The sequence below is a fragment of the Pomacea canaliculata genome, linkage group LG14 (genome assembly GCF_003073045.1).
Source record: "Pomacea canaliculata isolate SZHN2017 linkage group LG14, ASM307304v1, whole genome shotgun sequence".
In the NCBI taxonomy this organism is placed as follows: domain Eukaryota; kingdom Metazoa; phylum Mollusca; class Gastropoda; order Architaenioglossa; family Ampullariidae; genus Pomacea; species Pomacea canaliculata.
This window is the reverse complement of record NC_037603.1, coordinates 13,422,590-13,647,133: the sequence shown is the minus strand read 5'-3', so window position 1 is coordinate 13,647,133 and position 224,544 is coordinate 13,422,590. Positions and strand designations below refer to the sequence as shown.

At 40.4% G+C, this 224,544-nt stretch overlaps 9 protein-coding genes, 1 long non-coding RNA gene and 1 other non-coding gene across 14 annotated transcripts; 9 read left to right on the top strand and 2 right to left on the bottom strand.

The window, feature by feature from the left end:
- Window positions 1–30,702: 30,702 nt before the first annotated feature.
- On the top strand, window positions 30,703–46,705 carry LOC112555374 (chordin-like protein 1). 3 transcript variants are annotated; one of them, XM_025223746.1, is made up of 13 exons: window positions 30,703–31,290; window positions 31,486–32,412; window positions 35,216–35,312; window positions 37,587–37,696; window positions 37,941–38,034; window positions 39,579–39,751; window positions 40,087–40,180; window positions 41,009–41,038; window positions 41,427–41,524; window positions 41,764–41,986; window positions 42,200–42,425; window positions 42,715–42,807; window positions 43,194–46,705. In XM_025223746.1, exons 3-12 carry the CDS (start codon window positions 35,225–35,227, stop codon window positions 42,755–42,757), a joined length of 1,179 nt encoding a protein of 392 aa, XP_025079531.1. In that variant the 5' UTR covers window positions 30,703–31,290; window positions 31,486–32,412; window positions 35,216–35,224; the 3' UTR covers window positions 42,758–42,807; window positions 43,194–46,705. The 3 variants fall into 3 exon arrangements, with proteins under 3 accessions (XP_025079531.1, XP_025079528.1, XP_025079529.1); XM_025223743.1 differs by having other exon boundaries at window positions 30,709–31,290; window positions 40,961–41,038; XM_025223744.1 differs by having other exon boundaries at window positions 30,712–31,290; window positions 39,603–39,751; window positions 40,961–41,038.
- Window positions 46,706–48,753: 2,048 nt separating this feature from the next.
- LOC112555375 (60S ribosomal protein L35a-like) lies at window positions 48,754–52,852 on the bottom strand. The gene is given in 6 exon segments (XM_025223747.1): window positions 48,754–48,818; window positions 49,735–49,769; window positions 49,772–49,881; window positions 52,074–52,226; window positions 52,451–52,506; window positions 52,788–52,852. Coding segments are annotated over 6 exon segments (441 nt in total). The 5' UTR covers window positions 52,851–52,852; the 3' UTR covers window positions 48,754–48,794.
- A 105-nt stretch (window positions 52,853–52,957) lies between these two features.
- LOC112555135 (dynein regulatory complex protein 9-like) lies at window positions 52,958–60,766 on the top strand. Its single transcript, XM_025223357.1, has 9 exons — window positions 52,958–53,134; window positions 53,827–53,958; window positions 54,230–54,474; window positions 56,053–56,181; window positions 56,655–56,898; window positions 57,197–57,271; window positions 57,587–57,718; window positions 58,063–58,164; window positions 60,413–60,766. Exons 1-9 carry the CDS (start codon window positions 52,973–52,975, stop codon window positions 60,509–60,511), a joined length of 1,320 nt encoding a protein of 439 aa, XP_025079142.1. The 5' UTR covers window positions 52,958–52,972; the 3' UTR covers window positions 60,512–60,766.
- A 2,323-nt stretch (window positions 60,767–63,089) lies between these two features.
- LOC112555136 (dynein regulatory complex protein 9-like) lies at window positions 63,090–70,909 on the top strand. Its single transcript, XM_025223358.1, is given in 10 exon segments — window positions 63,090–63,309; window positions 64,029–64,160; window positions 64,424–64,529; window positions 64,532–64,667; window positions 66,203–66,331; window positions 67,016–67,259; window positions 67,532–67,606; window positions 67,916–68,047; window positions 68,391–68,492; window positions 70,557–70,909. Coding segments are annotated over 10 exon segments (1,278 nt in total). The 5' UTR covers window positions 63,090–63,195; the 3' UTR covers window positions 70,665–70,909.
- A 6,072-nt stretch (window positions 70,910–76,981) lies between these two features.
- Window positions 76,982–81,453, top strand: LOC112555641 (dimethylaniline monooxygenase [N-oxide-forming] 5-like). Its single transcript, XM_025224076.1, is given in 10 exon segments — window positions 76,982–77,032; window positions 77,034–77,093; window positions 77,095–77,226; window positions 77,490–77,646; window positions 77,756–78,066; window positions 78,251–78,459; window positions 78,658–78,841; window positions 79,651–79,809; window positions 80,197–80,338; window positions 80,899–81,453. Coding segments are annotated over 10 exon segments (1,674 nt in total). The 5' UTR covers window positions 76,982–76,996; the 3' UTR covers window positions 81,183–81,453.
- Window positions 81,454–82,699: 1,246 nt separating this feature from the next.
- On the top strand, window positions 82,700–89,662 carry LOC112555131 (dimethylaniline monooxygenase [N-oxide-forming] 5-like). 2 transcript variants are annotated; one of them, XM_025223354.1, is made up of 11 exons: window positions 82,700–82,734; window positions 84,530–84,831; window positions 85,186–85,342; window positions 85,816–86,054; window positions 86,180–86,388; window positions 86,628–86,811; window positions 87,002–87,160; window positions 87,299–87,464; window positions 87,642–88,681; window positions 89,152–89,195; window positions 89,442–89,662. In XM_025223354.1, the coding sequence occupies exons 2-9, from the start codon at window positions 84,604–84,606 to the stop codon at window positions 87,923–87,925; spliced, it is 1,626 nt and encodes a 541-aa protein (XP_025079139.1). In that variant the 5' UTR covers window positions 82,700–82,734; window positions 84,530–84,603; the 3' UTR covers window positions 87,926–88,681; window positions 89,152–89,195; window positions 89,442–89,662. The 2 variants fall into 2 exon arrangements, with proteins under 2 accessions (XP_025079139.1, XP_025079138.1); XM_025223353.1 differs by lacking the exon at window positions 82,700–82,734 and adding an exon at window positions 83,631–83,723.
- A 1,027-nt stretch (window positions 89,663–90,689) lies between these two features.
- On the top strand, window positions 90,690–98,082 carry LOC112555132 (dimethylaniline monooxygenase [N-oxide-forming] 5-like). Its single transcript, XM_025223355.1, has 8 exons — window positions 90,690–91,710; window positions 92,050–92,206; window positions 92,522–92,760; window positions 93,399–93,607; window positions 93,947–94,130; window positions 96,828–96,986; window positions 97,122–97,287; window positions 97,487–98,082. Exons 1-8 carry the CDS (start codon window positions 91,483–91,485, stop codon window positions 97,768–97,770), a joined length of 1,626 nt encoding a protein of 541 aa, XP_025079140.1. The 5' UTR covers window positions 90,690–91,482; the 3' UTR covers window positions 97,771–98,082.
- Window positions 98,083–103,934: 5,852 nt separating this feature from the next.
- On the top strand, window positions 103,935–109,508 carry LOC112555134 (dimethylaniline monooxygenase [N-oxide-forming] 5-like). Its single transcript, XM_025223356.1, has 9 exons — window positions 103,935–104,128; window positions 104,867–105,141; window positions 105,503–105,659; window positions 105,871–106,109; window positions 106,331–106,539; window positions 106,984–107,167; window positions 107,844–108,002; window positions 108,185–108,350; window positions 108,904–109,508. Exons 2-9 carry the CDS (start codon window positions 104,914–104,916, stop codon window positions 109,185–109,187), a joined length of 1,626 nt encoding a protein of 541 aa, XP_025079141.1. The 5' UTR covers window positions 103,935–104,128; window positions 104,867–104,913; the 3' UTR covers window positions 109,188–109,508.
- A 1,608-nt stretch (window positions 109,509–111,116) lies between these two features.
- On the top strand, window positions 111,117–111,198 carry Trnas-aga. Its single transcript has one exon. It is a non-coding gene; the product is annotated as a tRNA-Ser (tRNA).
- Window positions 111,199–112,844: 1,646 nt separating this feature from the next.
- Window positions 112,845–187,909, bottom strand: LOC112555351 (olfactory guanylyl cyclase GC-D-like). Its single transcript, XM_025223711.1, has 19 exons — window positions 186,087–187,909; window positions 156,656–157,768; window positions 156,419–156,503; window positions 154,908–155,013; window positions 153,914–154,042; window positions 153,222–153,299; window positions 147,641–147,745; window positions 144,819–144,890; window positions 141,778–141,934; window positions 139,251–139,400; window positions 136,745–136,916; window positions 133,792–133,932; window positions 133,236–133,428; window positions 132,820–132,994; window positions 124,682–124,780; window positions 123,123–123,214; window positions 121,578–121,660; window positions 118,459–118,473; window positions 112,845–118,084 (listed from the first exon to the last, which is right to left on the bottom strand). Exons 1-19 carry the CDS (start codon window positions 186,979–186,981, stop codon window positions 117,871–117,873), a joined length of 4,074 nt encoding a protein of 1,357 aa, XP_025079496.1. The 5' UTR covers window positions 186,982–187,909; the 3' UTR covers window positions 112,845–117,870.
- A 22,589-nt stretch (window positions 187,910–210,498) lies between these two features.
- On the top strand, window positions 210,499–215,738 carry LOC112555402. The gene is made up of 2 exons (XR_003097467.1): window positions 210,499–210,857; window positions 211,744–215,738. It is a non-coding gene; the product is annotated as an uncharacterized LOC112555402 (long non-coding RNA).
- The last annotated feature ends 8,806 nt before the right edge of the window (window positions 215,739–224,544 follow it).

Sequence of the window (224,544 nt, the reverse complement as noted above, 5' to 3'; positions counted from 1 at the left end):
TACGTCTTCTACTTTTTTCTAGTTTGAAGAAGAAGAAAAAAAAAAAAGAAAAAAAAAAGGGGGGGAAAAGAAAGATTGTGGCATGTCGCTAAGGTTTGTCACGAACCAATTGCCTTATCTGCCCAGATTGACTGGCGGCTTATCGGAGTTGACTCAAGGCCCGCTTGTCAGTCGGAGACGGCGCGGACAAGCGGCGAGGAATAACGGAAATTCGCCTCGTTCTGAGAGCCAGCTTTGATTGGCAGGGAAAGCACGCGACTCAGCTCTCTAGGGGTGCAGGCGAGGGAGGAGGGAGCGAAATGTATGCATTTATTAAAAAAAAAAAAAAAGGACAAAAAGGATTTGGGGGTTATACGGCGAAATCCAAACCCCAAAACACACAAATGTTGAGACTTGCAACATGAAAGTAAACAGACTGTTAAAGGTGTGCTGCTTGGATTGTATTACTTAGCTAAGTCGTTATGCTTTGTACACAAACACACGCACACGGGAACATAAAAATAACTGTCACTAATTCCCTTACATTCATACACATCATTCCTCATTCACATCTCACTTACATTTTCCTTCACTCTCTCTCTCTCAGATGCTTTCAGATCGTAAGGAGATAATGAAATATTATTCTTCTATACTCACTCTTCTTCTTCTTGGAGCGCATGATGGCGCAGTGGGTAAAGACCCTGCCACAGACACAGTGAGATTCGGGTGTTGTGTGCTCAGAATACTTTAATACTCATTTCTCTTGTTGGCTGTCGATGATTCTCTCAGAGTACCACAGTGTTCTCCACTGTGCGTGCATGCGTGAAAGAGAGTGGAGAGAGAGAAAGTATCGGTGTGAATGATTGTAATGATTTTCTGACTGTATGCTTACCTTTGTGTAAGTGTTTCGAGTCCGGTGTGAAAAGACATATAAATAAACAGGTTTATTTAATTATTATTTATTAATCCACTACATTAATGTTCTGTCACCTGTTGTTCCTACCCCATTCAGTGCCATATTAAGCAATCGGATGCTGTCTTGAGGTAAACTAAAACACATTGTACTAAAAATGTAACTTTTCATAATAAGAGTGCGGAGGATTCCATTAAACAAAAGGAGAACATTGCGACACTTGTTAAAATAGTTAATACAGAGAAGCAAAGACTTGATTTACGAAGCATCATTTCTAAACAAAAATATCAAAACCCGAGAACAGTGAAATTCATCTAACCCTTTACCCAGGCAGCCTCCCTCCCAAGTACGACCAAGGAGATGCATGCTACCTTCATACCCTGTCTACCCCACAATCATGTGAAGGCCGTCTAATACCTTCTCTTCTCATTGCTCTAGTCGTCGCCGTGTCCATCAACCCTCGCGGCCGGTCATTTGTCCCGTGCGCCACCCCCGCGTGCTCGGAGTTTGTAGAGCCGACAGGGAGACGACTCTGTGGTGTGTGGGCGCCCCTGCCTCTCCCTGGCTGACTCCGCTTGTCGTCTGTTTGCTCAGAGCCGACTCTTAGAGTCAATCGCTTGTTGACTCAGTGTTTAACTTCCGACCCTAGGATATTAGCGGCCCAGACTAGTGGCTTATTGAACGAGAGCTCTTCGCTGTTTGAGTAGCTATTGTCGGGACAAGGAAAGATAACTGTGGCGCGTGGCGGCCCACGCCGCACGATCAGCTCTTGAAGGAGGGTTGGGATGGGAGGAAGGTGTCTGATGACGTTGGTGAGAACGAATTAAAAAAAAAAAGTTTGTGGGGTCTGAGAAAGTTCACTAAGTGCTGTCTCAAGGAACGAACATAAACTACTAAGTTATAAAAAATTCAAACCAAAACGACACACGAAAATAAACAAAAACAATAACAACCATACCAGAAAATAACCAAAAACTAGAAACGTGATTTAATTTCAGGAGAAATTGGAATCGTCATTGTGAAGCTAATAACAACAGAGGTGTATAAAATAACAAACTTCATATTCAAATAAAGCTCAACGTGAACAAACTTTCCTTAAACAAGTTAAACGGGTTGGTTGGCTGATTGGTTGAGGGAAAGAAACGAGTGGGGAAGGGAGTACCTAGAGAAAACATCAACAGTGAACAGGTGTCACATCGAGAGAGTGTCCCAAGACGAGATTTGAACCCAGGCTTTTCAATGCAGCAGTGACGAGCAAATGTTTTAACTACTACACTACCATACCCCTGACCTCTCATCACTCGGTTGGTTGGTTGATTTAATAGGAGAGTGCTTCCATCTTGAGGTGATTCTGGTCACATGACTGGCTGCTTTGGCGTGATACAATCTACGTTTCCCGCCCCTCAGTCTAATTAATAATAATAATGATAATGATAATAATAATAAATTGCAAAATTTTTAAAGCTCATACTCACACTCCTAGGGAGCATGCTCTTAGCGCTTAAGAACAAGAAGGAAACATGGACAGCATACGAGAGACAAGGAAACAAATAACATATGAACTATAAAAGAATAAACAACAGTACTAACAAAAAATAAAATAAAATACAAAAAACACAAAGAGGAACTAAATAACAAGAACTGAGAGTAACATGACATTATAATCTTATAAATTATATATTTGTTAATAGTATTGAATTATAAATTTTCTGAACCAACTTACAGTTTCTTTATACTTTTAAATATATGTTGACAATTCTATCAGTGTATGCATTGTGATATCTTTCGGGTTGTATATTTATCATCTGAAATAATGCAAGGTACTCCAAATTCCACGTTAACGGGTCTTTTCGTCTTTGTCAGCGATGTGTAGCTAGTCATGTGGTGATGGGAGTGTGTGTGTGGGGGGGGAGGCACTGATTGCTCGTCATCCCTTGTGCCGTCCTCCCATCCGCCCCCGCTCTCCGCACGTTGCCCACCTGTCTGGGCTCCAGCAATGGAGCTGGGACAGTGGCGAGACTAGAGTTATCTCCCTGCTGCTATTTGTGATGAAAGTTAATTTTCTAGCCTAATGATGATCCCTCCAACTTCTTTTGCTCACTGTGCTCCCATCTTCTTGGCTCGTTGCAGCTCATTATTTCTTTTCAAACGACTACAGTCGATCTCCTCTTTCCCCGGGGCGGAGGGGATGGGAATATTACTTCAGTCTACCTTCTCACCACCACTTCTTTGTAATTTTTGTTCAGAAATTTGGAGGGTTCTGATGGGTTGAAAAACAACTTGGCTAGCCAGAGGAAAGACGGCCATGAAAAGGCTTTTGAAAAGGTGGTCACTGTCATTTTAACGTCCACAGACCGCCATAGAATGTACGGGCGCTTTGCATCCCCCTGTCTGACTCTCGGGCTCCCAGACGGCGCTGCGGCTGCCCCGCGGTGTCGGGCGCAAGTGCGCACATCCTCCGACCCCTCCACCCCCACTCACAGCCCCCTCCCTACACTTTGTGTGCATGACAGGCGCGCAGAGGGTCCTTCGTGTCCCCCGCCATCCTCCTCCTTCCATCCGTCTCAGGGAGTCTGCCAGGTGGGACTTCCCCCTCCCCTCACCCTCATGATAAGCGATCTCAGGTAAGAGAACAAGAAAGACGACAGAAGTGGAGTCAGGGTGGGATGGGGGTAGAGGGGGGAACACAACAGACCGCTGGAGTCGACGTCAGTCGTCAGCCATGTTTGTCTTTACGATCGCGTGGAAACATCGCAAACAGTTTCGTGGAGGCGTGGGTGGATGGATGGATGGGAGATGAAGGGGGATGGGGCGTGCGTGACACCGAGACTGCCTGTCCGGCGCTACCTGTGACCCCTCCCGTCTCCACCACCCACTCCCGCCGCTCATCGTCATTGGTCGCCGCGCGCTGTGGAGAACTACGTCACGACCATGCTGAACCAATCACAGCTCTCCTACGTCTGGTCACAGGCATTTTCGGAGACTCATTTTTTAAAAACTTTTTATTTCTTGTCTTTTTTTTCTTTTTTTTACCTCGGCTGTCAGCGGCCGCTAGACCGCACTCCGTCTCCCCCTGTCATCGATGTCGGCGTCAGATTTGAAGACATCGTGAATGAGTGCGTCGACCGTAAACAGGGCGCAGAGAGGACGACGACAACCTTGGCGCCTTGTTTTGAGACATCCGTTTATTCCTTTATGCTAATTCTACTAGAACATGCAACAATAATTCATCTGCGCGGGTCGAGAGACTGATGACATCTCACTACATGCGAATTTACTTCATCATAGATACTGCGGCCCAAAGTGGAGTTCAGGAGGGAGATAATTTTAAGGGATTTAAAATAAATAAATAATGGTTTTAATCAACAGACAAGACAGTGAGTGATGGACAGACCCGTTTTCCTGTTTATGAACTTTTGAAGAAATGTATAATTGTTTATGATTATTTTATTATTACTCCACAACACAGCTCTTGTCTTAAATTTTTGAGAAAGGCATCAGCGATGAATTTTTCAGTGCGTTCTGATTGGTTAAATTTTTACGGATATAAAACTAAAGAAGTGCAGCCTATTTGGAATGTATGCGAACAGAAAGCTTTTTAGAAACTGTTTACAGGGTTGTTATCCACCAAATAAATGAAGATAGAAAGTTCTTCATCTTCTTTATCGTCGTCTTATTTTCTTCCCTCATCCTGAGCTTCTGCTCTCCCTTCATCGCTCGTCGTCCTCGACATTGACCATGCGTGGTGATGCTTGTAAGGGGAGATGATTGTGAACTACGAATGTGGAATGTTCTGATCCCTGTCATTGTCATCTAGTGACCAACATCCTTCTGAATACTGGTCATGTTCTTCAAGAGTTCTCTTGTAGACATTTTGTGGTCTGGTCATCCTGTGTGCAGAGTCAAACATTTGCTCTTCTTGTTGAGGAGTCCAGCATCCAATCATTTTAGTGGAGGTGTCCAACATCCAGTCCTCCTGTGCTGTCCAACACCCTGTCATCTCGCGGCAGGTCTGAGGAGAGAGAGAGAGGGTAGGTCTGTACACCTGCGGCTGCGATATTTTTTCTTCATCTTTCTTAAGGAAAAGTTGACGGAACATTCCTCACTCTTGGGATTTCTTTTCTAAGGTATGCTACAAGTCTGATCCTTTACCGTCATTTTTCCTCATTTACTGACCACTCACGTATATGTTCACTGTATATTTTCAAGTAGTGATGTAAGTCCTAGTCTATTTGTCCTAATGTTTGCAGTCTATATGTAACATTTGGCTACTGAATGAAATGAAGATATTGACAAATTGCAAACATATTATACACTGGGGAAATAATTTACGATTACAACTACTTCGCTTCTCTTTCCATTGTCATCACTATGCCACCCTTTCACTTCTCTTGCCATCGGGTCATCATTGCCTTACATCATACAACGAGGCAAAGAGCTGCAAACCAATATGTCCTGCTCGGCAGCCATTCAAGCACGTGCCTCAATGCTGCACAAGAACGTCTGGAATTTTCTACAAGATACTTCAGAACAAACACACTTCGACACCACGTAGCAGTCACGTAAAAAAAAAACCTGCTTCACCTTCCCATTAAAAAGGATTTAAATGCAGACGTATTTATAAAAATGAAATTTACTGACTTCAGCGACATCTTGTCGCGTGTCACCTAAGGCTTATTATACCTAACCCAGCCCAGTTTTATGTACAGCCTCTCCCCCTCCCAACTCCACTGCTCTTTCCATCTGCCCCCACCCTACCCTACCCATCAAAAAAAAAAAAAAAATCATTCCTTATGTACATTTAAATCCCCCGAACGTGTGGATTTAAATTATTCTTATCTTGGTTACGTGAGACGTGGAGCCTCCTAGACTGGAGACAGTCCCTGTCTGCAGCCTGACATGGGCGTCTTATTAATCTTAAAACATTTTTGACATCTTTGTGTCTTCGGGCAGCAACTGTGACCTATGACCTCGTCTACAGTAAGCTGTGGCTGAAGCTGCGTGAATATTGACTGGGGACGGACAGAAAACTGCGAGACTAAAATAATGATATTCCGAAATTTTTGCTATTTCGTACAAAGTCGGGTTTTATTCGCCAGATAAACCCATTGCCAGTTATCATCATTCGTAGATTTTATGGAGTTTGTGATGTTGCTATCATTTGAAGTCGACGAAAGATTAGAGCGTATCTACAACATTTAGTAAAGGTAGATAGATGTAGAAGATCGCAATGACTTATTTTAAGAGCCACACGAGGAGATAATTTTTTTTTTTTGAAAATGATTGGGTTTTTTACTCAGGGTACAAGATGCGAATTCCTAAACGAATTCCCAAGTGATTAATTCATTTTTTAGTTAGTTTTACAGTCTTGTACGCAGCGATCTTTTCACAATTCGTACAATGGTAAGAAGGGGTACCTAATGTTCGTTTCCATTCTCTGTCACCCCAATATGTTACCATACCAGATGAAGAATAGTGATTTATTAAACATAGAGATATTTGAAAGAAGAGGTTATTAAAAAAAACTGATTAGTATCTTGTAATCCCCTAAATTCAATCATCAGCAAACATTTTTACTCCTGTCTTCTCTCTCTTTGTGTGTGTATATGTTTGTGTGTTTTAATGAAGGTGAACTTGATGCCTCGCCTGATAGGTGTATCCCTGTCTGTCTGTCTGTCTGTCTGTCTGTCTGTCTGTCTGTCTGTCTGTCTGTCTGTCTGTCTGTCTGTCTGTCTGTCTGTCTGTCTGTCTGTCCTTTAGGGCTTTTGACCCCGCTCGTCTGGGAGCAATACTACAAAAGCTGCTGAGCACTTATTAATAGTTTTATACACCAGTCTGTTGTATTACTGAATAAGTGTTGGAAGGATTTGTGAGTGTGAGGGTGTGGGTGTGTGGTTTTGGGAATATAGTTTTAGTGTTGTTTCTTATTTAGTCGGGTATTTATATGGACTGTAGGTGTTTGTGTGAGATGATAGTTTGAGTGGAATTAAGTTGTTATCAAGTTTTTATTATAAGTTTTATTATCAGCCAGTTGTTTTACCACGTCTTTTAATTTCTCCTAGTGAGATAATAAAGTTAAATTGAATTGAATTGAATTGAATTGAATTGAATTAATAATGTTTAAGGTGCCAGGCTACCTTAAAATACGGTGACTAAAACAAAATGTAAAAATGATTTTGGGAATAAGCCTTAGTGGTACACCTGTACATCTCTGTTTTCAATCAGTTATCACCAATCTCATCATCCTCGTCACATTGCGCTTCCGTTCTTTCTTGCTACAAAATTAACTTTTTATGCAATGTCAACACTACTGTACATTTTTATTCATAAAACCCTACCATATACAATTGTTTTGTGGCGATAAACCAAAAGAAATTTTAAGTGCTTCTGGATAACTCTTTTTGAGTGACGTCACAGATGTACACAGGCCCTTGTCCGACCCACTTGAATTAAAAATACAAAAATCAATGTACAGATGATTGGATGAGTGACCAATTAAATAATAGTATCAGTACAATAATATCATCAGTGAATAATTTCTTGAAGGAGGAATAAAATATTTCAGTTGTTCGTATTTCCTTGTTTGATGAGCAGACGAGTAAACTTTTTCTTCGTTTTGGTGTTCATGCATGATTGTGATATTTATGAGCGTTTTATTACTGACGAGCTCTGGTGGGGTGCATGGTTCACAGGGACCAATGAGATATTGTCATTGTCATACCTGAATGTAAGGTCAACTGACCCACCTAGAGGCTGAAGGTGAACAGACATCCCCCCCTGCCCCCAGCCAATCAACATCTTTGTCACTGAACGCTTGTCATCCCTTTTTTCTTGCCGACATGCGGTCAGCTTCAGTCAATGCACCGCCTGCGCTTCTATCTGTCATCCTCCCGGGTCTCTACCCTCCCACTCTACCTTTATCAAAGTTCACCCCCCACATCCCCCGAATGCCCCTTTTTTGCAACTCGCTCGCCAGAGATGGGTGGCGGCACTTAATTTGCGCAGGTCTGACAAGCCTATAAGAATCTTGAGCCCTGTCATAATGTGTCTCTCCCTCAGCGCCATCTAGCGGCCCGGCGCAGCGGAGACAGGTTGAAGAGGCGCAGGAGGGAGCGAGAGGGGAGGCGAGTCACGTGGTGGGGAAGAAAGGGCGGGTATGGAGGGTTAAAATCCTCACATGCTGCCCTGGACGTAGCCTCCTAGACTGAGGAGGGATCGCTTCATACACATGGCGACAAAATTATGGATAAAATAATTAAAAAAAAAAATACCATCTACTGACAGGTAGGTATTTGTAGACCACACAGCAGAGATGCTACAAAGGGAAGAGAGATGTTTCAGTGTCTGAATATTCATCCTTTTTTGGTGCTCTGCCAATCAACTGCCAAAAACACAGTTTCGCACTTTAGTCGGGTGTTTAATGTGAACAGGGGTAAGTGGTGGTCGGGTAGATGACTGGGTTTGTGCGTTACTTGCTACTACACCTAGTAAAGACTATTCCCTCAACCTCCTCCCGCTCCAAGCCCTGCAAACTTTCTTCGAACTGATCGTAAGGGCTATCGCCGACCACCACTTACCCCTGTCGCCACCACGACCCAACAGGTAAATGTCATCTCCACCTAGGCTACGCCTCTGTGCTTTACTCTCTCTCTCACCTGTCGCCCACCTGGGGGCCCCCACCGAGCTTCAAAACACAGCTGGCAGCACTGACATGGCGGGTCTCGTGGCCCGTTCTTTTGCCGGGGCCTTGGCGACGAGCAGCCCGTCTCCCTGCCACAATGGCGGCCGCCGGATCGAGGCGGCATCAGATTGTGCCAGTGCTCTGCCCTTGTCTGGCCTCCAAGCGTATCGCTTATCTTTCCTTGCCCACGAGTCGCGCCATGCTGTGGCGGCGTCGTCGTCGTCGTCTCAGGTAAGAGATGGGTGGGTGAAGGGGTGTTGGGGGGGAGTGACTGTGCAAGTGACGGTGGGGTTTGGACTGTCATAAATCACCATTATCCTTTCCAACCCACCCTCCCGGCCAAGCGACAAAGCGGTCGCCGTCGTTGGCAGACGACAGTCCTCGGTCTGTCGCTTCGAGTCCCGCTGCTGAGCCGTGGCCACGGAGTCGCCGTCGTCGGCAGACATCTTGGCTCGGTTCTCGAGACCCAAGCTCGAGATCGACATGGCTCAGTCCCCTCATCCCTCTCTCCCCCGTCTTCCAGAACGTCTTCCTTGTCGTAGTCATCATTTCCTTAGAAACAAATCCCTCTTCTTCATCCTCGACATGTTTTTGTGGAACTGCTGTCATCCACTGTACCATGCAAACAGGTGCAAGGCCCAGGTGACAAAATGTCGGAGACAAAGGTGATGACACTGAGCTGCAATTAATTCTAAACCTGTTCAGAAAATTTTATTTTGGTATAAAACATTTGGGACAACCGGTCACATAGTCGACAAAATGGTGACAGCCTAAAAAAAGGTCTGTTGGAGGTTTTTCTTTCATATTGAAAGTAGAAGTCTACCTTAGTATAAAATATTACCTACACCCCGGCATCAGATATGCACCTTGTCAAAGGTGAAAGAAAATGGAGAACTGGGACCATATGGTAATTACTCCGAGTTATATATGATGTTAAAGGTTAGTCACTTCAGTCTTTACAAGGATGTTTGTAGGTATCTTGAGAACAGAGATGTGTTTTAATTTTTTTAATGAATGATGATAATGATGATGAGGATGATTAATGACAGGATATTTTTCCAATATTTCAAAAAGAATAAACAATAAGAAACATTAAGAACAGTGAAGCCAAGAGTCAAAGGAAGTGTTGGATGGGAATCATCCCTGTTCGCCAAGCCATTGATCACTGTCACTTCCGGTGCCCACCTGACCTGTTGATGACACCTTGCACGTTACCCCGGGGGCGGCGCGGGGACAGGCGCGCGACAAGCAAAACCCACACCGACGACAGGCCGCCGACAAAACTGTAGACGAGAGGAAACAGATGGAAGCAAAGGGGGTTCCGACGACAGCAGACGGGGTAGTAGTGGCGGTAGCTGCGGCGATGTGGAATTAGAAGTCAGCAGGGAGCTGACACAAGAGCCTAGAGTTATCACCCCGCACGAGCGGGATTGTGGTAGCGAGCAAATGGGGGAAGTTGGGAGGGAAAGAGGAAGAACGGTTGGTTTGGAGACTTTACCTGTAACGGTGGAGAGAGAGAAGAGACCAAACCCGCGACATGGCCGAGCACCCTGCTGGAACTAAAACCCAAAGCTGCAATTGAAGTGGAAGGGATGGTGGTAGGTGGGTGGGGACCAAGGCACGAGTACCCTGGGTGAGGTGGATAGGGGTGGGTGGAAAGAGGCAAGACTGGCAAACGAGGCGGATCGGATTGCGCGTGTTAGACTGCAATCTTGACCTTGCCAGCTTTTGTTTCACCTGGCGAGGATGACGCCGAACCCTCCAGCGGTGCGGAAGATGGACGGCCGGCGGGGGATCGGGTGGCTGGACCACTGACAGGCGGCGGCGGCGGCTGCTGCCGGCGTCTGACCGCGTAATTCATGGTTGTTCTACCCGGCCCACCCGGCCAACCCACCTATCGCTTACCCGCCCTCCTTCCATCCCTCCTCCAGGTTCTGAGATGGCATGGCTCAACCCACGAACGCCTCCGAACACCATCTCACCGCCTTTTCAGATTTTTCTCAAGATGTGAACACCTTTTTTTGTCGAGAGGCAAGCTGCAGATATGAGGCTGACGCAGGTGTAGTAACGGTCAACTGGGGAATGACGTATGTGCAAGACGATGCAGCCGTTAATTAGTGTCTGCATGTCTATATCTCGCGACCTTTCTGTACACCAGGAAATGGATGATGATGATGATGATGATGATGATGATGATGATGAGGAGGAGGAGGAGGAGGAGGAGGAGGAGGATCGTTGCTATTGGGAGCAGCTGATGACAGCTCTAGAACAGGAGACGAATGAGTTTTGTGGCTTGTCACCAGTCTAAGCTCGATTCTCTTTTATTCCCGACACGGATGGGTGGACTAATGGCAGGATGACACCGAGTAATAATAGACTTGTTTATTCTTCCAGTTCAAAGGGCAGGGTGGTCCGAGCAATTAAAAACTTACAATACCCCTATCATAATATACTTTCAAAAGTCAAAATCAGTTCGAGTATGGAAATACAACAGTTAAACTGCATTCACTTACCACTTACTGCTGTTTCTTTGAAGATCTTAAAAAGGGAAAGGGAGGAAGACTTTTTCTCTCTTTCCGTGTAAAAGAGAGAGGGAGATCATTCTCAGGGCTGAAATGAAGCCAAGCTAATCAGTTCTCGCGAGCTCATCTGATTGCGCTAATCAGGCGGGAGATGACACGCGCCGCCGACAGACCCCCGTGCCGTGCCCTCCTCCATCCCAGCATCCCTCTCGCTATTTCTGCGTCGTTCGATCCCGCGCGAGGACCCTAACAAGCTCCCCCTCCTACTCCCTCTACCTTACAACTCCTCCCTCCCTCCTATCACCAGGTATTTTCACCCTCCGTGAGGCCGAGACGCCTATTTTTTTTTTCTTTTTCTTTCTTTCTCTCTGTCTCTCCCACTCGCCTGGAATAGTCAGTTGGCGCCAACAGGTCGCTCGTCTGACCAATTTGTCTGCAGAGTTCCGCATTCTTCTAATCCCTCAATCTTCATCTTGCACAGCCTCTGCCAAACTGGGGAGCCAGGTCAGTCACCGTGTAATCAGTTTTACGTGCCCTTACATCTTCCTTTACCCGAGTGTGTGATGAGGCAGCCTATATCTTCCTTCACCCGTCTACCAGCTTCCCACAGCTGCGGTCCTAAGACTCAGCCTTGAGACTCAATCGTTTTGTGGTGTTGGTATCAAAGTTTTGTCTCTGCAGTACAAACCACAGGTTGTGTGGTCCTGTGTAAATTAATTGCAGAAGACGTGGCAAAGGGAGGACGATCAAGAAAAAAGGGAAGTAATTGGGGGTAATCAGTTCCTTCCCTTTGTTCTCCAATGTGTAGAGAAAACATCTGCTAAATGAACAAACGATTAAAACAGTCATTGTGTTTAATCTTTGTTTTGTTCTACCCGGTTGAGAAAACAGAAGAATGACACGGTCCATTGTCATTTTCAGGGGACTGCATGCAATGGGCAAAATAAAAACAAAACAAAACAAAACAAACAAACAAACAAACAAACAAACAAAAAACAACAAAAAAACAAACAAACAAACAAACGAGGACGTGAGTTTTGAAGTCGGAGAGAATCAGAAAGAAAAACGAGGCCATGACGTCACACCTGAAGTACATGGGCCTCTGACGTCATGATCTCGTTTCGCTCAGGATTTCTTGCGCTCCAAAAGGCTCGCTTCAGGTCACGTGCTAGGACGCTTTGCTCATCAGATCGTCTTATTACGCAAACGCAGGGGCCTGGTATGAGTCCACGACCTTAATGGGAGGCGCAAACCAACGGCCGGGATGACAAGATAAGGAACTCTTGTGTTACTTTCTCGCATGGAGCTGGAGTGAGGATCACTAGCTACAGCCAGCCAGCCATCCATCATCAGGTGGGTGGTAGGTGATAGAGGGTGGGGTGGAAGCCGAATCCGCCATTATGTCTCGCCATCTTGCCTGACACCTGTGGGAGACCGCAATTTCCATATCGTGTTGGGGTTTTGTTTTCTGACAATTCTCTCGTGCCTGCTGATGCGGGTCTCTGATTCGTGAACTCGTCAGATCCACAGAGTATGATCAACCAAGTCGCTCTTGACAGGAAGAATGTTTGACCAAGTTTGTCAGTATTATTTTTAACGTTATGAATAAACTAGAGGTATCCTGCAGAACGCACATATTAAAGAAAGAATTAATGATGGAGGGGCCGGAAGAAATATTTAGGACAATAGCAAAAACATTCACTGGCATTCTGTGTCGAGTGAGGCTAGAAACTAACTAGCATTTTACTCAGTGATTAGACTGGCATCACGAGGCTAGCAAACCCTGCAAGCTGTCCTTACACGTGTCCACAGGAAATAAATGGAGACACACATGAGATATAAACTTCCAACAGTCGACCAGAATTCTGGGTACCTGACTCCATAGCAAGGGAGGGCAACATCATCTGGTTAGCCCTCAAGACAGAACTCGAAATTTAATAAATCTATGAGATTTTTGATAACAACTTGTATTATGTGAATAATAACAATAAATTTAATTTTGAGTGACAAGCAAGAACGTCCATCACAGACAGGACACACACGAGTGCATGACGGGACAGATGTTTCTGGACAGCTGCCATCGGTGACTCACAGGACAGTCAGTGACAGGGAAGCTGGGAGAGTATATGTTAACTTACTGTGGCGAAACTACGGCTTGACTAATTATAACAGCTAATTTTTAAGATGATAATTTTGTATGGTGCGTTAATGAATGTAAGATAAATGTAAAAAAAAAAAAAAAAAAAAAAGGGGGACTTGGGGGAAAAAATAGAAGGTTGGGCAGCGAGGGAGAGGAAATGGGCATCTGTGACGGATGTACATTATCCGGAACTGGCATGTACGTGGGCTACAGCTTCGATATGAATTCCAGCCTTGAAAGAACACCCGTACATGCGAAGATTTCTTTTCTACCCCCAGGGTTCGTAGCTACGACTGACGAAGGAGAGCTGACGGGATAGGTCGCTTTGTGTCTAGGAAATTAGTGGGGTGGGATGGTGGGGTGAGTAGCTAATGATTGGGGGCTGGGTGGAAGGAGGAGTGCCAGCGACCAAAGCAGTATTGTGGCTACCTGTGCGATCAAGGTGCCATACCTGTGCAAGAACGCACCCTCCCCCTCCACTGCTGGCGTCACAGTCTGCTGGGCGCGTCATTCCTCACGGCGCTGCACAGCGCTGCGCAGCGCCGACGTCCTTGGTGCGTCTGGCCAGGAGGCAGATCGCCAGCCCTCGCACCTCCCGACGATTGCCGGTGCGGGTGGCGAAGGTGGTGGAGGACGGAGGTGGTGGTGGTGGTGGTGGTGGGGGAGACAACTCTCCCACACGTGCCAGCCGCCGATCAATTTGTCACGCATTTTCTGCCTTGTTAACCTCACACCTCGCCTGGCGTCGAACGAGGAGAGAGGTGAGGGTGAGGGGAGTGGTGGTGGTGGTGGTGTGTGTGTGGGGGGGAGACTGCCCTGGGCAGTTGATCGCATCATCGCGGCCTGACTCTCCTTCACGCTGCTGAGGCTAACTCACTCACCAGTCCTCAGTCTCGCCTCCACTTCTCGGTTGGTTTTCACTCCTTGAATAGTTTTCATTTCAAGATTTTTACGAACACAAGATAGATTAGTGGCATTTACAGATGCAACACAACCTCATGAATGTCCGTTATCAGTTTGGCAGCCAATTACAATATCACAGGATCATTATTAAATAGCATATGCTCAACAGGGAAGCACGGAAGTCCAACAACCTGACATGTGAACATTACTTTATTTACACACAGACTTCAGTGGCACAAGCAGGTGTGAACGTGTGAACAACCACTACACAACTTAGCTGCCCTAAGAAGAACCACAGTGATGCAGTATTCTTCAAGTACTTTTCCTATGCTCCATTAAGAAACCAGAAACGAACACAAAGAGTTACGAGATTTAAAAAAAACAAAACAAACAAAAAAAAACAAAAAACAACCCCCCCCAAAAAAAAACAAAAAAAACAAAAAGAAAAAGAAAAAAAGAAAACTACAAACTTAAAATAAAAATTCAACAATAAATTCCATTACGAGGTCTATAAGGAAAGCCGCTACATGTTTATGATTGTGGCAAGGTATAGCACCAACTTTTAACGAGTCCTTCTAATCCAGGTCCACCGGGCTACACCCACCCCTTCCTAACTCCGAACTCTCTCAAAACCACCCAAGAAACACTAGTAAGTTCACAATCTTTGTGGTAGCTTCTTGTCCATCTTTGACCTTAGTCCGCTCTTGATGAAGAACGGTTAAAGAGCTTGTCACCAGTACGATGATGATCAGATGTCCTGGATTCAGATCTTGGCTCGGGCACAATGTTCATTCATATTACTCCAGCTTACAACTTTAATTTCTGGTTTGGTGTAAAATACCAAAAACAACCCCCAAAAATGTTTCAACGACGATTATTTAGGAATTAACTCTGTGAACGATTTAGCGAGTCACGAACCGGACCGTTCTGTGTCCATCTGGCTGTTCTTCATGTACTGAGCCGTTTTTCAGGTAATGAACCACTCTATATCATCACCAACTGTACCGTTTTCAATGAACTGGATCTTTATATATCTAAGCCTGTTCTTCACGTAGAGTCAGTCTTGATGTTCTGGATGGCTCTGTACCTAATGAGTTGGTTTACGCATATTGGGAGGTCCTTGGTGTGCTGTCATGTTCTGGGTTGTTCTTCTTGAACTTAGTTTAAAAAAATATGTTATGAACAAACTGGATCCATTTTTCAGTTCACCTCTCGACGAATGCATTTTTTTGCATTGAGTGTTTCCTGCGACAACAAGGCGCTGAAGCGACGGGGGGATAGGGGAGGAGAACATTCCTTGGTACCCGAAGCCTTCTTCTAATCCTAGACTCATCCCACTCTACGAAAATGACTTTACAGCGACGAGAACAAACTTAAAAGATAATGGTTTGGCGCCTTGGGGTAGTAAAACGCAGTTAACGACTGGTCTTTTGACGCCGATACGCCTGCCGCAGAGCACGCCGGGAGTTCCTGAACCATGCGCGCGCACCCAATATTAATCTGTTTCCCACGAACAGACTAGCGGCCATTCAGAGAGAGAGAGAGAAAGAGAAGACAGACTAAGAGAAGGAAGAAGGAAAGATTTGATTATCTGTCCTGCTTGCAAAAATAATTATAGACACTTTAAATGTCTGCTCGAGGCGCTGGCTGGAGGAAAAGCGGATAGCGGAGTGATACTCTGGTCTGTGAGCTGCCCCTGAACTTGTTTTCCTCTACTTTAACCTTTGGTTTGTATGACCAGATTATCCCCGCTTTGACCTCCTTTCATAAAATGTATGAATATTTCATGCAACTTCCTTCCCTGTCCATATCTTCAAAGAAGTGAAGAAAGAGAGATCGGGAGTTAGTCCTGCCAGATACAGATGCTGAAAATACATCTGGTCAATAATTGAGCCAATCCCTGATGGACACGCGTACCCTGAAGGTGAAGAGGGAGAAGGATGGAGTAAGATTCCTCTCTCTGACTGTCCTTGTCGAAATGATTACATTTCTTTTCTTATCTTGCAATTCCTTAGGATTCGAAGTTTACTTACGGTTGATGTCAAATATGAAACTCAATACAACATCTCTGGACAATGTCGTCCTCTGACTTTCAATGTGTTGAGATGTCTACCATCGATATATTAAACAAGACAACAATAACAACGGACACACAAAAAACATTTCTTCAGTTATATTCTGTATGGGGGCATGGGACAAACAGGTCATGATGGAGCAGTGAAGGAACTGTCCTCCGACCCCCAGTGTCCGTTGATGTTCCCATCACCAGCAGCCAATGAATCTTTGCTAAATGATCGTGTAAGAATATTAACACAAATAATGTTTTATTAAATATTAGCTTGATCAATACATTTTTCCACGATGTCAGAGACTTCATGACATCCAATATCCGAACAAGTTTTCGTGAGTCTACTCCACGAACACACACACAAACACACACACAACACACACACACAAACACACTCACAAACACACACACACACGATTGTGGATCGTTATGTTAGAATAGGTTGCGTGGCATTGCTACCTGAAAGTACTTGACTTACAATCACGGATAAGCAAAACAGCGCCGTCTGCTTCGTAACTTTAACAGGTGAGAGGAACTAGCAGGTAAACTGGGAGAAGCCCCGGCGAAGGAGTCTGTGCCAATGGGAAAAGAGGAATAGCTTGAGACGCGGAAGAAAGTGGCGCCCTCTGTCGCGCCTCGGCGTCCGACACAGCCACACCAACGCCCGTTGTGACGACGATGGCTTGGCCGGTCGCCAACGCAGCCGCGCTGTCCGGTACAATCGTCTTACGTAAGCTCCTAGCTTACCTCCCCTTCCTCCGCTTGACTGAGGGGGTGAGGGGAGGTAACACAGAGCGGAGAGAGAGAAAAAATGGGATGAATAAAGATTTAATGATTTCAATTTCGATCTCTTCAACGTCTTTGATTTTTAGACTTTTCTTCTCTTCGTGGCTATGACAGTGGACGGCAATGGACAAACCAGGGTTTAAAGACCTACCCGAGTACAAACTTTTCAAAGTCTGAACAGTGAGTTTTATTTCAAATTAAATGTTAACTTCATCTATCAGTTTCTACGCTACCCTCCTTGGGGAAGTGGGGAAAGTCTTTTTATGGAAGTGGGGAATAACGTACGACGCCAAACACGATTTAGAAAGACATAATGTTTGGTATGTACAGACGGAACTAAAGATGTGTCGGCATATTTATGATTACAAAAGATTAAAACACAAAAAAAAAAAGTTTCGCATGCCGAATCGGCTGCCTGTGCTTTCAACAAGAAAGAGGTTTAGTCTGCGTTGCCAACACCGCCACAGGAAATACATTAGGTTGTGTCTGGCATTCTCTCGCAGAGATTTATTCGGCAAAAAGCTTTAAACTCTTTGACTGCGGAGGGATTCATCGAGTACTTGTCGACAGACTATTCACACATTTTAAGGGTCTCACCTCCCTTTTTTTTTTTGGGTGGGAGGAGGTAGTGGGTGTGTGGCAGGTAGTTGCTGTGTGAGAGGAGAGAGAGAGAGGTTGGTGGCCATAAGCTCACGATGTGTCCAAATGAACAGCTTTTTAGCGTCACTTCCGGCAAGGGAGATAATCACCCACTACTCGCTTGCTTTCAAGCCTGCGCTTTTAATGAGCATGTGCGTGAAAATGGCGAAGTTTTACAGCTGCCGTCGGTGTTTGTAATGGTGGAAGAAGACAGAAATACTGGCACTATCACTTCAGCCCTCGCCAATTACCAGTCCGCTGATCGGTCTTAATTATGGCGCCATTGAGTTCGTTCGCTCTAGACAGTCTGTGGAGGGCGTGAAGAAGAAGAAAAAAATCCTGGCAGGGGAAAGTCGAAAGCCTCCTTAAGCACATGGCATAAATCTGTACTGACTTGCATTCTACTGTTCGGGACACATACGGGTCTGCAGAAAACAAGGATGAGGGAAAGGTGGAGGGTGGAAGAAAGATGGCGTGTGGTTGTTGTGTGTGTGGGGGGGAGAAGGGTTGATGGTGGGTGGGCGGGACGGCATACTGTGCCCCGACGACTCTGTCCCTGTAAATCAACAAAAGCTCTTAGACGAACCCCATCCCCCGACACCTCCCAGTCAATCAGCAAGTTTTCATTTTTCGCTTTGCCACCTTCTTGTTTAAACTGATAATGAAACCTAGATTATAGATGTGCGAAGTGGGATCAAAAGATATGTTGAAAGTGTCAGACACAGGAAGTCGCTTTGATTAAATAAATTTAAAAAAAATCACTGAAAGCAAACAGGTAGGGATGGTGTAAGTATACCCGGACAAGATACAGCGCGTGTGGGAAACGGGGTGGCGCACGTTGCAAAGATCAAAGAGTCTGCCGCCGTTCGCTCTTCGGAATCAAACAGTTTGGGTCTTCTGACGCCGTTATTGTGATGGCAGCCAGTGTAAATTAAAGAGGCAATCCCGAGATCCGCGAGCCACGAAAGGCGCAGAAGCAACGGACTGAGCCCAAAGTGACGTCACAGAGTAAACGGGGAGTTAAGCAGGAATGTTTCTGTCAGTTTATCATTAAAAAAATAACTGTCATCATTAGCTTAAAAATTTTATTTGCATACTAGGACAGAACTCCTTCTTCATAGTTAGCTTTTTTTTTTAAAAAAAAAAGAAAAAAAGATGATGCTAGATGAATTATTTGACACTCATCGTATAAATATAGATGACTAACTCAGATTCAAATCGACAAAAAATAAATAAATAAATAAAATAATAAAAAAATAAATAAATAAAAGCATATGTTGCTGTGTTAGAATAGATGATCATATTCAGGTGAATGACATACACTATTGCACAAGACTTATTTAACGAAGCAGCGTGTGTGTACATCCGGTTCTTGCGAGCAAAAGGTGTGAAAGCTTTTGTACAGGAAATGAAGGTCTTGCCTCCCCTTGTCTTTTCGCGGAAACAGATTTTCTCCTGACGTGCCTCCTTACAAAATGTTACATCGACAAACATGACAGGAATGAGAGAGCGGCGTCGGCAGGGACCACAGCGCCACCTATGCAATTACATATAGCGCTGGTCCTCACGAGAGGTAATCAGCAGGCTGAAAGTTTTTCATCAAGCGCGATGTTGTCACGGGTATCCCCCCCACTGTTGGCGGCTTGTTGTGTCTGTGTCTCTCCCCCTACCCTCTACACATGCAGGCACCGCCCTCACCTCTGAACCTCCCTCCTACCCTTCTACAGACCTCCCGTGCACCAGGCAGGTCGCAGCATCTCAAGTTGAGACCACGCGCGCGCACACACTTACACACTCGTAACTATTCTTGGCTTCATGAAAATACCAGTAGCATCTTGCATAACCGGGCAGGTCCCCCGCACCCTGTTATACTTTATAGTGTCCCACCGTTGGCAGGACATTGTATAAATGTTTCGTCCGTGTTTGAGACCATGCGAGGGTTGGAGAGTAGGACGGAAGAAAACCTTTAATTGTTTGTTCTGACCTCGGAGACTCTCCTTGTAATTAAAAGTGTAGCGGGGTGGAAATTTTGTTTCTACTGATTGCTGAGTTCTCCTTCGGATTCTTATTAATAGTAACAAAAGATCGTGACATCGAATGAACTTAAAGTCGTGTGCGTAGTGACGCAATATTTACTCGGGTGCGTTAAGTCACGTGACTCCCCTAAAACTGTCTGCATGGATAAAAATAACTCTTCCACCACGAAAATAGCATTTAAAAAATATACTAAGCATTTGAATCGTGAAATATTAAAGACAACTCCCTTTCAGTTCTAGAGATACCCACCTACAAACATCACGCACAGAAGGAGGGAAGGGTACACAGAGTCAGGATTGTACAGGGTGGGCCACATGAAACCCGTTGGTCTCCTTCACCCTCGATGTAAGCACCCGATCACGACTGCATCAAAAAAGTCCCGAATTTCGCTGAAGATTGTAGCCAGGCACTCGATAGGGACATAGTCTCCTGCAGAGACGTCGTGTCCATTTAATTCCACTTCCGGTCTCTCGGAGACGGTGTCTAACTGGTCCACCCTTTACGTAGATACGCCTACGAATGGGAGAGCTGGGACAGGGGTAAGCTGTGTACAAACGCCACGTCACGATTTTGACTTTTTGCTCTGCTAGTTCATGTTATGGATGAGGAGAACGCGTGAGAAACAATTAAACATATATTTTGGAAGATTTTTACACCGAGCTTTATCGTGTCAGTGGGAGAGTCTGGCCCACCGTACTTTGTCCATCCCTGCATTGAGGTCGCATCAAACCTTTTTGTCTTTCAAGCGATCTCTGTTTATTTTTAATTAAAAAAATCAAACTTAAAATTTGTGCGTACCTGGGTATCAACAGGAATGTCCAGGTCATATTTTGCTACTGAGTTCCAACTCACTGACCCACTCACTCGCACGCATCCACGCAGCCATTCTTCACACACACATTTCAAGTTTTTTTTTTTCAAAGCACCCACAATAATAGTTTTAAAAATAGTAAATAGTAATTGCCGGGGAAAGTGTTGACCTCACAGAAACTGCTAGAAAACTCTTCTGGAGCAGAGAATCGCTTCAAGAATGCGGAGGAAAGGCAGGAAGCATGAACTGGAGTTCCCCCTCTCTAACTACATTAACGTCTACCACCCAAAGTGTCACGAAGGACTTTCTTTCATAAAGTTTCGTGCCGGGTGAAATGCTCAGACTAGACTACTTCACTACTTCACCACTTCACTGTTGCCAGGAGGAGTTCTTGGTAGCCTTTACTAATTCGATGATCTTACATTCCATACAGGATATTCCGAGCTGTTTTTTTTAAAAAGTGTTTTGGTCCTATATTATTATCTTAGTCTTATAGAAGTTGTCCTGATGACATACGAACAGTCTGGCATAAACGGAAATAATGTTTTAATAAAAGAAAAACAGTCTACCCAATAAAACCATTTTTATGACTGTCTAGGGTTGCCATATCTACCTAGTGAAACGTCATTCACATGACACGCTAGAGTGACGATAGAGGATTGTGACGTCAAAAAGCGAGGAAGTAAATTCTATTAATAATTTTCACCCTTGACCTCCTTCCTCGCTCATCTTACGATAACTCCTGACGCTTCCATCCGTCCTCGATAATCTCTCCTTTTTTCTCAAGGAGCGAGGTGAGAATTTACAGACAGGCGCAGGAAAGGAGAGGACAGGTGCAACGGTTCTTGAGCAAAGTTATGTCACGTGGTCGAAGTAAATTCAGACGCACTTAGATTGGCAGTAGCTTAATAACCAGAGGGGAAAGGGGCAAAAAAAAAAAAAAAAAAAAAAAAATACTGAGGAGGTAAGAATGTGAACATCGTTCACTGTCAGCGTGAAGTTTGCCTTCCCCCTCTTCCCCACACCCCGAAAACCGAACAACTTCCTACGACACTGATTGGTCTATACACCCCCTCCCCAACCAATCACTGGCTTAGAGATTTTAAAAAAGAAAGTAACCTTTCTCCATTTTTCCAGATACCTGCCTAAAAATTTCGCAACGGTAAAAACCAAACAGCAACCAAAAAAAAAAAAAAAAAAAAAACAAAAAACAAAACAAAAAAAAAAAAAAAACCAACAAAAAAAAAAACAAAACAAAACAAAACAAACCACAACCACCACCAAAAACCACCACCAACCACCAAACCAACAACAACAACAACAACAAAACAAAACAACAACAACAACAACAACAACAAGGTCGAAGCCTGTGATTTCCCAGCTGTTTACTTGTTACTTCTTGTAAAGCTTGTCACACCTGTCTCCTTGCCCAGGGAGACAACAGGGAGACAACAACAGTCGTGTTTTCAGGCAGCAGCGTCATCCGCTTACCAACGCACCGAGTTGTCTGCCGTTGCTGTGTACTCTTTTCCTGTAGTGAAGTCCAGGATGAACCACACCCTCTCCCATTCCTGTTACTCAGGGTTAGAGTTGTTTCAAACGCATGGAATTATGATAATATAAACATACAATTATTGGAATATTACCATGGTATGACAATACTTGTCTGGAACTCATGAGAGGTAGTGATGATATGCACTGGGGGCAGATAACTGACGTCACGAGAGCCCTAGTCGCTGGGGCAGATAACTGACTTCACGAGAACCCTATTCACTGTGGCAGATAACTGACGTCACGAGAGCCCTAGTCACTGGGGCAGATAACTGACGATGCTTAGTCGGGTGCATCGAATGTCATTACCTGAGGTGTTTAGCTTTCGTGACTTCGCCGTGACTGCGTACATTAACTGTATCAGAATAGATTAGCATGCCCTATAATCTGCACGCTGTACAAATGTGCGTACGAGGTTCTTTTAGTCACTCGCCCCCTCCTGGTCCCTCCTGACCACCGCAGTCGCATATGTAACAACCAAGAGTTACACGTGTGTTCGCTCGTTCAAGTCTCAAACTTCGGACTGTGCTCAAATGAAAATAAAAGAAGGCCATCACTGTGTCCTGCTGTTTGTCACTATTTGTATTGCTTACTATGATTCATTTGCTACATGCGTTTGTGTGTGTGTGTGTGTGCATGTGTCATCATGGCTCTTGTTTTAAACGACACAGTGAATGAATTATCTTCTCTGTTCATCCTAATTACTAATTTCAATATCTTTCTTCTTGATGATCCCATTTCAAACTGGCCATTAATAATTTTTTCTCTCACTTTCTATTCTCTTGATTTTGTTTTATTTTATTTCATTAACATTGTTTATCAGTTGCCACTGGCTCGTTGTACTGACAAATATCTTTTTTAAATGGAGCAGTCTTATAAATCGCTCACTTTTTATAACCTTTTAACCTTTTATTAAAAAAAATTCTCAACAATAAATTAGCATGTTTTATACCAAAACCAGAGTATTTATACCTGTGGCATTTATAACTGATATGTGCTTCGTGTGTCGGGTAGTAAAGCTCTCATATAAATAATACCAGTGTAAATAAGTATAAATAACATTTAATAAAGAATAAATATTTAGTCGATTCCATGCAGCCAGATTTACTCGTCTTTCTTATGACATTATGTTAGTCAACTGTATTAAGTCCCCCAAATCCACGAAGTCTTCGAAAAAAAGATTGTCATTTGAGAGACAGAGAGGCAGACAGACAAACTCTCTCGCGCGCGCACAGACACAAAGATTCATATTGTTTTCCACAATCACCATTTTCTATTTTTAACATGCATGCACGCAGCCTTTCACAACAACATTCAAAAGTAAACAAAATTGCACAATGCGCAGCTTGGCAAACAAACCGGAGACAAGTATAGTCTCCCTTTCACGACAATGTTAGGATGAGAGAGAAAGAGGAAGAGAAAGAGAGAGAAACATGAACACTTTGCTTCAGCTCCGGCCAACAGACACCCCCCTGGCAGTTCGTTTTCCTCCTCCTACATTTTAAATATTTACCGCTCCAAGATGCGACCCGGGGTCAGTTTTTAGCGAGGGGGACAAGTGCGGCGAAACACCGGACTGTCGCCTGCTCATGGCGCGGTATGTGCGACGGCTTCCGGTGAGTCTACACGGAACGTCTCCACTGTCAAAATAAATCTCGCCGCTTCTCGCCGAACTACCGCGCCGCCAAAAACCTCTCAGGTGCGCTTGCAAGGTGGACCGCCGCCGCCGCAGTACACAGGTGGGCGCAGGTAAAGGAGGGTGGGGGACTCCATCCACCTACCCCCGTGTCTGCGCACTCCCCGTCGTTGTGTAAATTACGTATGTGATTTAGTCTCGTCCAACATTCATAATCGCCTGCCTGTCTGCACGGGGGCTTCTTTTGTGGTGCCAGGAACTTGTGGGGAGAGGGGGTCGCGGCTAGCCTGCCTGCCCGCCTCGCCGAGACTTCTCCCCAGGACCTGCACATAAGCCTTGACCTCTAACCCGGGAGGGAGGGTATGGTTGGTTGTTTATCACTAATGTATCTCTGCATCGTATAATAAACGAGTTTTGTCGTAAATCAGTAGTTTATGTTTTGTGAAAAGCATATAATAAAGTAGAAAATCGTTTGAGGGACACTTCACATTGTGCAGTACAATCTTTAAAACAAACAAACAAACAAACAAACAAACAAACAAACAAACAAAGCAAACAAAGAAAAAAAAAGATTTTGCAAACTTTTGTTTAAGCGTCAACTTATTTATCAGAAAGGTCCTCGCTGCATTTCAGTGGTGTGTTTCAATGTGACTTTAAAACACAGTAGAAAATATCAAGTAAAATGCTAAAGAAAATCACGGAAGCCAATGAATGAGGGAGGGGGAGAGAACATTCGGAAAATACAATTGTTGAGAAAATTTGAAGAATAGAAATTAAAATTAGTTTAAAGTAAATTTCTAAAATATATACAAAAATATCTGAGACAACAGGGATGAGGAAGATATAGAGGAGGAGACAAAAAACAAGAACAAAATAAGAAGTGGATTCTTCACATGGCAATGATCTAGGAAACCTGATTGCAGACCGACCGTCAAGAACAGTTCAGTTTGGAAATAGACTGCCTTTAAAGACAAGCATAAAGGGAACACGAAGACAACTATTTCCACGGCGAGAGATTGTACGTAACAAGGATGACTAAGCTAGGAGTGGTACGTAACATGAATAACGAGCTGAGGCGGAGTAACATGAGTAATAAACTAAATGATGGTGACGTACAGTGTGAATAACCAAGTAGTTCTGTCGACCAAAAATATACCCCACTCTCTATTTCAGAAATAGGTGCATGCCTCGGGAACAACAAGGCAAAATACTCACCTCTAAATCATGACTTCTGTTTGCTAACCTCCGTACTCTCTCTCACTGCCTCCATTTCTCTCACATACCCGGCATTGATGAAGTGTCACGGACAAAACAATGCAAATAAAATGTTACCTGAGCTATGTTACGATTATGAAACCTATTTTCTAAACAGTGTTTTTTTTTGAGGCAGGACTTTGAGAACGTAGACAGTTTCCCCCCACAAAAAGAAAAAGAAAAAAAGAAAAGAAAAAAAGAGTAGGGGGTGGCAAAGAATTTCAAACGGAAGGAAAAAGCAGGAAAGTGCAGAGAATCAGAAAAAGACTTCTATAATCTGCGAGCAAAAGCTCTTGCCGAATTTCTCACCTCTCATATGTCAGAGAGGGCAGCACAAGCAGACCAAAGAGACCGACTCAGGTGGTAAGGCGACAGTAGCTCAGACAGGTATGCTGGAGGGGTCGAAATGGCAACAGTAGCACAGTGTGGCCATCTTGTAGATAGTGCGAGCTGGGACTAGCAGCCAGGATGTGTTAAACAAAACAATAATTTTTCATATTTATCCGCCAAAGACTTTCACATACATAATGTGCCATATTTAATATATAGTTTTGATATATATTGATATATTTTAAATATTTACTCACTGTTTGTTACATGATTCCTATTTGCGTCTTCTATGTATTGTGCTGTTTATCTTCTTTTATGCTATGTCTTGTTCTTTTCTCAAGCTTTGAGAGCCTGCTCCTTCATGAGTGTGATCATGTGCTAGATAAATCAATGCGTGTATTATTATTATTTACTACGTAATAAAAACAATAATAATACAAACAAAACTGCTTATGGGTCGAGTGGAATGCACTTTTTTTTCAATACAAGATAATGTTTCCCCAAATCTTGGTAAGTACTCTTCATCAGTGGAATTACATTCAAACATCCCCAGGCATAAGTGAAGGTCAACAACACAGACGGTAGGATCATACACCGATACATTTACGTTGTGAAGGCGTGTCTGTGTACACACGTGACGTCACTCGTTTGCACTTACCGCACGAGGATGTTTTGTTGGCGTGTGTCTCGAACTCGGAAGAGGGTTAGTCATCCAGACTCGGGGAAACATTATCTTTCATTGAGCTCAACTCATTCATTAAAAATATTATAATATTTTACCCTACTAGACCCTTAACCACCGTGGAGTTTCATTGAAAATATAGCACAGAAATAAAATGGCGTGAGTAGGTTTTAAAGTGTTGCCGATGAAGGGAGATTTTTTTTTTTTTGTCTGGAGGAAAGGGCTTTGAAAAGGGACATGATTTTTTTCACAGGTAGTCCAAACATTGTAACTGTTCTCATTGTCAGCCATGAAGACCATAAATATGATCAGCTGCAATTTCAGTTTTGCAGGTCGTAACAAAGACAAGTTTTCTCGCGAGACATAAGAATTTTTGACATAACGACACAGAAAAAAAAGAAAAAAAAAAAAGAAAAAAGGTAAGGCAATGTGTCCAGGTGTTTCTCCGCTGGTTATCACAGAAGCTCTTCACCACTCAATGATAGCGACAAGACTCCGCTGGTGGTCACAGGACCTTGCTTTGGTCGTGCACAGTCACCTGCAACCAAGCTATCCGAAACAAGAAAACATATTTTGATGATGTGAGTAGAAGATGGTCAGGGTTGGGGGTGGGGTGGGGAAGGACGGAAGGGTAAATAAAACTCGGGTGTGGGGGAGTCGGATGGCGGGGGATGGGGTCAGGGGACGGGTGGATAGGTGCAACGATTAAGCAGCTGGAAAGAATCGGGTACATTTGCAGCCGTGCATTCCACTCGCGTCTCGGCCGTCAATCGGTGCCCAGAAACAGTCGGCAAATCAAACCCTCAATCGTTTTTATTCTCGTCCGTCGTCTGCGCACGCGGCTGTGATTTACAACGCCCAGTCAGTCCGGAGCGAACGACGACCGCCTCGGCGGCGGAGCGTGGATTAGCCGGCAGTGAAGGGGGGTGGGAGAGGTGGATAGTGGTCGGGGAGGGGGAAGAGGGGGAGAATTGGGTGTGGGGGGGGTGGGGAAGTTGGGTGGGGGGAAGCACAAGCAGTCGGCCCCTCGCATGTTTTACGAAGCAGGCTCGCCGTGCAGGCGGCCCCTCGTCGATCGAAGGCAGGTTCCCCCCGACATAGGGACGCCGACACGAGCCGACAGCGGGCCCGCCCGCAACCTGGCGATGCACACCTGGCCACTCCGCAAGGAGTTGGGTCGCACTCGTTCGACATATTTTTGACAAATGTCGCGTGGAGGATGCTTCTTAAAACGTCAAAATCCCCCCAAAACATCGCACTTTTAACAAAAAAAAAAAAAACAACCCCAAACTAAATGTCATCTAAAGAAAAACAAACAGATAAATGAAAGCATAAACAAGATATTATAAACAACATAAAAGTATAAACAAAGAATCCAATAGAAAAAAAAACCCAACGAAACAAAAACAAAAACAGGACACCGACAAAGGCAATGAGTAAAGTAAATAAATATGCAAACAAAGAAACTTAAAGGCAATCAAACAAACAAATTAAATAGTAAACAATCAAACAGGCAACAAAAAAAAAAAAACAAGCAAATAAAAGACAAGTACACAAAAGCAAGCAAATAAAAATATACAAAAAAACAATTTAAAAAATTTAACAAATATTCAAACAAATAAAGGCAAACTAACAAATTTAAAATAACTCAAAACAAATTTGAATTTAAAAATCAAACAAACAAACAAATACAAATAACAAACAAAAATACGTCAAAGAAACCCAAAGACAAACCAACAAAAACAAACAAACAAAATCAAAATAAACATAAGAAAGTAAGCAACCAAACAAATAAAAAGGACAACAAAAGCAAACACACAATATCAGGTGAATCAAAAAAGTCCTGAAAGGCAAGGAGCAACCGCAGGGAGGGAAGCTGCAGGCCATGCGAATGATAGATGAGGGTCACAAACAGATGGTTTGTTTGATTGGCAGCATGTAAACAAAGTAAGTGTTTAATGCTCGCACTTACTCTTTGTTTGAAGAATGCGCTCTTGGTGGTAAACAGGGCAGGAGGAAGGGTGATCACCCCGATTCATCACACAACAGGAAGTGCAACGCACTCGAACCGAGGGCGAAAGGGTAAAAATTGATCTCCAAAAAGAAAACTGCTTTAGTCAACAACGGACCTGGACTGTGTTCTCTCTCTGTCCAACTATTTCATGTCACCCCTTGCATCATAGCAAAACCCGAAAGTTAATTTTCCTTTTTTCATCTTCAGGCGATGAGAGTGCTTCTCCCCCACCCCGATCTGCAATACCTGTCTTCAGACCAACTGATCTGGACTAACTTCAGAAACAATCAGTTTCGGTCTAGTGATCAAGTCCGACACATCGGACTGCACTCGAAAAATAACAGGAATGGTTGGGTCACCCACAGGGTAGTTCTGTGATGATCAGAGCGCTTGACTTTAAAGAAAGGATCCTGAGTTCTAAGTTCGTTGGGTCCATGGACTGGAGCATGTCTTCGGTCCACCCAGAAGACAAACGGGTACCGGATTTATCCGAGATGGTAAAGGGCAGAGGATGGAGAGGGTGTGCCGTTTCCGTTGATTGCGTAAACAAGAAGAAATACTCCAGCTGAGCTGTGTGTCGGCCATGTTGTGACGTAACATAGTGTGAAAACTGTTGACGTGGTTTGGTTGAGAGACACCTGCTCAGGTAGTCTTGCATGATGTAAATGATCTTGTAAACACTTCCACAATAGGAAATGTCTGAATACTTCAGCAACCTCCATTTACCCCCTCCCAGATTAACGAAAATGAATTATTTCTACCGACATGGAGGTGTCTGCCATGAAATTCCAGGTGAACATAACCTAAGGGAGGGTGACTGCGATTACATACCATACATTACCGGTTCTACCTGTCGTTACCTCACTTTTCAGGCTACTGTCTTCTCAATTCTTGTAAAGTTTCATTGGCTCCCAGTTCCATCCCCATCCACCCACCAAAAGATAATTGTTTCCATGTCGTCATCAAGCCTGATCTTTATCTCCCGTATCGTCTCTCTTTCCGTTATCTCTTTTCATTTTTGTAGACCTTCAAGCTCTTTTCTTGCTGACTGTCCACAGTGCCTCACTGATGAACTTCACAAAGTCCAGAACTCAGCTGCTCGTCTCGTTTTCCAGACTCGCAAATGTGAACCTGTCACACTCATTCTTCACTCTCTTCATTGACTGCTAGTTAAAACTAGAATAGACTACAAGCTATCTATTCTATTCTATGGATTGTTTGAAGGCTCCCCCCCCCACCCCACTCCACACTACTTTACTTCATCTTTTCATCCCGCCCAAAACCTTTGCTCCTCATCAGACTCACACATATCCTCCTTCCCTCAAAGACAGTCACATAAGGACAACGGACGTCCTCCCTCTGCGATTTATCTTGGTCATGATGCTGCGGGTTAGAAGTTCACATTCTTCTTCTTCTTCTTCTTCTTCTTCTTCTTCTTCTTCTTCTTCTTCTTCTTATTATTATTATTATTATTATTATTATTAACCCTCCCCACACCGAAAAGCCCATTTACTTTACGGTCGCCACACTCGCAGAACGCCAGGAACCGTTACTCGCAACAGTCCAGCGGCGTTAACTTCGGCCACGTGACCCGGCACGACACTCCAAGACCATCCTTCAGGAGGAGAGGAGGACGACGCCGATCGTGCAGATGAAGATCTGGCTTGCACACGTGAAGGAGTGGACGGGTCGTCCGGTGCAGAGCATCCTCAAACATCACTCAAGAAAGGAGGAGGGAGGGTCTTGTCAGCTGACTCGTCATGGGCTCCCCCCAACGAACAGTACACGTAATCAAACATAAGTTGATCTAGTCAAGGGGTGAATAGATCAACGAATGAATGAGTATAGACAGAAGGATTTTTTGGCTAACGTAATGAACTTTTTAAAGTAGGAAGTTTGTTCGCCGTCGTCATCGTCGTCATCGTCGTCGTCGTCCTCCTCCTCCTCATCATCATCATCAATTCCTTAATTCTTTAATCAGAGCAGTAAGTGCGTCTCCCACCGTTTTTCTCAATCCTCTGGAAGTGTCTGTTCACAGAGAAGCGTGCGGTGACGACGACGACGACGACGACAGCCAGGGTTACGTAGTCGGCAACGTCACGACGGAGATATGTCGGCGCGGCAGCGCGGTGGGTCTGTCTGCGGTGTCCTCCCCTGCTGCTGTACCTGCTGCGTGCACAAATCCACACAGTCGCACCGACAATGTCGTCTGCAAGGACAGGACAGAATGAGAAGACAAGGAAATCAACGAACGAGTCAATGAAAGAACTGAAGAACTAGTGAATGCGTGTCCCTCCCCCGAGTAATATCATTTATTTGTTATTTTTTTCAGATTTTGAGAGTGTTAAAACTGTAAAACACATCTTCGTGTCTTCTTTGGCTGATTTACATTCAAGATTTTCTTTTTCCATTGACTGATTTATTGCCCGAATTGTCACTCCGTCTGACGGATTTATTTTTCGATTCACCCCCTCTTCTCCATTTTACACCCGAGGCAGTCGTGGTTATGAATTATTTAACTTCTGACAACCTTCCATCACAAACATGTCCTCGTCGCACATCACGAAACGTATTTGAAGCTAAGTGCACTGCACGCGAGTGGCCCAGTGCGTGCATGTGTGTGTGTGCGTGCGCGCGCGCTCCGACACAGGTGCTCCCGTCAGGTTCTGGAGTCTTTGGCCCTCTTCCCCACTTGTTCCCCCTCCTGCAGCCCTACTGCCTCACTAACAACCCTTCACCTGAATGGCGGCACGAATCCTCAGAGAAGACGAGCGGGCGGGAGAGATTTGTGGGTGGGGATTGGGGAGGGAGGGAAGAGAGAGAGAGAGAGACTGCTACCTGAGTTCAACTAAAGGGGGAAAAGGTATCGCCCCTTGTGGCGTCCAAAGAGAGAGAGAAAGAGCAAGCGAGCAAGAAATAGAGAAAGGTGGGGGAAAGAGAGAGAGAGGGAGGTACAAAGCCCTTGGGCACTGCCGCTATAAGTACGCTACCAGTCTACAGGTTGGAGACAAGGTAAGAGAAGCCCCTGACGAGCCACTAAAACCCTGGCTGTTCACTTTGCTTCGCCGCCGAGGGTCCGGACAACGCATCTCGGCAACGCGCCTACCTCGTTGGCCACGCTCCGACGGCGCCCGACACGTCCAGGGGGGGCGGATACAGTTACCCCACTCGAAGACCGCGCAGGGGGGATCGCTACGACACTTAATCCGCCGCTGATCGCCGTGCTGCACTGCTGCGCCGAGCTTCTTGCTGCTGCTGCGCGACTGAACGCTACCGTTCACAGGAAGCTCATCCCAGTGTCAGAAAAAGCTGGACCGGCATTGTAGCGAGGTTCGCTACTGAAGGTAGATTTACAAACTTTTTATTTCTCTTAACAAAATTTGTCTCTTAGTTGTTATCTACTATAAATTTTTTACAGCCTGAGGTTTGAAAAAAAAAAAGTCGAGATTCTTTATAAAAATCGGATTAATGAACTAAATTTTTGTCGCTTAATATTTCCAGATTTTTAAAAACCGAAATTTGACAACTTTTTATTTCAGAGAGTTCCTCCCATCGGATACTGGGTAAAGCCAAAACACCAAACTTTTTTTTTAAAAGATTCGATGTCTTCTGAACAGAAATGGATGTTTCAGAAGAAAGAGTTCGTCATTTCTTTTAAAAGAGTTTCAGTCTGTGAAATTTCATCTCAGAAAGTCAACGATCTACAGAGAAGTTTTTATTTGTCAACAAGAGGCAGGCTGTCGACAGTCGAAGGACACAACCGAAAGCTGTCGTGGTGCCAATAATTTGGAGGGTAGATCGAGTGCGGTAAAGACAACACAACTCGAGCGTGACTGGTTTCAGTAATTGTCCTGAGAACAAGTTCAGCGGGTAGAATGCTGTCAAAGACGCTGTCTGTGGCTTCAGCCAGGGAGAAAGGACCGTCTGCTATGGCGACGTACTCTTAAGCACGGCTAAATATTTAAAAGCAATAAAGATCTGATTGCCGACAAAGATACAAGTTGTACCCGGCGCGCGACGACGGAAATATAAAACCCGAACCACCAGGGTACCCTTCTTCCCCAACAGGCTCCGCACAAAGCAGCACGGCCTTCTACAGCGCCACCCGAGTGCATGTTTGTCTCCATTGTTAGTCAACAATCATAAAGCGGGACGCCGGGACTTAAAAGTGAGGAGGGTCTATTGAGGACGAGATCAGAGTCGAGGTCCTTCCGCGTGTCCGACGATCGTTATCGCCCGAGGAGGTTGTCGTCGTCGTCATCGTCATCGTCGTCATCGTTGTCGCTGCAGACGCCGTTGTCGCTGGTTTTGATGGCGGTGAGTGTGATCGCAGGTCTCACAACAGTAACACACCTGAGGCTGCGGAGGAACAGTACCACGTGACCAGCGGCGCTGGATCGAGTGCGCTCTCCGGATCAACAGGTGTAATCGCTGACTGCCAGCACTCGGAGCACCTCGTGAACAAGGTGAGTTATAAAAATGCAGTTTCTGTTTGCTGTTTGCGTGCTTCTCCCTGTATGTGCGCACGCGCGTGTTCACGCGAAAAGTTACCTATTTCTTTAAAATAAGGAAACGATTGTAAAATCATTTTTCACTTTCTCAAAGAACTATCAAGCCTATATGCATCCCCCTCCACCCTCAATTTTGAAACAATTTTTCACTAAATTTTCACCTCAATCAGGTAATGTCTATCTCAATAAAACTTGTTTTAAAATAAACTCAGAGAAAAAGGTTTCGGAAAGAGCGCGCTTGCAGTTTCGAATTTTATTGTTTTTATTTTTTTTTGGAATTTATTTGTTCGCTTTTCTTTTTTTCGGTCCGTGATGAGTTGTAGAAGTGACACGTGATGTACAGGTACAAGTGGAGGTTGTTCCACACATGTAAAAAACTCGTTAGACTCGGTGTTAATAGTCTAGACACTCCTGGGACGACCCGTCTACCCCGTTAGTCTCCTTACAGCCTGCAGCGATACCCCCGTGTCACTCTTTTGCACTCGCGGCTCTTCGTAACTGCGGGTGCAAGGACCGCACCAGGAGCAAGGGAGACTAGCGACATTTCCTTGTCGGACATTTCTCTCATTATTCTCTCCCTTAACTGCCAGGCCTTTTGGCTGCAGACGGATTTATGTTTTATTACGCGTGTTTCATACGTACCAAATGGAGGAAAATAAACTGCAGGCGTGATCGACATTAAGCCAGGAACACTAAACTCGAAAAACGGAGGAGAATAAGCTTTAGATAGTGTGAGGGAGAGAGAGAGAGAAAGAAACAGAAGGATGGGCGGAAGGAGTGAGACTCAAAAAAAAAAAAAAAAAAAAAAAAAAAAATTCAGTCTGGAATGCTCCCATCATAAGAAGAAAGAGCTATCGGCTAGTCTGTTGGCCCCCTAGTGATGCCAGAAGCGCGGCGCCTGTAAGGCTAGGCCTGGTAGTGAAACGGAGGAAATTGGCCTGGGAAGCGGGCGTATTAACCGGGACACCGTCTGAGTTCTCCACGGCCGCTCTTACCTCCGCTTGCCAGAATCTACAGGTAGTTGCAGCAGCTGGCGCCACAGAAGGAGGGAGGAATGGCGTGTCGGGGGTAGGGGTTGGGGAAGAAAGGAAAGCCGACGAGTGGGGGGAGGGGGAGAAGAGTTGTAGGAGGAAGAAGAGGGACGCGTTAATGTAGCGGTGGTGGTGGTGTCGATGACGATGGAAGACGAGGGTAAAGTGGTTGTTGTCGTAGGCCCCAGGATGTGGCTACTGGACGTGTTTTCGACTCTAATCTGATTGTATGTGTATTTTTTGTAACGGGGGATTAGAGGACTGTGGACTCTGTGGGATAAGATGGAAGGAAAGATGCAGAAAGGCGAGAAAAATGTGGACAATATCCCAAACAGTTCAACACGAAGCGAGATAAGGACAAACTTTGCCTGTAGGGAAAGGTAGCAACCACAGACAACTGATATCAAAAGTGTAAGAAAGATCGGGTGGCCTGTCAGGGTATACTGGGTAGGACGTCCTCTCCCAGGTAAATCGTTCGTAGAAGAAGAGAGCGGAGGCGGCTTTCTTCAGCCGCAGATAAAAGGTTGATATCAGATTTGTTAGTCCTCTTGTCACTGACGACGAGGATTGCCTTATCGAGAAAAAGTCCAAACAGAAATTTTCACAAATTTCTTTTAATAAAAGATAAGAGTCTGGAGCATATTAAAGAAATCATCCAAACAAGTAGCATCGCCAAAAATAATCTCAATGTCTGTTAAAAGATGATCTTTCGTGTTACTTCTACTCGATGTTACCATGCACATCGTTGCTGGTATATATCTCATTAAAAGTTTAAATATATACAAATCTCTAGCCGAGGGTGCACACGCACTGGCAGGTTCGTAAACGTCCGAACTTGACGCTTTCTTGGACATCTTTCTCACCGGCTGTAAGCGGCGGAAGAATCTAATCAGGTAAGGGCACTTCCCGCGCGACAGAAAGAAATTTAATGCCAGTAGTTAAAATAAAATTCGAAAAAAAAAAAATAGCAGCCAGCGTTGATCCCACAAAACAGGAAGCAAACCACTCAGCGGTTCTGACAGAGCTATCTCGTGCCTACCGAGATTTCTGGCGGTAGGATGAGAGAAACGGCTTCAGGCGAGATAATCTGTAGCTGGCGCGAGCAAGGGATTCCGTTAACATCGGGATGTCGGCAAAACTCGCAGGTTATCGTAAGCGAGTGGAGATTTCACGCGATTTTGTGGGTAAAGTAGATAACGTGGTGACTGGCGACGACTTCAGAGGTGTGTGTGTGTCGGGTGGTGGTGGCGGTGGTAGTGGTGGTAGCGGTGATGGTGGTGGTGGTAGCAGTGGTGGTGGTGGGTAACGGTGGTGTAGTTGTGGTGGTGGTGGTGTGTATTTTGCCTTGAGAGTTGACAGTGAATGCTGATAAATTGCAGACTGTAGATAGTTGGGTGGAAGGGGAAGGCAGTTACTAGCCTTATTAGAGAGGAAAAGTAGAGACCAAGGATGCAAGAATGATGATGATGATGATGATGATGATGACGACGACGACAACAACGAAACAGACGATGATGACATATATTACAACGACGATGATGAATATTATAATGACATGGAGACGATGATGACGGTAACGATAACGATGAGTATGACGACAGTGTGTAGGGATAATTATGTTGTTAATGAAGATGACGAGTGAGAACTGGCTGTGGGGTTGCTGTGGATGATATAACGTGTTTTGTCGGAGGCGCTTGATGACTTCATCTTGTGTAACGCATGCGCAGGATTGTGACATGCTGCCGTTGCTGCGCCCCCTCCCGCTGCTGCTGCTGCTGCTGCTGACGTTGACTCACGTGATCTGCGGCGTGCAGCGGAATTCAGGTAAAACAGATGAACTTTAAGCTTCTTTAGCTGTCGCACACCACTCGCTTCTCTTCATATACATGTGCGCGCACACACACACACACAAGCATACATACAAACGACAGACAGACAGACAGACGGACGGACAGACAGACAGACACAAGCGGGTAGTGAAAACTAACCCTAACCACTTGGCCACCCAGCTTCCGATGCCGGTTTGATACCCGTGTAGGGTGACTTACTAGCCCCGCCGCTCTCCGCCTGGCCCTTTATAAAAATACAGACATGGTGTCTACAAGAAAAAAATTCCTTTTCCCGAAGAATCTTTTGATGTATTGTCATTTAAGCCGTATCTACTGGTTCTCTGAGCGTTTTATCTACTTTCCGTACATTAAAAAGCTCATACACTCGCCATGTAATCAGGTATGAGGACATTTATGTTTGAGGATAGCACAAAGACGAGAACACTTCTTCAACCCAGCTCAAGGCTCCAACTATAAGGACTGTAAAAGAAGTATATTTTCTTGAAATTTCTTTCTAAACGTCCACAAAGGAAGGAAAAAAATGATGTTGAAGATTTCGGTGAGAACAAGAAAGCTTTAGCACCTCGGGTAGATACTGCACCTTGTCTCAGCTTTCCCCGTAAATCAGCGAGACTGTCTCTGGCCAATCAGGCGGCAGGTTCTATCAAGCTGTTTTGTACTCTCATCCCCTTTTTTCTTCCCTTTCCCTGATTTCCTCCACCCCGAACTTTCGAGGCTGCACGGCGAGACGCAGTCCCCTCGCCAGCCAGGAGCGGCGGCACTCCAAGCGGGTGCTCTTTGGGGTAGATAACAGTACAAAGCACTGAGTTTGGTGATGAGCATTATTATTAACAGTATTGCACTCGAAAAGTGAGGGGTGTGTGACGGGGGGTGGGCGGTCATAATGAATGGAAGCCGCACCGCATCGTCCCTGACTCTGCACTAATTTTCGTGCGAATTTGAACATTAATTAATGGACTCGCGGCACTGGCAAAGCTCAACTTAATTATGTCTGCAAAGACAGGTCATGATGCCAGCGAGTGACTGTGGTGGAAAGTGTCTGTGAGACAAGTATGGCGGGTCCTGTCAGGGCCTTAACAACCCCATGACCTAATATCTGAAACTTTACTTCAGACTCGTACATCATTTTATTTTTGACAATATGTTTAGTAATTTATTTGACAATTTAACTATATGTTTCTAATTAAGCCTGTTCTTTATCGGAGATATATCGAAGAACATTTTGCCAGTTCTGGCAATTATTATTATTATTTTTGCGTGATGGTTACACATAAATTGTTGTCAAAGTTGGTCAAATGTTTGACCATATTTGTCTGGTGTAGAAGTTCCTTAAGGAATCTTTCCCAACTGCAGGTCTCTATGGAGACATCAGTAGTAAGAGAGTAGTTAACTGACATCACTTAGCTTCTTGAGAGAGAGAGAGAAAGAAATGAGACAGGAAACAGTGACTGAAGGTTTAATTTGTTGCTATGTGCTCGTGCTTCATAAAATCTCAACCTTCATTATGAGGGTAGTCACTCCATCTTCATAAACTCTGGGAGCACGAACTGTTCTCTTCCCCCTCCCTCGTACCGGTCTTACTCCGCGCCGCCTGGCGAGACCAGAATGTAAGGTTGTGACCTCGGGAGGTCATGGACGCTGTCTTTGATGTCTTGGCGGACCGCTGGACGTATTAACCCTCCAATGCAATTAGCGCGCGTGCTTCTCCTCAACACGCCTCTCCTCTCACAAGAGAAAATCTCATTAGCTTTCATTCTCTCCCTCCGTTGCTAACCTGGCTGTAACTAATGATGCAGGAAACTATACTGCTCAAAATAATAGTCTTATACCCGTCGTGATTTTGTTTGTTTGTTTGGTGTGAGGAGGGCATGTACTACAAACTGTTCCCTATGATTGGACAGGGGGGTGGTCTATATGTGAAAAAGATACAAATTTAGCAGAAACAGTACTTAAAGTTTAAAAAATATTCCAGTACAGTATTAAATGACACAAGATATTCAACCCTTTATTATAGGTTTTGTGTCAGATGATTTTATGCAGCTGTGGGTTAATGAAGAGTTCTGAGAATGTTTGAGATAGGCTAGGCTAAGCTAGATAGGTTAGGTTATCAAATGCATTTTCAAACTCACGATCTTTTCAGTTCACGATGGGTCGCATTCCTATCCTGAGTCGAGAGCCGCCTGTAGCTGTGAAGTCAGGTTTGATGGACTCTATACGGTCTTGATGTTTTCATTTTCTTTGTCCTCAGATTCTGACTTCTGCATGCTAGGCGACAAACGCTACGAGGTTGGGAAAACCTGGCACCCGGTCCTCAAACCCTTCGGCGAGAACACGTGCGTCAACTGCACGTGCTTCACGGTAAGGACGTCAAGGTCACGTGACTGACTACGTCTTAACATCAGCCATGCTGTTATCTACACGTGACACACAATCTATATAGATAAAAGTAGATGGGGGTGTTAATGATGCTTAACTAGGATAAAAAAAAATTATTGGCAGCGGTTTGCTTTACCAACGTTTTGTCCTCTAGATGGTAAATTGTCTGTATGTACCTGTGATGACATCACGAGAGTCTCTGAGGTTGTTTTTTTTTTGTCTTCAGGGTGGAAACGTGAAGTGTACTGGGGTTGACTGTCCTCGCCCTGACTGTGAGGAGCCGAAGATGGTGCCAGGCGAGTGTTGTCCAACATGTGACGGTGCGTGACCTGTCCTCTCTCTCTATTTTGTGTGTGTGTGTGTGTGTGTGTGTGTGCTTTGTCAGATTATTTTTTGTTTATTTCTAGTTCACTTTGTTTTTTAATATCTGTTTCCTCTTGTCTCTCTTTTTTCCTCTCTGCTTCTCTCCGTCTTTCTTCGTCTCGGTTTTATCTTTGTTTCTTCTGTCCATCTGGTTGTGTCTCTGATGTGTTTGTTTGTCTTGTTTTTCTGTTCTGTTTCTCTTTTTTGCTCCCATGATTTGTTTCTTTAGTTTCTCTGTTGTTTTCTTTGGTTTACTTCCTTGATTTGTGTCTTCTATGCTTATCTTGTTTGTCTTTCACGATTCTTTGGTTTGTCTTTGTTGTGTTTCATTAGTTTTTGTTTTTTTTAGAATTTTTCTGGTTTGTGTCTTTTGTTTATCACTTTTTTCCTCTATGTTTTTCATGCCCTGTTGTATTTCATTGGTTTTTGTCGCTGGCGTTTTTATAGTTTGTGTATCGGACTTTTATCTGGTTTGTGTCTAATGTTTCTCTTGTATATGTATCAGATTTTTTTCTGTTTTTTTTCTCTGATGTTTCCCTGGTTTGTTTATCAGACTTTTGTCTCTATTCCGGTTTTAGTCTCTTTCATAATAATAAAATCTATCATTATTTATTATTTCTTTTGTCTACAGACAGTAAATTAAGCAGTATTAAAATATTTTATTTTCCCGGGTGCCAGTGATTCTCTGTGTCAGTGTGTGTGTGTGTGTGTTCGTGTGTACATGCTTATTGCCACACCTCGTGCTATTTGTGCTTCTTGCGTTTTATTATTTGGTTTTAAACCTCTTTCTTTGAAACAGACAATAGGGCTAACTTGTATATCTACTTAGTTACATGCTAACATCATCCTCTTGTGAAGAGAAATGTAGCAGACCACTTTTCATTCTGTTTTGTAAGAGTGTAGAACAGGACATATAGCAAATAAGGTAAAATATTTTCTGGAGAAAATAGTGTCAATTCATGTTCCCCTATTTGCAGACAACGACAGCTTTCCTCGACTGTATAAAGACATTTTGTGTCGGCTAGTTTTACAATGCCAGCTTTGTCCTTTGCTTCTGCTTTTGGTTTAGTTCGCTTCGCACCATTTGGAAGTCAAAATGAATATGAAGCATTCATTAATAAGTGTGGTGGCACAAATATAATGTGTCTAATATTGAGACATCATTGACCAAAGCATGGAGAAAAACAAAAGAAATCTAAATTAACGAAGAAAAGAAATAGAAACAACATGACTAAGAGAAATGAATGGTTAAAAAACAAAGAAAAAGATGGAGAGAGATAATAAAGGATAAAAAAAAATTCAGAACAAACTTAATTTTAAAAAAATAATCAAAGAAAAAAACTTAAAATAACATTCGCGATATACCTCTGTCCTCCTAGAAATCTGCTTTAAAAACACTTGTGTTGCTCTTACCTTCACCTTGTGAGTGTTGCTTCTTTTTACCTTGACCTTGTGAGTGTTGCCACTGCACGTGACACCCGGCGCCCTCCGTCTCATTTAGATTTTGACAACCTTCCTCCTACAGCCGGAACGGAGGGTTCCAAGGAGGTTGAGGGCAAGAGACCGGGCTGCCAGTTCCACGGAGCCTCCTTCAAGGATGGGGACACCTTCCCCTCCAACAGGACCGGACTCCGACCCACGCGCCAGGACCAGTGCGTCATGTGCGTCTGCACGGTACGGTGCCCCAGCTTCTAATATGCTAATGTGTGGTGTGAACTACATTGTGAAGCAGTCTGGCATGATTGTGTGGTACTTCATGCGTGATGTGATTGTGTGATACGCCGTTATGTGTGCATTTGCGAAGCGTCGAGGTTAGTGGTGTGGCGGGTAAACAGTCTTTTCGAGCTTTTACCGCTAGAGTAGGATTCGATTTACAAATAAGTCCTGTGAACTTTTTCCAATTTATTATTTTTTATTATTATTATTATTATTATTATTATTATTATTATTATTATTATTATTATTATTATTATTATTATTATTATATTATTATTATGTGGTTTCAACAGGAAGGACGAGTATTGTGCCATCTAAAAACCTGTCTACCTACCAAATGTACGAAGTTTATTCAAACGCCCGATGACTGCTGCCCTCAATGTGCAGGTAGATATCGTAACCTACGTTACTTCCGCTTTATTAGTGCGCAAGCTGCCGTGCTTACAGCTCATTGCTTTATCTCGAAGAATTAAGCCTTTGAAATTACAAATGAGCAGATTTCATATTTTTAGAATAATTTTCTAGAAATGGAATGAATTCAACTCTATCGGTCTTAAAAAAGCTGCAACCATAAATAAATAAAGAAACCATTATTTGTAATGATACGTAAGAACTGAACGATGTGTATTACCAGATTTTCATATACATCTGTTTACCAATAATTTATTTTCTGATCACCGAACGCACTTCAAATAATTAACAGAATATCATGCCTCCATGAAGTTTACACATTACAATTTACTGTTGATATCTTAATATGAGCATGATTTCCTTATTTCCTCAAAACATTTTATATACATTCCAGAAAATATAGAAAGTATTTTTGAACATATTTAAACACCATACTACAGATTTGTCGATATGGACACAAACACAGAAATAGTGATAAGGGAGAGAAATGCTGCAGATCTTAAATCATTTTAAAGTAGGTTGTCTCCCTTTATTTATTTAATATTTTAAAAAAAAATTCGCGATTTTGGATGAGCGCAAGACAGTTTGAAACGGATCGTGTAGCCAATCGTCAATTTATAAAAACTATTCACACATGAACTTGATTGATGCAAGTTAAAGATGTACACGACTAAGCTTCATGGAGTTTGGAAAAGCTTTTGGCCGCTTTTGCGATGCTTATAGTCGCTTTGCTTATTTTGTTTGTTTTCGTTGTAGAAATCTCGTACAACACGAAAGATTATCCCTCTTATGTTCGACCTTCAGATTCCAGGTCCGGCAACGTGTCAGAAGGAGGTAAGTTTTCATTTCGTTCACCTGTAGTTTCTATATTGTGTGCCTACCTGCCGAGACTTAGGCCAGCCGCTAGGATACTTGCTGAAACCTACACAAGGCGGTTACATATAAGCTACAACAAACAACAAACAAACAAACAAACAAACAAACGAACGAACGAACGAACAAACAAACAAACAAAAAACAAACAAACAAACAAACAAACAAACAAACAAACAAACAACCTCCCCCCGACAGAGCATTATTTATAATTTTGGTTGGTCAAAATATTAAGGCACTGCATGTGTTGAATTTTCCTCTCAAGGATTTATATTTGCATTGATATTTATATCAGCTAATTTTTATATCGCACCCGTATACTTACTTGGTTGTGTTCCCCGTGTTGCAGACTGCTCCTCGCCTGATGGATCTCAGAAGAACGGCAGCAGCTGGAATCCTGTGGTCGGCACCTTCGGGGAGATGCACTGTATTGTTTGCACTTGCTTGGTGAGATGGCATTCGACATTAGCAAATGATGAGTCATGACTGTGGCGAAATGATACTGGTTAAAGCATAATAATTGAGAAATTTAGAGAGATATAATTCAAAGCGTATCTATCATTTAAATCCTAAAAAAGAGTGTTACTTGATGTTTTAATATAAGAGATGGATCAACAAAAGCAGAGATGTGAACCATGACAAAATTAAAACAGTTTGCTAAAAGAAATGTGTTTTCTTTGTCTCAGAATGGCCACGTTATCTGCAACCGAATTGGGTGTCCCTCAGAATCGTCCCTTTCGTGCAAGCGGCCACGACAACTTCCTGGAGCTTGTTGCAAGCAATGTCCGCCAGGGGGCAGTGGCAGTGGCAATGGCAATGGCAATGGCAATGGCAATGGCAATGGCAATGGCAGCGGAAGTGGAAGTGGCAGTGGCAGCGGCAAGAAACCAAAGAAAAAAAGCAAAAATGGTACCGAGCTTGAATTTCCCTTCTGTAGTGTGTGTGTGTATAAGATGAGGGAGACAATAAGAGGAAGATGCTTCCTTAGAGACGAGACACATAGGGAAATGAGGGAAATATAACGGATATAGTACAGACAATAGCCATTTTTTTTCAAGAAGACCATCTGGAAGTAAAACATAAATATTCTCTATTCCTGTCACTTTTTTCCCTCCGGCATAGATCAGCGCCGCCAGTCCTCCAAGTGTGAAGGTTCCATCACCAATAAGCCACATCCGGACAGAAAGCCAAGCCTGACGTCAGTGGCCGACATTTTAAACGGTCTGTGTCTGCCTCGCCATACCGACCGCCTAGTGTACCAGCGAGCCGGAGACAACTTTCGAAATCCTGGCCTTCGATGCAGTCAAAGACAAATCCGTGGAAATGCTGCGCTGGGAGGTGGAGGAGGGTAAGTGGAGGCACACTTTGACTACTTTTGAAATTCCCAGTAAACCAGACTGAAACCTACCTCCTCAGTTTTGAGATCAAAGAGCTGGAAAGTTCAAGAAAACTAACATCATGCACCGTTAATAGTTTGTAAACAACACGAAAATACAGTTGCAGAGGTTCAGTCAGAATTGAGCTTGGGGACCTAGTCATCAACGTCTGACTTGTCTTTTCCTGTTCTTGTTTTTGAATATATATAGCGTGGTGGTAAAGGGAAACAACTCATAAAAGTTGCATCACTTCTTTTGCAGGCAAGCTGAGCGAAACGAAACGAGAATTGACCAGAGCAGATGAATTCAGGAAAACAGTTACCTGTCAGCACATTGTAGGCGCCACGAACAAAAGTAAACAAACAGTTTTTTTAAGCTTAACATGAAATGTGTCCTAATTACTTCCCCCTGGAGTCGTATTTTTATTGTCATTAAAATAAATGCTAAGAGTCAGAGCACGCTCCTTACAAGCGTGAGTATGCTCTGTTGTTGTTGCTATTTTTATTATTTTATTATTTAAACGTCTGGAGTAACAAGAGGAATGCTGAATTAGTTTATATTTTGCGCATGAAGAGGGGAGGTGAGACTTAAGCAAGACAGGAGATTCTTGACATGACCAACTAACCAAAATCTTAATTAACCTGCTTGTTGTTCCCACCATCTTTTGAAATTTCTATCACCTGTAATTTTGTAGTTCCTGTGGTAAAACATTTTCAATCCATCTTTTCCCTACCTTGCAGACGGATTTAAAAAACTGATGAAAAAAGTGGAGTCCAAGCTGCAGCGATGTCAGAAAAGCAAAAAAGGTTGCAAGAGGAAGGATCTGGAGAAAATCGTGAAGCGTGACCGGCGCGTGAAACCTGTGGCCTTACGTCATCTGTGCGGCGAGTGACGGTTTGAATGACGTCATATGGACCGGGGCGTATGGTGGACTCGCTGTACAAATCTGCTTTACAAAAATTCGACTGCCAGGAGTTCTTGGAAAATTTTCCGGTTTTAATTGTTAAATATTTTGCGTCGAAGTAGGATTACTTCGCAAGCCAAATATCTTCCCTAAACATGCATCGATGTTCCAATCGCATCGGTTGTGCTCCGTTAACGGCGCATGCGTGGATTTTCTGTGAAGGGGGAATATTTTCTTAGGACCATCTCTTAACATTATTTTATTAATGGTTACTCCTTTGCTATATGTGTGATGTGACCCTAACTGTTGCGATGGTCAATGTTTCTTGCTGTAAAGGAAAGAAAAAAAAAGGTTGTCACCCGCAAATGCATCTCTGCCTCCAGGTCTGTAAAAACACTTTGGGTCGGGATTCGAACGCACATGCGTATCTTCGAACCTTCTTAACAGAGCTGGTCAAAACTGTATTTTTTTTTCATGACATCGAATTTAATGTCACTGACATGTTTTAAAAAATGTCAATGGTGCTATGACAGCGATTTTTTTTCTTTGCGGACACAGATTGATGTATATAATCGTTACAATATGCGGTATCTTATACAAGGTTGTGAAAGACTTTTGCGACGTGTTTTTAAACATATTTTCCCCACCTTTTTGTTTTGTTGGGGGTCTGCTTTTAGCAGAAACATGACTGGTTGTGTCTATTCAAATGTTTAGAAAATACAACTGTACTTTTTCAGCGACAACAAACGATTCAAGAGCGGAATCACACACCAATATATATATATATAATTACAAGTAGAAGATGGTGATAATGGCTAATTGAAGGGCAAAAGACAGGACTGATCTTCAAACGAAATTGTGTCATGTGATCGTCATGAATCGCATATTGTGTCATTCAGATGACAAGAAAGCAGATATTTTTTCCCATATTCTTTGACTCTGTTAAAGGAACCACAAGATACACTGTCACAAATATTTTACCTTGAGTTCAGAATGTTGAATTCTAGACATAGCACGATGGAAGGTTTATGGTTTGCAGCGTGTAAATAATATTGTGATGCACTTTTTCTTGATTGTAAACCAGAATGTTCTGATTCCCTTCAAGAGCAATAGAAAAGGACGCATGACACTGGAAGGAAGACATGTCTGAACAAAGATACTTCAAACATCTGTGTGTTTCGGTGCTTGAGACTGCAAATAACAGATTTGTTCATGTGCGTCGGTTGTGGCACTACTTCTGGCGATGGACCAAAATATACTCACGCTGATGACAGTGCAATTCATCAAACCCTGGGTTCGAGTTTCACAGAAAAACGGGTTTGAATCCCACCTAAAAAGACTCCCTGCACCGGAAGCTGCACATCCAGAGAGTGGCGCCATTGAAAGAGTAGCCTCGTAAAGAGCAAATGCCAGGACAATATGAGATGTCTACCAGTTGGCTTGATGTCAAGTAGGGTATGAACAATTGGGATGTCTTGACAGCAAATGTTTTGCCTGCTAACACGTGACACAGGTCTGTAAATAATCGAAAAGGACAACTTCCGTTCTGTTGACTTCATCCGGGATATACAGCTTCGTGAAACAGGTGCTCCCTATGACTCTTTATTTTAAAGACTGGACTGTAACGGCTAAGGAATGTGTTTACCATGTAAGCACAAAAAAGATTTGTTGGATCACAATGTTTATTGATATGTAGTTTTGCTTGTTATAGTCGAGCTTTTCTTGTGCGCCAAATCAGCAACCCCGGGAACGTCTTTTGCAAACCTACTTTCAGAAAAAAAAAAAAAAATGAAGGGAAGGGAAGACGAAGAAAAAGAAGACGAATGATCTTGAAAGTGAAATGGTTACTTCGAACTTGTAAATGTTTTTATAAAGAGTTGTAATGTGGAATCGAGTAACAGCTAAGACATTACGTTAAAGACCAGAATTTCGAAGACATAGAAAAGCCTGGAAGAGGTTTGTAAGATGTGTGTGTGTGTTTGAAGGGGATGTAGTCATCAGCGTTCGGCTAGAAGAGGAAGACGAAGAGGGAGCGTGTGAAGGACTGAGTGATGAAAGGTGCGGCGAGAAAGTATGTAGCGGAAGCGTGACTGGTCACGTGGTTGTGGCGATGGCTCGTGCGCGTTGAGATGGATGCATGGTATGAACGCTGATTGTTCTGAGAGTTAAAGACTTTGGATTCGTTGAAGAACTTAAGCAGTTTTTGTTAACTGAAAGTGTTGCTCTGGCATTTCAAATGCTATAAGTAAATGCCTAGCGCTGTTATCGCAGTTGTTGTAGCGCTGCTAGCTGTAGAAACATGAGGCGTGTGGCGGTTGACATGCTGGACGTATTAAAACAGCTACAAAACTCGCATTCGACGTGTTTCCCACTTCTGACAGGTACCGTGTGTGTGTGTGTGTTTTTTTAAAGCCTCCCTATCCTACATACATGGTGAGCTTATAGAGGGACGTACATTTATTTGTGTAAGGGAACTCGTGTTCTTTAAGACCCATCTCATAATACTTTATTTTTGTAATAGTTTCTTACCATTTAAACCCTGTCTCACACACTTTTTGTAATAACTCTTTATCTTTTAAGCTCTTACCCTTTACAAACCCTCTTTACACAGAACTCTGGCTGTTAACTGCCTAATTTTTGCCAATAACACCTAAAGAAGAAAAACAACCAGAGGCTCCATGTCGATTAGTATGGACTTCCGGAGCTAACTCGGTAACTACATAAGTCATGACACTAAACACAGATTATAACAAAATTTCTTCTGTAACGAAAATTGGATTTTATTATAACTAGAATATAAACTGTCGACACATATCACGTCGCTTTAACGTTAAAGACTGCGGGATCACGTGATAAAAACTGTCTCGGATTTACAATGCAGAAGGAAAATCTGATGATGGCGGTTTAAAAAAAAAAAAAAAGGGGGGAAAAAAAGAGAAAATGAACTAAACTGTTCGTTAATTTAATTTCTGAACCCCCGAAGTCAATACGTAAAGCTGGAAAAAGCCTGTCTTCAGTAATGTAAAGCTTCTAGTCCTGTTACTAATTAATTAGCCTAGTACATTTTGTTTGAATCACAGGAACTGGGAAGTGTGTTCCCTGTGGATGCGGGACACTGCGTTGCTAAAGCCACGTCACTCTAAAATTCAATGGTCTGTGCTGCCAATTCTTCTCTAAAAATAGCATCAAGCAACTTTCGTGAAAGAGAATACAAAGAGCTCATCCCATTTTAAAGACATCGGCATTGTAAGCCACTGATTTGTAGAGACCAGACCCAGCTGCTCCAGTTCACTCTGAAGAGGACTTGAATAATGCTTCCTCCCTCATTAAAAAAAATAAAAAAGAAAACAACTATTCTCTTTCTTTAGAACGCGAAGCTACCGAGCAGCGCAGACTTACTAGTTATCAAGACATACAGCAAATATCTTCAAAACCTACTTTTCAAAGTTGAGACAAAACTCGCATTCCATCTAACGACTTGCAAGAAACCGCTGGCATTTTGGTGAGTACATTTAAGCTCGAGTATACAGGCAGTACAAGCGACGCAGATAAGTTGTTTGTTCTCACTTTACTAACCCTAGCCTTAAGATATTAAATCATAAACATGTGTGACTGTTTCTTAGCCCACTCCCCCGAAAAAAAAACCAAACAAAAACGAGTGCTTAGTTTAGACTGTTGTAATAAGATTACCGTTTTTTAGCATTGTTCAGAGGATTTATCTCACAAAAAAATGCTAATATATCTAAAATGCGCTGAAGGATCATGTCTTCGAAATAGACTAGCACCATTTTAAAATTTCACGAGTTTCCTTTCTATTAGTTGCATTTACTATATCGTCGCCCTACTTGGCTCTCAGGAAGGCTGGAACCACTAAGACTTGTCAGGCCACACACAAAATGGATGTGACCCTGCCCCAACAACAGCAAATCAAGGAGGCAACGCTCGTCCGACCTTCTTCGACGATCACAATAACATCGCTCTCTACATCGTCGTGCCCTCGATTATTCTGGTCTACGGAGGATGTTGTCTCATCTACTGTATAGCGAAACTTCGCAGGTAAGACGCAAAACCGAGTGTATTGGAAACGTTGCTGAATAAATGTCTCAGGAGATCCAGAAGCACAATAGGTTCTAAGCACTTTAGGAAACTGATGGCTTTAACTAATAGCTCATTCGTTCTGTTTCACACAGATTGATGTGCAGCTACTAGGGTAGTGTCATACAATACACGGCGCTGGGCTTAAAATACAAAAGGGAGAATACTCCTGATACATTAATAATTTGTTCTACCATGGATTACTTCCCTTTAACTGTTTAACAGATCAACTTAAAAAAAAAAAAAATAAATATCAACCGATCAGGTACTTTGTTACGGCCGCTATATAATCGTCCAAACCAGTTTTAAATAACTCCGTTATTAACGTTTTCCGACGTTATAAAGTAGTATTTGACCGTGTGAGGTGGCTGCTCCCAAGCTTGTCAAACAATAGTAGATAATTCAATGCACTTTCAATACCACAAATATTCAACTGCCAAACCATGTTGATGTAAAAATAACAATAACGGAGCTATTCTTTTTAAATAGAATCATATCCTTCTTTCAGCAAAAGAAAGAAAGAAAAAAACCAAACAAAAAAACTGGTTATGCATGTTGGAACATGAAACATTAAGTAGATGAAGGTGAAAGTGCTGTTGTATTCAACTGATGCGAGTTAGTTTTAATAATTGCCACTTGCCCATATCTTGTTCACACTGCACCTCGTAACAAACTTTTTCTTACGTCTGGGACTTCAGTACATTCCCATAGGAGATAAAGTCATTGTCATAATTAATTGGGATGGTCCACTGGCTGTAAAAATCCTGTAGCACAACTAATCTCACATTAAGAACCAAGTTAAGTACTAGCAATAATAAAAATACTACACAAAGGCCATCCCTGAAATTATGATTTCTTTGGTCTGTATGTGTATAGCTCAAAAGTATTTAATTGATAAAAAATCTGTCGCTTGAATTCAAGAGTTTAAAGAATAGATTTCACACTTCAAAAGTTGCAAATGGATATGGGCAAGACATTTTAGACATTTGCACCAAGCTCAATTCATAAATGCCTTTCATTGCAGATACCTTCATTACAATGCAAAGCTGCAAAATGAAAAAAATACAAGAGAGAGGGAAAATCGCTGCAGTGAAATGGATCATGCAGAGGATTCAATTGGCACCATTGCCATCATCGACCTAACAGAACTATAAACCTACACTTAGAAAGGCGAAGATGTCAACAAACTATGCTAAGCCAAGAACTGTTTTATACACCAATTACACCTATAATGCATGTTGTCCCCAAGGAAACGTATGTAAACTCAACTTTTTTCCAGCACACAAACTAAAAAACTGAAATCACCAGTCTTATTGTTTTATTCAAAACAAGCAATGGTCTCCTAAATCCTTGATGGATACAGCATCTGAAACAGAAAAAGAGGTCATGAGCAATAATAACCTGCCGAACAGAAATGACCTAGACAGCAGCAAATAAATGCAACACAAGAACACACAGCAAGAACAATAAGGGGAATTGTTCTCAAAACTTTCCAAGTAGCTGGAGCTAGGAACAGGTTTGTAAAAGAAAAAAAAAAAAATCAAGGGGCACAATAGATGCTTTCTTATGGGTTGCCTACCTTTCTCAAAGGATCGATTATTTACACAAAGAGAACACAAATAAACACACCAACAAAATTTGATAAAGGTGTGGACAAGTGACAAGCTAACCATTTTGACAAACTGCTAGGTGCACATGCCTAAAAAAAGCATCTTTAATATGGCATTCCTATATTTTAAAATACCAATCATTCCGGGACACATGTTTTTATAAAAAGCCCATCCCTGACACAAACAATGCCAAGGGTATACAACGTTTTAATTGTACTAACTTGTCCCTTACAATTTGCACCTGCAGATGTAAATGTGTTTAAGCTACATCTCGACTGCACCTTAGTTGAGCTAAGATGAAGCAGGGTCACCATGTGCTAGTGCACCAAATGCAAACAAGGGTTATGACACTTTTAGCAGACAACTGATCAATTCTCTTAAAATTTAGCGATGCACTCCGTGACAATCTGACTGTTTAACCAACCATGAAGCACAAGCTCAGAAAGAATAAAATCTTTGTATTGTGCTGCTTGTTTGGCTGCGAACTTTATTGCTTTAAGTCAGTCGAACATGTATCTTTGAATGCCAAAAAACTTTACACATACTGCACAAAAGCCCCTTTGCTAGCATGGGTTCTCTTTTTCACCAAACGGCTTTTCTCGACAAGGATACAAAACTTTTTAAAGAAGCCTTTGCGGCGATGCAGAGTCAAACAACTGCAAAATTACTTACCACACGCACACGACGACCGATTGCCAAAGATGGCAATTCTTCCTGAATTTAGCCCGCACAGCTCCACTGTTGCCATGAGCCCGGGTGATCTTACCCCAGATAACTCTCAGATGGCTTGGCTTATCATGACCAGGGCAGGCAGTTTTCCTGCAACAAAACAAGAAAATGATCAGGCTACATCTTAAAACGAGTTTGCAAGCTGCAAAAACTTCCATTTTATTATTATTTTTTTTTTAAATAGAATAAACAGAATAAAGAAATATTCTTCATACTCATGGAGGCACTCAATGCCACATCCATGACATCGACTTTGACTGACAAATACACAAGAGTATCCATTAATAGCAAAAACTAACTCATCCTTATAAGAGCATTTAGTAATACCACATATCTAACTATATAATCTCTCTTAAGTTTCACCTTTGCAACAACCATTTAAACTCAGGATCACAAAATTACACAAACCTTCGAAAAAGAATTTCAAAAGGCAGTACCCCAGTAATGTCACTTACAATAAATGAGTAAATCCCAACTTTAACATTTGTACAACTTATCAGGGGAATCATCCTGATGTTTACATTAATTGAATGAGTCATAAGACAGAATTAGTCTCTGTTAAGAACAGCTGAGCATTGTTCAAGGAATGGCAATTATCTTCCAAAGATGCAAAGTTGTATTAGGATGTTTTGCTCAAACAACACAAAGTTGACAGTACTGATCTTAGTATATGAGCACACATACACATGTGTTATTAGCTATGTAAGAGATACTGCACATTGAATATGTGGGACCATTGCCTACTAAAGAATAGCAAATGGAATGTAGGTGAATGTTACCTGTAAAATAGCAGTTTGTGAACAAGCAATTCAAGAAACTAAACCAGGGCAGTTTAAGTTAATATAAAAATTAGAGTGACAATTTTTGTCCTACTTCATTCCTGAGCCTGCATCAGAGACCAGTGCAGGATAGCAAAAGACTATACAAACAGCTTGACCTCATTACCTAGGTATTTGTTGATGCAAAGTAACGATCTGAATTACCATCGACATAATACATGGAAAACAGTCCAAATTTGCACGTATAATAAACATATTTCAAAAATTCTTTGTCACTGACACAGCTTATAGAACACTAGCACAAATGTTATAAATAAACATCTAAACCTCATTAGATAAAAAAGCTTTTCATCATGATCATACACAGAACATTTGTTGTGGAATCTGAAAACCTATAGAAAAATTCGGCATTGCCAGGTCTGAAAGTGTGTGTTGAGACATTTTATAAGAAACTGAATAGGGAAGGTGGTTTCCTAATCAACACTTCTGATTATCAAACATCAGCAACAAACTTTTAATATATACAAAATACAGGACATCAGGGATGATGTAGCAGTATCAACTGCTGGATATTAATGCGTAATTTTTTGCTGATGAAGCCTATACTATTATTATGAAAGAAGGGGACCAAAGCCAAATATCCACTGACGTTCTGAGCCACAGGCCATGAATGCCATACTGACTCAAGAACAGTTCTACCACTGGTTGTAGTGGTTAAAAACCAACTACTCAGAAATTTGTTTTCATACCCTGGTCTTCACACAGTCTGGATCTATATAGAATTAATTCCAAACGATTTTGTGATAAATGACTCAGTGACTGATTTTCAAGTGGATGTCATTGCTGGTGACAATAGTGAAAAATCCATTGTGATTCTGCTAACGATCTTTAAGATACTTGAGTCAGTCTGTTTGTGACGAAGGCAGGTAGCCTACGTAGATGTGTTATTCTTTTTTAAAAAAAGATATACTGAATTTTCTTGGATTACTGCAGTCACCACAGTGAAAGTAGACATCTTTTGTCACTTTCACAGAAAAAATTCAAGATTCCTCCTTCCCAATAATGTGTAGGCTTCCCGGCCTAATGTACACACAAGAGCAGCAATAATGAAAATATAACCCACTGAAATCTTCCCCATGTTCAGTTATGCTCCATTGCCCTGATACATAAGCCTTGATTTTTATGAGTGGAGAAGCTCAGACACTGCCTTTTCAGTCACTCATTAACAAGACTTCTGAAACTGTGATGCAAATCCACACAAAATGTAAAATTAATCCAATTATCCCACAATACTTTTTCTGCGCATTTCTTCAGTTTAGTTCAATGGGACAAATTTTACTTATGGTGTGTCGTACTACCCAATTTCTTCAAACTTAGGACCTAGAAACTGTATGCTGACATAGTAAGAAAGCTAGTCGAAACATCTTCCTAGAGCCAGACCAAATACAGTCACTGTAAACAGTAAAACAAAATATGGACTACTTCACTCAAAATTGTACTTACCTCTTTGCCTTATATACGTAAGCACAACGTTTTCCAAGGTAAAAGTCTGTTTCTTTGCGAGTGATAACACCATCGATCTTCAATAAAGCAGTGTTTTCATGTTGGTTACGGAGGCCTCGTTTGTAACCAGTGAAGACCGCTTTGCAGTAGAGTCTGTTGGGAGTTGAAAGTTGGAGAGATATATTGACGACAAAATAATGAACAGATTGCGAAAACTATCAAATTTTAAAGTAACTGTATTGACATTATCACTACCGAAACTGAATCTAAAATGAAAACTCGAAACATCTTGTTTATTACACCGCTTGTGACTGCATTATTCATTTTTCCTTCCCCTTCTTACACATGATAACTGAAAACATAAGAGATCAACATACCGGCCCGACTTTTTGGAAGGGTTTGCCCGAGACTGCTCCTCAGCCATTATGCTCACCTGCAAAAAGTAAAAAAATTGAAGTCTCCGCAACAATCATATTAACAACTATTAAAATATACGACAATTACAACACAACATAATATGGAATGAAACCAGTGCAGGACCCATAACATCACATGGATCCATGATAAAATCGAGCTAAATCTATCTAATAAATTGTCATCCACTTAACGAAAATATACTCATCAATGAAGTCATGTATTTGAAAATCACATTTGGAATTAAATGCGACATAAATATATATTAAAAGCACTATTATGTTATTTTTAATGCCTTACCTGAAAAGCCCTACAAACTCCTAACAGTGAACCGGAAAAAGGAAGTAAGCAAGCCATGCACATGCGCATGACAATGTGTGTGTGTGTTGAAGTCTTTGATAAAAATCTAATAAATGTGCAAAACAGTTTCTGCTAAAAAATTTATCAGACATTTATACTTAACGTGTCTAGTAAATACCTAGTTCATGTTATTAATTTTAAAAAATATTATTATCATCGGAACAATTTTTGAGCGAAGAACGGTAACCCTGCGCAGACAGGATCGTAACGGTGTAAACAAAGGAAAAGGAAACAGCGTTCTAAAACTCACAGGCTTGAAAATATCTTGTTACTATCAGGATACCATGGTAAGATGACAAAGATACATAGCTTATATCAGAAGTGATACTAAAGAAAATTTAGATTAGAGTAAGACATTTAATTTGTTTATGTAGTTAACAAAGCAGCCGCAGTATTTGCAAGGTTGTTCGTGGTACAGCATTATCAACGATACATATAATTATTTAACACAGTGTCACCATATGTAATTAAGCTGTTACACTTTACAAAAGTTAGACGAGTAATTATTTTAATGCCTTTTAAACTATTTTACGTTATTTATTAATATCGAGTTTTTCCGAGGTTAAAATGTAAGATCGACACATCGATCGTAGCAAGTGTTCTTAATCGTTTTCGCATTTTGTGTTATTTTTGCACACAAAATAATTAATAAGCACGCAAGCACACGCACACACACACACAAACAGAAAATTCCACGAGATTTCATATTAACAAAAGGTGTTTCAATTGAAATGTAGTAACATAACTTTTTGCTTTGCTGAAAATGTAAGTATAAATGTAGTTTTATTTTACAGTCAGTATATTCATACAGAGAAAATTGCCTCTCTTAGACATAGCAAAATTATATGTATATGTATATCTGTGTGCGCATGTTTGTGTGCGCATGTGTGTGTGTTAGAGAGAAAGACAACAGCAGCTTTCCCTTTTCGTTGATAGGTTTATCTGTTTACCTTGATGTTACACTTGCTTGTTGTAACAGATGGATGATTCAGTTCTTGAACCTGTAGATGCCATACATTTGGCAACCGTCTTGGAAGACTGTGTAGATCAACTAGCAATATTGGGACGGATAATGCCCCATACCTATGAGCTGCGTAAAGGTGCTGCAAATGTGAGTCATTAATATATATTAGTTTTTTTTTCAAAATAGATTTTTTGAGTCATTAAAAAAAAAACATTTGATAAATGAGAGAAATGACAGAGTTATTTGCAATGATTTCTTCTTTTTTTGGGGGGAGGGGTTTAGTGGAGAGTCTTTGTAACCTTGTGGTAAACGTGCTTCGGTATGGAACATTGTGCAGAGCATCGATAATATGAGTCTTGCAGGAGCCGTGGGAAAATAAGAGCTTCGTAGAAATTTGGTGTATTCCTTGTGTTTACAGATTGTACGTGATGATATTGCTCAGCTTGTTGAGGGCCAGAAGCAGCTAGAAGAGAAGTTTCTAAAGACAGTAAACAGGAAGTCAGAACTGCAGTCTGCCACAAATGATTTTTCAAAGGTGCGTGCTGCCCATCATGATGTCAACCGTGTTGGAGGAGACCTCAAGAACTCTACTTATGCTTTTGCCCGGTCTCTACGCCAAAATCCTTTGACAGGCGATAATATTTCTAAAATTCAAGAGGACAGGTATTAAATTGAGCTTAAATATCATATGTCTCTTTGCATTCGTTTGGTTTTGGTTTCATAAAGAGACATGTAAGTTTTAACTGAACCATCATAGTTTAACCTTGTTAGTGTTAGCATTTTGTGTTATTTGTGCTTAGAGTTTTATGTAGACATGGTTAACAGAGACCAGTGCAAGGGCTTAATGTGGTCAGATCAGTTACCTCCAAATATTGCCTTTTTTGTATACAATTCTGTACCTATGTAACTCTCTGGGTTAACTGTTTTTATAAAAAATTCCAAGAACAAATAATGTGTAGTTATTGCCAAGGAGATTAAAGTCTTTGGAGACAGTATTTTGGGGCTGTGATTCAGGTCACGACGGATCTTTAAATACCTTTCTCTCGAAGAACTCTAATGGTCACAAGACTACCTTTTTTCTTTTACCTTATCTGACTGTGTGGTTTTTACAGCTTTTTGTATCATGATGTGATAACAAGGCTGTGCCTAACTGGCATGACATCACTCGTTCCCCTGAATTATTTCTTCCTGTACTTGGTCGTAAGTTCAGTTGAAATGCAGTTTAGTTTCTGCTGTGTTTTTATGATTGACCATAGGAATCGTGCAGACCTTTATTCTTCACCAATTCTTGAGAGTGTTTCCAATGTCAGACATTACTTTTTTAGATTCAGTACGTTCTATACTTATGGAAACAGCATTAATCTCTCATTGGGGTATTTTGCTATAGTGTAGTAATTTTAATTATGACTGACTTTGTTGTACACAACAATTTTTCTTGTTTAAATGTATTTTATCCAACTCAGGCATTCTTGTTCTCGGATCTACTGTTTGATTTACAACTACAGGCTTAAATTTGCATTTGCTACAGGATCATGTATTCGTAGCTTATGTACAATGATTTGTTCCATGGATAAAAACTATTTTCAGTTACATATTGCTCTGCTATTATCCTAGATTAATCCTGACTTTGTGGATCTGAACTATGAGCTTTATATCTGTACCTCTTGCACATCCTAATCTGTGAAAAGATCATCTGTAAAAGTTGACAAAAGTTGTATGCCTTGGCACTATTATATCAGGGGATTTTTACTGATTCTTTTTTGATGGCTTATGAATTCATTTCAGTTGTTTAAATAGGCATTTCGCAGGCAACCCAATGAGAAGCCAAAAAAAAAACCCAAAGAAACAAAAAACCCCCGATCATTCTATGGCTTGACTTACGGTGTGGACAGTTTTTGAAATGATTTGTGCATGCTGAAGCAGCTTCATGGTAAATATCATTCATATTATCTAGCATTCCCTAGACAACAGTGTTGCATGATATGTTGTTGTCAGTGTCTGTCTTTGTATTTTTTTTTTTAATGACCGGGATATGGTGCTATATAGATTCACTGTATTCACTATTATATGTGGACATGGATAGTGCAATAAAACAACATGAGTAATGAGTTTGCTGCTGACAGATTTAGTCATTCATTGTGTGACAAGGAGGTTATAGATTTACAGGCTGTTCTTTAATGATTAAAAATGATTAATGGATAAAGTTTTCATGAATTAACCCTTGCAAACATTTATGTGCAGAGCTTTTCTGGAATTGGTAATATCAACTACAATGGCAGAATTAGCCCAGAATCGTACTTTCAGCATCCTGCAAAGAACAGTTGAAGATGTGAGACAGCATAAAGCCTCCCTCCGAAAAACTATACAACAGTTAGTGCTCTAATTTATTTCTTGTTGTTATTGATAAAATGTAAAATTAGTTATTGTCACACATATCTAAGATAAATAAACTAAAGCAAATTAGATGGCAGCAAAGTTTGGTTGTTTGCCAGAAAAATAAAATATCTTTCCACACTATAGAAAGAAACCAACGACTGCAATAAAATATAAATTTAGCTTGTGGACCTTTTTGTGATTTTAGCAAATGTGTGTGAATGCACTGCACTATTTTTGTTTAAAAGTGATGATTTTCTGTGGACAGCACAATATTGTTTTCTTAGCTCTCTCACTGCTTCTTACTTATGCTAGTGTACTATGGCTGTTTGCTTCTGTTATCATTGCCATGGTAAGGTAATTTTTATAGCAATCTTCTTATGCTTTTACCGCCTAGCAGATCTCCCTTTACCATCATGAGATGAGCTGATCACAAATAGCTTTTGATGTTCCTTTTTTGTTACCTAAAGAGAGGAAGATGGTCGTAAACGAATCAAGCAGCTCGTCAAGCATCTTGCTGAAATCAAAGCTGTGAAAGAGTCTGAGCTTCAGAAACGTAGTGAAATGATTTCCCATCTAAAAGATCAGCTGCAGGAGATGAAGGCAAAGAGCAGTATGGAAGGGAAGTACATTAAGAAGTGTGCGGACGTCGCTGTGGCCCAGACACAGAAACGCTGCATGCTTTCTGAGAAAGAACTCAAGGATGAAATTGAGGTAAATCACCATCTTTCGGGTTGTGCTATAATAGAAAAAGATTGCAGGCAATTGATGATGTCTGTGGTATATTACTGGCATAATTGCTTTTTCTGTACCTGTGGTGGTATTTGTTTTTAATATATCAATGTGCATTGATTAATGCTAAAGCAATTAGTTTACCATAGGTACATCAGAACTCAGAAGTCAAGTTATTTATTGATTGTGATTATGAAAATGACTATTATAAGTATGATGTTAAGTGAATTAGACTACTATGTGTTGTTCACATTTTGCTGATTTCCATTCCGTTCTGCAGAGACTTCAAAGCAAGATTGATGATGAGAACAGAACAAATTCTGAAATAGAGAGTTACCTACGCAGTCATAGAGAAGTTTGTAAAATTCTTTTTTGGATGAATCCTTATTTACGTAATACTGCAAGTTCTATTCTGAAGTCATTATACAATGACATTAATAGCACTGTATTTCTTGTAGTAAAAGATGCCTGGATTATAAACTGCAGTTGTCTAGCTGCTAGCATTTCTAGAATATGTTCACTATCATTAAAGGTGATACCACTAGTAACTGAGAAAATATCTCGTAATGTAGATAATTATAAACTCTTGATTTAAACGGCGAGATACTGCACAAGGCTTGAAGTCATTGCAATGTTTATTAACATTACCGTCTTTATGTATTTTGTGCAGGATCTGTCTAGAAAGTTGGAATACTGGATTGATAAATTCGAGAAAGACAAAGATGCCAAACAGTATGAACTAGATGTCTTGAAGGCTACAAAGGCCAAAGATCTTGAGCGCTTGCAGAACCTGTCCAAGAAGGTTAGTATACTGCCTAGAGGCTCTTGAGCCACGTTATGAAAGAAGGCATCAATGAAGAAAATTGATAATGATCTTGCTTTTTGTCAGCACCTGAGTGAAATTGTAAGCATTCCAAGGATAATATTTAGTGGCACATGCTGAAATATGTACTAGTGGGCATGTAAGGGAGGGAATCTGGATGCTGCATATACCTACATCCATTCTCATTACACCTGCACGTACATACACAATCTCATTCCTTTACACATGTAAATACACATTCACTCTCAAGGAATTACACCTGCATGCATCTCACCCATCAGCTAAAGATCCTATTCCCATAAATACTTCTGTACTTTTTTCAGTACAACGAGTATGAACAAGTTGTATTGGAAGACCGCATTGAAAAAGAAATGCTACGGCGCAAGCAAAAGCAGGATTCTGTGCAACTTCGTGCCTGCATAAAGGTAATTAAATTTCTAGAAGAGAATGTTAATCTAAGAAAAGATTCTAGATTATACAGTATCTTAAAGATTGCGGATTATATAGTATCTTAAAAAATGAAGAGTTGCAGAGATGCATAAATGCTCACACACCTCCATGTGAAAATCCATGATAGTTACAGGTTTTAATAAAGGAAATTGTGCTCACTTTTTATGTGCATATTAGTTGTAAATAGCAGAAAAATCATTTCTCTTGAATTTGATGAACTGAATAAACCAATTAGAAAGGATTAGGAAGTGCCTATCACAGAAATTTATCTTATTCTTTCAGCATACTAAATTATTATCCTTCTATCCTTCTTTCCTCTGAAAACTACAGATGGTTAAAACAGTTGAATTTGATGAACTGGGCAATTCATGGAAATATTGTTAAAATTGGATTTTGAATTATAAACCAATTAGAAAGGATTAGGATGTGCCTATCTCAGAAATTTGTCTTGTTCTTTCTGCCTACTAAATTATTATCCTTCTTTCCCCTGAAAACTACAGATGGTTAAAACAGTTGCTGACAAGCTAATTCTTTAAAATCAAAATATTACTTTAAATCCAGTTAGAAAGTAAGAAATTTTTTTCTACTTTTCAAATTAACTATATTTTTGTTTATTTTACAATACATGCAAAACATAAAATACTACCACATAAAACAACATAGACACAGGGAAAAACACGTCCCTGGCAATGTACACAAAATCTTTCATCAGCCTCTCATCATATACCCTATGCAGAAAGAAGCAGCTAACCATTGAAACATAGACGATGTTAGTCCCTAACCCTATAATTGTAACTCACACAGAGATAACCTTTTTGTTTAAAAAACATGCAATCACACCTAGATATATACAAAAGCCATATACCATACATAACGTACTAAAAAATATGGCAATCCATCTAATATGATGGAAGGGGTTGCAGATAGTGCCATTATTTAAGAAGTCACATGGCTAAAGGATCCACTATTTCCAAAAGGATATCTGTGAGCTATTAGTAAATGCCACATACTGCTCCACAATATATCATGACTTTGAAAACGGCCTAAACTTATCCATTGTTGGTATTGCCTTCAGGAATCTGTATTTATAAATAAAAAATTTGGCTAAAAGAATGAAGTTCCAAAGTGTGTGTCAACCTTCTCAGTTCTAGCAATAGCAAATAACACAATTTCTTTACAGGTCTGAATAGTTCTGGTTCTTTAATATATTCCACAGTTGGTCACAACAATTTTTACTCAGTGGACAGTGCCAGAATATGTGTTCAATGGTTTTATTGTCCTGTTTACAAAAGCAACAAAAAGGAGACATAGTGAGCTTATATTTAAAAAGAAATGAGTTTGTGGGTAGAATCCGAAGTAAAATTCTTATCTGAAACAATCTTAATTGGGTATCTATAGTAGTATAAAAGGGCTTTAGAAATAAATCAGCCCAGTTACATTTTTAAAATTCCACCTCCCACTTTCTGAGTGCAGATGGGTGCACTATTGTCTTGAAGAATTTTTGAAACTTCTTTATTCCCTTTTCTAATAATAGCCCATCCCCTATTAACAGGTTCATTCTGAGAGACTGAAAGGCAATTACACTTCATTTGATGTTTTATGTTAAGGCAGGATACCTAACATAGAGTTCTTCAAGAGTTAGAAATGTACCATCACCGTTAGCGAGGTTTCCTATTTTTTACACTTTTGCATGCAACCATTTCTTAATATATACAACTTTTCTACCTCTAATAATATTAGCATTAAAGTGGATGGGCTCCCGATAAATTATTCAGTATATGTTGGAATGTACTGTTAATAAACATTTTATAACGCCTAATTACATCTTTCCAGAATGGATTTTAAAAGATTTTCTTACTATATTAGCATATTCACCATAAGTATCGAGCTTCAGTAACTCTGGAGAAATAACTGACATCAAGCTAATTAGAATTGCACTGTTAAATTTCAGATGTCTTAATCAAATAATTTAAGTGTGGCTATGAAAGAGTTAAGATCCAATATTTTTAGTCTGCCCTCCTGATATTGCTTACAACTTACAGCTTTTTTAATTTTTGCAGGCTTAATGTAAGACCTAATTCAATTTATAGAGAAAAGACCTTATTAAAAACTTTTAAAAAACAAATATCAAAACCAGTTAAATAGCTATAGTTTCTTACATTTGATTTTATCAGGAGAAAAGATGGTATTAAAAGTTAGTTTCATTCAATTTTTTTTTTTCAGATTCAAGCCTTTTGGCGTGGTTGCATGGTTCGCAAAGGACTTGGTCCATATTCTAAAAAGAAAAAGAAAGGGAAGGGCGGGAAAAAAGGAAAAAAATGAAGTAATAACTTTTGGCAGCATCGCTGGGTGTCTCACATGTCATCATCTAGCGGTTTATTTGAAGTTGTTATTGAGCACATTTTTGTAGTGAATATTTTTAAAAATAAATTATGTAGGTCGTTATATTGAGCAAGAGGTCTTTTTTTACCTCAAGTAATTTTTGTTAGTGGTTTTCATCTGACATTCCTATATTTCATGTTTTCTAAGACTTTGGAAGGCTGGAGTGAGTAAAGGTTTCTAAAACACTGTGTTAAGCATAGTGTGTTTCTGCATACGATATGTGTGGACGTGAGTTTGTGTGAGAGAGAGAGAGCTGTATGTGTGTGCTTTAAATGTGTACATTTTGTGTGCGTGTGTATTTGAGATGTGTACATGTGTAGAAATATGCATGAGCGTGCATGCATACACACCTTCTTAGTGCCATATGTTCAAGCGCTAAGCTATAGCAAAGGCCTGAGTAAATACAAGCAGGATTCCATATCACTATACACCATATATTTATGCTATACACTATATTGTAGCCAGACCGATCTGCTTTCTCAAACTAACACTGTGTCCCTCACGCCATGTCAGTCTGGTCCTCTTTGGTGTTCCAGGGAAGAGGATGGAAGTTCCCAAGGAAAATTTAAATTTTTGCTAAAATATTCTGTCTCTCGTTCGTTCGTCACATGCGTTGTCTAATCTCTACCTTGCGCTGTGTTCTCTTTTCCCGTCTACTTCACACTCGCACTTAGCGACCTTAGAATCCACAAAAGACTGCTTTTTCCCCAACAAAAGTCTGTTTTCTCCTGTGATGTGTGCTTTGTTCAACTCTATGGATCTTCATGTGTACTCAGCTGTTACATTTACAGACGAACAATTAAAACAATGTCAGCAGTACACGCTGTCCTAAATATGCAAGCACTCCCGCTACAATATATATTCTCATGAATAAATGTTTCTTCATTTTAAAATGTTTGTACACACCTGTGTGTGTGTGTTTTGTATATGAAAGAGCATGTGTTGGTGGGGTGTTGTGTTTTGTATACGCGATAAAAAGAAAGATGAATAAAAAATAGAAAAAAAGGAGAAAAATGAAAAAGAATGTATGGCAACTCCTATATAAACAGTTTAGCAGTACGTATTAAATATTCGCCAAAGCGTGTTTTACGCATGCTCACTATGTTACGGCTGCCCAACCAGTGAATCCTTGAATCACTATATAATCGTCGTGGTCCCTCCCTGTGCGTAAACAGATTCAACGCACACAAGGACCAAGTGCCTGTGTTTAGCAGATCTTTAAAAAATGTCCCAAGCTGGTCTGAAAGGAAATTCACTACTAAACCTGAATAAGTATAAAATTTATACTTAATTGTAAAATATGTTTCTTAAGTTACTTTATATCAGGAGTGAAGAGAGTGACAAAATGGGTTAAATTACTCGTGGTGTTTCATAATTTATGTAAGTGTGACATGATAATTGGGACACATTGTACGAGGGGTCAAGACAACAACAATAGCTGAGTCCGCACCCCAAAAGTCTGCAGGTATGTTTTGTCTCTTAAGGGATGAATAAGCAAAGAACGCGGAAATTATAAAGAAAACAGTCTAGTGCATTTTTATACACGTCGTCCCCTGTGGATTGTAGCAATGCGAACCGAACGAACAAAGGAAATGAATTGTTGTAGGCCATGTGGCCACAACAACGCATGCAGGTAGTGAGTACAACTTATAATTTTTAAAGATGAAATGTTACAGTTCAAATCATACATATTAATAAAATTTTGCGTAAACAATTACAAATGTAGAAAATAGCAATCAAATATTTGTTTTCATGTAGTTGGTGGCATAAGTGGTTTAACGTTGTTTGAAATAATGATAAAGATAGCTGGCTATAAAGGAAGTGGTGTATTGTTGATCAAGGTTCAGAAGGTAAAGACAAATGGGTGAGTTGAATATTTCAATAGCAGGAATCTACATTTCAAATCTTTATGCTGAGCACATTGGAAAAGAAGGTGTATTTCTTGTGAAGAAGAGCAGAGAGAGCATTCCAAATTTGTTGTGTCTGTATTTGTGGATTTTTACATAAGAAATCTGATTAGAGTATCTCTGAAAGCCTTGTTATTGACACAGTATAAATAAGTTTCCACCTGCAATTCCGACTTAAAATTCGCAGTCTTGCTTATGGCAATCAACAACGATGATGCTTAAATAAAGAAACATTTGCCAATATTTTGCACACCTTGAATCTCCCAGACATGGCCAAAACCATACCCGCATAGAGCTGCGTGCACTTCAGAGACCAAACACGCACTCCCTCTATTATGAAGCTCAACAGTATACCACACCCTAACCCTAACCTTTCCGAGAGTGTACTCATCAATGAAGTCGTGTATTTGAAAATTACAGTTGGAATTAAATGCGACATAGATATATATCAAAAGCACTATTATGTTTATTTTTTGATAGCTACCAAGCCATACAAACTTCTTCAGTGAACCGGAAAAAGGAAGTACGCGAGCAATGCACATGCGCATGACAGTGTGTGTGTGTGTAAGTTCTTTGATAAAAATCTAATAAATGTAGAAAACAATTTCTGCTAAAAATTTATCAGACATTTACACTTAACGTGTCTAGTAAAGACCTTGTTAATGTTACTAATTTAAAAAAAAAATTATTATTATTTGAACAATTTTTGTGCTAAGAATGGTAACCCTGCGACTGCGCAGACAGGATGGTAACGGTGTAAACAAAGGAAAAGGAAACACCGTTTTAAAACTCACAGGCTTGAAAATATCTTGTGACTGTCAGGATACCATGGTAAGATGACAAAGATACATAGCTTATATCAGAAGTAATACTAACGAAAATTTATATTAGAGTAAGACATTTAATTTGTTTATGTAGTTAACAAAGCAGCCGCAGTATTTGCATGGTATATAGTTCGTGGTACATTATCAACGATACAAATAATTATTTAACACAGTGTCACCATATTTAATTAAGCTGTTGCACTTTACAAAAGTTAGACGAGTAATTATTTTAATGCCGTTTAAACAGTTTTAAATTATTATTAATATCAAGTTTTTCTGAGGATAAAATATATAAGATCGACACATCGATCGTAGCAATTATAATATATATAGTGTTCTTAATCGTTTTCGCATCTTGTGTTATTTTTGCACACAAAATAATTATTAAGCTCTCACGCACGCGCGCGCGCACACACACACACACACACACACAAACAGAAAATTCCATGGGATTTCATATGAGCAAAAGGTGTTTAAAGTATTTAAATTGAAATGTAAAATAACATTTTGCTTTGCTGAAAATGTAAGTATAAATGTAGTTTTATTTTGCAGTCAGTATATTCATGTAGAAAAAATTGTCTTCTCTTAGACATAGCAAAGTTACATGTATATGTATATCTGTGTGTGCGGGTGTCTGTGTGTTAGAGAGTGGGAGAACAGCAGCTTTACCTTTTCATTGATAAGTTTATCTGTTTACCTTGATGTTACTCTTGCTTGTTGTAACAGATGGATGATTCAGTTCTTGAACCTGTGGATGCCATACATTTGGCAACCGTCTTGGAAGACTGTGTAGATCAACTAGCAGTATTGGGACGGATAATGCCCCATACCTACGAGCTGCGCAAAGATGCTGCAGATGTGAGTCATTAATATATATTAGTTTTTTTTCAAAATAGATTTTGTGTCATTAAAAAAAAAGCATTTTATAAATGAGAGAAATGACAGAGTTGTTTGCAAAGATTTTTTCTTTTTTTGGGCGGGAGGGGTTTAGTGGAGAGTCTTTGTAACCTTGTGGTAAACATGCTTCGGTATGGAACAGAGCATCGATAATATGAGCCTTGCATAAGCCTGTAGGAAAATAAGAGCTTCATAGAAACTTGGTTTGATCCTTGTGTTTACAGATTGTACGTGATGATATTGCTCAGCTTGTTGAGGGCCAGAAGCAGCTAGAAGAGAAGTTTCTAAAGACAGTAAACAGGAAGTCAGAACTGCAGTCTGCCACAAATGATTTTCAAAGGTGCGTGCTGCCCATCATGATGTCAACAGTGTTGGAGGAGACCTCAAGAACTCTACTCATGTTTTTGCCCGGTCTCTACGCCAAAATCCTTTGACAGGCGATAATATTTCTAAAATTCAAGAGGACAGGTATTAAATTGAGCTTAAATATCATATGTCTCTTTGCATTCTTTTGGTTTTGGTTTCATAAAGAGACATGTACTTTTTAACTGGACCATCATAGTTTAACCTTGTTAGTGTTAGCCTTTTGTGTTATTTGTGCTTAGAGTTTCATGTAGACATGGTTAACAGAGACCAGTACAAGGGCTTAATGTGGTCAGATCAGTTACCTCCAAATATTGCCTTTTTTGTATACAATTCTGTACCTATGTAACTCTCTGGGTTAACTGTTTTTATAAAAAATTTCCAAGAACAAATAATGTGTAGAGTTATTGCCAAGGAGATTAAAGTCTTTGGAGACCGTATTTTGGGGCTGTGATTCAGGTCACGATGGATCTTTAAATACCTTTCTCTCCAAGAACTCTTATGGTCACAAGACTACCTTTTTTCTTTTACCTTATCTGACTGTGTGGTTTTTACAGCTTTTTGTATCATGATGTGATAAAAAGGCTGTGCCTAACTGGCATGACATCACTCGTTCCCCTGAATTATTTCTTCCTGTATTTGGTCGTAAGTTCAGTTGAAATGCAGTTTAGTTTCTGCTGTATTTTTGTGATTGACCATAGGAATCGTGCAGACCTTTATTCTTCACCAATTCTTGAGAGTGTTTCCAATGTCAGACATTACTTTTTTAGATTCAGTACGTTCTGTACTTATGGAAACAGCATTAATCTCTGATTGGGGTATTTTGCTATAGTGTAGTAATTTTAATTATGACTGACTTTGTTGTACACAACAATTTTTCTGGTTTCAGTGTATTTTTCTCCAGCTCAGGCATTCTTGTTCTCAGATCTTCTGTTTGATTTATAACTAAAGGCTTAAATTTGCATTTGCTACGGGATCATGTAGCTTATGTACAATTTGTTCCATGGACAAAAACTATTTTCAGTTACATATTGCTCTGCTATTATCCTAGATTAATCCTGACTTTGTGGATCTGAACTATGAGCTTTATATCTGACAAAAAGTTGAATGCCTTGGCACTATTACATAAGGGGATTTTTACTGATTCTTTTTTGATGGCTTATGAATTCATTTCAATTCTTTGAATAGGTATTTCGCAAGTAACCCAATGATCAGCCAAAAAAACAAAGAAACCAAAAACCCGATCATTCTATGGCTTGACATGTGGACAGTTTTTGAAATGATTTGTGCACACTGATGCAGCTTCATGCTAGATATCATTCATATTATCTATGAGCTTTATCTAGCTATTATCTAGCATTTCCTAGACAACAATGTTGCATGATATGTTGTTGTCAGTGTCTTTGTAGTTGTTTTTTTTTATGACCGGGATATGCTGCTAAACTAATTCACTTTATTATATATTATTTGTGGACATGGATAGTGCAATAAAACAACATGAGTAATGAGTTTGCTGCTGACAGATTTAGTCATTCATTGTGTGACAAGGAGGTTATAGATTTACAGGCTGTTCTTAATGATTAAAAATGATTAATGGATAAAGTTTTCATGAATTAACCCTTACAAACATTTATGTGCAGAGCTTTTCTGGAATTGGTAATATCAACTACAATGGCAGAATTAGCCCAGAATCGTACTTTCAGCATCCTGCAAAGAACAGTTGAAGATGCGAGACAGCATAAAGCCTCCCTACAAAAAACTATACAACAGTTAGTGCTCTAATTTATTTCTTGTTGTTATTGATAAAATGTAAAATTAGTTATTGTCACACATATCTAAGATAAATAAACTAAAGCAAATTAGATGGCAGCAAAGTTTGGTTGTTTGCCAGAAAAATAAAATATCTTCCCACAACACTATAGAAAGAAACCAACGACTGCAATGAAATATAAATTTAGCTTGTGGACCTTTTTGTGATTTTAGCAAATGTGTGTGAATGCACTGCACTATTTTTGTTTAAAAGTGATGATTTTCTGTGGACAGCACAATATTGTTTTCTTAGCTCTCTCACTGCTTCTTACTTATGCTAGTGTACTATGGCTGTTTGCTTCTGTTATCATTGCCATGGTAAGGTAATTTTTATAGCAATCTTCTTATGCTTTCATCGCTTAGCACAGGGGTGGGCAATTAATTTTCCCAAGGGGCCACATGATAAATTGGGATGGTCTTAGAGGGCCGGACTAATATAGTTAACTCAGTTTTACACAATACTGTATGTATAGTATATATACTGGCGGGCGGGCCAGCGGGCGGGCCGGTCACAGCCAGGAGGCGGGCCGGATCCGGCCCGCGGGCCGGCCTGTGCCCAGGTCTGGCTTAGCAGATCTCACTTTACCATCACGAGATGAGCTGATTACAAATAGCTTTTGATGTTCCTTTTTTGTTACCTAAAGAGAGGAAGATGGTCGTAAACGAATCAAGCAGCTCGTCAAGCAAATTGCTGATATCAAAGTTGAGAAAGAGACTGAGCTTCAGAAACGTAATGAAATGATTTCCCATCTAAAAGATCAGCTGCAGGAGATGAAGGCAAAGAGCAATATGGAAGGGAAGTACATTAAGAAGTGTGCGGACGTTGCAGTGGCCCAGACACAGAAACGCTGCATGCTTTCTGAGAAAGAACTCAAGGATGAAATTGAGGTAAATCACCATCTCTCTGGTTGTGCTATAATAGAAAAAGATTGCATAATTGCTTTTTGTGTACCTGTGGTGGTATTTGTTTTTAATATGATCAGTGTGCATTAATTAATGCTAAAGCAATTAGTTTACCCTAGATACATCAGAACTTACAAGGGCAAGTTATGAACTTAATATTTATTTATTGTGATTATGAAAATGACTATTATTATTATTAAGTGAATTAAACTAATATGTGTTGTTCACATTTTGCTGATTTCCATTCCGTTCTGCAGAGACTTCAAAGCAAGATTGATGAGGAGAACAGAGCAAGTTCTGAAATAGAGAGTTTCCTACGCAGTCATTCAGAAGTTTGTAAAATTCTTTTTTGGATGAATCCTTATTTATGGAATACTGAAAGTTCTATTCTATTCTATAAAAGGACATTAATAGCACTGTATTTCTTGTAGTAAAAGATGCCTGGATTATAAACTGCAGTTGTCTAGCTGCTAGCATTTCTAGAATATGTTCACTATCATTAAAGGTGATACCACTAGTAACTGAGAAAATATCTCGTAATGTAGATAATTATAAACTCTTGATTTAAACGGCGAGATACTGCACAAGGCTTGAAGTCATTGCAATGTTTATTAACATTAGTCATTATTTATTTTGTGCAGGATCTGTCTAGAAAGTTGGAATACTGGATTGATAAATTCGAGAAAGACAAAGATGCCAAACAGCATGAACTAGATGTCTTGAAGGCTACAAAGGCCAAAGATCTTGAGCGCTTGCAGGACCTGTCCAAGCAGGTTAGTATACTGCCTAGAGGCTCTTGAGCCACGTTATGAAAGAAGGCATCAATGAGGAAAATTGATAATGATCTTGCTTTTTGTCAGCACCTGAGTGAAATTGTAAGCATTCCAAGGATAATATTTAGTGTCACATGCTGAAATATGTACTAGTGGGCATGTAAGGGAGGGAATCTGGATGCTGCATATACCTACATCCATTCTCATTACACCTGCACGTACATACACAATCTCATTCCTTTACACATGTAAATACACATTCACTCTCAAGGAATTACACCTGCATGCATCTCACCCATCAGCTAAAGATCCATTCCCATAAATACTTCTGTACTATTTTCAGTACAAAGAGTATGAACAAGTTGTATTGGAAGACCGTATTGAAAAAGAAAGGCTACGGCGCAAGCAAGAGCAGGAGGCTGTGGAACTTCGTGCCTGCATAAAGGTAAATAAATTTCTAGAAGAGAATGTTAATCTAAGAAAAGATTCTAGATTATACAGTATCTTAAAGATTGCGGACATTTCCGTGTGAAAATCTATGTTTGTTACAGGTTTTAATAAAGGATAATTTGCTCAATTTTTATGTGCATATTATATGTGCAAAATAAGTTCTCTTGAATGTGATGAACTGGGCAATACATGGAAATATTGTTAAAATTTAATTTTGAATTATAAACCAATTAGAAAAGGATTAGGATGTGCCTATCTCAGAAATTTGTCTTGTTCTTTTTGCCTTCTAAATTATTATCCTTCTTTCCCCTGAAAACTACAGATGGTTAAAAAAGTTGCTGACAAGCTAATTCTTTAAAATCAAAATATTACTTTAAATCCAGTTAGAATGTAAGAAATTTTTTCTACTTTTCAAATTAGCTATTTTTTTGTGTATTTTACAATACATACAAAACATAAAATACTACCAAATAAAACAACATAGACACAGGGAAAAACAAATCCCTGGCAATGTACACAAAATCTTTCATCAGCCTCTCATCATATACCCTTTATGCAGAAAGAAGCAGCTAGCCATTGAATGATAGGCTTAGTCCCTAACCCTATAGTTGTAACTCACACAGAGATAACCTTTTTTTTAAAAACCTGCAATCACACCTAGATATACACAAAAGCCATATACCATACATAACGCACTAAAAAATATGGCAATCCGTCTAGCATGATAGAGGCGGTTACAGATAGTGCCATTATTTAAGAAGTCACATATGGCTAAAGGATCCACTGTTTCCAAAAGGATATCTGTGAGCTATTAGTAAATGCCACATATTGCTCCACAATATATCATGACTTTAAATCGGCCTAAACGTATCCGTTGTTGGTATTGCCTTCAGGAATCTGTATTTATAAATAAAAAATTTGGCTAAAAGAATGAAGTTCCAAAGTGTGTCAGCCTTCTCAGTTCTAGCAATAGCAAATAACACAATTTCTTTACAGGTCCATATTTTCTCTGAATAGTTCTGGTTCTTTAATATATTCCACAGTTGGTCACAACAATTTTTACTCAGTGGACAGTGCCAGAATATGTATTCAATGGTTTCATTGTCCTGTTTACAAAAGCAACAAAAAGGAGACATAGTGAGCTTATATTTAAAAAGAAATTAGTTTGTGGGTAGAATCCGAAGTAAAATTCTTATCTGAAACAATCTTAATTGGGTATCTATAGTAGTATAAAAGGGCTTTAGAAATATATCAGCCCAGTTACATTTTTAAAATTCCAACTCCCATTTTCTATTTTTGAAACTTCTTTATTCCCTTTTCTAATAATAGCCCATCCCCTATTAACAGGTTTATTCTGAGAGACTAAAAGGCAATTACACTTCATTTGATGTTTTATGGACTGTATCAGGCCCATGTAGGTTAAGGTACCCATGCTAGTTAAGGCAGGATACCTAACACAGAGTTCTTCAAGAGTTAGAAATGTACCATCATCATTAGTGAGGTCTCCTATTTTTTACACTTTTACATAAAACCATTTCTTAATATATACAACTTTTCTGCCTCTAATAATATTAGCATTAAAGTTGATGGTCTCCGAATAAATTCTTCAGTATGTGTTGGAATGCACTGTTAATAAACATTTTATAACACCTCATCACATCTTACCAGAATGGATTTTAAAAGTTTTTTCTGACTATATTAGCATATTCACCACAAGTATTGAGCTTCAGTAACTCTGGAGAAATAACTGACATAAAGCTAGTAAGACTCGCACTGTTCTGTTTCAGAAGTCTTAATCAGCTAATTTTGAGTGTGGCTATGAAAGAGTTAAGATCCAATAATTTTAGTCTGCCCTCCTGATATTGCTTACAACTTACAGCTTTTTTAATTTTTTGCAGGCTTAAAGTAAGAACTTACTCAATTTAAAGAGAAAAGACCTTATTAAAAACTTTAAAAAAACAAATATCAAAACCAGTTAAATAGCTATAGTTTCTTACATTTGATTTTATCAGGAAAAAAGATGGTATTAAAAGTTAGTTTCATTGAATTTTTTTTTCAGATTCAAGCCTGGTGGCGTGGTGGCATGGTTCGCAAAGGACTTGGTCCATATTCTCAAAAGAAAAAGAAAGGGAAGGGCGGGAAAAAAGGAAAAAATGGGAAAAAATGAAGTAAACAACTTTTGGCAGCATCGCTGGTTGTCTCACATATCATCATCCAGCGGTTTTTTGGAAGTGGTTTTACAGCACATTTTTGTAGTGAAGATTTTTTAAAATAAATTATACAGATCGTTATACTGAGCAAGAGGTCTTTTTTTTACCTCAAGCAATTTTTGTGAGTGGTTTCATGTGACATTCCTATATTGTTTTCCAAGACTTTGGAAGGCTGGAGTCAGTAAAGGTTTCTAAAACACTGTGTTAAGCATAGTGTGTTCTTGCATACGATATGTGCGCACGTGTGTATGTGTGTGTGTGAGAGAGAGAGCTGTATGTGTGTGCATTAAATGTGGACATTTTGTGTGCGTGTGTATTTGAGATGTGTACATTGTGTGTATGTGTTTGAGAGAGAATGTGTATAAATGTGCATGCATGAGAGATATACACGGCTTCTTAGTGCTATATGTTCAAGCGCTTAGCTATAGCAAAGGCCTGAGTAAATACAATCAGGTTATTCCATATCACTATACACCATGTATTTATGCTATATAACTATACACTATATTGTAGCCAGACCGATCCGCTTTCTCAATCAAACTAACACTGCTTTTTCCCCAACAAAAGCGTATTTTCTCTACAGATGAACAATTAAAACACTGTCAGCGGTACACGCTGTCCTATATATATATGCAAGCACTCCCGCTACAATATATATTCTCATGAATAAATGTTTCTGCATTTAAAAATGCTTGTACAGACTTGTGTGTGTGTGTGTTTTGTATATGAAAGAGCATGTGTTATTTTGGTGTTGTGTTTTGTATTCGTGATAAAAAGAAATATGAATAAAAAAATAGAAAAAATGAGAAAAAGAATAACGTATGGCAACGCCTAAACAGTTTAGCAGTGCGTATTAAATATTCGCCAAAGCGTGTTTTACGCATGCTCACTATGTTACAATCGGCTGGCCCACCCAGTGAATCCTCGAATACACTATACATGTATATATAATCGTCGTGGTCCCTCCCTGTGTGTAAACAGATTCAACGCACACAAGGACCAAGTGCCTGTGTTTAGCAGATCTTTAAAAATTTCCCAAGCTGGTCTGAAGGGAAATTCACTACTAAACCTGAATCAGATTGTAAGTATATATAACATTTATACTTAATTGTAAAATATGTTTGTTAAGTTACTATATAACAGGAGTGAAGAGAGAGGGTTAAATTATTCTTGGTGCTTCATAATTTATGTAAGTGTGACATGATAATTGGGACACATTGTACGAGGGGTCAAGACACCGACAATAGCTGAGTCCGCACCCCAAGCACTTGCTCGCTTTTCTGAAGTCTGCAGGTATGTTTGTTTTGTCTCTTAAGGGATGAATAAGCAAAAGAACGCGGAAATTATAAAGAAAACAGTCTAATGCATTTTTATACACGTCGTTCCCTTGCGGATTGTAGCGATGCGAACCGAGCGAGCGAGCGAACGAAATGAATTGTTGTAGGCCACGTGGCCTCAACAACGCAGGTATTGAGCACAACTTATAATTTTTAAAGATGAAATGTTACAGTTCAAATCATACATTTAAATAAAAGTTTGCATAAACAATTGCAGAAGTAGAAAATAGCAATAAGATATTTGCCTTCATGTAGTTGGTGACATAAGTGGTTTAACGTCGTTTGAAATAATGATAAAGATAGCTGGCTATAAAGGAAGTGGTGTATTGTTGATCAAGGTTCAGAAGGTAAAGACAAATGGGTGAGTTGAATATTTCAATAACAGGAATCTACATTTCAAGTCTTTAAGCTGAGTACATTGGAAAAGGTGTATTTCTTGTGAAGCATGGCAGAGAGGGCATTCCAAATTTGTTGTGTGTCTGTATTTGTGGATTTTTACATAAGAAATCTGATTAGATCATCTGTGAAAGCCTTGTTATTGACACAGTATAAATAAGTTTCCACCTGCAATTCCGACTTCAAATTCGCACTTGCTCGAATGATCATGGCAATAAAAAAAGACGATGCTTAAATACAGAAACTTTTTCCAATATTTTGCACACCTTGACTCTCTCAGACATGGCCAAAACCATACCTATATAGAGCTGCATGCACTTCAGAGACCTAACACACTTTCCCTCTATTAAGAAGTTCAACAGTATACCCTTAGGCGGAAGTCGGGGTCAAACCTCGTCAGACATATGAGGAATGTACAAAATGTGACCCACTTTCTCAAAAAACTCTGTTGCTATATATGTCCCAAACTTTCCCTATTTTCTTTCACCGAGAGCAATTATAAAATCAATAACTGTCTTTAGTGACAAAATATACATATTTGTAGATGATTTTTTTAAATGAATAACCACTTGAAGAATGGATAGAAGACATGTTGAGACTTCACAATATTCTATAATTTCAAAATGGCTAAAAATATTAATTTTCGTCAAATTTGAAGGACGTGTCTGTTTAACTGCACAATAATTTCCTCAGGTGTAATTTCGCTGTCAAGATAATCTTCTGATCCCTTCTTCCCTGTCATAGTTTACATGAACCTAGCCCCTACTCTCCACGAACCGCTAGGGAAGGCATGTTCATGCTTCGCTTACTCAACCATCGAGTCATTGCAATGTCACGTGAAGCCTCGAACTCTTTCTAAAAGCTTTCCAAAGCTCAGGCAAGAAGGTCAAATGCTCAAAGGCTTGTGTGTCCCGTGAGCGGCACAATTTTTCACCTCCAATTCCGTATATTGGAATGTTATTTTATTAGTATCTGTCATGAATTAAACCCCTTCATTAAAAATAATCCAGGAATCTCTTTTATTATTTTTCGTGGGTCCAAAGTTTCTTTCCTGTACAAACATGTCTACGACATGTCAGAGAACTTCAAAGTCTGTAAATAAAATGGATTCGGAGGATGGTCTCTTTCTCTCTCTCTCTCTCACACACAGAGCACTGCGATCAGATCGAGTGGCTCGGAATATGATGCGGAGTTATAGGCCATTCAAAGAAACGCGCATTGAAGGGTTTGAAGGGGGCAATTTTTTCGGTTCTGTTGGGAGACACACCTCCAAAAACATCACATTTGACAAGAAAAGTGTTGTGTAACTATAATAGTAATTTCCGACTGGCTTGTGCAAAGTTTATGTGAACCATGCAGTCGGCAAGAAACATGGAAAGCTTGAAAGTTGTTGAAAGGCAGATCTGATGAGAAATGTAACCAGACTTGTCTTGGCCACGTCCCACTTTTGCAAAAGAAGGTCGCGGATCACTGATTTTGTGTGTGATTATGTGTTTTCTATGGAGAGCCTATGCAAACACTCCAGTAGCAGTGGGGATGTGTGTGTGGGTGTCTCTCTCTCACTGAAAAAAATAAGCAAGTGGAGTCAAGTAAGCCGAGACCTCCCGACACCTTACAAGACTAGACAGGCCCAAGAAAACAACTCTACCTCTCCAACAAGAAGTGGCAACCGCCCACTTGAATATCAAAGTCTCCCGGTTTGCTTCAACACATTTTTTTTTCTTTTTAAGACAACTCAGACTACACACATGAAATCACTGAAGTTCTTGGCCAACTACCCATTCAGGAAAATTACAGGAATGAGAAAAAAATGGTAATGTTTGTGTTGGACAGATGACGGACCTTATCAAAAATGAACGTTAATTAAGGTTTAAGGTTCATACCCCTCAAATATCTTGTTATTCAAAAACATTGAAAGGGTGGACTTTTTTTTCTTTAACTTTAATTTAGGTCAGTTTTAGAGAAAGAACGCGAGCTCAGGAGAGAGATATTTTTTTTGACCTTATTGATATTGTATGCCATATAAATTATTTTGAGCAGTATTTTAAATAGATGTTAGCTTCCCTTCCTGTATAAAAGCCAGACTAGTTTGTATGCTCCTCATATTGCAGCCAGTGTCGCTTACAACACGTACAAGGTGCGTTTATGTTACATTATGTAGGGTGTTATTTTTATTACAATGGAATAAGACAAATGTTAATATTTAGGCTTGCTTTTGTTTAGTTGTAGTTCTTATTCTTGTTCACTAGCAGCCTGTCTTTGAGACAGACATTACCGTAACTTCTTGGTCTTTTATGTTGTCAAAGAGCTGTTTTAAGGTATGTTTGGTTTGTATGTGTTTATGTTTGTTTGCTTATTGGTGCGTTTGAATTTTGTTGTGTGTGCCTGCACCCTGTCTGCGTTTAAATGCAATTCTGACCATTTTCATACTTTGATTAATATTTGGAAAGTATTTTCATTTTGCCCGAGAATTTCATTTTGAGAAAAATAATACAATCTGCTATTAATTTTTTTCCAGAGTGCACATAGTTATCGAAATTTTCTATAAACACGCAAATATCGACATGGGATCATGTTTATTCAGAGCCGCATTGACTACATTAACACTAAAATAACTATAATTATATATAATAATTATATAATTAAAATAGATTAAAATAGCAACATCTGAATATTTCACACCGTAGCCTGCATGACTTTTATTTGTTTGACATTGACTTCCTCTAGGTTCTCGACCTGTATTTTGTTGTCAAAAATTTTATTTTTATTATTTACAACACCCGACAGATTAACCTAAATGGTTTTCGTTATTTTTTGAAGGTGTCAGTAGATACAGGCGATACAAACCTAACCTGTAAATTTCAGGTTCCAAAACCCATCCGTTAATTAATTATCCGTTAGCAAAGTACGCATTTCGCACCTGCGATCAACGATCGCCACTAACAGTGTATTACGTCACGTTAGTACACTTTTCACAACATTGCCAGCCGTCAACACCAGTCACAGCAACGGTTCGGGTTATTCGGACATTGAAAGTCTGCATTTCTTGCTAAAGTAACAGTTTTTTTCAGAACCACGAGAAACGCAGACTGTCAGCGCCCTCCCCTTAACCTTGCTTGAAACCGTAGACACACGTACGTGATGTCACAATCATCAGGTCGGACCGTTTCGACCTTCTGCAAGCCGCCTTACATTCGACTGTCTGTAGCTGAGTGCGACTTTACTGTGATCATCTGACACTCCTTTGTGGAATACTGACTGAGCTTTGTTCACTCATTAAAAAAAAAAAAAAAATATACACTCCGAAAGATCCTTCATTTTGTCAAAGTACTAGCTCCTTAACAGTGACGTCACAGGCAGTTGGCTGTTGACGAATGTTACAGGTCTCAGACTTCGTGTTCACACAAACAAATTTAACAGAAAAACATCCGTTAATGTTGTTTTGATCGTCTGTAAAAACACGCGTCGTCTACCGCGCATTCCTGCATAATCGCCACAAACAGGACACTGATGTCAATGCTGAGAAGGACAACTAAAAATCACGTGATTTCCTTCGGGAAAACTGCGGAGTTAAAGCACGCTATTTTTCTGTATTTATTATTATTTTTTTAGGTTTGTATTATGAAGCTCTTTGCTTCACTTTTCTTAATGTATAAAAAGTTTGGATTATAAAGACAGGTTTTTCCGATCCACCTTAAAGGTCGTGGCAGAGTCATGGTAAGACGATCTTTATGGTCTCCAGATTAGCAAGGAGTAACATTAGTAGGTGTCTTTCGTGGGTAAAAAGTTCAGTTGCTGGCCTTTACTTTGTAGTGTGCTGGTACTTTTGGGCTCCCGCCGATGCACCCTTACTAAGCCTCCATCACTAGCACCCTCTGGTCCCGCACCGGACACCATCCGGCAAGAGACAGAGCGGCGCGGTTCGGGTCCGACAGCTACCCCCTGAACATTGGGCTGTAACATAAGAGGTTGCGACATGCAACACACTTCTTCACTTTCCACGAGTTCATAATCTATGTCAGAGGGAACTAAAGTGTTGAGCTGCAGCGTTGTCCTCGGCATAACCTTACCTGAAATCCTTGTACTATACTACCGTGACCTCAGGGTAGGTGAGGTGGTAAGCTCTAAAGAATGAAGTCCTAAAGAGGGAGGTGGTAAGCCCTCACGTATCTCGGAACCAGGTACTTTTTATGAGGGTGGTGCCCATCTCTGCCTCACCTTCCTCAAACCTCCAAGGAATGAGATACTCATTCTACAGATGGATTTATAAAAATATTCTGGGTGATAAGTCGGCTCTGATCTCTAGCTACAGTTATAAGGTTTGCTTGAAGTGATAGGTATGGACCAAACCTAACTTTTTAGCTTATCTGTTTACTTCCGATCTTCACTCATCTTTGTAATTAAGGAACCTGAAATTTCTTCCATGTCCTTAGAAGTAGATTTATTTCTGTTTCATAGCCATTAAACCTTTTATTTTCTTAATTTTATATTGGCTGAAGAAACAGCATTGACGACATCAGCACTAGCTTGTCACCTGGACCAAGCTACTGATCATCATGGTTAAACGAGTGGCGATCATCGGTGGCGGTGTTCAGTGGACTTGTAGCCACGAAGAGCTGTATAGAAGAGGGTCTGGATCCAACATGCTTTGAAGCAGCGGGACTCCGTAGGCGGTCTGTGGGCCTTTGAGGACAAAGTTCAAGACAATCTCTCCTGCTGCATGTGGTCGACCACGATGAACACCAGCAAAGAAATGTCATGCTTCAGCGATTTCTTGATGCCGAAGGTAATAAAAAATATCCAGATCTTAGATAAAAATATCTGGATCCGTGGTGAAAAAACGGAATAAACATTTTTCTTGTTTTTAAAGCGTAAAACATTGGTGCTTGTGATGATGAATGGTTAAAATCTTTAAAGACTTTGTTTGGATGGTATTTAAGTTAAATGTCTGAAGCACTGACAAGTTATCAGAATTAAAACAAGTAAGGAAAAGACATTTTGTACATTTTCATGTTCATATCATGTTCAGTTCATTCTACTTTTTCTTAGGAATCTCCAAACTTTTTACACAACGTGGAGGCACTAGAGTATCTCAGGAACTACGCCCGGCATTTTAATCTCGACAAACACTTTTCTTTGAACACAGAAGTCGTGATGGTCAAGAGGTCTCCAGACTTCTCCAACACAGGACAGTGGATCGTTCGAAGTACAGTTGGTTTAATTAAATTATCATATTCTTTCAACTAATAGTAATCGCTGCTAATTTTTGGGGTTCTACATTTCAGTAAAATATATTTCGAGTATCCACATTTAAGGACCGCATGACAGTGGAAATAAGAAACATTTAAATGACCAAGTTTTTAGTTCAAATCGTATCTCTTTCAACAGGTCAGAATACAAAATCCGGAGAAGCAAAGACGGAGTATTTGACGCCGTGATTGTGTGCTCAGGCCATCACGGAGAAAAGCACATTCCCAGATTTCCTGGCCTTGGGGAGTTCAAAGGTCAGATTCTGCACTCACACGACTACCGCAAGCCGCTGGACTTCACCGGCAAACGGGTGTTAGTCGTCGGCCTCGGCAACTCGGGTGGAGACATCGCCTCGGAGATCGGCCAGGTCGGCCAGGTATGAGCCATTTTTTTTTTTTTTTTTGTGCAGCAGTAAGGAGATCTACTACTACTACTTACTACTACTACTACTACTACTACTACTACTACTACTACTACTACTACTACTACTACTACTACTACTACTACTACTACTACTACTACTACTACTACTACTACTACTACAGTATATAATGTGACAGGTAGTACTAAGCACGCGCCGAGGTGTGTGGGTTGTGCCTCGTGGTCTGGGACGAGGTTTGCCGTTGGATGTGGCCCTACACACCCGACTGGGATTTCTTCTCCAGAAGGTTCTTCCATTTTCGTGGGGCCAGATGCTCGCCGCTGCCGATCTCAGCGAAAGGCTGGACCACGACCTCTACGGTCTTACCTCGTCCTCGCTGCCCAATGGGTTAGTTTTGAAAAAAAAATTGTTTTTGGACGTGTTGAAAAAAGAGAATGACAGGTCACTTAAGAGGATATTGTGTTGAGGGTATTAAGAGATATATAAAGAGTAATTTTAGAGCTGTCCCTGCATTGCCTGTGTTAGATATCGCAATCAGACTTAAGAAAGGATGTGAGCAATGATTGGCAGGTTTCTATTTTCCAGATTCGCCTTATTCATCAGCGATGACCTCGCTTCCCGCATCATCTGTGGAAAGGTTAAGGTCAAAGAGGATGTCAAGAGTTTTTCTACATCCAGTGTGGAGTTTGTGGACGGCACTGTGGAGGACATCGACGCCGTGATTTTCGCTACTGGCTACCACATCCGCTTCCCTTTTATGGAGAAGGAGGTAGAGAAGCTAGTCCATGTCCATTGTTACTCCAGCCCCTCAGGATCAATTACATTCATACATGTTTGTCAGAAGCAGATTAGAGTAAGACAACCTAATACATCACCAAAGAAAGAATAAAAACTGAAATCTCAGTTTAGTTGGTTTGAGCGCAGTGGAGTTATTATTGTAATTTACCTTATACAGCGATATTTAAAAGATAATCATAAAGAACCATAACACGAAAAATATAACATCATGCTACCTGAGAACTAGATGATTTTAAGAAAAACACACTTTGAATTTGAATTAGACTAAAAAGGATAAATATGTGGAGGCACTCTTGGAAATCGGAACACTTCGACATATTTTAAGTCATGTGTTTAAAAAAGTCCTGATACCTAAGGAAACAAATTATTTTTACCCTTTTGCACTGCATTTAAAATAAAAATGCAATTTTTCTTGTTTTATTTCAAAACTTTACAGTATTTTTGAATTATCAATGTTTTTTTTACTTGAGACTATATTCCTTTCTTATAGGCCGATTAAAAGGGGAGATAATCTATAGTTTACTACTTAGACGCCAGCTGCCTATCTCCCTTAATTTGGCCTATAGGTTCACACAAAATTAAATTAAAAAAAAAATTTTACTACTTGTGGACTGTTGGAAATAATTTAGTATTGCATCGTCACAGGAAAATGAAGTAACTGGTGAAAACTTCAGACCTCTAGGACGAAGGGAAGTGTTTGAAAATTCGATTACAAAATTTCACACACACAAAAAAAGCACACAAATCTATGATCGTCTTATTTTTTTCTCCCCTGTACAGGTGGTGGAGGTGAAGGACAACATCATGCCCCTCTACAAGCGCGTGTTTCTCCCTGACTTGGAGCAGCAGACACTTGCGTTCGTCGGGTTCTTCAATGCCAATGGTTGCTTGTGGCCCATCTGTGAATTACAGAGCAGACTGGCTGTCCGTGTGCTCTCTGTAAGGTCAACAAAATATTAAGAAAACATGATTTTTATAAATATAAATAATGACAAGTAAACAGTATTCCATTTATCTGTATCCAACGCTGAACTTGCCTTCCTATCTCTACAATAAAAAAAATCTTGAGAAAGCAGAGCATGATTTTTGCAAGCGACTCCTTTTTACGTGTCCTAGAAAATACATTTTATTAATTTCAAAACAATTTTCTTGACTAAAACAAGAACAATTTTTTTACATCACTTAGAGAACATCTTTATTTGTAAATTTCCTTTCTTCGCAGTATATGATGTGTAAAATACATAGGAAAATCTGGAATCTATGAAAGTATTTCCCTTTAGCAAGAAGCAGTGGATGCTAGCATTGTCACATTGGTCGATGTTAAAGGGCGCGATGAAACTACCAACTCGCAAAGCGATGAAAGATGATATTGAACTGATGGAAGAAGCAAGGCCAAAATGTTCCCAAACACACTTCGTCACACTGTCGAGATGGACTTCATCTCTTACTTGGACGAACTTGCTGAGATGATTGGATGCAAACCCGACGTTTGTGAGTCTCTTTTTTTCCACCTGGAATAGTCCCCCCCCCTCCCCTTTGTTTGAATGGTTTGGATTTTCTTTTGCCAGCTACTCATGTCATAATTTTTTTTTAATATTTACTGGTTTATATCATGCATTTCATGTTTTCTTTTCGGTAGCTAGCAAACCAAACATGATTCTGCCTAAAAGGCACGTTAGCTTTTTCGTGGCTGATTTAGAAACCAAAATACGACAAAAAAAAAAAAAAAAAAAAAAAAAGACTAAATGGAAGCAATGCATAACTACTCAAAAACTAAAGACGATTTTATTGCAATTTGAATTTATGTGGACTGTCATGACAGTTAATAAAAATATGAATATATCTTTAAATATATTAATTATGTTTCAGCTTTTCTCGCTGGGCCTTGAATATGTCAGAAAGTGCACAGTTTACATAATAAATGATTGGTCCCTCTATGCGTCGTTTAAAGACTCCCTTTTATTGATTGATTTATCAATAAATTGTGCTTGTTTGCTTATTTATTATTTAATTGTTTATTTGATACAGGGCGGCTTCTACTGACTGATCCCAAGCTTGGCCTCCGTGTTCTCTGTGGACCCTGCGTGCCATCGCAGTTCCGCCTGCAGGGACCTGGACACTGGCCAGGGGCACGTGAAGCAATCCTTACTGTAATGGACAGGGTTCGATACCCGCTTCAGACCCGGCGTCTTCCACCCGGACTCCCTAAAACTATCGAGAGGCTTCGCGAGTTCTTCTACCCCTCCAAGACGTGGATCGTGTCTCTGTACCTCACAATCATTGGTCTGCTCTTCTGGATTATTGTTAACTGATTATAACAACTTTTCTGTTTACCTGGTCTCGTGTCCATTCATCACTGAACAAACGTTTCTCGACCCGAATGAATGACACGATTCAATGAACATTTTCCCTCGTTAATATTGAATAAGACATACACTACACTGGACTAAATATAACACAAGAGTTAATTATTTTTAGCAGGTAACAACTTAACCAGAATAACTGAGTTAAGATTAAGATTGTTTGGGGTCACTTCGGCTGATAGTTTTAGCACTTGTTTGTCGTTTTCTGTAAGTTTCTTTGCAGTTTTTTATTGATTAATTTCATCAGTAAATACTGTTGTTAATTCTGGCTTAATTATAGCAATAGAGCAGATAGAAATGTTTTTAGCCTCAGGTTGGTAGAGCTGTTCTTCCTTCAGGTATATGACTCTAATAATCTTCATAATAAAGCAATATATCTTCGAGTTCAGCAACTTGAGATGCTGTGAAGTGCGTGAGATTCGTTGTGTGTGTGTGTGTGCGCGCGTGCGCGTGAGTATGCGTGTTACGTCTGTTTGCCTGAATGAGAGTGTGTGTATGTGTGGGAAAATTTGTACACGATTGGGGTTCATCCATGTACTACGGTTAGTACACTAATCTTTGAACTAACTTCAGAAACACCATCAGCACTGTGGAGTCAGTGTAAAGCGACTGTTGAGCGTGCTTGCGAGTTCTTTTCTTTCTCTAGTGCAACGTGTGGCCCGACATCACCGCCACGGGTGTTTGAAGCGTGGAGTCGACAATGGTCTGTCTTGAACATCATGGCGACTGGAAAAACGGTATTTATGGTCTCGGCTACTCCAGGCTCTTCACCGCTTTTCTCTTTTGACATGATTGTTGGACCGGTTTATATCTGAGTTGGAACAGTAATTACGGAGCCACTTGACTAATTTTTCTCGTGGAGTAGTTTTATTGTGAACAGGGAGCTTTAAATAAAGTTTGAACTACTTCCAACTGTTAGTCGTAGAGGTCTGCGATATTTATAAACAGCTACTGGGAACACCGGCCATTGTGAAAAGCGATGCTCGATTCGTTTGTAACTGTTATTTTTATTAAAAGTCTGTCCGACGCACACACGAACGCATACACCAACACACACACACACGAATTATGTCAATGCGATCAATAGTTGAAATAATAATAAATATCAATACCTGATAGTAATAATTAATAGCAATAGCAATAGTTAATTACTATAATTAATAGCAACAGTTAATAGAAAAGTTCATAGCAATAGGAAGTAGTATCACATTGAGTCGACCCCATCATCAACTGCGAGTTGTTATTAATGAATATTTGTGTTGTAGTCTGTAATGTCCTGAGAGACTCGACAACGAAATAAACATTATACATCAACCTCAGTCAACCGTTTTGTTGTGTTTTGAATGAACGCGCATTAGTCCGGTGTGAGTGCTGTTAGGCCACCCGTGACGGGACAACTCTAAAGAAACCGTGGATATTACCTCCCCTCGTCGTGTATAAAAGCAGGACGAGTTTGTGTGCGTCTGATATTGCATCCTGGTTGGCTAGCATTACATACGAGGTACGTTTGTGTTGCACCAAGATAGGGTCTTACTTTTATTGAGAACTGAGTATGCCAAAGACATTAATATTTATGTATGCTTTTGAATAGCCTTATTTTTTCTTTTTTTTTTCTCAAATAACAGCCTGTCTTTGAGACAAATACTAGAGTAACTTCTAGATCTTTTATGCTGTGGACGAACTCTGTGGGTTTTTTTCTAATTGTTTTCATATTCTGATTAATATTAAAAAAACATTTTTGTAGAATTTTTTTTCAATGAAATACTTCATATGACATGATTTTGCTCAAGAGCACAAACTACCGAAAACGTCTGTAAACATATCATTTGCGAATCTCACCATCTGATCATGAGTGACTGAGCAGTTCAGTTAAAGTCAGATTAACATTAAAATAAAACAAACAAAAATTGAATTGTTACTGTCGGATTTTTTTTTGGGGTCTGATACTAGTTAATTTTTTTAGCCTCTAGACATCTTGTCTTTAAATTATTACATTTTTAATGAGACCACTATACTGCGACAAAGTATGTGTAGTTCGTGGTGACTAGGGTTTCCCCACACAAGGGTTTAAGGTGTCCTATCTCTAAGGTCACCTCATCTGAAACTCACGGTGAGTCAGGTCAGGTCAGACCGTTTCGACCTTCTGCAAGCAGTTTAATGAACTTGTTGGAAGTTAGACTTAACGGGGGTCGGTGTGACTTTATTGCATTTATTTTGCATTCCTTGCTGACAAATTTGTGATCTCTCTTAACAACGTGGCGACTGTCTAAATAGTATTTATGGTCCTGGCTACTGAAGGCTCTTAACCGTTTCCTGGTCCTCTAGTTTGTTATCTACACTGATGGTTTAAGTCTGTGTTGAACAGAAGCTGCTGAGCTAGCGGATTTTTTTTTTTCGTGAACAGGGAGCTTGAAGTAGCGAAGTTTAAAGTACTTGCAATAGTTAGTTGTAGCGATCGGCGATATTTGTGAAGAACTACTGGAAACACAGGTCATTGTGAACTGCGATGTTGGTTCATTTGTAACTGTGATTCTTATACGTACATCACACACACACACAAACACACACAGAGGCAAACATACACAGAGACAAACACACACAAACACACACAGACAAACGCACACACACAAAAACAAACACTACCAAACACAAATATACACACAAACACAAACACACACACTTGATAAAATTGTGAAAATAAATTGATAGCAATATTAATGGCAGCAGTTGACAGCAATAGGGAATAGCAATAGGTAATAGCTAATAAATATAGTAATAGCAAGAGCTATAGGAACTATGTCTTATTTAGTAGACTCCATTATTCCTGACACAGCAGCCTGCGCGTTGGCGCACGTGTGTGAATGTGTTTGGGAAACATAACATGCATGTATAATTATTATTGAAAAAATGAAAATAACATTTTTGTCCACGCGGCAAGTTAAAGTTTTCTTCTCTAGCAACGATTCCAGCAGAATATCAGTGTCCTACAACGTGTCTGACGTAATTAACGGGTTCAAAAGGAGGGCGCAGTCACTCTCGATATTAAACATGATATTGAGCATTGTCGTAATAAGTACACTTAACTCATTTCTCAGTACAAATTAATGCTATCTGATTCAGATTATAAACACAGTGGTACGCCCTGGACTACCCTGTAATTCATATTTTTTGTTTGATTTAAGCAAGACTCCAAGACCAGAATGTGCAAATCTGCAGTATACTTGGATACCAGATACCAGCCTTATTATCCACGTTACTTCATGTAAGATTTCTGTTCTTCCTTCTCAACTCTCCAGATATCACAGCACAGGTGTAAGGACCGTTTTGGATCTTCTGAAGAGACTGCACCAAGGCTGACCTACCCGGCATCATGGTCAAGCGGGTGGCTGTCATCGGGGGAGGTGCGGCGGGCCTGGTGGCCACGAAGACGTGTCTGGAGGAGGGTCTGGAACCCACGTGCTTTGATCGGCGGGACTCGCTGGGCGGGCTGTGGGTGTTCGACGAGAAGGTGCAGGAGAACTTGTCCAACTGTATGTGGACAACCACCATGAACGCAAGCAAAGAGATTATGGCTTTCAGCGATTTCCCAATGCCTAAGGTAGCCAAGTTCTATTTTGTTTTTGGTAACCGTACTTCCACTGTTACAACTTTATAACTTTGGAAGTCTACCCCTAGATCAGACAAATATTACATTCCCCTTCTTCTCATGAGTTCATCTGAAAAGACTGCAGCTTACAATAAGTTAAATTTTAAAAAAGTAATTGACGCTTTGATCGTGCAAATAATTTAGCATGGGAACGGTGCATTGGTGTCACGTGTTTACTGATTACTGATTATCGTCTGCGCAGAAAAACAACGGTGTTGTTCATTTAAAAGAAGTTTATGACTCTGGAAATAAATTAGCACAGCTGTTTAGTTATTTTATTTTACTTTTTTTTCTTCTTTGCTGCAGAAATTTCCCAATTTCATTCGCAGCAGCCATGCCGAGGAATACCTCCAGAGCTACGCGCTGAACTTTAACCTCGACAAGTTCACACGCTTGAGTACAGAGGTCGTGATGATCAAGAGAGCGGAGGATTTTTTTACCTCCGGAAGGTGGACAGTGACAAGTACTGAGAGTTTTGGTGCTACCAAAAATAGTCTTTGAATTACATGCTCCTTGCCATTTATTTCTGTGTTCGTTTGGCGTTGATGTTATTTCTTGATTTCTTCCATCTGTCCTATAATCATCCTTCTTTATTCTTCTCTCACCTCTTTCACTCTTTCTTCCTCACACACATACACATTTACTTTTTTCACTTCATTCTCTCCAATCCGAACTCTCACCCCCACATCTCTTTACTACGATCGTAGTCACCTGGTAGAGAAAGAATTTTTGAGCTTAATATCACCGATTCAATGCTCGCTCAGGTCTGTGACAGGAAACCTCTCCTTGTCTATCCAGCAGATAAAAGATAATTTTTTAAACAGGGACTATAGCGGGATTGGGAGTTAAACATTTTGTTTGTTATAAAAAGCTATAGATGAGATACTGTACACGAAAAACGTTTTTAAGAAATTCCTGAAATTTCCGTTTTATCAGGTAAGAATTTGAAAAACGGAGAAACAATGACCGAGGTGTTTGACGGTGTGATGGTGTGCTCCGGCCATCATCTTGAAAAGCACATCCCGAAACTACCAGGACTCGATGAGTTCAAAGGTCAGATTATGCACTCCCACGACTATCGCAAGCCGCTGACTTTAACAGGTAAACGGGTGCTCGTCGTGGGCCTCGGCAATTCCGGCGGTGATATCGCTTCAGAAGTTGGACTTTCAACGGAGGTATTACTAAATAACACTAAATAACAATCTCTCAAAGTCTGGCTGGCTATTTAAAAAAAAATTACATCACATTTTATGAAACCAGGAGGACATTTTTGTAAAGATATTTTTGTTTTGTTTTGAAGGTGATGCTGAGCACGCGCCGCGGTGCCTGGGTCATGGAGCGGAGGGGAAGCCGCGGTCTGCCTTGGGACATTGAGATGCTGACTCGCTTTGGTAGTCTGGTGGACAAGCTTCTTCCCTTGTCCTTATCTCAGAAGCTTTTAGCCGCCAGTTTTATGGCCAAACTTGACCACGACCTGTATAGTCTCACAACTACAACAATGCCAAAGGGGTCAGCGGCGCTGAGTGATATTACTCTGAAAAATAAGAGCCCGTTTTTTTTTTTAAATTAAGTAGTTTAATAATGGATTGTTAGCTATTAAGTTCTGCATATGACAGATGTATACAAAAAAAAAAAAAAAAAAGAAAGAAAAAGAGAAAGCGAACGAATTGTTTAAATTTAGTAACCGAATGCACAATTTTTTTATTTGGTGAGAAGAGGCGTTGTTTAGTTTTCGTGTTTGCTTTCAGGATCTCTGGCTTCCTCAGTGATGACCTGGTCAACCGTATCCTGTGTGGAAGAGTACACATCAGAGATGACATCAAGCGCTTCGCGGAGTCCAGCGTGGAGTTCGTTGACGGGACTGTAGAGGATGTTGACGTTGTCATCCTCGCGACTGGCTACCACATCCGTTTCCCCTTCATAGAGAAAGAGGCAAGCTACACATTCATTTTCCTTTTAAAAACACTTCATCATCTTCAGGTTTTTTTCCCTTCATTTTGCTAAAAGACAAAACAAACCACAGATTGAATCATGTCTAGTCCAGAATTGTAGCTTTCCTGCATGACAGGTGTTGTTAAAGATAGAGTAGTCTAATCGGCGACATTTCGTTTGTCCTGGCAAGGTGGTGGACATCGAGGACAACCTCATGCCTCTCTACAAAAGAGTTTTTCTTCCGGACCTGGAACACCAAACTCTATCCTTCATCGGGTTTTTCAATGTCAGCGGACCTCTTTGGCAAATCTTTGAGCTGCAGAGCAGGATGGCTGTCTACACGCTGACTGTAAGAATAGTTTTATTTCACCAACAATATTTTGAGAGCTCGGAGTGTGGAATACAACAATTCATATGTTTCTTCCTCCACATATTCTCCAATTTTTGAGATTGCAATACTGTGAGCATATTTTTATAAACGGTGCAGGGTGCTATTAAATTACCAAGTCGCAGAAGGATGAAAGAAGATATCCGAGAAATGGAGAACAAACGAACCCAGATTTGTCCAGACACTCTGAGACATTCGGTGGAAGTGGCTTGGTTTCCTTTCATGGAGGAACTTGCTGAGGTGATTGGCTGCAAGCCAAATGTTTGTAAGTACCTTTGACACCAATAATATTTGGCACTAAATAAATTCGGGGCTAATTGGAGAAAAAGTGTTGCGATTAGAAGAATTAAAAGCAAAATAGAGTTTTGAAAATCCTGGTAACACAGAGAAGCACTCATATTATTTAATTTTTTTAAGGAAAGTATTCAATGGTCTATTTCAGGGAGACTTCTGCTGACAGACCCCAAACTGGGACTCAAAGTCCTTTTCGGACCAGCCGTCGGCGCCCATTATCGCCTGCACGGACCTGGACAGTGGCCAGGAGCCCGCCAGTCTATTCTAACCGTCATGGACAGAGTGTACTACCCGTTTAACACCCGGAAAGTGCCGTCGGGGCTGCCCCAAAGCATCGAACTTTTGCGTCGGTTGTTGTACCCATCGACATTACAGATCCTGGCTATGTACCTTTTCATCCTGGTGCTCATTGTGTTAGTTTTTGTAGTGTAAGACCCACTTCATAAGATGACAGACTGGAAGCTGACAGACAGACATTCATTTTCTTTGCGATTTGTTTATATCCAAAAGTATTGCTTGATCCATAGCCAGGAAATTTGGTTTTCTTACAATTTCAATTTACTGTTGATGACTCCTTGTAACAAAAAGCAGTCTTTTCATTTATCTGGATTCCATAACAAATTATTTGAATTTATTATTCTTTTTCTTTAGTTCCACATTACTGGCGACATGGATTTTTGGATATCCACATATAGATGATTTTTGAATATAGCGCATTTAGAGAGTGTGGAGAATGCTCTTTGTGGTTACTTGCTTAAGAAAAGTAACAATTCTCTTCAAATTTTGATGATTGCCAAGTATTATCGTTATTGACCATTACTAAAAAACGTTGTCTTTAATCATCGTTAATCTTTTGACTGAATTTGTTGCTAATTAATGAGGAGTAGTTTGAAAGGATGGACGCCTGTAACAATTGGCTATATGATGTGATGAAGAATGTCAAACAGTTTTAGAATTAGAATATTTGCGTTAGTTTATAATTTTTTGCATGACTATGCGAATAGACAACAAAAGCTGTATATTTCAATATAAATCTGATATAAGGAACGGAACGTTAGATCAACCCAAGGGAGATCACTCCTACTTCATCACGCTTCATTCATTCAACGATTACCTCCCTGCTTCTTCGCTTGGATTATAATCTAGAAACTTCACAGCGGAGGTCTCGATGCAGGATACTTTCAAAAGGTGAAGTTAATTACTACAATCACACCAGCCGCTCTGTCAGTCACGTGTAGATCACACGTCACGTCCAGCACGTGCTGTGGTCATGAAGCCAGGTGTTACGCTGCCTGTGAACACTCGATACAGTCATTGGGCAGATTTCACTTACAAAACATTGCAACCAGCATTATCGAATTCTGTTCTCGTTTAAATGCAGAACTGCCCGTTCCATTCAGGTTCGTCGAATGTCTGTTGTGTTGTCAAGTGAGGATTTAGGATTACATGAAAGTAAGAAAATTTACATAAAGCGAAGTAATCTGATAAAACTGTGTCATTTAATTTTTTTAAAATTTTCTTTTGGCAGACACACGATTTTGTCCTGATCATGCTTTCACGCCACGAAAGATAATTTGAGCAGTTAAAAAACTCAAATAGGTGTTACTTCCCCTTTCTGTATAAAAGTCAGACTAGATAATATGCTACTCATATTGCAGCCAAGTTCCCTAACCACGTACAAGACTCGTTTGCATGCTTTAAGGTAGGTTATTATCTTTTCTACAAAGCAGAATGCTGAAAATGTTAGTATTCGATTCTTTACAGGTTTATTTCTTCTTTTCGTTCATTATTAGCTTGTCTTACAGATATTTCTGTTGAAGTTATTCAGTGATATAGAGCAGGGCATGTGAAAAAAGGCACGAAAATTTATATTCAACGTACTCTCATAAAATCCTGTCTTTAAGATTTTTTTCTTTGCATGGATGAAAACATGATGTTCCTTTTTTAGGACTCTAAAGAAACCTGGATATTATCTCCCCTCTGTGTATAAAAGCAGGACGAGTTTGTTTGCGTCTCATATCGCATCTTGGTTGGCTAGCTTTACATACGAGGTACGTTTGTGTTGCGCCAAGATGGGGTCGTACTTTTATTAGAATTAAGTATGCCAAAGATATTAATATTTATTAATGCATTTGAATAGCTTTATTTTATATATTTTTTTCAATAACAGCTTGTCTTTCAGACAAATACTAGAGTAACTTCTAGATTTTTTGTGCTGTGGACGAACTCTGTGGGTTTTTTTCTAATTGTTTTCATATTCTGATTAATATTTGTAAAAAACATTTTTGTAGAGTTTCTTCTTAAGGAAATACTATCCTATGACATTATTTTACTCCAGAGCACAAACTACCGAAATCGTCCGTAAACATATTATTTGCGAGTACCTGAGCAGTTCAGTTAAAGTCAGATTAAACTTAAAATGAAACAAACAATATTTGAATTGTAACTGTCGGACCTTTTTTTGGTCTGATGCTAGTTAATTAATTTTTGTAGCCTCTAGACATGTTGTCTTTAAATTATTACATTTTTAATGAGACCCCTATACTGCGACATAGTCTATGTACTTCATGGTGACTATAAGGTTTCCCGACACAAGGGTTTAAGGTGTCCTATCTCTCAGGTCACCTCATCTGAGACTCACGGTGAGTCAGGTCAGGTCGGACCGTTTCGACCTTCTGCAAGATGTTTCATGGACTTGTTGGAAGTTTGACTTAACGGGGGTTTGCTAACAAGTTTTGTGATCTCTCTTTAACAACGTGGCGACTGTCAAAATAGTATTAATGGTCTTGGCTACTGAATGCTCTTAACCGTTTCCTGGTCCTCTACTTTGTTATCTACACTGATGGTTTAAGTCTGTGTTGAACAGAAGTTGCTAAATTAGCGGATTTTTTTTTTCGTGAACAGGGAGCTTGAAGTAGCGAAGTTTGAAGTACTTGCAATAGTTAGTTGTTGCGATCGGCGATATTTGTGGAAAACTACTGGAAACACAGGTCATTGTGAACTGCGATATTGGTTCATTTGTAACTATTATTCTTATACGTACATCCCACACACACACTAACACACACAAACACACACCACACAAACACACACAGAGACAAACACACACACACACAAATACAAACGAACACAAACAAACACACACCACACACACTATATAATTGCGAAAAATAATTGATATCAATATTAATTACAGCAGTTAATAGGAATAGGGAATAGCTAATAACTATAGTAATAGCAAGAGCTACAGGAACTATGTCTTATTTAGTAGACTCCATCATCCCTGGCACAGCTGCCTGTTCGTTCGCGCGTGTGTGAATGTGTTGGGGAAACACAATATGCATGTATACTTATATTATTGTTTTATCCGTTTCAGTCATACATGAGGTGACAAGTTACATGTTAATCTTCCCTAGCAACGATTACAGCAGAATATCAGTGTCCTACAACGTGTCTGACGTAATTAACGGGTTCAAAAGGAGGGCTTCGTCGCTCTGGATAATGAACATAACATTAAGCATTGTCGTAATAAGCACAATAACACATTTCTCAGAACAAATGAATGCAATCTCACTGAGGGTTTAACGCACCGATACGTCCCTGGACCACCTTGTAATTCATATTTTTCGTTTAATTTCTGCTTTTCGTCAGACAGATGCCATCATACCATCCTCACCTCTTTCTGACAACTTGTTTCCAATCGCGATGACTGAGATTAATAAAGCTAAACTGGATATTGAATAAACAATGCTGCGTATTTCACAATGCTTCCAAACTGAGGCCAAGGTACTGAAATAGCAAATAGACTCCAAGACCAGAATGTAAATATCTGTGGTATACTTGGATGCCAGATACCAGCCTTGTCAGCCACGTCACTTCGTGTAAGATTTTTGTTCTTCCTTCTCAACTCTCCAGATATCACAGCGCAGGTTTAGGGACCGTTTTGGATCTTCTGAAGGCACTGCACTAAGGCTGACCTACCCAGCATCATGGTCAAGCGGGTGGCTGTCATCGGGGGAGGTGCGGCGGGCCTGGTGGCCACGAAGACGTGTCTGGAGGAGGGTCTGGAACCCACGTGCTTTGATCGGCGGGACTCGCTGGGTGGACTGTGGGTGTTTGACGAGAAGGTGCAGGACAACCTGTCCAACTGTATGTGGACGACCACGATGAACACCAGCAAGGAGATTATAGCTTTCAGCGATTTCCCAATGCCTAAGGTAGCCAAGTTCTATTCTGTTTTTGATAGCCGTACTTTCACTGTTACAACTTTATAACTTTGGAAGTCTACCACTAGATCAGACAAATGTTACATTTGGCATGACAATACTGAAAAGACAAAACTTACAATAAGTTTAAATTTTAAATAAGTAATTGACGCTTTGATCGTGCAAATAATTTAGCATGGGAACGGTGCATTGGTGACCCATGTTTACTGATTATCGTCTGCACAGAAAAACAACGGTGTTGTTCATTTAATAAAAGTTTATGACTCTGGAAATAAATTAGCACAGCTGTTTAGTTATTTTATTTTACTTTTTTTTTCTTCTTTGCTGCAGAAATTTCCCAATTTCATTCGCAGCAGCCATGCCGAGGAATACCTCCAGAGCTACGCGCTGAACTTTAACCTCGACAAGTTCACACGCTTGAGTACAGAGGTCGTGATGATCAAGAGAGCGGAGGATTTTTTTACCTCCGGAAGGTGGACAGTGACAAGTACTGAGAGTTTTGGTGCTACCAGAAATAGTCTTTTAATTACCTGCTCTTTGCCATTTATTTTTGTGTTCGTTTGATGTTGATGCTATTTCTTGATTTCTTCCATCTGTCCTATAATCGTCCTTTTTTTATTCTTCTCTCACCTCTTTCACTTGTCCTTCTTCACACATATACACATTTACTTTTTCCTTTCACTCCCTCCAAATAAAAGGAAATTTCCTGACTCCTACCTTAAAACTGTTATAAAAAGCTATAGATGAGATATTGTAAACGAAAAACGTTTTTAAGAAATTCCTGAAATTTCCGTTTTCTCAGGTAAGAATTTGAAAAACGGAGAAACAATGACCGAGGTGTTTGACGGTGTGATGGTGTGCTCCGGCCATCATCTTGAAAAGCACATCCCGAAACTACCAGGACTCGATGAGTTCAAAGGTCAGATTATGCACTCCCACGACTATCGCAAGCCGCTGACTTTAACAGGTAAACGGGTGCTCGTCGTGGGCCTCGGCAATTCCGGAGGTGATATCGCTTCAGAAGTTGGACTTTCAACGGAGGTATTACTAAATATCACTTGTATGCTAGTCCATTAGATTTCTGTCTACTCGCCACTTTTAATGTTAGAAAAAAACTCAGGCATTGCGGAATACCTTTTCTCTCAAATGAATCATTTGCTCGTCTGCTGTCCCCAATCCATGTGACACATATTTTGTGATAATTCCATATCTTTCTGTTTCTCCCCTAAAAATACAGCTGTTGCCATTATGACGACTGCAATCATACAATAACAAATATGTAATAAGTTTCTTAAAAAAAATGTTCTATGTTCATTTTTTTCAAAGATGTTAGACTAATTACGACTAAATAAATCACAATTTTTAAGGAACGGTCTCTCAAAGTCTGGCTGGCTATTTTTAAAACTTACATCACATTTTATGAAACCAGGAGGATATTTTTGTAAAGATATTTTTGTAAAGATATTTTTGTAAAGATATTTTTGTAAAGATATTTTTGTAAAGATATTTTTGTAAAGATATTTTTGTAAAGATATTTTTGTAAAGATATTTTTGTAAAGATATTTTTGTAAAGATATTTTTGTAAAGATATTTTTGTAAAGATATTTTTGTAAAGATATTTCTGTAAAGATATTTTTGTAAAGATATTTTTGTAAAGATATTTTTGTTTTGTTTTGCAGGTGATGCTGAGCACGCGCCGCGGTGCCTGGGTCATGGAGCGGAGAGGAAGCCGCGGTCTGCCTTGGGACATTGAGATGCTGACTCGCTTTGGTAGTCTTGTGGACAAGCTTCTTCCCTTGTCCTTATCTCAGAAGCTTTTAGCCGCCAGTTTTATGGCCAAACTTGACCACGACCTGTATAGTCTCACAACTACATCAATGCCAAAAGGGTTAGCGGCGCTGAGTGATATTACTCTGAAAAATAAGAGCCCGGTTCTTTTTAATTAAGTAGTTTAATAACGGATTGTTAGCTATTAAGTTCCGTAGATGACAGATACATACAAAAAGAAAGGAATTAAAAACGTCTCATGATTATTTAAAAGGAACATAGATCACAGAAAACGATTTAAACGGCTCATGTGATTGCAGTCGTTAATACTATGAAGACAAACAAAAAAAAAAAAAAAAAAAAAAACTAAAAAAATTGCGAACTCGATTTTAATAACCGAATACACAATTATTTTATTTGGTGAGAAGGGGCACTGTTTAGTTTTCGTGTTTGCTTTCAGAGTATCTGGCTTCCTCAGTGATGACCTGGCCAACCGTATCCTGTGTGGAAGAGTACACATCAGAGATGACATCAAGCGCTTCGCGGAGTCCAGCGTGGAGTTCGTTGACGGGACTGTAGAGGATGTTGACGTTGTCATCCTGGCGACTGGCTACCACATCCGCTTCCCCTTCATAGAGAAAGAGGCAAGCTACACATTCATTTTCCTTTTAAAAACACTTCATCATCTTCAGTTTTTGTTCCTTCATTTTGCTAACAGACGTAAAAAATAACACAGATTGAATCATGTCTAGTCCAGAATTGTAGCTTTCCTGTAAATAATATAATCAGATAAAATTAAACTATATTTGCTATAAAATTTTCAAACGACTTTAGCGCTAAGGAAAAATCCCAGAAAATTTTAAAAAATCCCAGAAAATTATTTGATGAATAGCGACAGTTAAGTTACCTTGCATTCTAACCCAATAGATGTTCATCATTTTTGTTCAACAATTTTATTCACGGTTTATATTAGATCCTTTATATCTGAGTTAAAAGTGAATGTCAATATTTGAAACGTATTAAACTGACAAACACTGGTCCCCTCAGTCAAACAGTTGCCCGATGAACATCTCCAGAATATGCAAGAATCGACATACCAGTGGCGTAGGAACCAGGGGGGCAGCGGGGGCAGCCGCCCCCCCAAGGAAAATACAGGGGGGGGCAGGAATATCCTTTTGCCCCCCCAATATTTGAGTCGTAATTCCTCACAAAGAGCAAAGAACTGAAGAAAGGTAGGGGAACGTAGAGAGGAGACGGTCATCACCGTCACAAAAGCGGGCCCTGAGGCAAGTGGAGGCTCTAACACCTCTGACGATCAGATCGGGACAGTCCGTTGGTCTTGTTTGCCATGCTAATTGCAGGCTGTGTTGAAGCCTGAGCGAAGAAAGCAGCCGGACAGTACATCGGTACATCGAGTGTGTCTCCCTCCCCCTCCCCATAATGCGACGCCTTTTCTTTGGCGGTTTTCGTTTGACCAACATAAAACATCCCCACCCATTCGCTGTCACCCTAAAATTATCTGCTATCGCTTACAACCAAAGGGGCCGCACTGGCCATCGGGAACACAGAAAGCCAGTAACGAATTAGTTGCATACCAATACCGCAGTCTTGCCAATCAGACAGGAACCCTTACACTTTGTGAAAAGCTAGCGAAACACAAGGACTTCCATCTTACTACACACCAACGGTTTAGTGCGAATTGACGGCTTTGACTTCACCTAAGTAAGGCAAAGACTCTGAGTCCCTATATTGGTAGTTTTCTTTAGAGACAGAGAGACTGGTATTATTGCTATCTACGACTCAGGGGGAAGTGCATAAGTAACATTTCTAAAACTACACAAGGGCACTCTTTTATCATCAACGACTGTGGCTGGTACTCAACATAAGTTATCTGTGTTATACTGTTTGGTTTGTATATATGTGTCCGTGTTTTGGTAGATGGCCATAGAACGTGTCGCATCGCTGCTCAGCACCGTCGGGTAGCGGAGCGAGGAAGGGGATGGCCCTGCGGCCATTCCACCCTAGTTTCGTCCCCTGGCCACGGTGGTCTGGCCAGTTTATGGCCCTTAATTATACGGTAGCCTTGCGTCCCTTCCTCTCTGGTCTCTTTGGTTCTCTTTGGGGTGGATGGGGCTATTTTCCCACGGTGTGCGGACACCGAGTTCAGGTATGGGGCTGTGTCTCTTTGTAACGTGGATTATCTCGCGGACGCTGGGCCCTGTGGGTAGGGAAAGAGCCTATAGAAGAGTTTTTGCGGTGGTGGAGAGACCTGTGCCCGTCTCTGGGAGTAGTCGGGGGTTTGCCACGTGCTGTGTGTACTGTCGCTGGAACTGGCGTGGTGTCTAGAAGAGGGATTCCAGCAACCAGCGTATTTTCCCCGCGTTTGTTGTGAGATAGAACAAAGCGTGTCACGAGCCGTTGGGTGAGTAGGCTTAATTAATCTTTACCTTTGTTTTTCCACCCGATGGCTACCCTGGCCAGTATGCAGAACGCAGTTTTTTCTGCCTTAAAACGAACAAAAACATACCTGAGAAGCTCCATGACACAAACGCGCTTGAATAACTGTCTCATTATGCATGTATTTAAAGAGAGGGTTGATCTGCAATGGAGTTCATTAATAGAAATCACCGAAGACGCAGTTTTTTTGGAACACTGACTTGCCAACCTTGATTAATATGATTTATATGATTATAACGTTTATCACATTTCTTGTGAATGCTTTAGCCGGGGAGTCCTTCTTTAATTTGTTTTTTCTTATTTAATGCTGCTTTGCCTTTTAACAATAAAGCAGCGTGTTGTGATGCTACCACTGTGTACGTGCGTGCGTGCAGTACCCCACCCCCCATCCTTTTTTACGTAATGTGCGAGCGCGAACGCCGTTCACTGTCAGCAGGGAGTTTGCCCCCCCCCCCCCCCAACGCCGAACATCTTCCTACGCCACTGCATACAGGTCTAGTAAAATGCACCTTGTTTCCCAGTGAAAGACACCAATATCTAAAAATCTAGGTGAATAGCCTCATTAATTTTTTTGAGAAACACGCAGCAAAAAATATCACGAGAAAGAGGTGAGACGTCTCGTGAGTCCACTGATCCACCCTCGAACAGGTGGTCGAAGCTCACCAACTGGGTGACTTAGTAAACATATTTATGTACAATCCTGATGTTTGTGTTGTTCACCTCTCTCTTTGCATTGTCAAAACAGTTATGCCAATATAGACATTTCACAGACACTTACCATCCGGTTAGCCTCACACAGAAGCCATGGAGTAATATTTTAAACCAGATTGGTGTTGTTAAAGATAGAGCAGTCTAACCGGCGAAATTTCGTTTGTCTGGTCAAGGGGGTGGACATCAAGGACAACCTTATGCCTCTCTACAAAAGAGTTTTTCTTCCGGACCTGGAACACCAAACTCTATCCTTCATCGGGTTTTTCAATGTCAGTGGATCACTTTGGCAAATCTTTGAGCTGCAGAGCAGGATGGCTGTCTACACGCTGACTGTAAGAATTTTATTTCACCAACAATATTTTGAGAGCTCGGAGTGTGGAATAGAACAATTCATATGTTTCTTCCTCCACATATTCCCCAATTTTTGAGATTGCAATACTTTGAGCCTACTTTTATAAACGGTGCAGGGTGCAATTAAATTACCAAGTCGGAGAAAGATGAAAGAAGATATCCGAGAAATGGAGAAAAAACGAACCCAGATTTGTCCAGACTCTCTGAGACATTCGGTGGCAGTGGCTTGGTTTCCTTTCATGGAGGAACTTGCTGAGGTGATTGGCTGCAAGCCAAATGTTTGTAAGTATTTTTACACTAATATTTGTCAATAAATAAATTCGGAGCTAAAATATGTTGTGATTAAAAGAATTAAAAGCAATAGGTATAGAGTTTTGAAAATCCTGGTAACACAGAGAAGCACTCATATTATTTATTTATTTATTTTTTTAATTTTTTTTTGTTTTTATTTTTTTGGAAAGTATTCTATGGTCTGTTTCAGGGCGACTTCTGCTGACCGACCCCAAACTGGGACTCAAAGTCCTTTTTGGACCAGTCGTCGGCGCCCATTATCGCCTGCACGGACCTGGACAGTGGTCAGGAGCCCGCCATTCTATTCTAACCGTCATGGACAGAGTGTACTACCCGTTTAACACCCGGAAAGTGCCGTCGGGACTGCCCCAAAGCATCGAACTTTTGCGTCGTTTGTTGTACCCATCGACATTACAGATCCTGGCTATGTACCTTTTCATCCTGATGCTTCTTGTGTTAGTTTTTGTAGTGTAAGACTCACTTCATAATATGACAGACTGGAAGTTGACAGACAGACATTCATTTTCTTGCGATTTGTTTATATCCAAAAGTATTGCTTGATCCATAACCAGGAAATTTGGTTTTCTTATAATTTCAATTTATTGTTGATGACTGTATAGTCCTTGTAACAAGCAGTCTTTTCATTTATCTGGCTTCCATAACAAATTATTTATTACAATTTAAGGTCTCTCTCTAACACACACAAACTTTAGAGAGATTGATTTTTTTTACATCACATCAATTATTGCTGATGAATGAATATTATGAATTATTATTTCATAAATAAAGAACGATACATCTTTTTATTGCATATTTTTTTACGTGTACAAGCTAATGTGAGATAATTTAGTCACACAATGAATAGGAATTGGTGTTTTTATATAGGGATACTATTTAACAACAACAATAATACTAGCAGAGTGTGGAGGTAACCACAATTTTCTGTGATCGAAATACTACATTTAACATAATAATGCTGAAATGCAGGCATCGACGGACAGATCAGATCAGCACAAGGGAGATCACTCCTACTTCATCACGCTTGATTCATTCAACGATTACCTCCCTTCTTCAAGAGTGTCGGCGTTTTCTCCGATTCTTCGCTTGGATTATATAATCTAGAAACTTCACAGCGGAAGTCTCGATGTAGGATACTTTCAAAAGGTGAAGTTAATTACCACAATCACACCAGCCACTCTGTCAGTCACGTGTAGATCACATGTCACGTTCAGCACGTGCTGTGGTCATGAAGCCAAGCCTGGGCCCTGGCAGGTGTTACCCTGCCTGTGACAACACTCGGATACAGTCAGTCAGTCATTGGGCAGGTTTTACTTACAAAACATTGCACCCAGCATTACTGAGCTTTAACTGTTTTCGTTTGAATGCAGAACTGCCCGTTCCATTCAGGTTCGTCGAATGTCTGTTGTGTTGTCAAGCCTGGATGAAAGTAAGAAAATTTACATAAAGCGAAGTCATCTGATAAAACTGTCATTTAATTTTTTTTTTAAATTTTCCTTTGGCAGACACATGATTTTGTCCTGATCATGCTTTCAAGCCACGAAAGATAATTTGAGTTACTTCCCCTTTCTGTATAAAAGTCAGACTAGATAATATGCTCCTCATATTGCAGCCAAGTTCCCTAACCACGTACAAGACTCGTTAAGGTAGGTTATTATCTTTTCTACAACGGAGAATGCTGAAAATGTTAGTATTTAATTCTTTCTTTTCGTTTATTATTAGCTTCTCTTCGAGACAAATACGGGCTTTATTATTATTATTATCTTTATCGTTATTATTTTTCGTGTTGTTATCTTCTTTCACCAACAGCCTGTGTTGGAGAGAAATACTGACATAATCTCTAGGTCTGTTATTCCGTACAAGACATGTTTGTCTTCCGTATAGGGCAGTTTTAATCATTTTCATATTCTTCTGAATTGGATTTTTGAAAAGACAAAAATAATAATAAAAATGATTTATTTATAAAACGCAGAATCGCCCTCAGATTGGAACATTTTTTATACCAAAACTTGATTATCGTGTAGGTACATTTGATTTTAGTATTTCCTTTTAAGAAAAGTATCATTGTCAGACATTACTTTGTTCTAGCGCACATAGTCACTAAAATCTTTTACAAAATTATATGCGAGTTTCGTCCTGAGACCATAAGATATATAGATTGTCCAATAAACAACGCCTTAAAATTATTCTAGATTGCATATTTCACAACTTGAATATTGCATAAAGTTTATAGACTGGTATATTATGTGACATGCATGACTTTTACTCTCGTTGGCTTTGTGAAATACGTATGGCGTGCTTATCCGTGTGTACAAACATACCATCACTCAAAATCTTTCAAGTTGACTTCTTTCAGCTATGAAACCCAAGCATGTTCTACCAAACAAGTGCGAATCAAAGCATATAGGGATCTGGAATTATAGCAGTTACTTCACATCTCTTATTGTAAAGTGCAATGGGCAATTAATTGGATAAATTACAATTAAAGGAGTATAACTGTTTACGTTTTAAATGAACATGTTTAGAAGACCCCATTCTGGTAAATTGTTAATTGTGTCAAGTCTGCCTGGGTCCTAAATCCGGCAATATATGGTCTGGAAAAGAGCGGGAGTTGATGTGTACTGTCAGTCTGGACTGTAATATATTTCCCTGCTTCCGACTGTCATCTGCCGAGATCATCTGGTAACAAACTGGAAAACTGTTGCTGGGACTTTGGTTGTGCGAAAGTGTGGATCACTTGGGAACAGAGGTTAACTGTTACATCTTTGCTTTCCTTGGGATTTATGTACTTTCTCTGAGTGGTCTGGTACTGGCTCAAGGTGTTTGTTGTGGCCTGAACCAGACCATCCAAGTAGGTTTGAATTTTGAGGACTTTCTGGTACTGTGACCTCTGTCAAAGTTCTTTTGTTTTACTTTCAGCTTCTTTTTTCTTTTCTTTGAATTTCTCGTGATTTGGTTTGACATGACCAGTTTTGGTATTATGATCTAAACGAGACCCCTTAGTCTTCTCCCCATTTAGAATTTCTGGACTTTCCCCCGCGTCAACCGGTAAACTTAACGTGGCCATAAAGGTGTCGGCAGCTTTCTTGAGCAAATACTTGCCGGTTTGTACAGCTTCCCACTAGCTTGCTGGTCACATGGAGACATGCTGTAAATTGTAGCTTCTGGCAAACTGATTCAATGTTTACTTTGAAACTGGTTTGGGGGCATCGTCAGGTACCACTATCTCAGAAATTCCGTGTCGAGAGACGATGCTCTTGATATGGTGAATGGCTTTCTGAGATGTGGTTGAGATCAGCAAGGCTTCCTCAGTGCAATTAGAATGATAGTCTACGACCAGTAGATTCTTGTAGAAGTCAAACCTTCTGCCATGGGTCCGATTTACAAGGTATAGAAGTTGGAACGGGAAGTTTGGTTCGTGTGGTCTCTCTTTGACGTAAACAGAGCAACTTTCTGCATGCTTTTCGATCCGGGAACAACCCAGGCCACTTCATCGAGTCATGAACTTCATTGTCTTCACAATCGCCTAGACGCCCTACAGTCCAAATAAAGTCTCACCGTGCGCAAAACACAGGACTGCATCGTCAAAAAAAAAAAAAAAAAAAAAAAACAAAAAACAAAAACAACAAAAAAAAAAAAACAAACAACAAAACAAAACAAAATAAATCCCAAATAAACCCAAAAGCAAACAAAGCATCCTTCTCATTCACATCATCACATCATCACATCCTCATATCCTCACATCATCATATCATCACATTATCACAGCGAACCATTCTAAGTGACCCGACACTAGCTGAAATACGTTTAGTGTCGTCTGTGTGTACAAGTATTCATGTTCTAAAAAAGATCGCAAAAGTATACATTAGTAAACAAATATTTATTAAATCAAGTAGGAACATGGAACTAAAACAATTACTCCACAGTCTGATGCTGATTGTTCTAGATTCTCGAGATATTTCTCGTTGTCTTAAATTTTATGTTGAAGTTTTTTAAGGAGACCACTAGACTGTAACCTGCGTTATCTGAATATTGTTCTGAGAGTGTTTGACCACACAAACATATTAAATATTCTACTTTTCCATCATTGTAATTGAAACTGTCTGGGTTGCTGGGGATGACCTCATGTTCAGACAAAATTGACTGTCTGCAGGTCACTGTGACTTGGCTGTAATCAGATGTCATTATTTTGTTAACAGTGTCCTTGCTATGTTATCGTGTTGTCCTCTTGGTTCTTTGTCTTCTCACTCACACACGTGCACGCACGGAGCCATAAACTCTTACACAGTGTAATGTAAAACGACATCGATGTCAGAAATGCAAAATTTAAAAAGTTTCCTCTCCTTGAGTACTGGAGAACTAACCCTGAATCTTCGGTATCACATCAGGTGTTGTCTCAGTTGTCATTTCAAGCACACGTAGTGCATGTACACTTCTCGTGGAGCCTTCTAGAAGTTATTATGGTCACTAACGCAGAGAATACTCTGGTAATTTCACACAAACACACTCACACACCTTCCCCTCCACACACACACACAGACACCAACGCCCATGCTCACACCAAGAGGCTGAAAATTTCTACATCTGTTAGCTCTCAATCCATTTGTGGACCACTACACTGTTTCTACCAGAAATTGCAGTTCTGTCGGCCATTGTACATTTCTCTTTCTTGTTCTCTCATTTACACATCAACCCACATACAGCATCTGGAAATTGTGTCAGCGAAGTAAATATTTTAAAAAATTTCGGGCCATTACTGACATCGCCTATGAGACGAACTCTCCTTTATAAAAGTCTCTGGAGCGAAATATAGAAACCATAGTCTGCAAACTTCCAAGAATGTGATTGCAGGAGAAGTCCTGCAAAATTTGGTCAGACAAACTGCATTTGCATCGCATTTAGATGTCTCGTGGTCTGAAAGGTTGTCAGGGTTACGAAACCAGATCAAAGGGCACCTGGGAAAAGGAATTCCTCGATTGGTTCCTGTACAGGGGAAGATAAATTGCGGTGCTATAGGTCCGCTCTCATTCGTTCTCTACTTCTTTCCTAGCTTGTTTCTCTCTGTCTTTCTCCCCATAATCTCTGTTAGTTTTTATGTATAGCGTATTGTACAAGTATTACCTGTCTTTAATTAGTTTAGACAAGTAAGGACGACACAACCATGAATATATCCAAGTTTACTTAGTGTCATCATCATTTTATCCTGATGATGTTGAAAAACCTAATAAAGTGTGTGTGTGTGTTTTATGTTTGTGTGAACAAGCTTCCACTTATCTGCTTACTCTGTAATATTATTCAGACATCACATCTGCCCCCCAAAACCTCGACTGAAATTTCTATCAAACATGTCTTCGTGTGGTGCAGCAGTGCAGCTGCATGCAAGTGTAGACATTAGTGTCAGTGAGAGTGTAAATACCTTTGCATGTACGTGTGGCATGCATTTTAATAATATGTATATATACAAAGGTGTGAGACATTTTGGACATCAGTGCATGGTGATAGTTTAGCATCACTCTTTGCTTATTAATGCATGAGTGCGTATCCCAAAAACTGGAACATGAATGTATGAGAGAACAGAATTGTTAATAGCTGTCACCCTATTCTCTCCTCTCGGGACAAGCTGCGACAGTAACCGCTTTCAACCTATTTATTTATTTAAACTCACTCTGTTCTTTTGATAAAATACTAGCAAAGATTTTTGTTTCTCATTCACTGGACTTCACACTCATAGAGGTAAATGAGGCTAAGCTGAGAGCGCGGCTGGATTGGGACGGTATCCGGGGCACAAACGAGTATCTTGTCATGTTTATAATCTGTAATTTTTTAATTTTTTTTATTTTTTTTATTTTTTTTTATAATCTGTAATTTACTACTGAGGCAAATCCATCCGAGATAAACACCCACCAACCCCACCCCACACACAGACGTACTCACAAAGGTACTTCTCCTTTCTGTGTAAACAGTAATGTGAGAAAACGTTTGTAGATAGGAACTAGGGTTAATGACCAAGGACCAGAAAATAGGACAAGCCCTATCTTGAGGTGCGAACAACAGCTCCAGACAAGAACTAGTATTATGTTCTGTGTACGTGACATTACCTCCTTCATTATTTTGTGTCTGAGGGGAGGTGATAGTGGTGTAAGTCAGGGATGCACAACCTACGGCCCGCGGGCCATATCCGGCCCACGACGCGGTGCCATCCGGCCCGCGAAACTTCTGCCCACAGTGCAGGAAATAGGCATGTTAGTAATAAAAGAAGACTTTAAAGAAACGAAAAAAAAGGAAGAAGTATTTATCTCCACATAGGGGCGTCTCTCAATCTTTTTTTCGATGGACGAACATTTCGATTCAGTGCTCCGACTTGGTGTCTCTACGATGAGGCCGGACATTCAGAAGTTGGTTTCGGGAAAACAACTTCAAATATCCCACTAATTACTACATAATTAATGGCAAGTACAACTTGTTTCTAATAAAAAATGGTATCTGCTCTATTTTTTTTTCTTTTTGTATTTTTGCGGTGAAGTGACCCGCGACACGGCTGTCTGAAATGGATATGGCCCACAGGCCGAAAAAGTTTGGGCATCACTGGTGTAAGTGATAAAATAATAAATAAAGACTAAGCAAGCTGTTGTTACTTTTTGCGGGAAAGATCTGTTGACATGGCCCTAGCTGCTGAAACTATCTAAATAACAGGGTGAAAGCAGCCTTATCATCACCGCATGTGACACCGGATCTCATGGACGACCAACGCCCTTGAAGGGGACAGAACCCCGGAATGATAAAAATGCCTTTTTGGTAGAAGAGTTCCTTAAAGGTTGATCATTTTATTCTATTTACTACTAGTAGTAGCATCAGCACTAATCTGATGACCCAGAGTAAATTTTGTCACCTAACAAAATCACAGATTGTCTGAGCTGCAGAAAAAATTCTCTGTTTCATCTTCGAATCTTTTGCTACTTTATATACAAACATAACTCGCAGTCATGCATACCATACAAGACACTCACACTTACATTCTATCACACTTACACATGAGCCTTCTGCGAAAGATGCCAGGTAATATAATATAAGCCTACAAGTCCTTGTGTTTTTATTTACGATCGTGATTATTACATGCATTTATATTTTTGTTTGCACGGGTACTTGGCCACTCCACCCGAACCCACTAATAATAATAATAATAATAATAATAATAATAATAATAATAATAATGATGATGATGATGATGATGATGATGATAATAATAATAATAATAATAATAATAATAATAATAATAATAATAATAATAATAATAATAATAATAATAATAATAATAATAATAATACATTGTATTTCAAAACAACATTAGGACATTAAAACTAAACCAAAACAACAATTTTGAAAGAACTACCTCTGTTGTGTGTTTGAATAAGGTAATTTCCATGCAGCTTTACCTACCAATTAAAAACTCAATTTTCCGCTGTTGCTGTCCCCAACTTTTATGGGAAACCACAATTTCGCTGCTCTGTCTGTCCCATCATCTTAATACTTTTCTCTGCATTCTTATCTCAAGGAGGGTTACAGTAATTCAAGTTTCTAGAAGTCTTGTAGTCGGTCGTCATGGCCAAGCGGGTGGCTGTCATCGGGGGAGGTGCGGCGGGCCTGGTGGCCACGAAGACGTGTCTGGAGGAGGGTCTGGAACCCACGTGCTTTGATCGGCGGGACTCGCTGGGCGGACTGTGGGTCTTCGACGAGAAGGTGGAGGAGAACCTGTCCTGCTGCATGTCCTCGACCATGCTGAACACCAGCAAGGAGATTTTGGCCTTCAGTGACTTCCCCATGCCTAAGGTATGCAAGACAAGGGGAGATTACTGTCTGATTTTGGTGTTTCACGACAATTTTACGTCCGTTTCTAACTTAAAAATAAATAAATAGAAATAAATAAATAATACTTGTCTAACAGGCAATTGTTGAAAGTTATTAAACTCTTCTCTATCTTTATAAGTTCCGGAACTTCGTCCATTTTCTCCAGACGTAGCTATCAGCAGCAATTATAATAGAAAAGACAATGTTGATCGCAATGTCGTCTTTGCTTCCATTATTTTTTCAAAGCATTAAGTTAAGTAATGTATTGTTCATAACTTACATGAGTAAGATAATTGAGGCACGAATAGAGCAAAATTGGGAAAAGTGCTAAACTTTGTCGCAGGAATTCCCAAATTTTATGCACAACCGGCAAGGTCTCGAGTACCTCCAGAGATATGCTCTGAACTTTAAACTCGACAAGTTCACTCGTCTGAGCACTGAAGTGGTGAAAGTCACAAGGGCGGCGGACTTTGTCACCTCCGGGAAGTGGACAGTGATAAGTACTATCAGAAAAATGTCTAAATGCTGGACGTTTCCTTCTGTCTTTCTGTCAGCTTGTTTGTTCATTCGACTTTCTTCTAACCGGTCTGCTTTTTTTTTTCTCTTTTTCTAATCCTCTCTGTATTTGAAAGTAAACTGCATGCGGGATTTTTTTTCTTGCAAGCTGTTTCTTTTATTAGAAAATACACCGAAAGGTCTCATTCTTTGCAGGTAAGAATCTGAAAAGCAGAGATACGATGACCGAGGTGTTTGACGCCGTGTTGGTGTGCTCCGGACACCATGGTGCAAAGCACATTCCGAAACTGCCGGGTCTTAATGAGTTCAAAGGTCAGATTCTGCACTCGCACGATTACCGCAGACCGGGCGACGTCACAGGCAAGCGAGTTCTGGTTGTCGGCCTCGGCAACTCCGGCGGTGATATCGCTTCAGAATTGTCCCTCTCAAAGGAGGTATAGCCACGTGACTTGTAACCACCATTTATACCTTATGCTTGTCTGTTTGTCAGAGAGTGAGAGGGCTTAGGGGAGCACCCCTTCTTCACAATGTGTCGTTGATTGTAAAACTTTACTTACTTCCACGATTCCAATTAAAATTAATTTAGGTGTGAAGTCTTTTGAGGGATTAGAAAATGTCTTGGCTATTTTTAGACTATTACGTAATCGTTTTCCAGGTGATCATGAGCACACGGCGCGGGGCGTGGGTTTTGACCCGACAGGGGACACGGGGCATTCCTTGGGACATTGAAATGTACACTCGCATTGGCGGGCTCGTGGACAAGATGCTTCCCGAATCCTTGTCTCAGGCCATTTTGGCCGCTTATTTCTGGGCCAGACTGGACCATGACATGTATGGACTTACAAGCACGGCGCTACCGAAGGGGTCAGTTGTTCTGGGTAACAGTTAATCTTTAAAATAATCCTCGATTTTGGGCAAAACTTAGCAAAGATTCTCTCGATATTTGTAATCCTAAAGTCTGTTACATTGTGTCTCCCTTCATATATATCACTGGCACAACTCCAAGCTCCCTTTCCGGTGTGCTCTCTCTTTCTATATATATATAGTCCAGACCGCATACCAGCTTCACTAAATCTGCTTGGTTGTCGGAATCGTTAACTTTTATCTACCTTATTAACCTGCATGTAGAAGGCAGAGAAGATATGTTTAAACAAAAAAAAAAAAAAAAAAAAAAATTAGTGGCTTGGTTATATCAAACGGCAAATTAATTTTTATGGCCAATTGTTTTTTATAACTTACTATGTTTAGATAAAAAAAAGGTCAGTGTAGTCAAAAGAGGCGCTGTCTTATCTGCATGTTTACTTTCAGCATCTCCGGTTTCCTCAGCGACGATCTGGCCAACAGAATCCTGTGTGGAAGGGTGAGGATCCGAGATGACATCAAGCGCTTCGCGGAGTCCAGCGTGGAGTTCGTTGACGGGACTGTAGAGGATGTTGATGTTGTAATCTTCGCGACTGGCTACCACATCCGCTTCCCCTTCATAGAGAAAGAGGCAAGCTACTCTTTTATTTACACTTAAATTTAAATTTAAACCTCCTTTTTCAATCTCTGTTTCGTTCTTGTGTATTCTTTCCGATACCTAAACCAAAAAAACCGAATAAGGTCAAGTAAGAATCTATTGATAAATTATAAGACCTTTAAATAGGAATATAAAGAGATAAGAACAAGTAAATTATAATAAGGATGTATAAAATAAATAAAAGCTTAGCAGATGAAATAATAATTATAAGACAAAGCTATATGTGTGCTATTTAAACACAAATAATGTTTGAAAAATAATAATAGCAAAAAATAACAAGAACAGTTTACTTTGGTGGTCCCGGTGAAGCATCCAAGTCCATCTATCAGTTTATTTCTTGCGTGTTTTTAATCTGGAGTAAAATAAGAGCCATGTTTGATTAATAAACTCATTAAAATTATAATACAAAATGACAATTTAGTACAACCTGACATACAACTGAGCTGTTACCTGTTAACTTGGTCAATAAGTTCATCTGCTTGTTTAAGATTGTTTCTGAAAGCGGAAACCAATTTTCACATACTCAGATTGTTTTTTTTTTTCTTTCGACATACATGTCTATTCATCTTCATAAAGTGATCCAAGATAAACTTCTCCAGCCAGGTAGGAAGAGCAAAATAATAATTAACTTTTTGTTTATCTTGATGAGGTGTTGGACGTCCAGGAGAACGTTATGCGTCTTTACAAGAGAGTGTTTCTTCCGGACCTGGAGCACCAGACGCTGGCCTTCATCGGCTTCTTCAACGTCAATGGCGCCCTCTGGCCTTTCTTTGAGCTGCAGAGCAGGATGGCTGTCTACGCAATGACGGTAGAGGACTGTCGATGACCATGTTTCTCTCACTTAACTTGTAAAGAGTAGAATGGCGGTTTATGTTGTTTTTAAAGAAATCGCCTACCTGTGTTTTAGAACCATGGCAACAGGCTAGATAATAAAAATGCCGCTCTGTGTACAAGTTTATTATACAAGAGAGACCGTTGATAACTGTGCAGGGTGTTATCAAGTTACCAACCTCTAGAAAGATAAAAGAGGATATCCGAGAGATGGAAAACAAACGAGCTCAGATTTCCCCAGACACGCTGCGACATACTATCGAGGGGATATGGTTTCCCTACATGGAGGAACTTGCTGAGGTGATTGGCTGCAAGCCCAACATTTGTAAGTACATCTTTACAGAGTGTAAAGGCAGATAAATACAATAACTCAGTTAAAAATATAAAACAGAGGAGGAAACAAGCAGATGGTGGGATTAACAGTTTCTGAAGGTATTCAAGAGTAAATTTTAAGTCAAGCCGTGAAGTCTTCGAAGGTGGTCTCTGTATAAAGAAACAGGTGCAAGGCATTCCAGGCACTTCGGCCAACATCTAACTGGATGTGGGGTCAGACTACTTGGCATATTCTCTGCAAGGTTTTCTAATTTTACACAGACACAAATGCTTATCATTTTGGTTGCCAACTGAGAACAATGGCATCAACCTTGTTGAAATCATCAATCGAAGAAATGACTGCAAATTTTATGTAAAACAAATACATTTAGAAGAAAAATCTCTACTGTGTAGCAACAGATTTGATGTAGTAAACAGGTGTCAGCTGTGAGTTTGTCTAAGATTAACATGAAATTGTTTGGAGTCTGTAATAACATAAACGAGAGCTGTACGAAATGCTTAAATAATTTTAACTTAATTATGGAGTCTTGCTTATTGTGTTTCAGGGCGACTTCTCTTAACAGACCCCAAGCTCGGACTCAAAGTCCTCTTTGGACCAGTCTTAGGCGCCCATTATCGCCTGCAGGGACCTGGACAATGGTCAGGGGCCCGCCAGTCTATTCTCACCGCCATGGACAGGGTTCGCTTCCCGTTTCAGACCCGGAAGATACCATCTGGTTTGCCAAGAAGCTTCAACTTGGTCCGGCGTTTGTTGTATCCATCCATCTTACAAATGCTCGTGTTGTACTTTGCATTAGTGGTTCTACTAGTGTTGGTTTTCTTTGTTTAAGGCCCAAGCAACTTGACTCTTATGCGATACCAGACAGCAAAGAAGTTAAACAGACAAGCAGATATATTAGTAGATGTGTAGATAAGTAGTATTAAGCCATTGACAACGTGGTTCCTGTACAAGGCTGTCTGTACTTACACACGTTATGTTGGTTAGACTAAGTACACATGTGTTGCATATGGTGTGAATAACAATGAAGATATTAAAACAAATTTCATTTGATGTCAAATTTTATTAGCTCCCTTTTTTTCATGCAGTCGCCGAGTGGTTAAGGCGATGGACTTGAAATCCATTGAGATTTTCCTGCACAGGTTCGAATCCTGTTGGCGACGAGCTTTTTTTTAAAAAAATCTTTTCAATTCTTTTGAAGAGAATGTATAACTGTGGCACACGTGCTAGCATTAATTATTATACCAAACTTCAAAACATGATTAATGACGAACTTTTTAATACTTTTTTTTGGTAAACCGTCTAGATGACCTTTGACTTATGAGTTGCCGCGTCAGTGAAGATGATGAGGAATAAAAACAATTTGAAACTAACGTGATAATATGGTTGGATTTAGAAAGCAATATTAATTATTATTAGCAATTATTAAAAATAATTTAATAATTAAAAAGAAAGATGTGCTCATACCGTTTTGATAAGTTTTGATCATGTTTCCTATGTGTGCGAGTCGCGATATCTTCAAGCAGCCCCGTAATAGCCCCCGCGGGGCCCGAGGCATAGAGTATGTGGGGGCGGCGGGGCCCTCCACGCCACGGTTTTAATCAAAAGTGCGGGGCCCTAGGCAGATGCCTCGTGTGCCTGCCTCTCTCTTCAAGCACAATCTATAATTTTATCCTGTCTTTGCTACACGACATGGGCGACACAAGTTAGCATGCCGTGAGGCTTCCGGTGGGCAAATATTTGTATCGGTGATGCGTCTAGACAACATTCAGATAGCATGCGACCACGGACGTCTATAGGTGGACTGCTGTCTGTCTGCCGAGACCAACGCTTAAGTTCTCCGCTGTTAGTCTCGGCGAGCCTTAACAATGAATGGGACTAAGCAGGAAGCCTCGTTTTAGCAAACAATCGCCGGCCAGCGGGGAAAACAATCGCCGGCCAGCAGCCCAGTAATACAAGTTCGTGATGAGATGTTTACTTCCAACCTCCTGAGCAGAAATGAGAAGAAGAATAAGAAGAGAGAGGGGAGGGAGAGAAGAAAAAGTGCAAACATCATCTGTCAGCTTGTTGGATGGTAACATGGCACAGTTTTCATCCACACATGTGGTGAACTGCAGTGACCTTTTTAAATAATTCTTTTTTTTAACCTGTGTTTCTGCTCGGAAGTTTACCCATTTCCATAGCGGCCATGAAAATGAGTGGACAGCATCCTCATGTCATACCTCCTCAATTCAATGCTTACATGCGTTGGTTTGCAAAAAAATTTCAGAGTAACCATTTCAGCAGATCCGAGGCTTGCTTGTCAAATCACGTGCCGTGGACGTGATCGAGGGTCCAGAATGTTCGTCACAATAATGAAATAACTAACAAATGTGCTCCACAGCTATATATATACAGGCTTGTCAATTAGGTCTGGGCAAACTAACTCATTAATTAAAGCCAGCATTTTCCAACACGAAAATAAAAGCCATGCAAATTTACAGATACAATCAAGAGGCCGCAGTTATATATTTCTGGAAATGATATATATATTTTTTGGATAGATTTATATATCTAAATATCTTTTATTTATTTTCTAAGATTTTTTAAAGTGTAGACGTTTATCAAAAGATATAAATTCGATTTCTCATTAATCCCTCCATTTAATTAAATTGATTTGAAAGACAATATCATAATAGTCTTTAGTCTAACCGTATAAATTATCGATATCTACGATAATAAGAAAGTAGATGTCGGTCTCCAAGCCGGGTACTCGCAGCTGTCGTCGTGGCCGAGTGGTTAAGGCGATGGACTAGAAATCCATTGGGGTCTCCCCGCACAGGTTCGAATCCTGTCGGCGACGTCTATTAATTTTGTTTTTTTTAAAATCTCATCTTTTAATCCCAAATACAGATTAATGCAATAATCTTTTATACCATCAGGATGTTCCTGAAAGATGGTTATAATATTGATCTATAAAAATAATTTAAGAAATTTAAAATAAACTGTAAAGACCGCGAGGTCGTCAATATCTAGTCATGAGCTTGACTGAAGATAATGGATTTAGCTAAAGTTTTGAGACTTGCGTGTACAGTCTGTGAATTTTTCTTGTCGCTATTCTATGGATGTGAGTAGTTTCCTCCAAACACGCATCGATCGTTATTCGATTGTCCCTGTACAGCGGAGAATCACCCTAAAGGGGAAAGAATTAACGATCAAATAAACCAGTCATCGATTTTAAACAATGTTAGGAAAATTAGAAGTTAAAAACAATTATTTCAAGAGTTTAACGACGTTGTTAAGGAAAGAAGAGTGCTAACAGTCTAACGGAAACAAAAACGATCCCGTTGGGAAAAGGGGCAAATTACTTCCCTTGGACTGTTGCAGGAGTTAGCTTGCAATAATTTTCTGCGTACGGCTTTTTGCATATTATGTATATTATGGTAATTGTTTTTGTAATCAAAGAGGACAACCAAGCGAGTAAGTTTCCTCGTCGAAGTCATATTCTCTTCATCGCTCTGTCATTTCCGCAAAGCAGTCGTATTTACACACGACAATCCTGTCTATGCACGACAATATATTTACTCATTACAATCCTAGTACAGAGATTAAATCCTTTTCACCATAAATTAAACAAATTTACAAAGGGCGAGAAATATTTTATATAATTACAATGATATTATTTCATGTTTCAGTCAGGTACCCACTCCCGACAGCTGTGTCAACTGAGAGATATTTGCTGCGCCGTTCGGGTATCGAACCGGCTAGCATCTGGATTTTAACCCCTGAGCTATCCGCTTCTGAGACAGATATAATAAAACGTTATAAGCATATAGATAAGGGGAAAACAAAAGGAGTTTAGGCAAAATGTCTCTGCAAACCTGTATCTGGGAACAGAGAACACCAATGTCTCAGGATTTTGGGAATCGAACGAGAAAAGTAAACTACCTCCCTCACATTCTTCTTTATTTTACCATTTATTTCTTCTGTGGGGAGTGGTTCAGGCACCTGCTGGGGCCAGCCTTGAACTTACGACCTTCTCCACAATCGAGAGCAGCGAGTATAAAACAACAGATCCTCTCTAAGTGTTAATTTGAAATTAACACGGCCATCGTTAGAATTACTCTAATTGCAGAAAGCAATTCGGAAAAAAAATTTTATATTCAGTTTGAGACAATAGCGTCCAACAACTATCACAATATCTCGGCAAGTTTGAAAGGTAATTTCCTGTTACAAGTCTTGGCTATCCAGTTTCACAGAAAATGGAGTTTTATTTCCAGTTTTAATTTGTTCTCGTTTGTTTTTTTTTATCTGTGGTTATTTCAGATGAAGTTGATTGCCTGCTACAGATGGAAAGGTAAAAAAATGAATGAGAAAAGCACAACTAAAATTAGTGAATGAACTGTTTATAAATAGATACCTCATTAAAGAAGAGAAAAGCAAGAATAATATTTGAAATTAAATACACATGCATACCTCCAGCGCGCGTACACACTTGCAAGCAGTTGTCATACTAGGGAAAAGGAAAAAGTCACGAGCCATTGAAAACACTTTTATTTGATCAGGAAAAAAGTATTCGAAAAGGTAAAAATGAATATTGCTACTACACACATTCCGTTAATTATCTGTTGTGGAATCTGATAACAGCCCTAGACCTACTGTGGACAATCGGAAAAATTTACAAAGTCATGCCAAGTGATCGCTTGAAGACGTGAAGAGAGAAAGAAAACGAAAGAAAGAAAACAAATACTTGAAGCGTTAACTCCCGCATTAGTCAAGACATGTTCGCTTCACAGTGTAAACCAACTGTGTCAAAGAGTGCATACATTTGTGTAAACCAGAAAAGTACGAATAAACTAGAAAAGTACGAAGGAAAAATAAATAAACAAATTTTTTTCCCCCGCGTGATTGTAAGGTGTCTAATTAAAGCAAACGTGGTGAATAAATTGTAAATTCAGTTTCTTTCCTTCTAACTTGTTGTCTTCCTTGTTTCCCTCCCTCACCCTGTGTGTCAGGCAAACACAATGCACGTGCATGTCCAGCCAAACGTGCTACAAAGTGTTTGCAAGTGTTTGTTGATAAAGTAACCAAGTGCGTTACTTCATCACTTCGAGTGCATAAGGGTATATACAAAATTTGCTCTCATTTTCTTCTTCCTTTAAGTCTTTTTTTTCTCTCTCTCACGCACACCCACACACAACATTAGAGGCTGACGATAACTATAACATTTTTTTTTTGTTATTTAAATTTGTTGATTACTGAAAAACATCTTCATCACGATTTCTTGGTCCCAGGGATGCTGATCTATTTTTACCTGCAGTTTTCAGATGTCACGTGGAAAAAAATGTCCTCGTCTACACCGTCTGTGACTACATCGCCATAAAAGGAGATGCACTCAAGCTCGTGCTATCTGAACCCACTCTCTTGTGTGAATCACATTACTTATTATCACAAACCTGCATTGCTCTTTCTGCCGATCCTCACGAAGTTCTCTCATTGCAGATTCAACCCTCCCACAACCATTTCTCACCGACATTCTAGACTGATTTCTAATGTACTTTGAAGACGAGGTATATCCGAGTAATCTACCTCATTGAGAACTCAGGTGAGAACACACCTGTCGCAGTCACACCTGGAGGGCGAGTTAGACAGTGCAGTTATACTGTTTCCAACTACTCTCGTGCAGAGTTTGAATATGTTAGACAAATATTTTCACCTTAAAGTGTATTGACTACCTATGTCACGGGAGAAAACTTTATACAAGATATCTAATTTGTTGAAGTACAGGGAATATTACTATTCTCAAAATAAGTTTTTTTTTCTTAAACATGTTGCAGGTCTCAGCAACATCCTTGTTTAATAAAACACCTTTAAAATATTTCAGTCTACAGCTTAACAATCGCTAAAATCATTTATTCACAAGACACACTGTCAAACAATCTGTCACAAGTTCAAGCCGACAACATGATGTTAAAAGTGAAAGACTGGTTCCATAGGACATACATACATATCACAGGTAAGAGGTAGACTACAACCAACCGTAAGACATTAACAAACATCATTTCAATCGCTTTCTGGGTTGTTTGTACTTTGCAAATATTTGCCTTCGTCCGACAAAAGGGAAAAAAAAGTGTTCTCCGTGTGATATACACTTGCCGGAGTTTAACATGGGTTTGCTAAGTGCCTTACCTTGTGAAGATAAATCTTGATAGAGTTTCAGGCCCCGAGGGTATTTTTCTAATATTTTTCCGGTTTCAACAGCTTTAACGGACTATCAAAAGCTTCTTTTAGAGTATGGATTGAAAACTGAAATATGTGTAATTTGTTTTTTAGTTTGTAACTGCAGTGATCGATAGAGAAATGAAAGAGTAATGAGAAAAAAAAAAGAGCACGAAGACTGAATGAAAAGAAGAGAAAAATAAAGACCTTTTATACAAACAGAGATATTTTGCGCTGCAAACAAAATAAAAGAGAGAGGGAGAGAAACTTCAAGGTGCGTGGAGCTGTTGGCAGACAAACAACCAACTGTTTGAGGACTTGAAACACGAGTCGTTATTACAGGCGAATAGAAAAATAAAAATGTAACATTTCTGGAATTTCAATAGCAGAATTCCTTGCTGAAGATTTACAAGGATTAAAAAAAAAAGGATACGAAAAAAAAAAAAGACCTGTATCCGGTTTTGCTGTTATTGAGAAGAATTCAGCGCCGTAATCGACATTTAATGGTCTTTGAGATTTCCGGTTCCAAAGAGCCTGCAGAAATGAAAAAAAAAAAATTCGAAAGAAGAAATAGATGGAACTGGAACAAGTCTGAGGAGTTTCCAACTCTGAAATGTAAGTGATTTTCCTTTTTTTCTGATGTCATCAGTACCCCATGCCACAGCATTGTTTATTTTTTGCAAGAATATTATTCCAAGAATACCCAGTAGAGTTATCTTGATCCCTCCATCACATTTTTTTTTTTCGTTTTGTGAAACAACTCCTATCATGTTTTTTCCCATGCTCAGATGCCATCGGTCATTCACTTCAAATACGAAACCGGAAGTCAAGATTCAGGTAACGGTTTTCGTATAATTATTCTTGTTTTCGATGTGTCGGCTTATTACAGTATCATCGATAATTAAAACAGTCTTCTGCCATGTTCCTCTCGTTCCTTTTAAGCCAACTTCTACGACCAAAATAATAACTAAGCATATTCCACTAATGTTAATAAATATTTGGCAGTAAAATTTAAAATTACGGGGGATACTAGATCGGGCCGAGATCGAACAAACAAAGACAAGAACAAACGAAGAAACGATTACTCGACCGGATGGACGGACCAACGAATGGATCGACCAGCCAGCAGATCCAATCGACCGAACTGATCCGACTTGCCGACAGGTCGATAAACCTGCTACACAAAGAAACAGACTTGTTTGTTTACCCATGGCAAACATATAAATCAAATGGCTTTTTTTTATTTATTTATCTGGAAAACGTAGAAGGTCGCGAAACAATAACAAAAACGTGAAGCAGAGATATGTTTCAATTTTGCGAGTGAAAACTTTAAAACATTTTCGTAGCTAACACTTTATAGTATGGGTACATCTGTGTTCAACACATTCAATGAAAGGCTTTGGACAGCTCACTACTACAGGTGTGCTTTGAAGGTATGAAAGACGGATTTGTGTATAAAAAACGAACATAATCCAAGAAACAAGTGTTAATGAACTCATACCCAAACACGTGCACCCGCACTCTTGTAAGGTCACGTGCACAGCTGCAGCACAGTCGTCAATAGGTTCAGTCAAAACACACATTTTTACATCAGGGGACTGTTAGAAAATGTGGTTATAGACATGAACACATTGCACGCTGCTAAGTGAGAAAATCTGTTCTACTCTTATGGTGAAATAATTTTGCTTTTGTACAGGTTCAGTAGTCATGAAGCGAGGGTAAGTCGCTGCCCCGGGGGAACACGGGAAACCCAAAGACAAGAATCTTGTTTCTGAAGTTGTAAGGTGGTGTCCAAATACCACAGATACGATTTTACCCTTAATGATTAATTACAATGGTGGCAAAGGTGCCCTGGAACAAAGAACATGATGTAGTGTCCAAGGGGTTTGAAGACCGCTTTGTAAGTTCGGAAACAAGACGATTTTTACCCGAGGGAAACGGCTTGCTCTTGCTTCCTAACTATGGCCCCTGTGGAAAGTAGGTGTTATTGAAACAAAATTATCGGTTATGTAATATCTGAGAGGCTAATTGGCAGCGTGCGATGTGACTGACAAGTGGAGACCTGATAAGATGGTCGTGAGACTTTGTGACCTGGACCACTTAGCAGCATGTAACATAGGGTTTGAGTTACTTTGGCCCAGAGGAGGTTTTGACTGCTTGTGGATTACACCTAGTGACTCTGGCCAGAAATATTACAGAGAAATTGCTCATGTTACCACACTTACATGCACAAACAAACCACACACACAATCTGTCACACGCATACAAACATAAACCCACACATACACATGCGCACGTGCGCGCGAATGCACCTTGATGACTAGAAGTTCTTCGTTTTGAATTACTGGCCATGAGGGACTTGTCTGGACACCACAAGGCAGTAACAACAACTGTTGCAGCAAAACACTGGCCACCATGCAGCACCTCACACGCACCACCGCAGCAGACCCACCCAGCTGCAGCAAAGCTCTGACCAACAGCTGAATCATCTTCCCCTCTCCCCACCACCACACACAGACGAACACAATTTTATCATTGTGTGTGAGGTACTCGGAAGTCCACTCCAGCCTCTTCCTCCTCCGCTCCAACCATTTCTCCTAATTCAGCAAAAAGTCAGCAGAACGAAGACGAACCTCAGACCTCGGTCACAGGAGTGAGATCCTCCGAGTCTCCCATCTGGAGCAGCTTGCTGGCCGTGTCCGACATGTCACCCTGTAACCGTACATCGGAAGCAGACACAACAGAGTTGGTGGAGTTGTCGATGCTGGCTTTGGCGCGTCTAGGCTTCATGCCGCCATCTTTGTTGCCGGCTTTTCTCTTGACGTGGTGGTCGCCGCTTAACGGTTTTCTGCCCGACCGCTTCTCGTCCAACATCTCAAACGTCGTGACGCCCTCAACGGCAACGGGATCTGACGCCAGCAACGGGTGCATCTCCACTCCCTCTGTACTGTCACACATGTCTGTTTCAAAGGAACCCGGATTTACACTGGACATGGCGAGTTTGGCTTTCTCAGGCGTGGATGCTTTCGCTTCGGGATATATTTCGGCTTCGGTCACCATGCAGTTGCTTCCCTTGGTCCTGTCCTGAAGCCTGTTACGTTTACCGTTTCCGTTCTCCCCACTGGAAGATCGAGGCGATGACCTACCCTTAGAATTACCTCCCCTGTTTGGGGATCTTTCATTGTGTCCATGCACCCCGTAATTTGAGTCTGTCTTTATGGTTTCTTTTCTAGCTGAACTTGGTCTGGATATTTTTCCGGTGTCTACGTGGTTTAATGTTGGATCCGGCTGAACACAGCTCACGCTTGTCTTAGGGCTAAGGGGCGAGTCTCCATCGGAGGACTCCCCTCGACCACTGTCCTCTCCTTCTGTACCTCGGGTGGGCTCCACCCACGGCGAAATCAAACGGTTCTGGTTTAGCGTGTTCGTTGGCGCTGGTCGTGCTGGTGTCCTTGCTTGTTGCAGCTGTGGCGTTGCTGTTCGTGAAGAGAACACTAGGATCGGACAACTCAGGAAACAAGGAAGCCAGTCTGAAAATTTAAACGAAAAGACACACTAATTAGTGGATTACAGAATCCTCACAACCAACGAACCCGCCACCCAGCTAGTCTGCTTATGATGTCGCATATCTGCGATTCAGATTATTGAGATTATTGATTATTGATTATTCAGTCATATTATTGTATGTTTCCAACGTCGATAAAGTTTTTGCTTATAAAATGTGTGAGTGGTACAACTGTTTGTAAAGTATTAACATCATTTCCACAGCCAAACAAACATACATTTATTGACTTATTTACTATATTTACATTATACCTGATAGCTCTCGTTGAATAATATTATATCAAGATAATTTTGTATTTTTATGTTTATTGTGAAAAAAATAGATTAAAAATAAACTTACCCATGATTGTCCTCCCTGTTGCAAGTAAAATAGTAAAAAAAAGAAAAACCCAGATAAATGCTTAGGTCAATTATTTGGTATATTATGTATAATTAATACAAACAAGTAAGGGTCATTCAATTATCATGGAGGTGATAGAAGGTGGTTTTGGTAAGTTCTCAGTCTTTGTTGCTTGTAGTCAATCTTTAAAATGAGATTAATTGATGTTTGATATAATACGAGATATCTATTATGACAACTCATATTGAGAATACTAAAAATCTGTTGGGTTCCGTGTTGCGGCCCTCTGTTCCTCGAGAAATACCAAGGACTAAACTCCTATTGGGTTCCGGATGAAATAAATATTGCACTGTTACAACAGAAAAAAAGCAAAGTCTCTAATTTGTAAGAAAAATCCAGTTCTCTGCTGTTGTTCGAAGCAAAGAAGAAACCTTAAAAAATATATCTCGATCTTGTTTTCTAAACTTCTCTCAAAAAATGTTAGAAATATAGTCAGTTTTCAATATTGCTAACAAAAAAATTACGAAAAAATAATTTAGAGCCGCCTTTCGCAAAACTAATTCAAACAAATGATTCCACAGCAGCTTCTTGCGAAACATGAAGCAGTTCTATAAATCGAGTTTCACTAAAAAGAAAACAAAAAAAAAACTAATCTCTGTAAATTATTTCTTTTGAAAAAAAAGGAAATGTTTTAAACAATCATCCGGTAGCTTACGCTGTAATCTTAGTTTTACAATAAAAATTGTTTGTTCAAGTGACAGCTAAAAAAGAATGAAAAAGCCAACGGAAGGTAATAATTCATGAAAAAAAGTTAAAAGAAATTTGAGAGTTTTTACAATTATTTCAGGGTTTGGCAAAAACGTTTTTAAATCACGTAGATTTTAAATAATAGTACAAATATAAAACAGCAACAAATTCAGTTCGGACCTGATTAATTATCGGTTAAATGATAATTACAGAAAGATGAAAGTGTGGTTTAAAGGCATGACAAATGTTGGGGTAGTAATACGAAAAGTCAGGTTTCTGTGAAGTGGATTTAGTGAAAAAAGGCACAGGGGCGAAGGGAGGAACAAAAGAAAAAACAGCAGCAGCAGCAGCAGCAGCAGCAACAGCAACAACAACAACAACAACAACAACAACAACAACAACAACAACAAGAAAACAGCGTAATTCTAAAATTAAAGAAAAAAAACCCCAAAATAACTTCCTTCATTGTTCCCTGATAGTAGAAAAGACAACACCGTAAAAACAAATGTGAAATGTTCAACCCCCCCTTTTCTGTCTTCCTCCTGTGAGAATTCCAAGGCGGAAGGATAATGAGTGAGGACACGAAAACACAAAATTAGATTAAACAAATTTGTTGGGCCTCTGGATAAAGGAAAAACAACAATAACAGAAGCTCTGTCTATAACTGATGTAAAACAAGAGATTTATGAGGAAATAGATAAGCTTGTGGACAACAGGACGGTGGTCATGGAAGTCGGAATCCGCGAGTGTGGACGGGTGTGGGTGAGTGTGGAGGAGGTGATAATAGGGTGGATGAAGAAGCACTCTGCATTACGAGACTGTAAATACATCCAGAAAAAAAGGTAAATATAATTGGAAGCAACTCCGAATATTGCAAAAGTTTCGATTATCCATATTTCACATGGAAGCCCACATACACATTCTCGCAGATGCAAGGCATCTCAAGAAAAAATTCAATAAACATTCTCTGAATATTAGCAATGTCTGCTTCGGTTAATTGGAGTTAGTACTATCATAACTCCTTTGTAGAACATTATGGTGGTGGTGAAAGTCTAGTTTAATCCCTTTTCAACATTACACTCTAAAATCAAGACAGAAGTGTCAGGCCGTTCACCTATGAACCCCTAATATGATTTCATCCAAGCAGGGAGTCCCCTACATGTGTTTCTCAGATGCAATCATGTTCACATGACACTGAAGTCACATTAGTGACACTGAAGATGAAAGTGCACAGGAACAAACCTTGCCAGGCTTCATTCCAGTTTATGTTTGGCGGACGATTTTAACGATCGAGGTCCATGGCCAAAATCGTTTCAGGACCAGGACCAGGACCACTTCAAGAGTCAAAGCCTGCCTTGGCCAGGGCAAACCTCTTCTGGTCAGTCAATAACTGTCTTGCTCGGGAATTGTTCTACTTTCTGTTAGCACTCGTGAGTGGTTCTGAAATTCTAAAAGGAATTCCACAAGACGAGTCTTTCTATCAAATCCCTCAACGCCAATCTAAGAAGTTGAGAGAAAAAGTAAAAAAAAAAAAAAAAAAAGGCAAACAAACAAAATTTTGAAGGAGGAGGACTTGGGAAAATCGGTGAAAGCTTATTGTTTGCTTGCTTGAGTGAGAAATTTCTCACTTTTCTTGAGCTCTCAGGATTAAACTTGCCTGTAACTAAATAGTTCATGTGAAAGAAATAAGTATGTGAGCGAAGACAATAGGAACTCTTTGAAGAATTAACAAGCCTCCCTGTTGCAAAAAGGGTTCGATCCCATTCCCAGAGAAAGTATTTCTCCAACAAATCATAACTCTTCCTTTTAGGTGAGAACTAGTACAGGGAGAACACCAACATCCCAGACATTATTTAAGTGATTTAATTCCTCACCTCGGGGAGACAAATAAACAATAAATAATGCTCGCGTTCAACATATGTCTTTTGAATTTCTGCTGTCACTAAGTCTTTTAAGACTACAAATTAGTTTGGTTATTTTGATTTAGAAAACTTGTTTCAACCTGATTCAATAAATTTTAATACAATGAATAAAATGAAGTCAATTTACTTAGTAAGCCATTATTACATCGCCAAGCGCATTCGTGCCAAATGGTCAAAATTGGGTAACGTGAGTGGTTCGTCGTGCAAAATAGGAAAAAGCTGACATCATTACAAAAAAAAACCAAAAAAAACAAAACAAAAAAAAAAACCAACCAAACCAACAACAACAACACATTAATATGCACGAACAGAAATATAGACAAGTAAGTTTACACTATAATGCAGTCGCACACGCACACTGAAAGAAAGAAAGAAGGGAGGAAAAAAATAGAAAAACAGAAAATAAAAAGGAGGGGATAGAAAGAAAGAAGGAGAAAGGGACATACTTACCCAGTCAGGGGAGGGGGCTTGGGAAGCTCTCTAGTCCAGCCTTCCTTTCCGACTAGCCAGTAAGTGACCACCTTCCCTTTGCCCTGCACACACACGCACACACACACACACAAACAGACACACACAGACACACAAACAAACACACACACACACACAAACACACATCATTAAGCTCTCTGGCTGCAAAGCAAAACACAAAGGCGCGCACACACCCTGCGGTGAGTATCGATGCATGCGCGGTTCTGCCCCTTATAATAGAGTAATAACACGTAGCAATTCACAAAATAACTAAAAAAATAAAAAAGAAAAATTAATGGAGCAAGGGCAAATACAAAAAAACTGTTTCTAAGGTAAAACATAAATTAAAATCGAAGAAATAAAAGAAATCCTTGTTTTAGGAACGAAGAAAGACATTTTTTTCCCAAAAAAAGGCGGCGACTGTTTCTTTCATTATGTGGAAAGCAATCATTTTAGGTTCCGGAGTTTGAACTGAAATGAGCGAAAGTTCGATAACTCTCCCCAAGACGAAGAAAATTACAGGAGGCAGCGTGTTGTCGCCTTCCCTCTTCCGCTCCACTTTTTCCTTTTGGTTTACTGTCTCATTTATTTTCCGATCCGTCCATCCGTCCAGATGAGTACGAGTTTGTCTTCCGTTCTGTTTCTTTTGTATCTTCCTTTCTTTCTTCGCTAGTTCATTCCCAGGGACAGAGGAATGGTAAACGAAATGGCTGGGTGGCATGGATGTGGAATGGTCAAACTGTCAGTCGTCACAGAAGGTTCTGGACTGGATCTCAGCCAAGGACACACTCGATTTTTCTTCTGGATGCAGCTCGTTTTTGAAGAGCTGTCATTTGTGGAATTTTTCCCGGATACTCCAATCTTTCTCTTTCAGCACAATTTTCAGCCAACAACCTGAGAAATGCTACTGTCGAAGGATTTTTAAAAATAAAAAATAAACTATATTCAAATGCATAATCTTGATATAAATCACAGTCTGAGGTGATACATGCTTTAAGAACATGAAAGAAACAGGAAGTATAGAGGGCGTGAAGGGAAAACTGTAGCTAGAAAGGTTTCAGAAACTGTAAAATATTCAATAAAAGACTTCAAACTTCACCTTTACCAAAGAAAACGATCGTTACGATACCATATCCGGTTGAAATAAAACAAAAAGCATTGTTAAGGTTTAAAGAACTGCATTAGAGAAGGAATTTTAGCAGCATTTGTTGAAAATTTGCGAAAATCCTTAGTAGCAAGGACGCCGGGTATTTGGAAAAGCTGGTTCTTCAGTTACTGTTATATTCTGTCAGCAATTTATAATCCACCATTATTTTATAGGCAATGTTATCTTCCTAGATTAGCATAAAAGACATTTATTGGTTCTACCTTCAAACCTTTTACTTTCCCATTATAATTTTAATGTGATTTTTTTATATAATTATGATGAAAGTACGGATTTAGCCTGTTTGTCGCCATGGTAGTGGGTCGTCCTTCCGGAATCTGAAATCTCTTCTTGGTATGGAGGCTCAGAAATCGTAAACTTACCTTCAGCTCTGTTTCTCCTCGGAGGTCGAGATGGTATCCTCCCAGCTCGTCCAGTGCGTTCTTACAATCCTGACTTACGTGAACTCTGAAAGCTGTTAAATTAAAAAAAATGAATCAGAGATATCAAAGTCTTCAAAATACCAATCATATCATCAAATTGTTCTGCATCATCGACATTTTACTGAAAATAGTGTCTACTCGCATGGATCGCTTGCCCAGTTTCAGTTTTACGTGTAGGTTAATACTGTTTTCATCGTCATAGAAATCCTCTTTATCGTTGCTACCATCATCCAAAACATAATCTAAACAACGAACATACCGACCAACTTGCCAAGTGACCTTTCACCTTTATTTTCTTTTGCTAATATTACAAAGTTTGGAAACAAATGATGTCTCATCCTAACTTTTTTTTTAGCAATTTATATAAGGAATAGATTGCAAGGTATGTTGTTATTTAGAGAATGTCTGGCGCATTTGAATGCGTCAGCTCCATACAGTCGATAGTTCGCTAGTAGGAAATCTCGAAATGACTATCAGCTGTTGGTCAGCAAGAAACGCCTGCTAACCCTCTTCCGAATCTGTCATTTTAGCTTGTCCTCAGTGAGTTAAATCCCGCTTTTCTGAACCAACCCATGGTCACGTGCGCAGGACACGCTTCTCGTGCAAGCTTTTTACTTCCCTTTGTCCATTTTTCTCTCTAACGACACTTACGATAGAGCAAAGCTGGAATTAATACTTTTTTCACTCCATGGGGGCAAGGATTTCTTGAACATTCAAGTCTTCTACCTCAGAAGGGTCTTTGCGGTTAGCAATTGGCCTTTTGTATTGAGGGGATGGAAAGTTTCTGTAGAAGTTTTCGATCGAGAAACAGGAGGGAGGCTGTCAATAAGCCCGTTTCCTTTATGATCCCTCTCTCCCTCCCTTTAGCGGTGAAAGCAGATTTAGTGCAGTTACATATTGCGACACCTAGCGGCTCTGACATGTACGTTATGTAAGAAGTCGGAATATCAGAGAAGTAAAACATTGAGAGGTATGAAGGGTGGTAGTTTGAAAGGGGTACTGCTTTTTTCATGGCAACAATAGTATTCTCTCACCGTGATATTTACTACTTTGTTGATCTGGCTACTTATGCATTATCTACCTTTGGAATGGTGCAGGGTTATATATATAATTTATCTATCATGACACTGAAAAATGAACTCTTTCTTAGTGTTTTGAAATTTTTTAACATTCTGATTATCGGTTAAGACATAGTAAAACAACTGCAGCAAACAGTCCAGTGTCGTCATGTTTCAAGAAACATGCAGGTCATGCAGCTTGCAAACGTAGACGCGAAACATGTAGAGGAAGCATGTAGATAAGACACGTAGACGAAACACGTAAACAAAACAAACAAGGAGATGAAGCACGAAGACGAGACACGCAGACGAAACACGTGGACAGACCAAGTAAACGAAACACCTAGACAAAACACGTGGACAAAACAGGAAGTCGAAGCAGGAGAAGATAATAAAAATCTCCTACAAAGCGAACCAGAAGTGAAAAAAAGGACAATTTACCTGCGCCTGTGGATTCCATACGGGAGGCCGTATTGACAGTGTCTCCAAACAAACAGTAGCGAGGCATTGTCAGACCCACAACCCCTGCGACACAAGGACCTGTAAGGACACGAAGACATTAAAAAAAGGAGATGAGGCAAACATACGGGCAAGTCATTAAAGCAATCTTGGCAGCTGAGTTACACGCCTAATGGGCGCTTCAGAGGCAGCTGAAAGCAGCTCACTTTAATGAATGTGAAGAAAGCCACAAAAGAATTGTTATATTGAATGTGTTGCTGCTGTTTACTATGATAATGGTGGATATTCTTTCATGTAACAGAAAGACAGTTTAGGCCCACCCAGAGCGGATCTTTCACCATGTCACCACAATGACTTTTTTAAAGGAAATAAAATATAAGTAGTTCTGTATGGATACATTTATGCAACATGTGTGTGAAGGAAATCTGTCATCATTTATGTATGTTTGTTATGCATGTATGAAGTATTTTATAGGATGGATGGGATGGGATGGATGCCATATCGGGGATGAACTAGTCACAGGTATTAGAATGTGTGCGTGCTTGGGAATCCTGTTCACCAGTAGAAGAAGAAGACAACAACAACAACAACAACAACAACAACAAACAACAACAACAACAACAACAACAACAAAAAAACAACTAGCATGCAAAAAAAAAAAAAAAAAGAAAAAAAAAGAAAAAAAAAAAAGAAAAAAGAAATTAGCTGGGAGTGAAACGGAACTGAGAGACGGAAGCAAGTCTGCAGCAGGACCACTTTTAGCTCTGGAAATGTCCAAGACCTCTTCAAACCTTCAACAGCTCCTATTGATTTCTCCGTCCAACCAACTTTCTCCTTCCATACTTTTCTCCTTCAAGTTTCGACACAGCTGCTTCCCGGACCAGAAATGTCGACAAGGAAATCCCAGTCTACAAAGACTGCGCAAGTTTGGCTCAAGTTTTTATTTGACAGGTTGAAAGACAGGAAGATAGATAAATAGACCCGGACGATCGATGGACAAGATGGAGAGATCGAGTCAGAATCTTTTCTAATACAGAATCACTCGAACACGTGACAGCAACAGCTGGCCTCTATTTTTAGATTCCACGAATTTTGAAGGAAGATAACTTTATTTTTTCGGATCGTTACAAGGTACAAGCAGCGGTGAAGTATTCACCTGCCTCGTGGACGTTGGCTAACATTTTCAAAATTGCCCCCAGAATGCAACATTCTTGTAAAAAGTTAGATGATGGGAAGAAAACATCGCTCGCAGCCTTTAAAAAAAGCCCCAGCTGTTCGGCAGGTTGGATTGTGTGAGATGATGTCTGACTTGAAACCAGTCTGGATATCCGGGTCAGAGGTCAGCTGACGGAAATTTGTCAAGGAATCGGATGCCACGAGGAACAGCTGCGGACGCTGCACTTTTCGACCAAATGTGCAGAGTGGCTGCTTCTAGATAAGTAATTACTTTGTTGATCACCGCTGAAAGGTTAATTGCAGTCCCTCATTATTTTCTCGGTCACACCACCCGCTCCAACCTACCCTCCTACCGACGCGCATGCGCGCACGCACAGTTCCTGCCTCACGTTGAAAGAACCGTGACTTGACTGATGCATTTGTAGTCTCCACAGCAACAGTACAGCTGAGCCACAAGAGAAAATTATCATAAGCCATCAGAGAAAAATAGAAGTAGGCGACAGAAAAAGAGTTGAAAAGGCTTTTCCGAATTAGGTCAGCACATCCTGTCGGAAATAATTCGGCGCCTAACATTTTCCACTCTAAAAGTTTCCGGTGTTTGGATGGACTGAACCTGATAAGAGGCTCTGTGTATCTTGTATCTTCTGAGAGGCATGACAACCCACAAGTATAAATTTTGAGGTAAAAAGATCAAAGTTAAAGAAGAAAATCAGACGAAAAAGAAAAAAAAATTAGGAATAAAAAAACAGTGAGATATGAGAGGATAAAGAAGAGAGTGGAAAAAAATTCAAGAGAGGGAAGTAAAGCTAGAAAGAAACTTAAAAAGAAAGGTAAACTAGAAAGAAGAGAGGAAAAAAAACGAAAATAGAAAGAAGGAACAAGAGAGAAAAGAATAGGATGAGGGATAGACTGAAAAAATTATAGGAGAGGATATAAGAAAAAGGAGTTAAAAGAGAGAGAGAGAATGGAAAAACAAAACAAGAAATTGAAAGGAAAAAAACTGACAATGAAACATAAAAGAAGAAAAGATTAAGCAAAAAAATAAATAAATAAATAAAAAAAAACAAAAAAACAAAAAAAAAAAAAAACAAAAAAAAACCGAAACAAAAACAAACTAAAATAAAATAAATAAATAAAAAATGGAGAAAGAAAGTCAAGAGATAAAATATGAAATTCAATAAAAAGAGAACAGAAGGAGAAAGATCGAGGACTGGGAAAAGGGAAAGAGATGTAAACCTTTACCGTTGGGATTTCCCCGTCCTCACGGTAATGAGTTTGGCTTCCTCTGTGATCAGCTGTCCTTGCTCCTTTCACCAGCTAAGACTGTTAGCTTAGCTCTGCCTCCAGGGCAGTCTTTGTGATTGGGTCTCACCCCTAACCCTACCCACCCACCCAGTCCCACCAAGCTTTTGGTCGCAGGGTAGCCAGTGCCTCCATCCTCCTCTCAGCAACTCGAAATAGCATTCATTGTTGAAACTGTGTTCGTAATTAGAGAGCTGATGGCTTCTGATCATTCTCAGCTGAGCTCAGAGCCCGATGAAGGATTGTACACTTTCTTTACGAAATACTTCTCCAGAGTCTGGATAATGAGAGGGGATGTCACCTCTCCATCCTTTAAGGGTAGTGGGGAATGCTGGACATTTCTTCCTTCTTTCAAATAAACACCAGCAAACAAACACAAGATGGGGAAAAATATCCGAAAGGTTTCTCTAAAAGTACATGGGTTAAAAAGGTTTCATTTTTTTTTTTAAAGTGATGGAGACTACTTTTACTTTTAAATATTTAATCTCGCATATCTTTTCATTACACATGTATACACATCAGGACATAATCCTTTGTGCGTCACATGAAAACTTAGCCAATCAAAACGCAGTAAACAATTCTTTGCAAACACTCTTTTACACACACACACACACACACAAACTGACGGAAGAAATATGTTTGTAAAATTGAACGAAGAAAAAAAAAACAACCAAAAAACAACAAAAAAAAACAACAAAAAACCAAAACAAACAAACAAACAAAACAAACAAACAAACAAACAAACAAACAAAAACCAGAAAACCGCGGTGAGAAATTTTAAGTCATGGGATCCACGACAAACAATTCTCTTTCAGTCTTCTGTCTGCCTGCGTACTTCCGTTCTTTCGTCTGCCATTATGTCTTCGTGTTCCATTTTTTTATTTTAAAAATGAAAGTAGGTGTCCAATAGTTTGCTAATCAATTCAATGTTTTGTCTTCTGTTCTGAAATCTCTGGTCCTCACAGTGAAGTACATGTTGTGCAGATTCTTGAGGTATCCACATCATGACAGAAAGAAGAGGGTTAGCTCTTATCTTTCCATTAAAACCGCGACTGGTCGCCATGGTGATGAAGATAAGGGTACAGCTTGGGTGTCTTCGGAGCGTGGCCAAGGATCTCTTGTAGACGTCCAGCGTGTGAAGAGTAACTCCACCCGCGTTTCTCGTTTATTTATTCAGGGTGCTTTCTCCTTTAAAATCGCATTTAGTGGCTAACCTTTCTTGTTCTACCTGCGTCAGCCATCGATCAAAAATCAACTCTGATCAGTCTCATTCTCTGTCTGGCTCAGGAAGGGGAGTGAATACTTTATCAGTCTGGACTGTTGGTCTGTCCTTTTCCCAGTTTAGCTATCAGCTCTGGTGATTCTTTGCTGATGACAGGCAACTGCACTCAAGAACAACCTTCTACCTTAGAGTATAACGGGTATAACAACGGGTATGATGACGGGTATGATGACGGTGTAATGACGTCAGATGAAATGGTAATGGCCTGTAAAGAGTTATCTCCATTCTTGTCTGAAACACGTACATAGAAAGGAAACTTGGGGGGAAAAGGGAGGGGAAGGAGGTTTGAGGGGGAAAAGTTCTAATGGCGAGCAGTCTCTGTCTCGTACCAGTTCCTCTGTGAACTACATTCAGTCTCTCAGATGCACGTGATGGACAACCCATGAGAAACAATCTTTCCGCCGACTGCCGTCTCGGAGGTTTGTCAGCCACGCTATAAATCTTGTTTGTCAGATAAAAAATGGCTCCCACCGCTGGCTTTCTCTCTGAATGATTGCCCTTAAGTTGTGAAATCCCCGCGGTCTTTTTTTTTTTTTTTTTTTTTTTTTCGCGAGTGGGTGGGATACCGGAGCTTGTCGTACCACAGCTTCCGCCCCCTGCCTCCTCCCGGAGACCGGCGTGTGTTTCCATGGTTACAAGAAACGACGTCGTAGTGGCACCAGCGAGCACCGTGTTGTCTTCTCTCGAACGTGCAGAGTTTGAGGTCCAAACTTTGGACACGAGTGGTTAACGGTTAACGAGGTTTAGTGGCTAATGGCTCACCCGATGACTGGATAATGGTTAACGAGTCCAGCCTGGTGCTCACGTGCAAGATCGTCTTTTTGCCCCCATCCACCCCAATGGATCATTCTTACACCAGGATGAGACGTGGCAGCACGCCAGTTCATGACAAAGATGGAGGACATTCGTCTAGTGAGCCCACAGCAGCAACAGCATCGCTGGACCAGCAGCAATGTAAGTGCACTCTCGACACCAGCATCACACCATCGATCCCTGGAAGACAGCTTGTGGCGTCGGCTTTTCTTTTTTTTTTTTTTTTTTGAGGGGAGATGTGTGAAACACACTAGCCATGGACTAAGGTTACTTGTCTGCCCCACGGGTTTCTTTTATCTACACTTAGATATGTAGGTGGCGACATCTATCAAGACTGAGATCAAGTCGAGGACTTTAAGGCTTAGATACCCACAAGCCTTTGTAGTCACAGCAAGCAAGGAGGATCCTGGCAATAATTGGTCCACCATCGCTCGATTCTTTGGCCACAGATGAACTATTGAGAAGCTGAAGCTTCACCAGGGATGCTCGAGCTTTCTACGAGACCAAGGAATCAGCAAGGTGCTAATACGAGGTGACTAAGGGAAGTCACGCTAAGCGACTACAGCTCACGCAGGAAAGAAGTATGGAGTGAGGGTGGATGAATAAGGAAGGGATGGTAGAAATAATTAAAAAAATTGCACAGCGGGGGAGTCTTCCCTCGTGAAAACTTGCGGCTAAATGTCGTTGGACTCTCAAGTCTTTTGACTGATGAATGCGATTTAAATATCACGCAGAGCTCAGATGCGGGGCATTGACACAGAAAGGAAATGGTTTCTCTGCACGCATAAACATGTTCTTGGAATGTCCGTACACACACGTACACTGCTTGTTTATCATTCAGAAACAGACTTTAGTCACTTTTAAAACAGAATGTTATGAGTACATTCAATTTATCATTGAAACACGTTTTTCGAAACACGTTTTTCATACATGTTTGTCACACATAAACATATTTTTATAGGCTGAGAATAAAATACAAAATATATAGCTCAGAGAATACCAACACCATACGATAGAATGTACGAAATTTCGTTAGTTCAGCATTTAAAAATATAATAGTGGGTTTCACAATTTCAAAATATTTTTGATGAAAACAAAGTCACGTGCGTTGTGGAGAGCGGTCCAGGAGATGATGAGTGTTTTTATCTGCAAGTGAAGGACATCCGGAATAAGAGCTGCTTTCCCACTGTGTAAAGTAGTCTAAAATGTTTTAACAAACAGCATAAAGAGATAAACCCCGCGATAAGCTGTTTGCTTGATGGTGTCGATAAAAGAAGAGCAAAAGTGCAAACAGCAGTCAAGAAGGATCAAGATGAAAATGGAGACACTCTCCAGGTACCCAGTATGCGAAAACACCGCAGGCAAAAAAAAGTTTTTTCCTTTTTTTTTTTTTAAGGTCTTGTTCAGGTTTTTATCAAAATCCAGACACTTTTTTTAAAGTTCTCGTGGGAAACATTTTTTTCTACTTATTGAGTATGTCAGTGCAGGATATTATTTTATCAAATCTGGTAAAACTCTCTCGTTCTCTACAAACATCACAATCCTCAGGAAGAGGTCACCAACACAAACATGAGGATAGTACGTGCAAAGGTTGAATTTTTTACCCAATAAGAGAGGTAGGGTCATGTATTATTAGTATTAGCTGTGTACAAAGGTGACGTCACGAGCAGGTATTTCAAGGCGAATTAGTGATGTATGTATGTACCTTGAAACAAAATTAAGCTTTTTTGCCCTAAATTTAGGAGATATAGTTGATTCAAGCGAGCTTTATTTAGTCATTAAAAAGAAATGTTCATACCACACTCGCCCTTTAACGACTAGAAGCTATAGATCAACGAAGAATGTATTAACCAGTTATTAGTCGTTCGTAAGCTGTAATTTAAAAAAACTGATTTAAAGACTAGAACTAGTATTGAATTTTCGTTGATACTTATATTCAGCAACTGATATAAATCTCTTGCAAAGTACTTTCTGGTTGCGAATACATACATAGGTGGAGTAAGCATGTGTTTTTGTGTTTGTGTGTTTGTGTGTGTGTGCCTTGGAAAGTAAGTTGAACAATTTTGAGTGCAAACCGTAGAAGGTTCGAGAAAGACACAGCTGGGGAAAATGACTACTGATGATCAAGAGCCGTGAACTGTGAAAGCTCTATCTCTCCAGCGGAAAGGGCGGATGGAGAGGACGCACAAAGTATTGCTTTGCTGGACTTGCCGGCTCCCTCCCAGGGTCTCCCAATGTCCTAGCGTGCGAACTTCAACAAATGAGACATCGCCAAAGGTCAAAAGCTGAGAGAGGGAATCAGGTTCTGTAATCTTATCAGTCGATAGGGAGAACTCTGGCTGGAGGTAGTCCGAAGAAGGATTTTTCATGCTCGACGGAATCTCATTTTCCAAAGGGTGGATAAGAGGAGGTACCATCTGCAGACACCCGCTTTGCTTTATGTTTTTGTTTTTCTTGAAAATTATCATGATTATTGTCTCAACGACAAAAAGTTGATTTAAAGAAAAGCAGACATTGGTAAAAATGAACATTTCTACTTTCTGCCTACTGACACTTTAAAAAAAAAACAAACAAAAACAAAACAACTAAGTAAGGCACGCACGCACGCACACACTTCCACACACAAAACAAACTTAGAAAAGACAAGCACACAGGCATGAAATCTAGGACAAGGGAAGACGATGAATGGGTGGTTGAATGGACGGACGCAAATTAGCAGAAACCTGAGGAGTTTCACAATGCAGACAGCAAAGTCCTCAGCGGAGATAAATGCTCGTAATAATTCTTTTTCCTTCGATGCATTCAGCAGATACTGAGCTCAAATGTAAAAACACTCTCATCAGCAAATTTCGATTTTTGTCAACGATCCACGGAGAAGCCTGCGTGGACATCATTTTCTCCAGAGGGACAGGCTTCCATATTTTGTAGAGCCTATGACTGTCGTTGCCGTTCACCTTGTTCTATTCCCCAGGACATTCAATCTGTGCATCTTATTTGTCTAACTGCAATCTATGTTCTTTTGAAGGACTTAACAGCCTTCGTCCAACATTACAGAGAAACTCCAGAAATTTGACCTGCAATCTGATGGCAAGGGCCAACGTTGGTTGCATAAGAATCATCGTGACAACAGCAACTAGGCATGGATGGCATAGCCTCTACAGGATCAAGAGGATGCTAACTGGACTAAATCCACTCCATCCTATGCCAGGGAGTCGTGGCATACCAAACAGTTTCGTCTTATGTAATCCACGATTAGGAATTCCTGGCCAGACTGCGTGCATCATGTTACCCCAGGGCCAGGAGATCAGCAAATGTAGTTCCGGTAACAGATGCACGGATCGTACCGACATTTGAGCTGGTGCCTGCCTGGTCCACCCAGGACCCGGTATTAAACGGTCTTTAGTTATTGCGTGGACGAACGATAACTGAAGAAAGGAGACAAACTAATACTGTCCAAAGGGAGACAATAATCTACATTGTAGTAAGACACCTGAGTGATACCTATGTGCTGATGGTATGATAATTGGTAAATAATGGTAAATATTACCTGTATGGAGGCCGATGCGGAGCCTGAGAGGTACAGCCGGCATGTGTCTGATCGTGAAGTGACCGCACTGCGACAAGAGGTCAAGGGCCATCGTGCTTATTTCCCCTGCGTGGCGATTGCCGTTCCTGATCGGAAGTCCACTGACCACCATGTATGCATCGCCTATTGTCTCAACCTTGAGCAAGGAGAATCAGAAATTTAGCAATAATTTAATTATATCATGAATAATTATAATTTATATCATTAATAAATTTCTGGTTGAAAATTGTGTTTTTAAGTCGATTTCCAATTTATCCCATGAACAATTGTCATTTCTCACCTTAATGACTGCATAGAAATTTATTTCATGAATAACTTCCATTTTATCTTATTACTAACTGCCATTAAAAAAAATTATGGTACCGTTTGACACCTACCTTGTACACGTCGTACAGCTCTATGGTGGCGTCAAACATGGTGTACAGGTCATTGAGCAGGTCAACGACCTCCATGGGTGTGCTCCTGGCAGAGATGGTCGTGAAGCCCACGATGTCACTGAAGTAAATGGTGACCTCTGAAAACTGCTCAGCCTGCACGTTGCGCCCCATCTTGAGGCTTTCCGCAACGGTTCTGCAAAAAAAAAAAAATAATAATAAATAAAAATAAAAAAAATAAAATAAATAAATAAAATAATAAAAAAAAGATTTCGCTACCTTTTTGTTTCTTACCGCCATTGTTCTGAAATGCAAACATACTCGTAAGAGCTTGACATGCCACGGAACTCGCTAATGGAAGGGAAGCTGCAAAGTCTGGATGAAATTATGGGCCTAATGAACCTCAGCCTCTCATTACTTGTGTGAGAGGCATTTCCGTGCAGGGTTATACACACCTGCATTTTGGTCTGTATGCACGTGATCATTAATGAGATTGCACGACCGAAAAGTACAGATATAGCAACAAAGAAGCGGCCGTCAGCCGATGAAGGCTACTCACGAGGGCAGCATCCTGAATAGAAGCTGATCCGTTTTCTTTTTTTCCTCCTCAAGCTGCATTGTTCTTTCAGCCACAATGTCTTCCAAGTCGTTGGAGTATTTCTCCAGCATCTTGAACATGGTGTCCACAATGTTTGCCTTCCTGATCAATGCAGACACACGGATAGAAGCAGAAACAGATTGGGAAACAGACAGACAGACAGACAGACAGACAGACGGAGGGACGGACGGACGGACGGACGGACGGACGGACGGACGGACGGACGGACAGACAGACAGACATCAAAATTCGTTAGTTCAGTCATAAACACAAATATAATTAGCTGAAGCAGCAAGCCAGTTTCCTGTTTATTACCTCTTCACCACCCTCCCACTGAAACTCTTTGCTCATACGCTATTTCTGCTAAGCATCAAATAGTTGTAAAGAAGAATTATTATGGACACATGCACGAACCCACTTAAATGAGTTCGAGCTAATGTAATTAAAGCTAGCATAAAATGTTGTCTTAGGAGCCAATCCATAGTTGCGGCAGGCAAAACCTTTCTTTTATACTTTATGTGAGAAAGAAAGAAAGAAAGAAAGAAAGAAAGAAAGAAAGAAAAAGAAAGAAAGAAAGAAAGAAACGACAGACAGACAGACAGACACTGAGAGAAAATCTTTATAGGGAAAACCAATGAGTCTGACAGTCTTCGTGGAGAAGGAAAGAAAGAAACAGGATGAGCATTTCCTCATTACTTCTTTATTTCGCGAACAACAAGCACAGAACGAGAGAACTCCTGGTACAGCCAGACCAACCCTTCCTTTGTGGTGTCCCTCAAGATATCATCATCCCATCATCATCTCATCATATAACAACCCGAGGGCCCGCACCGTGCGATGTCCTTTCACATATTACATGTCACAGAGTTAGACGACCGCCATCTTCTGCACTGTTTCTGCAGATTTATGGTCATGTCATCTCTCATGGGCTGCCTCAGGAGTTTTACACTCTCGAATATTCGATTGCATCAGTTCCTACAATGCCAGCTAGACTTTGCTGCTCTAGCTCCTGAAACATTTTTTGACACACTCTGCTTGAACCATTTCGATTGGTTTATCTCGAGAATCATTTGACAGACACGGGTTGCTGTGAGTAATGATAATTTACTCTGTTATCAACAAGACCACATCTCATTACTGTCAGTGCTGGATCTGTCCACTCGACCATGACATCCTTCTCCTTCTTCCTTTCTGTTTCTCTTACAAGCTGATTCTGGTTCTACCTCACTGATCATTCTCCAGTCTGGCAACCGAACAAGTAATTACGACAAACAATTATTTTCACTCGTGAAAAAATAATTAAAACAATTATTTCGAAGAGTTTGCCATCATCGTGGTCTCTTTTCAAGTCTTGATGACAACCACAACGAAAAGTGTCATCGTAGTTCGTAATTAGTCATCGGTAGTATAATACGATTTACTGGCAATCCTATTATTTTTTGTCTTCTTTGCCTGGAGATTGCTTTCCAGTTCAGTGAATGTAAAGGTTCATCCTGCTAATGCTCACGACATTCCCGGGGAAAGAGCGATAAAATCAGCCAGGAAAATACTCATGCCTGTACAATAATGAAGACTGGAATTTTCAAGACTCAGTTGAAAATAATAAATAGGAAAGTAGCTCAATAGAAAGATGTAAAATAATACTCCCTACTTGGTCTTTAAGTTGGATTTTATCCCAATTCAGTTGAGGGAGTGAAGGAAAGAAAGAGAGGAGGGGTAGGAAAGGAGGAAAAAAGATGGCAATGGACCTCAAGAAGTTCTGCTTCCTTTCCGAGAAGTAAGATCAGAGTAGGTTCTGCTATGGAGCCTTCCCAGCGTCCCTTTGTGGTCTCCATATGCCTGGGATCGTCTCTCCGGGGTTAATTAACCTGCGGGACGAGCGCTTCCTAAATGCATCCTGGCTGCAAGCTGATTGGTGGGAAATTAAAACGGCCTTCACTTCCGTTACACTAACCGATGGAAAGAGGGAAGGAGGGAAGGCAAATGGGGCAGTAGGGGGTGTTAGATGCTCCAGGGGGAGGGGGAGGATTGCACGGGTTAAAGGAAGATGTATGAGGGTCGTCTGGAAGGGTCAGCGGTGGCTACTACCACGTGCACTGACGATCCATACACTTTGCTGTGTTTATGTAAAGAACTGTCTAGGATTTTTGGTGGTAAATCTGTACCCATCTCACCTTTCCTGTTATCCAACTTCACCATCTTACCGCAGAAAAAGTATTTGACAAAAAATAAAAAAGAGAAATTTGAGAAACCACTTGAAATCGTCAATCGTAGACTTTGAAGAAAAAGGTGCAGAGAACTACAAAGTAAAATATATATTTAAAGGAAATGATATCTCTCAACAGTCTTATGCAAATCAAATAGCGAAACAACAGTTGTGGTTCTCTTATTTTTTTATGCCTTTCTGTCTCCTTGTCTGATGTCTCTCCTCCTCTTCTCTATCTCTCCTTTCTGTTTCATTTGTTCTTTGTGTCGACAGCTTTCAAAAACATTTGGTTTAAACCAAAATTAATTACTCAATTAATGGATGAATCCAAGGCATTCATCTAGCTAGCAAATGTCTGTCTATTTTATCAACTTGTTATCTTTTCATTCAATTTGTCTCGTTTTTCTTTTTATCTAACACCCATCAATTGCCAAATCCATTAACAGAAAAGCGACGAAAATAAAGGCTTGGTAGGAAGTGAACAGCATCACTAGACCATCACTAACAGCTGGAATCACATCATCATCGTCAGCATCGCTGCAACTTTGTGGTTCTGACAACTGTAAAAACAGACTGCAGAAGAGAGAACCTGGAATTAATTCGATGGATGGCATCAAGATGATGTCAAGTGGACTAAAGTCCTCGCCATGCTATGGCAGAGAGTCAGGACATACCAAGAAATTTCGAATTAATAATGTCCAGACTTACTTTCCACCGGTAAGTTTCTTGAACTGTTCGTAGACTTCTTCCACACTTGGCCGCATGTCCGGCATCTCGGACCAGCACATCTTCATCGTCTGTATGAACTGAGGAGGGGCGGCCTGGGGTGAAACGGAGGGACGGCACAAAGGAGGTGGCTTCTTCACTTTCTTGATAATCTCTGCAAAAAACCCAAAAAAATAAAATATATATTAACTAAGATGACTGTGGTTCTTTATACGAATACCACAACACTTTGAAGAAAAAAAAATGAACATGATGAATGTTTTGTAGCCATCAGAACGAATGTAGACCACATTTTACATCCTGTTCCACAAATTATCCATTTTAAGCTCAAGGGCCAGTTGCACAACACATTTCTAATTTTAAACACTTTTAGGCTTCAATCTATTTAGATAATCAATTTTACAAACATAGTGCACAACAACAAAAGTTTAGAACTTTGAAAACAAAATTGTTTCCCAGAAGATAACAAAACTGTTTAAGCCAGACTTTCGTTCCTGTCAGCACAGTTTTTTCGTATTTAGTTGTGCAACTCGTCTAAATGTGATAGCAACGAAAAAAAAAAGTTTTTAAATTTGTTTCTTTAAAACGGTTTTACGTTTTCCAAACATGTTGTGTAGCTAGCCCCTGGTCTCGACAAAACAAATCGAGAGCACATTGGTAAAGCACAGGCATACAATAGAATTGTTTTTTCCGACCGAGAAATGCTTTGACATGTTTAGTCAGAAAAATGTAATGTTGGCTTGAAGTCGAAAGTTGACAAAATAAATCTGATTTAGCAAGACATAAATCAGGTTTAGTGACATATTAGGATGAGGAACGTGTATAATGGACTGAAGGTTTTAAGGGGAAGAAGATTTTGTCCCAAGAAATTTTACACGAAAATAAAATTCTGCTGAATGTTATTTTTGGCAGGTCCTCGTTCTTCGCGGTAATTTTCTAATGAGAAAGCTTTCATGCGTTGTTGGCAGAGGTTCTGACGATGCCATTGGTGCATTAAAGCTGTCACGTGCTGTTCATCTCTCACTCAAGGCAAAAATCTCAATGTTAGGGTGACACGCAGTTCTCTAAAGAACATTAATTTACTGAAAGCAATACAATTGCTTCTTCTATAAAAACAAGATGGGAGGAGGTTTTATTTTCATCGGTTTAAGTCGGATGTTTTTGTGTATTTATTTACATGTGACTTGTAAATGGAGGGGACATATGTGAGTTCCCTTGATTAAAAAAGACCTGAAGCATCGATGTGTTTTCTTGTTTACATTCTTGTTTTGTGCTCAACTGTGAGGTTTTAAAATGGCGACTGACTTGATCGACGTTCAACAACTCCCACAACACTTGTTAATCTATCAGGTTTATGTTCTCATTTTATATTTATTACTCTTTCTATGTTTTAGAATATTAATCCTCGTTAAGATTGACAAAATATTGAACATCTGCGCAAAGCTTAAAATAGAAAGTAAGAAATGTCAAATAACATATTACTTTTGTTTAAAGGTCATGTGAGGAGTAAATGTTTTTATGACTCAGTGAAGCTCGATACAGGAGCATTAAATTGAAAATATAATCAGAACTTATTGAACCTGCTCGGAAAAGAAGAAATAAAATAGGTCCATGAAATGCAATTAAGTGAAAGACCTTTGCGAGTTTTAAAGTGCAGTTGATTGCTTAGAGGGCATCAAACAAAACTGAAAATAACTAGTCTTCGCCAAATTTAAAAAAGCAAGCTCAAGAATAAAAACAGCGCAGAGTGCATGACATGCGATTACATTTTACAAAAGTCAAGATGTTAGACGAACTGACAATACGAAAGAAAGTAGCATAATCTCATTCAAGGAATAAAATGTTTGAAACATCGGACACTTACACCTTTCAATATTCAACTCTAAACAGCTGATGTTGCAAGTGAAAGATAAAGTATAAACAAGACTATCATACAAAGTTAATTAGGAGTCATGATATACAATGATAAATATTATAGTGTGCCATAAATTATTTTAGAAAATGAGACAATTGTAAACCCTATCTTTCCTGAATTTCAAATATTCTTAAAGACACTTTTCCGTTCTCTAAATCCTGGGATTTCTTTCTGTGAGTACTAACTTCTGCTTAGGAGAGATGCTTTAGTTATTGTTATCCTTCTCTCTCGTGTGAAGGAGAATAATAGAGTTTTTAACAATAAATGTCTTCATTCTCATGTTCTCGCTGGTTAATTTAGCGAACAAAGCGCATCAAACGACAATTCATCTTCTTCGGTGATCTGACGAGTTTAGAGCAATGTGGACGAGATAACTTCTATGTAACACACAACCAGTGATGCTAAATGATTAAAAAAGTAGGTGAGTAGCTGACTGGATGTCACATGGAATGAAAGAAAGTATGCACAGACACACAACACTTGCTGATACACATACAGGTGCGCACACACACAAACACACACACACACACATAGAAAGGTTTTGCAGAAAAGCTGTTAGAAAGTTCCACAGACCTTCTGGCGTGAGAACATGTGAACTGTAGGGCTCACTGCGCAGCGCCACCTCCTGGAAGATGATGGAGATAGAGTAGATGTCGCCTTTGTCCGTTCCACGTTTAAGCAGTTCTTCGTCTCTCAGCAGCTCTGGTGCCGTCCACAGAAGGTCTGAAACAGATGGCCACCGCCCTACATTAAAGCTGATCTTGAAATAATTTTGTCTGTAACACCTCAGGCCCCACAGGGACTATCTTGACCTAACACAATGCTAGTACAAGTCTATACTATCTGGAGGTGTACTATTTGTCGACCTATGTGTGACTAGGGTGCAGATGAACGGTGTGCACTGTAAGGTTCATTAACCCAAATGTCTCACTCGGAAATCCGGTCAACAAAAGCAGGATTACTGTGCCACAAATATGACGAGAAAAATGATACCAAAAGGAAATACATAATAAAAAAGCAGAAATGTATCCCAGTCAAAGAAAAATTCTAGAATAATTTTGTTGTCTAAGGCCAACGGTAAATGATGTATGTTCGTTCAGGGTAAAGTCTTGTCGGTGATATCATATGATCATTATAAAAACGAAACTTTGAATGGGGTTATATGTTTCTTTTCACTTTTGCCACTAAAAACATAAAAACTAACACAATTCCGGAAATCCCGGCATTAATTTTCGTGTCGTGTTCTTGTATCTCTTCCAATACAGGCTGGAACAAAGCAAATGGATGATAGATGGAAATCTTCCAAAGCTCGCGCGCAAAGTCGTGTCCAGTTACAACATTGTGTGTTCTTAAACTCTCACATTCCCTCAAGAGTCAGATATACAACTACAGGCCGACAAACAGACCATCCAACAGAAAACAGACTGGCCAACAATATACAGACAAACAGACTGACGACAGTCCAAAAGCCAGACTGACATTAGACAGACAGGCCTACCGACCAACCGACACAGAACCTAGCAGACCGACATACCAGCATGCAGACTGACAGAGGTTAGATAAACAGCAGATTGACAGACAGGCAAACAGCAGGCTGACAAACAGACTGACAGAAAAAAAGGCCGACAGCAGAGCACGAGATGTACAAACACGACACTCAAAAATGAGAGAAAAACTTATATCATGGCGTGCTCATGGTGTTCATTGTGCCAGACCATACATGTAAAGAAAATTGTTTTGTCATCCTAAAGTGGAGGGGAGAGAATGCCTAATGGCTATCGGATAGGGTGGAAGGAAACGGGAGTATCAAACGAGAATCTCGGCGTGTGCACTTCCAGCGAGACGAGATTTAAACCCAGGACATGTTAGTGACAAGAGAGTTATCTTGGTGTTAAAGGAGCTCTCCATTCACAGAGTTGACTTCAGAGGGTGTGTGAGAGGGGGGGGGTGAGACCTATAAATAATCTGCCAGGATTCAGAGACTCAAGTCACGCATTCAGAAAAAACACAATAAGGTCAACAGGGTTCACGAAACTCTTTGATGTTGGCCGCCGGCTAAACCCACAGATTCTCTAAACCCTGGAGATCAAAGAAAGGAAGTCGCGCTTCAGATCGTCGTGTGCGGATACTCCTGATTCAGAATTTTTTTATATTTTTGGTTAGCCTTAAGGGCTGGTAGTCTCCGCATAATCTACCAGAGACGCCATCACTTGAAAAAAAAAGAAAGAAAAGAAAAGAAGCGAACAGTTTTATGTTTGTTTGAGAGAAGGAACATCGCTCCCAATGACACTGTCGCAGCGGTCTGGCCACGATGTCTCTCTCTCACACACATATCATATTCATATTCACTCACTTTGGGCAACTGGTAAGCGACATATACATGTACACACGCACAAACAAACGCACATGCCCGCGCACGCGCACGCGCACACGTCACATCCCTCATCCCGTCTGACCTTCTCGCCCCGCAGTCCGCGCCTCTTTGATCCCCCCTCCACCTGCTGAAGGTGTGAATGTCTAGCGGTAATTTACCCCGTGCACTGCCGACAGTGGGTGGCCCTTCGATAAGACTGCAATCTATCCTCATATATAATTTTTTGTCAATGACGTCAGAAGCACGTGAAGTCTGTCACGTGATGCTCGCATTTTTCCGATCAATGCGCCAGGTACTGTAGTTCCTCTAAGCCTAAGCAGCTGCTAAGTTATTAAATTTGTCACAGCTAAAATTTCTGTTTATAATTGTTTTTCTTAAAAGTTTATTTAAAATTATTGTTTAATACTTTTAACTAAAACCGAAAGCTAAAACGAGGCTTCGCACTTAATACATTTTTATTTCAAACTTGTACGAAAATGATAAGATGTAATAACAATGTCAATGTTTGTTAGATAAACGGGTTCATGAACTGGTCCAGCAACGGGGGAGGAGTGGAGTCAGGTGCAAAAATGCAGCTTGGCGGTCAGGTTGGTTAAAAATGCTCATAAAGCTATCAACGGTTTACATGATTGCTTCACATCCAGCTCACGCGTCACGTGGCGTGCACCTTGGCAACCCTACCCCTACCCTCCACCTCCATCTCCACCCGAAAAAAGCATGTCTCACCTCTAGCCTCAAAATCTCTGTCCGTTTTGCTGCGTTCCAGCAATCCCGGGATGCCGTAGTCCGTGATTTTCAGGACAAACCGACTGTCGATGACGCAGTTCATTGACGTCAGGTGCCCATGATGCCTCAGCGGTGTGCCGTGGATGTAGCGCAGGCCCTGCGCAGGCGGAAGTCAATTTTATAAATAGCAACAAGGGTGGTTAATGTTGTTTACTTCATTAACTTGATATTTTCGCTTTGACGCAATCTCTGATGCACGTGTGTGGATTTGCGCCGATGTATTTATTTTTGGGAAATGTTTGTTTGTCCTTGCATGACGAAAAAAAAAAGTATAAATGAATATATTGATTAATTGTTCGATGAATGATTTAACTAATACTCACATAGTAAATCATGATGCACAACCGATTGAAAGAAAAAAAAAAAATAAATAAAAATAAAAAAAATAAATATTTACAAGCTAGACAAGCTGCCCCAATAACACAAGTTTCTGAGTAGTTTCGTGTCTAGCTTTTCACATCAAATTGTCTGAAAAAGTTCCTATCTCTAGAATCGGATTTCCTTGGTCATAAATCTTGTCAAGACGCCCAGAAGTCCAGTTCATCCAAGAAGCTCGGTACCCATCACCCTCTGCAGCCCTCGGCATATACAAGTGTCTCCCCTCCTTGAGCTTGTCAGTACTCAGTGACCACCTCCTCCAGGCAGAAGAGCCGGCGAGGACAAAAGTTTACTGCTCTATAATTTAGCGACAAATGTATACGGCTCTATAATTTAACAGCAAATTATTCTCCCAGCTCGACTCACTCGGGTAATTATTTGTCGTTGGCAGAAAAATCTATCTTTGCTTTTGGTCGTGGGAATGGAATCTTAACTCTTATACATTTTATATTTTAAATTAAATAAATCGAAATTACATTCATCTATCCTATCTGGAAAAGAAGAGGGAAAACATCCGGTTTTAAAGGACAAGAATTCTAGAATTCCGTTTGAACACTAATTGCTTCTCGAAATCGATGGCTTACAGTCGTTACGTGATATCAGGCGACGAACATTTTCTCTTTTTTTTTTTTAGTTGATGGGGGATTTCACATTAAAAAAAATTATGAAGTCTAAAATCCGATTTTTTTTTATAGAATTCTGTTTTGCGTTTCAGTTCTAAAAAACAACAACAAACAAACAAAAACAGCGAGTTCATATTGGATCTACTAAAGCAACCCTGCTATGCGTGTGTAACCTTACAGCTTTCCAGGTGTGAGGATTTGTTGGGTTCCACAGGTGTTCTATGTTCAGTCAAGCGGTAATTCGGAACGAGAGACTAATAAGCCATTACGTGGATGTAATGATGGGGAAAGGAGTAGCTGCTCCTGTAACGGAGCCAGGTGGTGGTTGCGGTGGTTGCGGGGGAGAACTCCTACACACGCAGTTCGTTTTAGGAATGTTTTTAACTTGCACCGAAAACATCCCAATTTTCTAAGGCCGAGGATGGGGTGGAACAAACTGTCCATGACCTGCTGTAATCGAATGAACGGTTCCTTGTTCCTCCCTTTCCTCCCCCCATTTTTATATTTCCACCGCTTTTGTCATGTGAAGCACTCAGCTTGGGCAGCAATGCTCGTGAACAACGAACAATAGTGATTTGTCGAGGTTATCATATGATTTCAAACAGAAACCCTATCCCTGTCCAGTTTTCTAGACCTTGATGGATTTGCTTTTTTAAAAATTCACCGCAGAAGGGTTTTGCGACCCTGTAGGATACCGATGTCGATCAGTGACATTCAGGGAACCCCTTGTTGGTTATATGTTGTTGTTAGTATCAATATTCTTCTCTTTATTCTCCTTTGTGTATTTCCTACATGCAAAAATGCAAAAATGCGATAGACCACGCAATTACAGAGTAAAAATGATAAACAATGACATTAAATTAGAGACTTACATGGAAGAGGAAGAACCTTCAATGTAACTAAAGCTGAGCGCTTTTAAAAAACCAAATAAATAAAATTAAATTAAAACAGACAATTTCCTTCCGTTTTAAAAGCAGAAAATTTAGAGTGATTTTTTTTATTAATAGAAGCCCACTAAAGGCCTAAAAGGTTATAAAGGACACGAGAAATGCTTTAAAGTAAAAGAAGTTATTATATCTTCCCGAACAAGGACTCAGAAATTCAATTAATTAAAACATACATGGATGGGTCCAAAGATAAATTTAAAAAATCCCCAGAAAACAGAGTAGAGTTTTTTTTTTCTTAGAATTGGCAGTGGATATGACGGGAGTTCATCCCAGAGTTAGAAAGTTCTTGGAAAACCCAAAGCGAGGCCAGGCGGAAGTTCCTTTCATTGGACGAGTTTGTTTGTTTGTTTGTTGTTTTTTTCTTTTTTGTTTGTTTGTTCTGAAGGAATCATGCTTGTCGTGTGTACATCCTGAACAAAAGTCTTCAAAGCGTGTTTGTGTCAAAATATTCTTAAAAAGATGTGTGGCTGTAGCTCACCAAAGCTTCTCAAACCTCTTCATGCAACTTCATGGACACTGCTTTGCTTCTACTCTTTGCCATGGTTGCAGACTAAATTTGATGCTCAAGTTCGAATTGAATCCTCGAAGCTCTTTACTGCTTCCATGTCCCAACCATTCGACATTGACAGGCTTCTCAAGACAATTATCCTACAAAGGTTTCGTCCGAAAGCCGAAGTTACCTGTCGGTTTACCTGAGGAATTATGTTGAAGACAGATTTTCGGGGCTTGCAAGATAGAAAGGGGACGAACTTTAGTCAATGTTATCTGCCAGGTCTTTGGCGAGCTAATCAATCAGATGTGCTTTTGCAGGGCGGATTTAATTCTAATTAGATGTGTCTTTAATTCCCCGATAGCTTAAAGAAGAAATTCGAGCGATTGCATTAGAGAAATTCCTTCTGACAGTGTAGAATGAACACGAAAGAGGCTTTGGAGTCCCCTGCGTACCCTGGAGGTTAGAGACAACAGTAGAGTGCTGCCCCACCCCTCTTTCTAACACGATTCCTCCCACATGAAGTGTCGGGTAGATTCTTACCCGAACAAGGTCTGTTAGCAAGGACAGCTTGAAGTCCCAGTCGAGTTTGATGTCTTCGTTGTGAAGCATGTCCTGCAATGAAAAGAGAAGACTAGTCAGCCAGAAGCTCTCAACTATGGGCCATAATTATGGGCTTCTAGCGGCTTAATAGACCGTTAGTGTGACCCAGTTTTATTTGTTTGTTGATTACCTTTGATTATAGAGTTTCCGCTCGCTCTGAGCAAACAAAACTTAATCAAAATGCTTTGCTGCCATGGGTATGTCGGGCGGAGTGTGGCAAAGGAAAACGAGAAAGGGATGTGAAGATAACTAACTCTGAGTTAGGAAGACAGACTACAAGATAGATAACCATGTGTTAGGAAGACTGTCTACAAGATAAATAACTCTGCTTTATAATTAAACTAAGTAAGCAAGTGTAAACGGATCACGAACTAAGAGAAGTTCACTTTGTTTGACCATCCATGGAGGTCTAGCTGCTGTGTGACTATAAAGAACCAAAAAGATTGATTGTCCAGACTGTGGCTTTCCAGTGCAGAGACCATTTAGATGAGGATACATGGAAATTTCACAAGTGTGACAAGCAGGACTGCTTGAAAGTTTGAACTTTTACCGTAAATTTTCTGTCCAACCACTTCACAGTTTAACTGCAACACCATCCCATGACACACAATGAACTACTTGTAACCGGATATAAATAGATTTGAGCTCAAACTACTTTCTGAAGAACTTCAGTAAGTAACAAAGATGGCTTGGCTGAATTCCAAACGTATTCTGGTGAGTCTATGGCCATGAATTGAGTACCGCCCCTTCGTCGTGCGTTTTGAAAAGTTCCCTGTCGGCACATCCATAGAATGGAGAGCAGATTCTAAAGAAGCAGGGTGTAGCTTCTTTGGTTCGAATCCTTTTGATGACATGAACATTCTACTGAAGTTTTCTTTTAACTGCGTGCAAAGCTTTAGCCGAGATGGTAATGAGGCACGACCCGAGAAAAAGGAAAGTTTCATCGAGGGTTTAAAAAAAACCATGAAGGTAGCGTTTCTTGGATGCTGGAGAAAGACTCCGGGGAGAATCAGTCTCACGCCTTTGTCGTGTGGACCCTCTGACTTATGAGGAGGGACTTCTGGTTTTTAGGGCAACGAGGTCTCCATGCTCGCTCTAGCGAAGTCAAACTCTCAACTCCCACCCGTTCCCACTATCATAGTATATTTTATATTTTAAGGAAAAAAATTTAAAAGAACTAACAACTTAAGTTTATAAAGTTATACATTTTTAGGCTTCTAGACTTCAAACTTTACTTCTGGCCATCAATACCCGGAGTCAATTTTCTGGTCTGGGACCTGAGTCTCCCTTTCCATGTTTCATCCCCAAAACACATTCTGATGAAAACATATTTTTCTATTATTAAAAACGTTTTACTAAATCTCTTTTCTATTTAGAAGCTTTTATCCCTTTTGGGAAACATACGAATAAGAAATATAGAGCATTTTTCCACGACAATTATCATGTAATGTGAAGCTTTACATGGGAATTTGACTGATTTACATTTCAAAATTCGTATTCATGGGAATCGCCACTTCACCTCTGGGAATATTTACAACGATAACTTTAAAATCCCACCAAAACTCGAAATAAGAAGCAAAAAGCTGCAAAATTGGAATGTATTAATTCAGACCATATAATGTTCCTTGACTAAGAATTAGACGAGAAAAATGTTAATTTATTATCACTCGGATAATTTATTATTACCAGGGGGACAATTTGTGGAATGTGATTTGCGATAATGAATTTGTTTTTTAATGGCGTCTGATATTCTAACTCGTGAATTCTATGAAAAGGGTATAAATCAAAAGCTCTGTACAGTCATATCCTTATTTTATGGTCTAGAATTCTGTTCTCTAGTATTAAATTATTTACTAAATTAATTAAGATCTCAGCCATATCTAGCCCTAAACGTATTTAAAATAAAGATAACTTTATTGAAAAGGATTTGATTGTAAATGACTAGAGCAACCGAAAACCGTGGGACACTCGCCATCGAGTTCAGATGATGAATATTTTCGGCAGGACACTGACCCCAGCTCACAATCAGGGAAATAGGGAAGTAGACTGCGGTAGAACACTCGCCCCCAGACGGAAGAAGGGGGAGAGCAAGTAGGTCTTGGGGTCGCCAGGTCACTCCGGAAACCGAATACATACATCACTATCTTTCCTCACGGACAGCCGGGAGGATAAGATGGAGTGGTGTACACCAGCAACTGGCCAACAGCATGCGGTCACAAGTGGAGGTTTCTGATGGAGAGAGATAAGACTACAGTCATCGTCTGGCGTCTCCAGGAGTGAAAAATAAGTGTTGGGGGGAGGGGTAGGAGGCAAGGACTGGTGTGCCCGAGTCTGTTCATTGTCTTCAGTGCAAAGTTCCAGTGTAGACTCGATGAGGGCGCCTGTTTCTCTGAGCAAAGCCTCAACCTATCCCCGATAGAGAGATAGGGTAAGATTATCACGAATACTCCAGTCCTCTTTGTCTGGCTGGCTGTCTGGTTTTATTTTTCTCGCGTCATTCCCCGTCACAGAATTTATTATCTATCTATCTATTATGTAATTGTACCAGAACAGTTGAAGAGAATTTCACATTCAATAATTTTGTTCTTATTTTTAACTGTAAATCTGCCTGTACCTCACAAAGGCGTCACAAGAGCGTGTTTAAGAGGGTCAACGAAGATTTAACGGTTTATAATTGTGTGCATAGTTTGAAAAGATTGTAAGAAAGGGGAAATTTTTGAGATAGACTAGACATTAAATGTACAATGGAGTAGACTGCTCACCTTTAAGCTTCCTCGGCTGCAGTATTCAGTGACGATGGCAGGTCTCTCGGGATCCACGAGAAATCCCACGTAAGGGTTGAGATTCTCGTGCCGCAGATCGCGAAGCTGGAAAATTATTATAAACATGAACTCTAGATGAACTTGTGTATGTACGTCGTACATTGTGATGTGTGTATTTTTGTGTATACATGTACATTTGATCTCAAACCCTATAAAGGTTCGTGCGCCTCTGTGTAAAGAGGTATGATACCGGCTGTATTAAAATTAAAAATAAAAAAATGAAAAAATGAAAAAGCCCAAGTGAACACTAACCACAATCCATGTCAGATTAATAATAAAAAATACATTTCCCTTGCAAAATACTGCGATAGTCGAAAAAATGTTAGTTTTAAAGATGGTGCATAGTTGTTTCGGAAAAATGATGTTCAGTGTCAGCCTCCCTCTAGTCATAGATTTTCTATAAGCTTTTTTTTCCATCCGTCATCCATCATGTACTTCATAACATCTTGGACACCTTAGTCAATCATTTAGAAAGTACAGGTTTAAAATGTCAACAGGGACAGTTTTATACGACTGTGCTGAGTTTATTAAAGGTAAATTTTCTCAAAGTCTGTGTCAATAAACCTCATTTGTCCTCCAGACACACATTTACAAACCTCCCTAGGCATAGAAAATGGTTTAGTTTAAAAATCCTGACATCAGAAATTGAAATAGTTATTCGTGTCTCGCAAAAGAGAGAGGGAGGGACGATATGAGATTTGCGAAAACTATTTTAATTAAGTCTCTCCGAGGACAAATTACATGAGTGCGTGTCCTTCTAAAGACTACTTCTGAAACCTTTCTAATATCGACAAAGCTTTTCGTTGATTGAAATAACTATTTCAAAACCTACGATGATTTCTTTTAGATTGAATATTTTACTGGTTATAGTTAAATAGACCATGCTTTTTGAAAACTTGCTAATTGACACTTATAACTATTTCAAAACATTTTAGTCTGGACAGGTTAGTGTTTCTGTCCATTACTGATCATATACCCGGACAACCCATGGAAACCGCGGTCTGAAAAGTCACAGATAATTAAGCAAAGAGCATTTGGAGAAGGCGTTATATTCGCAATACAAGGCCGACTGATAATTTCTTTGTAGCATCGATCCCACACAAAACTTGATTATAAATTATAGTGGTTCTTCTGGCAACGATGCGAAGTCTTTCAGGCCCGAAGTCAAAACGATTTCCATTAACAAAGTCAAAGTGATTTCCATTACACGTACTACATTTGAAAAATCAATGCCTTCCCACTAAATGGGTTCAGTCTGCATCGATCAGTGAAAGTGAGTTCAATAATGTCTCCAAGAGCTAAACAGTTAGGGTCAGAGGTCAATGTCTAAGCAGACGAGATGGGGTTACGTTTTAAACAAGTGCTACACCAAATAGTTTTCATAATTCATTTTATTCGTATCTGTGAAACGGATGACTGGTTTCTTTCGCATTTAGAGGGTTGGTTTGTGTGAACTTCCTGACTAATAAAAAACCGAAATTCAACAGTTTGTTTCCGGACTGTAGTGGGAATCCAGAAATGAATCAAAAAGCTAGCAGCAACCTGAAACCATTCCTATCTGAGTTATGTTTGGAAGGGAGAAAAGTCTGCTAACAAATGATACATTAAGTTTTACAGCCATTTAACATGGTGTACATTAAAGCACACATCCATTATCACTAAATAACAATCGAGAGATTTAATGTCAATACAGGGTCGAGTTCTAAAAAAAGCTGAAGGTGTAGAAATAGTCTGAAATATATCACAAGCTATAGATATATATTGTGTGTGAATCTACAAGACTGAGAAAACAACTAAATTTTTATAATTTTTATTAGTTTTTTTAGTGTTCGATTCCTCTAAAAATAAATATCTCTGATGGTACTGGTAATGTTTATATACATTCCTCTGGATGGTCTATCATTCAACGGTCCAGAAACAGGAAACCAAGCTCTGAGCGAGGTCCAGTGAGTATTGAGGATGAGGCAGATGCAGATTCTCTCTGTGAGCATCAGCAATGAGATGTTGGTATGAGGATGTGATTGTGGTGCAGTGAGACCACTCAGGTATCCACACATTGTTAACTTGATTGCTGCTCCCAGACAGTTTCCCCATGAGATCCCAAAATGTGCCACAGGCTCCATTGGTAGTCATGGAGATGCTGTGATCAGAACTTCACTCTTTTCTGACTCCAAAATACAATCAGAGACACTTAACCTGATGGCTGAGCGCAGAACTTCGTTACCTGCCGGCAGTAGTAGTCAACCGTGGTCTTACCTTCAACACTATGTCACGGAACACCTACAAAACATAGGTGACACTAACAAATTCTTTCAAAGATTAATACTAAATCAGCTGTAGAAGTTTCCAGAACTCACCCCATCGTTGTTCATTATTTTGTGAGATCAAATATCGGAGGAATCCCATTCAAAGATGGACACGCCGGTCAAGAACAGTGATAAAGTTACCATTGCACCTACTTCATCAAAGGTTAGTTAGTTCAAAAGTTTCTTGTTTCTCTCATTAAAATTGAGTGAGAGACCTACCACCACACCTAACCCTAAAGCTACCCTTGATGTCACGAACACCAGAATCTTACCTCCTCAGACTTGAAGTCAAAGAAGTGATCCAGTTTACAAAGACAAGAAAAAATGTTACAAAAAAATATAAATAAATAAAACCCCGAAAAATACAAACTCAGGGCATTGCTAATAGTAATATAGTTTTACCTTACGACTACCAATATGGCGGATTCTCAAGCAACTTATTAGTTTCAGAATAGTGGCGATCGCCCATAATGAAACACGCAAATGTATCATATATCTCTTCCATAATCTCCAACGAGTATTCAAGATTTTAAATTTCATATTTCTTTTTCATACCCTGCTTCTAATTAACCATTATTCCAAGCACGAACTCCAGAGCGCTCCTGTTTAAAATTATCCTTAATTGTTTACCACATACTGCGTCCCGTTCATCGAATGTCCGGCCTCTGCCCATAATTTCAGGGACCTTGCACGCGCTGACCTCAGTGAAAAAAGGAAAAAAAGGTCACACGAGAATTAGTAGACTCAGAACGCGAGCTCATATTTCTTTCTCAGATTATTATCGTCCCTGGCACTCAGTGGGCAGTAAGTGCATTATCCTGAAACACAGCTAATTATAAAGCTGTCTCTGTCTCACTGTGGAGGGATACATCACAGCAGGTAATTTGGTTTAGTTTCAAGAGTACAGACTCACGTGCAACATCACCCATCCCGCACTTTTTTTGAATAATAACAATGAAGCCACGACGAACATGAAATTTTCCTAAAAATGAGTTGTTGTGTTCAGGCTTCATTACCATCCAATTACTTTAATGGCTTCTTAGTACTCAAAACATTAAAAAGTCATGAAAGGAGTTGGGAGACATCGGGATGAATAAAAACTATGTCAGTAGGCTGTTTTCTCCTCTTTGTCCATTTTTTTAGATTTTGTAGGAGAGTTTTCATGTCTTGTTCATCAAGATGGATACAATATTTACTTCTTTGTATCCATCAGTCACCTGCAAAACAACTGGAGCGTTCAGCTAAGCAATAGTTAAATAAGGGAGTTATACAGGTACCACTGTATTTAGAACCAAAACGTCCAGTGTTCAGATTTTGTTTCGGAACATTCTTTGTATACGAAGCCTACTGGCGCGACTTCGCCCCGGTGTCCTCTCCACTCCACACCTCCATCAACTCTCGCCTCTCAGTGCAAAAGCACCTTTAAAATAGAAGCACTTTCTCGAAAAAAACATCCAACCAGTCGGTTTGGAGGAAATAGTGCTAACTTATTTTTGTGTTTTGCTCGTTTTTGAGTAATAAATAATTAAGCAGGAGTGATGACAGTGAAGTGACAATAGCTTTTGACATTGGTTTCGTCGTCTTTGAGACTTTCGGTGTTCGAATCTTCGATAGAGACCCACGTTTTTTACTCCCTATCCGAACATGTTCCCTGATCTTTCAGACACATATTTCTCAGTAATAAATCCTAAATCGTTTTGAAGATAAAGAGAGATGAGTTCGTGGTTTTTGTAGAGATCTCTTCTGCTGCGGTGTGAGTTCTGGAAATTTCCCAACGGGGCTAGAGATGGATGGCAGAGCGACACCTTCACGCTAAGAGAAGGTAACTCCACACAAACACCCCCGCACTGGGTTTTTTTGTGATGGAGTTCTCTGAACTGGACTGCAAGGGAAATCAGTCGTCCACTTGAAGATAGAAACTAAGACACCGACTTCGGAGCGACTCGGCGCAGACTGTGATAAATAATACTAATAATTCATGGACATGCAAAAAAGTGTCAAACTAAACAAAAAAATAAAATAAAATAAAAGAGAGCTGAGAAGAGAAATAGGGTAGCTGGAAGGAACGGTCACTGCGTAAGGAAGAGAAAGAGTTATCTGTTAAGTGATTTCGTTTCCACAAGAGAAAGAATTTAACAAAAGTTTGGTCCCTTGCACCATCAGCGCTCGCGACGCATGCGCAAACCTTCGACTAAATTTGTTTTCTGGGACAAAAGAACTCTTCTACCCATCGATCACCGTCTGGGGGAGGCAACCGCAGCATGGAAATATCTGTGCGCGGAGAACTCCAGTTGCCATCTCCTTGACGAGGGCTGTACTTTCTACGTCGTGCTGACGTGCCAGGAGCCACTCAGGGACCGTCCAGAAATATCGCACCTTTCACACGAAAATGGAACCGAGGCCCCGGACTTACGTCGTCAGACTCGCAATGAAGTCTGGGTAATTCAAGTAGTGTTTGCACTCGACACGACAGAAGGCGGGACCATGATGGCAAGACAGGAAAGGAGCCGAGGACAGCTTGCGGAAATAATTAGGTATTTTCTGGAATTGAAAAAAAAAAACCTCCAAAAATTGCCCTTACAAGCTCTTTGTTTGCAGTTGCTTTTATTGGTGTTTATTTTTAAAATTCTTTACCATCAGCAGGTGCACGAACTTGTTTTTCTTTGCTTAAACCTCTTTGTACTTGCGAATCAACATGTAGTTTGGAGAGGCGTGAAAAGTAATGAACACTCCGTGAAATATGTCAGAAGATACACGATTTTATAAGCATAAAAACATGATTTTATATCTCGAGTTTTATTAAAATTGGGGCTTATTAGTTCAATATAATGTAAAACAATCTTTGATTTTGTTTAAAAGTGATGTAGTTTGTTTGTCCTGCTGCTGCTCAGAATATGATGCGAACACAAATAAATTTGAAAAATCTTGAACATGAAAGATTTTGCAATCATTAGGGAGAAGGCATTCCGGTTTTCAGTTTTAGTGTAATTTACAGATACAGAACATTTACAGTACTAGCCAAACAAGTATGAAATCATGTCACTCTTTAATGTATCATGTCAAGCTATATTACATGTCATCACATGTATTACTCTCAGAATCGTCCTAACATTACCATGGTGTCCAAGCTTTCTAGGGTCCATGAACATTCTAAGAATTAAAAAATTGAATTAAAATACTTAATGTTAATAATATTGGTTATGAATGCTGCTTACCATGCGGATGAATGTGTAGACTTTGGACTTCATCTCGAATGACTTGACTTTCAGCTCCTTTACATGTACGAGATCTCCCTAAGGGACATAAATGCAAAATAACTTTTTGAGCTGATTTTCTTGGTGCTTAATCATATCGTATCGCACATCGTCATAAAAGATGTTAATAATGGTCGATTTCCACTTCCAGAATAGAAGGACGGAAGAAATTAATTTTTTTTCCTCCTCGGGGGATTGTACTTCGCGCGTACAAAAGACTTCAAAGACTTAAAACTAGTCCAACCTTAAAAGACTGACGGTTATTTGTTGGTCTTGTCATCAATATATTAACCTGGGAAAAAGATTTGTAAATTTGTACATCACTGTGGTGAGTTTTAAGGAAAGAAAGAAAGAAAGAAAAAATACTAATTAGGTTTCAGTCATGGCTCCGTCTTCAACATTACTTCAACAACCAACTCGGAGGTCATGGTGTGGGCTCTGCAGGGTCCCGCAGGAAGAGTTTGCGAAAGTCCTCACCTCCATCTAAAGCCAAGAACTGTCTCAGTCCCTGGCAGCCCGGCTGCCATTCGGTGCTAATGAGTCTACACCGTCTCGTTCATTAACTTATTGGCTTATCGACGAAGAGTGGGCAAGGGGAGGAGGTGGTATCGAGGGGTATGTTGACTACGGTCCCACCCACCCGATTGACTCACATTGTAGCGAGCTGTCTGAGTGAAGTCGCTCAGCTCATTAAGGCTGCCGGTGGATCGCGAGGCCAGGTCCGACCCCCGCAGGAGGTCCGGTTTGGAATTGTCCAGCAGGTTGGTCCGACTCTTCAGCAGCTAAGGAGACAACACAGAATCATTCTTGCTTGTTAAAAGCATAGTGGTACAATTTGTTTCTAGGTAACTTAATGGGTAGCTCTTGGTGTAGGATTTTATTTCCCCAAATCTGGATGAAGACCTTTCTCAGATCCCACCTACTTCTGTATTCGAGAGAAGCCAAAAAAACAAAAACAAAAACAAAAAAAACAAAAAAAATAAAAAATCACCATGCTCAGAAAGTGATCAAGCAAATCTCATCTCTTGTCGATAGATACACCTCATTAACAACCGATTCCAGCCACCCCTCCTACCCTATTGGTTGTAACCCTGATGAAGTATTAGTATCCACACATTGTCTTATGTCTGTGTTGTTGTTATCTTTTCTGTACATGGTGATGTATATAGACGTGTAACAAAAAGTGGAAGTGGATTGGTATTCCTTCAGATTTATGGAAATATTATCTTGCACCAAACTACCCAGTCGAAAGAAAAAATGCACTGTACTAAACCTTTAATAGTCAGGCATGGTTAGCATCTTTTCTTGAACGAAAGAAAATTATTGGCTAATTGCGCTGTTATGATAATTGCATTGTATACTTTCCAAAGAAATGGAGGAGGGAGGAGTTTGTAGATGTTAGTTCTATGTGAAGCTTATGCGTGTGAGTGCATGGGTGAGAGCTTGCATGTGTGAGTATGAGTAGGAGACCATGAGTGTGTATTTAAGGTATGTGTAGATATATGTATGTATATGGGACTATGTGAATGGGTGAATGCATTTCTCTCTCTCTCGGTCTGTCTTCTTTATGTTTTGTCTTTCTTTCACTCGCACTTTATCTATTTCTTCATTCTCTCCAGTGTCTTTTACCTTGAACATGTCCCTTACCTTTGACCCTTTGTTCATGTCTTTCTTCAAAATGAAGATGAGGTCATCTTGGCTCAGAATGACCTTATTTGGACCTCGTGTCATCTCCTTCTTCGCCCAGTACCTCCTGCACATGATGCATGCATGGCGACTAAGCTAAAAGCCCAAATCACTTTCATACTATATTGCCATCTTAAAGAGATTCCTTCTAGTCTATATTGTCGGCCATTACAGTTGGTCTAACTACATTACAATCTGTTACAGCTAGACTCCTTTCACACTATTTTATCATCTATTTCCCGTAGTTTTCTTGTAGATTATGTTATCATCTGTCAGATAGTTCTAAGGAGTTTTAGGCATTGCACCCTATTCTTTTATCTTTTAACGAGAAAGAATCCAAGTACCCCTGGACCATTCCCCCGCCAGTCACTCAAGAAGGATGTGATCTTACTCATCGATATAAATAAATATCGATTATGAATAATCAGTTCTAGATTTTTTTTCATGCAAAAGAAAATAGCAAGAACAAAAACACCCTATATACTTAAGCAAGAGGAATTAAGCATAAATAACAATGTTTAAGATCACACAGTTACAGAATAAGAAAGGGAAAAATATATTCCTGAAAATGGGTTCACGGGCCATTTAACACAGCATGCCTTGTTATTACCACACTATAGCCGCAGTCACTGGAGTTAGACGATGTACAACATATAATTCAGGCATGATTATATTACTGCTGTTGAATGAAAGAAAGAAAAAATGATGCGGGTGAAAAGGGAAAAATCTCCAGAAACCATCTGTTCTTTGTAGGCCGCCTCTGCAATTCTCATTGAGAATGCAGAAAAAAGTTGTATATCGTATATGATTACACACACACACTCTAGTTATGCATGCTTTAGAAATCAGCAAATACACTTAAATCTGTATTTATACTTTCAAATGAAGTTCAAGAAGATTTATGCATGGACTGTCTTATCGAAATGGAGAACCCAAGACTATTAGTTCACAGCACAAAAAAAAAAAAAATATTGTATGCTATTCTCCAAGGAATAATTCACAGAAAAAAAAAAATCTAGAAAACTTACCAAGAATTTCTGTAAAAGTAAACGTATCAAAAATGTTAAATACAGCATAAACTGTGCTTATTAAAGCAAATAAATAAATAAATAAAATTGTGTGTAGTATATGAACTGTATGTTGCTTTACGAGAAAAGTCGAGATTTCACGGTTGTTATGATACTGTTTCAAACGGTGACAACACAGAAAAGACACACTCACGTATAGACAAACATGTTGACAGAGAAAAATACACAGGATACAGAAAAAAAACTTTGTAATTATTTAAGAGAGCACATGGAAACAAACACACACATATATATATACACTTCGAGCACACATATAAAGAAATAATCACATTTATACAGACATGTACGCGATGTCTCACATCCACAAATTCACTCCCACATGCATGATGAGTGACATGCTTAATTAATGAATAACAATTATTGAAATGCAGCAGAAAGACTCACTTGATAAAAAAGACGACGAATGCCACGATGATAGCCAATCCAACAGCAGTGGAAAAGATGGCGATGATGTAGATAAATTTAAAATCTGCGTTAGAAAGAAGACAAAGACAAACGATCCCAACTAAGATTTTATGTAACACTTGACACATTACAGTTGCTACACATCCTGCAATCCATAATGTTACACATTTTCTCAACACATCTCAGGTAAGACATTACATTACACACACAGCTCACCTGAGGTGTTACAATTCTCCGGCAGCAGGAAGCAGTCGTCAGGGGCGAGAACCTTTCCACCAGGCCACGTGATATCCTGCACCCGAGAGACGTGCCACGTGACAGCTGACGTGGCGCTCAGGTGCATGACTTTCACGAAGCTTCCAGAACTCTCGCTGTAGTCCCAGACGACTGCGTCGAAGACCGGACGATTGTAAAGGTCCACGACTACCCTGCCCTCTGACCCCTCGAAGTCGAGCGAGCGGATCTGCGACAGAAGATGCTCGGCGGAGGGGATGTTGTTGCTCGCGGACAGGGAGCGGTTGAGAGCGTACCCGAGCAGTAGTACGATGTCGTACAGAGCCATGACATCCGGGTATCTACTTGACGCCATGTTGGCAGCTCGCTTTGACCTCAGACCACCATGGGGGGCCTCCATCGGGCAAATCGACCCGCAGTCTAACAACACTCCATTGTTTGAATCTTTAACACTCTCATCATCTTCACTTGATGAAGACAGAGAAGAGACATCCGTGCGATGGTTAACTCTCGCAAAAGAAAGGTCCTGTTTGTTAGACCTATCACGTGACACAAACCTGATCTCTTTCTCTCTGTTCATTTTCAGAGACAAAAATGTTTCAGTTTGTTCCCCTCCACCTACTACTTTCTTTGGATATGACAGTTTATCTGGATTTACCCTAATAATGTCTGGCATATTATACACAGAAAGTTTCTTTTCCACATTCTTCAAGTCTTCAAAATATCTTTTGCTCGTTGCACTAACCTCCTCCTTCGTCACGTCACGTATATGTAACGGTTTGTACGCATCCAGCTCTTCATCTCTTCTGAGTTCGGAGAAACCTTCTTCTGCAGATCTTCGTCGCCTTGTGACGGATGTCAACGTCGATGAGTTGCTATCCGAAAATTGCAAGGAAACAACAAACACACTGTTCAGAATATTTACACCGTTCGTAGTGTTGTTGCTTTCTGGTTTCAGCGACAGAAAATAGTCCAAACGGACGTCGTATGGATTGGCGATGATGACGATGAAGGCATGCGATGTGGCCATGTCAAGCTCCGAGGCCGCCGTGAGCACAACGGTTGCATTGTTTATATCCATCAGCAAAATTACAGCTGAAAAAAAAACAGAAAAAAATAAAATTAGTTTAGCTAAAATCATTGTCACGGTAATACATATTAATTACATTACATAAATTACACCGCATCATGATGATATGATGGAATGCGATAAAGTTGTAATGTTTTGATTCATTATCATCCTCCTCCTGCTCTTCCTTCTCCTCCTCCTCATCAGCATCATCATCCTTTCTTGACTCCTGCCTGGTCGTAACAATTTTTTGTGTGACAATAAGTCAAAAGTTAACATCATTTACGGTTTAAGCTGTATTTTTGTTGCACCAAATTTTGTAGGGGCCATTGCCATCCTTATTATAATCATATCTTGTTTCTGTTGAATGACATTGTATATTTTATATTTTTTTATATAAAATTATTCAAGTCCTGTGGGAGAAATTTCATGGATGAGCTGCTCTGTCTGCGTGTTATGTCATTCTCCACATGCTGTTCACGAAGATTAAACGAATAAAATCAATCCCCGTCTCAGTGGTCCTTGATATTACCACAGACTTTTTCTATTTTCTGGCATTTTCTAGAATGTTCTGAATGACAGGCCAGTCAACTGATATATGTTGTCGGCCCTTTTTTTTTTCTTTTTCATTATCTTTCTCCCTCTCTCTTGTCTGCTCCTTTTGTACTCTTCCCGTAAAACCGTCTTTAAATTTCTAAACGATGATGAGATGTTCCCCTATAATTTCAATTTTAGCCTGAGTCGCTTTACCGTGATGACATCATCAAATGGATCAGGTTACGCCTGATTATCTCCCTTCTCGTTCTTGATGGAAAATAACAGTTAACAGTGTTCATATCTAAGTTACACGCAGAGTTCATCGTTCGGGCTGATCAGCGTTCACTCACTCGCATCTTTTGGCCTCGGATGACAGTTATCTTTAACGATGACGTATGCCGTGACAAACTCGACGAATTTAACGCTCGGCGGGAGAACCCACAGGCGCCTGGCCTCCAATGAGGGGAGAAAACTCCTGTCTTTGCTTTGCGAGCAGATAACTCCTCACGGATCGGGGGAAAAGAGGTGGGTTTTAAATGAAACACAGAATTGGAACTAATTTGCACATTCATCCGTGAAAAAAAAAATAAAGAAACACTTTTTTTCTACCTTTTCCTTTTTTAGGGTCTTCGTCAAGGGAGGATCGGGGCAGGGGTTGATGGGAGGCTGGGCGGCTGGGTGGCTGGGTGAGTGGAAGAGAGGGGGAAAATGAAGCAGCGGGAAAAATCGAAACTTCATCGTTGGCGGCGTTTTGAAAACTGCAGCAGCATCCAGTTAGAGGTTGGCTGCGTTGTGTTTATTTGACAAATCTGCGGGGAAGCCTCCATGACGAGGATTTTCAGCTCAAAAGGTTGCAGAGATTTCGTTTCATTAAGACTATACACACAGGCAAGCTATTTTCAATTCATTATTTTTTTCTGTCTGCAAAAGGCATGGATTTCTTTCTAGATCAACATGCTTCTCCCTTTTGAGAGATTATCTTGAAAGGGAGACTACTGGGACGAAGTAAATAAAACTTCCATGAAACGGATTTAATAAGCTTTTGCAAGCTTTTTTCTGACGTAACCTGTAAGGTTATTCAGAGTCTTTGTTAACAGCTTTTACATTTTTTTTAATATTTCTGGGTCTAACAACAGCAAAGAAAGATTCTAGCTGTCTAGCTGTTTGTAGTTCAGCTAGCTGTCTACCTCTCCGTCTAGTTCTTTGCGTATAGACGTCAGAAAGTCCGTTGCTGTATGTGAGTGTAAATCAGTCCGTTATACAAGTGCTCATCGTCGTCAAAACCATCATCATCGTCTTCTTCTTTTCCAACCAATTTTTGCAAATAAAGGTGCAATGTGCAAAAAAGATATTACCAAACTTGCATGAAAATTACTTTCTTAATTGAAAAATGCCATTACGGCAACGCATTATTTCAGGCTTTGTGTGACTTAAACTCTTTTTTTTCACTCACACCAGCCCATGAATCTGTGTGGTTTAAGGTTTAAAATCCCAAGACGACAGGGGCCGAAGTTATTAACCAAAGGCACACCCAATTTTTAAAACTATTTTTGCTGCTACCAAGATGGCGTCTAATGATAACAACATGACTCGTACACGTGTTTCCTGCTGTCATGCCCTCATCATGCACACAAGCTGTAATAATGGCATAGCAACAAGCAGACGAGTGTCTGTTTTCTAGTGAAAAAAAGGTCTACAGGTGTAATAAAATCGTAAATTGAGAAAGGTTCTAGTTAAAAATTCTTTACTGGTTCAAAATGGCGGTGTGACTTTTGTGCACTAATACCAAATAGTCAAGTGAATGCTATTACAGAAAAGAAGTTTTTTACAAGACATTTATTTGTCTATCAGCAGATCTGTAAATATGTAAATCTAGTCGTTGCATGCGTGTTTCTCTCTCTGTAGATCGATCCGTCCATCTCCCTGTCTTCGAGAGAGAAAATTATTCGTAAAAATGACAGCATATTGCAATTTAATACAATGCTTGCAAAGTAAAACAAAAACAAAAAGTTATCGTCAAGACGGTAAATTAAATTTATCATCATCAAGAGACATGTCAACATTGGATTATGGATGAGACATAACGGAGCGAGTGCACCAGAAGTTTTCTAACGGATAATTATCATTTCTTTTTCCGGACAGCAAACATTAAAAGCTTAACAGAGAAAAGCTGTGCACGCAGAATTATTCTTTCCTCCGGTCTAGGACTATTTCCCCTACTTTGCTCTGCCAAAAGTAAAAAGTCGTTATTATTTTTAAAAAATGGTTAACATGGACATCCCTTTAGCTTCCCACGGTCCACCTCTAGACCTTCCATGCACAGAATTTTAAGGGAGGGTAAAAAAGAAAAATAATTCTGTTTTTATAATAAAAGGTGGTGACAAAATCTTGTAGATGTAACTAGACAGTATTTGCATTTAATATAATCAATTTCCTTGGCCTACACTAACTTGCATGAATTTTGATGCACATGCAAACGCCATTATAAACACGCGCGCGCAAACACACACACACACACCTATAAGCCCTTTTTTGGCACGCCCACAATACCATCATTTACATATTTTTAAATTCTTTCTCTATTCAGTAAAAAAAAAAAAATAGTTATGATGAAAATAACAACACCTTATTCAGCCTCTCTCCTTATCTAAAGAAAACTAATTGATAACTCATAAAGGGCTCTGTCTCCAAGCATCGACTAATCTCATCTCACAACCCTCAAACCTGAAATTAATCTCATCCTACACCCACAACATCTGCTATGGGCGTGGCCTGGTCATTAACTCCACTCTTCATCTCTTATCTACCGCCTCATCCTCAAAACAAAATAAGACAGGGTGACTTCAGCTTCACCCAGTGCATGGGGTCTGGTCTGTATTCCTCCTCACAAAATAAAAACACATTTTTTGCTTTGTTGTTGTGGTTTTTAAATCTGCGAGGGGAGTAAATGTGTGTGGAAAGGAGTAGGAGGGGAGGGAACAAGTTTTGTTATTTCGAAAGAGTGCATGCCCTTGGCAGTAAGCGGGTGGTTACCTTTTTGTCCTCTAAATCTCTCGAGCAGAAATGATGGCACACGCAATCAGAGGTTTCGTTGTAGCAATGCCAGAAGGAATCTATTTTTTTGTTTGTTTAACTTCTTCAGGGTAGGTGGGGTGGAACTTTTAATGTGGAAGACAAGCACTGAATGTGGAATGTCACCCCTTCCCCATTTTTGCTGTTTCCTGTGCTCGTGATATTTCGGTCATTGAACTTTGACGCACAATTAAAATGATGATGTCATAGTCGTCGATGACGAAAAATTTTCCAGAATGCGTCACAGCTTGGTGACGACAACTAATAGTATGACACGACTGCTTCAGCTGCTGCTTCTAAATATTTTATGTCACCATTCAAAGTGGCTCGAGGACAAACACTCCATTTGTCTCGCGCTCCCTCCCGATTCCCCACGTTCTGGAGGAATTCCCTCACACATTGTTCCTGGGCTGCGTGCCAAAAGTGCATTTCTGGAATCCTGTTGTCCAGCGCCATCGCCAGTAAACCCTTGCCCCACTACCATCAGCGTCAGCCTGACACGCATTCACTTAAGCATGTTTCCTGTGCTAGCAACACGGCCCGCCACTTATTCAATTTTTTAAAGGGAAGACCGGCGGGTCGGCAGGAGGAAGCGCGAGCGTGTCGTGCGCAAAGAAGAACGCCATGGCTGTTTGTCATGCGCAGAAGTGAACAGATGAAATAGGGTCGTGCGCAAAATGGAAAAACAAGCATTTTTCCTCCCAGCGCATAAACAGCGTAGACTAAACACTTGTTTATCATGCAAAGAGGAAGTCATTTCATTTGCAGGGGTCAGCGGCTGACACTCCGTTTTACGAAATGTGTCACACTGAAAACTGCAGGGAGCTGAAAATTTAGTCATGTGACTTTACAAGTCCCGGGCCTTAAATGACGCAAAAAACAACAACCAAAAACAAAAACCAAAAACAATCAAGCAAAAAAAAACAACAAAACAAAACAAAAAACAAAACAACAAAACAAAACACAAACAAACAAACAAACAAACTCTAAAACATTTGTATCACCCGGTTCATTAAAGGTAGATTATTAGTGGCACACAACTCTTTGTTGAGTGTGTTCATCTCCCCTACTTTTTATTTAATGGAATCGTACCATATGCCTCTGTTCAAGCCCTGTATTTCTTTAACTAAAATTATCTGCAGTTACATCTCGCTATTATACAAATCACACGTGCGGCTGATTTAAATCGATGAATAATTACAAAGAAACTCGAATGCTCCATAACTGCAAATTAAAAAGTTTCTCGTTGCACTTTTATTCTTCACCAGGAAACGCACTATTAACATTCTCTTTCTCCTTGTAGATGCACTACAGCAGCTTCTATGCATTACAGCTTCCACAAGAGCAGACACGTCAATTCTCCGTAAAATAATCCCAAACAAGTTGACAAAATAAGACACCAGCATTGGCCAGGAGAGATCACATGACTTACGCAATACCAACGTCATGACACTTACTTCCACTACTCTCACCCAGCGCTGCTGCTATGATGTAGGCCGAATACGCCTCCAGTGCTAAAGCCTTTTATACTAAATATTAGAAGAAAAAAAAACTGAAATTAAATCTTCTTACGGCAAAATTCTCACCCCCCCCAAAAAAAAACAACAACAACAAAAAAAAACAAAAAAAACAAACAAAAAAAGTGCTTTTTGAAATTTGCGCAGGTTAAAGACCTGTTTGTCCTTTCCCTACATTTTGGTGCCTCACTCCCCAGCATCTCCTTTCCCCACTCGTGACTGGTCCAGTACTTTACAATGTGACAAACACGGGGTCATGACCTTTAAGTGGTGAACATTATAAGGGCTTAAAACTTGTTTACAAGACAGATGCAGAGTAATGACTTGATGGCAGCTTGTGGACCTCCATCGGCATGTAAGGTAAAGTCCACGAAGCGGAAACCTAATACCAGAGACTGAGCTGCCTTCGTTATCCTGTCAGCACCCAGCTAATGTCAGGCATCATTACTGGAAGTCGAAAAGACCAAAGAATTAACCCGTCTGTGAGCATGCGCAAGGACCATCCGCAGCTGCAGTAGACTGTGAACTTTGACCCCAGTCTTTTTCATCTTAATAGTAGCTCACCAGGCAACAGAAGATGGTAAAGACATGATCAAAGTGGGGTGTCTTTATCTCGCCCGTTGAATTAAGTGTCAGTCAGTTACTCTGATTAACACACTTTCTTAAGGACTCATTTTTATTCTTTTTATCCATCTTTTCTTTTTCGTCTATCGATCCGCTTTTTATCTGTTCTACTGTCTCTTTGTCTTTCAGTTAAACACTTGACAATAATTTAAGTGCCGGGAATTAGAAAACAAAACAGAAAAAAAAGTTTGTGTGTTCCATTTCTTAAAAGATCATGGTATGAACATGGATCAAACATGAATTCTCTGTGAATTATGCCTGTAGTGCAGACGACCCTCGATTTACTATTCAAATTTGAATTTAAAAAAACACTAAATGGTTGCCTGCTACGGGACCGAACTCTGGTACCGTTGTCTCCATGGTCTTGCTCCAGGAGATCTGTCAAAGTTGTTAACACCTTACCAAACCAGTCTCTCTCTCTTTGATGCTCGTGCTGACCTTCTGCATGTGGCACGTATCAGCCGCTCTTCGACCGTCGTTCCTTTTCTTTCTCTGTCCCCAGTGTCTGGAATCCTGCCAACATCACTTCTCATAAGTCCCACTTTCCATCATCCACCCCGCTCTCTCCTCCAAATTTCCTTTTTCTGGAAAACTTAAAGTAGCTGGCTGCTTTCTTTTTTGTACCCTCCACTCCTCTGGGCATTTGTCACTGGTTTTTTTTTTTTCGTGTGTGAAAGACATAGAAATTATTCAACCGACTATGTCAAAGCGCATTGAGCTTGCTGCCTTCAAGGAAATTCGTTAAAGAAAAGGCTTCATCATCATTAAAAATAAAATTTCAGTAACACCTTTTTAAAACGCTTTTGCAAAACATCATCTTGAGCTTTTTCTGTGTAAAACTGTTTATCCGTTTCTTCTGTTCATCTTCGATAATTAGGGCTTGTGCAATCTTTGATGGTTTATAAAGAGGAAATGATTTCTGCAGCAGCACTGAGATCAAGCTGACATAATATTTTCTAGAAAAATGTTTGAGCATCCGCTTTTAATTGTCAGTCTGAACATATTGTCAAACAAAGAGCATACAATCTTTGCCATCGAACAGTTTTTCAACGCAGCTTTTATTTTATTTCTTTCATTGAAAACTTTTTTTTTCCTTTGTGTTCTGGCTCCGCCGTCTGTCTGTCCATGATAAGAACAATTTGAACAGCATTGTCAATACAAAAGGTAACTGGTGTCAGACAGAAGAATTTAGCTTCCTTTTGTGTTTAGCAAATTGTCAGAAAGATATCTATCTCTGTGTCCATACCAGAAGGTGTAGAAGCCTGAGAATTTGTTTTATTGAGCTCAGGTAAACTGAACAGGATTGCCTGAAATCATTTGCTTCCTCGGAAGTCCAGCTGCTCACCCAAGCAGATGAATTGTTAGTGTGTGATGATATTATATGTGTCCTAAGAATGGTCTAGATGTAAGATTACATGTTTTTTTTTTAGTTTTCTATGATGCACATGTAACTAGTACTTGTCTATTTTTTAACCGATAACAGTTGAGTATAATTGCCCAATAGAATTAATAAGGTTGGAGATTGCTTTAAATGTGACCATCACTTTTTTATAAACATGGCCGCTTTTATTTATCAACACGCCCATTACTTATTAAAAAAAAAATGTCACGATTACTGATAACACGAGCTGTGTCATTATTGCACATTTTTAAAATTAAGAACATTCCGCGTGAGTCTCCTTAATTTTGTCAAACTATCGAAGACAAGAGAACGCATGCAGAATTATTGTAATTTGTAATTGTAATTATTGTAATTTGATCATTATGGAGACGGCCCATAAACAATAAATAATGCATCAAATAATATTGCATACAATTAAACTATTACACAAAACAACCTCCCTTTAAAAACAACTAACATTAAAATCAAACCAATTTCAAATTCAAAAACAAACAAAAGCAAAAGTGTGCTTTGCATGGACAACTTCTCCATTGTCATTCGCCTGTCACCTACGGTCACGGTCGCGCGCATGTGACAACACAAACAAGTTGTTTGCTTGCCTCCAAGACATCGATTTCAAATGGCCTGCTCGTCACCTCTCTTCTGGCCCAGGGAGGACCAAAAATAAGTCAAAGACATCCTGCAGCTATTTGTGCAGTTGGGAGAATACATGTCCCGGACAGCCGCGAGCAATTTACGGAACGTTTGTGTCGTGCGAGGCCCTGGCAGTTGGCACCGACGCCATTGTTTGCCTTGACGAGCACACATCGCCTCGGCAACGAAGAAAAGAGGTGTCTCTCAGGAATTTTAGAGTCCAACTTGTTCGCCTTCTACAAAATCGGTCAGTTGCATCCTCCTCTTCCTCCTCCTCCTCTCCTCCTCCTCCTCCTCCTCATCATCATCATCATCTCCTCCTCATCCTCATTCTCCTTCTCCTCCTCATCATCATCCTCCTCCTCCTCCTCATCATCATCCTCATCTTTGTCTTTGTTTTTCTACTCGTCAATAATAATAGTAAATCCTAGGAATATAACAAGGAAGTAATATGTAAGAAAAGATAACTTTAGTCATTTCTTGAAGCCTACGATATTGAAAAAAAAAAAAAATTATTAAAATCGAGCTACACTAAGAAAGGATTAAATTTCTAATTAGCCAACACAAATTACATAGGATTTTAATTTTATTATTGGTGGTGAGGTGGTGGTGGTGGTGAGGGTAGTAGTGCAGGAAGTCGGTGTAGTGAACGTTCGCTATGCACGCGGCAAGCGCCTGCAGACTGGTGTCGCACACCGACTTAACCCGATGAACATTATTCCAGTATCCGACTTCTTCACGTAATCGATAAGTATGGCTGCCTGTTAGGCAAAAAAAGCGCCATTTTTTTCGATGGGAGGAGGTCAAGGGTAAGAACAGGAAGAAAGAGGGAGAGAGATTGAGCGAGAGAGACAGCTTCGAGAAAGAAGCTAGAGACAAAAAACAGGAGAGAGGGAAAGGGGAAGTGAGAGAAAGAAGACCAGGAACTCATAATTGGACTACTGTTGTTTTTTAATGTGCATGAGGCAGGTGACAGAAATGCGCATGAGCAAAACCTTTGAAAATCCAAACTACCAAGATGGCTTCTTATGACGCCATCATCCTTTTTTTAAAATAATATATCAAACTCTAAACCGCCTATTAGTACACCTTGAAGTAAAATTCAATGTAAAGAAGGAAGGTAAAATAAAGAAATAAAAATGCAAGCTTTGTTAGACAGACAGACAGACAGACAGACAGACAGACAGACAGACAGACAGACAGACAGACAGACAGACAGACAGACAGACAGACAGACAGACAGCTCAGTCTTATGATCTCATCTGTCGGCCATAGTATGAAATATCACATGCGAGTTGGTTTAGATTAAAATAATTTTTTGAAACAAGTTATTCGAGATTTGAAAAATTGATTTTCTCGGCTATAATTCAATGTTCTGTCAATCCTTCTTTTGAATATTCTTCCAAGGAAAGTAACACATTTAACTCTTGTCTCATTGTTGTTGCCATGGATACAACAGGCATTAAGGCCAACATTCTTATGTCTTGACATCCACGACAAAATAGAAAAAAAAATTAGTTGAACCTGTGAAACTTTAGCTTCAGCAAATAGATGAGTTATCTTTCTTGAAATCGAAATAAAATGCGTTTGTGTAATGAAGCTAATTATTTGCAATGCCCTCTAAGGCAGTAGACCTTATGGAGGAAACCAAGAATAAGTGCATAACTAAGTGCAAAATCTGTTTACAACAACAATGTTTATTAAAGAAAGAGTTTGTTCTTGCCCTTGCTCTGTACAACTGCAATTCTTTAACGCATCTTATCTATTTATAGCATCAAAAATAGAAATGCGGATGGCGATGAGATTAACTCAATTGAAGTAAATCGACTTTAATCAGAATTTGTTTCTTTGAATGGAGTTTGTGAACTGAACCATGAAGGACGAGTTTTAAATTAACGCCTCAAGATATATCTCTGCCTAGAGAGAGAGAAAGAATATTTCCTTTCTCTGCGGGATGACCAAAGCGCTTGCTCTGGCAACAGGACATCATCATCTTTCGGACACCGAGCGCCGAGGGGTCTGTCACGTGACCAGCTCGTGCTGACTGTCAGCTGCTGCTTCGTTAAGCAACTGAGTCCAGCTGTGTCGTGTACAAAAGAAAGTCGCTCCCGCTGGAAGGGAGATGGAAGCCTGAGGCTGAGGAAGGAAAAGAGAGTTGTCTCTCTCGGGGTGGATCAAGGTTCGGAGACTTGTCTTGAAAAAAGCCCCTCCATCCTCCCAACCCACCCATCCCGAAGTCTATAGTGATCATGGACAGCGGATGCGCGAACAATAGTTACGTCACGTCCGGGCTAACTGAGGGGCAGCCATCTGTTCGCAAAGGAAGCCAAGGATGGAGTGGACAGTCACGTGAGATTACCAGACACGTGTCATCTTGGAAACAGGAAGTGGCTTCGCTTACTTGAGCAGACACTTGAAGATAAGAATTTTCCGTGGACAGAAGTCATATAATTTTTTACGATCCCTCCACCTCATCCTCCCGTTGCCTGGTCCGTCGCTTATAGTCATCAATGCCCGTTGACCTACAGCGGTTGAAATTAAGCAGTAGAGACCTCAGAGACTCTAAATTAAAAACTCTCGGAATTAAGCGGTAGATAACCTTGGTGTGCTAAATTCATCAGAGTATCCGTTTGAAGTTGGACTTACTTCTCCTTCACAGGAATCAGTGAAGCATTACTGCAGGTCAGGCTACTGTCGCTAAAATATGAAATAAAAAAAGAAAGAAATTGGGAGCTGGAATGAAAGAAAAGCAAGGAAAAGAGCAAGAGAGAGATGGGAAGAAAAAAAAATAACAATGAAAGGGAAAAAGCTAAATTAAAAGCCTTATTTTGGTGCCAGAGATCTGATGCGATTGCCTGCTCTATTGGCCTAAGTCCTGGCCTGCTTTACAGCACGCGCTGACCAGGCCTGGCTTGATGGGATGGGATGGGGATGGGGATGGGGATAGGGTAGGGTGGGCAGGGGTGGAGGGATATTGTGGTCGATTTTTCCAAGTGTCAGCTTAATTCCAGGCGTGACTCTGTGATGATCACGGGAAGCCCTCCACTAAATACTCACGCGCTGAGCACTAGGAGTGTGCACTGGAATTTAGCCCTCGCGCCCTTGCATGCGCGTGGAAAGAAAGACACTTCTTTCTCCCTCCACCTGCTCGAAAATAATAAATTAAACAAATAGCCTAGTCTTAATTGATACACACTGACTTTCTGAATCGTTTCCACTCAGACTTCCGTGTAACCAAACACTCATCAGGGTCTCGTACAACTCTCGCGAGGTACGAGAATTCTTCCATGTCGGGTGACGTCATCAAACCACCCAGAGCAAAAGCTGACATTCGATACCGGAGAGCAGTCATCCGAACGCTGGTATCATGGATACAGTTTCAAACATCAGTGCAGCGACAGAGAGGACAACTCTAGCATGGCAATGTCTTGTCAAAAGGATTCTCCTACGTCACGTGTTCGACTCAATTTGTTTTCTTTCGCGAAAGAACACAGAACACGGTGACCTCAGACAACCGGCGCGCAGATGTGTTTTAGACTCGATTAAGTAAGTAAACTGAGTAAACTGTTCGTCTGAAATCTGAAATTCTTATCGTAAACTATTTCTAATATTCGCCTGTATATATTATTTAACCCACCTTGCCATTTCACAACAACAGTTTTCTTTTCCTTGAATATCAATAAATTTATCTTTCACAGACATTTTCAATAATATCAAAGAATTTCTTCCCCCTGTCTCCTTACCACCCTCCTGTATAATGATGGTAAAATATAGTAAAATACTAAGCATCTCTCTTCACGACCATCAGACTCGGAAGCTTGTCTGACTATCCGCAGCTTTCATCACCTTATTGCACTAAACAGAATCAACTTACCAAAATCGAGTTTGCATGTGTATAAGTTATTTTCATCTCGAGTAGTTCCTTATTATCCTGGAATGAATTTCTGGGGCTTATGTTTTACAAATACCTATCTCCTGGAAGAGTATCTTTCCCCTTCGTTACCGCTATCGACGAGACTCGCAAGAAAGGAAACAAATGTCAGCAAGATCCACTTGGTGGATGGTAATGTCAGCCACCAGCGACATTTCCGGGGCTTCCTCTTGGTGTCTAAGCCACTACTTAGACTCGAGTCAGTGGAGAAACGGTTTTCTTGGCATTATCAGGAGCGCTGGCATCATCAGGGCGGCTACTTAGACTCGTGTCATTAGAGAAATAGTCTTGCTGACATTACTGAGACCGCCACCATCGTGGGTGCTCGTTAGGACCTCGCTATGGCCTCGTTGTGAAAATACAGCAGCTGCGACAAGGTCAGAGGTCACACACACACACACACACTAAACAATTTTACCCTAGGATAGATTACCGTTGGCCATGAACATCGTAGTCTGAGCAATTATGTCACAAACAGTAGAATACCTCTGGGGAAGCGTGGGGGAGGGGAATGGGGAGTGTAAACTTTGTTTACAGCGCCAAGGAAATACAGACACGTCACGAACCTTCGACCTGTCTCTCCCCCAAGAAGGACAAGTTCCGAAACCGATGCCCATCTTGTCCTTCGCGTGTCTCGTTTAAGGAGAAATGTGAGCTCGGGCAGTCGGATTGGATTGTTTGCAAAACGTTGGTTATCTCCCATGGGGGAACTCTCTACAACCGCAGCGTTGCCTCAACGACCGGTACTCGGGCGACCGTGGAGTGGCGGTTTGTGTCGGGAACGAACTGATTGCCGAGACAAGGGCGGGACGTAGACTGGGCACTTGGACGGACGTGGGACGTTAGTTGGCGGGAAACTGAGCTGCATCTCGGGAGAGACAGAGAGAGAGAGAGAGAAGAGAAAAGAGGAAGAGGGAAAGAAAGTGAGTAAGAAAGAGGAAGCTTTTAAGAGAGAGAGAGAGAGAGAGAGAGAGAGAGAAATGGATCTTTTTACATGTCTTTGAGTCTGTTCTAGCCTTTCTCTTCTCCGTCTTCCTTCCGCCAATTCAGCCAATCGCGGAGGACAAACTCTAAGGAACTACAAGCACACTGTCAATGATCCCCACAGCTGTGCCGCCGCTTGACCCCTCCACTCCATCCCCGACCCCGAGTCCTCGTGCAATGAGTTTCAAGGAAAGAGAAAAACGAGGGAACTGAACAACCATTTTGAAAAGAAAACGATCTTATTGACTCTGTGACGTGAAGTGGGTTCAGAGTATCTTCAGGTGACAGGGTCAGGGTTAGGGTTAGGGAAGGTCAGAGAGAGGCTGTCCTTAGATTGAGGAAGCAGTCGATAGAGAAGCAACTGTAACTTTTTTCTTCTCAAAACACAGAGACGCCAGGAGAGGAGCGTGACCTGCCCACGAGCATGGGGGATGCTTCCCAGGGAGGTGCTGCCAGTCACGACACCGCCCTGACCACCCACAGCCAGCAGCGACGGCACGACAGCAACAACAGCGACAATTCCCGCCTGTCGTTGGTCGTTTTGTCTCAGAATTGATTCCCGCATTTGTCGCCATAGACCTCGGGAAGGTGAATGTAATGGAACCACCCTCAAGGAGAGGTCAGGAAGTTCGTGGGTCGAATAATCCAATCCCTCACTTTTTATTTTTGTTATTTACACAAATCATTCATGTTTAATTTAGTTGTAATTTTTGTTGCGTAATAAAATGGAAGAAGATCGTTAGAAATGTTTTGTTAGTTGTGTACTGAAAGATTAAAATCTCTGCATTGTAAACAAACAAGAAGTTAAGGAGCAAAACAAGAAGCTGCACACCAACTGGTACTGGTCACGGAACCTACTGGCCTTACCACCCGGAATACCCATGTAGTGGTTTTCACGACACAAATCAAATTAGTTTTAATTACCAGAGAGATCTACCTTTCATCAGTGAAGCGGAACAACAACAGGTGTTCACACGTGGGTCTTATCTAGCCAGTCGTGTTCACACATGAAGAATAATTCAGATCATACGTGGACTTTATTAGCCAGGCGTGTTCGCATGTAAGGGAGAGCAATCTCAGTGTGTTCACACGTGAACTCCAAAAGGTTTGGTATGTTCATGATCAAAACTTTCGTTGTCATCATCATCATCATTCATCATCATCAAATCCTACTATCTGTCTGGCTCGGTTCTGTCAGCTGGTCTGTCAGCTGGTCTGTCGGCTAGTCTGTCGGCTGTTCTGTCAGCTGTTCTGTCGGCTAGTCTGTCTGTTCTGTCGGCTGTCTGTCAGCTGTTCTGTCGGCTAGTCTGTCATTTGTTCTGTCGGCTGGTCTGTCGGCTGTTCTGTCAGCTATTCTGTCGGCTGTTCTGTCAGCTGGTCTGTCGGCTAGTCTGTCGGCTGGTCGGTCGGCTAGTCTGTCAGCAGGTCTGTCGGCTAGTCTGTCGGCTGGCTCCCTGCCACCAGCATCGTCTGTCAAATTAAATCCTCCCCCACCATCAACGACACGCAGTCGCAATGTTTGAACTTCGCAGCTGAATTACAATCATCCCTCCCCATCCCCCTCTATATTTATCATGCCATCCCATAGTTTACCTTCGCATGCACCGCTGCTAAAAGCCCTCAAACGCCTCTGCATCCTTTTTTTTTTTTTTTTGAGACAGAGAGTAAGAAAAAGAAGTTCAGGATCACTAACACTATATTAGCGCGATCAATGGCCTCCCAGGTATGTTTGTATCTGCCCTAAGTTTGATTTCCCAGCAGAAAAAAAGAAGTTCATAGAAATGTCAGCGGAGGAATATCGTAAAGCTTCTTTGGTTGTCGACATCCTTCTGACCCGAGCACTGTGCCAGTCGCAGCTGTCGTTGGCGCGGATATAAACACACCCTGGCTGCCATCAATTTTTTAAATTGATGGTTGCACAAAATATTTGGCCTGCAGCGGGTTCACAAATGGCAAGCACGTGACAAAACCCTGTCGGACAGCTGGATTTTGTCAGACAGCTGCATGACGTCAGACAGCTGCAGAATGTCAGACAGCTGGATTCCTCGTAGATAATCATGAAATCCATTTCTCCAATCACTCTAATGAACTGCATTCCCGCCTCCTTCATAAGGACATGCAAGTCATGATCAATAGAAGCGGTGTCAGGGAAAAGTAGTCTTATCTTCATTGCTCTAGGATAAGTGTTAGGGTAAGGTTGAGGTTGAGGGCAGTTTACTTAGGGTAAGGACAGTATAAAGTTAGCACTACCCTGACACTGTCAATGTTATTCTTGTAAGATTGTTCGACAGTTTATAATTGGGATAACACTAGTCCAGATTAGTACCATAGGTTCTCGGTTTATGGTCAGATAAAAGTCATTTCAGTCCTAAGTTTTTTTTTTTTTGAGAGCAGCATCTTCTCTCGCTTTCTCTCTCTCACACTCCCTCTTTCTCTGCCCATGTAAACCATAGTCCTGTATAATCCCCATTGCTATGCAAGCGTTTGCTCCGAACACTTAATGTCGTGTTGTTGCTTCATTGTTTATTTGTTTCTTTTTTTAGTCTAGAAATTTATGCTTTCTTCATTTTGACTTTTTTCTTTGTATGTTTGTGCACGTTGCGCTTTTGTAATGCTTAACGAATCTGCTGTTAAAGTAAGAAATTGAGCTGCGAATCGGCTTCTTCCTCCTCCTCCTATTATTATGATGATGATTGATGATAATAATGAATAATAATAATAATAATAATAATAATAATAATAATAATAATAATAATAATAATAATAATAATAATAATAATAATAATAATAATAATAATAATAATAATAACCACATACATTTCTTTTCAGTTCGTATATAACATCACAACAAATTAATGTGAGACAAAGAAAAGAAGGACAGTAAAATTTTTAGTCTGCTTTCGATTGTGAGTTATATGAGGTCGGTACTTGATCATATATTGAGAAAGAAACATGATACTAAAACACGGCAAATCTAAGGTGAAAGGGTGCAGAAAAAAAACATCTTCTGTAACAACCTGTATAAGAGAAGTAGGAGATGTAGAAAAAGTAATGAGAGCCAGAAGATTGCTCAGAGAAAGAAAGTTCAAAGTTTCAAACCCTAGATTGAAACAGAATGAAGACAAAATAAAAGATTGAGAAACGAATACCTAGTGTATAGACTTGCAGGAAATACTAGAGAGTAAAGCCGCCATAACTATGAACACGAGAAAAAAAAAATCTGTCGGACCGAACTCGATTCCTATGCGGTCCGTGAGTTACAATCGATGTCGGAAACGCAGCGGTTGCTGTGGAAACGTGGTTGAGAAGAAATTTGATCACGTTCAGTCCGAACGCTAACAAGAGCCAGAACTGTGTATTCTGTCACTTGCAGCAGCAGCAGCAGATCGGCAACTTCACTAGCTGCTGCACCTAAACTTTCCCCCTTTCCCCATCCCCCATGCTTCCCCGCGTGCTTCACTCGTGTAAAATTTCTTCACGCGTTGTTTCAGAGTTGCCGAGGTTTGAAAACATCGTGGTGTTATTGCGCGATGTTTTGGTAATCCAGGTCTCTAAGACAGGTAATGGCATGTTTACCGAATACTACTGTCGAAAATATTTAGAAATCTTATTTTTAAGCATTAGTAGAAACAATTCGTTATCAAGCGGTCAGTTGTTTTTATTAAGTCGATTAAAGTAAACATCACGTGGTGTCGCGTGTAGTCATGGTTCCAGCACTCCATACCATGTCTTCAAGGATGTATAAAGTGTTATCATTGATATGTGTCGTAAGTAGGTAAATTCTTTACGAAACCATCCTGTAGCTAAGTGCGGTAACTCTCTTCGCCCTCTTTGAAAATGGGAGACCACTCTCGTAACGTATTAGCGGAAGTACGTTAATTGTTTCTGTATTGGTGACGACATTAATATGCTCTCTCCAAAACGGTCTAACATCTTCTGTCTAGACAAAAATAGACAGAAGAAACTTATTTTGTTGTTAATACATTACAGTGAGGAACATTTTGTATCGAATGTTGTTGAAAAAAGCATTTATTCGGCTCCATTTTTTGAGAGAGAGAGAGAAAGAAAAAAAAAAGACGAAGAATAGCAAGCAATGCTTGAGAAAAGCAGACACACAAACAAACGGGTATTACAAGGTTACGGCCTTGTTGACAAACAGTTGCAGGGAGGGGGAAGGGTCGTCCGTCACGTGTGGACCTGGTGTCCTGGAGAGGATTTATTCGTAAAACAAGCGGAAAGGAAGCGTGGGCGAGCAGAAACCTCTCGAGAATTGTCTAGCTCCGTGCCTGTCGGGAGAAACCTTTCACGTGCTGCAAAGTTTTGCTGCAGCAATAACTCCCCACCTTGTTTATTTTAGTCAAACCTCTCTGTCTCTCTCAAACTCCCCATCTCTTTTTTTTCTCACCGTCTTTCTCTTCTATTACATGTATACATACATGAACTTATATGTCGGTGTATGTGTAAGTATATATATATGCCAAATATACAGCACAGAAAGCACTAGATATAAACAACATATTAATAATCATCTCCTTTGGTTTATTTTACTAGATGATGATGATGATGATGATGATGATGATGATGATGATGATGATGATGATGATGATGATGATGATGATGATGATGATGATGATGATGATGATGATGATGATGATGCAGTGCATTTGTCTAATGGCCTTCCTCAGCATCAAAGCCAAACTCAAAGTGCTTTCCGCCTGCACACGCATACATCATTATTACAAACACATTAAGCACATACTCGCGCGCGCTTGCACGCACACACTCGCACTCACGAACGAATGACACAAACACATCCATTCTGATAGCATCTGTAGGCATCAACTGCACCTTGACACACGCACAATCAACACCACGCTCGGAGCACACCCGGAGGATGAATGAAACACAAGAAAAAACCCAAAAGACAGGAAAGAAACAAACTGTAAAAGGAGGTGAAGACGTGAACAGGACAGACTGCGACAGACTAAATAGTTCTCCGTGCGATTCACCGCCCTCTTTCCTTCTCTCTTTCTTCTTGTCTGTGTGTCTATCATTTGAAATCAATACATTTTTTCAAAAATATGTGAAAGACTTTTCTTACTTTTAAAATAACGTGTGTAATAAACACAGCGGCAACAACTAGTCAACAACAACAACAACAACAACACTACTCCTAATCATGTTACCGCTGGTTCCTTGGCAATCAGTCGCTCACTACATTATAAAAGCACTCACCGCACGATAAGAGGCCTTCACCCCACATTTTCTAAATTTTTGGGATAAATTATTTTTACTTTTTTCAGCCTCCATCTAGCTACTTCGCCATCTCTTCATGGACTTCATTTATGAAAATAGCATCTCTTAATGCCAGGTTCATGGTTTTTTTTTTCAGAATCCATTTCCGTTTCCTGCTTAGTTTTTCATTTTCAAACTTGAAATATAAATAGAACAAGTCTGGAGTTATATAACTCTTGAACCATTGAAGACTGCAATTTAAAAAAAAAACACTTGAATCACTCTACTACAAGATACCTATAAAACACGACACTACTGTCACACACTACTGCAGTAAGTTCAGATGTGTTCGTCATATACGGCTTGTATCATCTCTAACAACAACGGTAGATGAAGGAATAATAATTCTTCATGAAACAAAGACTAGACTAGTCTGGTCTGGTCTGGTGTGGTGTGCGAAAAAAAAAAATTCAAACAAATTCAGTAATGTTAAAAACTGAGTTCCGGCGGAATTCAACGCAAGCATCCGCTCAAACCGGATGTGCAGCCGAAAAAAATATTATTGATGATGTAAAGAGGAGAGGACCCTGCCGAGACAGGAGAAATGTACATTACAATCAATATAAAAGAGTGGTAGAGACAAGTACAAAGATGGGGGTAGGATGGAGTAATAATAATAACACACAAAAAATAATCAGCGTATTCGTATCAAACATTTTTCCAGAAACAGAAGGACCTTACAATAATAAGAGTTCAGTTGTAGAGCTGGCTTCCTGTCAAACAGACGAGCTCAGTGATCTGCAGAGAAAGAGCAAATAAGTGGCCAATGAAGAAACAAAACATAAAAATGAAGGGTGGTATGACACAACAGCACACAATGTAACGATGACCAGTTTCGCTTGAGAAGAACGCAGGATGAAGACGAAGCCAGATGGAGACCAGAGAGAAGAACTCGGTGTAGAAAACAAGTCATCTTCAACTAGTTTGTAATTGACATATATATATATACTTATAATAAACACTTACAAGCATACACACATACATGCATAAATTCACCTACATACGCAAGTACATATGCACTAATACACACATACCGACACGCACGCACACAATCACATCCGCAGAAGTAATTTTGTTTCTACTTTGATTCTTCATTCCTCATTGCGCTAATGCGGTATCTTTGATCTTCGGATTGAAAGGGGATCCGGCGATCCGTCAGATATTGCATCTACCCGAGAATGGAGCTGGCGGATACACTTTCCATCACACTGCTGGGTAGAACAACCTCCACGGAGCTCAAACCCTCTCTCCTCCACGCCTCTCCCCTCCTCCCAACTCAAACACACATCCATAAAGAGCAGCCCACTGACTAATAATCAGCCCCTGATGTGACGCCAGGGTGAGGACCGGGTGGGAGAGAGATCGATGCCAAGGAAGGCTACAAATAACGGGTCATTTTTCTTCAAAGCCTGTTTGTACCTGACGGGTATGGACACGTGCTTGAGCATTGAAACAACGTTTGTCGGGGGAGAAAAAAATTAGCCGTTTGTATTAACACCGTTCAGCCGCAGAAATCAGAAGACGCGGGGGCATCAGGTTCATTTGGTGCAATTCATACGTCACTGGCTTCGTGATGTTACATGATTTGGCCTGAGGGTATTGTGTGATATTGGCTTGTTATGTGAGTTGTGGTCAGTCTGTTGCCCAGTGGCAAGGTTACAACTCTCCGGCCAAATTTTATTCTTCTACTATTAATTTTTCTTCTCTCTGTTTATTTGCTACGTCACCAATGGATAAAGTTTACCGAACAGGATCTATTTCCGGTTTCATAAGCGACTGATTAATGAGGCTACCTGACCGACTGGCATACTGGGAATTCTCGGGAAAAGACTGCGCATGCGTTGTTTAGCTAAGAGAAGCATAAACACTCGAAAAAAAAAAAATACAGGAAATTGCATAAAATCAAATTTACTAACTCTGACAAAATGGTGCAGCTGAGGGGAATATGAAACCAAAACAGTAATTTATTTTCCATCGAAAACAAAACAGCTCACGAAAACATGATATATTCTAGTCGTCTGTCATGGCGTCTGCTAGCCTCACACCATGAAATCATCCACAGCTGTGTTTACCCAACGGATCTGTAAAATCATAATTGTCTTGTTTATTTATGAAATCTCGAAACATTTTCTGTTCGCTTTTGTGGAATTAGATCAAACGCGATACCCGACCTATTTTTCCAGGAATGTTTGCTTTATCCGCTACACGATGAAATGCTTGCTTAGAGGGAGGCTTTGACGAGCCTCGAATTCGATATTTTGTAACCGTTACCTGCCAGGCAGCACCTGGGGCATGAGGTTGGACAAACGGGTTCATGACAGCCCTGGGCTAAAATGAACATTGTAAACCCTTCAGCTATCACGTGACCAGGCCTGAATTTCTTCGACTTTGGAATATATTTCTTTATTGCAAAACCAAAGAACCGTGAAACCCATGGGTCAAAGGGTTAAGATTTGGGTTAAGAAAGGCCCTTCCTACCTGTACAATAGTTGTTACAACCTAGTAGGCTAGGAACAGGATCAGATCATTGCAAAAATAAATTAACCGTTCAGTCCCAACGGAAGTCGGCCATAGCAATAATGTTAGCTCAGTCAGACAATAATCGGGTTACAGACAGGATGTGAAGACTAGTCGGGTGATGGGAGGGGAATATGCTAGGTCACGGCAAGGCAGGCAGCCCTGTAAACAGATGCTACATGCAAAGAAAGAACAGTTTGTCTGAGACGAGATCTGAACCCAGGACAACTACTCCTCAGTGTCTTAGTGACAGGCGCTAACCGTTACCCACCGGAGAGCTCATGACACTAGACAGGAAAGATCACTGAAAGGACCTTCGAATTTGAAATTTGAAAGTTAAAATTCCGTTCTGTATACTGCATAAAAATTTATTTTATATTATACTGGGATACATAGCAAGCATGCACGTAAAATTTTCTGAATCCTTGTTGACAGAATAAAACATCTTTGACAGACAGACAAGAAAAATCGTTCGTTCTGCACCGACTGTGATTTATTCTCCACCTGCCACAAAACCTTGGCGAGGAAGCCATTGGATACAGTCTGACGGATTCGCCTGTCTACATCCAATTTATTTCCTGCTTCGCTGACGGACCGTCCATGGCGGACAAGCAGGCGACCTGTCCTGCTGGCGACGAGCACCTGCCAGCGAGCGGAGTGAGCACGACTCACTGACCGTGTCTTGCGGTAGGACCAGAAGTGGACGGCGATGTCTTCCGGCAAAATTGCCTCTGAGTCACCTGTCCGACGAGCTGTTGATTTTCAATTTTCGCTAGAAGCAGCACTCATCATTTTATCTGAAACCCGGCATTATTTGCGTGTTTATTTGTCCCGCGATGAATGATTAGATCAATAATTCGGCATTCCACGTGATAAAAAGGCAGGACAGTGATAGCTGAATTGAGTTCAGTGATCGATGTATGAAGGAGAATGGGAGAAAAATAACAGTGGCGAGGACAGACAGATAGATAGATAGTAAACAGTGGACAGATAATAGACAGATAGACAGGTCAGGAAGGAAGACAGACAGCCGGACGGATAAATTAATTGTTGTAAACAGAGCATAGGTAGATGTTGAAGGGTAGACAGGTAGACGTTGGGAAATCTGGAGAGGTGGAAATTAAGACCATGGAACAACAACAACAACAACAACAACAACAACAACAACAACAAATCTTCGTATGAAGCTAAAGGCTCCTGACCATCTAATTTTCCTTAGTATTCTTTCTCATATCTTTAATTATTTTTTTCAATCTTACTTTCCGCTGCTTATACTGGAGTCATTCTCAAATACTGTCTTGACACGTTGAACCAGTTTCCCGATGTACTGTATTACAAATCGAAGTTATGCTAACACGGATCCTGGCTGTGTTCTTGGGGTCCAGCTATCACACGACCATCAGCTACTGATATCCCGACTCGCCCCAGAGACCCGGCAAGCAAAACCTTTTATCGAGGATTCAAACAATCGCAATCCAAACGAAAATAAAAAAGAAAACAAAAAGTCTTTTGTCTGTAAAGCGCCTCCATGATATCGCCAGGTTCTGAAGCCCACGGAAAGTCCAAATGGGGGTTCATAAAATGTCTGATAGTAATGGTCCCCAAAAGATGAACTTTTTTTATTGTTTGTTTTGTTTTTGTTTGGTTGTTTTTGTTGTTGTTGTTGTTTTGTTTGTTTGTTTGTTGTTGTTTTTTTTTACTTTTTTCAATCGTTCATAGAGTTTCCACGATACTTAACTACAGTTTCCTCCAAAAGATGAACTTTTTTATTGTTTGTTTTGTTTTTGTTTGGTTGTTTTTGTTATTGTTGTTGTTGTTTTGTTTGTTTGTTGTTGTTGTTGTTTTTTTTACTTTTTTCAATCGTGCATAGAGTTTCCACGATACTTAACTACAGTTTCCTCCACGATCTGAGCATCCAGGTCTTTTACCCCACAATACGCACAGTTGTTCCCGAGATAAATACTTTCACTTGCTGGAAATTCGCTGAAACGAAGCCACAGCCTCAACTTTCAGTGGCTCATCCCCTGATGACACTCACACACACACAAAGAGAAAAAAAGAGAAAAAAGAGAAAGAGAGAAGGGGGACAATGGAGCCCTGGTGGAACAATGTTTACATTAGCACCTCAGACAGTAAACACATCACAGCAGCGTCCCGGGAGGTGAGCCTGGTGCTTGAGCCCGACCATCTCGTGAGCCTTGCTCGCGCCGCTCTTCTCTTTCGCACCAACCTCTGCGCGTCATCGATCGTCGCGCGGCGAGAAAGGTGATAGAAACTCAGCTGACATGGAAGCGATTAATGATAAGTGGTAGGTAATGGTTTGCCGTGTCAACGTGGCGGAAAGGGGATCAGTGCGTGGAAGTGGAGGTGAGGGTGTGTGGGGTGCGAGAGAACTGGTCGGAGACGGGGAATGGTGGCGGTCATTATTGTTAGGCGCGTGCGTTTGTGTGTGTGTGTGTGAGCAGGCAAGCCTGCTAATGAATCCTGAAGACAAAGTGTGGGTGGTAATTAGTCTGGGACATAATGCGTGGACAGCCATCCCTGAAAGGGAATCCACGACAAGTGTCCGCGGTCCAACCCTCGGCTTGACTCTTCCTGACCTTTAACCTCCATCCCTGTGTCGTGTAGTCTCGGCCATGCTACACGGGATTTTACGAGAGCGAGGCTCTGTGTTTGCCCCGGAAAAAGCCCGAGTTTCAAAATTCTGGCTGAGAGGTGAAGATAAGTAATAAGTGATAAGCAGAAGTAGACTGCTTCAGGCTAGGAAACAATTATCTCATCTGGTTTGACCCTGTCCTGATTCCCTGATTCCCTACGAACTGCCCTCCACAGCAGGCTGATCTTCTGCAGCTGATCAGCGATGATGAAGAAGATAATAATGATGATGTTCATCATAATAATGGTGGTGGCGGGGGCGATGGTAGAGGCAGGACAATCTCTGAAATGATGGGTGTTGTCAAGTCCATTTGCAGGTGAAGTGTCTGGGTTCTGGCTGGGTTCAGACCGGTCAGTTCGGTGCATCCATCACTGCACGAGACGGCAACACTTGCTTCGTTGGGCATTGACAAGAGTCATCTTCTCTTGAAACCTTTAATTATCTCCCCCCTCGAACATTGGGTGCGGAATTGTCTGGTAACAACGTTGTTTTTGTCTAGAGAGAGAGTTCACAGCTCTACATTTCCGAGAGATAGACCCTCTCTTCTGTTATGGAAGTTGTGTGGAAGATGATGACTCAGATAGACTGACGGAGTGGTGGAGCTAGACGAACAATCATTAACAGATGCTGCTGCTGATGATGATCAAATGCACACATACACACCAACATGCAGATAAACAGCACAAAAAATAACCCACCATAAATTAATGTAATAAATATTGAGACAGATGTCTAGAGAGTGCTTGACAGAGACAGAGGCAAACAAGCATCGAGAAAAGGTTGCGACCGCTGTTCATTCCTAACAGTCACTTGTCTCTTCTTATCTCAAACGGTTGCCTTGATGCTGGATGCTGCAGCGAATGAACGATTGTCGAGTGCAGCTTTTATCTGAAACTGTGAAACTGGTGATGGAGTAAGTTTGAGATGAACAAAAGAAGAATGATGAGAATAGGGATTGGGATTGGTGTTTTACTCCGAGCCAGCAACGAAGGCTATATCACAGCAAGGCAGCCAGCCCTGTAAACTGATGCCAACAGAGAAAAAAATAACGTGCCCGAGACGAGATTTGAACTCAGGACAGCCGACCTTCGCTGTATTGGTGACAGGTGGTAACGTTACGCCACCGGACCGCCTTGAGAGAGAATTGGGAAAGAAGATCAGAGTATTTTTTAGAAATATGCACACATACATGCTCGCACCTGCACATAAACTCACAAGAATACACACATACGTGTTCGAAAGGCGAGAAAATAAACATCATAAGCTGATTGGTTGAAGTCAAACTTAGAAGTTCGACACTCTTCGGAATTGTCATTGTTCTCTTGTTCTCCCAATTCTTTCTCTTTCATATCGATGCTTTGAACCTCATTCTTCTGTTTATTTATGTATGTAGCATGACCTGCCCACTCTGTACAGCTCTAGTGTTTGTGTGTGAGTCTGGGCGACATAAACATTCTCACCTTCCCTTTTCAAAGTTTTCCTAGAGGTTCCATGCTTCCACTTCCCAAAATTTATGGTCACATTACCCCTATAATAAAGGGTACCAGAATATGATTACACCTCATCTTGGTTGCCTACAAACACCCACGCATACCATCATACACATGACACGTATGCCCACTCTCTTCCTTCCTTTCTTTCTTTCTCTTTCTCTCTCTCACGCACGAACGAACGCGACAAGCTACACGAAAAACTTTTGTGGGGGAGACATTATTTATCTTTCTTTTTTGGGACAGAGGAGACTAATGTGTTTTCTTTCTTTTTTGTGGGAGGAGTATAGGCTCTGCAGGGTTGTCTAGGTTTCAAATAATTCCTTTCTCTGCCGTCAGAGCCGTTTCTCTCTCTCTTTTTTTTCTTTACACATTATTTTAAAGAATGCTGATGCTTTAAAGATAACAAGCAAAAAATTGAAACAAAAAACAAAACAGACATTTTTCTTACCAATTTTTCTAGTTTCTTCTCAAATTCATCCTTTAAGAGCTAGAAGGGGGTAGCACTTTGTTTAAAGACACCCCACTTTTGAAATGCCAACATTTTTCTTCGCATCTGTTGCTTATTTTCGTTCATGTAACTTTTAAAACTTTCTCCGGCTTGCATTCCAATGTAGGCGGCATTTATATTTTATTAACCCCATTTTTGAACGCTGCAGCAGTTTGAAAATTATCTGTTTCCTATTGATTTTTTCCTCCGACAATATTTTTCACCTTCTTCATCGAGTTTCCTTCTCCATGCATACATCAATCGCTTAACTCCTGCGTCCGTGGTGCTGGCGCTGGTGTTGGTGTTGGTGTGTCGTTTCACACCCAGACCTTGATCACAAATGTAAGCATTGAAATCTGAAGCCGAAAACTATGATTTTTTTTTTCCTTTTCTTTGATATTTTTTTTTTCTTTCGTCATCAGATCGGCCATGTTCTCGTGGGCAGAGAATATGCGTGACCCTGGATCGAAAGGTCAAAGAACAGAAAGGAGAAGTGGGGTATAAAAGCTGCAGCAGCGAGATGAAGTATTGGGGAGGATGTGAAGGTCTGATGAAGATTATGTGCCACGGAGGGCACCGTTCCCTCACCGATAGGGGTAGACTATCTCCTCCAACACACTCCACTCGCTTGCTTTTATTCTTTCTTTTTTTTTCTTTCTCCCTTTCTCTCTCCTGTCCGCGTTGCCGCTAAATTATCTTTCCGCCTAACCCAAATCGCTCCATTTTTTCTCAGCAATCTCTTTTTTTTTTTGTAAGAAGCATGTTTCATTTGCTCCATGTTGAAGAAACTACTTGTAGAATTATCCGTACAAGGAACAAGTGAATTTTATACATTTTCTAATTCCTCTCGTGGATTTTCTTCTTGATTGAAAGTTTGTAATAACTGTTTGTTACAATGGCTTAATTGCACTGCATTCTTGGGATCAAATAAAGTTGTTTGAGACAAGTTTTCTTCTTGCTAACACAGAGAAGGAACTGCTGAAGTCGTAAGATAAAGTATCATCATCATTATTGGTTTTTATTTATGATTGAATTTTATTGTAGATACTTATTAAAATTAAGAAAATTCAATGGACACTCCTTATAAGATATTGTTTCAGGCACTTTGGGTTCCAAAAAAAATGAAGGATTGTTTGGCTACACTTAATTCATTGCAAATTTTGTTGTTTGAATGTCTTGGTCAAAAAGAAACCTGCTCTGTAAGCATCTCCCATCATGAGGTCGCAATGAAGCACAATGAACTCTCGTCCGTTGACCCCAAGCCCTGACCTCTCGACAGCTTTGAAACTGACCTGGCGGAACGTGGCGGCAAGTTTGTTTATTGCAGTCCTCCAATGGATGACAGCCTTCACTTGCCGCCACAACATCGCCCGCTGATTAGTTTGTCATTTCACGCTGACAGCACGCAATTACCAACGGTCGTAATGCAGCGAGCGCCATTGCTGGACGGCCATGATTACGTCAGAGCTGTAAAAGTGGCAACCGTCAAGCCATTGTTGTTGTCGGTTATTATTCTTGGTTAACAGGACCCTACAGGCTCAGTCTCTCTCTCTCTCACACACATTACTCATGAAACAACTAAAAACTATTTGTTGTAATGGACAGAGGAAGGGGTGAGGCGGTTGTGCCAACAACCTTCCCTAATTGTTCTGTCAAGACTGAAACCGCGGGATACGAACCGGAGAGATGTTTATACATGGGGTTATCCGTGTTACAGGGTCTTGACCTGAAATTAGAGAAAAGGAATCTGCTAGAGAGATTGCCCTGAGCTTGCGTGGGCTGTCTCACCCTCACCTGACCTGTCCTTCCAGGTCTTGTGTCATCATCTGGTCTTGTTGAGACATCCTTGTCATCTAGTGACATATATCTTCCGCCTTCCACTACTGACGCATGTTACAGTCGTCAAGTATTTTTATACTTTGGAATCAATCAATCAATCAATCAATCAATCAATCAATCAATCAGGATCGACTAACCAAACAAGGAATGTATTTCGCTGGGATTGTTATTTTTCTTGTGCTCTGAAGATGAAAACGGTTTCGCGTGAGCTCGCACGCAGACACACATACATACAAACAACGCATATATATGCATGCATACGTTGATACAGAGGCACGGACAGATATACATGCACAACACACGCATAAACATATACTCACACACACAGACATATTTATATACATATGTAGGCGCGTATAATTCCATTCCTTTAGAAATTATATCGAAAATTTTTTCATTGCAAATTCATTATCTAGTCGACGACGATGACGAGGAGGAGGCCAAAAAAAAAAAAAAGTCTCTCGTCGGCATTTGCGAAATGTAAATCTGCGGTGCCATTACTGGAACTCAGATAAGAAATAGACTTTTTCTTTCGCTTCTCAAGGGAAATAAAAGAATCGATGGGTGAGTGAGTCATGTGTGGAGGTGCCGATGGGAAAGGTCGCGTAGGTTGGATATTCACGAGGCTCTTGACAGCCAAGGAATAATCTAATCGAAAGCTTTTACTTTTTCTAATTTTATGTTTCTGCTCGATCGCTCCGTAAACGCGTGTGAGGGAGACATTCGCCGCTTCGATTTACCAGATGTTGTGAAGGAAAAAAGGAAAGAAAAAATAGGGCGTCTGTGAAAAACATATTACATACTGTTGGAGGCGACTCTTGGTGAAGACATATCGACAGACTTGTAGCATGCTGGCATCTCTAACACTTTCTTCTCTCTTTCTGTGTGCATTCGTGTGTGTGTGTGTGTGTGAAGTGTGTATATGTGCAGGTAGTGTATTTGTCTGTTTTTCCTGTTCACTCTCTTTTATTCTTTCATCTTTCCTTTTCTGTTCATCTCTTATTCTCACAATTCTCTCTCCTTGTGTGAGAGAGAGAGAGACAGACAGAGTCGTGTGCACGTGTGCTTTGCGTTTATTCGAAAGAGCTACATCCTTCCTCCTTTCCCTTTTCTAAAATAGTTTCAATGACTTTTAGACTGTTCTCTCCTTTTCTTTCTCTCTCTTCACAAATATCTAATTTTAGAACAGTTCCTTTGAGCAAAACAATGTAAGAACAAAGAAAGATTAAACAGTGTCTCCTAAGACCACATTTTCATGTTTCAATCTCTTCATTTTTATTTCTTCTTTTAATCAATCTTAACGGAGCTATCGAGGTTCCCACCGACCCCTTTCCCTGCCCACCATCTTCAGTCTTACCTTTCGTGGAGGGGAGAACACTCTGCAGAGCGAACCGCGAGTTATTTCCTGAGAACTGCAACGGCAAGATTGACCTCCCTTTGACACGAAAGCCGCTCGACGCCAGGTGGATGTAGGCCTCGTTGGTCAGGGCCAGCCAGCGAGCGCTCTCGCTCGTGATGAACGTCACTTCCTGCCATTGGAACTCCGTCAGGATCGTCCTCAGGAGACGAGACGTCTGCTGGATACCCGGATGTAGCGAGAAGGCGAAGCTGCTGACGTCGCTGGAGGTGTAGGTGTTGGCGACGATGTACGGGCTCTTGAACAGGTCGGCCAGGACGGCAAAGGTCGACTGAAGATCGTATGAGACCACGCCCACCGTGACCTCCCCGGTGACCTGCTCGAACACTTTGGCCAGCAGTGAGGGTGACGGCGGTTGACCCAAGCAGTTCTGTTCCACTTCGAAGGAGAAGTTAACCTCCCGCGCGACCCTTCGTTGTCGTAGCGTCTCCGTAGCGTTGTCCATGGCGCTGCTGAGGTCAGCCAGGAACTTGGGGTCACATTGCTGAAGTGCAAGGACCCTCACGCTGAAGTTGAACCCTGCCACGTAGGGTAGCAAACATATCAGGAAGAAGATCACGGCCTTGTTTAGGTCTCCACAACCAAGATGACCGTGTTCATGGAAAGTGGAAAGAGAGGTTCTCTCCACATGTCGACCGAAGCAGCTGCTGAAGACGCTGAAGGGAGAGAAGGTCGAAGCGGAGGCAGACTCACGGTGGGAGAGATCAAACTCAAGCAGGTGAGAACTTTTGGTGTGATTTTGTTCATGATAACATGCCTCGGAGCAGGGGCAACAAATCGTCGAATGACATCGCCCTCTCCGAACAGGGGTAGATTTTTTTGATGACACAGTCATCGCCCTCCGGCGGACGCAGCTTGGTAAACACTGTCAAGTACTTGTCGTTGCTACAGGCAACCCGGTGCATGCTTGGACTGATGATAGTTTCTTCAATGTCCTCGACCATCTCTCGGAAACGCATTACATCCTGATCGAAGCCTCGACGACATTAAGTAACGAAAGGTTTCATCTTACAACGACTTTGAGACCAGACCCTTCTGCTCCCGATATCTGCCCCACTGTCACATCCGTTGAAGCCATATCTACGGGCGAGTCATACTGTGTGGCTGCTCTTTGATGTAGTCGCCAGATGTGCCGCGACCATCAATCCCTCCTTCCTTCTTTGTCAGGAACATCCAAGGTTAATCTGTCAAAACGAGAATATGATTTCTTTCTCCTGAAAGGCTTCCAGATTGCTCGAACAATTGAATCCTTCCTTTTTCTATACATCAAAGACGAAAAACACAAGGTACTATTTCCTCCTTTGCATCTTCGTACCTCCAACTCCTACGCTTCCATCACGCCATTCCTTTTAAACTGAAACTCAGTTGATGAACACAATGATCCTCCTTTTGACACGGGTGAAATAATTCGGTCTTGTAAAACTCCCCGAAGTAACGAAATCTTCACTTTTTGAGAAAGTGGGTGATGGGTAAGGTAGAGGGAGGGTCTTGCTGGGATCCATGACGCAGAAAGATGTCCCTGTAGTGTTTTTGTTTTTGTTTGGGGGTCTCGATACGGTGGCGATTAAATTCCCGTTCGCACTCTCCTTGTTCGTAAAGAGCAGGCACTCGACGCACTCGGTGGTTATTAGACTTATTATAAAATTGATTACGATCCTGCGAACAGTGCCGCAGCATCCTGCAAATGCCGTGGCTGCAGCAATCGCTATCATCCGCTGCCACTGCGACAGCAGTACTCTCCTCTCTCCTTTGGACTCCTTCCATTCCACCAAAGCGCCTCCTGCCTGCAGAGACCACAAATCGATTCGTCCAATCAGACGCGAGCTATCAAAGGCAAGCGAGTTCGTTCAATCAATCGCGTGCGAGCTTAGATCGGAGGACGGTGGTGGGGTGGGTGGGAAAAAAAAAAAAGCTCGAGTGAAGTGGAGGTTTTTGGACGATCTGCTAGCTTAGCTGATGGCCAGTTGGTTTGTCAGTCAGGACGCGCGATGCACGGGTGTTCATCCTCCGGGTGGTCTCCGGGTTTGGCATCAAGAAGCCGGTTTTGCGATGATGGTATCATCGCCGAGCGACGACGGAGAGAGGGACAGAAGTGAGAACACGATTGATTTCTCTCTTTTTTTTTTTTTTTTTTTTTTTTTGGCGATGCTGTAGTACTACAAGAGGATCTGTTCAGCTTGGACCCAAAGCCTTCAGTGCTTGGCCAACGCTCGTGAAAGAAGCCCAGACTTAACGCCTGGGTACATACATCTTGCTGGCGACTGCTATTGACAGGACAATCAGGACCAATGCTGCTGTAAATCACCAGTAATGATGGGATGATCGCTTGTCTTTGTGTCACGTGTGTCCTACGTGAAACCCAAGAACCAATTTACAAGTGCTTACGTGCATTTACTGGATATTTCCGGAACGCAAAGATAATGCTTGGCGTGATGGGAAGGGGAAATCAGACCAAAAGGCTTGACCGTGCATGCAACTGCACTAATATGCTCGTGTCCATGATGTGAATATTTGTTTCTGTCTTAAAGTTTTCAAATTTGTGGTGGTTCAGCTTTTATGGTAGCGGTTTACATCTGCTTTTAATGATTTCTTAATGGTATTCGTATTTTTGAAAATTTAAAGACATGGTAAGTGGTCTTTTTACTGTAATCATTCTTCAGTTCCACCCTTTCTCCTTTAGTTTTTTTTTTTTCCTCTTCTTGCGATCTTTATCTATGTGGTATCTTAAGAGTAGTTTGATTGTGTGTGTGTGTGTGTGTGTGTGTGTGTGTGTGTGTGTGTGTGTGTGTGTGTGTGTGTGTGTGTGTGTGTGTGTGTGTGTGTGTGTGATCGCCTCTGTTTTGTATCATCCCATGTACACCTCAACCTGTGAGCTTGTCAATGTATTTCTTACCATTACTTATCTATCCTTTTTTTCTCTCACCGTGCATGCTGTCTGCCTAAAATTCCTCGAGCGCCAGCTGCCGAGAGCTTTGCCGCCTCGTTGTGTCCACAACACTCAGTGCTCCCAGCCTCGCTCTCACTCATCAGGGGGGATGATTATCAAAGAAATCACGAGCTTTCATTGAAAACACCGTAATTGTGAAGTTTACATAGCTTCCAGTCTTTTCGGTCAACGGCATTTCTGCGTCCATGTCTTCCCATGATGCCTCGCACCCTCCTCCTCCCTCGCCTTTCCTCCTCCTCCTCCTGCCGTATTTCTCACGTATCGATCCTGGCATTTGTCCGCTAGGGTCGCTGCGGGGTTTCGTGGCTTTACGGCTTCGGCACCGCCACCACTTGCCATCTTCCACTTCCGGTCTGGCTTTCTCTTTTCTGAGTTACGGTTCTTAATTTTGTGGCCAGCGCGACTTACCTCCAACAAGCCACCTTCATCCTCTTCGCGATGGACGAATGGACAGGGTATCCACGGACTTCTCTGAACAGTAATTGATTGAATGATTGCGATGTTGGTAGCTAACTAGTTCACAAATGAAGAGCTTGGTTGTTTTTGGTTAGTAACACATTTTTACATTTATTAATCATGGCATTCGTGAAAAGTTTTTTGATTCATGAAGTTGATTTTCTCAGTAAGTTTTCTTTAATCATTCTCATAGATGTACAAGTTGCTTTAATATTTAGAGTACGTTATATACTCATGAAGCAACGATCAAATAAATAAGGAATATTAGAAACAAGATTTGCAGCTGAGATCGAAACAATGACTGAACGACAACAGCAAAACGATATTTAGGCTTGAAGAATCGCTTTCAAACATCAAACGGAGCCAGGAGATGGTGAGATGGTCCATTGGCTTCTTCCAGGTAACTGCGAGACAATGGAACACTGTCTCGGTATCACCCAAATCTGTACCACCAGTCTCTTCCTTGGGAGCCTAAATATTGTTAGTGATGATATCTATGACCTCGTTGATAAAAAAATCTATAATGATGTCAATGATACTGTCTTTCGCAATGTTGTGAGGACGCCAGTAGCATTGTCTTTCACAATGTCCATGCAAGTGTATATAACAATGTCCATGAGGATGTCGACGACAATCTCTTTTACAATGTTAGTAACAATATCTATGAGGATGTCTATAATAATGCTGATGAACATGTCTAGACTATGTCAATGAGAATATCAATGATATGTCAACGAGGAAGTCTGCTAATGTCTGTGATATATTTATTACTATATATTCATATAGGGCGATGCCTATATTATGTCTATAATTTGTCAATGGACATGTCTCCAACAATAAGTCAATGGAAATGTCTTCACCAATATGTCAATGAGCATGTCTCGAACAATGTGTCTATGGACATGTGTACAACAATATGCCCATGAGCATGTCTACAATCCGTCGATAAAGATTATATGATGATGTCGATGATGGTGTCTATCCCAGTACCTATGAGAGTCCCTCTTCTGATTTCAACGAAAATGTCTCAACCTACAAAGGTGTCATCCAAATAATGGCAGGACAAGAGAAACAGCCTCACATGGCCCACCATCGTCCAGGCCCTGGATCCCAGCCCCATACACACCATTCAAACAAGCCAATCATCAGCCTTGCGCTCGCCTACTTTCATTGAAATGTCCAGGACAATCCTTAATTCCCACAATACCTTGCGGTGTGCCTAAGGCGAGAGAAAAAAAGAACTAATTAACAAGTCTTTGTTAGCGGGACTACCCCGATCTACTGAACACATTGCCTAATATGCAACCAAAAGTATGGGAGGAGACGTAAGAAAGCAAATACCTACTGAAAGACCTCGTTAAGGAAGAAGAGTGCTTTGTTGGTGAGCTTCTGGGCTTCATCCCGACACAATGAATCACACGGCAAACTGACATTTGAGGCGTTGCTTCGGTCTGGTAATGCAATGTCTGCGATCTCTTGACGGTTAGTTCTGTTGTGGCTGCGGAGCAAAACACGAGGCCAATTTTCCAGCAAGCCGATGGTTTTCTTGTGATGGATTTTTTTTGTTTTTTTTTCTACTGGGATGCCACCAACATGTCGGCTCATTCTCTTTACACAAGCTGGCGAGGGAATGTTTGAAAGGGGAGAGAACGTTTTCAAGACTTTTTAAACATTTTAGTTGGTGTGAATGAACACACTGCCTTGGATGAAGCCAGCCACAGGGTTGAAGAACCCAGACTTTGATTCTGGAAAATTTACTGACATTTAGGTTGAATGGCTGGACTTCCGCTTATTATTTTTTTCTAATTATGCAGAACATTTTTTAAGATTAACATTTCTTTAGTTTTAATTATTAAGATATTTTTCTTTCATTTTCTGTGACTGTCTAATTTTCATCTGGAAGGTGTTGCATGTTGTAGCTTGAGGACAGTGCAAATTAATTTCCTCAGAAAAAAATATCATTCAAGTAGGTCAGGTGTAGGGGCGAGAATTAAGTAGTTCCAAGCATATTCATGATCATAAACAAATATTTATAGAGGTGTTGTGTATACAGTACATAGCTTATTCAATGGGCTGATGCAAAGTTAGACATGATGAAGTCTCGGTGCCGCTGGCTGTTTTTACGATGGGACTGACATGTTTGCAACCCTTCATCTTTACCCAGGCCCGGCAAGGACTTGCCTGAAGATGAACCAATTTCCCGTGCAGATAGGGCTGGAAATACAAACACGTGTAGGGTACAGCAGCTTTTCAATGATGAAGCATAAAATCTTTTCTGCTACTACACAGTTGACCATAGACTATGCTTCCACAATGTGGAGCTTTGATGAGGCTTTTTGTAAGCATTCAAAGAACAGTCAAATTGTTCCAGTGATTTCATGAGTTTAGGGGTTCTGCGATCATTGCTCTCCTCAAAACCTTTTACTCAATTTTCACCGTCTTCTATGTTCAACATATCTCGAACATCTATTGGTTTATGTCCACCATGTCCAACACGTAGAGCTTTTGAAAGTTGCTGTTGTAATGACAAAGTGAAATAGCAAGTCGGGATTAAATTATAGATACAAAGGTTTTGAATTTTTTTTCTGGTTTTTTAGTGCTTACAAGTACACAGTTTATAGCCAATCGTGTCTACCCATCTCTGGAGTGGTACAAGGAGGTTGCCATGTTTTTATCAAGCATCATCATCCAAGCATCAGGTGCAGGCGTCTTCTTTCAATTTCCTAAGTGCTGTTGTCAAAACATCGAGAATCTGATGATGGTGCCATGCAATTTCAAAACCAAGCTCAGCAAAGAAGCGGTGAAGTGAAAGGAGAAGAATGCCGTGGTGGAGTTACCTTTCTTGTCAAAATGTGCTGCCTACGTCATGCGAAAGAGTGCAAAACATGGCGACCTGCAATGGCCGGTGTCACGTGCTCAGAAATCCACCTCTCTAATGCATTTTGAGCGAAAATGATTCACAGCTTCAGTATCTATCATTTAACTTAGCTCTATTTTTCTGTCTATTTAAGGAAACATACACGTCTCTACAACTACCACCAGCAGGACCACAGACAACCCACACAGCCCTCCACATTTCCCCCCTGGCACAGATCGGATGACTGTAAATGTCGCCCCTACCTCTGTGCTGGCTTTGTTCATGATGTCAGTCTGTGTCCCTAGATTCCCGTTATCTACAACCCTCGTTACAGGTGTTTTAATGTCGGTTCAGGTGTCTCTTGATAATGCCAACGTCAGCTTATGTCTCAGGCTTACAGCTGATTCGCAATTAAGCTTCAGATGTGAACTATCTGTGCTTTTGTTGTGTGGGTGTGGGAAGGCGATGAGAGGGTCGAGCGTGCATGCGTGTGTATGTGTGTGTAAATGTCGAGGCGTACCATTATATGTTACACAAGTCAAAATTATATCTCTACTACGCATAAAGAAAAGGAGACTTTAAAAAAAATTCTCAAGAAATAAGCGACGAGGCCATGCTCATCACACATCGACTACACACCATTGACGAGAACACGGAGGGCAGCTGACAACGAGGCTGGACCCCAGCCTGCAACTAGCGGTGACGTGCTGATTGGCTTGCAATCCCTCCTCCAGTCGCTGCGATCGATGCCTAGCCTTAAAGACCCGTATGTGATGGAATTTCCCAGCATGCACTTGTGCATGCAGAGCGCACGTGTACGGTCATCAGTGACAATGTTTGCACTTCCACGCCATCTTGTTTTTAATTTTTTTTTTTTCTATTTCTTTTTCTATTTTTGAATATTTATTTTCTAGTTTGGAACTCAGGAAGAAAAGGCCGTTCTACTTCTGAAAAGACGATTTGACGATGGCAGTATTTGTGTTTTACGACGACGACCACAACGAAGAAGAATTTATTTATTTGCCAACTTTAATTATATGTATTCTATAATACATTATATATACAGGAATATACATATGTGTGTTTGTATTTATATATGCATCAACAGTTGTCTGTAATGTTTGAAATTTAACGCTCGCCTCGGACAGGGAAACACTTGAGCAACAGCACTAAAAGCAGCGTACCTCAAGGCCTCCACTTCTGTTGATGGATACAGAAGTGTCCATCTTTTTTAAAGCTTTCAAGGGCTTTGCCACAGCGCCTTCCAGAAGGAACCGTAACGAGGGACACATTCAGCGGCAAAGAGGGACACTCAAAAGACATCCTGAAAGTCTTTTCTTCAAGAGCGGCAGTCAGCCTTCTGATGGGCGAGTCCTGAAAGATGAGAAGGAGATGAAAAAAAAGTGTTTTGGTGGGGAGGAGGGGAGAAAGCAGCAGCAGCAAAGGTGAATACGGATGCACCGTGTTATAGGTGTCTCTCTGCCATTGCCATTGCCATTGCATTGCCATTGCCATTGCCATCACTTCTTGCCAACAAAGGACACACTGGTCTTGCCAACAAAACACACTCAGGCTCAAGAGAACTCCCACCCGGAACACTGACCAATGAAATATCTTGCCACCAACAGCTATCCCGCGAAGTTCTTTGAAGCTGATTTACTGCCGGACTCGTGGCAGGGTCAAGCTGGGGGTCAACCGGGAGTTGATTATTTCCCTTTGTTCTCAAAAAACCGTTTCGCTCTGTCCTCTGATACGGATAATTTTTAAATTTCAGTGCTTCCTTAACATTGTCTCTAATTTTTCTTCTGGAACGCAAATCCCCAAAACTAATTTTCTTTGACAGCCTTATGTGTGTCCGTGTCTGGTTTTCTTTTTCTGGGGGGAGGAATAGATGATGAAATTCAACTTTTGTCGGTTTTTTTTCTTTCTTTTTCAGGCCGTCTTGTAACTTACTTTTTTTTCTTAATTTTGCATTGTTCTCCCTTTTTTTCCTTTATCTTTTGTTTTCTCCTTAGCGCTTTGTTTTTGCTGATTTTTTTCTCATCTTTCTATTCTACCATCAACTTTTATCTCTCAAGAAGCAGCATCCCTCTTGCTACACCCACCGCATTGCATTTCTCTGTTCTGTTCATCCTGGTTGTAACCCTGATTGATGTCCCGAGCTAGTTATGTCAAAGGTCAGAACTGAGCATAACAGACTTCGATTACTAAGTGAGAGTGTGGGTGTGATGTCTTGCTTCCATGCTAGGATGTGGAGAAGGTAGGTGTGGTGTGGAGTTGTCTAGGCTCCAGGTAAGCAACATGAACAATCCGTTGACAGTGATTTTCTTCTGGACTTCCTTTGTTCACTTCTGTAGTAGAGATTCAAGAATATTTATGAAAGGAGGTTCATAGGTTGTGAACATTTCTCAGAAAATAACATCAAAACTGGTGAATCTGGCGATTCTTTATTCAAAAATACAAATTTTCAGACCGTCGATATTGAAAATGTTTCTTTACCTTTTCTTGACCAATTAACGGCGAGTAAAAAAAAACCCAGAATAAAAGCAGACAATAATTCATTATTTTAAAAAAATATTCGAACGTCTGACTGTAATTCTGAAAAAACAAATATTGACATTTAAGTCGAATTCCTGGTCCTCTGCTTATTTTATTCTGTAAATGTGGTCAACATTTTCTTTTTGTTGGAACCAGCTCTTTTAGGCCTTATTCTTTAACAAGTTTTGCTTTCGTTTTCTTGGCCTTCCCACGTTTCATCTAGAAAATATTACATTTTGTACCTTTAGAAAGAACAAATTGATTTGCTTAGAAAAGACATAAAAAATGGGTTGGGCAGGGGCAAGAATAAAGCAGCTTCAACAGGCTACAATCTCTCTCGGATAATGTGGTGTGTATTTGCGGCCCTTATAAATCACAGCAACTTTTGTGACATTTTCGGTCGACATGAAGTTTATTACAGAAAAAATACAATAAAGAGCGGAAAGGAAAGCTGGAATGGCGGAAATGCAATTCCATTTACTTGAAGCGATGATGCAGCTCATTAAATCATAACACGGTGATGTTTTTTCCAGTATGTGTTTTCATTTTTTTTTTTTACGCTTTTTTCCGAACCAGTAGCCATGGAAATCCGTTTAGTGAGTGAAGAGCTGATTTTGCAGATGGCAGAACGTGCGAGGGTGATGGAGCGATCGAGAGAGAAAGAGTTAAATAAAAATAAAAAGGGAGGGAAAAAAGCCACAAAAATGTGGAAATAAGGAAAAAGACTCAAAATAACTTCTTTTAAAAACTTTTTCAACTTGGCTTTTGAGATGTTGATTTGCTATTTGTCATTGCTGGATGGCCTTATCGGAGCACCTGCATAGACGTCTAGCTGCTTCCGACCGACGAACGACGTCCTGCCATCCATCTATTAACCGAAAATGACTTAAAGGTCGAGTGGGGTAGTCTTCTTTAATGCTGACCTAGCTAAACCTTACAATAAATTTTGAAAATCTTTGAGAGCACCAGCAACAGTAAACAGCACCCCTTGCACCTTCCCAAACCCCTCCCTCTCCTCGCCCGTCCCATCCTCCACTCCCCAGATTCCCCCCAGTCATCGTCTTTTAGGTGGAAACATTTTTCCTTCCCAAAATCAACAACAGCCACAACAAAAAATTTACGTAATGATGAATGAAGCTCGGTGCAAAATACTAGTTCCCCAGATGTATTCGAGAATGTTCTTCGGTTCTCGAGAAACAAACATCCCTATGCCGAGAAAGAGATCGAACTCGTGACGTCACGTTTGCGCCTTATCAGCACTACCCCAGCTCTCATAGAGGCTGAAACCATGACAACGAGGCATATCTATGTACATTGTACGACTCTGACCTCTGTGTTGTTGACCTCGACCTGCTGATGGAGGTGCATGTAGGGGTGAAAGGTCGAGAATAGAAGGGGAATATCACGTTGATTTTATAGAAAATATTTTATACTCAGTTTTACCCATTAGAATGAAATTTCCACTCTACGACACCTTTAATGAAGGTGGAATGAATAAAAACACAAAGAGAAGAGGGGAAAAGGATTTTTAAGTGATGTTCTGGCTTATCTTGAGGCCAAACCTCGCGAGAGTCTGCGAGTTTAATAGTCCTTGCTTCTTTCAATCTATTTAAAAAAAATATTACTTCTCCGTGGCCTGGCTGCCCGCTGTTTCCAGGTGCTACCTTGTTGCTGGCACCACACAGCAAGCTTTTCAAAATACTCCAGGGTGATTCCACACCGTGCTTTCAACATTATTAGCGACGACTCATTGTCATAGCAACAGTTATGGGCTTAAGAAACGGAATTCGAAATGAAACGTGCAAGACCCTCAGTCGACTTATTGAGCCAACAGGAAGCAGAAAATTTTCCTGAGGTAAATAACGTCCATACCCTAGAGATGAAAAATATTTACTGAAGTTTATTCAGAATTCTGACGATTGCAGAAAGAAAACAAATTATAATAATGTTTGACAATCAATTAAGAACAATTTATATTACTTGGTTCAGAAAAAAAAGAAAATGTCAGGGATCGACACAGTGTGAGGGTCTGAGAGATGATAAGGCCAAGTACAACGGTTGGCAGACAGAGAGAGAGAGAGTGAAAGACAAATGCCAGACATGTATTTCGGGGTGCTCGTGAGAAGCGCGTGCAAATGTCAAGGTGAGTACCCGGGGAAAGGCGGCACTCAAAAGTTTCTGTGATCAAGACGAACGATTTATGATGTGGGACTGAGTGTACTTTGATAGAACGTTCTAGAAACTTTCGCTGGAAATTTTTATTTGAGTTTCGCCATTAGAGGACACAACTTTCTCGGCCTCTCGAACATCACAGCCCTGAATCCGTTAACCCATCTCTCCATCTTTTTCTTTAACTCCTCGCCCTGACTCTCTCCTTTTTTTTCTTCTCTCTCTCTTTCTTTCTCTGATATAAAACTTTTTTAATAACTGTAAATACATTCAATATTCGTCAAGGTACTTCAGCAAAAGTTCTTTCTATCGTTCACTGGCTGCTCTACACCTTCTATACATAAATATTTATATATATATAGAGAGAGAAAAACACATTCGATCGTTGTCACGTGGTCTGCGCATCGTAGATGAGTCTGGCTGAGAGACACAGAGACAGAGACACACCAGTGGCTCCCCCTGGTGTAGAAATTGAAACCTCAGCTGGGAAATACCTGATTTAAACAGCAAAGTATCTGTAGACCCGCAGGGAACGATGGTGGTAGGGATAGACTAGAGAAAGACAGAAGGAAATGAAATGGAAAGACAAATGGGAAGTAAGAGAAAGATAAACAAAGAAAAAAAAAGAAGAGAAGAAACACATGAACAGATATAGTAGCTTGTACTTATAATTAACAGGAAAAGGATAGAGACTGCAGCACACGCATACATTCATGTATATATATATACACACAAAAGCAAACACACATATAAGCACACATACACACATATACACGTGTACACGTAGACGCACAAAGACGCTCTCATGCAAAACAGTTTTTTAGGTTTGCCCTGAAAGGAAGATAGATAATGAGACAAAAATGAGAGACAGAGTAAAAAATTAATAATCAAACAAAATTACAGGAGACGGACAGAAAGATATACAACGAGACAAAATGAAATATTTATAATGAAACAAAATGAGAAGAGACAAGAAAAGAGGCATTTATATTAAATATGGACACAGGCAAATAAACGAGAGAGAGAGATAAGTAGACTAAGAAAATATAACAGAGATGAACAAAATGGACATTTGGAGAAAGACAAGTATATATATAATACAAAGATATTTATCTATCTATAATGTATATATTCATACTTCCTTCGACCAGGGAGAGGACTAAAAGATAATGTCGATGGCTGAGCTCTGAGAATGGAATGATGGCGACCCAGCTCTAACTCTGACATTGCTTGTCTTCTATTTTCTCAACCTCATAAACCATCTTTTATTAGACAGGAAACTTCAAGCTCTCTACAGACGGCGCTGCTAGAAGCCACAGAATATTGATACGACAGTTCCCCCTACCTGTCTGGTCGTTAATGAGGCTCTATTCATCTGCAGAGGATGGAGACATGAAGACGAGCTACCGGTAAGTCTCCGCGGAGACAACGCCCTTGATGGCGGCCATACAGATGGACAGGTGATAGAACTCAACTGTGAAATTGGAAGAATACGCGAAACAGTCAAAAGAATTAATGAAAAGATTTGTACATAGAAGGACTCGAAGCTTTCTAGATATATAATAATAATAAAAGAAAAGGAATTTATATAGTTACCTCCCCACACACACAACTACTTAACAGAAAGTCCAATGCTCTCCACACAAAAAATATATGACAATCTCTAAAAAATGTCGCCGTAGGTGACAGATCACTCAAATATGGAAATGATTTTTGTTAAAGTAAGATATTCAGAGTACAGTCAGATCAGCCACTTAGAACAATGAAGACATTCAATATTTCAGCAACTTCGAGCTTCCAAATGACCATACCTCAATGTGTACCACGTGTCTGGTCAAAGTACCAGTGGATAATGGATGATGCATGATTGATGATGCATGATGGATAAGCATTGGTGTGTCCTTAGCAGACAAAATGGATGGCTTGTCACATTAGATATTCTTGATGCGAGGCGAAAGAGCGATAAAGATACGATGCTGATAAACTGACAATATTGACTGATTTATTTCTTTCTTTGGTGTGCTTTAATTGTTGTTTGTGTGTTTGTTTTGCGGTTGTTTATTTTTATATTTTTATTTTTGGTTTTGTTTGTTTATTATTTTGTTCGTTGGTTGTTGTTTTTTTTTCACTAGGCATTTTCTGATTCCTTTTTTAGAAGGATAACAAAGAAGACATCAGAGCAGAGCCAAGGGAGGAAACTATAACATGGGGAAAGGCCGAATTAGCGTTGAAAGATGAGTTATCGATGGATGACAGATTCTTCTTGGTGCAAAACTGATGATGATGATGATGATGATGATGATGATGATGATGATGATGATGATGATGATGATGATGATGATGATGATGATGATGATGATGATTGAACGACAATCCATCGTGGTATGTCTTTATTTGTGCCAAACAACTTTCACCGTTTCTTCGCTGCTATCTACTCAAATGATTGGCATCAGTGTGTGTGCTTACAAAGTTATTTGCACCATTCCCTCCATCCTTTATTTCTGTCTCGCAAACACTCGTTTTCCTGAGTAAACCCTTCAACAAGAGTATAAAAGATAATCAATGGCGCAGGAAAACCAAAAAAAAGTCTATAAAAACAAGTTCAAGAGTTCACCATCAGAGTTCACCAAAGGACGAAGAGACGGTGACAGAAAATGAAAACAAGGTACGGTCCTTGGATTTAAAACAAAAATTCCTGTGATGTCGTCTTTACTAACATATTTCTTCTGATTAGGAAATATAGTAATAGAAAGTTAATAGATAAAGCCAAACATGTAAAATATTGCTTTTATAAGACCACAACAACAAATTTTATTATTCAGAGGTACAATCCCCACGGATGGTCCTATATCCTCTTGCTGCGCTAATTCCTTAATGAGTTCAGATACCACGGTGTTCATCACTGTTATATTTTCCTACACAATAGACCAATCAAGAACAACAACTGCTCGCTGGACTGGCACGTGCACTGGACCTTCTCTTGTTGACACTGCAAGTCATTAGTGTCATCAACGCTCGTGCGACTCATGTGTCAGGTTCATCCAGATTCTGCGCAATAGCATCTCTCAAACAGGATGATGTTTTGGGAAATAACTCTGCAGAACTCGTTGACCTCACGTCTACACCTCGTCCACGTAAGGGAGGTAATTTGCGTACACAAAGGACTGCGAAAGGGGGAAAAAACCTCTGAGTTTAAAGCCTTTAAAATGTTGACATCTCACGACACTCGATCGTTTGGTTGATTCTTTGAGGGTGTCGTTCGTTGGTGGAAGGAGGGAGGAAAGAGATGGGGTGGATTTGTCATCCTGATAGGTTTTTGAAAGTTTACAGAGGAGAAGAAACAGACTGGTTGCTATTCTAATAGACGAATCAAAAGATAAATTTGGTGACAATAAATAGGTAGACAAAAGGAAGATAGACTACTATCCATTTAGACAGATCGGCTGGTCAAATAGACAGATAATGACAGCCATACAAACAAAAGCATGGAGAGGAACTAAGGACGCCGGTGGATAAAGGGTTGGATTAGACAAAGAGAGGAAATTACCAGACCTCTAGCTAGTCATTACCTGCTTGGCCTTAGAAACAATTGTTTTAGTTCTTTACATGACCTCACGAGCCTCACTGGACCTTGCGACCTTTAGGGGCCAGCGGTTATTTCTAGATAATCACACCACTGGGTTCTGATGTGATGACTGCCAATTATTTCTAGATGATGACACCACGATGTTTGCAGCTGCACTGAAGCAACAGCGGTTTGTTCCTCAGATAATGAACCACAGCAAATTTACAGTATTGTCAGCCATAATCTTCAGTAAGTAAAATTCATTTATTTGACGAGTGACACTGCGCGATGAACATGTCTGGATGATGGCCGCCACTTAACTAGACAAATACCAATGTCTCTCTCTCTCACAGCACGAACAACACACACACACTGCTAAGTCTACACCGGAAATGAAAAAGAAAATGATAATTTCGCACACACATATATTCAAATGCATGCGGGCGCACGCACACACATTCTCTCTGTCATAGACAAATGTTAGGTCCACTCAGACTAATGACAACCAGGAATCGAATAAAGTCACGTGACCTTTCTTCACTGACTTCTACAATGCATGCGCGAAACCCTCTTTTCATGGTATTCAATTAAAAAGAGAGTGCTCAAGTATTGACAGAAATACTTTTATCACGGGGTTAGTGGGTATGGTGAGTGGGTTTCAGTGCGAATTTTAAAGGTTAGTTCTTAAAAAAAAACTGTTATTTTATTTTTAAAAATTGTGTGACAGACTGTTCAGTTTTTTTTTTTTTTGCTTGTTTTGGACAGCTCGTGCGAACAAATGTGTTTTAGCATGTTAGTTTGGTATCTATGATATAGCTAGAGGGGTTTGGGTTTAGCTAGACAGCTATGACTAAGATAGCTATGGGGTTTGGGTTAGGTGTAAAGCTAGGATTAACTTTCTGATGTTAGCTTCTACCTCCCTCTGTAGTGCAAGCAGAAAGGCAGCATCTGGAAACCTCAGGTGGCCAGGCCATGGAATGACTGAGCAGACGAAATGATGGAGGGAAGGTTGAGCCGGCAACAGCGCCTGGCTGTCTGCGCATGCGTAGAACAGATCAGTCGACCAAGTCGATGGTCTCCTCCTCCACCGCCACCTCTCCCAGGAGAAATAAATGTGGCAGCGACGGTCATGTCACATAATCTTCAGTCCCTTGACCTGGTCCAAACTGATTATCCTGCCTTGAAGAACTTTGAGTATGGGTTATGGATCTTTGCTTCTCTCGCATGGTAGCTACCAAACATGTCTCTCTTTCGGAATAGCTACCAGTCCGTTCGTCTGCCTGCTTGTCGGAATAGTCACAGTCTATGTGTCTCTGTGGAAATGTTTGTTTGTGAATGTTTTTCCTTCAACGCGTGTTTTCGTGAATTCATGTAGGAAAGCGCCAGTGTGTGTGGTGTGTGGGTGTGTGTCCGTCTGTGTGTCCGTCTGTGTGTGTATGTGTGTCTGTGTGTGTCTGTGTGTGTCTGTGTGTGTCTGTGTCCGTGTGTGTGTGTGTGTGATATCAAATCCTTCCTAAAGTTTCCAGCCTCTGTGCTCACCTCATCTTGTCAAGCAAAACACCACATATCGATCCTGAGTACTACTCATACATCAAAGCCCAAGTGAGGGTGGAGCAGACGTGTAATTGATCAGAAAGGGAGGAAAACTGGAAACACAGTTGTTATTTTCATATCAGGGTCCTCTAACTCTTCCTCCTCTCTCAATCTCTTTTCCCTTCTCTCTCTTTCCGGCTTCATGTGTTCCCCTTCTTTCTCTTTTTTTCACTCTCTTTTTCTCTGTCTCCTTTGTTCTCACATCTCTTATTACTAACCAGACATAAAGCCGGGGATATACTGTAAGACTTAATATTGTTTCTCAGCTGGGAATCAGGACTAATTTTACTTTCTTTCCATGTATCCCGGCGCCAAATATTTCAGAGGAAAAACAAATAGGAAATCTCATAAGCCGCACGTTCGATGAAATCTTGTCGGGAAGGTGACAGTGATGGTCAAACAATAATGTCCACGCAAGCTCCTGTATGAGCAGTACAAAGATAATGTCTGCAAGCAAAGCAATGTCTGTAAACTCTCATACAAGCAGCACAAAGACCATGTCTGCAAACTTTTCCAGAGAAAAGCTACAGACCAGAGCCATAAGCTCATCAAAGCTCTCTCAGGCTTAGTGTCCACAGGAAGGACAAGGCGCCATTAAATGGTTGTCTCAATATTAAAGGAACACCAGGGCTTGTTGGACAAATTACGATGTCTTTTCGACGGGGACACTTGTGAGTACAAAGATGTGAAATCGAAAGCTGATCCATAATGCATGAAAAGCATGGATCGTATCTGGAGGAGGAACGATCTACCCCCGGCCTCGTTATCGGCTGGGATGTTCTTTGATGAGAGTCTCAATTGAGAGACAAGCTGGTGATATTGGTTTTACACTCTCATCACCAATATTTGATTGGAATGAGCAGTTTGCTGTACAAGGATCTTGTGTTTTGAGGCTTTATTTTATTTTATTTTATTTTGTTTTATTTTATTTTATTTTATTTTATTTTATTTTATTTTATACCTTTTTTGGCACCGGCTCTGCGACGACTGGTAATGATGCTGAATGCAATGAATACCAACTGATCAAATTTTGAATAATGTACCCCTAGTACATAACTAGTTTGGAAGAAGTAATTTTATGATAGCTATCAGAGAGGTCTCAGTCTTGGTCGTTTGACATCTGTAGAGAAAAATGAACCAATGATGCTTTTCTCGATTAATAATTAGTAATTATTAATTTATTTACAATTATAAATCACTTACGCATTACTAAAAAATATTAATCAATCACAAAACAACAAAGACATTTTTTGACAAGCCATGTACAGTGGAATTGTTTAAGTCAGTTTTACTTATTAGTTTGGCCTGTCAGACATAGTTTAATGAATTATAGGACTCTTATGTAAATTTCCTCACCAAATTAATGTGTTTAATGCGTTTCCATGGACAGAAAATTATACCGGGCAAGCATTCAAGGTAACAAAACTCTCTCTCTTTTTCTCTCTTTCTCTCTCTCTCTTTCTCTCTCTCACACACACACACTGTTTCTGACCGACTTTTGTGCAAATTCTGTTTTCCTGGCAGTTACTGATCAACATGATTAACCTAACAAAAGGGGATTGCCCGAGTATCATCTTTCGACCACTACAGGCCACACACCAACGACCGACGCACTGCGTCTGAACGGCGCTCAGCCTCCAGTGTCGGTGAAATCACTTGTCACACTGATGGACTCGCGCGTGCAAAAGTAGAAGTAACTAAATGAAATGCGTGCGGTGGAGAAGTGAGGAGTAGACTGGGTCAGGGAGGGATCCTGAGGATAAAGAATCCCTCAACGTGCCAGCAAATCTTTACTCTTGAGACCATCTTCGGCGTTCTCCAACTCTGCCAAGAAAAACGAGTCCAGTGGTGGTCACGTGTTATACGTAAGGAAAGACAAGAGGACCGGCTGGTTATCTGTCATCAGGTCAAATGTCAAATAAAGAAGATGGACACCCAAGAGGACAAGACAGAAGGACGGTGTCTGCTGGCGCTGGCTTATCTCTGTAAAAGGTTTAAAGAGCACAAAGCAGGAGACTACACCTCGGGTCCCGCTCGGGCAGATGGTCGACTACGTGGGGTATGGGTTGTACGGGTAGGTGAGTGCCTAAGGGGGTAACCGTCACTCGTATATGTTGGACCTTTGGATCCTTGGTCTGACTGTGTACCCAAACTTACTGTCTGCTCAGTTACCACCCAGTGCAACCGATTTGTCTATCGCGCTCGCAATGAGTTTAGAAATTAAGTGAAAATATACCTTTAATTGTTATAACTGTTATAATATTGAATATGAGTGCTTCATATGATTTCTGACCATATGCTGTAAACATGATTGTTTATCAGTTCACAAGAGTCATGTTACTATTAATGAAGCTAAATGTTAATGAAAGGCAGACATTTTTCTAGAATGCTGACCAGAAGGAATTATGGGAGCTGGGATGTGTGAATGGTGACGATAGTTAAAATTCAGTGTACAGTGTGAATATTGATAGAAGATTTGTTTGTTTTTGTTTAGTCAATATTATGCCTGTATCCTTAATTTGCCATTGACCTTTGGCTGCGGTAAACTGTGAGAAGTACTTCCATACCGGTTCATACCTTCAAACACTGACATTTTCACAGAAGCTGTTTCTGTTTAATACATTGCTAAATACATTTGGCCAATGTTTTGGAGTCCTGTTTGTCGTCTCACTAGTTATTAGTATGTTTATGGAAGCCACAGATTTAAGAATCCGAATGTAGTGAGGTTTTTTAAGATACCTTGGAGTAAAGTGAGTTATTTACAGTGCCTTGGAGTATAGCGAAGTTTTTTAAGGTTCCTTAGAGAAATTTGTATCTAGATTGGAATAGATTTTTTTTTCATTTCTCTTCCTAAATAATTGCTGTTCGAAGTGATCTATGACAGCCCATGCTATGAAAAATGAAAATTCCGAGCATATTTTTTTACAAAGCATTCTTCCAATATGTCATTTCAAATGTGATTTACCTACTCTGTTGAACCCGAGTTGCAGTCTTCGAGTTTTATGTACAGTGAAGATGTGTTTTAAAAGACCATGTCTTTTGAGAATTGGTATTTGCCAAAAGTGAGAGAGACTGGATGGTGGCAGCTGCAATTGATGGCTTTACTCCTGGGGACCGTAGTCATGAAGCAGTGCAAAGATGTCACGAGGGTAAAGTAACAGAATTTTTTCTCGTGATAAGAAGCTTCAGGTTCGCTTTTTTGCATAAGTAATTCAAAGGAATTCATAGGGTTGGTTTGAATTACCTTCGCTAGAGACCATCCCAGCCATTATACTTCATTTCATCCCATAACGGACCCAGATATCGCTATCGTACAAATCTGAAAATTGCAACAGTAAGTAAAGACCTATCATAGGTATTTAACATCCAAACCTTCGCTCCGATGTACTCTAGTATCAACGATATATCGTACTCATATGTCCTCATATGCTAGTACGAGCACATTCTGGAACTGCCCTTATGGATTGATAAAATTGTATTGTATTGTGCTGTATTGTATTGTATTGTATTGTATTGTGTTTTGTTGTATTGTATTGTATTGTATTGTATTGTGTTTTGTTGTATTGTATTGTATTGTATCCACTTGTGGATTTACATCTTCATTTAGTTCCTCTGTGTGGTGGATTGTCTGTGGCTTACTGCCGTTTTCCTTTTTAAATGAATGGATGAGATCGAAGTTTTCGTTCACTAACGATCTCCATATCCTGCCGCTTTCTTCGCGGTCCGTCCATTGTCATTCCCTTGAACAGTTTTGCATCCAGATAAGTGCTTTGTAAACACTTGTTTACACAATGTAATGGATCAGTCCTGCTCATCTGCATTGCTTGGATGTCTTGATGAAACGATTGAAAAACAAGTAATTATATTTAGACCTATTGTCCGTTCGTCCTTGATTGGGGTGAACTCCCCTTTGCTAACTGGTTGAATGTGTATTCTTCTCGCTAATGTCCACCTGGCTAGATGTCCTTACTGCATTTTTCATGAGAGAAACTGGAGATCGACACATCGTGTGCTACTGTGTCACAACATCGCCTCATCTTCGTGTTTTGTGTCTTCATTGGACCGTGACCTGATCTTCCTGACAGTAAAGCACGTGATACAAGAGCACTCACTCATTGCTGTAAAGCGCTTTTAGTCCGATTGATGCTGGAGAAATGCGATTATTATTATTATTATTATTATTATTATTATTATTATTATTATTATTATTATTATTATACGCTAAAACCAGTTCATTAGCGAGCACATTGGGAGTCCATTTGGAGTCACGCATTCCTTTCACAGTGAAGCTTAAAGAGATTGGCGGACCACTGGCAACATGGAGATTTTATTGGCTTGAGTGCACTTGTCATTACTTTGAAATTAACCAAAGTTGATGTTGCCGGGAACAAAAGGTGGATGCGGCATTTCCCCTTGTTTTTTTCGAGAAGAAAATTAGTTCGCGAAGGGAGCAGCCTTTCCCGGAAGTCATCGTTCTGGCGTTTGTCCAATGAGAATGAAGCGAGTCTCGGTTGACGCAGTTCACGGGAGTGCCTGACGTCCTTCTGTCGTCTCTGATCTCACTCGGCGCCATTTCTTTTCCTGGCTTCTGGTGCCCTTTGAAGGTTGCGCCGTGGACGGCAACTGCCATGTTGCGGCTGACAAATGGAAGAGCAATGTCGTCAGATGGCCTTCAAAGAGGTGGAAAACATTTTAGCTCGCCAATCCACAAAGCTCGTTATTTTTCTTTCTTTGTCTGTTGCTGAAGTCCCTGAACTCCCCTTACATGGCATTGTGTGACTAAATGTTAATGTGCGTCTGATTGTGTGTAAGGGGGTGTGTATTTAAGTAGGTGTAGAAGTGCATGTGGAAGTATCACACACACACACACACGAGCGCACCTCAGAGCTCTCTCTTTCACACAAAAACACACATATTGATACACACATGCATAGGTACAGTCATGCATACACAGTACATCATTAAAAGTGTATGCATAATACAAATAATGGAGAAAAAAGCGAGAAGCCCATAGAAACGTTTGTTAGAAAAAAATCAGTTTCAAAGAAAAAAAAGGAACCACTAGTATGTACAGAGCTTTTTGAAAAGAATGACTGATTTCATTGTTGTGGTAATCATTGTGTCAAGAAAAAGCAATTAAAGCAAAGAATGCTGTTATTTCTCCCAACAGGGAAGTTCTCGCCTCTTCTTTCGTTGCTGGCTTTTGCCGCCGACAATGAAGAAGGCGGAAGTCTGTAGTGAGCATAAGTAAACCGCAGGCCGAGAATCTTCTTGATTGCCATTGCTTGTCTTTGAAGTTTTCCGAACATCTCGGGTACAGAGTTAGTGGAATTAGTGAAAAATGTATTCGTGTCATCAGCTATGCTAGTGGTAATGTCTCTCACTGCTTCTTTCTGTGTGTGTGCGTGTGCGCGCGCGTTCGTGCATGGTTGTTTGTGTGTGTATTTTCTAAACATGTTTGTGTGGTCAGTTGTATGAGAGCATATATGTATGAGTATTAGTGTGTAAATATTATTTGTGCCTGTGATTGTTATTTCTTATATGTCTTTTGTGTGTGTGTGTGTGTGTGTGTGTGTGTGTGTGTGTGTGTGTGTGTGTGTGTGTGTGTGTGTGTGTGTGTGTGTGTGTGTGTGTGTGTGTGCGAACGCGTGAAGATTTCAATGCATACATGATGCCTGTATAAAGGTTAAACAAACAGAAGAAAAAATATACAGCAGTCAAGACATGTCATATCTGAAATATGTGATTTTCGTTTATTCCATTAGCTGATAAATAAGGTTTGAACGCAGAAATAAACACCAAAAAGATTTGTATCAAGATAAGATTTTACCTGAAACACACACACATGCTCGCGTTCAGAACTCCTCCATGGCAAGATCACATCCAGATAGTAATGACAATGATCCCCTGCGCCTAATGGCTTAAGGGTGACAATTCTCATTTTTCCTGTTTCCTTTGAAGCTTTGCTTTGATTTTAGCCTCAGCCACCGAATCTGGGTTATTATTGTGTGTTTACCTGAGTGTCGATGTTTTTGTGACTGTCAAACAAAACTTGTTTTCCCTTTCCTAGCAGGGCTCTGTAAAAGATCAGAGTGCGTGTTGTTTGATTGTACTGACCTGCCACGCATGCGCGCACCGACTTTTAATTTGTCTTTTTATGGTGTTATATGACCATCCAATATTTCAACTGGCTTTATGAACTGGTTGTTGCTTTTTGTCCGAAGCTGCTGTCGTGTAGTAGCTTAAACGATTTCAGTGCAAACGGTTTTTTTTTTCTTTTGATGTCTTTTTTCTTTGATTATACACGCATTGTTTATTAATTTATTTTACTGGTTTGTTGTTGCTCTGTATAGTTCGCATGTGTGTGTGTGTTTATTTTTCACGAGCTACGTTTGCATCTATCATAAAGATAGCCTTGTGGCTTTGGTTAACTTAGGTTTAGGGTTAGAATTTGGGTTAGTATTCATTCATTGATTTATTCTTTTATTTATTTATTCGTCTCTCGACTAGTACCAGTGGATGAGATAAACACATATATACACCCACATCTCTCAAGGCCGCCATATCGACTCCTGGCTTTTGTTTGCTGGATTAATTCTCCACTACCCTTCATGTATTCGATGCTTTCTGCTCTACGGTCCATTTTCATCATTTCTTTTGCTGTTTTTGGATCCCCGTTAGTCCACTAGCATGGACTTGACCCTCTGACCTCTTGTCTACAACCCAGCCTCCTGCTTCCATTTACTTGAACAGCAGAATTGCTCACATTAGTGGCAAACTTACCAATACGATCAATGTCATCTTCATCATTTAAAAGAAATGTTATTAAAATTTCTTCATCACTGGAGTAAATTTCTATTCAAATTTTAAAGGCTTCTTGAGTTCTTCTAAGTTACATTTGCATTCATGCTTCTTCTTGCTAAATGACCTTTTTTTTTTTTACCAGCATGAGATTTAACTAAAACAAATCACGGTTACTTTGCTTGTAAGGAATCTAAAGGGACAGAACTTGTGAAGAAATAAGTCAGTTTTGGAATGCAATAGTTCTCTCCCTTATAGCATCAAATATTGAGTATTAAAAAAAAACTGAAAACCATTCAACACCATTTCAAGACACCTCTGCTTGTCACAGTGATTGAGCTTAGCATTAAGCAAAGACATGCACATTTAAACATTTGTGCATTTCCTTTAGAAACTTATGCATGCAGGGTGCATTAATAGCTAGCTGTGAGTCAATGCTTCATGAAGATGCCAGGAATGCATACCCGTGGGGCTATATATATATACTCGCGCGCGGAACTGGAACAAAAATCATCGGGGCTGCGGTTGAAGCCCACATGAAAGAGGTGGGATTTTGATGGGTAGACAAAATGGTGCATAGACAGGCAGCCTACATGCTGGTGGTATTGAAGTGGTGAAAGGCTGATATGGGATGTACTTTTGCATTCATATTCCTGACTGCAGATGTTATGATAATGGTGACACCAACATCACCTTTATATTGTCTATCTGAAATCTCAAAATCATCGTAACCGCAGATATGATCCTTGACAGACAAGTTACAGCTAGTGTCACTTTACCTATTTATATATAAGCACCCTAAGAGCAGTGTCACCCAACATATTCTGCTGAAACTCTAGTAAGTGCATTTGTTCTGTCTCAACTTGATTATTGTTACTCCTTGCTTGCAGGCTGGCCCACATACCTTATTCATAAACTCCAGAGAGCAAAAACTTCAGTGCACGTCTGGTGTTTAGAGACAGGAAACTGGACCATGTCAAACCTTTCATTTTCTGTTTACAGGGCTGACTGCCTAGCCATGATGTAGCCTTAGTTGCTGGTTCGGCATAAAACACCAATTTCCCTCCACCCCCTTTCATTTTCTGTACCGGCTACCCATCCGTTCTCACATTCAAAATGTCTTTAATTTCTTTGCAGGCTCCTGCCCTATTTCTGTGAAGTTCTCTTTCCATACATCCATGCCAGACTGCTCTTCGTCTGATGAACATACTCTCTATCCCTGTCACAACAACCACATATGGTCACATGACATTTAGTTACTGCAAAATGAACTCTGTTCCCTTCCATATTTGCTCTTTGCTCACCATTAAATCTTTTAAATTTGCAGTAAAAACCACATTCATGAGAAGAAAGCATGCTGGGAAACCTACGGTCTATTTTAGTCACTTGGGATATCCCCGTCGCTGCGCATGCGTTTACAGAAAACACGATCACCTCAAACATGGCGTCTAGGCAGAACAAGTAAATGCGTGAGGCAAACCTTTCTCATCGAGAAGTGATGATGTTGGAAATCATTTTAGAGAATATGGCCAGCATATGTTCGGATTTTTCCAATAAGGACAAAATAAAGTCTGGATGATGATTGCAGAAAAAGTGTCATATTTGGGAGCCGCAACACGCACCAACGACGAGGTGCGTGAAAAGTTTTATAATTTAAAACGAGAACACAGAGCCCGAGTCTCAGCAAGAAAGCAAACAGCAATGGAGGGGTTATCGCAAAACCATACGATGACATCCTCGATGCCATTGTGGGAAAGGATACAGAGCTGGTCAAGGGGGTGAAAGGTGAGTAAACTTGCAAATGTACACGTGTAGTTTCAAACATAGCACAGCATAGATTCACTGAAATGGGAAAAGAGCAGGGCAGCTTGTATTTATATGATGTCCATTTTAATCTTTTGCAAACCATTTTTCCCAATGTCCAAGTGTCTTTACCAAAGCTGACAAATGACAAACTTTCTTGTCAACACAGAAGTGACATATGCTACAGGTGATGGGTTCTCTATTTCAATTAATTACTGATCAAGGAAACTTGTGACTTTATTTCATTTTTTAAGTTGAAATTGTTTTCAAAAATAGGCTCGATATACTATTGTTTACATAAGGCAGTGAAATTTTTTTACATTTACAGTAATTTTTCTTCATCACTGGAGTAAATTTCTATTAACATTTTAAAGAATTCTTGAGTTCTTTTAAATTAAAATTGCAGATATGCTTCTTCTTGCCAAGTGACCTCTTTTTTTACCAGCATGAGATTTAGCTAAAACAAATCAGAGACAAAAAACTGGACCATGTCACACATTTCATTTTCTGTTTACGGAGCAGTGATGTAGCCTTAGTTGTTGGGTTGGCATAAAACACTAATTTCCCTCCACCCCCTTTCCTTTTCTGTGCCGGCTACCCATCCATTCTCACATTCAAAATGTCATTGAATCTTTTGAATTTTCACTAAATACCACATTTTTCAAGGGCACCAATCAACAATCACCCGACACCAATCAATATTCTCTGTGTCTTCTGTTTGTCTTTATACTACTTATTTTCATAGTTGTTCCATCCTTCATAGTCTTTTCATGCCTCCAAAATAGAAAACAAAACCCCGTAGCGACAGTATCTCGATCAGCATCCTGAGTAAAACTACATGATGCTTTGTTTATGCTTCTGTTTCCAGGAGGCTTTGATGTGCATCCATGCCTATTGTCGTCATGAAGCTGTATTTTGCATTCGATGCTGGCAGTTGGTCAAAAAACCATTGTTTCCTTTGAAGGTGCCAGACTCAAAAGTTAGCTTTTTACAACTAATTTTAGCATCTTATTAATCTTAATTAAACCACTGCACTGTAAAGATTGAGTGTGCTGGCCAGTTGTAAAGGGTCGGCAGGCTGGCCAGTTCTAACTGTTGAATGCTCTGTTGCGCAATGGATAACTCTTGTCAAGCATTCAACCACATCTAATTACAACACTCACTTCATGTCCATTCACCATTCAAAGTTCATAATCCAATGTTCACAGGTCATTACTTACATCAATACTATAAGTCTAACTTCACGTTGGCGTAAACTTTGAGCAATACACACACTTCAAACAGCTTCCTCGCGTCTCCTGGCAGTGGACTTCCAGTCCCTATCAGGCAGATTAGGAAAGTGAGGATTCTCTCGTAGTCGCCTCTTCCTACATGTGGGGTGTCCCTGGTCACCCATTGATCTTGGACTGAATCAGGGAAGTCCGCAGGTACTGAAACTATTATACCCCCACACACACACGCGCGCGGCCTTGTGTTTAGGCCAGAGTGTCCCGTGTCACTGGTCAGATTATGGGCCACACCTTGACCATCCTGTCCTGTCATTAGCCGGAGCGTTGCCAACTTGACCAGTGCACTTTTGGTGGTCTAAATCTAACTAAACATTGCTAAAAGTAGAAAATACGTTTTCTACAACATCCCTTTCTCTGGGAGAAACAAATTGTGACTGATAAGAACAATTTCTTCAAAATCAAAAACTATGCATACTAAACAAGACATAAAATGAATTAGCACAATTCAATTACATCAAAACAGTAACCAAAATCATTAACATATGCATCAATCTCAGTAAGCAAAGCAACCAGAAATTATTAAAGCATTGAATTTTCATCAGAAAAGTCAGTCTTTCCATGTCTCCTACTTGTCTTATGCACTATAGGCATGATTATACACTATATAAATCGCACATTTATTGTTATTCCTTTCATGCTGTGTCAGCATTTAAATGAAAGATAACCAACAAAATTGTATACCAAGATAATCTTTTTACTTTGAAACCGAAAAACGAAACTTAATTGCTGGTTCAGCTGTTGGATAATCTGTAAAAGTACCCAAAATTGCTGCAAACACATTTCACTCTGCCTGAAATTGGGGTTAACATATATAGATGACTATGTGTGACGAACGAGGCGGGGCAGAGGGATGGAGCTAACCCGCCCGAGGGGAAAGGGGTCACTTTAGCTGGTTCACTCCACCCGACTTTCGCCGTCACATTCTGTCACACGTCCGCACGCGTACTAACAGTCACACTCACCCGCATGCGCAAACACACCTGCAAGACAGTTGTACAAATTATAAAATAATTATTAAAACAAAAGCAAAATTAGGTTGACATGAGATCAGATATGAAATTGAACATGCATATAACTACTTAAACCGGCCCGGCATCAGCGCCGGTAATCGATGGTTACAGAATAAAGGTTTAGAAGATAATTAGTTGATACATCAATATCTATACATACGTCCGGACACTCTGTCCGTTCTGGACCTACTGTTCACAGTCGTGGAATCTGGTATGTCTTACAAATTTTTTATGAAAATGTACACTGCAGCATCCCTGCATATGATCTCAGGAAAGAACTAGCAATTCACTGTAAAGACATTACCAGGCAGAACGAAGAAGTTTTATATCCATGTCCATAACACTGCTAAACAAGGCATGACAAATATGTGCGTGTGTGGAGGAGGTTAGGCACAAATTTATGCTCAAGTGGATTTTTGTTGTTACCATTTCAATATTAAATGTTGAACTTTTATATAAATACTAATCTTTTGATGCTTGTAATGTCATATAGTTTTACATGGTTTGCATACTATAGAAGCTGAACATATATACATTTCTCCAGGGAGAAAATAAAGTTGTACAAAATTACAACATGCTAATTTATGACTTCTTTTACCTTTAAGATTCTAGCTCTCTGCAAAACATCATGCCCTGTAAGTGTGAGAACGTCCAGGTCGTTCTGTGTTTCAGGCAATGTGCAGCCAACTGCATCCAACGTAGATTGGTCGCATCTGCTCATCAGCCTTATGTCTTACAAATTTCTTATACAAATGTACACTGCAGCATCCCTGAATATGGTCTCAGGAAAGAACTAGCAATTCACTGTAAAGACATTACCAGGCAGAACGAAGAAGTTTTATATCCATGTCCATAACACTGCTAAACAATGCTTGACAAATATGTGCATGTGCAGAGGAGGTTAGGCACAAATTTATGCTCAAGTGGATTTTTTTTGGTTACCATTTGAATATTAAATGTTGAACATTTATATAAATACTAATCTTTTGATGCTTGTAATGTCACATAGTTTTTTTAATGCTTTGCATACTATGGAAGCTGAATAGATAAACATTTCTCCTGGGAGAAAAAGTTGCATCAAAATTACATGCTAATTTATGACTTCTTTTACCTTTAAGATTCTAGCTCTCTGCAAAGCATCCTGCTGTATGAGAACGTCCAAGTCGTTCTGTGTTTCAGCCAACTCTATCCAATGTAATTACTCGACAAAAAATTCTTTTTATCTAGTCAAATACACGTAATTTTAATTTTGTAAACTTGAGTTCTGATGTTCCTAAGGGGATGTAACCTTCATTTGGTGGAAAGGCAAATTTATAGTCGATTACTTCCCTTACACTTTCCCATCGTTATCTTATTTGGTGAACTGTATGGAAGGGGGAGGATCGGGCACAATGCCGCTAATGAACTGCCTTCGATGAACAGGGTGATGGGGATATTGGAGTTTGTTTTTGTTTTTTTTACTATTTTTCAAACATCTTCAACATCGATTGAAGTAGGTTTAGGGTAAATTTTCTCTCCCATAGACAGGAGCATGACCGTCAGCCATGTTGAACATCGCTCACCCCTCGCAACTCGGGATATTGGAGTTTTTGTTGTGTTTCTTTTGCATCGGTTACAATGAGTGTTTGGCTAGGGTAAGCAGACGACAGAAGAAGTGAGGTCACAGTCTCAGCATAGCTTTGTAATACCCATCAACTGTTACTCTATAAGAAAGCTGTACATTTATTTATTTAAAGCTAGGACAATGTAGTCTTCAATACAGTCTGCTGTAACATGAACATAGGATTGTGCATGTGAAATTTAATCAAGCATAGGTGGCGTGTTAGAAAAGGTTCTGAATGTGCCTTGGATAAAACGTACATATATTTAGTATGCAAATATTATAATGCTCTCTCTATGTATAAATATATTTGCTAGCAGACGAACACATATTCAATCTAACCTGTAAGTGCCCTTGTGGATTAGCAAAGTTGTATTGAACTGTATTGTACACAAAAAGACAACAGGCAAAGTTTTGAATGTGTAATGTGAAGATTTATTCCTTCAGCTTTAAAAAAAATGCGTATACATGTAGTTGTCTTCTTTATGAAGGTATAATACTAAGTTTTTCATGCTGATTTGAGAGATAAATATGATCATTATACTCAAATACAGAACTGGAATCTAAATTTTGCATGTTAAGTGCATTCTTATATTATTGTTTGATTGTAGTACGTGTAAAAGTTGTGTATATCATAAGTATGGATAAATGTATATGTTATTGATAAATATACTGTGTATAGACATACAATTGTTTTCTATGAAGACCAAATATGAAATCTCATGTATTTATTAAGAAAGTTATATTTATGAAGAAATTGTTTTACATAAATGAAAACAAGTCCTTTAATTGTCAGAAGCATAACTGATAATGTATTTTCCTCTGCTTTGGACTGTTACTAAATTTAATAATAAAAGTATGTTTGTCACACTGGTCCAGACAGTATTTTTGAAATGCTACTTTCATGCCTAGTACTTCTTCATTGATGACGAAAAAAGATGTTAATAAAATTAATGAAATTTTACACAGCCACGGAGATGTGTTCTTTACAGCATTATCATCTATTTCATTCACACCACTGGTTTAATTAACACGTAGGAAAATTGATTCAATATCACAAACGTATCATTCTAAGACACGCTGCTTTTGTCAAAACTTGATTATTGATACCATATATCCCCAACAATATCAACAATAATTAGCAGCCCTCACTGGTGTCTAAATAATAGCTTTTGTTAATTTGTTTCTCACTTTTTCTCAAACAAGGCTGATATTGGTTATCACATCTGAATGAAAGCACCCACACAAATAAATACATGAAAGTGAATTTTTACTACTTTGCCAGTACGAATGAAATATTCACTTTGTTCTGGAAACAAATCCTTGGTGAGAATATCAGCATTCTGGCCACCACGGTTTTCTCCCATTTACTAGATTGCTCTTCTTAATGTTCACAGTCGACTGTAAATTATTTCCAAAAAGTTTCTATTGATTTTAAGAACACTTTAGAAGAAGACCTATTGGATTTTGTTTAAATGTATTCTAAATCCAGTTCTTGAAGCTAAAAATCCCACAAATGCTATATGTATATGAATGATCAGAGCAGCTTCAAAAATAAGTGACGGTTTTGTCTCATTGCAGTTATATAATGAGTTAGCATTTGAGGCACACGCTCAGCACTTGGTTTACAGGTTACAGAAAGACCAGCATGTCTGAAGTCGTGACTGAACTGCAGCTTAGACAGATTGATGTTTCATCTATCATACTGCCTGACTGCTGACAAGATCATCAGTAGTCGACAATTGGATTTGGGCCACACAAAATTCTCTTAGGCAGTCAATATTTAAAGCAAACCCAGTCACATGTTTTTCGTTTTCTCTCACATGCCTTCCATATCTGTCATGGTTAGTTTAGCATTTCTGGTTTCTAAAAGCTGCTTCAGCATTAGTCAAGTTCTCTGGCCTTAAGGGGCTCTTAAACAAACCTTTGTGACTGGTGTCCTGCTGTGGAAAATGTCAAACATGCTTGTTCATTGAGATAAAATTCCTGGTGCCAATACAGTCATTAAAACCAGCATAACCTTGTGAAGCAAACCTAAGTGCAGCTAATATAGATGAACTAAATGATTGTGCAATCGGTCTAACTTTCCCTTTATTTTGCTAAAATTCGATGTACATGATAACGAGTGTATTTGCTGCATAAAAACTTTCAGATCAGTGTGGAATTCCAGTAATGCATACAATGCACCTCTGAAGATTTTTTAATATGGAAAGTATTCACACACGCACACACCAATCTCTAATCTTCATCCATCAGTATCATCACTTCGCGATCAACAGCTGCTTGACTTGCTTTAGTTAAGGCGATGTCTAAGAAACCATCTAGTTTTATTGTTATTTAATATTATTAGTTTTATTTTGTTTGTTAGTTTAAAACGTACCTGTCTACCTTGACATGAACAAACCTACAGGAATTGCCGCCCCCTCCTCCTCCAATATCAATCCCCCCTCTCCTAACACGGTTGTTCACTCAATGAAAAACAGGTAAAAGAGCATTCGTTTCGGATGCACATATTCTTGAAAAAAGGTGGCCAACGGTTTGTAACCGGCGATTTTTAAAGAGAAAGTGAAGGCTTTGTCGATGTCGACGGAGACGAATCGATCGCCAGTCAATCAGGGGGGCTGCCGGCGGTTCAGCAATGCCAGCGCCGGAACAAATAAAAGATTGTGCGACCATTCGATCCCACAGTGGGAAGACCGCTCAGGCCAGACAGGTGTGCCTTTGACAGCAGTTCTCTCCTCTGCTAAACAACCGCCACGACCATCGATAGCGCCTTTAGGTAAACTGTGCTTGGGTGCGGAGAAGAGTTTTCTGCAGCTGATGAAATTTTAATAGCCTTTGCCGCAACCTCAAGTTTTCCCTCTCTGCTTTAACCACTCATTCTAGAAGGGTGGAAGGGGGATGCTAAGTCAAATGAGATAGAGAGAGAGGGAAAGAGAACGAGAAAGAATGATGGAATAGGGATCTGCGTGGAACAGTCAGTTTACCAATACTAATCACTGGTGTAGCCAGGCTTGATGTTTGAGCGCAGTTCAAGTCGCCGACCACTTTACAAGCTCTGATGAAGCCTCCATTTCTCGGGTTTTCCTCTCATTCTTTCTCTTTCTCATAGTTCTGACCGATAATGATGACAATGGAACTGTCTTGGATTTTTAAATTTGAATCCCCGTTTTAGCTCCTCGATAGTTATAACTAAAAATTCGATAGTTATAACTAGATAACTATAAGATAGCAAAAGTCCTCTTGGATATTATGGGGTTGAAAGTTTTTTTTTTCCTGCACTTCACATACTTTATTTGGTTAAACCAAAAAATGTAATCTTACAAGGAAAGGAAGTTATGTTTTCCATAAACAAGTCCAGATCCCATTTATACACAACATAAAGAGTGAACCCATCTCTGTAGCTGGTCTATATGAAGACTGGCTTTGTCAGCATGCAATGTGGCAACATGACAATGGTGAGAAAAATCAAGAAAAGAGTGCTGCTAGGTATAAAACTCCTGAGTAGATGGTTATTATTCCAGAAAGTCAACAGCATCAGACACATCCAACTGTTACTGAAGTGACCATTGATTTAGAAACACAGTGATGTTAAACCTTATTAGTGCCAAGTGTGTTTGTCTTCTTTTCGCTTTCCAATTCTACTCAAGAATCTCTCTGATATTAAGGCCTGCCAGTGCACTCCATATACAGTTGTGGTAGAAAGATTAGATAATTTAAAACAGGACAAAGTAACCACAGTCATGTGAAACCTCACCAGTGCAGCTTTTTTAAAGCTACCATTAACCACTCGAGAGAATCAAAATGACACATGCTTAATCTAAGCGATGAGAGTACGTATATTCGTCAGTCACTCGCAGCACTAGAGAGAGGAACAAGCTGTGTTTTCATTTCCAAGCAGCTTTTACCGCTAACATGTCATTGCAAATTCCACAACAAATTTTTAAAGCAAATTTTATTTAGAATATTCAGAATTTTATTATCTTGCTTCGAAATTTGTCCTGCCATAACACAATTTGAATGTTTTTGAAAGTCTGTCATGATCCTGTGTATCTGCACACCTGCCGCTTGCCATGGGAGACCACTCCCTGGCCAGAACGCGAGCACCGCAGAGTTAAGGGGCGTGGCGACAAACAAAAGGCTTTGCGGCCAGTCAGGCAAGGCGAGCTCGCTTCCTACAGCAGCAAGTTAGGCGTGTTGCGGGGTCGGAGGTGAAACTCCATCGACAAATGAGTCTGTCTTCAATCTTGAATACGCTTTTAACCTGTGAACCATTGCCGGGGAACTGTCAGGTGTTCCAGCTTGTAGCAGCACTCCATCCATGTTCCGCTAAACTTGTTTAAACTCTCCACCCACTTTACACCAAGTGACTGAGTGCTAGTTATCGAATGATGCTTTGAATATGTTTGTTTGAGAACGTGTAGTTAAAAACATTCGGCTTGAAACCGTGATAGCTTTTCTTGCATCTTTTATTTTAACAATTTTTCCCAAGTTCTTTTGTTTTCTTTTTTTTTTCTTTCTTTAAAATGAAATGTGAAAAGAACTCTTTAAAGTCGTTGGCATATTCAGTCAACCGAAGCGGCTTACTTGACACCGGAGAATGTTATCATCCAGTTTTTATTTCTCACCTGAAAAATTTCATTTCATCGTGCACACAGATATTAAATTTGTCAATTTATGCAAGTTTACAGGATTTGGCACTAAATTTTTTAGAACTACAGCATTGAAATCTTAGTAAATTTGACTCTTCGTTATGTATATCTGGAGCGTCTCTCTCTCTCTCACACACCCACGCACTCTCTGTCACTCACACAAACAGAGCCTACCACCCTAAAACATCGACACAGTCCCGCTTGTTCGCCAAGAGGTCCCCGCTTTCCGCACAGGTGAGGCGTGAATGCTTAGCAAACACTTCCGCCACAGGGTTGCGACCTTTTATTCTCTGTAATCAACCACCATCCGGTGGCAAGAGATTCTGGTCCCACGGAGACAAAAATTCTCCCATTCGCCTGTTGTTTTCCGCTGAAAAGGCTTTCCTGTTTGTTTCGATTTTGTTTTCGATAAAGCTAAACACTTTGAGGTTTTCCGAGTGTGTTGAGGAAAGGGTTCGAACGAAGCGAGACAGACAGTCCGAGGTTTTTAAAGGGGAAAACGGTGGGAGGAACAGGATGTAAGAGAAGCAATGGGCACAGAAAAAGGGCTTTGAGATTCTAGTGCAAAATATTTCTATGACAACTATTTCTAAAAGATTTCACAGGTTAGCACGTTAAGGGTATAATTATACAAAACCTAAGTACATATACAAAATTAATTTAAGCAGTCTATTTTCAAAACACCTATTATAGTAATTGACAAAAGATTTTGCATGTGTTAAAAAGAGAGGAAGTTAATTAAAAGCCCATCGATACGAAAGCGAGAACTAGAACACAATTATTTTTAATTGGAAGAGAGAAGGGGGAAAGAAATAGAAAGTGCACTTGGGGATTTTTGGTAGACGGGTGTACCCCTGTCTCGGATATTTTGTAAGATGCGATCTACCCTTTCCATTAGGCGAGTAAAGGATTCCTTTTATGCATATTGTACGTATCCCTTGTGTATTATTGTCTTTCTATGCAATAATTATTCATGTATAGTATGTTGTCAAGTGTGAGAAGCTTAACTTGAATGATTCTATGATTTGCGTATTTATAGTGCGTTTAAGACAAGATTAAAAAAATAAATAAATAAGAGAGAATGTTATTTTAACTGCAGCAGTAGCAGTTAGTAGTAAATTGTACACAGTAGTTATGTAACAGAAGACATGTCAGTAATGATATAATAAAGGTAACAAACAGTAGTTCCATAACAAAGGCGCAGCAGTAATTGCGCAACAGAGGTAAAATATTGGTCGTCAACCAAGCTTTTTTTTTCTTTTAGGCCGTTGCTGGGAGCGGGGTTGTTACCTGACTCCAAAGAGGGTTAGCAGCGAAAGAGAGGAGACAGGCACCGCCCTCGCGTAACGCTGACTCCGAGACCCATGGGAAGACTTCTTTTTACCTTTTATCCACTTCCCCAATACAACAGTAACACGTATTAAAGGGGGCATTACAGTAGCTCTATAACACGTGAGTGTAAAAAAAAAAAAGAACAGATGGGGGAATTACCAGCTAACTCCTGTCAAGTAGATCTAGCGGCCATGTCCAGCACACCACGTGACTATTCCATGATGTCATATCCGTCTCCAGACGCCATTCACTATCGCCCACGTGTCTTGACACACCCACGCAAGCGCTTACTCGACTGCTCCCACCCAGCTGCCGTGCAAGTTGCTCAAGCCGTGCACGTGCCAAATCTCAGACCTCCTAATTAGGCAAGAAAGGTGGAGGTCCTTTCCTTCTCAGCGGCAGGCGTGGTTGGAGAAGGAAGGTATGACCGTGAAGATCAGCAAAGAGTACTTCAAATCGATTTCATTTTCACTTTTAAAAAAGAAAAAGTTTCAAGACATGTATTTCGTGAGTGGGAATTGGAGGGTTAGACCAAATAACATCCGGGTGAGATGTCTGATCGGCTAGCGAGCATGTTGCAAAGGCTTTGTTGGCTTCACTTGAAACTTAAACACAGCCAATGTTTTTGTGCAAGGTTTTTTTTTAACCTGTGCGTTGTTTACCCACTGTTGCTGTCTTTGAAATCTGAGAATCTTCCCAATCCTCTTTTTTGCAAATTTTTGTAAGCCTGTTAAAAACGCTGTTAGGTAATAAACTTTCAGTTGGCCAGTGGCAAGGGGAAAAAATAAATTGTAGTTCAATATATAGTATCTTTCCCCATAACACACACACACACACACACACAGATCTACGAGCATGCACCTTTAAAGAAAGCATCAAATGCACCTTCGCGTGCACCCGCACAAAGTGCGGAGGAAACCTGAGAACCCGGAGGATACCCTCAACAATCGGCTTTGTGAACACGTGTGACATTCAACCGAATCGTAAACATATCATACACTGCCCTCAGAGGGTTTTCTCTCTCTCTCTCTCACACACGCCGATTAAATTTTTGCCTCAAGTTTTCCTAAGTAAGATATAACGAGAAGAAATAGCTTACTCTGTTTTTCAGTTTGTTTTAAGTGATTGGGTCACTCACGACGACAGTCAGATTGGAGGGACTTAAGCCAATCAGCGATCAGTGGTCAGTTCTATTCTCTGTGGAATTGCAGCCCATTACGCATTTTTGTGTAAGATTTATAAAACTTCCGACAACCCTCAAATGTTGAATGTTAACTTTTAACGGTAAGAGTACAACAGCACCTTGTAATTCTCGCAGTCTTTGTGTATGTGTTTGTGTGTTTGTACGAGCGCATTGGCGACCATCTCAACCTCTACTTTGTCTAACCTGAGTACCAAACACAACTACGTTTACACTAAACCGTAACACAAAAGCTTTCGTTATGTGAATTATTAATTATATATCGATATCATCAATCCCTTATTATATTAAACTGATGATCACTTTACGGCATCAGCATCGAGGAGTTATCTCCACTTCACGACAGCCATTACACAATTAAACCTGTATTACAGACAAATGAGACTGTGCAAAATTTACGAGTTACGATTTCTCTGTAATGTAATCCAACAGACCGAGGAAGATTTTTAAAATAAAGTTTGAGTGAATGCACTGCGGTGAGGTGGCACAAGAGCCACCCACTGACACAGTGAATGCAGGCCCGCATGCGATGGCGGAGGGGAGAAGCAAAGGTCGAGCTGTTGCCGTCAGGTAGCCGAGCAAGCGCCACCTAGTGGGGGCGGAACAAAGCCACGTGAGGCCAACGGTTTTTTCGCTTGTCGAGCTAATGGCGGCAAAGCAAACATGTGCATCATGCTCCACGCGACACAGTCCACTGCACACGCACTTACCGAGAGAGGGTTTGCCTTCTTTTTGTTTCAGCCCTCCTGACCTCAAGGTCGTCGTTTTTAGGACAGGAATCAAAACAATCTTCAGAAAACCAGGTGTTCTTGTTATTTAGAGACGAAATTTACTGGCAAACTGTGTTTTTTAAAATAAAAATCTGCTATTACACAACTAAAAACTTATTGTCAGCAACTGAAGCTATCTTATGACGAGATATATTTAACAAAAGTATGTTCCTTCTGAATTCTGATTATAGAAAACAAGCGAATTAGCTGTTTGTTGGGAAGGTCTATTAGCCATGTCATTTAATTTTCATTAGAAAGAAAGAAAAGAGAAAGAAAGAGAGAAAGAAAGAAAAAATATACGAATAAAGACATCACAAAGAGACAAAGTGCTAAGAGGGCAGAGGCAACCTGCTGCAGGAAGGATAAAGGCTGTTAAAATGTCTCTATCTCAAGCTGTGCATGCAAGCCCGCCCACACAGCTAGACAAATCGTAAGGGGCAATGCGTTTTTATTTTGTTAAACATTCTCATCATTAACCGATTTTTTAAAACACCAAAATGCGGCATCATCCCTTATGAGGGCAACGGCCGCAACTCACATCACATAATTTGCAAATCAGGCAAAGCAGTTTTCAAGGCCTCCCTACCCGCGAGTGATTGACAAAAGAATTAGCATGTGCTCAAGGCCAGTAAGCCTTCCATAAGTTAATCCCCCCCACCCTTATATTTTCGCTCGCGACTGCACACCTGGTCGTCCGTTATTCAAGGGCTGAGGGGCGGCTGTTAGTTCTGAGCCCTCATCTCGTTCGCCCGGTAAAATCATCGTCTCGATTGGAAACATGGACTGAACCGTTACAACAGCAGGCTCACATCAAAGAAGCCACCCGATTCTTCCTACCTTCTCACCCTCATTGCCGCGTTTGGGAATAAAGATGCAGATTATCCTAAACAACAACAACAAAACTTTTTTTTAAATTGATGTTTCAGATAGGCAAGCGACTGCTTTTCACGCTTCGTTCGTTCGTTCTTTTTTTTTTTTTATTTTAAATTTCCTATTTTATGTTTTCTTTTCTTTTTCTTCATTTCTTATTTTCTGTATTTCTTTCTCTTGTCGATTTTTTCTTTTCCTATTTTTTATTTGCTACTACCTAGCTACGTATAATTGGTCCATCCATTCGTTTGTTCATTCTGACTGACTGAATGTATCTTACAGAACCCAGCATTCACACACCTACACACAGGCATGCATCTACATAACACAAACAAGCATACTGTAAACACATGCACGTTAGCAAGCAAGGGCACAACCCACTCACTCACTATCATACCTGCCTGAGCTGCTGATGCCTCACCACCCGAGTCTGTCTCTTTAGTTTGTGTTCCCTCATCTCTGTGCTACGCATCAGACAGGAGAAATTTGTCAGATGTTCCTTCTGCTTCTCGAACCCCATTGTTTGGAATCCTATCCTCCTTTCTCTTCGAACTGTATCCACGTTGGAAGCTTTCAAGTCTGGTCTCAAAACTATCTCTTTAAGAAATATATTGCATTATCAAGAGTGTTGTGCGCACAGTCGCACCTGATTCATATTTGTCATTAGTATTATCTCCTTTCTGACGCTAGTGGTTTTTTTTTTAACGGTTGACTGTCGGTTCGTTTGTAGTCTTAACTACTTTTTTCCCACAAACCACATTGGAAAATGCGCTCTACATATTCTATCATCATCAGCATTGTCGACATCCTCCTAATCATTATCATCAAGATGCAGCTGTCTGAAACATGAATGCAGGAGTATGGCGTATATGAATAGGTCATGGTATTGTTTTGTGCTTTTATAACAATTACTTTTTTTAAAAATTAAAAACCCCCACAAACTTG

Bases quoted from the DNA above. Each gene is read 5' to 3' on its own strand.
- LOC112555374 (XM_025223743.1), top strand. From the start codon at position 35,225: ATGCTGCCGTTGCTGCGCCCCCTCCCGCTGCTGCTGCTGCTGCTGCTG. The intron at 40,181-40,960 runs GTAGATATCGTA...TTTTCGTTGTAG, and splicing joins CTGCTGCCCTCAATGTGCAG to AAATCTCGTACAACACGAAA. The intron at 41,987-42,199 runs GTACCGAGCTTG...CCTCCGGCATAG, and splicing joins AAAGAAAAAAAGCAAAAATG to ATCAGCGCCGCCAGTCCTCC.
- LOC112555135 (XM_025223357.1), top strand. From the start codon at position 52,973: ATGTTATTAATTTTAAAAAATATTATTATCATCGGAACAATTTTTGAG. The intron at 56,899-57,196 runs GTAAATCACCAT...TCCGTTCTGCAG, and splicing joins AACTCAAGGATGAAATTGAG to AGACTTCAAAGCAAGATTGA. The intron at 57,272-57,586 runs GTTTGTAAAATT...TATTTTGTGCAG, and splicing joins ACCTACGCAGTCATAGAGAA to GATCTGTCTAGAAAGTTGGA.
- LOC112555131 (XM_025223354.1), top strand. From the start codon at position 84,604: ATGGTCAAGCGGGTGGCTGTCATCGGGGGAGGTGCGGCGGGCCTGGTG. The intron at 85,343-85,815 runs GTACTGAGAGTT...CCGTTTTATCAG, and splicing joins CGGAAGGTGGACAGTGACAA to GTAAGAATTTGAAAAACGGA. The intron at 86,055-86,179 runs GTATTACTAAAT...TTTGTTTTGAAG, and splicing joins AAGTTGGACTTTCAACGGAG to GTGATGCTGAGCACGCGCCG.
- LOC112555132 (XM_025223355.1), top strand. From the start codon at position 91,483: ATGGTCAAGCGGGTGGCTGTCATCGGGGGAGGTGCGGCGGGCCTGGTG. The intron at 92,761-93,398 runs GTATTACTAAAT...TTTGTTTTGCAG, and splicing joins AAGTTGGACTTTCAACGGAG to GTGATGCTGAGCACGCGCCG. The intron at 96,987-97,121 runs GTAAGAATTTTA...TAAACGGTGCAG, and splicing joins TGGCTGTCTACACGCTGACT to GGTGCAATTAAATTACCAAG.
- LOC112555134 (XM_025223356.1), top strand. From the start codon at position 104,914: ATGGCCAAGCGGGTGGCTGTCATCGGGGGAGGTGCGGCGGGCCTGGTG. The intron at 106,110-106,330 runs GTATAGCCACGT...ATCGTTTTCCAG, and splicing joins AATTGTCCCTCTCAAAGGAG to GTGATCATGAGCACACGGCG. The intron at 106,540-106,983 runs GTCAGTTGTTCT...GTTTACTTTCAG, and splicing joins AGCACGGCGCTACCGAAGGG to CATCTCCGGTTTCCTCAGCG.
- LOC112555351 (XM_025223711.1), bottom strand. From the start codon at position 186,981: ATGACTGTGTCATCAAAAAAATCTACCCCTGTTCGGAGAGGGCGATGT. The intron at 156,504-156,655 runs GTGAGCTGTGTG...TTTCTAACGCAG, and splicing joins GGAGAATTGTAACACCTCAG to ATTTTAAATTTATCTACATC. The intron at 147,746-153,221 runs GTAAGCAGCATT...ATAATTTTCCAG, and splicing joins TCTACACATTCATCCGCATG to CTTCGCGATCTGCGGCACGA.